Source organism: Saccopteryx leptura, chromosome 10 (assembly GCF_036850995.1).
Source record: "Saccopteryx leptura isolate mSacLep1 chromosome 10, mSacLep1_pri_phased_curated, whole genome shotgun sequence".
NCBI lineage: Eukaryota > Metazoa > Chordata > Mammalia > Chiroptera > Emballonuridae > Saccopteryx > Saccopteryx leptura.
The window spans coordinates 10,241,945-10,491,741 of record NC_089512.1 but is presented as its reverse complement, the minus strand read 5'-3'; the positions used below and the strand labels follow the sequence as shown (position 1 = coordinate 10,491,741).

The 249,797-nt window shown below is 44.5% G+C and overlaps 6 protein-coding genes, 1 long non-coding RNA gene and 1 pseudogene across 24 annotated transcripts; 4 read left to right on the top strand and 4 right to left on the bottom strand.

Annotated features, from left to right (window-relative positions):
- The first annotated feature begins 6,245 nt into the window (after positions 1-6,245).
- LOC136382133 (uncharacterized) lies at positions 6,246-9,405 on the top strand. Its single transcript, XR_010747202.1, has 2 exons — positions 6,246-8,795; positions 8,884-9,405. It is a non-coding gene; the product is annotated as an uncharacterized lncRNA (long non-coding RNA).
- ZNF445 (zinc finger protein 445) lies at positions 8,786-32,260 on the bottom strand. 2 transcript variants are annotated; one of them, XM_066351057.1, is made up of 7 exons: positions 32,214-32,260; positions 18,249-18,806; positions 15,798-15,966; positions 15,359-15,435; positions 14,935-15,061; positions 13,647-13,757; positions 8,786-12,494 (listed from the first exon to the last, which is right to left on the bottom strand). In XM_066351057.1, exons 2-7 carry the CDS (start codon positions 18,675-18,677, stop codon positions 10,132-10,134), a joined length of 3,276 nt encoding a protein of 1,091 aa, XP_066207154.1. In that variant the 5' UTR covers positions 18,678-18,806; positions 32,214-32,260; the 3' UTR covers positions 8,786-10,131. The 2 variants fall into 2 exon arrangements, with proteins under 2 accessions (XP_066207154.1, XP_066207153.1); XM_066351056.1 differs by lacking the exon at positions 32,214-32,260 and adding an exon at positions 19,475-19,538.
- Positions 32,261-44,309: 12,049 nt separating this feature from the next.
- On the bottom strand, positions 44,310-49,044 carry LOC136382160 (zinc finger protein 852-like). Its single transcript, XM_066351141.1, has 2 exons — positions 48,780-49,044; positions 44,310-46,744 (listed from the first exon to the last, which is right to left on the bottom strand). Exons 1-2 carry the CDS (start codon positions 49,036-49,038, stop codon positions 45,198-45,200), a joined length of 1,806 nt encoding a protein of 601 aa, XP_066207238.1. The 5' UTR covers positions 49,039-49,044; the 3' UTR covers positions 44,310-45,197.
- A 2,004-nt stretch (positions 49,045-51,048) lies between these two features.
- On the bottom strand, positions 51,049-60,618 carry LOC136382162 (small ribosomal subunit protein uS2 pseudogene; annotated as a pseudogene).
- Positions 60,619-61,256: 638 nt separating this feature from the next.
- On the top strand, positions 61,257-97,545 carry LOC136382166 (zinc finger protein with KRAB and SCAN domains 7-like). The gene is given in 8 exon segments (XM_066351149.1): positions 61,257-61,538; positions 63,265-63,801; positions 69,105-69,273; positions 70,736-70,827; positions 71,135-71,261; positions 73,781-75,148; positions 94,425-95,149; positions 95,151-97,545. Coding segments are annotated over 7 exon segments (3,006 nt in total). The 5' UTR covers positions 61,257-61,538; positions 63,265-63,378; the 3' UTR covers positions 95,253-97,545.
- Positions 97,546-97,658: 113 nt separating this feature from the next.
- Positions 97,659-172,848, top strand: LOC136382159 (zinc finger protein 197). 15 transcript variants are annotated; one of them, XM_066351140.1, is made up of 7 exons: positions 97,659-99,460; positions 110,794-111,263; positions 112,449-112,602; positions 113,195-113,286; positions 113,540-113,666; positions 117,876-120,072; positions 132,586-135,178. In XM_066351140.1, the coding sequence occupies exons 2-7, from the start codon at positions 110,865-110,867 to the stop codon at positions 133,493-133,495; spliced, it is 3,879 nt and encodes a 1,292-aa protein (XP_066207237.1). In that variant the 5' UTR covers positions 97,659-99,460; positions 110,794-110,864; the 3' UTR covers positions 133,496-135,178. The 15 variants fall into 15 exon arrangements, with proteins under 15 accessions (XP_066207237.1, XP_066207222.1, XP_066207236.1 ...); XM_066351125.1 differs by lacking the exon at positions 132,586-135,178 and having other exon boundaries at positions 97,659-98,072; positions 99,377-99,460; positions 117,876-121,525; XM_066351139.1 differs by lacking the exons at positions 117,876-120,072; positions 132,586-135,178 and adding an exon at positions 117,132-117,239.
- Positions 172,849-175,175: 2,327 nt separating this feature from the next.
- KIAA1143 (KIAA1143 ortholog) lies at positions 175,176-181,777 on the bottom strand. Of its 2 annotated transcripts, none has more exons than XM_066351148.1 (4): positions 181,599-181,777; positions 178,322-178,466; positions 177,531-177,741; positions 175,176-176,450 (listed from the first exon to the last, which is right to left on the bottom strand). In XM_066351148.1, coding segments are annotated over exons 1-4 (465 nt in total). In that variant the 5' UTR covers positions 181,707-181,777; the 3' UTR covers positions 175,176-176,449. The 2 variants fall into 2 exon arrangements, with proteins under 2 accessions (XP_066207245.1, XP_066207244.1); XM_066351147.1 differs by lacking the exon at positions 175,176-176,450 and adding an exon at positions 176,610-177,223.
- Positions 181,778-181,876: 99 nt separating this feature from the next.
- Positions 181,877-247,660, top strand: KIF15 (kinesin family member 15). Of its 2 annotated transcripts, none has more exons than XM_066351122.1 (35): positions 181,877-181,985; positions 187,812-187,854; positions 188,372-188,555; positions 193,284-193,360; positions 196,305-196,342; positions 198,947-199,044; positions 200,467-200,646; positions 202,058-202,267; positions 204,022-204,147; positions 204,300-204,422; positions 206,457-206,580; positions 207,119-207,195; positions 207,423-207,632; positions 208,269-208,446; positions 210,084-210,225; positions 211,338-211,479; positions 215,081-215,278; positions 216,624-216,731; positions 217,144-217,249; positions 219,686-219,851; positions 222,448-222,598; positions 222,819-222,904; positions 223,884-223,953; positions 224,321-224,407; positions 224,999-225,103; positions 225,833-225,955; positions 226,453-226,599; positions 227,070-227,171; positions 227,464-227,628; positions 231,071-231,180; positions 243,150-243,222; positions 243,735-243,772; positions 245,812-245,977; positions 246,227-246,358; positions 247,213-247,660. In XM_066351122.1, exons 1-35 carry the CDS (start codon positions 181,967-181,969, stop codon positions 247,267-247,269), a joined length of 4,161 nt encoding a protein of 1,386 aa, XP_066207219.1. In that variant the 5' UTR covers positions 181,877-181,966; the 3' UTR covers positions 247,270-247,660. The 2 variants fall into 2 exon arrangements, with proteins under 2 accessions (XP_066207219.1, XP_066207220.1); XM_066351123.1 differs by having other exon boundaries at positions 246,227-246,398.
- The last annotated feature ends 2,137 nt before the right edge of the window (positions 247,661-249,797 follow it).

The following is a 249,797-nucleotide window of genomic DNA, read 5'->3' as shown; positions in this document are numbered from 1 at the left end:
GATCGGGAGACTGGTGCTTCCAAAAAAACGCTTGACCAGGTTGCTGTCTGCTTTCATTTGGAGGGTGGACCAAAATCTGACCAAATCTATGGTATTAGAAAAATGGATAAAAAAAGTTGGGAATGGTGGTTTGGTTGGCTGCTGCTTTGCTGCTTTTAAGCCATGTCGTGTAAGAAAGGTGGTCTCTGGCTGGAGCTAGCCAGCATTCAAGGAGAATTAGAAGGACCAAGAATATTGCTAATGTAGGTAAACTGCCCACAGTGGCCTGTCATACACGAACAGTTAAGTCACTTGGTTCCTTGCAAATCTGAAAAACTAACCCCTTCTGTACCCTCCGCCCAAGGCAGTTATGAGTTGTGGCAGCTGAGGCAGGCTTTGCAAGATAACTCGGGTGTTTCCAGCAGAGATGAGATTAAGTGAGTTGCTTTTCACAGCGTCTATCGGGCAGATGTGAAGAAACCTAGCACTATCAAGCTTTAACAAGAACTGCTACCACTTGGCTTCATTTCACAGTGTCGGACGCAGGCATCCCCAGGGAGCCAGGGCAGAGCCCGAGAAGAGCATCCCGTCCTCCCAGAGTGGACCAGTCATCAGCTGTGGCGCTACCACACCGCACTGCATAAATCGGTGAAAACAAAGCCCAGGGATGTGCAGACATGCAAAAACCTGACAAACATCATTTTGAGCAAAAGGCATGAGACAGAAAATACAATTTTATTGATGTAAAGTTTAAAAACAGGCGAAAGTATACTATATTTTAAAGATGTCTACATTGGGCCTGACCTGTGGTGGCACAGTAGATAAAGAGTTGACCTGGAATGCTGAGGTCGCCAGTTAGAAACCCCGGGCTTGCCTGGTCAAGGCACACATGAGAAGCAACTCCAGCCTGATGCTTTCCACTCCCCCCCCCCGCCATTTTCTCTCTCTCTAAAAAAATATATAATAATAAGCAATAAAATCTTCTTAAAAAGATGTCTACATTGGTAGTAAACATTGTATAAAGCAATAATAAAAATGTCTATGAGACACAATAAAATATTAGACAATAAAATGGAGCGTGTTTACATATACTGACCTGGAAGGAAGTCCAATGATATATTGTTAAATAAAAAAAAGAAATACAAAAGTTTGATCTGAGAATCTGATTTTAGTTGCTTTATAAAACTTTGTATTATAAAATGAGCACAGTTGCTCGCTTTAATTTTTTAATCAGATTAAAAAAGACAATTTTTCCTGACCTGGTGATGGCTCAGGGGATAGAGTGTTGGACGTGGAGGACCCAGGTTCAAAACCCCAAGGTCACCAGCTTGCACACGGGCTCATCTGGCTTGAGCCCATAGGTTGCTGGCTTGAAGCCCAAGGTCTTTGGTTTGAGGAAGGGGTCACTTGCTCTGCTGGAGCTCCCCTGGTCAAAGCACATATGAGAAAGCAATCGATGAACAACTAAGATACCACAACAAAGAATTGATGCTTCTCATCTCTCTCCATTTCTGTCTATCTGTCCCTATCTGTCCTCTCTCTGTCTCTGTCAAAAAAAATAAAATAAAATAAAATAAAAAGATGAGTGATTAGAGATAGTGTTTCAAAGTAATTGAGGTAGAGACGTTAACTTTTTAGGATAATAGAAGTATAAGCATGTTTATACAGTATAAAATGCATTATCTTTTCAAATAATAAAAATAGCATATAACTTCTAATATGGTATAGAGCAGTGGTCCCCAACCTTTTTTGGGCCACGGACCAGTTTAATGTCAGAAAATATTTTCACAGACCAGCCTTTAGGGTGAGACAGATAAATGTATCACGTGACTGAGACAAGCGTCAAGAGCAGGGGTCCCCAAACTTTTTACACAGGGGGCCAGTTCACTGTCCCTCAGACCGTTGGAGGGCCGGACTATAAAAAAAAAACTATGAACAAATCCCTATGCACACTGCACATATCTTATTTTAAAGTAAAAAAACAAAACGGGAACAAATACAATATTTAAAATAAAGAACAAGTAAATTTAAATCAACAAACTGACCAGTATTTCAGTGGAAACTATGGGCCTGCTGTTGGCTGAGATGATCAATGTCCGGTTCCATATTTGTCACTGCTAGCCGTAACAAGTGATATGATGTGCTTCCGGAGCCATGAGGCGTGCGTCATGCGTCACCGGAAGTAGTACTGTACGCGAGCTACGCCACGCTTTGCGGCGCCCCCACATACAGTACTCTGCTCCTCTCACTGACCACCAATGAAAGAGGTGCCCCATCCGGAAGTGCGGCGGTGGTGGATAAATGGCCTCAGGGGGCCGCATGCGGCCCACGGGCCGTAGTTTGGGGACCCCTGGTCAAGAGTGAGTTTTAGACAGATGTAACAGAGGGAATCTGGTCATTTAAAAAAAAACAAAAACATCAGCCTGACCTGTGGTGTTGCAGTGGATCAAGCATTGACCTGGAACACTGAGGTCACTGGTTCAAAACCCTGGGCTTGCCTGGTCAAGGCACATATGGGAGTTGATGCTTCCTGCTCCTCCCCCCTTCTCTCTCTCTCTCTCTCTCTCTCTATCTCTCTTCTCTAAAATGAATAAATAAATAATAAAATAAAATAAAACATTGTTCAGACTTAAATATAAGTAAAATGGAAATAATGTAAGTTATTTATTCTTTCTCTGCGGACAGGTACCAAATGGCCCACGGACCAGTACCGGTCTGCGGCCCGGGGGTTGGGGACCACTGGTATAGAGGAAAAATTTAATTCAAAGGCTTCAATAAAACAAAAAGTAGAAAAAGAACCTCTTAGATAAAGCAGGATAAATAAAACACACACAGACAATTGGACTGTAGAAATGTCTCCAAGAATAGCAGTAAAAGATAAATGTAATTGGAATAGTGTGCCAGGTAGCCTGCCTGACCTGTGGTGGCACAGTGGATAAAACATCGACCTGGAATGCTGAGGTCCCAAGTTTGAAACCCTGAGATTGCCAGATTGAGCGTGGGATCATTGACATAATCCCAAAGTCGCTGACTTGAACCCAAGGTCACTGGCTTGAACAAGAGGTCACTGGCTTGGCTGGAGCCTCCCGGTCAAGACACATATGAGAAAGCAATCAATGAACAGCTAAAGTGAAGCAACAGTGAGTTGATACTTCTCATCTCTCCCCTCTCTCTCTCGCTCTCTTAAAAATAAAATGTTTATTTTTCTAAAGATATATAAACAATAAGCAAAGTAAACATTCTACCCAATCTAAACTTCTGCCAAATACGATCTGTCCTGGAATCGTCCCAGTAAGTTCTAATGTCTGAGCATCTTAAATTCAAGCATCATCATCTACTTCAGAGTCCATTATTTTCTTCTGAATTTAGCCGTGGCTTGTTTGTTGCCTTACCTTTTCAAGGATTTCTATTAACCTTTGTTCTGTTACCTTCCCACTTAGTCATCTATATTTTGCAACCTGTCTAAGGTAATTTCTCCATTGCTTTGGCTTTTGCTGTGCTTTTTTGCTTCTGGTTGTGCTGTGTGGCCAGGAGGACCCCATGCCCCACCTGCAGCTCGGCCAGGCTCTGCTTCAACAGCGCCCCCTGCAGCTCTGCCAGGCTCTGCTCCGGCAGCGCCTCCAGCTCCTCCTCCTTCATGCTGTGAACTTCCCGGTACCCAGAACTGTTTTTTATTTTTATTTTTTATTTTTATTTTTAGAGAGGAGAGAGACAGTGGAGAGAGAGACAGAGAGAGAGAAGGGGGGAGGAGCTGGAAGCATCAACTCCCATATGTGCCCTGACCAGGCAAGCCCAGGGTTTCGAACCGGCAACCTCAGCATTTCCAGGTCGACGCTTTATCCACTGCGCCACCACAGGTCAGGCCCCAGAACTGTCTTTTAAGCCCTATGATTTTCCTTCAAACAGCCCCTTCACAACGACAGGTATCTCTCTAGGTTCAAGCCACTTAGGATCTTAAGGCCTCCTCGAGAAAAATAATTCTTATTTCAAAATTATTTGGATTTCATATTGCTTTGCAGTTAATGCTCATCATACTCAAAATAGGAAACTCGGTCAAATAATTCAACCTAAATTATGAATTCACCGATAGTTTTCATGTTCTTCTCAACTGTTAAAAAAAACAAATAGGACAGGAAAGGGATCTGTTCTCAACTGGACACGGACCACTGTCACCTAGGAAAGCAGTTTCAATGACTGGATTTGTCCGACATGCCAGAATGTGGATCAAGCTGTGTCTCTTGTCAGTGTCCAGCCAATCCGAAACCAGACCATCTGGATTACTTTGTTAAAATCATGTTTAAAAGATTACCATCTCCAACTAATGTGACCAACGACAGGTGAAAAGTCATCCCAGGGCTGAAGCCTCCTGGTTTGTGAGTGACACACCTGAGGACAGGGAAACACCAACTGTTAGTGAACACTGGATTGTCTAGCACTAGTGACCAGGCTTACCAATCAGAACAACGTTCTTCTGCAATCCTTCTCGTACAGCTACACAGACTGTATGATCTGTGATAATCGCAGCCATTAAGACTTTACTTGCCTAACATAGCTCCTTCCAATGACAAGGTAGCGCCATGCTTGCTCTCGGGATTCCAACCAAACTTCCTTATAAGTACCGCTCACTTCTCTTCTTTAACATATAAAATTTCCTTATGTTCACCTAAGAATGCATCTTGGTAGCATGAGCTTCTTAGCTGAGGATATAATCATAGAAGCTCCTGTGTCTTCAGGGTAATTGCTTTCATTGCAAGAGGACCAAAGGGAAAATGTGGATTTGCCCAACAACTTGACATTCTGGTCCCATACATGATTGGATGCCTGTGCACAACTTGTGTGCAGAAATGTTTGCCTGAATCTAAAAGTACACTTCTCTTGGGCTGACCTCAACATTTAGTACTGTTTGATGTACGTAATGACTCCTTGGACTATTCTGAGGGAGAATCTCCCATGGGCATTTTAAATAAACCTCAATGACCTGGCTGAGGGCAGTCTGTTTTCTGCTCACTTCCAAATCTAAAGTCACAAAGGGAAAATATCTATACTTAGACCCATTTTCTCTACCTCTATCCAATGTCCATCAGTCTTTGATTCACACTAATAGGAACCATTTGTTAGAAGCACCTGAGCATTCTGTGAACTGTAACCAGTCAACTCAGATGCACACTCTCCTTGTCTAACCTCGCTTAACCGATCAGCAGCAAAAGGCATGTGCTGATGTGCTCCCAGATCTGTGGGTAAAAGACGGATGGCTCAACAGTGGGAGGTGAATGGAGGGAACCCTGCTTTTTATTTTTTTTATCTTATTTTTATTAATTTTAATGCAGTGACATTGATAAATCAGGGTACATATGTTCAGAGAAAATATCTTCAGATTATTTTGACATTTGATTATGTTGCATACCCCTCACCCAAAGTCAAATTGTCTTCCGTCACCTTCTATCTGGTTTTCTTTGTGCCCCTCCCTCCCGGGAACCCTGCCTTTTAAACTGGTAGATTCTTTTAAAACTCAGGAGTATAGGAGTCTGCTGGCCGCTCTCCTGAGCCCTGTTGGGGGCTTATGACCACGGCTGCATTTGAGGCAAATCAGAATTCTGTGCTGTTTTCTAATTTGTTCAAGTCACAAACTTATTTTATTAAGTTTATTGTTTATTAAATTCTGTTGTAAAATAAACATTTATGAAGAGGAATACCTTTAACTGTGTTCTTAACTTTCAGAGACTCTTCTTGAGGCTTTTGAGTCCTTTACAGCAAGATAAGGTCACGTTCAATAGCTAATTATTACCAGGTCAATGGGTCAAATCGACAGCTTATGACGTAATTTACACCTTTAAGTGACTAGTTGCCTATAACTTAACACATGTAATTTCCTTAACAAACATTATTAGTCCCAAAGTTTTAGGTCAAACATCCTAGGAATTTTTAAATCAAAGCAATTTAGAAAAGCTGTGCCAGTTACTAGCTTCTTCTCTGCTTCCGACCCGCCCTTCCGTAGACGCCTGGGCTGGCGCTGGAACGCTGCGACCCGCCGCTCCGCTTCGCCAGTGGGTTCCCTGGGAGGCTCTGCCATCAAGGAACAGCGGAGGGACACTGCCCTGCTGCAGGGGTGTCATGACCGATTTTGTGTCAACTAGCCGAGGCCGAGGAGAGACCACGAAGGCCGCTGGGCCCGCGAGCCAGCCCTGGCCCGTCAAGGGGACCGCCGGCGTCACCACCACCCCACTCCCCGACCCCAAACTGCCCACTGGCCACTGTTGTTTGTCCTGATGTCCACCGGCACCCTCCCCTGCCTCCTGGCACGTGTGGGTCTGGAGGACGTTCCAGTTGCCCGGACCTGGTCAAGCGTGTAAAGCAGTCTCTGCTACCCAGGAACAGCCGCATATTAGTATGCGTGACTGCCACCTCTCCCTTTCTGTGCACTGTGTAATTATCCGGCACCAGCTAAGCAGTGTGGGAACTCGTTTCATCTTGCAACTGCCCAAGACATGCTCCGAATGCAAGTTTCCCTGGTGATAACCCTCAGTCATCACACTCGAGTGCCCCTTCGGTCTCTCCCTGCCCTGTTTACAGAGGTGGACTTGCAGTCTTGGGGCCTTTCCTTGGACCTGTGTGTCCTCACACAGCGGGGGCGGCGGTCCAGCTATTCCGGCAAATTTACTCTGGGTTTCCCTGTGAGGGTGTTTTTGGATGAGATTGACATTTAAATTGGTGGGCTTGGGTCAAGCTGAGGACTCTCATAAAGTGGGCGGGCCTCGTCCAATCAGACGAAGGCCTGAAGAGAACAAAAAGCCTGGCCTTCCCCGGGCAAGAAAGGATTCTCTGGCCGAGAGCTGTCGGACTGGGACGGAACACGGGCTCTCCTGTCTCCAACCTCTTCACTCTTCTTATCAGGGTATGAACTTAAAAGCTGTGGGGGTCGGTGAGTGAACGTGTGTGCCCTCTTCTGTCCTACCTAAACAAGTGGGATGAAGGCTAAGCGTCTCAGTCCACAGATCCCACTTTAGCATTAAGCCTCTGGTTTTGCCTGTTGTCAGGCAGAGAGGAACTAAAGGAAACAGCTTATAATTTCCCATAAACTGCACGTCTTGGAGGTCGTGTGTCGATACACGGAGAACACCCTCACTGTTAACTGCTGCAGGGGATCCCACCTAGGGTCACACCTGGCCGGCCGCTCCTCTCCTCAAAGCCACTTGGGTCGCTCCGATTTCTGCAGGTAAGGATCCTGAAGCCAGGAGAGACCCAGTGACCCAATCTCAGTAAAACCCACACAAAGGGCGGAAGCCAGGATTTCTATCCAGTCAGATGATGTCAAAGCCCATGTGGAAAGAAGCTTTTATTTTTAAGTATTTTAAACAAACAGTTAAAGAACCCACCACACTATGCCATTAAATCACATGCTGACCCACCTACATCTACGTTAAAAAAGAAGTATGTCAAAACGGAAGCCTCCAGACACCCTCCTTAATTTCATCGGCAACTACTGCCCTGGGGGTGGGGGCCGGGGGTGGGAGGGCAGGACTTTCACACATCATCCCAATACACGATTTTACACTCTGACTTCATATCACTTGAATCCACAGGAAATACATTATTGCGCAAAAACAGTTAACAACAGGTTGGCTTGCTATATGCCAACAACGCTTACGTGCCAGCCACTACTCTAATCACTTTACGTATGTTATTTCCTCTTCCGTCCCCCCACCCCAGCCACCCGTGAGGCTGGCACCACTATTCCATGTTACAGAAAACGTGAAACACGCAGAAGTAATCTTCCCACAGATACAGTGGTTAACTTTACAGAAACGGTATTTGGATGCACCTTCCGCCCTTTTCTCGTATCACTTATTTATCTCTGAAAGATGAAACTAAAACTCTTTCATATTCACTTCCCAGAGTAACAAAAACAACACCCTTCTTTCTCTGTCCTTCTGCTGATGGACACTGAGGCTTTCCCTATCTTTCTACCTCAACAACGCCGCCAGACACTGGACTGCGATGCAGCTGAGCGCGTCCCCTCCTCCACATGGAGACCCGCTGGGGGACAGAGCACACACAGCTTCCCAAGAGTCTGCAAACTGCTCTGCAGAACGGTTGCCACAGTTTCCACCCCCACAGCAGTGAGTTCCCACTGGTCCACACACTTACCCACACTGCAGCTTTTAAAATTCTGTCAACTTGATGAGTGAGATGGTCCCTAACAAGTTCTATTTCCTGTGCTGCTTCTCTGCACGTGACTGACGGTCTTGGTCAGTGAGGGTGAGGCCGACCACACCGAACAGCTGACTGCAAGACCTGGTGCCCCTGCTCTGGGTGGAGCCCAGCCCCCTGGCCCCCCTCAGCCCCAACTTCAGCTCTGCCTAGGGAGCGAGAGGAGGGGCAGGGTTGGAAAGAGGGGTGTGCTCTCCAGGGTGCGAGATGGGAACTGTGGCTGGGGAAGTCACCATGGTCAACTGGCGCCCTCTGGCTCAGAGCCACGCAGAGCTGGGCTCCTCATTAGCAGGAGTGCACATGTGGGTGGCCTGCACTCAAGGACCCTTTCAGAAAACTCCAATCATGACTTAGCTAACTCAATTCAGCATTATATTCCTTAATAGAGGCAACTTTGTGCAACATCTCCTCTGCGTGGCAAACGGATAAACCAGCACCCACCCCTGGCCTCAGTCCCCCTGCAGTGGTGGGCCTATTAGCAGACCCAGACAATGCCTAGCACAGCAGGACACAGGTCCCAGGAGAGAGGGTTGAGGGACGCGGGTCAGGAAAAGTAGGCCGTGAAGACCCAGGACCTGGGCCGACACGGACGGGGTGTAACACTGCAGGTGAAGGGGGACAGCACACGGCCGGACGGGGTGTAACACTGCAGGTGAAGGGGGACAGCACACGGCCGGACGGGGTGTAACACTGCAGGTGAAGGGGGACAGCACACGGCAGTGTGCAGAGGTCAGAGCTGCAAGCACAGCGTGCACTGCTGGTCCCGCAGAACAACTGGACAGCCGGCGGGGCTGGGGGTGGGGACCCACTCATGGAAACTGGCAAAAGGGGTGACTGAATAGAAAATTCCCATTGCATCATTTCACTGAGTCCTTGGGTCTGTGGTTAACTCTTGTAAGATGTAATTCATATTCAGACATCACCTCTATCTAAAAGCAGCCCAGCCCCAGTAAGGACCCTGAGGCTCACACGGCTTGGCCTACCACCTCTCCGGGCCGCTTGCTTGCAGCTGGCTAGCTCCACACTAGCCCAGGGGCCACTTGCCATTCTCTGAGGACACCAGACAAGAGCCTACCCTCCTGTGACCTCCTTCGGGTCTCTGCTCAAATGTCCCCTTCTCAGTCGAGGCCCTTCACAACCAGCCTATTTAAAATCGCGGCCCACCTCCCAATCCAGCGGGCCTTTCACTCTTCCCCAATTCCCGTTGTCCACAACACACACGCCAACCAAAATACTGAACGTGTCACATGTTTATCGTCCGTAACGATCCAGGACAGCAGCTTCGTCTGTCTGTCCTAGCCACTGCTGGGTCTCTGGCCCACACAGCGGGGTCTGGCACATTTCTGTGTAACGCAGGGGTGTCTGCTGCACTGCAGACAACTGTGGGACAGAGATGGTGATGGGGGCGCTCCATCCTCCTGGTGACGGAGCCCAGAACCCCACGCTCCTCCACTTGCCGCCCACAGCAGGTAGCCAAAGCCAGCTGCGAAGGCTGAAGCTGCAGCCAGAACTCCCCATGAGGCATCCGGGGAGACCGGGAGGAGTTCCTGTTGCTGCTGCCGCCTGTAAGGTCGAACAGAACGCACACAGGACAGGGCAGATGCAGAGGGAGACCTGGGACCAACTGGCCTCTTCCCAGCAGCCACAGCCCACCTCGCCAGACATCCGGTCAAACAAAAAGGGGCAGTGGTCTCTCCCTTCGGAGTTCGGAGAAGACCTGGCCGGGGAGCTCCAGGCCCCTTCTGAGGGCCTGAGCCCCCTGAATGGCCCCGAAGAGCACTCATTTGCCAGCTGGGTAGGCCGCGGGGCACCGAGTGTCTGAATCCTCACTCTTCTCTGTGACCAGCGTCCGTGATAGAAAGGGCTGGGCCCTCCGCACTGCCTACAATGACGGGTTCTCCAGCGGGGCAGCCAGAGCCCCTCTCCTCCAGGTCAGGCCCCGGGCTACCCACTGATATGCCTTTTCATATGGCGAGCCAGATTGGAAGACCACCGGAAGGTCTTCCCACATTCCGCGCATTTGAAGGGCCTCTCTCGGGTATGAAATCTCTTGTGGCTGATGAGTTGAGAGGTCTTGCTAAACGTTTTCCCACACAGGCTACACTTGTGACCCTTCTTCCCCGCAGGAACGTTTGGGAGGCCGGTGGGCCCGGAACTCTGCTCACAGGCTTTCTCGCGATCTTCCGGGGGCTTCTCCCCCCTTGGCTTTGAGTCCTGCCCCCTCGCCCCTTTGTCCTGGGAGGAAGACGACTGGGCCAGGCTGCTTTCAGACAGGGCGGCCCTGGTGTGCTTTCTCTGATGGACACAGAGGGTAGACCTTCCGGCGAAATCCTTCCCACACCACTGGCATTTAAAAGGCTTCTCTTTAGTGTGGCTCCTCTGATGATTCACAAGGCGATAATTTCTATCGTAAGATTTCTCACAGAGGTTACATTTATAGCGCTTCTCTCCACTGTGGATTCCCTTATGATCTAAGAGAGTTCTTTTACGGGTGAAGGTTTTCCCACATTCCTGACACCAGAAACTCTTCTCCTTCGTGAGGACCTGGGGCTGCCCATCTGGGGTGCCCCCCCTCTCGCGGTCCTCGTACAGCTTCCTGAGAGCGTGGCTCCTCTGGTGCCGGGAGAGGTTGGAGCTCCACCGGAAGGCCTTCCCGCACTCCCTGCACTTGTACGGCTTCTCCCTGGTGTGCAGGCGCTGGTGGATGAGGAGGAACGAGTGGTTGCGGAAGACTTTGCCGCACTGGCAGCACTTGAAGGGCTCCCCTGGGGTCTGAGCGCGCAGGGGCTCCTGGCACGGCCTCTCCCGACTCAGAGAGGACCTGTCCTCGGCCTCTCCCTTCGCGGAGCACCGCTTCTCCTGAACAACAAAGGCCGGCCTGGGGGGCTCCTGGCACGGCCTCTCCCGACTCAGAGCGGACCTGTCCTCGGCCTCTCCCTTCCCAGAGCGCTGCTTCTCCTGAACAACAAAGGCCGGCTTGGGGGGCTCCTGGCACGGCCTCTCCCGACTCAGAGAGGACCTGTCCTCGGCCTCTCCCTTCCCAGAGCGCTGCTTCTCCCGGACAACAAAGGCCGGCCTGGGGGTCAGGTCCTTCGCACATTTCCTACCTCGGTACAGTCCCTCGCCTGTGTGAGTCCTCTGATGGGTGACGAGAGACTGCTTCGCAGTGAAAGTTTTCCCGCACTGCTGACAGGGGAAGGCTTTGGCTACAGGCGGAGCACTCGGGGGCTGACTGCAGCTGGGGGTCTCCCTGGCCTCTTCTCTACATTTGTCTTGATTACAGAACTTTTCTTCCTGGTGCATTCTTTTATGACGAGAAAAGTTGGACCTCCACCTAAACGTTTTCCTACATTTGGTGCATTTATAAGGTTTCTCCTGGGTGTGGATCCTTTGATGTTGAAGAATGTACGATTTACAGTGGAAGGATTTCCTGCATTGGCTGCAGTCGAAGTGTTTCTCTCCGCTTTGGTCCTGCAAATGATGCTCCAACCCTGAGCCGTAAGCAAGGGTTTCCTTACACCGATTAGATTCGAGAAACTTCTGGTTAGCATGGCTTTCCTGATGCAGATGGTAGGCAAACATGCGCTGGAATGCTTTGTCACATAACCCGCACTTGTAAGGCTTCAGGCCAGTGTGAATTCTCTCGTGCCGCGCACGGTTCGAGCTCCACCTGAAGGCTTTCCCACACACGCGGCATTTAAACGGTTTCTCCTGTGTGTGGAGTCGCTGATGGTGGGAGAGATGGGAGCTGTGACCGAAGGTCCTCCCACAGTCGCCGCATCTGTACAGTAGTAGCCCCAGCACGTGGAGACTCCGCTGGTGCCGGAGGCCGAGGCCGAGGCTGAACTCTGTCCCGCGCATGTCCTTCGCGGTGCCTTTGAGCCCGGCGTGGAGCCTCTGCCGCAGGGCGAAGCCGCCGAGCACGCACCTGCGGCCTCTCCCGTACTCCTTGTAGTCGAAGTGGCAGGAGGCCCCTCGGAAGCGGCCACGGCCGCGCTGCAGAGGCCGCTTTCTTCTGGGAACTCGCAAGTAGGCAACATGGATGAGGTTGAGAGTCTTCGCGCCTCCCGATCCGTCCGCTTCTGCTCCCGCCCCGGGACTGAAGCTGGTCTCTTTCTTCGGAGTGCTCACCGGTGTGGGATTTCCACACCGCTCCTGCGACAGCCCGCTCTGCTGTTCCACGGGTTCTCCGGGCCCGGGATGCTCGGAAACACTCATCACACGGCATCCTGACGACACGGCTGTTTCTGCTTCTTGCAAAGGTTCGTGATTTAAGATGAGCTTGTTTGTTTTGATCTGGAGCTCACCTGACACAAAATAAAAGACAAGAGAACGTACTCTTTTTCCATACATGGAACCTCTGAAAGCATCCAGAGACAAAAACGTGCTGTGAACTTGGGTGTGACTTTCGCCTGACTGCCGATACCTTTACTCAACAGGGCCGAGGAAAAGCAAGATGGGCACACCAGCTAGACGGCAGAATCGCGTCCAGTTAGAAAAGAAAAAGGGTTGAGAGGGGAGAGGAGCCAGGGCACAGACAGAGCCGAGGGCTGGGGCTCTGGGGAGGGTGGGGCTCCGAGGAGGGCCTGAGCGTGGGGAGGGCGGGGCTCCGAGGAGGGCCTGAGCGTGGGGAGGGCGGGGCTCCGAGGAGGGCCTGAGCGTGGGGAGGGCGGGGCTCCGAGGAGGGCCTGAGCGTGGGGAGGGCGGGGCTCCGAGGAGGGCCTGAGCGTGGGGAGGGCGGGGCTCCGAGGAGGGCCTGAGCGTGGGGAGGGCGGGGCTCCGAGGAGGGCCGGAGCGTGGGGAGGGCGGGGCTCCGAGGAGGGCCTGAGCGTGGGGAGGGCGGGACTCTGAGGAGGGCCAGAGCGTGGGGAGGGCGGGGCTCCGAGGAGGGCCTGAGCGTGGGGAGGGCGGGGCTCCGAGGAGGGCCTGAGCGTGGGGAGGGCGGGGCTCCGAGGAGGGCCTGAGCGTGGGGAGGGCGGGGCTCCGAGGAGGGCCTGAGCGTGGGGAGGGCGGGGCTCCGAGGAGGGCCTGAGCGCGGGGAGGGCGGGGCTGAAGGGACTGGAGACCACGCCCACCACAGGGGGAGAGCCAAGCAGAGAAGGGAGCAGGACTGGGATGAGGGCCCCTAAGAGCAGGAAGGGGCAGGCGCTAGGATTCAAAGGGAGTGCAGCAGGGCTCAGGAGCACCACTGAATGGAAAGCACAAGGCATGGCGAAGCCCTCCGGTGCACAAGAATATTACTGACAGGCTTCTGGGGAAGAGGCAGCGCCAGAAAAGAATGTCTCACAGGTCAGTCTGGAGGGGAGAAGCCCAGGGCCTGGCACTCCTTAGCAACACTAATAAGGATCTTCCTTCTAACAGACAAGGGAGTATGTATGTTTCCCACGATTTACTTGGTGTGAAAGACCCGAAGAATACATGCTGGAGGAGCAGAATCTGGTAGATTTTCTGGAACTCACCTGCAGGGGCAGCACCTGGATTCCCCTTAGGCTGAGCGACCTGGACATTCAGGCCCCATGGCTCCCTTGTCTCCAACCAGGAGATCAGAGCAGGTTTGGTGAATGGCCCCACTGCAGAGAAGGAGGGGACAGGAAGGGATGGAAGAGGGGGGGGAGGGGAAAGGAAGGGAGGGGAGGAGATGGGAGGGGAGAAGAGGGGGAGGGGAATGGGAGGAGGGGGAAAGAGAGAGGAGAAGAGGGGGAGAGGAATGGGAGGGGAGGGGAGGGGAGAGGAGAAGAGGGGGAGGGGAATGGGAGGGGAGGGGAGGGGAGAGGAGAAGAGGGGGAGGGGAATGGGAGGGGAGGGGAGGGGAGGGGAGGGGAGGGGAGAGAAGAGGGGAGGGGAGAGGAGAGGAGAGGGGGGGAGGAGAAGAGGGGAGGTAGATGAGTCACACAGAACTACTCTCCAGGAACCTCACAGGCCTGGGGTTTAGGTAGGGAGGAAAGGCCAGGAAGGCAGGAGGAGGAAGCTAAGGCTGGAGGCCCAGCCAGCCATTTCTAACAGTCCTAAGCAGAGACAAGAGAGGCTGAGAGAAGTCACAACCAAAAGGATCAGGAGGATTCTCTGGAAGTGGGAACCACATGACCATTCAATCAGCCAATATAGTTTAAATGCCTAAATGGACCAGGAACTTGACGCACACGACTTTTTTTTTTTTTTTTTTGTATTTTTCTGAAGCTGGAAATGGGGAGAGACAGTCAGACAGACTCCTGCATGCACCCGACCGGGATCCACCCGGCACGCCCACCAGGGGCAACGCTCTGCCCTCCAGGGGGTGATGCTCTGCCCCTCTGGGGCGTTGCTCTGCTGCGACCAGAGCCACTCTAGCGCCTGGGGCAGAGGCCAAGGAGCCATCCCCAGCGCCCGGGCCATCTTTTGCTCCAATGGAGCCCTGGCTGCGGGAGAGGAAGAGAGAGACAGAGAGGAAGGAGGGGGGGTGGAGAAGCAAATGGGCGCTTCTCCTATGCGCCCTGGCCGGGAATCGAACCTGGGTCCCCCGCACGCCAGGCCGACGCTCTACCGCTGAGCCAACCGGCCAGGGCCTCGACTTTTAATCTTTACCATAACCCAGCATGCCAGGCATTCTTATCCCCATTTTCCAAGAGAAGAGACTGGGTGACTGACTGACTTCGTTAGTAGTTAGAGCTGAAGTCTAAACCCAGGTCAGGCCCCCCAGTATGAACCGTAAGGAAAACGAAGAAGGCAGAAGTAAAGGTGGGCAGAAGCATGGGGACATCAGTGCCTTACCCAGAGAAGCCACATTCCCATAGTTCTCCAGCATCACATCCCTGTAGAGGTTCCTCTGAGCAGGGATCAGCCATCCCCACTCATCCTGGGAGAAGGTCACTTCCACATCCTTGAAAGTCAGAGCCTCCTAAGAAAACACAAGCCTGTACCTCCAAGCCAGTCCACGCCCCTGGCTTTCAGAGGGCAGGGGGACGGGGCGTGGGGCTGGCTCTGAGTCAGTACAGGCGAGATCTGGTAAGGGTGAGAGAGAAGACCACCACCCAGCAGAAGAGCTCTGGGCTCAATGGGAGATAATTTAGTTTCCAGGACATGGACCTCTGGATGGGAGGTCACTGGACAGACACACAGGACATGGGGGAGCAGCAGCTCCTCCACTGGGTAGCAACACTGGATGTCACGAAGGACTGAAGGTCCTGGGGCTCACCTGAGGCTGGGCTGTCTCCCGATCTCCTGGACACCCCTCCCTCTGGGAAAGGCCAGGCACCTGGGCAGCAGGAGGAGCTGGAGAAGAAAGAACCATGAGAGAGGGCAGCCCCGCTCTCGACCCCCCCCCCCACTGAGAAGCCCCCTCTTCCCCCCGTCACACAGAGAAAACTCCTGGGCCCACAAGCAGGCATGGACTGTTGTTAAACACCCATTTCACATTTCCCCAGTGTTTGCTGAAAGCCGGGGAGTGAGAAATGGGGGCGCAATGGGAGGAGGAGCCGGGCAGACATGGTTCACAGAGGAGGTAGAAAAGACACAGAGCTAAGGGCCAGGACAGAAAGGGATTCTCGCAAGAGGACAGATGGTGGAGAGACGACACTACAAGAAATCTGGGAAGTGTGGCATCGGCTGGGGTCTTGGAGCCAGGCGGTGAGTACCGGATTGCCCAGCCAGGAAGTCACGCACTCCTATTTCACAGGGAGGCTCCAGCTGGTCCCCCAGGGCGGAGCCACTCTTGAGCGGTGAAGCAGAGGGCCGTATCTGTGCGGCTTGCAGGGCTCCGGTGCCCATCCAATGCACCGCTGGGCTCTGCGCAGGGGCTGGGTCCTGACAAGAAGAAAGGGAGAGAGGGTCCCCATGGGAATCGAAAAGCAACTCAGAGAGGAGGCCACATGGCTAATCTCTAAAGGGCAGAAACCAGAGAAGGGCAGGCCAGGCCCATTACTACCTACAGGCAGAGGGAAAGGAAGAGGAGAGAGCCCAGGGAAGACCCCTGACCCCTCGGCCTCCCTGGTCTCCAGTGTGAGCCATGGGCTGGACAGGTAGGGCCAGAGCCCAGCTTGACACCAGCAAGTACCTAGCAAGTCAGTAAGAACTGTGGTCGGGGCTCAGGTGCCACAGTGCCACTCCCTACTGGCCCACAACCCCCACCCCCGGCCTGGAACTTAGAAATGGGAGAAATGTGTCCCTGAGAGTCACACTGATGATGATTCACAGCAGAGATGCAAGTGGATACTGGCCACCAAGAACAGGCACTGCTCTAGGCACATGCGCGCAAAGTGACCCCAAAGAGACAGGACGGCTCCGGGACTGTAACCTGACTGCAGCAGCGACAGGGACAGAGAGACCAAGCTCACTGTGAGGGTTAGCCAGAAGCCACAGAAGAAAAAGTCTCCGGGGCGAAAAATGGCAGTGCCACCGAGGAGAAAGAGGTGGCCTTTGCCCCAGGCCTTCCAATAGTTCTGGGGTCGGAGGCAAGGCTCCCTCTGTTGTAAAAATGAGTGGAGAAAACTACAGCCAGTGAACGTCAAGTTTTCTGATCCTGTGGCTAAAACATTTCTACACTGACACAGACGAAACTCAGGCTGAGGCCATCCAACACCTGATTCCGAGCCACAGACTCAAGATGATCAACTCATCACCCTAATTTATCTTCTGTTCCTCCCAGACCCTGCCAAAGGGAGGATAACGAAACAGTAAGAGTATGGAAGCAGAGCCAAATGAGTTTGAAGATAAACTTGCGCAAGCACTGGGGTCTCCTGTTCTGTCACCTGGGTGAGCCACAGGGTGCTTCTGTGGCTTTAGATGCATCTGGAGCACTTCTGTTCATTTTCCAGAATCTGAGTGGCCTTCTCCCAGCTCGATGTTTGTTTTACAATTTCTAACTAGCTTTCAACCAGGAACATCCTTTCTACTCATTTGGTGACATTTTCAGTTTTTAAAACCTTTTATCTACATCTAGATGAGTCGAATACCAACCAGGCCACAATTTTATACCTTCTGTGTATCTTATTTGCTTTAGTAAATCATTTTGAGATCCTTTTGACCTCATAATTTTGGTAAAAATAATAACTGCTCTTTTAGATTTTTAAAAATAGCTCCCAGTGTTGAGAAAAGAGGTTTTTTCCTTAATAGTTGTACGTGTTCGTTTATAACCCTTTATGGCTGGTAGACCATGTTCAGCTGTGTTATTTGATTTCATTTTATATTAAATTTGGGAGAGAAGTATGTCAAATATGTTACAGATATCTTAAAAGTAACTTTCAACTTATGCATAATTTATATATGTAGAATTATACATATTTTCATAGAAATAACTATTTTAAAGGCTACAAAAATGACAAATGCTCTTTAAAAAACAAACAGACAAAAAACCACCTCCAAAGAGGTGGGAACACCAACAGTCTGCGTGTGGGGCAGGAGAGGCAGAGTGTGTGTGGACTGCCCGCGGCCGGCACTCGGTCTCCGGCAGCAAGGCCGGGGCCAAGCGCATGGTAAGCCCTCCAAACCCATCCTGGTCAACTGCTCACTGCCAGATCAGTTTTGCATTTTCTGTTCAATACTCTGAAGCTCTGACAGGGAGACCAATGTGGGCACGAACACAGAGGTTGCGGAATGAAGTCTCACCCCCACACTGAACAATCCTCAGAGGCTTACTGAGAAAAAAGCTAAATGGTGCACACAGTACTGCTCTTCTCGGCCTTAACATGTATCAGAAGCTATGAATTCAAACTCTAATCCTCCCCCTTCCGAGCAAGAGACACCACCCCGACTTGACAGGTCAGCGTCAAGTCCAGTTAGACATGTAGAGATGGGCTCTGCATACTCTCAGTCACGGTGTCTAAAAATGCGTTACTGTTTTTTATTTACGGATACTCCCAATCCCTCTTCCTGCAGCTGATCATCCCCTGGGAAGGTGGGAAGGGCTGCCTGTTCACAGGTCCTTGCTTAGGGTCTAGTTCTCAGCTGCTCGGGTGCCGTGGGAACGGAAGGAAAAACTTCCCTTGCACTCCTCAGAGCTGAGGGTTCAGAGGTCAGCCCCCCCCCCACAAGCTGGCTCACGGCAGGCGCGTCCACTGGGCACTGCACACTCGCTCACACGCACGCACCCTCCGTGGTGTCCCGCTGACGTCCCTCTGCAGCTCCTCCAGCAGGGCCGCAGCCTCCCCACCACTCTCGGGGTGATGCAGCTGCACCCAGCTCCGGAGCTCCCCGGGCAGGATGCTCAGGAACTGCTCCAGCACCAGCAGCTCCAGGATCTGGGCCTTGGAGAGAACGTCGGGCCTCAGCCACCAGCGGCAGAGCTCCCGGAGCCGGCTCAGCGTCTCGAGGGGCCCGGCAGACTCATGGTAGCGAAGCTGTCTGAAGAGCTGGCGGAACAGCTCCTGGCCAGGACGGTTCAGGGTCTGCGGCCTAGCAGTCTGCACGGAAGTGTAGCCTTCATCTTCTTCTTCCTTCTTCACCATCTGGAGGCGTCCTCGCTCCCTGGAAGCCTGGACCTGAGCTGGGTGGACGGCATACCACCTGCCCGGAGGCATCACTGCTACTCAGGGTCTACTCAGCAGCGTGCAAACCGAGCCTGTGTTAGCCGGGTCACTGCTGGGACCTCGAGAGTATCTTTTCAGCACCGTAGTGGACAATGCCATTTGCTGGGACATCAGATGTCACTGGCAAGAGACAAATAACCACTATTAGTGTTCAGGAGGAATGTGAGGAGTGTGAAGCTTGATCCTGCTGGTTGGATCATCTCTAATGTATGGGAAGAGGGCGCATGAGCATTGGCATGGTGGTGCCTGCCAGCAGGAACCAATCAAACAGGACTAGGTCCAGGCCAGGTAGCTCAGTCGGTTACAGCATCATCCTGAAACACCAAGGATGCAGGTTCAACCCCTGGCCAGGCACTTACAGGAAGTGACTAATGAATGCACAATTAAGTAGAACAACAAATGAATGCTTTTCTGTCTCTCTCACCCCCCTTCCTCTCTCTGCCTCTCTAAAATCAATCAGTAAAAAACAAAAGTATATTGTCATGATTTGGGGTAAACTGAGAAAATACCCCAGACTATAGTAAAATATGTGTACACAGGGTTTTATTCATTCACATAATTTACTGTATTCTGGGGTATGTGCATGTGCGCACAGTTGAGGGCACGTACAGAATGAAGCAATTTTTAAATTAAAAAAAAAAAAGAAAAGAAAGAGCAAAGTTAATATTACTCATGAATGATATGAACATCCACTTAAAAAAAATCTAAGGGAACCAAATGAAAAACTGTTAAAACTAATATGGGGCTGCTCTGGCCGGATAGCTTGGTTGGTTGGTTAGAGCACTGACCTGAAGCACAGAGGTTTCTGGTTCGATCCCCGGCCAGACACATACAGGAACAGCTCAATGTTCCCCCCCCCCTCTCTCCTTCCCTCTCTCACTAAAATCAATAAAATAAAATAAAAATCTTTTTAATAAAAAAAACTAATATGAGAGATTATTAAGTAGGCTAAATATACAATCAATATATAATCAACATGTTTTCAATACACCAGCAACGACCAATAAGAAAAAGAACCCACACAACAGTAGCAGCAAAAACCATAAAATCCTCAGAAATAAAGCTAATAAAAAATGTACAAGCCTGACCAGGCGGTGGCACAATGGATAGAGCTTTGAACTGGGACACAGAGGACCCAGGTTCAAAACCCCAGGTCGTCACTGGCTTGAAGCCCAAGGTCGCTGGTTTGAGCAAGGGGTCACTCGCTCTGTTGTAGCCCAACAAAGGTGCCGCAATGAAGAATTGATGCTTCTCATCTCTCTCCCTTCCTGTCTGTCCCTCTCTCTGACTCTCTGTCTCTGTCAAAACAAAACGAAACGTACAAGACCTTAACACTAAACTGACATAAGACAAAATAAATCTGAGTAAGTCTTAAGTATAGAAAGACTAATATTTCAAGATGTCAACTACATGAAAAGTCTAAAAAATCCCAACAAAACTCCAATATAGGTTTTCTTCAGACTTGGTAAGCATATTCTATCAGTGATTTTCAACCTTTTTTTTTCATGGCACAAACACACACTAATTATAATTACTAAGGTCAGTGCCCCTGACTAAATACAACCATTTTCATCTATGGCACAAATAAATAAGTTACTAAGGAAGAAGAGGTCAGGGCCCCCCTTTTTTTAGTAATTAGTTTATGAGTGCGTGAGAAACAAAGGTTGAAAATCACTGCATAATTCATACTAATGAGTAAAAGGCCAACAATAAAATAGCTAAGACAATTTTTTAAAGGTGGAAAGATTTGTCCCACCAGATAATGCAGCCTATTATAAAAAGTACAATAATTAAAAACAGTGAGTATTACTGAAGAAATATACAGAAAGCAGATAAAAAGAAAAGTACAGAATCCTAACAAAGATTTAGACACATGTATAGATCTGGCACATAACAGAGGCGGCATTTAAGACAGCGGGAGAGAATGGCCACTTCAGCAACTCATACACAGGCAACTGGCTAGGCCGATACAAATAAAGATCACATGCCAAATGAATTGTAGCTAAAAACTTCAAAACAAAAGAGAGAGAGAGAACGAGAATGCCAGGATAAGCAAGGATTTAAGGGGGAAAAAACAAAAGAAAAAGAGATAACTATATCAGTACTTAAAAATCTCTTGACCAAAAAAGAACAGAAGCACAAACCACTGATAGAAGTTTAAATTCATACAGCCACTAGGAACGGTAGTTTGGAAGTGTAGTAAAACTAAAAAGTAACATTAGTAAGGTGCCAAGACCAGCTCAGCCGTGGGAGTGCACGAAAGGAAGGTGCTGCAGGACTTAAGAAAACACATACACAGGACACAACATACAGAAAAGATGGGTACAGGGGACTCGCAGCCTCTAGGACTGAGAGCCCAGATCGCCGCAGCCTCATTGTATTTATTGGTCTCTTTGCTCATTAAGCAAATTAGCAGAGCCTGGGTTCAGGTGCAGAGAAGGGTAATTAACTAATGTCTTTCAGGTATGTAAGGAAAAGGCCGTAGGGATCAGCTGCTTCCTTTAAACAATCTTACTAGTGCTTGCAAGGGCACCGTTCTGCCCCCTCAGGACTTGACGTTCCAAAGTCCACACAAAAGATTTGTCTCAGGACCACAGTCTAATTCCCAGCCGTTTTCCCACGTCCCCCTTTTTGTTTTCGTATAGCTGCATAAGCAGTCTTGCAGCCTTTCTTCTGTGTCAGTTGCCAGAGGGTTTGTTGCGAGCACCTGAGGAAGTTACTGTAAGTATGAAGGGAGAGACCCTGCACAAATATGAACGGTAGTTAACTTCAGAGCGGGGGTTACTTGGAGACGGAGATCTCAGTGTGTTAACCGTAACAGGAGACTGGCCTGGGGTTACTGGGATGCAAGTACTCAGGATTCTTGAAGGAATGCCTTCAAGAACCAGATGTCCTTTATGATTGATAAGCTCTGAGACGGACTCTTCTCGTGTCCTTGATCATGAAGGAAACAGGAGATGTGCAGGGTTGGGGATGGTATAGGTGGGAAAAAAGGCTTGTGTAGCTTTCTAGTGTTATCTGCTGAGCTGTGGCTTTTGGAACTCAATATGCAGTGGCGCAGTTTCTCGGGGCTGATTCCGCCTAAGAGCTTCAGCCTCTGCTTATACTACTTTCATCTGATGTGTCTGGTTCCTTGCGAGTCCGAACCGTAAAAGAAATCATAACATAAGCAGAGCAAAAAGTGCAACTGTCATGTTAGGAGCCGTCATCAAAGTTTTCTGCTGCTTCAACTGTTTCTCTGCTTCTTGGCACAGATGTTTTATCTGCCCCCAGGATGGAAGAGCTGCCTTCTTCGTCGCTTGCATTGGTCCCACCAGACGTGTGGTCTGGAGGGTTAGTCTCTTCATCCGCATGATTGGGGGTCCCAGGTCGTAAGGGGTACCCTAAGTGGAGCTTCTCCTGTAGAGGGTGAGATACAAGTAAAACCCTGTCCCCAGGTTAACAACTGTCCCATTACCCAAAGATTGGTCACCGGATCCTGCCACCATATCAGTGGACGTTCTGTAACAGAAGATAAGGAAGAAGCAGAGTAATGTTGATCTGTGGCTGTGGAGGGTAAGAAAGGTAGATAATTCAAAAAATTAAGAGTAAAACAAGAAGAAATGTTAGCTCTTGTTAAGGGAAGGATGATTGTAGACAGATCACCTTCCACAAATTGTTGAATTCGTTCTCTTCCTTTGAGAATAAGTGAAGACATGAGATCAAGATAGGAAGAGAGAAAGATTTTACGGTAGAATTAGGCAAGAATATCCATTCAACTAATTTATCATGCTGAACAATAACACCTGTAGGAGAATGTGGTGAATTAAAAATCAACAACTGGGCCCTGGCCAGTTGGCTCAGCAGTAGAGCACTGGCCAGGCGTGTGGAAGTCCCGGGTTCGATTCCCGGTCAGGGCACACAAGAGACGTGCCCATCTGCTTCTCCACCCTTTCCCCCCTCTCTCTCTTCCCCTCCTGCAGCCAAGGCTCCATTGGAGCAAAGTTGGCCTGGGCGCTGAGGACGGCTCCATGGTCTCCTCCTCAGGCACTAAAAAAAAATGGCTCCAGTTGCAATGGAGCATTGCCCCCTAGTGGGCTTGCTGGGTGGATCCCAGTTGGGCACATACTGGAGTGATTGCCTCCAAACTTCTCATTTCAGAAAAATACAAAGAAAAAAGATATACTGTTCTAACTGTATATACTCTGTCCAATAGTCTCATTCCTGTATTTAGATGTTCTGGGCACAGTTGCTTTAAAATTGGAATATGTAAATAGCACTAATTTAAATTTAAATAGAATGAAATTATATATCCTGAACTTGTTTCTTTGTTCTGTAAGGTCTTGCCATGTTGTTATGCTATGTATTCATTCTCTCCTGTGTTAAGGTCCAAATTGCAACTCTGCTAATAGGTTTAATCAGGTTTTGTTTGTGTCCTGCTCATGTCTCTGTACTATAATTGTCTTGTTTCTATGTACTCAATTTCAGTTTGAGACCTCCCTGTCTGTCTCATCTGTTTCATCTGTCTGTCTGAAACATTTGCTGTTCTATACTCACTGGGAATCTTCTGTCTCTGCCATTCAGGTTTTGTGTCATCTGGACCCCATAAATGTTGTTTGTGACACTGGCTGGTATAAAACAAGGTTTCAAGACTAGTGTCTCAGTTATTTATTCTGGAGGATTTGGTTTACAAATACCTTTTGTTCGAATTTTGTCTTTTAGATTTTGTTTATTATAATATGCACTCTCTTTCATGTTCTTATTAAAAAGTCTACTCAGAAAGAAAATAATAATTCAAACTGGGGGAAGATCTCACTCCCCTTTCCAGACAGTAAAACTCAGAAAAGGGTGGGGAAATGGGAGTGCATATTGGCACTTTTAAAATCCAAGCAGCTCAGTAGCCCACTCTCTCTGTTCTCTGCCAAGGACAAATAAAAAGTCTTGCTTTCTCTGAAACTACTGATACTGTTTATATTTATAATAAAATATAAAACTATTCCAAATGTTTTTATTTTTTTAACCGGGTGGTCTAGAAAAGCATTTGATATTACTACTGGTTTAAATTTAAACAATATCTTTTAAAGTTCTTAACAGAAAATATATGTTTATTTTGCCTGGGTTTACAAAAGGTTCTCGTTATCTCTGTTACGTCTTCTAAAAATATAAGCATGCTTGCGCCTGACCAGGCGGTGGCGCAGTGGATAGAACGTCGGACTGGGATGCGGAGGACGCAGGTTTGAGACTCCGAGGTCGCCAGCTTGAGCGTGGGCTCATCTGGTTTGAGCAAAGCTCACCAGCTTGAGCCCAAGGTTGCTGGCTCAAGCAAGGGTCACTCAGTCTGCTGTAGCCCCCTGGTCAAGGCACATATGAGAAAATCAATTAATGAACAACTAAGGTGCTGCTATAAAGAATGGATGCTTCTCATCTCTCTCCCTTCCCGTCTGTCTGTCCCTATTTGTCCCTCTCTCTGACTCTAATGAAAAAAATATATATACATATAAGTATGCTTGCCAATAGAAAAAGCTGTTTTTAAGGCTCATAAGTATGCTTATAAAAGTATCAATCTAAAATTGCTAATTACTGACTTAGCTATCACTGAAAGTTAAGGTTTCTGGAAATTGAGAATTTTAATTAATTAGAAAGAAACTATAATTTTAGTGATAAAAGATATAAGGTATTGAAATACTTTTTAAAGGAAAATGAAGTTCTGAATAGATAAGAAAGTTGTGAAAGTTGCCAAAGGTTTGTGCTGGTTGTAGAGGGTTTGTGCAAAGAGAAGAAGCAAAAAGAGAAAGGAACCGAGAAAGTAAACAAAGGTGAGAAGGGGATATACATATTACAGGAAAAAGGGGCGTTAACAGCAGAATTCTACACCAGGCCTTTAAGGTCTTCAATCATCCGGAGGAGGAACAGCGACCAGCCCAAACCCAGGCCTTACAGACGCTCGCTGAGGTGGTCTCCCGGGCCGAAAACCACAAGAAGGCCCCCAGAGCCCCAGCAGGGATTTTCTAGCCCTTCCCCAGGGGCCTGCTTTAAATGCAGACAGGAGGGACACTGCAGCTGCCCCTGTCCCAAGCCCATGCCACCAACCAGACCCTGTCCTCTCTGTGGCTGTGTGGGCCATTGGAAGTTAGACCACCCACGAGCTCCTCAAGGCCCAGGGGCATCCCAGCCTCTAGCCAGCACTGGCCTGGACGCACCAGCACTCTTTGGCATCGTCGGGATAAAGAAGACTGAAGGGGCCCAGCTGTGCCGCAGGCCTCCACCTCCACCATCGGAATGGCAGAGCCCCAGGTGACTGCAGGTCACCAGTAAGGCCACTTCTTTCCTATTAGAGATGAGGGTCACTTATTTGGCCCTCTTTAAACTTTTCAGGACTATTGTTTCCTTCCTCCATCTTGATTACTGGGGTCCACAGTATTCCCTCCAACCAACTCATTGCCCCCTCTCCTGTTATCTAGGAAATCCCCCTCTACCCTCTCTGTCCTCATTACTCCCAGCTGACCAACCCCTATCGTATGACGAGATAAGAGAGAAAAAAATCAGTTTTGGACAATCAACAACAGTTCTTTTCTCCCACAATCTTTCTATTTCACACAGCTACACAAACTCTACCTCCCTCCTGAATTCAAGCCTTTCCTTCCACCAAACTTTCAAGGTCAAGTCCCTCCCTCTAAAAACCACATCCCAACACGCTGAATTAGTTCTCACCAGAGTCCTCACCCCAGCCGCTGGATATACATTGACTATAAATACACTTTTTTTTTGTACTTTTCCGAAGATAGAGGCAGTCAGACAGACTCCCCCATGCGCCTGACCGGGATCCACCCGGCATGCCCACCATGGTGCGATGCTCTGCCCATCTGGGGCGTTGCTCGGTTGCAGCTGGAGCCATTGTAGCACCTGAGGCAGAGGCCATGGAGCCGTCCTCAATACCTGGGCCAACTTTGCTCCAATGGAGCCTTGGCTGCGGGAGGGGAAGAGAGAGACAGAGAGGAAGGAGAGGGGGAGGGGTGGAGAAGCAGATGGGCGCTTTTCCTGTGTGCCTTGGCTGGGAATTGAACCCGGGACTTCCACACACCGGGCCGACGCTCTACTGCTGAGCCAACCAGCCAAGGCTTACAAATCCACTTTTCACATCATACACTCCCACAACAGTTTAAAAACACTCACCCTTAACTGCACTCCCAATAAAAGACTCCGCCGCTCTCCATACTCCCCTACTAACTCAAGTGCCCTATGCTTCACCAGAACATCAGGAAACACTTCAGGTGGCCATCTGCCAAAGACAGCATGCAGCATCACCATCACTCTGTAACTTCCAACCACACCTGGGTCACAACGAGTAAGCCACCAGGTCTGCCCCGAGGCAAAAGGCTGCTTTCTCCAGCTAGTCCAGTTCTCCGCTTTTCCCACATAACAAGCCCCTTCTTTTAATTGCTCTTATCCCTATCTCTCCCTTTTCCTTGGATTCCCGCTAACTCCACAGTTCCTCTCATTTTTTTACTGCACACGATGCGATGCGTAACTACCTACCCCTCTCCCCGTATCAGGGCTGCAATAGCGTCTACAATGATCAGTCTGAACAGAACCAACCCTACGTCAGCAAACGCCTGCAGCAGTCCCTCTATTAGACACCCCGTTTGTGGCTCTCGGCTGATGCCACTAGGGTCTCAGCCCCTCTGTTTTGCGGATGCATAAATAAACTTATAAAACTCATCAGGCCTTGTGCGTTGCTCCTTCGGCTGAGCCTAACAATGAAGACGCAGCATGAAAAAGAAGGCAGAAGAGGGAAGGGTGCTTCAGGAGCCAGAGGGGCCGGCTCCAGTCCTGCCCAGCTCCGACAGCACAAACAGGAAGCAGAGACGCTGCTCAGAAGGTCGCTGGAGGAGGGAGAAGAGTGCCTTCCCCAGACAAACCTGCAGAACGGCACACAGAGCAAGGAGACGCAAGCATGCCAAGGCCCCAGGGCAATGCTAAGGGTGAAGAGAAATCTGGCAATGTGGCTGAAGGCAATGAACTTGAGGCCAGACAAATACTTGGAAGAAATGCAGCCAGCAGGATGGTAATGACCTATCTCAGGAAATTGAGACCTGCCATGAAATTAGCACCAAAATTAAGCTTCCAGCTGGCATACTCTAAAGGATCTGGGCAGAAATGTCCAAAAAACGTCAGTGAAGTATTTGTAAAGAGCGATGAGACAGAAGACTGGTAAACAGGAAAGTCACGGTGACTGCCCCATAACACGACCAAAGACTCCAGGTCTTTAGTGGAAGAAAGGGTGAGCATGGCCTCAGCTACCATGAACACGGATAAAAAGCTAAAGACCTGCTGGGCCTTCCCAACCGAGTGCAAGGCCCAGAGCATAGGAAAGACACGGGGCCAGCGAACTGAACCAGCCCAGTGAAAATCGGGTTTTCTAAAGCCACAGGGTCCGTGCTTGCCCCAACTAGCTTCTGGGGACAGAAAAAAAGCTTCCTTCATCAGCTTGTGAAGATTCCACCAGATGTGAGCCCCCAGGGCCTAGTATGCGACCTGAGCTGGAACAGGCCTTTTCTCCCCGATAGTCATACCTTAACCCACTCTCATCCCCACAATGAAAAGAAAATAAACGCTTCGAAAAGAACAAGGAAAATCTCAAGCAATCATCTGGCCATTTTTCAGGGACATTTTCTTCTTTTTGTCATTTTGCTTCTTCAACTCATATGGAATGTAATTTTGTTAGTGTTCCTTTTAAAATCTTCATTAGGTAGTCCCTTATTCTCAGGTTTTTCCTACAACTGTGAGGGTACACAGGTTTACTTTATACATGAATAATAAGCAAGTAAGAAAGATTTCTTCCGGTACCTATTGCTAAAACAATACTTATACAAACGTCTCAATTAAGGACCTGGCCAGGTTGCTCAGTGGATAGCGCTGTCCTGGCATGCCAAGGCCATGGGTTCAATCCCCAATCAGGACACACAGGAGAAGCAACCAATGATCACACAAGTAAATGGAACAACTAAGTGGAACAACAAGTTGATGTCTCTCTCCCCCTCACCCCTTTCCTCTCTCCAATCAACGCGGGGGGAAAAGTTTTTGCCTGACCAGTGGTGGTGGCGCAGTGGATAGAACATCCCAAGGTCGCCAGCTTGAGTGTGGGATCCTCGACGTGATTCCATGGTCACTGGCTTGAGCCTAAAAGGTCACTGGCTTGAAGCCCAAGGTCACTGCCTTGAACAAGGGGTCACTGGCTCAGCTGGAGCCCCCTAGTCAAAGCATGTATGAGCCCTGACCAGTTGGCTCAGTGGTAGAGCATTGGCCTGGTGTGTAGGAGTCCCGGGTTCGATTCCTGGCCAGGGCACACAGGAGAAGCGCCCATCTGCTTCTCCACCCCTCCCCCTCTCCTTCCTCTCTGTCTCTCTCTTCCCCTCCCGCAGCCAAGGCTCCATTGGAGCAAAGTTGGCCCAGGCGCTGGGGATGGCTTTGTGGCCTCTGCCTCAGGCGCTAGAGTGGCTCTGGTTGCAACAGAGCGTCGCCCCCTGGTGGGCAGAGCATCGCCCCCTGGTGAGCAGAGCATCGCCCCCTGGTGGGCATGCCGGGTGGATTCCGGTCGGGCGCATGCGGGAGTCTGTCTGACTGCCTCCCTGTTTCCAACTTCAGAAAAATACAAAAAAAAAAAAAAAAAAGAAGCACGTATGAGAAGCTATCAGTGAACAACTAAGGTGCCGCAACTACGAGCTGATGCCTCTTATCCCTTTGCCTTCCTGTCTCCCTCCCCCTCCCTTTCTCTCTCGCTAAAAAAATAAATAAATAAGATTTTGTTCATTGATTTTAGAGAGAGGAGAGAGAGAGAGAGAGAGAAAGGCGGGGGGGGGGGGATGAGGAATGGGAAGCACTAACTCACAATTGCTTCTCGTATGTACCTAGACTGGGCAAGCCCAGGGCTTCCAACCAGTGACCTTAGCATTCCAGGCTGATGCCTTATCCATTGTGCCACTGCACGGCAGACAGAAAAAAATTGTTTTAAAAATACCAATTAAAAAGGACCTCAAACCTAGTGCCCAAAACTTGACACCTAAATACCATTCTTTAATAAACAGAACCAGGGTCCCTGGAGAAGTGGTTGACTCCAGGCCAGGGTACAGAAGATATATGATAAGTAGTGTGTGGTGAAATAAAGTGAGGAAAAGATACAAGAAAGAATGGAGGCCTGACCTGTGGTGGTACAGTGGATAAAGCATTGACCTGGAACGCTGAGGTCGCCGGTTTGAAACCCCGGGCTTGCCCAGTCAAGGAACATGTAGGAGCTGATGCTTCCTGCTCCTCTCCCCTCTTCTCTCTCTCCCCGCTCGAAAATGAATAAAAATAAAATCGAAAGAACGAACAAACGAACTTCAAGGGGAAACCAGCCAACCTGAAAGGGCTCCTAAGAGCCAACACTAGAATAAATTAAGAAAATAAAAATAGGACTGCATTAGAGTCAAAGAAAAAATTACACAACCAACATCACACACACTGATAAAACTAATTGGACAAATAAACAACAGGGGGTGAAGGCACAACTCTTCCTCACAAAGAATTCCAGTTAATAAACACAGACAGAATAACAGAAATGAAAGTCACCATTAGACCATTACACTAATGACTGCTGCAGGCAAGATCCATCAAAGAATGCTAATTGATTGGTGAAAGCTGGGGAGAAACAGGATGTTTCTAGGCCAAGTCTCAAAGGATCTTCCCACAAATACTTACTAATTATAAAGGGAAACACACTATGTTTACAGTGGTGAAACCTGGTAGACACCACAGGATAAGATTAGTATCACCAGTGTTAAGACATATCAGCATCATTCTCAAAACAGGAGCACACACTTAACAAAGCCAAGTCGATGGTCATTGTAAAGCCACAAATGCAAAATACTTCAAAAGTGTTGCGTCAGGAAAAACAAGGAAAGACTGAGGAACTGCCACAGGCTGAAGGAGCGGAAGGAGACATGAAAGTAAATAAATGCGGGATTCTAGACTGAATCCTGGAATGCAAAGGGTCAACAGTCACACACTGATGACCTCTGATAAGTCAGCAGTTTCATTAGTCATGCCATACTACTGCAAACTTTTGAAGTTTCCTGATGACTGTACTATGGTATGCAAGGTAGTAACTGTAGGCAAACTACATAGATAAAGGGGACGAGGGGACGCTGTACAGTTCTGCAGCCCTCTGTAAGTCTACAACTATTCAAAATAAAAAGGTTTTAAATTGAAGAAGTTTAAGTTGTTACCGGTTTTTTTTCTGATTTATTTCTATATTAGATATTTAGGATTAACTTGGCAATCAAGAACATTAAGTATAGTAAATTCTTATCTCCAATTGGGACTCATTCTTTCATTAATTTAACAAATATTTCATGAGCAACTACTATGTATCAGTTACTAAGGTCACAGCAGACAAAAAGTACTGCCTTGAGAACCTTATGAGAAGACAGACAAATAAAACATAGTATGTTAGACAATGACAGGTGCTATGGCGTATAATAAAATGAGGGAGCTCTTTCAGATTGTTTGATATAAAAATAATGAAATTGCCAAATAAGGTAAGTTATGTTTAGCTATACTTTATGCATTTGTACTCTTAAGCAACTCTGTGATATCACAGAACGTTTATATACCAATACTTCCTGTATACCAGGAACACCAGAAAAATCAGCAGTGGAACTGTTAGGATTTTTGATGCTTTTGTTGGTTCCCCTATTGAGGTTTACCTTCAAAACATTCCCATCTTGCCTGACCAGGCAGTGACGCAGTAGATAGAATGTAGGACTGGGATGCGGAAGACCCAGGTTTGAGACCCCGAGGTCGCCAGCTTGAGCGCGGGTTCATCTGGTTTGAGCAAGGCTCACCAGCTTGAGCCCAAGGTTGCTGGCTCCAGCAAGGGGTTACTCAGTCTGCTGAAGGCCCGCGGTCAAGGCACATATGAGAAAGCAATCAATGAACAACTAAGGTGTTGCAACGCGCAACGAAAAACTAATGATTGATGCTTCTCATCTCTCTCTGTCCCTGTCTATCCCTCTCTCTGACTCTCTCTCTCTCTGTCTCTAAAAACAAAACAAAACAAAACAAAAAAACCACATTCCCATCTTTTCAGCTTCCAGGAAGGTTACTTTTTAAACCAGATTTGTCTGATTTCTTCAAAATTCATCTAACATGTAACAGCAGTTTCATTGGTCAGGCCCTGAACGCACAGACAGATATACCCACATGTGTAACAGGTGGGAGGGAATTCCCTGAAATCCTTCATCAAAAATGACACTCCCTGACATTTCCTTGTAAACAACTACATAATATTGAATCTTCACTTTTGAACTTCAAACAGTTTGAAACAGGATGGTATTCCTTCTTGGCCACCACTTTTAACCCAGGAAGGAGACCTTGATTTCATAGTCCCATGCAAGTCCGAAGACAGTAGTAGTACAGTGGCTTTAGGTTAGAGATGTACCTTATGTTTAACAAACTACATTTTACACACTACTCTTTCTTGCTGAAAACATCCCAATAAACAAGATTTTCCTATTTTTCTCCACAAACATAACTTGTCGAGCACTTACAGACTGTGCATTGTGTATTATGGAAAAATAAACAGCAAACAAAACGTTTTCTTAATTATACTTAGAAACATGTTTTAGTGGCATCATAATGCTAGCACCAAAATTAAGCAAGCAGTCTATGAACAAACGCATTGCACAAACTGAAGATATGATATTATAATTGTCCAGTGAGCAATAGCATCAATGTTCGTAACGGCGCTAAATTATATACTTTAAAATGGTTAAAATCGTAAATTCTTATGCATCATATGTTAAATGTTATGTATATTTCATCACAGCATTGTTTTATCAAAGTTTTTAAAGGCAAAAATTTTAAAATACTGCTGTGGGAGCGGGCTTGTTGAGGGGCGGAGGGATTGAGCAAAAGACAAAAAAAGAAAAGGAAAAGAAAAAACTCATGGACACGGACAACGGTATGGTGACTGGGGGGCGTGGAGCAGGGTACGGGTGGATAAACGGCGATGAGGAAGAGGGTTAACACACAATACGGTATGTGGTAGAATCGGGCACCTGAAACCCGCACGATTATGTTATCCAGTGTCGCCCGAATAAATTAAATTTTAAAAAATAAAGGTACAGAGAGGTAAAATCTATATACATTCGGAAGCCTCCAAATGAAAATACTGGCGGGCTGCAATTACTTTTACTTTTCTTACACTCACCCTCTAATTGTCCGTAAAGAGGACGCTTTGTTTGCATAATTGGGAGAAGAGCGCAAGCACGCAAACCATCACTCCAAATTCTCCCCTTCGGGCGCCCCGGGCGGCGCAGGTCCCAGGTCCGCCCTCGGCGCAGCGACGACGGGGTCGCGGGCCAGCCCACCCGCCCCGGGCGCAGCCCCCAGGCCCGGCCTCAGGCGCCGCTCCGAGGCCGCGCAGGGCCCGGCGCGCCCGCCGCCCTCCCGCAACCGCGCGCGGCACAGCAGTCCCCGACGCCCCGAGCGCCCGAACCCGCCACTCACCGTCTCCCGCGGCCTCCACACTCAGCCCTCCCGCAGCCCCGCACGCCCCACGCCGGTGTGCTGCCGAAAGGGTCGCGCAAGCGCGTCACCGCCCCGGGCCTCTGCGGCCTCTCTAGGAACCAGGGAGGGCCAACGTCTCGGCTTCTCCTCGGTGCCAGTGCACGGTTCGACGGTCTCTGAGTTATCGAGGACTCGTCCCCAACACACCCCACCTACCCCACACAGTGCCTGCCCTTCTCTCTCCCAGGCCAATTCGGGGCCCACTGCTTTATCAGCCTTGGCCTGTGGTCGGAGCCCCCCTACTCTACGTGGGATGGCTTAGGAGGTGAGATTGCCAAGGTGAAGAAAGTACGAGGAGCCAGAGGAATATGAGAGATGCTGCAATGCTTTTATTCCTACCCTAGTAGTGCCAGAGTGGCCGATGTCGTGCTTAGGGACAGTAGTGGTAGGGTGCCAGTGTTACATCCGCTCAAGGGGCAAAAAGATGATGTATGGCTTATATAGCAGTTGCTGAGTCAATGGGCCCTGAAAGGCGTGGGAGTTGGAGCTGAGTTAGGCAGCCCCGAAAGGTGCGAGCTGGTTGGCCTCTGAAGTCCATATTATTGACTAGAGCCCACATCCTAGGTCTCACTGTCATCTTCCCACAATCCACCTCTACAGAATGGGGGCTTTGGTACATTGGGCAGCTCCTTGAGCTCAGAGGCTGCAGCAGCAAAACAGGGTACAACAACCTACCACCAAACAAACAGCAACCAGGGCCATGGCAATTAAGATCCATCGCCAGGTGTGCCCTACGGGGTTCCACCAGGTGGTTATGGGGTAGTCCTGTAGAGCCTGTAGAGCCTGGACCTCCCCTTTCATTTTTGCTAGAGCTTCCTTCACTTGCTCCTGGTGATCAGGACTATACTCAACACTCTGTGTGTAGTAAAGCACACTCCTCCAACCCCTCGGAAGCAGTTAGAAAGTCTAGAACCACTCTATTTTGCAACGCCACCTTTCTCATTTGGGTAGTTTCATCTAGTAAGAGATATAGGGCCTGCTGAATAACGTTCAAGGCTTGGGTTGTGTGCATCGCTAAAGCCTCTATCTGTAATTCCACACCTATGGTTCCTCCATCCAGGAGAAATACCGCTAATTGTTAAAACCACCATGCGGCCCGTTTTTCCAGGTGCCATCTGTGATAAACAGTATCTCAACTGGAGAGTCGTTGGGGTAAGGAAGCAAGAATCCACCTTTTAATGTAAGGGCCACCCCAAGTACAGTGACCAGTCCAATGACCAGGCAAGTAAGGCCAACCATCGTGCCCACAGACTTAAAGTATCCAGCTGGGAGGAAATCAGTGGGTTTTGTTCCGGTCAATTTCTGACCATCCTATCAAGTAGTGGGATCACGAACCACAGAGGTGTGGAGACATATTTTGTGAGGGGTCCAGCCTGTTGCACAGTTAGGAGTAGGGTCACACTGCTTTATACAGAAAGGTACCTGTTCTAACAACTCTACATGTTCCCCAACCAACCATCCCCAGCCACTGGGAATTGCACACCCTAGGATCAGGGAAGGACTATGATAATCGTACCAGAGGAGGGCTTCTACAATCTGTTGACTGGTCCGAACCCACTGCTTCAAGGCAGTCCAATGGGCTAGGGTGGCAGGAGCAATTCGCCATGGTAATCCTTCTGTGGCTTCAAAGGGTAGTTCCGTGCATACCCAACAATGGGAAACATGTACACAGGCAAAGGTAGGGGCCCAGGACAGCAAACTATTTCCACTACTCAAGCTGGTTGGAGAGAAAGAAGAGATAGTGAGATCAGTAGGGGTAAATCTCTCCCACTGGGAGTATACATGCCACCTTCTCATCCTGGGACAGGAGAGTTGCCAGGAGCAGCGTGGCTCCAGGTCTATGGTACCAAACCTTTTCTCCCAAGGGCATGGACATGTGTGGAGGGACATCTTGCACTGTTAGTAGGAGCAGAGGCCACAGGCACACAAGGGAGTCCCTCATAAAATGCTCCCCTTCCTGTCAGAGGATAAGGCAACACTGAGCAGGAGTGGTTCGGGCCAGTGACATGCCTGTGGCCATATAGTCATTTGTCACTCCACCCCTAGTCCCCAGGGCTATAACATGGCTACCTAGTTGGTCTCTGCTTGTAAATCCCACAACCAGCTCCACTGTTTTTACCTCAACTGCAGGTAACAAGAGTCCATCCTGCCTAGGTAAAGGCAACAGCTCCCTTGGGACCTCACCCTTTAGTGTGCGTACCCAAAGGGCCTGAGGGTATACTTATGTCAGCCGCTCTAGGGGTAACCAGCCTGTTTTCCAGGGTTGCTCATTCAGTAACCTGACGGCCAGAGGGAGACGAGTTGTCCACCCGGCCCAACCAGGTGTCCCAACTATTAAGTTGGAGTTTTTAACGGGCCATTGTAGCACTCCACCATTTCAGCTGCCCGGGGCCGGTAGGGAACAATGACTTCCCCTTAATGTTTTGTTCTTTGGCCCAGTACAGGTCTGTCCCCTCCGCCCTGCAGAGTTCCCGATCACTACCAATCAGAAAAGGTCTCCCATGTGCTGCACTCAAGTTCTCCAAGGCTTGGATGGTGTGGTCTTGACTTGCCACCCAGGCAGGACAAGTGCAGCCCAGTCCTGTGGCTGTATCAGGTGCACTGAAAACATACCATATTTTTCACTTCATAAGATGCACCTGACCATGAGACACACCTAGGGTTTTAAGGAGGAAAATAAAATAATATTCTGAACCAAATAGTGTTAAAATATTTAGACCTGTGGTGGCGCAGTGGATAAAGCGTCAACCTGGAAATGCTGAGGTTGCCGGTTTGAAACCCTGGGCTTGCCTGGTCAAGGCACATATGGGAGTTGATGCTTCCAGCTCCTCCCCCCTTCTCTCTCTGTCTCTCCTCTCTCTCTCTCTCTCTGTCTCTCCCTCTCCTCTAAAATGAACAAATAAAAAAAATTAAAAAATAAAATAAAATATTTAATAAAGTACCGCATTTTTCTCTCCATAAGACGCATAGTCATTTCCCCCTCCACTTTTTTGGGGAAAAAAGTGTGTCTTATGGAGTGAAAAATATAGTATTGAATCCTCGTATGGTAGGTAGAGGGCCGATATAATCAACTTGCCCATTTTGTAGGGGCCCAAGCCCTTCTCTACCTGTCCTTCTACCTCTGGTCTTCTGCAGCGTGAGAAGTGCTTGGTGCAGACCTCACAACCACTCGCCCACAGATCAGCAGCACCGAGAGTTAGCACCCAGTGCTCAACCAAGGCCCACACGGTCTGGGGGCCCACGTGCCCTGTTTTCTTGTGTAGCCACAAGGCCTGATTTTAGCTAAGGCATCCGCCTCATCATTGCTGGGGGTCTGCAACGACGATGTCCAGGGACGTGATACAGTATGGCCCCCTTTGTCCTCTTTCCCACAGTTCTTCCCACGTGGATCAGCTCAAGGGGCCAGCCACCAACGGTCCATTGCTGGGAAGCCCGCCAGGGAAGCCATAGTGTAAGACTGCGATAGACCACCCAGCTATCTGTGCTCACTGTGGCACCCTAATGGGAATTTTATAAGGGAAGTATCTAAATGTAGCACTCTGGTGGAAATTTTATAAGAAAAAGTATCTAGACTCCAGAATTGCAAAAGACCCTTAAGGCAGAAGTATATTCAGGAACTAAGAAAACCACAGACAAGTCAGGAGCCCTGGTTGAAGCAACCAAGGCACCCCACATCCTGAAGTTGTTTTGCAGCCTCTGTTGACAGCAGCATTTTTGCAGTTTTAAAAATTTTCCACTGTACCCCTAGTTTGAACCCTTAGTTACCAAGGCATGTGACTATAATCACCCCATGTTTTAGCCAATCGCTAAACGCCACACTCAGCTTCTGTACCGAGTCGCCTGCTTGCTTTGCTATAAAAACCCCTAGTTTGTAAGCAAAGGGTGTGACTCGTAGTGACCACCACTGCGAGCTCACCCCTGCGCAGGTTTGCATTTTTGGCCAATAAATTTTTGAACTATCCAAGGGACTCCAGCATTTGTCTTTGCGCGATTGGGTGTAACATTTGGTGACCCCGACGTGATCTCCCCAAGTGGGAATTTGGCTGGTAAGCCCGGAGGAACAGCTCGAGCTGGTGAGTATTGGAATTCCACTCTTAGTCATTTTGTTTCACTTTGTGATCTTGGTACCGGTACAATTGCAGTCTGAGGCGATAGACGGGACGCTGTCAAAGACTCGCTCAGACCCTCGGGCAAAGGGCAGGACGCTGCCAGCCGAGGTTTTGTTTCTGTTTGAACTTGATTGACCATTTCAAATTATTGAGCTCACTCGCGCCGCGCCGCTGTTTGAATATTTGTCGTAGTTTGAATGTCTGTATGGGAAATTTTGTGTATTGCCCTCCTTGGCTTTGCTGTCATACTGTGTGTTGTGTTAATTTGGTTGCCGGTAAGTGTGATCAACGTTCTCCCATTTGGATTGCCCTACTGGTTGGTTGGGGAATTTTGTGTGTTGTCTTCATAGGACTTGAAGGACATCTAGCGGAGAAGAACGGCTACCGCAAGATGGGTCAAAAGGAATCAACTTTGAATTCCCCCTTAGGTTGTATCTTGGCTAACTTTTCAGATTTCCAGAAGCGAGCTGTAAACTATGGGGGACCAGTGCCAAATCTAGAGACCCTCCGTACTCTTTGTCAGTTAGAATGGCCCACCTTTAACATAGGATGGCCTACGGAAGGGACCTTTGATGTCCTCAGGGTTTATGCTGTGAGAGCTATTATATATAAAGTTCCCCACCCAGATCAATACGTCTATATTGATGTGTAGATAGACATTGCCACTGATAAACCTGGCTATATTAAGAAGTGTCAAAGATCCCACCAGAGGGCTATAAGGTCCCTTTGTGTAAGGCCCATTTGTGTAAATGACAACCCGGCCACACAGTGCCGGGGGGCAACCCCTAGTGCACCCAAGAAGGAAGCCCCCCCTAAGCTGTATCCAGTCATTCAGGAAACCCCTGAGGAAATCCTAGACCCTGTTAACCATCCCCCTCCTTATCGAAAGTCAAGGGAACCTAATACCACTGTCCCTGAGAGTATTCAAAGTCCTCCCCACACCTGGGGAGGAACTCCTTATGTGCAACCTCCCTACTCGGGGGCTGCCCCGTTGTTGCCCCTTAGGGAAATTTTGCCGCCCTTAGATGAGGGGCCTCGGGCCCCTTCCAGAATGGTTTATGTTCCTTTTTCTACTAGTGATTTGTATAATTGGAAGCATCAGAATCCTCCTTTTTCTGAGAAACCACAGGGATTAATATCTTTGCTTGAGACCGTGTTTAGGACCCATCAGCCAACTTAGGACGATTGTCAGCAATTGCTGCAGACTTTACTTACCACAGAAGAAAGAAACAGAGTGAACCAGGAGGCAAAGAAAGCCTTTCGAGAAGATGGTGGTTCCGAGCGAGAGTTGGCTGAGGTCCTCCCAGAGACTCCCCCTAATTGGGATCCAAATGTAACAGGGGGAAGGGAAGCGCTCATCCAATATCGCCGGGCTCTATTACGGGGGTTAAAGGCAGCCGCTAGGAAGCCCACCAACTTTAGCAAGGTAAGTGAGGTGCTCCAAGGGAGGGACGAATCTCCTGCCGCATTTTTGGAGCGGCTTATGGAGGCCTACCGGGTTTATACCCCATTAGACCCTGAGGCAGAAGAAAACCGCAGGTTAGTAAATATTACTTTTGTTACTCAAGCAGCCTCAGATATTAGGAAGAAACTCCAGAAAATAGAAGGTTTTGAGGGCGAGAATAGGAGCAAATTATTAGAAATAGCTCAGAAGGTTTTCCAAAACAGAGATGATCCTGAATTAGGACGAGCAGCTGTCAAAGTACTTTTGGCCGCCCAAAACTCAGGAAAGAATAAGGGAAAGAAGCAATTCTCAAAAGGCCAAAAGAAAACCTTTACGTCCAGACAGCTGGATAAGGATCAATGTGCCTATTGCAAGGAGAAAAGTCATTGGAAGAAGGACTGCCCCAAATTACAGAGGCACAAAGCAACGAGTCCCAGGTTTTGCTTCAACTAGATTGACGGGGCCAAGGCTCCATCCCTGTTGGCCCCCAGGAGCCTATGGTCACACTGTCAATCGAGGGTAAGCCTACTACCTTCCTAGTTGACACGGGGGCCACTCATTCAGTTCTTAAGGCACCAATTGGAACTCCACAAAAAAAAAGAACAACCCAAATAGTAGGGGTCACTGGCAAAGTTACTTCTTACTCCCACACCCAGGCAAGAATTACTGATTTGGCTCGTGGGACTGTCACTCACTCGTTCCTAGTTATTCCAGATTGTCCTTACCTACTCCTAGGACGGGACCTGCTACAAAAATTTCAGGCCATTACACTTGGACCAGGCTCCCTCAGGGTTTTAAGAATTCACCAACCATATTTAATGAGGCTTTGTGCAAAGACTTACAGGAGTTTCGAGCCAGCCACCCTTCAATTGTGCTGCTGCAGTATGTGGACGATCTCCTAATCGTAGCCCCAAACCAGGAGAGTTGCCAAGAAGCTACATTGGAACTACTCCAAGAACTGCAACGGCTGGGCTATCGAGTATCTGCTAAGAAGGCCCAAATTGTCACCCAAACCGTGAGTTACTTGGGGTATGACTTGAGGGAAGGACAACGTAGTTTGTCTAGCCAAAGAATTCAGACTATATTACAGATTCCTGAGCCTGTAAGTAAGAGGCAAGTACGAGAATTTTTAGGTGCCGTAGGATATTACAGACTTTAGATACTAGGATTTACAGAGCTGGCCAAACCTTTGCATGAGTTAACACGGGGAAAAGAAGAACAATTTGTATAGACAGAAGAGGCACGAGAGTCTTTTCAAAAACTTAAGGAGGCCCTAGTTGCAGCCCCGGCATTAACCCTGCCAGACTTGTCTAAGTCTTTTCAACTATTTGTGACTGAGAAGAAGGGCATTGCTCTAGGGGTCCTCTGTCAAGAACTGGGACCTTGGAAAAGACCAATAGCCTATCTGTCCAGAAGACTAGATCCTATGTCATCAGGTTGGCCAAATTGTTTGAGAGCACTTGCTGCTACCTCCATCCTTGTTAAGGAGGCCAGTAAACTGACTCTGGGTCAAGACATTCAGGTCATTAGAGAGCACTATTTAGAACAAGTGCTACGGGCACCTCCTAATTGGTGGATCTCAAAAGCCCGATTGACCCAGTACCAAGCTCAGCTCTTGAACCCCCCAGCTGTGCAATTCCTTAAGACCACGGCCCTGAACCCCGCCACCTTACTCCCGGTACCAGACTCAACGGTACTCCATGACTGCAAACTAACTTTGGACACTATCACTGGTACCCGACCTGACTTGCGGGACCAAGCCTATGAAAAGGCAGACCTGACCTTGTTCACAGATGGGAGCAGTTATGTACGGGACGGACAGAGGTTTGCGGGGGCAGCTGTTACTACTCAGGACCAGGTCTTATAGAAAAAGGCATTGCCTAAAGGATCGTCACAACGTCAACGCAATCAACAAGAAGCTCCCTCCTCTTTTCCGGTACCGAGGAAAAACTCCCGGAGAATTATAGGAAATTGACTTTACTAAAATAACTCCTGGAAAATTAGGTTACAAATACTTACTTGTTTTAGTTAATACTTTTACAGGATGGACTGAAGCCTTCCCAACAAAAGGAGAAACTGCTACAACAGTATATAAAATACTTCTAAGAGAAATAATTCCCAGATATGAAATTCCTATGGCTATAGGATCTGACAATAGACCTGCATTTGTATCCAAGATTTCACAAGAATTAGCCTTAAAACTAGGGATCAATTGGAAATTACATTGTATTTATCGGCCTCAAAGCTCAGGGCAAGTTAAGAGAATGAACAGGACCCTAAAGGAAACTTTAATAAAGTTAAGGGAGGAGACTGGCGAAAATTGGGTAGAGTTACTCCCTTTTGCCCTATTTCGGGTCCGGAACACCCCCTATACAGGGAAATGGACCCCTTATGAGTTAATGTTTGGTCAACCAACCCCCTTGGTCCCTCAACTAACAAGAGAAGAAATTGAGGTCTCTAATCAGAATTTTCTGAAGTCTTTACAGGCATTGCAGTTGGTACGTGCTGAAGTGCGAGCCCTCAGGGACCAACAGAAGGACGCTCACAAAGGAGCCCCATTACCCCCTCCGCCGGAACCGGGACAATGGGTATAGATTCTTAACCACCGACGCCGGAATCTTGATACTCGGTGGCAAGGACCGTTCCAGGTATTGTTCAGCACGCCCACGGCAGTAAGAATAGCTGAGAAGCCTTATTGGATTCACCTTTCCCACGTGAAGCCCGCTACGCCTAGTAGGCAAGAGACTGACCCTAAGCAATGGAAAGTACATACAGACCCCAAGGACCCTTTAAGGTTAAAATTCTCATCTGTGCCCTAACAGTACTATTTGATTTTGCTCACGGTGGGTTCGAACCTCCTGTAGATGCAGAAACACTTCTCAGAACATTATACGGGCCCCCATGCGAATGCAGAGGTGGCATAAGTGATTTACCATATAAGCCACCTGAACAATGGACACGATCAATAGACTGCACCGACAAGGTAGCCTACCTTACTTACACATGGTGGATACCAGAGAAAAGGGATCCAAAGACAGGTGCACTCATAAGAGAGGGAAAATGGACAAGAGGAACCCAGAGTCAATTAAATACGGGGGGTTTAAAACAACGTTGGGCCTGTCTCCCAAAACCCCGTAGAATACCACCGTCTTAGTACAGTAGAAGAATCCCAGTTATAGTTAAAGATTTAACTATGTATTAGAAGAGGAGGAAATGTGGCACCCTAATGGGAATTTTATAAGGGAAGTATCTAAATGTAGCACTCTGGTGGAAATTTTATAAGAAAAAGTATCTAAACTCCAGAATTGCAAAAGCTCCTTAAGGCGGAAGTATATTCAGGAACTAAGAAACCGCAGACAAGTCAGGAGCCCTGGTTGAAGCAACCAAGGCACCCCACATCCTGAAGTTGTTTTGCAGCCTCTGTTGACAGCAGCATTTTTGCAGTTTTAAAAATTTTCCACTGTACCCCTAGTTTGAACCCTTAGTTACCAAGGCATGTGACTATAATCACCCCATGTTTTAGCCAATCGCTAAACGCCACACTCAGCTTCTGTACCGAGTCGCCTGCTTGCTTTGCTATAAAAACCCCTAGTTTGTAAGCAAAGGGTGTGACTCGTAGTGACCACCACTGCGAGCTCACCCCTGCGCAGGTTTGCATTTTTGGCCAATAAATTTTTGAACTATCCAAGGGACTCCAGCATTTGTCTTTGCGCGATTGGGTGTAACACTCACGTGCACCTGACCCTGCTCAGTGTTTGCCCAGTGTGATTTCTCTGACTCAGGAAAGGACTGTTTCCATGTCTCAAGGGCTTCGGGATGACAAAAGGGAAAGTCTGGCAACAAAAGGTCATTTTTTCAAAAGCAGAAGGGCTTCATTCACATATGCCACATAACTGGCTGCTGCCAATGCATAAAAATCAGCCAAGGCATTTCCCTGAAATTGTTTCAATCCTTATAGTATGGGGCGTTAATTCTGATGACAGCAATTTCAGAAAGTAAGAGAATAGCAGCGAGGTTATTTATTTGCTATTCAGTTATTGGAGTCCCACTGGACTGAACATATGACACTTCTAACATTCATTCTGGACAAGAATCATGTTTTTATAGATCTTATGTCCCTTGCTGACTTGAGATCCTGGACCGAAGGGACCAATTTTGATTTTTATCTTTGTACATCCAAATTGAGTGTTCACGCCATTCTCCAAGGAACACCAAATTTCTCAGTAAAATACTAACTGTATTTCCACTACTAGTGCATGACGGAGTCCACATACCTTTAATATCACCAACACTATGTACTATTGTATTAAAAGATCAACTGAGGCACATTTAATTTTTTAAGTTTATTTGAGCAAACATCAACAAAAGCTAAGGGCAAGGTTTTGAGAGATAAGAAGCAAAGCAAATTATTTGATTAGCTATCGCTGACACAGGTTGAATGATTTGGGAAAGCCCAGTTCGCTGTTTGCGATTGGCTGTTTGTGTTTTATTGTTTTTTTCTTTCCTTCACCTTGAAGCATTTACAGGAATCGACTTTAGCTTAGCTTTCAGTTTGCTTATGTAGGCCACCAAAGTACCACCACACTTCAGTCTAACTGCCTCTGATTTCTTTAACAATTCTTCTCTTTTTGTCATTTTCTCATACATGGAAGAGTGAGCAAAAACTTGCTATTAGCGACACTCTTAGTCACCATCATGTTTAAGCTGTTCTTGTCTCACAAAACTTATGAAACTTACAGGTTTTAACACCAGATTTGTTGAAGACTTGTTTTTACTGTTCATTTCATGGTTCATTGTTTTTCTTTCTCCAAATGCAGTGAGACCATTTGATATACTGCTGATGCCTGTGAACATGTATTTAAGACCCTAAAGAGAACACAGTACACCAGGGACACTACAGGGATGGCTATAAGGGGAGGATACAAGAGACTGAAGTGTGTTCTTTGGCCAGCGTCTCTATGAACCAAACCGGTGCGTATCAAATAAGGAAAATACCTGAAGAGGTATCAACCTGTTTTAACTAAGTGGCTTGTTAATTTCTAGTATTTTCTTTTTCTTTTTTTTTCTGAAGCTGGAAACGGGGAGAGACAGTCAGACAGACTCCCGCATGCGCCCGACTGGGATCCACCCGGCACGCCCACCAGGGGCAACGCTCTGCCCAGGCGGTGTCGCTCTGTTGCGACCAGAGCCACTCTAGCGCCTGGGGCAGAGGCCAAGGAGCCATCCCCAGCGCCCGGGCCATCTTTGCTCCAATGGAGCCTCGCTGCAGGAGGGGAAGAGAGAGACAGAGAGGAAGGAGAGGGGGAGGGGTGGAGAAGCAAATGGGCGCTTCTCCTGTGTGCCCTGGTCGGAATCGAACCCGGGACTTCTGCACGCCAGGCCGACGCTCTACCACTGAGCCAACTGGCCAGGGCCAATTTCTAGTATTTTCTATAGACCCATAGAGGCAGACCCACATAGAGCAGGAAGTACTCGCTGTGGAACAGACTCCGTTATGTTCAGGCAATACATAATGTGAACAAATTTTATTACCTAAAACCACGTTAGCAAGAAAGCCTAGGGATTTCTGTTGTGCAACTCTGGCCTTGGCATAGATTCAGAATCGCTGTCAGATTAAGGGGCACTGTTTCCCCATTACAGAGAGAAGCAGCAAGTAGCAAAAAGGCACAATGAGGCCGTGGCTGGGTAGCTCAGTTGGTTGAGTTTTTAAAAATTATTTCACAATTAGTATATGCAAAATATTATCAATATGCTAAAAGAAATAGATACTATACCTAACTTCAAATAGCCTACATTAAGTTGGTATGGAAATATATACGTATGCATTAAGTTGAGAATAAATAACAGGACAATTTAACAATTGCAAATTGTAGCACAGGCTAGTTCAAAGTATTGAGGTCAAATCAACAGGGAGGAAGAAGCATTTAAAGAAAACCTTGCACAGATGAGCTGAATTTTAAAGGTTTCGAAGGACAGATTTGCAAACAGAATAAGAGGTTTTCCAGGTTGTGAACAATGGATGAGGATCTAGATTAAAACAAAAACTTGGCCCTGGCCGGTTGGCTCAGTGGTAGAGCGTCGGCCTGGCGTGTGTAAGTCCCGGGTTCGATTCCCAGCCAGGGCACACAGGAGAAGCGCCCATCTGCTTCTCCACCCCTCCCCCTCTTCTTCTTCTCTTGTCTCTCTCTTCCTCTCCCGCAGCCAAGGCTCCATTGGAGCAAAAGATGGCCCGGGCACTGGGGATGGCTCTTTGGCCTCTGCCCCAGGCGCTAGAATGGCTCTGGTCGTGACAGAGCAACACCCCGGATGGGCAGAGCATCGCCCCCTGGTGGGCGTGCCGGGTAGATCCCGGTCGGGCGCATGCGGGAGTCTGTCTGACTGCCTCCCCATTTCCAGCTTCAGAAAAATACAAAAAAACCCCAAACAAACAAACAAAAAAAACTTTAGCCCTGGCTGGATAGCTTGGTTGGTTAGACTCTAGAGCATCGTTCTGAAGTGCAGAGGCTGGCGGTTCAATCCCCAGCCAGGGTACATACAGGAACACATGTCCCTGTCTCTCTCCTGTTCTCCCCCTTCCTCCCTCTAAAATCAATAAAATAAACATTAAACAATTAATAAATAAAAGCTTTAAAAGAGCTACAGCCCAGGCCCTGGCCAGTTGACTCAGCGGTAGAGTGTCCACTCAGCGTGTGGAAGTCCTGGGTTTGAATCCTGGTCAGAGCACACAGGAGAAGTGCCCATCTGCTTCTCCACCCTCCCCCCCTCCTTTCTCTTTATCTCTCTCTTCCTCTCCTGCAGCCAAGGCTCAATTGGAGCAAAGATGCCCCGGGCTCTGAGGATGGTTCCATGGTCTCCGCTCAGGTGATAAAATGGATCCCATTGCAACAGTGCAACACCCCCGAAGGGTCGAGCATTGCCCCCTGGTGGGCACGCCGGGTGATCCCAGTTAGGCGCATGCGGGAGTCTGTCTGAACCCCCCACTTCTCACTTTGGAAAAATACAAAATATATTATGTGTATACATACACATACACACACACACACACACACACACACACAATAAATAAATAAGTAAGTAAGTAAGTAAAAGAGCTTCAGCCCAGAGAAAAGAGAAAAGACTGAATTAGTCTTGGAGAATGCCTTTATATAAATTATAAAATGAAGGAGGTAAAAGAGAATAAGGAAGATAATCTGTCCCTGAGAAGCGTACAATGATTATGGGACGCATAGCAGAATAGGATAGAATTTTTAAACAGGAGAGAAAGACAAAAGAAAACCCTACAAGTACATGAAATATACAGTCCGTACTCCCCAGTAATGGGGAAGAAATGCACTGTTCCTCCACTCTCCCACCATCACGACCCAGCAGCATTTAGGGAATGATGACTTTGACTAATGGTTTCCAGAGGGAATCAGGGTAAACATCCTTCTTACAACAAAAGCTTAATTCAAAATTCTCTGCTCTTTGTCTTGGAAACTTACACTGAAACAGACCTGAGTGCTTCTCTCCAGTGTGAGTTCGCTGGTGGTGATTGAAAGTGGAACGCTGACTGAAGGCTTTCCCACACTCAATACATTCATAGGGTTTCTCGCCAGTGTGAACTCTCTGGTGCACGATGAGTTGTGAGCTGTCACTAAAGGCTTTCCCACAACTGTTACATTTATAGGGTTTCTCTCCAGTATGAGTTCTCTGATGTACCATTAGACTGGAGCTGTAACTGAAGACCTTGCCACACTCGTTACATTCATAAGGTTTCTCACCAGTGTGAATTCTCTGGTGTATAATGAGGTGTGAGTTTTGATTGAAGGCTTTCCCACACTCACTGCATTTATAGGGCTTTTCGCCTGTGTGAAGTCTCTGATGTCGAATAAGACATTTGCTCAGGCTGAATGCCTTACCACACTCAGTACATTCAAAAGGCTTTTCTCCAGTGTGAATTTGCTCATGGTCAGCAAGTTGAGAGTGCTGATAGAAGGCTTTCCCACACTCCCTACATTTGTATGGCTTATCCCCAGTGTGGACGCTTTTATGTCGAAGAAGACATTTATTCCGACTGAAGGCTTTGCCACATTCAATACACTCATAAGGCTTCTCCCCAGTGTGGATTCTCTCATGGTCCATAAGATTTCTGTTAGAACATAAAACTTTCCCACACTCGTTACATTTGTAGGGTTTATCACCAGAGTGAAGTACTTGATGTCGGGTAAGACTTTTACTCCGAATGAAGGTCTCCCCACACTCACTGCATTCATAAGGTTTTTCCCCAGTATGGGTTCTCTGGTGGTCAATGAGTTGGGAACTCTGAGTGAAGGCTTTCCCACACTCATTACACTTATATGGTTTCTCCCCGTTATGGAGTCTCTGGTGTTGAACGAGATGGGAGCTGTGCCGATAGGTCTTCCCACACCTGCTGCACTCATAGGGCTTTTCCCCTGTGTGGATTCTGAGATGCACTATGAGCTGAGACGTCTGCCTGAAGGTCTTACCACACTCGTTACACTCATAGGGCTTCTCTCCAGTGTGGATTCTCTGGTGGCCAATGAGGTGTGAACTCCGATTGAAAGCTTTGCCACATTCATCACACTGATAGAATTTCTGTGACTTCAGAGCGTGAAGTTCTGCAGGACTGGAAGGCAGAGTCAGATGTTCCCCAAGTGCCTCATCGTCCGCACCTCCATCTTTGGTGGATTTGATTTTATCCTCACATGTTATTTCCAAGGGGTCCCTTTCCAGTCTGCTCCCTTCCTCCTCCGAGGGCTGTGCCTCCGGATTCCCGAACGCGTCTTCACAGGCCTCTCCAGCCTCTGGTCCCCCAGCCACCACCCCATCTAGGCCTCCTGATGTCCCAGCAGGTGGCTCTGATCCTTTAGAAATTTCCTGCCTTGGAGGCAACTCTGAACTCTCCATCCTAGTCTCACCTGATGCCAAAAGAAAGAAGAAAAAAAGCTTTTACTTATTTCTTGTCTTGTTGAGGAAACAGCATCATCAGGAGTCTAGGTGCCTGAAAAAGTCTTCACATTATGGGTAAGGAATAAAGGGACACATTAGGAATAAAAGAAAATGAAAAATAGCTTAAATTTTCTTCATGGACAGAAAGAAAGAAGGGGAAGGTCAGTGGAGGAGGGTGGATAAAGACCATCTGGACAGACAGATGGGGACTCAGCACAGCCCAGTGAGGTGCGCATTTAAAAGGCAAGAGACGAGACGGAAAGCATGTTTGATCTTCCCGAAGATGTTTTGTGGTCTTAGTAAATGATGAACTCTTAAGATCTTTTTTAAAGCATGACATTGTATGGTTCATGATTCTCAGCAAAGATGATGAGGAAAGAAGGTAAGGGCAAACACCTCAAATCAAATATGAGAAAAAATGTGGGCAAACACAAAAGTGAAAGGGAGACTTACATTATCAGGGTATAATTAGAAAAAATTGCCTGATCAGGCGGTGGTGCAGTGGATAGAGCCCCGGACTGGGATGCAGAAGACCCAGGTTCGAGACCCTGAGGTCGCCAGCTTGAGCGCAGGCTCATCTGTTTTAAGCAAAAGCTCACCAGCTCGGACCCAAGGTCACTGGCTCGAGCAAGGGGCTCCTCGGTCTGCCAAAGGCCCGCGGTCAAGGCACGTATGAGAAAGCAATCAATTAACAACTAAAGTGTCACAACAAAAAACTAATGATTGATACTTCTCATCTCTCTCTGTCCCTGTCTCTGACTCTGTCTCTGTAAAAAAAGAAAAAAAAAGAAAAAAAAAAGAAAAAATGTATAACAAAGGAGTGCTTCTGGTACGACAGGTCAGTGACAGGATTTAGAGAGCCACGGGCTCAGCAGCACTGATGGGGACAGCAGAGCTCTAGGAGCCTATGGACCCCAGAGCACTGATGGGAAGAACTAGTACTGCATTCCTATAAAAACTGAGAAAGGCATCAATAATTTGAAGCATAAATCAAAATACATCGTTGATATCTTGATAATCTGGAATCATAAGAAAACTGAACAGCTGAATAGTGTTTTTGAATTCTAGAATTTTCTAATACGAAGGCTGGGCCTGACCTGTCATGGCACAGTGGATGGAGCATTGACCTGGAATGCTGAGGTCGCTGGTTCGAAACCCTGGGCTTGCCCGGTCAAGGCACATACAGGAAGCAACTACTACAAGTTGATGCCTCCTGCTTCTCCCTCCTTACTCTCTCTTAAAAAAAGAAATGCAAAGGCTGATAGAAGGCAGAGCATCACAGTCATCTAAACACAAAACTTTTGGTTTGTTTCATCTGAACAGGGTCATAGCCTTCATGCTATTTTAGTATATGGAAAGTTAAAGATATGTGGTCCCTCGACTGAGATCGAAGTGACGCCCAAGCTCACCTCTCCAGAGTGGCTACTGTCCTCGACTTCTCAAAGAACCTAACCCGCCACATCCCCCTCCAGAAAACTGGCAAGCCCGTTTCTGCTTGTAGAAAAGCTGAGGCCATTATACTTTGTACCGAGGAACCCTGCTCATCCCATGACGGACCACAACCAGCGGGAAAAGGAAAGAGATAGGCAGGGAGCGGCCAAGTTACATTCCCAGTATGACTCCAGCATGACAGTTCACTTCCTTTGGTTGCCGAGGCTGCCCGGCTCTCCGGTCTCAATGCTTCCCCCACTCTGGTCTCACCGGGCAGCTGGGACAGGGTTCCCTCTCCTCTAGGCTGATGGTAACACAGCTCATTGCTGACCATAACGTGAGCGGCTCTGTCCCTTACAAGCACACACTCTGACCTGACCACCCAGCTCAGTCCATAATGAAGAGAGCACGTCGACACTGTTAGAGCCGGGTGATGGGCGCAGGGAGGGGCATTATACCGCTGTGCTTTGTCTATGTTGCAATTTTTCATTATAAAAAGGTAAAAAAGAAAAGGGCTATAAAAAAGAAAATGGGAAGGATGCAGCTGCTAAGCTGCCGGGGCACAGACCATACCCAGCAGGGCCAGGCTGCGGGGAGTTTGCGGCTCACAGTTCCGGTGCAGGGCTGTCTGCCTCAGGGCCGGCTCTCCCCACTTCTTCTCAGTGTCGTCCACAGACAGGGACCTGTCCGCTGCAGACCCCTGCAATGACAGGCTTCTACTGCTCAGTGACATTCCCAACCCGAAGGGCATGGAGTCATCAGGGTTACCAAGAGCACAGGGTAAGGGCCCTGGTGGGCAAAGGGGTGCAGGAGGGAGAGGCTGGGATGACATCTAAAAGGACAAGTCCACGGCCCTGGCCAGTTGGCTCGGTGGTAGAGCGTCGGCCTGGTGTGCAGAAGTCCTGGGTTGGATTCCCGGCCAGGGCACACAGGAGAAGCGCCCATCTGCTTCTCCAGTCCTCCCCCTCTCCTTCCTCTCTGTCTCTCTCTTCCCCTCCCGCACTGGAGGCTCCATTGGAGCAAAGATGGCCCGGGCGCTGGGGATGGCTCCTTGGCCTCTGCCCCAGGCGCTAGAGTGGCTCTGGATGCAACAGAGCGACGCCCCGGAGGGGCAGAGCATCGCCCCCTGGTGGGCAGAGCGTCGCCCCCTGGTGGGCGTGCTGGGTGGATCCCAGTCGGGCGCATGCGGGAGTCTGTCTGACTGTCTCTCCCCGTTTCCAGCTTCAGAAAAATACAAAATAAATAAATAAATAAATAAAATAATAAAAGGACAAGTCCAGGGCAGGACAGAGGTCATGAACTCAGCAGGAGCCACCGGAGCGGTCTCAGAACGGGCTAGGGCCCCGGAGAGGATCTCTGGCCGTTCCTGGGCCACACTCGGAACTCCGGAAAGACAGAAAGAACCAGGCTCACCTGGGGCCTGAGCGTCCGAAGCACAGTCGCTGCTGCTTGGTCTCCTGTGTTCCCCACGTGGGGAAGGGCAGGCCCCGGGGAAGCACGTTGAGCTGAGGGAGGAAAGAAATCTATGAGTGGTCAAGCCCTGCCCTGGGCTCCAACAAGACTGTATCCCAGTGAAAGGATCAAGGCCCCCAAACAAATCCATACATCTATGTTTAACTTATTTTTGATGCTGGTCTCAAGAGCATTGAAAGCGGAAATAGACTTCTCAACAAATGGTGTTGGAACAATTGGTTGTCTACACACAAAAAGATGAGGTGGGACCCCATATGAAAATTATATGGACAGCAGGCCTTGGCACCTGTAGCAAACTGCTCCAGGTCTCAGACAATTCTTGGCCTGAGCCAGGTCGTTCACTTGGTCAGAGTATTGTCCCGATGTACCACGGTTGTGGGTTCGATCTCCAGTCAGGGCACATAGAAGAATCAACCAATAAATGCATAAATAAGTAGAACAAATCAATGTCCCCACACCTCTGAAAAATCAATCAATTTAAAAAATGTAAATATGGACAATCCTTATCGCCAATTGAGATTGATTCTTTTAATACTTCACCAAATATTTAATGAGTTACTATGTACCGGGCACTAGGGTCACAGCAGCGAATACAGCAGTGCCTTGAGGTAGTGACAGGTGCTATGCAGTGTGAAACCAGGACGGAGGAGGCTAAGAGGAAAGATCAGGGAAGGGGAAGCGGAAGCTCAAAAATCCAGTCCTGTGGAGTCCATCACAATTCACCTGGGGAGTGCTCTCAGACTGGTTGTGATATAAAAGCATCGGAGATTGCAAAGTAAGGTATGTTTACTCTACTTTATGCATTTGTACTCTCAAGTGACTGTGACGTCAATGAAAACTTACACACTAATACTTCCTGGATACCAGGAGAATAGAAAACTTAACAGTGGAATAGTTAGTACTATTTGCTTTTATGCTTTTAGAAACTGTTTATTTTTCATCATCTTGTTTTTTTTTCTTTTCTGTATTTTTCTGAAGCTGGAAACAGGGAGAGACAGTCAGACAGACTCCCACACGCGCCTGACCGGGATCCACCCAGCACACCCACCTGGGGCGAAGCTCTGCCCACCAGGGGGCGATGCTCTGCCCACCAGGGGGCGATGCTCTGCCCCTTCGGGGCGTCGCTCTGCCGTGGCCAGAGCCACTCTAGCACCTGCGGCAGAGGCCAAGGAGCCATCCCCAGCGCCCGGGCCATCTTTGCTCCAATGGAGCCTTGGCTGCGGGAGGGGAAGAGAGAGACAGAGAGGAAGGAGGGAGGGGTGGAGAAGCAAATGGGCGCTTCTTCTATGTGCCCTGGCCGGGAATTGAACCTGGGTCCCCCGCACGCCAGGCCGACGCTCTACCGCTGAGCCAACCGGCCAGGGCCTCATCTTTTTTTTTTTTTTAAGCAAGAGAGACAGGAAGGGAAAGAGGTGAGAAGCATCAACTTGTAGTTGTGTCACTTTAGTTATTCATTGATTGCTTCTCATACGTGCTTTGACCAGGGTGCTCCAGCCAAGCCAGGAACCCTTGCTCAAACCAGTGACCTTGAACTCAAGCCAGCGACCTTGGGCTCAAGCCAGCGACCATTAGTTCATGTCAACGATCTCATGCTCAAGCAGCTGAGCCCACACTCATGCTGGTGAGCCTGCGCTCAAGCCAGTGACCCTGAGGATTCAAACCTGGGACCTCAGCACTCCAGGTCCATGCTCTCCCCACTGCACCACCATTGTTCAGGCTTCCATCACCCTTATTTCCATTCTGTTAAGAGTTTGTGGAAGAACAGCTGAAGATCACTCGGTGGTTGTTCCTACACATAGTGGCCTGAGCAGTGGGGGCTGTAGACCAGTCCTCTGTGGCGGGCTGAGCGCTCCAGTCTTCAATAGGAAACCGCTGCACGGAGGGCACCTGCGCGCCTTCAGACCAGCCAGCGGCCCGCGGTTGAGCAGCAGTGAACTCGGGAGCTGGAGCAGTGCACGAACCCTGAAACTCCTACTTGGTCACAGCCTTTCCAGCAGCAGCCTGCGTTTCCTTTTCTATCCCTTCAGGATCTCTGTTGAAGTAGAGGTCAGGTATGACTTCTCATGGGTGTTCACAGGAGATGGTGCCACGCATGTGCAGAACTTCCCAGGCCAGCATCCACCACATAAGACCCACTGAGTGAGCCCCCTTGTTGTTGCAAGAGATGGTAATGTCCACGTAGCACAGGGGAGAGTCTGTGTTACACAGAGCAATGGTAGGCAGGTTAGCATGTGAGGGGCAGATGGTCAGCCCTGGAATCAGTCACCACCAGAAGTCTCGGCTTCTGGAAGGCTGCCTGGATCTGGTTGGTTAGTTAAGGTTCCAGGAGTGAAGGGGCCAGCAACAGAAGTGGCTCCAGTGGCAGCAGCAAACTTCAGGACAGTTCAGTGTTCCTGTACGATATGACACTGGCATCAGCAGGGTTTTCAGTGGCAACAATGGCACGAGCTGCCAGCAGAAGCTTCTCCCAGGTTCTCTGCAGATTTCCGATGTAGATGCCATCTCTTTTCCTTTTGGAGAGGCATTGTCCCATGTGGAAGTCAAGGTTGGTGCCACCTAATTGGGTTCCTGCTGCAAAGACTTTGAGGACATCCTTCTCCTTTATTTGCAGGACATCAAGGGCTCCTGACATTGTGCAGTTTCCCTTTTAGTTATGAGGGAATTGAGAACAATACCTCATGGGCATCTCTCTGGGTAGCACAGAAAAGGGCAAAAAAAAAAAAATTAGTATATTTGAGGCTTTGTCAATTCCTCTTTCAAGTAATATTAGGTTTATCTTCAAAACATTCACCTCTTTCCATCTTACAGGATAGATTACTTTTCTAATCAAAATTTGTCTGACTTCTTGTGCATTAATCTTACGTAAGAGCAGCCTTACTGGCCAGTCCCTGAACGTGCACACAAATTTGCATGTGTGTAACAGACAGAAATTCCCTGAACCAAAATACAGCTAAAAACACCCCCGTGACATTTCCTCTGCAAAACAACGGACCTGATATTAATGAGTTTTCAGTATAAACTACAAACAGTTTAAAACAGGATGGTGTTCTTTCTTGGCTCCCACTTTTAATTCAGGAAGGAGACCTTGATTTCAGGAAGGCCTATGCAAGTCAGAGGACAGTACAATGGTTCTAGGTTAGGGATGGACCTTATGTTGACAAACCTGCATTTTACACACTCCTCTTTCATGCTGAAAACAATCATCCTAATAAACAAGATTCAATTTGTAATAACTATGTGTGGTGGCAGGTAGGTACTGGAAATATCAGGGGGAAGGAAAGCTTTGTAAAGTATATAACTGTCTAACCACTACGCCGTACACCAGAAACTAATACAAAATAATACTGAATGTAAACCGTAATTGAAAAGTAAAATTTAAATTAAAAAATACACAAATAAAGGTGGCCTGTGCAAGAATATAACAACAAAATGGTTTTGCTATTTTTTTCCCACAAACATGACTTGTTGAGTATTTACAGCCTCACGCATTGTGTACTATAAAAAATATGCTGTAAACAGAATGTTTTCCTTTAATTATACTTGCAAAAATATGGTGTCATAATGCTAGCTGGTTACCAAAAGTAACCAGTATATGAACAAATGCATTCCACAAGTTAAAGACATTATAATTCAAACAGCACTAGCATAATGTACTTACTGCCACTAAGTTATACTTCTTAAAATGGATATGCATCATGTGATATGTGCTTTTTATCATAGTACCAAAAATAGTTTTTTAAAAGCAATATACAAATATGGTACACAAGAAACAATGTTATATCAATTATACCTCAATAGGAAATTAAATAAAAGTAAATAAAATGTATTGATTATGTTTACTTTTTTTTTTTTTACAGAGACAGAGAGTGAGTCAGAGACAGAGAGATGAGAAGCATCAATCATCAGTTTTTCCTCCCGACACCTTAGTTGTTCATTGATTGCTTTCTCATATGTGCCTTGAGCACGGGCCCAAGCTGGTGAGCTTTTGATCAAACCAGATGAGCCCATGCTCAAGCTGATGACCTCGAGGTCTCGAACCTGGGTCCTCCGCATCCCAGTCCGACGCTCTATCCACTGCGCCATCGCCTGGTCAGGTTTGATTACGTTTAAAAAGCAACAATACAATCCCATTTCATATAAATATGTATACATATGTATGTATTTGCAAATTATGCATACATTTCGTTTTTATTGATTTGAAGAGAAATATCCCTCTGTTGTTCTATTTATTTATGCATTCACTGGTTAATTCATAGATGAACTCCTGACCAGGGATGGAACCCGCAACCTTTGCATGTCGGAATGATGCTCCAACCAACTGAACTAACTGGCCAGGGCTTTTGCATAAATTTTAAAATATCAGAAAGCCTCCAAACGAAAACGGTGGCGGATTGCAGTTACTTTTACTTTTCTTAGACTCACCCGCGTCGCCTAATCGTCGGTAATGAGAACGCTTTGTTTGCACAATTGGGAGATGAGAGAAAGCACGCAAACCATCCCTCCAAATTCTCCCTCGGGGCGCCCCGGGCGGCGCAGGGCCCAGATCCGCCCTCGGCGCAGCGGGGACGGAATCGCGGCCGGCCCACCCGCCCCGGGCGCAGCCTCCAGGTCCAGCCTCAGCCGCCTCTCAGGCTTCCGCGCTCCAGCCGACCTGCCGCACCCCGTGCGGCACAGCAGTCCCCGAAGCCACACACCGTCTTCCGCGGCCTCCACTCCCGACTCCCGGATGCCCCGCGCGGGTCTTGCGGCCGGATCTAGTCGCGCATGCGCATCGTCTCCCCGACCTCGGCGGTCCTTCTAGGAAACTGGGCGGGCCAACGTCTTGGCTCCTCCCGGTTCCAATGCAGCACTGGCCTGTCTCGGAGCTGTCGGGACTCATCCCCAACACATCCCACTTTCTTTTTTTTTTTTTTTTTTTTAATTTTTATTTCTTTTTTTTTAATCTTTTTAAAATATTTTATTTATTTATTTATTTATTTTTTAATATTTATTTTTATTTTATTTATTCATTTTAGAAAGGAGAGAGAGAGGGAGAGGGAGAGAGAAACAGAGAGAGAGAAGGGGGAGGAGCAGGAAGCATCAACTCCCATATGTGCCTTGACCAGGCAAGCCCAGGGTTTCGAACCGGCGACCTCAGCATTTCTAGGTCGACGCTTTATCCACTGGGCCACCACAGGTCAGGCTATATTTTATTTATTGATTTTTAGAGAGAGGGGAGAGAGAGAGAAAGAGAGAGAGAGAGAGAGAGAGAGAAAGGGGAGGAGCAGGAAGCATCAACTCCCATATGTGCCTTGACCAGGCGAACCCAGGGTTTCGAACCGGCAACCTCAGTGTTCCAGGTCGACGCTTTATCCCACTGCGCCACCACAAGTCAGGCACATCCCACTTTCAACGCTGGACGCTTGCCCTCCATTTACCGGTGTCCACTCGCGCCCCACAGCTCTATCACCCTTGGTCTCGTTCCCTCTTCCCTCCCAACGTAGGTACAGGGCTGCTCTTTTTTTGTTTTGTTTTGTTTTTTGTATTTTTCTGAAGTTGGAAACGGGGAGGCAGTCAGACTCCCGCATGCGCCCGACTGGGATCCACCCAGCATGCCCACCAGGGGGCGATGCTCTGCCCATCTTGGGGCGTCGCTCTGAGGCAGAGGCCATGGAGCCATCCTCAGCACCCGGGCAAACTTTGCTCCAATGGAGCCTTAGCTGCGGGAGGGGAAGAGAGAGACAGAGAGGAAGGAGAGGGGGAGGGGTGGAGAAGCAGATGGGCGCTTCTCCTGTGTGCCCTGGCCGGGAATCGAACCCGGGACTCCCGCACGCCAGGCCGACGCTCTACCACTGAGCTAACCAGCTAGGGCCACGGGGCTGCTCTTGGGGCCTCCGTCCCCCCAGGGAAGACACAGGATACAAAGCTAGGAGTCAAAAGAGGGACTAGTAAAATCCAGTTGGTCCTGGAGGGGAAGAGCTGTTAAGGAAATGTAACAACGTGGTTCAGAACCCCCGAGTTCGCTATAGGTATTGGAAGCTAATAGAAGCCCTAGCCTTCGGGTAGGGACATGACCAACCCGTAGTCTAGTACAGAGGGAGCTCAAAACGGCCCTATTTTGTTTAAGAAGATACTGAATTGCTTTTCAAAGTCAACAGACTAAAAACCACAAGTCACTGCGGAAGCATTCCCAGGGGAGAGACTCTGACCACCAGCTGCACCTGGAACCAGTCTTGCTCCCCTCAACCCCACAGAACTAAAGGTCAGGGACATAACTGGAACTTCAACCTTGGAACCCTTTCAGAAGTGAAGGGTCTGTTGTCAAGGAAGATCCAGTGCTGATGTCTTACCATAAATGGCCGCAAGGTCCTCCAAATTAAAACTCTCCCTGCCAGCACTTCCCATACCTGCTCCCCTAAACACTGATAACCCGCCCAAATCCTGGATCAGAGAGTTTGGCATTTTTTCAGCATAAGCTGTTCTTTCTCCATTGTGTAGCAGTATACAACAAACACTGCTTTCTTTCACAGCAACCCAGCATCATTGTAATTGGACAAACTCTTTGCTCGGTTACACCAGGAAAATAAGTACGCCTTACCTGACTGTCCTCTGATTTCCTGCCAGGGCCTGCCACTGGTCCAGTCTAACTGGAAGCTGGTGGTGTTACCAGACAGGGTACCTGGCCCTTTGGGTCTGCCTAAGGCCAGCCGGTAATGTGAAGGCTCTTGAATTCATGTAGGAAAAATTTCACAACACAGGTCTAGGTAATTTGGAGAGTATGTTTATTAAAGCTGGGGACAATGAAATAAGGAAGGGTTTAGAATATAAGAAACAACAGGAGGGCCCTGGCCAGTTGGCTCAGTGGATAGAACATCAGCCCAGTGTACGAACATCCTCGTTTGATTACTGGTCAGGGCATACAAGAGTAGTGACCCTGGCCGGTTGGCTCAGCGGTAGAGCGTCGGCCTGGCGTGCAGGGGACCCGGGTTCGATTCCCGGCCAGGGCACATAGGAGAAGCGCCCATTTGCTTCTCCACCCCCCCCTCCTTTCTCTCTGTCTCTCTCTTCCCCTCCCGCACTGGAGGCTCCATTGGAGCAAAGATGGCCTGGGCGCTGGGGATGGCTCCTTGGCCTCTGCCCCAGGTGCTAGAGTGGCTCTGGTCGCGGCAGAGCGACGCCCCGGAGGGGCAGAGCATCGCCCCCTGGTGGGCAGAGCATCGCCCCTGGTGGGCGTGCCGGGTGGATCCCGGTCGGGCGCATGTGGGAGTCTGTCTGACTGTCTCTCCCCGTTTCCAGCTTCAGAAAAATACAAAAATACAAAAAAAAAAAAAAAGAGTAGTGACCATCTGTTTCTCTCCCCCACCCCCAGGCAGTGGGTCACTTCATTCCAGCATCAGCTAGACATGCTGAGAATAGCTTGGTTAGTCCAAGCAATGGCCTCAGGTGCTAAAAATAGCTTGGTACTCAAGCATCAGCCCTAGACAGGGGTTGCCAGGTGGATCCCGGTCAGGGTACATGTGGATTCTATCTCCTCTACTCTCACTTAAAAAAGAAAAAAGAAACAATAGGGGAGCTGAGACGGGCTGCTTTGTCTCTCTCTAGAAGTGTTATAGGGAAGAAATGAGCCTAGACTGGGCTGCTTTGGCTCACTGGGAACTCAGAGAAAAGAGGACTTTGGCCTGACCTGTGGTGGCACAGTGGATAAAGTGTCGACCTGGAATGCTGAAGTCGCCGGTTCAAAACCCTGGGCTTGCCTGGTCAAGGCACATATGGGAGTTGATGCTTCCTGCTCCTCCCCCCTTTCTCTCTCTCTCTCTCTCTCTCCTCTAAAATGAATAAATAAATAAAAATAAAAATTAAAAAAAAAAAAGAAGAAGGGGACTTTGGAGATAGGTTCAGGGGCTTAGCCTAGGACAAGCTGTTGCTGCCCATTGCTCCCCAGGTTGCAAGTCTCGTGGGGACCATTAAGAGTTTAGAAAATAGGCCCTGGCTGGTTTGCTCAGCGGTAGAGCATCAGCCCGGCGTGTGGAAGTCCTGGGTTCGATTCCTGGCCAGGGCACACAGGAGAAGCGCCCATCTGCTTCTCCACCTTTCCCCCTCTTCTTCTTCTCTCTCTCTCTTCTCCTCCCACAGCCAAGGCTCCATTGGAGTAAAGTTGGCCCAGGCACTGAGGATGGCTTCATGGCCTCCACCTCGTGCTAGAATGGCTCCAGCTGCAACAGAGCAACGCCCCAGATGGGCAGAGCATCGCCCCCTGGTAGGCATGCCGGGTGGATCCCGGTCGGGCACCTGCGGGAGTCTGTCTGACTGTCTCCCTGCTTCTCATTTCAGAAAAATACAAAAAAAAAAGTAAAGAAAAGAAAAAAGAAAACAAACAAACAAACAAATTCTAACAACAATAAAAGCTTGTGGCCTGACCTGTGGTGGCGCAGTGGATAAAGCGTCGACCTGGAATGCTGAGGTCGCCGGTTCGAAACCCTGGGTTTGCCTGGTCAAGGCACATATGGGAGTTGATGCTTCCAGCTCCTCCCTCCTTCTCTCTCTCCTCTCTCTCCCTCTCTCTCTCTCTCTCCTCTCTAAAAATGAATAAATAAAATAAAAATAATAAAAGCTTTGACGCCTCAGGCCCCTATCCCACTCCTTAGCTCAGGAGAGCATATAAGCTTCAATTGATTGCTTTTGAATCTCAAGTCTTTGTGGGGCTCTTGTATATATAATATGACACTAAATTGGATTTTTTCTTGTTAATCTGTTTTATATCAATTTAATGATTAGAACCAGCCAAAAAACTAGAAAGTAAGAAGGGAACATTTTTTTGCCCCAACCCCTAAGTCAGGAAATCTTGGAGTAATCTTTGATTCCTCTTTTTCCTTCATCTCTCTGCACCAATGTAAACAATCAGAAAATCTTGCACACTAGCCTTTCAAAACATATCACAAACCAATCCATCTCTTTCTGGCTGCACAGCACCTTGCCAGGTCCTGGTCTTTGTCTTCCCTGAAATGCACCCCCACGGTGGTGTCCTAACTGGCCTCCCTGCTTTCCCGCCTGATACCACCATCAATTTCCTCGCAGCAAATGCCTTAATCTGGCCTCTGTCCACCTCTGACAGCCTCTCTGACACTGTCCCTCTCATCCAGTCACCATGCCTCCCTTCTGCTACCTGATCAACCTAGTCAGTTACATCTCACCTCAGAGCCTTTGCAGCTACTTTTCCCTCTGCCTGGAATGTTCCTCTCCTACGTCTTCAGGGCTGTACCAGCCTTTCTTCCATTCAATTTCCAGTTTAAATGGTACCTGTTCAGACAGGATGATGATTTTGTTTTAATGGTACCTGTTGATGTAAGAGTATGAGATTTACTGTTATTGTCTTCCAACTTATGTGCTACTTTTAGAAACAAAATTCTGAAGCTTCCAAAATACTAAGATTAGCCAGTGAAATGTTAAGATATAATGAAAGAAGAGAACTGAAGATTCTCCTACAAATCATCCTATTTATTTCTCTGTAAAGCACTCATTTACTGCAATTTTCTCATATACAGTAGCTGTTTTTTCTGTCCATTAGCAGGCACCTCTATCCTGTTAGCGACTGTGTTCTCAGGACCCTGGACAACTCCTGGTACAGAATACAGTAAATATGATGAATGACTATTGTAAATATACATGCACCTCTGCACCTATCAGCACAGCTTTAAAACACATAGGCAAATACTAACAGACCTATAAACAGACAAAAATGTGGTAGACCAACCCACCTCCCTTAGAAATATACTAAACAAGAAGCAAAAACATTTTAACCCAAAGATAGACTGATGAGAACAATCTAAAAGCTCTGGGAAGGAGATAGAACAGGAATTTAGTGTCACATCTCTTTCTGGAAAAACCTCTCTAGGCCCAGGGTTATGAATGAAGTTTCCAGCTCAGAGTGATGATAGCTGTTAAGAGTGGGTCACCTGACCAGGCGGTGGCGCAGTGGATAGAGCGTCGGACTGGGACATGGAGGACCCAGGTTTGAAATCCTGAGGTCGTCAGCTTGAGTGCGGGCTCATCTGGTTTGAGCAAGGCTCACCAGCTTGAGCCCAAGGTTGCACGTTACTTGGTCTGCTGTAGCCCCCCGTCAAGGCACATATGAGAAAGCAATCAATGAACAACTAAGATGCTGCAACAAAGAATTGATGCTTCTCATTTCTCTCCCTTCCTGTCTGTCTGTCCCTATCTGTCCCTCTCTCTCTGTTTCTGTCACACACACACACACACAGGAGTGGGTCAGTCTCATCAGTGCTAGGTTTCTGACACCTTCCAAGTCCAGACTGTGCCCAGTCACTGTGGGCTGAACAGCTCCAGCTGTCCTTGTTTACTAAAATTATTTTAGAGCTGGTGACATTGACACATAGTCTAAACACTGCTGGCTGAGCACAAAGGTGCTATGGCTCACCATCACTGCGGAGATCATGTAGATCAGAAGCCTTTAGGATGTGACCTTTGGCCACAGCTTTTCAAAAATCCCACAAGATTGGTGGTAGATTAGTTCACCAAATTCAACAAGGTCCCACCATTTCACTATTCCTGGACTTAGGAAGTTGTTCACTGTAGCAGACATTCAGATTTGGACATCACCAGCTTGTGAAAGTCAGGTGGAAGAAACAGTGAGTAGATAAACTCACCCAGAAAGGGAAAGTGTGAAAAGTGAGATGAAAAGAAAGGTCAGGTAAATCCCGGGAACATTGACATTTAAAGGATGGATGGAGGAAGAAGCTGGTCAATATTGAGAGCCCAGTAATTGATGCTATAGACCAGGAAGGGTGCGTCAAAGTAAAACTGAGGGAGTTCATTATAGCTGAAGTCAAAGTAGAAGGCAAGTTCAAGAAAATAAGCCTGACCTGTGGTGTCGCCGTGGATAAAGCATTGACCTGAAATGCTGTGCTTGCAGGTTCAAAACCCCGGGCTTCCCTGGTCAAGGCACGTATGGGAGTTGATGCTTCCTGCTCCCTCTCCTCTAAAAATAAATAAATAAATAAACAAACAAACAAACAAACAAATAAATAAATCTAAAAAAGAAAGTAAGACAGTCCTGTGGCAGATAATCTGTGTTGGTTTACCCGACATCTTTTCCCACCCCTTTTCACCTTGACTTTATTAGAGCGGTGGCTGTCCAATACAGCAACCACTAGCCACATACAGCTGTTTGAATTTAAATTACTTTAAATCAAATAAAATTCAAAATTCACTTCTCAAATTATACTAGCCATATTTCCAAGATCAGACGAGATGGGGCAAGTTCAAAATGATTTGGCCGTAGTCTATACCGGCCGTATTTCGAGTGCTCAGTTACCCCATGAAACTGGTAGCTCTTCTACTAGAGCAAATGTAGGTCATTTCCATCATCACAGAACATTGTATTGAACAAAGCTGCTACAGAAGCTAGAAACCTAAAATATTCCGGCGGGCTCAGCGGCGCAGTGAGTAATCCCACCAATCCCCCCGGTGCGGGGGCGGAGGAGCCCACCTTCAACACCGAAACTTCCGGGGTCTTGGAGCGACCGGAAGTGGTGTATCACTTCCGGCTCGGCCATTGTTTTTTACTTCCGTCAGCTGCAACAGTGTGAGGCGCGGAGAGCCGCAGCGCCGGTACCTATTGAGGGGCCGCGGGGCGGGGAGGGGTCTGCTCCCGGGGCTGAGGTCCTTAGCCTGGAGCCTCGGCCGCCCACTGCCCAAGTAGGCGACGCGGGCCGGGCTCACACTTCGCTACGCGGCCGGCGACGCGGTCCCTGGGCCGCTCAGATGCAGAGCCTCCTCTTTGTCGCATTTCCCTGACCAGCTGTCCCCGGCGCGCAGCCGGGCCCCTGCGGGAACAGCAATGCTCTGGGCAGACGTGGCCAGGTGAGCGGCGTCGCAGAAGCCCGGTCGAACGTGAGATGCAGCCTTGCACAGGGACACCCTGCGAAGCGTTCCAAGTGGGTCCGACGGTGTCGGAATCTCCAACGGGGAGTGTGATTTTGACACGCAAAAATCCAGTTGAGAGCTGCTGCTGGGTATTCGGGACAGTAAAGAAAGTAGGAAAATGGCCAGAACTTTATAGACATGTATGGGATCTGAGCGTTCACAGATTATTATTTTTTTTAGTCTATCTTTGTTTTTTTTTTAAAGAAATTGAGGCTTAGAGAGAAGTATCTTACCCAGAGTACCAAGATGCATGGTGAGTGGGAAGCCGAGTACAGATCCCTTAGTTACCACGAAAGTGCTGATTTTTAAAGTTTTACATATATAAACTGAATAGAAGTTTCCCCCCTGCTTTAGTAAGAGTTCAATAAACCACACTCATTCGTTTACTAAACATGTGTTTCTGTGTACCATGTGCACACACATGTTCAAAAATGACTGGGAACGAGCCCTGCCCTCTTCTGAGCCCACCCAGGAAGTAGGGAAGACAGCCATGCAAACCACAAATGCAATGTGAGTAGTCCTCTAGCGGAAGTTTGAATGAAAGAGGGACTGTGTCCTCACTGGGGCCAAAACCACACTTAAGCCTGGGAAGACCAGGAGGCCTTTCTAAGGAAGGTAGGTTGAGTAGAAAAAGGTCTGGAATTTTCCGACTCCATCGTGTTCCTTCCGTTTGGTGGCCATCCAGCTGTTTGGAGGGTGTGAGTGCCGAGTTGCATAGAAAATTGTTAAATTACAGTGGTATAGTGAGGGGGTCAGAGAAGGAGGCTGCTAGCTCGCGTCACGTATGGGGCCATCAGGAAACCTAGAGGAAAACGCATTTGGGTCTTGACAGGTGAGTAGGAGTTTGTCAGAAATTGAAAGGAAAAATAAAAACCCAAATGGGGAAAGTATACTAGCTCTCTCTAGAGCTTTAGTCCCAAATGATCTTTTTTTTTTATTATTCATTTTTTTTTTTTTTTTAGAGAGAGGAGAGAGACAGAGAGAGAGAGAGGAGAGACAGAGAGAGAGAAGGGGGGGAGGAGCTGGAAGCATCAACTCCCATATGTGCCTTGACCAGGCAAGCCCAGGGTTTAGAACCGGCGACCTCAGCATTTCCAGGTCGACGCTTTATCCACTGCGCCACCACAGGTCAGGCCCCAAATGATCTTTATTGTGCATCTCTGTCTCAATAGAGAAGGGTCCAAGAGTGTTGAGCATGCACTTCCAACATAGGTTTATTTGTAAATTAAAGATAGATGCTGTTTTACAAATTGAACGTACATTTTAAAACAGGTGCTAAATAGGAGTTAAATGACAACTTAGCATTTTCTCACACACTGTTTGGATCGTCTTGCATTTCTCGTATTTGGAGATCATTGCTCTTTTTATCCTGGACACCTGGGGAAAGTGATTAAGGGTGTAGCTAGAACAGAGGCTGTGTTACGAAGGGCTGTGAATGCTAGGCAAAGATATTTAGGTTTTATCCTATAGGTTGTGGAAGCCACAGAAAGTTTTAAGAAGGGAAGTCATTTGGAGAGATGCTCAGAGAGACTGCCCTGGTTGTGCTCTCCACCCCCCACCCCCTGGAGCCTCGCTTTTTAAATGTGGAGGGTTTGGCATCAAGTCGTCATTCTACGGGCTGAACACTTGAAGGGCTCTGATTTCTGTCTTGATGTTTCTGTAGGTGACAAGTCCATCACCCCACATACCAACTCTGAAAAAGAGCTCCTGAGACCTGACTTAACATCATTTTAATTGGACAAACAGCTGCTGGAACAAGCTTTTCTTTGGGGTTACTATGGCCACCCGAGGCAGGGGAACTTTAGGCCTCATCCCCAGGGCTCCTGTTCTCCAGAAGCAGGAGGCGCGCCTGACCATAAAGCAGGAACCAGGGAGTCAGACCTGGGGACAGGGCTGCAGTCTCCAAAAGAACCACCCTCCTGTTTGTGAAATTTTCCGGCTCCACTTCAGGCAGTTATGTTACCACGAGACGTCCGGGCCGCAGGAGGCGCTGCGCCGGCTCCGGGAGCTCTGCCGCTGGTGGCTGATGCCAGAGGTGCACACCAAGGAGCAGATCCTGGAGCTGCTGGTGCTGGAGCAGTTCCTGAGCATCCTGCCCGGCGAGATTCGGACCTGGGTGCAGCTGCATCACCCCGAGAGTGGCGAGGAGGCCGTGGCCCTGGTGGAGGATTTCCAGAGACACCTCAGTGGACCGGAAGAGGTGAGCAGTGGGGTCTAGAACTGCATCTGGACCCATCCTGTAGTGCCTAGGTTAGCCTGGGAATAGGCATTATCCATTCCTTATGCTGTAAGTTGGTTTACCCTTAGGATTCCTGAGCCATTCATGGATAGAGGGGAAACAGTTTTGTGCTCCAAGCCATAAACAAAAGTACAAATTATAGCCAAGCTGTGAATCACTTTGCGGAATAGTGTTTCTTGAGCCCAGCTGCAGCCTGGAGATCCACACAGCACTCCTGGCAGTAGCGGGTGTGCACACTGGTTAGAATACAGGAGCATGGCGGGCAGAGGTAAACCTCAGGTGTGCTGATAACATGGGCTCTCATTTGAAGAGATCGGGTGCAATCAGGGTGGTATGGCCATAGACATGGGCCCTCATTTGAGAAGTTCTCATCACTCTCTTCCTCAGAATTCTCAAGAGTCAATCCTCTCTCTTCCTGCCTTTTAGGTTCCTTATGAGAGGTAGTTAAAATACAGTGATATAGTGACATTTCTGGGCCTCAGAATCCTTTGTTCCTTTATAGCTTTTAGCTTTCCAAACCCAACTGGGGTCTTTTTGCCTCTTTAACTCTAATTTCAGTTTTTCCTATTTCCCTGGGTTCTGTAAAATTTAAAACCAAGCTAATTCAAATTAGAAGACAAGCTGGAGCCCTGGCCTGATGGCTGGGTTGGTCAGAGCATCCTCCTGAAGCCCAGAGGTTGCTGGTTCAATCCCAGGTCAGGGCACATACAGGAGTAGATTGACATTTCTCTTTCTCACTCTCACACTCTCTCAAATCAGTAAAATAAACATTAAAAAAAAGAAAAAGAAGAAAAACTGGAGAGTCGAAAGTGTGACAACAGGGAGAAATCTGGCTTCTAGGACCACAGAGCTAACTAGCTCAGTGACCATGTGATTGTATCAGTCAGGCTTCAGTGAAAGAAGAAAAACCAGGAGAAAAGTATGTGTGTTTCTATAAATATTTGCTAGAAAGTGGCTTCTGTGATTATGGGAGTTGGCAAGGCAAGTTAAAGCTGCTGGCAGGCCGGCTGGAAGGGCTGGCTAAAACTCGCAGGCTCCGGCTGAAGCAGCTGTTCGCAGGCGGAGTTTCTTTATGGAGCCTCGGCTCGGAATTTTAGCCTTACAACCAATTGAATCAGGCCCATCCAGATTAGGATACTAAAGTAAACTGGTTATGGATTTTAATCATGTCTACAAAGTACCTTCACAGCCACACCTACATCAGTGCTAAATTGGCATATTAAAAAACCGCCACATCCTGGATAAGTCAGTACCTCCCAATGAATCTCAAATTCCTCCCTTGTAACTGAGCAGGGTGAATTTGGGTTCCCTCTATGTTTATTCCTTTGCAATTTACTAGGGAAAACCAGTTTATGAGATTTTCTGAGTACCCATCACATTATTTTATTCAATGCTTGTAAAAAAAGATCACATATCTATCTTAGGGAATCAATACAGTTGATTGGAGTCCTAGGGCTAGACCTTTTTCCAGGAGTACGAGCCAATGCCCATTTACCCAAATCCATTATTTCCTTGTGTAAACAAGGAGACACCCCGGAATAAATCAGCCATCACCGTGCTCTGGAGAGCATGTAGGCCCAACCATGGGCAAAGACAAGAGGCTGAAGAACTGTTTAGAGTGCCATTTAGTGAGAAGTTAGGAAGAAAAATTTCCCTTCTTTTGCTTTAAGCAGAAGAGAATGCTCCTTCCATTAAAACTCAGTCTTTTTTATCCAAGGAGCCTCAGAAAAAAGTGACTGAGTGAAAACCCAAGAGAGTGACTAACAGTTGACAGAGCAGCTGAACATTCCCGGCTCCAGCCCAGGGACGGGTCTTTGGACTCCATTCCTTATTTTACTACTATTTTTTTTTTTTTTTATTTATTCATTTTAGAGGAGAGAGAGAGAGGAGAGACAGAAAGAGAAGGGAGGGAGGAGCTGGAAGCATCAACTCCCATATGTGCCTTGACCAGGCAAGCCCAGGTTTTGAACCGGCGACCTCAGCATTTCCAGGTCGACGCTTTATCCACTGCGCCACCACAGGTCAGGCTTATTTTACTACTATTGTCAGCTCAAGTCTGACATGAAGACCTGAGAGCAGGGCTGTCTCTCCTAGCACAGGCTCATAAAATGTATTTATGGCCAGATGAATAAACAAGCTTTTTTTTTTTTTTTTTTTACAGGGACAGAGAGAGAGTCAGAGAGAGGGATAGATAGGGACAGACAGACAGGAACGGAGAGAGAGGAGAAGCATCAATCATCAGTTTTTCGTTGGGAGACCTTAGTTGTTCATTGATTGCTTTCTCATATGTGCCTTGACCGCGGGCCTTCAGCAGACCGAGTAAGTAACCGCTTGCTCGAGCCAGTGACCTTGGGTCCAAGCTGGTGAGTTTTTTGCTCAAACCAGATGAGCCCGCGCTCAAGCGGGTGACCTCGGGGTCTCGAACCTGGGTCCTCTGCATCCCAGTCCAACGCTCTATCTACTGCGCCACCGCCTGGTCAGGCTAAACAAGCTTTCTTAAATCAAGTTTTCCAGTGGGAGAGTAAAGACTATCTGGGCAGGTAGAGTCAGTCTGCTCAGCAGGAGGGGCATGTGCGTGTGTGCACGTTGAGGCTGGAATGGGTTGTAGAGTCCTCATTCTTGCTAGGCTGCAGAATCATGCAACTTGCAAAATGCTTTCATATCCTTTTATTTCAGCTCCTGGCAGGCTTACAAAATATACAAGTAGTATGTATTCATTATCTCCATTTGCCAAATGATACAAGCACAGCAAGTTTTATTGACTCATCTAAGATGACAGCACTAGTAAGCATTCCCTTTGTGTCTGAGACTTAACTAAAGTGTGGTTATTGCCAATTACCACCAAGTGTGGGAACCAGGATTGTCTGGCTCCCTGGTCCTAAGCCCCTAGCTTTCCCCTGGTGTCTCACTGTGGAATACCATCTTGAAATGAAAATCAGAATGGGGGTTTCATGCCTGTGGGAAAAGGAAACCTGTGTATCCTAGATAATGAACAGGACTGTTCCAGGATTTAGTTCCTGCTGAATTACAAGGTTGTGTTGTCACAGTGCAGTTAAGTTCCACCTTCTGCCGGCACCCACAGTTGCTGTAGTATTTAAGAGCTGCTACTCTCGTTTATAAGACCCGTCCAGTGGAGAGCCTGGGAGCCTCAGACCCAAGGGGGCCTGCTGGTCTTACCAGTGCTCTGGAGAGAGATACACTACAGCAGTGGTCCCCAGCCTGTTTTGGGCCACGGACCAGTTTAATGTCAGAAAATATTTTCACAGACCGGCCTTTAGGGTGGGACGGATAAATGCACAAAATAAAATTATGCAACTGGCTTAAAAACTATGGTATTTTTAAATATAATTGTCGAACTTACGAGACAAGCGTCAAGAGTGAGTTTAGCCGAATGTAACAGAGGGAGGGAATCTGGTCATTTTTAAAAAAGAAAACATCATTCAGACTTAAATATAAGTAAGACGGAAATAATGTAAGTTATTTATTCTTTCTCTGTGGACCGGTACCAAATGGCCCATGGACCGGTACCAGTCTGCAGCCCAGGGGTTGAGGACCACTGCACTACAGGAGTGAATTCCCTGCCACCTCAGCAGATGCTACCCTGTTGGGCAAATCCAGCGTAGTTTATTGAAGGAGTAGTTATTTTCTCCCTTTGCTGTACTGTGTGCATGCCAGAGCGAGTGTGAGCTTGTAAATGTGACTTATATAGATAGTGTTTTAAGTTTTCTGTTCCAAATGCTGGTAAAAATAGTAACCATGAGGTTGTGAGGAGCTGGTTGATGACAACAAGCAATGGTTAGAAATAAAAGGCCTCAGAGATTCTCAGGGTCTCTAAAGATTGGTGTTATCTGATCTTAGTTGACTTTTTTTTTCTTTTCCAACTGAGGCAGAGGCTATATGGAACCATCCTCAGTGCCTGGGACTGATGTGCTCGAACCAATCGAGCCATGGCTGCGAGAGGGGGAGAGAGAGACGGAAGTGGGACGGGGAGGTGTGGTAGAGCAGATGATCACTTCTGTGTGCCCTGACCGGGAAGCGAACCCAAGACATCCTCATGCCAGGATGATACTCTACCACTGAGCCCACCGGCCAGGCCTTAGTTGACTTTTAATATAAATTATTGAGGAGAGGCAATACATACTGAAAACTGAGTTCGCAGATAACCCTAAAAACCCGTAGCAAAATATTGAGAGGAAGTCAATCAGCAAATATTAATAGAGCACCAGTTTTGGACACAGCATTGTTCTAGGAACTGGTGGTTGAGACAAAAAGCTTCTGTTTCATTGGGGAGAAATAGACAATAAAGGTATAAATAAAATAATATAAAGATTAATACACACTGCAGAAAATAATAGTCCTTGCTTTGTCAGTGTGGTCAGGAATGGTTTCTCTGAAGAAGAGACACTTGCTGGAAGAAATTGGAAAAGCTCTTTGGAGGGTTGTCAGCCACTGTCTTGGGTCATAGCTTCAGCGGTGAGCCTCAGGAACATGATTTGTGCATGTGCAGGTACAGACACCTGTCAGTTTTTATTTGTACTTCTGGTTGGTCTCTTCTGTAGATTCAGGCCCTAGGGAGTATCCTGAATTGCTCTTCTGGGTCCTTTTTCTAGGTGGTTCTTTTTTTTTTTTTTTTTTTTTATACAGGGACAGAGAGAGATAGAGTGATAGGGATAGACAGACAGGAACGGAGAGAGATGAGAAGCATCAATCATCAGTTTTTCGTTGGGACTCCTTAGTTGTTCATTGATTGCTTTCTCATATGTGCCTTGACTGCGGGCCTTTAGCAGACTGAGTAACCCCTTGCTCGAGCCAGCGACCTTGGGTCCAAGCTGGTGAGGTTTTTTTTTGTTTTTTTTTTTGCTTAAGCCAGATGAGCCCGTGCTCAAGCTGGCAACCTCGGGGTCTCGAACCTGGGTCTTCTGCATCCCAGTCCCACGCTCTATCCACTGCGCCACCCACCTGGTCAGACTCTAGGTGGTTCTTAAAGCAAATTTGTGTCTGAAGAACTGACCCAGAGGGGAAGTGGTCATATAATCTGGTCTTCACGCGTCTGTCATGAAGGTCAACAGGGATGGCAAGTAGGATTGCAAGCTGCAGGTCCTGCTTTGACACTTCGTCCCCCCAGGAGGCAGTACTTGTGGAGCTGGAAGGACACTCTGGCTCTTCCTTTCCCTGGCTTTCTTTCTGGGGATGCTTCCTAGAGGCTTTCGGTTCTGGACCTTCAAGGATGCTCTTTGAACCCAATTGTATTGCCTTGTCTCTAGGTTTCAGCTCCAGCACAGGAACAGGAAATGCATTTGGAGAAGATGACAGCGTTAAGTGCAACAGAGGACTCTCCTCCCACCTCACCCGTCAATGACAGTTCAGCTCCAGAAGGCCACCCGGAGCCTCCTCAGGACCGAGGGGCATGCCACCCCCCCAGTGGGCACTCCGGTACTCCCCTCTCCAGTCTGGCCTCTAGCTATCACTCTCTTCTGGAGTCTCCTTCTCGCCCTGTCTCCCGCCCTACTGGAATCCTCGTTGTCTGGCCCTTTGCTGTCCTTCCCTAGTATCTTTGTCTGTTCATTTTTGCTTATTCTTCAGTTATTCATGTATTTAGCAAGTTTTTGTCAAGCACATGTCATTGGAAAGACACTGCTGGGACCAGAGATATATAGTACACTGTCACTGCTTTCAGTGAGTTTAGTTACCTAGTTGGCAAAAAGTCATAGTGTAAGAAGAGATAACCTCATATGATACATGAGTGACATCTGTCCCCAGGCATCTGATGCCGTCACAGATGAGCCATGTGCACATTGTTAATGTGAGCTGGGGCGGGTGAGGAATGCTTCATGGAGAAGACAGCAGTGGGATTAGACTGAAAAATCAGGGAGAAATTTAAAGAACAAGAGAAGTAGTGGGCACCAGAGGAGCAAATACAAGCAAAGACTCTGAGTGGTTAATCCTTGGACTCCACAGAGATGGGGTCAAGGAGGACTGTATTTGAGAGCCTGAGGACTTGTACAGGGCCTCAGCGTTGAGGCCAGGGAGAGTCTGAGGGGCAAAGGGTGATGGTGTGTGTGAGAAACAGTATCTCAGGACGATGACTGCGGTGCACGTGAGCATTACAGTGCGAATCAGGAGACGGGGGCCGGGGCCTTGGTAGGAGGCTAGTGTAGGAGAACAGACGTGCGATGATAGTTGCTGAGTGAGGGTGAGTGGAGTGGCAAGTGATAGACGTGACAGGCGTTGTGAAGAAAAAATCTGTGGGGCCAGGGAGAGGGGCTTTTGACCAGTGTCTAGAATCATTGAGAGAACTTGAGAAATCAGAAAGGAAGATGGTGAGAACACGCATTTGAGACACTGAACTTAAGGTTTGTGGGACAGCAGATGAGATGTCCAGGCAGCTGGCAGCTTGGGAAAGGGTCTGGGAGAGAACGGAGCCCTTGCGAGCATCGTTAGGCCTTGCGAGTCGGTGAGATCTCGGGCAGAAAGAAAAGGGGGCCGAGAGGCCTCAGTTCCTGGGGTGTCCAAGGGAGAGGGCAGGGGAAGGAAGAGAACCAGAGGTCTGAGAGGAACGTCAGGCAGGGCCTGTGCTAGGGAGCCGGGTGGAGAGCATGCCCAGAGGCGTGGCTTCCCCTGAGGTTGAAGCAGTCAGGGCTGGGAGCATGCCCAGAAGTGTGGCTTCCCTGAGGGTGAAGCAGTGAGGGCTGGGAGACCAGTGTTCCGTTCGATGAGGGCCTCTCCACTGCGCCCTCCCTGGAAAATTCACAGCACACTGAGAATAACGCTTGTGTGGATGAGGGATGAGAGTGTGTGTGGAGCTGCCTTGGTCCTCTGGAATCACTTTCTGGGATACCATCTACTGGAGCCCAGGGCAGGGCTTGACCACTCATAGATTTCTTTCCTCCCTCAGCTCAACGTGCTTCCCCGGGGCCTGCCCGTCCCCACGTGGGGAACACAGGAGACCAAGCAGCAGCGACTGTGCTTCGGACGCTCAGGCCCCAGGTGAGCTTGGTTCTTTCTGTCTTTCCGGAGTTCCGAGTGTGGCCCAGGAACGGCCAGAGCTCCTCTCCGGGGCCCTGGCCCGTTCCGAGACCACTCCGGTGGCTTCTCCGTCGACTCGCTTCCCCGCGGCCTGCTGAGTTCATGGCCTCTGTCCCGCCCTGAACTTGTCCTTGTAGATGTCATCCAGCCTCTCCCTCCTGCACCCCTTTGCCCACCAGGGCCCTTACCCTGTGCTCTTGGAATCCCTGATGACTCCGTGCCCTTCGGGTTGGGAATGTCACTGAGCAGTAGAAGCCTGTCATTGCAGGGGTCTGCAGCGGACAGGTCCCTGTCTGTGGACGACACTGAGAAGAAGTGGGGAGAGCCGGCCCTGAGGCAGACAGCCCTGCACCGGAACTGTGAGCCGCAAACTCCCCGCAGCCTGGCCCTGCTGGGTATGGTCTGTGCCCCGGCAGCTTAGCAGCTGCATCCTTCCCGTTTTCTTTTTTATAGCCCTTTTCTTTTTTACCTTTTTATAATGAAAAATTGCAACATAGACAAAGCACAGCGGTATAATGCCCCTCCCTGCGCCCATCACCCGGCTTTAACAGTGTGGACGTGCTCTCTTCATTATGGACTGAGCTGGGTGGTCAGGTCAGAGTGTGTGCTTGTACGGAACAGAGCCGCTCACGTTATGGTCAGCAATGAGCTGTGTTACCATCAGCCTAGAGGAGAGGGAACCCTGTCCCAGCTGCCCGGTGAGACCAGAGCGGGGGAAGCATTGAGACCGGAGAGCCGGGCAGCCTCGGCAGCAAAAGGAAGGGAACTGTTCCACTGTGTTAAACTGGAGCGTTACACAGCCGCTCCCGCATATCTCCTCCTCCTGATACCTGGTGTCTTCACTCGGAATCTTTTGTCCCCTTACAGCGCCTTCGGAGTTAGACTTTGTGCCCTCATGCTTGCTGCTTGCTGTGACTCATAATAACTTGGCTTCTCCCCACACATCATTTCAGCTTGAGCTTCTAGTTTATTGTCATTTCTTTCCCTTTGCCCTACTCCCAGTTCAGAGTTCATTAGAGAGGGACTCCAGGGGTGGTTCAACGGTTAAATATCGTCTCTGGGCAGTGTGTCGGCCGTGGCCACAGCCAGCTGATGACCAACCTACAGGAAAGCTACAGTTGGCGGTAGTGACTCGCCCTGACCCAATGACCTGAGGTCCACCGTGAGATAAACTGGTTTACCTGGCACAAAGCATGGTCGCCTCAAATGTCCCTTCAGGAAAGACTAGAGCAGGGTAGCTCTTTGAAGGTGCTGTTGTCAGGACAGGTTCTGTGTTTGACAAGTCTACTCTGGAGAGGGTAGGCTCAAGAGTCAGAGATTCAGAAATATATAATTTCTACATTTCAATGTTTATTGATTTGAGAGAGAGAGAAGAAGGGAGAGAGAGACAGGAACATCAATCTATTCCTGTATGGGCCCTGGCCAGAGATTGGACCAGCAATCTCTGCCCTTTAGAATGGTGATCTAACAAACCGAGCTATCCAGCTAGGGCTACGACTTCCGCATTCAAAATGGCATGGTGGTCTGTAGGCTTGGGCTATGTGTGGTTGAAAGGAACCACGATCCTTGTGTTTAGCTATAAGCATGATTGCTCTGCCCTCTCCCAGTTTTTGTATTCAAAACACTAGAATTCAAAAGCACATATTCAGCTGTTTAGCTTTCATATGATTTCAGGTTATGAAGATATGAAACTCAATTTTGATTTATGTTTAAATTAATGATACCTTTTTTAGTTTTCATAGCAGTTTTTATAGCAGTGTAGCATTGGCTCCTAATAGTTCAGTACTTCAAGGTCCACGGGGTCCCCACGTTTATTTATTTTTATTTTTTAATGATTATTTTATTGATTTTAGAGACAGGAAGAGAGAGAGAGACAGGAACATGGATCTGTTTCTAAATGTGCCCTAACTGGGGATCAAACTGGCAACCTCTGCGCTCTGGGACAGTGCTCTAGTCCAGTGATCCCCAACATTTTTTGGGCCACGGACCAGTTTAATGTCAGAAAATATTTTCACGGACCGGCCGTTAGGGTGGGATGGATAAATGTATCACGTGACCGAGACAAGCGTCAAGAGTAAGTCTTAGACGGATGTAACAGGGGATCTGGTCATTTTTTTAAAATAAAACATCGTTCAGACTTAAATATAAATAAAATGGAAATAATGGAAGTTATTTATTCTTTCTTCGTGGATCGGTACCAAATGGCCCACGGACCGGTACTGATCCACGGCCCGAGGGTTGGGGACCACTGCTCTAGTCTAACCAACCGAGCTATCCAGCCAGAGCTAGGGGATCCCCAGTTTTGGAGCTTTGCTCTTCCCTTCAATACTTTTCCCCTAGAAATTCTGAACCCATGGCTTCTCCAAATCTTGTCACTGTCCTGTCATACCAGAATCACTCCTTTGTTATATATTTTTCTTATCATACGCACATAATCTAAATCTCCCTTCAACTTTTATGTTTGTCTACCCTGTTTCTTATATTTGATTTGAGGTGCCCTCACTCTCCCCAGCTTTGCTGAGAATCATGAACCATACAGTGTCATGGTTGAAAAAGATCTTAAGAGTTCATCATTTACTAAGACCACAAAACATCTTCTGGAAGATCAAGATCAAACATACTTTCCGTCTAGTCTCTTGCCTTTTAATTGCCCACCTCACTCGGCTGTGCTGACTCCCCATCTGTCTGTCCAGATGGTCTTTATCCACCCTCCTCCACTGACCTTCCCCCTCTTTCTTTCTGTCCATGAAGAAAATTTAAGCTATTTTTCATTTTCTTTTATTCCCAATGTGTCCCTTTATTCCTTACCCATAATGTGAAGACTTTTTCAGGCACCTAGACTCCTGATGATGCTGTTTCCTCAACAAGACAAGAAATAAGTAAAAGCTTTTTTTCTTCTTTCTTTTGGCATCAGGTGAGACTAGGATGGAGAGTTCAGAGTTGCCTCCAAGGCAGGAAATTTCTAAAGGATCAGAGCCACCTGCTGGGACATCAGGAGGCCTAGATGGGGTGGTGGCTGGGGGACCAGAGGCTGGAGAGGCCTGTGAAGATGCATTCGGGAAGCCGGAGGCACAGCCCTCGGAGGAGGAAGGGAGCAGACTGGAAAGGGACCCCTTGGAAATAACATGTGAGGATAAAATCAAATCCACAGAAGATGGAGGTGCGGACGATGAGGCACTTGGGGAACATCTGACTCTGCCTTCCAGTCCTGCAGAACTTCACGTTGTGAAGTCACAGAAATTCTATCAGTGTGATGAATGTGGCAAAGCTTTCAATCGGAGTTCACACCTCATTGGCCACCAGAGAATCCACACTGGAGAGAAGCCCTATGAGTGTAACGAGTGTGGTAAGACCTTCAGGCAGACGTCTCAGCTCATAGTGCATCTCAGAATCCACACAGGGGAAAAGCCCTATGAGTGCAGCAGGTGTGGGAAGACCTATCGGCACAGCTCCCATCTCGCTCAACACCAGAGACTCCATAACGGGGAGAAACCATATAAGTGTAATGAGTGTGGGAAAGCCTTCACTCAGAGTTCCCAACTCATTGACCACCAGAGAACCCATACTGGGGAAAAACCTTATGAATGCAGTGAGTGTGGGGAGACCTTCATTCGGAGTAAAAGTCTTACCCGACATCAAGTACTTCACTCTGGTGATAAACCCTACAAATGTAACGAGTGTGGGAAAGTTTTATGTTCTAATAGAAATCTTATGGACCATCAGAGAATCCACACTGGGGAGAAGCCTTATGAGTGTATTGAATGTGGCAAAGCCTTCAGTCGGAATAAATGTCTTCTTCGACATAAAAGCGTCCACACTGGGGATAAGCCATACAAATGTAGGGAGTGTGGGAAAGCCTTCTATCAGAACTCTCAACTTGCTGACCATGAGCGAATTCATACTGGAGAAAAGCCTTTTGAATGTACTGAGTGTGGTAAGGCATTCAGCCTGAGCAAATGTCTTATTCGACATCGGAGACTTCACACAGGCGAAAAGCCCTATAAATGCAGTGAGTGTGGGAAAGCCTTCAATCAAAACTCACACCTCATTATACACCAGAGAATTCACACTGGTGAGAAACCTTATGAATGTAACGAGTGTGGCAAGGTCTTCAGTTACAGCTCCAGTCTAATGGTACATCAGAGAACTCATACTGGAGAGAAACCCTATAAATGTAACAGTTGTGGGAAAGCCTTTAGTGACAGCTCACAACTCATCGTGCACCAGAGAGTTCACACTGGCGAGAAACCCTATGAATGTATTGAGTGTGGGAAAGCCTTCAGTCAGCGTTCCACTTTCAATCACCACCAGCGAACTCACACTGGAGAGAAGCACTCAGGTCTGGTTTGGTCAGTTTCATAAGGTGTAAGTTTCTCAGAGAGCAAGGAATTTAATTTTTTTTTAATTGTTTTGTTTGTTTAGAGAGAAAAGAAGGGAGAGTGAGAGAAATAGTGGTTTTGTAGTCGCACCTATTTATGCATTCATAGATTGGTTATTGTATACTAGAAAGCCCGGCGGTCATACGAAATGACCGCTGTTCTAGATATTATAAATTGTAATTAAAATGATTTGTGCAAAGGTGTCTGCTAATTCAAACTGAATTACCCAGGGCAGGCGGCGAGGACGCCCCTTTGCTTAGTGCCCCATGGGGTTCCCCCCTTCTACTTGCTTAATTGCTTAAAGTAGAGTGCAATGAAGGGAACCACTGGCAGTACATTTCTTAAGAGCCACCGCTAGCTCAATAAATAAAGGTGATTTAAATAATAAAATGTTGACCTTTTTGCGTTTTGGTCAGCATTACTCTGTCACTTTTTTGCATTTCTCTCCTGCCTTTGTTCAAGGGACTCATTTTGTCGAGACAGGCTTTTTCGTCTTGCATCTGAGGCAAGCCTTGTTTCTCTATGCTCATCAGTCTCATTTTGCCGAGAAAGACGCATTTGCTCTGCAACTGAAGCAAGCCTTGTCTTTCTCTGCTCAGTGGTTTCTTTTTGTTGAGAAAGCCGTTTTTGTGCAGCTTTAGCTCTTTTTCTCTCCTCTTCAGTGCTGTATTTTCTAGGAGGCATTCTTAAAAGAAATTACATTAAGACATCGTTTTTATGTAAAACAGATGATTGCCAATGCAAACAAATGTTCACCTTCCCCCTGACCTGCTCAATTTGCGTTCAGCTGTGGCAACTTCACCCCATTGGCTAGTACAGTTACGCAAGCAACCAATAAGCTATCGGCGACAAACAGACACTTAAGCCGCATATAATAAAGATGCCCTGACTGAGGATCAAATCTGTAACCTTAACTTACCTGGTTGATGCTCCAACCAACTTAGCTCCCGGCCAGGGCAAAAGCAAGGAACTTTGAATTAAGCTTTCTTTATAAGAGGCATGCTCAACTTGGTTTCTTTTTGGAACCACTAATCAAAGTGGGTATCACCTAAATCAGGGGTCCCCAAACTTTTTACACAGGGGGCCAGTTCACTGTCCCTCAGACCGTTGGAGGGCCGGACTATAAAAAATCTATGAACAAATCCCTGTGCACACTACACATATCTTATTTTAAAGAAAAAAAACAAAATGGGAACGAATACAATATTTAAAATAGAGAACAAGTACATTTAAATCAACAAACTGACCAGTATTTCAATGGGAACTATGCTCCTCTCACTGACCACCAATGAAAGAGGTGCCCCTTCCGGGTGTGCAGCGGGGGCCGGATAAATGGCCTCAGGGGGCCGCATTTGGCCCATGGGCCATAGTTTGGGGACCCATGACCTAAATGCTGTCTGCTGGGTCATGAAGGTGAAGAGTGGAGTAACTGCGCAGTCCTTCCCCAGTATTGGGGAAGTACAGACGACACATTCCATGTATTTGTAGGGTTTTTCCTTTCTTTCGTCCCTCCCTCTTCTTTTCCTCCCTTCCTCCCTCCCTCCTTTATCCCTTGCTCTTTCTCTCTCTCATCGGTTTCTCTTTTGTTCAACTATTTAGAAATGTATCTCATTTCCTAAGAAATGCCATAATCATACTCTGTGCTTTTCAAGGACCGATTGTATCTGTCTTACTCTGTTCCACCTCCTCTTGTTTTATAATGTCATTCTCTAAGACGCTGATTCTTTCCTTTCTCTTGGCTGTGGCCCTCCTTACCTTCTTTTTAAACTTCTACTCTAATCTAGACCCTCATGACTAGTATCTGCTACTCAGAAAACCTTTTCTTTTTCTCAATTGCTAATCTATGTCCCTCAGAACCTTTCAGATCAGCCTCATTTCTCATTTATAGATCTTTCCAGATCCAGCTCATCTGTGAAAGACTTTCTTCAGATGCTTCTTCATTTCTCTTAGTCATTTGACCTCAGTACTTCGAATTAGCTGGTGCTACAATGTGCAACTGTTGTTAAAGTGCCTTGTAAATTATTCTAAACTTAATCCATGTGTGTGTACCCTCACACCAACTTACTGTAGGCTCTTTGAAGTTGGGTATGTTGTCTGTTTCTTTTAGCATATAGATAATTTTTATATACTAGTTGTTAATACATAACTGTTTTAAAACTTACCTCTCCAACTGAACCATCTTGAAATTGAGCATAACCTATTATACCTACCCCTCTCTCCCAACAGACGAGAAGCTTTTAAAGATGGAGGTGACATCTCATCATAGGATATCACATACAAAGACCTCATTAATATCTTCTACATGTACCCCTGGAATTCTTAGTACTGTTACTCCATTGCTGGTTTCTGATAGGTGTTCTGTGGTGTGTTCCTTCTGTTCCTGTTTTTAGAAGAAGCAATATAGGCCCTGGCCGGTTGGCTCAGCGGTAGAGCGTCGGCCTAGCGTGCGGAGGACCCGGGTTCGATTCCCGGCCAGGGCACACAGGAGAAGCGCCCATTTGCTTCTCCACCCCTCCGCCGCACCTTCCTCTCTGTCTCTCTCTTCCCCTCCCGCAGCCAAGGCTCCATTGGAGCAAAGATGACCCGGGCGCTGGGGATGGCTCTGTGGCCTCTGCCTCAGGCGCTAGTGGCTCTGGTCGCAATATGGCGATGCCCAGGATGGGCAGAGCATCGCCCCCTGGGGGGCAGAGCACCGCCCCTGGTGGGCGTGCCGGGTGGATCCCGGTCGGGCGCATGCGGGAGTCTGTCTGACTGTCTCTCCCTGTTTCCAGCTTAATAAAAATGCAAAAAAAAAAAAAAAAAAAAAAAAAGAAGAAGCAATATAGAGTTATAGTTGACTCAGATTTCGTGCCTTGAACTCTAGGTTCCGTCCAGAATCCACCACTTTCTTAGGTGTGTTTTCCTGGGCAAATCACTTGGCTTCCTTGTGTCTCAATTCTTCCATCTATAAAATAAAACTACCTCATAGGGACATTAGGATAAAATGAGTTAATAAGTGTAAGACACTTCAAACGGTGCTTGGCACATAGTACACACTATAGTGATTATCATACTTAGTTTTATTAGGGTTACTGTTAAAAGTTTTAAGACATCTATTGGTGAATTTTATGGTTCGTATCATTTACTCATTTTGTATTTTTGGAACAGATTTCTTAATAATTGAAGTTATTTTGTATTCTTGGTATAAAATCCATTGTTTGTGGTACTTTTTAGATGTACAAAAGTAGATTGAATTTATTAAGGTTTTGCTGGCTTTGCAAAATGTTTTGGAAGCATCTGCTTAATGTGGATATTATTCTTTGAAGGGTAAACTGGGTCCGATCCATTCTTGGGGAGGAGGGGATTGGGACGGACAGATCTTGAGCAACGTTTTTATTTCTTCAGTGGTTGTGCTCTTTATATTTCTACCTCTTTGCTAATTTTGGTAATATATACCTAGAAATCATTTTATTGGACTGTCAAACAGTGACAAAGTTTCACCTACTATTCTATAAAATTTTATAAAATGTAGTTAGAGCTCCATTTTCATACGTATTATTTTACATTTGAGTTTCCTTTCATTTTTCTGTCACAATTTTCAAGTTTACTTTGTTTCTTTTTTGAATTCCAGTTTTTTCTTTTTTTGTTGTTTTTTTAAATATTATTGTTTTATGTTCTTTCCTGTTTTTCTTGAATATATTTTTTCATATACCTTTTTACTTGCCTCAAGTTGCCGTGGCTTTTCATTCATCTCATGTCATTTGCTTTTTTCTTTATTAGTCAATTTGAGAGCTTTTCAGTTTTGAAATTTGCCCCAAAAAAGGGAAAGTGGGTTTTCCTTGAATTCTTTTGGAGTCCTCTGGGATCCTGTTAAGGTGACAGGCCTGCAGCGGGCAGGTGAGCTGTGAATTTCTGTGACTGATGTGTAGTTCAGAGTGAAGCAGGAAGGCAGCAGCTCGAGGTTTGCTCATCTGGTTGGAAGCCTCCCGCCCAGAGCGGCTTTTTGTGTCCTGCTTTTCCTTTGGCTCTTCCTTTATACTGTGGACCTGTTGGAAACTCCTTCTACATTCTCTGTTGATTCCAAATAGATTTGTTGTAAATGACCTGAGTGTGGGAAAATCTTGCCACAACTCAGACTTGATTTTACCTCAGCGACTCCAAACTGGGGAAAGAACCAATTCTTGAGTTAAGTGTGAGAAAACATTCAGTTATAGAAAACGTCATCTGCCACAGGGGTAGCGACCAATGAATGCACGACCGAGTGGAACAACAAATGAATGCTTCCCTTCCCCCTCCCCTTTCTCTCTCTTCCTCTCTCTGTCTCACTAAAACTTAATAAATAAAAAATGCCCTGGCCAGAGATTGGAGCATTGTCCTCACGCATAGAGGTTGCCAGTTCGATCCCCGGTTAGGACACATACAGAAACAGCTTGATGTTCCTGTTCCTCTGTCTCTCTTCCTGCCTCTCTCTAAATAAAAAAGAAATAGAAAAAAGAAAACATGCACAAGAGGGTTTACGCTTATAAGTAAGTTTGCTCATTGTGATTGGAACACCTCGGTTATATTTTATTTCTTGTCTGACATCAGAAAATCCACATGGGTTAGAGTCCCTTGGTTTTTGAGGGCAAGAAATCAATCTTGCAGAGCTTCTATTTTGCACACATTTCTGGAAAATGTTTCTGAAATAAATGTGGAAATCTTTGAGTTATAGCACAAAACTTCTCCATCCATAACTCCCCAATGCAGAAAAGGAGTCTCAGTAAACAGTATGACTGAACCCCCCAATTTTTAAAAAAAATCAGATTTTATACCCAGGAGATGGGTGTTACCCAGGCAGTCAAGTACAATGGTAAAGGTGCTAAGCTCACTTACCCTCTTACCTCTTACACACACAAATAGACATTCCATAGCTATACTCTGCATGCCATGCCTGTCATTCAGCTTTTAAAGCCAGTAGGAAAGGTGAGATTTTTGGGTGCTGACAAGTTATTGAGTACTGTTCCATGTTGGGAGATAATTTCTGTCTAGGTGTTGACCTCTTGGAGTGCTGCAAAGGAGACATTCATAAACACTTCTAAAGTGTTAGGGTCTAATTGAATGCCCACAGGGTGGCTTTTGCTCTCTGTAGGATTAAAAACAAATTCCTTACCCCTAACATTTAAGACATGCTGTAGCCTGATGGGGCCTTGTAGAAGCACTTGGCCCAGCCGGGTAACGGGAAGTTGTTAGGATGGTAGCTGGCCCCAGGTACCTAATGGGGCAAGTGTTTGACCCAGGATGGGACAGTGTAGGCTTATTCCTCACTGACCCACAACAGTCTTCCCACTGATACATGCACAAGGCAAAGGGCTTTGTTTGCACCCAGGGGGATACTCAGTAGGAGGGATGCAGATTCCCACTTAAGGCATGTGACTCCTTTATGGGAAAACACAGGAGAGAAATGTTTGATCTCTCCCACTCCCCCCCCCCCCATCTGACCCAGGCGTGTTCCTAAAGCGCTGCTGGGGGAGGACTTGCCAGCTGACTAAAAGTATTTTTCCACCTTACATGAGCCCGTTCGTAGACCTGAAAGCTTCTAGGGTGGATGTATAGGTGACATTTTATGATGCTATCTAACAGGCCTCTCCCCCAATTCCCTTCCAGTTGCATTGTCTTACAGGATGAGGGATTTACAAGATAATCAGTTTCCCCTCTTGGTGCCATATGGATTGTGAACGGCATGCACTGGGCCAACAGTCATCCAATATTTGGGTACCATGAGAGTAATCACAGGACTCTGCATTCCTTAAAGATAGAATGAGTGGCAACCTCGCTGCGTGCTCAGGGCCATGGGGGCACGTAACGTACAAGCCCAGCCACTGGAGTGGCTTACATACTTTGATTCCCGTTTAGGTAAGATTGATAAGTGTTGTATCCCCTCTCTAAGGCAGTGTTGTTCTCAGGGATAGTAGGGTTCAGAACAGTTGTGATTACACCATACCTGTGGCAATGCCGGCAAGCCATAGAGTATGTCCTGTGTGAAACCTCTCCAAGTCAGTGTTCGGGCTGCCTGGGTGTAAGCAAAAAGTAAAGACAAGCTCTCACTGGGGAGCTGAGCCACTGATGCCCTAGGATTTGACATGCATGGCCTATCATAGGGGTCATTTATGGGAAAAGTGGTCATGACAGCTTCGACCATGCTAAACTTAAAGCTACTGACAACAGAATTCTTCAGTCTAAGCCAGTGGTCGGCAAACTCATTAAGTCCACAGAGCCAAATATCAACAGTACAATGATTGAAATTTCTTTTGAGAGCCAAATTTTTTAAACTATATAGGTAGGTACATTTCTTATCGCCTGCTTGTGGTATTTTGTGGAAAAGCCACACTCAAGGGGCCAAAGAGCCGCATGTGGCTCGCAAGCCAGTGTTTGCCGACCAGGGGTTAAGCTATTCATTTACTATCTATCGGTATTCATTGTCAACATCTGTCATAGTGAGGAGCACTGGAACAATGACATAGCTGTAGTTCTGTAAAAGACTTTTGAAAGAGAACCATTTGAGGGACTCTAGACAATTCAGTTCTTAGGGGCTTTCCAAGACTGCCATTGAGAGTGGGTATGGGGGTTACCTGGACAGCAGAAGCAGGAACAGCTGGATAACTCCCTCAAATCTGCAAGAACAGGAGATGTTGCACATGTGGTAGAGGGCCTCCGATTATGCTTGTGTAGGGGCAGAGGTGAAGGTGTTTCACCTGCCCTCCCCCAAATAAGCAGCTATAAGATCCTGGCCAGCTATAATGTCCTGACACCAGTTTCATTGGTGTCAGTTTCAAGGGCAAAGCCATCTCCTGCTCCGCATCTCCAGGTTCTGGAACTCCCTTTTTCCTCTTCTTGGGGTAATCACGAGTTGGTCACCACTTAAATATGTTGTTCCTCAAAGAAGTCAGGTGTATTACTTTGCAAGGGCTACCACAACAAATACCACAGAGTGGGTGGTTTAACAGAAATTAATTTTCTCATGTTTTTGGAGCTAAAAGTTCTAGATCAAGGTGTCATCAGGATTGATCTCTTCTGAGACTTCTTTCCTTGGCTTGTAAATGGGTGTCTTCTTCTATCTTCACATGGTTTTCTTCTGTGTTAGTCTGTATACCTAATTTCCTCTTCCTATGAAGATTTTGATTGTATTAGATTAGGACCCACCCTAATGACCTTATTTAATCTTTATTACCTCTTTAAAGGCTCTATCTAGGCCCTGGCCGGTTGGCTCAGCGGTAGAGCGTCGGCCTGGTGTGCGGGGGACCCGGGTTCGATTCCCGGCCAGGGCACATAGGAGAAGCGCCCATTTGCTTCTCCACCCCCCCCTCCTTCCTCTCTGTCCCTCTCTTTCCCTCCCGCAGCCAAGGCTCCATTGGAGCAAAGATGGCCCGGGCGCTGCGGATGGCTCCACAGCCTCTGCCCCAGGCACTAGAGTGGCTCTGGTCACGGCAGAACAATGCCCCGGAGGGGCAGAGCATCGCCCCCTGGTGGGCATAGCGTAGCCCCTGGTGGGTGTGCCGGGTAGATCCCGGTCGGGCGCATGCGGGAGTCTGTCTGACTGTCTCTCTCCGTTTCCAGCTTCAGAAAAATACAAAAAATAATAATAAAGAAAAATAAATAAATAAAGGCTCTATCTAAATATAGCCACATTGTGAGGTCCTGGGGTTAGGGCTTCAACGTATGCATTTTGGAGGAGTTGTAATTGAGCCCGTAATATCGGTGTTTTTTTTGTTTTGTTTTAATATAAATTTAACTGAAGGACAAGTCCGGATTGATCTGCCACAGAGAGGAGTGGGCCTTATTCTCAGGTGCACCCATTTCCCCCGGTTGAACACCGTGGCCACTGCCTGGGCTGCATTCCAGACGGCTCCTCAATTTGTCTTTTACTCCCAACTGACACCTGACTTTTCAGTACTGTGGCGGGCACATGAATGATTCTCTGGTGTGAATTCCTCAATTTGTTGTTGTTTTTACTCCTTACAGATTTTCATTTTGTAGAGACAGAGAGGAAGGGAGAGAATCCACTTAGTTGTGCATTCATCGGTCACTTCCTGCATGTACCCTGACGGGGGATAGAACCTGCAAAGTTGGTATTTCAGTACAATGCTCTGACTGAACTAACTGGACAGGGCCTGTTTTCAACACTTTGATCGAAATATAATTCACATACCATAAAATTCATCCATGTAAAATGTACAGTTCAGTGGTTTTCATATATTCACATGTGTGTAACCATCACCACAGTCAATTTTGGAAGATTTTCATCACCTCAAAAAGAGTCCCCGTACCTTGAACTATCCCTCTATTTTGTCTAATTTTCCCCCAGCCCTAATGTTTTGTTTTTGCTTTTCATTATGGAGAATTTTAAATATGCACACAAGGCCTGACCTGTGGTGGCGCAGTGGATAAAGTGTCGACCTGGAAATGCTGAGGTCGCCGGTTCGAAACCCTGGGCTTGCCTGGTCAAGGCACATATGGGAGTTGATGCTTCCAGCTCCTCCCCCCCTTCTCTCTCTCTGTCTCTTCTCTCTCTCTCTCTCTCTGTCTCTCCCTCTCCTCTCTAAAAAAAATGAATAAATAAATAAATAAATTTAAATATGCACACAAATACAAAAAAAAAAGGAAAAGAAGTTAAGGATCGCATGTAAAGCAGTATGTTTTAACAACCTGTGAAGCAAAGATTTAACTTGAGTCAAATCAAGCCTCTAATCTGACATTTCAGTTTACAGGAAATAAGGATAATTTGATGAGGAAACCATCAGACAAATTCGGTGATTTGTGATTTATATAATGTGAGATGTTGTATAAGACTTGACCTAGACTCTTCTAAAAGTCAGTGAAATGAAAATATTGCTCAACTATTTTAGATTAAAAGAGACTCTTTAGAGACACAACCACCAAATGTATTGAGTGAACTTTGATTTTTAAAAATGCTGTAGAAGGCATTTGGGAAATAATGGAAATATTAGAATATGGAAATATTGGGATAATGGAAATATTGGAATATGGAAATATTAGAATATGGAAATATTGGGATAATGGAAATATTGGAATATGAAATAGCGTATTTAATAGTACATTTGATATAGAATTATTTTTAAATGTGTTAAGTGTGACAGTTGTACTTTGGTTATGTAGAAAGATGTCCTTATTCTTTGGAGGTGTATGCCCAATATTTAGTGCTGAAGGATCATGATCTATTCAATACATTTCCAAATGGCTCAGTAATAACAACAAACAATGTATATGTATGAGAAAGCAAAAACTAATGTGGCAAAATGTTAACAGATGTTGACTAGCTAGGAGGTATATATTATATATGTTAAAAGTTTTAAAATAAAGTTTGCAAAAGGTAAAAGGGGATTATGGACGGCTCATTATAACTCAGTATGTTTAGGAGAAAGACAGCCTGTCGTCTGACTCAGTGTGGCAGTAGATAAAAGAACATTGGATCTGTGGTCAGAAAACCCAGTCCAAGTCTCAGGTTGTCCACTGCTAGCTGTATAAGCAAACCATTTCACATACCCAGGTTTTAGTTTTTTGATCTAGAAAATAAGGATAATTAAGCTTTTTTCTTTTTTTTAGATTTTATTTATTCATTTTTAGAGAGAGAGAGGAGAGAAGGGAGGGAGGAACAGTAAGCATCAACACCCATATGTGTCTTGACCAAACAAGCACAGGGTTTTAAACCAGCAACCTCAGCATTCCAGGTTGACACTTTATCCACTGTGCCACCACAGGTCAGGCTGGAAGTAAAGATAATTTTATATCACATAAATACTGAGGCTTAAACTAGTTAACACCAATAAAAGCTCTTTACAACTTGTAAAGCAATATACATTGCAGCAATGAGTCCTATTCACTTTTACACTTTTGAAGTATCTTTTCATCTTTTCTTACAACCTGAGAGACATAGCCTCAAACAGATTGTGAACTCCCAAAGGGAAGCATTGTGCTACCATCATTTTAACCAATAATGTAAGACCTGACTAACCGGATATTGATTTTATTTACCCAAATATAACTTTTAATTTCTTTCACCAGCAGATGTCATGTTAAAACACTGAAACTCTGCTGAATATTTAGGCAATTGTGAACACTCCAAATGCCCTGATTCTGAATAGTGACATCATTCTGGACTGAATGATTTTGTCAGAAAAAAATATGCTTGTTGATAAAGGCAACAAGTTGGATAAGGGGCCCTGGAATTTGTATTTTTAATATGTGTCCCAATTATGCTCTCTAAGATTTGAGAACGTCTGGGGCTAGAATACTAACCAGTTATCATTACCCTCTGTAACTAGATACGGAGTTAGCAGCTTGAATCAGAATTAAAGACCCCTCCTCCAAATAATAGTTGAAAAGCAAGAGCAAGTTAATTGTAATTGTCCAAATGCAAATGTACATAAGTATTCTTCTTAAGTGTTTCTTGAGGTAGTGGCAATATTGTTGTGCCCCTGAGTTCTATTTCCAGTGTCAATTGGGAGTGTGAACTTGGGTAGATCTTATCATTTCCCTGAATCTCTCCCAGTCTCCTCTAGGAAATGTGGTAGTTATAGTGCCACTTACATGAAATGATGGATAAGAAAGCTCTAAGTATTTATTACATATTTGTTGATTGATAAACTTCAAATTTCAATCCTCAAATGACTTATTTACCCACAATTATTCCCTAGATTATTCTGACTGCCCTATAGTGATACCTCCTAAATTTACATTTGTGGCTGTGATTTCTTCACTTAATTCCTGACTCCTATTCCAACTGTTTGACATTTCCTCTTGGATGTCTAATTGGTGTCTTTAACTTAACACATCCAAAACAAAACTATTGACCCCTCTCTCTAAACTCGTTCTTTTTAAAGTCTACTGTATTTCCACAAGACAAATCTTATTCTAGTTGCTTTAATCAATTACCATGTAGGCACCTTCCAACATCAAATTCATTAGGAAATTATGCTGGCCCTGCCTTCAATATATAGGCAGAACCATTCTGCATCATCTCCCTCTATCGCTGCTGAGCTAGTCCAGGCCGCTAACATTTCTCATGTGGAATACTGCAGTAGCCTCTTTCTATTGCTACTCTTGCCCACCTTTAGACGTTTCTCAACAGCAGCTAGGGAAAATATTTGAAATGTTACGTCGTGGAGTGAAACTTTCATGTAAAATTTATGTCAGAATGACTGAGGACTGAGAGCAAGAAATAAAGGATTTATAGGAACAGGTTTCTTGGCTCCTTTCATATGTGATAGCTAATAAATCTTTGAACATATGGCGGGAAAGAAAAGATAAAATCATGTCAGTCCTCTGTCCCAAAACCCTTCAGTGTTATTCGAGATACATCAAAAAGCCGGTATGGTCCGAGATGTGAGCCCTCTCTCCCTCTTGATTTGAAGCTTTTGCTTCCTTATGTTCCCTTTATCAGAGACACTCTCCCTCAGACACCTACAAGCCTCAACTGCTCACTTCCGGTCATCTGTAGAGCAGTCCCACCGCCACATCTCTCTTTCACCCCTTACTCACTACCACGGTCCACTTATTACTGTCTCCCTGACTTGAAGGTAAGCTTCATGGGCAGCGACTTCATATTCTCCCCTGCTGTATCCTCAAAGCCTGGAACCGTGACATAGTAAGCACCCAAAAGTTATTTTTATATGCTGCTGACAAATGGCAGCTGATCCTAGCGTTGAGACTGAAAGCGTGGAATCTCTAGACGGAAAGATGACTTTTCCGTTCAGCAGCCAGAACTGGTGGTGTGACTTCAGAGAGCCCTAATTCGAGGCATGCAGCCTGGGCGTGGGTAGCGTGGGTCCTCTTCCCGCCCTACCCAAGTCTCTTCCAGGCTCCACCCCTTCCAGGGGCCTTCTTATATTGGCTGAACCCTCCCAGCCCTTTCGTCCTCCCAGCCAATAGTAGGGCAAAAATTGGGAGGGAGGTGGGGCCCGAGCGCTAATTTACCCGACTGGCTCGCGAAGGGGCGAAAGGACTCCAGTCTCCCGGGCACAGAGATGCAGAAACCTCCCGATGCCTAGAGGGGACAGGGAGTTGCGGTGTGGGTTAGTGGGGGCTGGGGGGTTTGTGACGTAATTCCTTCTGTGCTTTGTTCCAAGATGTGGGTCAGGCGCTTTCGGTGAGGGGTATGTGGCCACCTGGCGTGGGGGTCCGGGGGGTTCTGGGGTTGGGTGGAGAACACAGGCCAGGAGCCAGCCCTCCTCCTCCGCTGCCGGCTGCGGAGACGCGGGTGCGGCAGCTCAGGGGGTCGTTGTGGGCCTCCCTCTTCCCCCGTTGGGTGCTGTCCCTTTGTTTTGGGTTTCGTCTCCCACTAGGCACTCGGACCGGGCTAATAATAGTGCCAGAACTGTGTCATCCCTGCCCCTAGCCAGTGGGCTGCCGTGGTAATAGCAGTCGAAGTCAGCCCAGGCTCTCAAAGGACCCTGCACACTTGATGTTTGAGTTAGGTTACCGGTCCGATACCCGCTGTGTTCAGTTAGGAAACGGACCCAGAGAGGAGGGCAGTCTTACCCACAGTTACTCATTCATTCAGTCAACAAATACTTACTGAGCACCTAAGGCGTGAGCTAGGTCCTGCGTTTCAGTTGTGTACAAGGCAGAGCTGGAAGGCTTGGAAGCAGAGTCTGGGAATCCGGAAAGGGAGACACAAAACATGTTGAAGCCTAGATGGGGTTATTAAAAAAACAACTCCTTCAGCATCCTTTTAAGACCTCATTTTCCTTGTCTTTCTAAAGACACTTGACTCAGCGAAGGTCCTCTCTCATCTCTCCCTTCAGCAGACTTTCGTGAGAAAGCTGAAGTGCACAGAACTCAGTTGGAATACATTTTGCAGTTAGAGGAAAATATAGAGACTCTTAGATATCAACAGAACAGGTGAAGGGGAGTGACTGTGATCATTAGCCATGTGACATTCTGCAAATCATTCAACCTCTGGGAGCTCTGTTTCCTTATTTTTAAAGTAAGAATGATCATTCTTACAGTGTACAATTAATAGAAAGGAGAGTTACCCACAGAGAAGATGCTGCCCTGAGTGTCCACTTGGTGTACAGAATGCAGAGAACTCCCATCATTTCAATCCAATTACAGTGAGTCAAGCCCCCATTAGAAACTTCCATACCAAACCTGAGGAAGAGATCAGAGAAGCTCTGTGCTGGGTAGATCCTCTGGAGTAAGGCTGCTATGCACAGGGGAAGGCGAGTGAGTCCCTTCTCTTAGGCAAATGACACCTGCACTGTGAAATTAGTCTGGTTACAGGAATCCTACCTGCGAGAGAATGTGGGGACCAGGGCCAAAAGGGAGCATTTCTGGATGGTGATCTAGGTGAGAAAGAAGTGGGGGGAGGGGGGCTCTGGACCTTGAGGAATAGAGTTTTGGGATAGGAGAAAAGGTGATAATACTAGAACTCAAATTTGTCAGGAGGCTTGAACTTGAGTCCAAGCTTCCCTCTAAGTTCCAGTTTTCCCATCTCTATAGTTTGATATAAGACTAGGTGGCCTGAGAGAGTCCTATCAGCTGTAACATTCTGAGAATCTCTGAGTAGTTGGACTAGGTCAGCCCTTTAGGGAATTTAGGCCCTTTGATGGTCCTGCTGAGACAGAATAGCCAAGGATGCAAATACACTGTCATTGTGTTCAAAGAATACGAAGTACAAAAGGGATGAACCAGGTGGAGGAGGGATGGTGGTCATCTGTGAAGAATGATCATCTCACCATTCCTATACCCAGATGGAATTAGATAGAATCCCAAACTTGTTTTAATTTAACACTTCAAATCACATAGCATTTACAGAGCCTTCTTTGTGCCAGTCACTGGGAGGGATCCACATATGAATAATGAGGAGGGACACAGACATACACACAAGTAATTCTAGTATAAGGCAACTCTAGTTTATACTTTTTTATCATTCATTTTAGAGAGAGAGAGAGACAGAGAGGGGAGGTGCAGGAAGCATCAACTCTCTTATGTACCTTGACCAGGCAAGCCCGGGGTTTGAACCGGCGACCTCACTGTTCCAGGTTGACTCTTTGTCCACTGTGCCACCACAGATTAGGCAAGGCAACTCTAGTTTATACTACAGATTTGTTACAGTGTTTTCTGGAGTACAGAAATTTTCATATGGTTAGATTTATCAGTTTACTGTTAAGATGTGCCTTTATTTTATGCTTAAGGCTTAGGGCCTTTCCCTAAGAGCAAGTAGTCCTCTGATATATCTTTTATTTGTCTTTTTTTTCCTTTCAATTTTTACATTTTACTCATCTGTCTCAGTGGAATTTATGTTCAAGTATTGCCTCTTATCCTTTGCTACATTGCAGTGAATCAGTAACCAAGGATCATGTGACAACTGCTCAGAGGGCATGAACAGGAAAGTGATCCTGGTGAATTAAAGGAATACAACCTCCCTAGATAAAACTCGTGTGTGTGTGTGTGTGTGTGTGTCTCAATAATAAGGAACCCACTGTGGGTTCCTTATAGCCTGAAATAAATGGTAGTCCAGAGATTAGAACACTCACCCCTCAGTCTCAGGGATTTGTGGGTCAGAGATGTGTGAAACCTCATTGGTCCTCATCCATTTGTTGGTTGTCTTGAGATTGTGCTTGTGTGCACAGTTGCCTGGATACCCCTAATGTCCTCCTGGCCCTATGGCGTTATCTGTCCCTTCTACTTCTCCAGCCAAGACCCCACCTCCCTAGTCCCTGGGCATTCTTCCAGGGTTTCTGAGGGAATTTCCCATGTAGCCAGGTAGAGCGCAGATAGTTATGCTTCCTTTTGATGAAACTGTCCTGAAACTAGTCCTCCTTGATCTCCAGTTAAGTCTTGCTTCCTCCTTAAGTTCCTCAGAACCACCTTAGGCTTCATTATAGCATGTCCTTGTGTCTTTTCCTTTCTCTCTACCTGCCCTGCTAACTGAAATCTCCATCTTAGCAAGCTTATACATTTTCATGACTTTCTTTGTCTTATTCTCAATTTTGCATTCCTGATATATTTTTCCTCTTATCAAAAGTGTTTTCTCACATTTCTGTCTTTTTTTAAATTTATATATATATTTTTTTTTTATTGTTGATTTTAGAGAAAGAAGAAGGAGGAGCGACAGACAGAAGTATCGATCTTTTCCTGTATGACATACCTGTCTTTCTCTTTTTTCTTTTTCTTTTTTTACAGAGACAGAGAGAGATGAGAAGCATCGATCATCAGTTTTTCATTGCGACACCTTAGTTGTTCATTGATTGCTTTCTCATATGTGCTTTGAACGTGGGCCTTCAGCAGACCGAGGAACCCCTTGCTCAACCCAGCGACCTCTGGTCCAAGCTGGTGAACTTGGCTCAAACCAGATGAGCCCGCACTCAAGCTGGCGACCTCGGGGTCTTGAACCTGGGTCCTCTGCATCCCAGTCCGACGCTCTATCCACTGTGCCACCACCTGGTCAGGCCATCCCTGTCTTTCTTAATGACACTACCATCCTTGATATTCAGACTAGATCCGATGACCTTGAGGTCTTTGCTTCAGTCATTCTCTGTAGTCAGTCTGTGCATGTGTACTTTCCTGGAATAGCTACCTTCATTGTTTTCTGTCCTGCCATTTTCCTGGACTAGGACTTTACAGTGATCTCATTCCTTTAACAAACATTTATTGGGCGCCTAATAAATTGGCCTGCCTAGTAGTGGCAGGCCTGTACTGGTTACCTATACTTCATCTAAATTGCCTCCCAACTCATTTTCCTACTGCCTTCTTTTCACCTTTAATCCATCTGGCCTAATTTTCCTAAGGCATTCTTTTTCTAATTTCACTTTTGGGTAGGCTGATACAAAATTTATTGTCCAAATGGGGGTAATTTTGTGAGTTAATGGGGGGAAATATTTTTTTTTTATTTTTATTGATTTTAATTTATTGTGTTTATATAGATTCAAGTGTCCCACCAAATATATCTCAGGGGGCACTATTATTTTAAATTTCTTGATTTTAGAGAGAGGGGTAGGGAGAAAGAAAAAGAAACATCAACTTGCTGTTCCACTCATTCATGCATTCATTGGTTGTCCCTTGTATGTGCCCTGACCAGGGATTGAACCTGCAACCTTGGCATACCAGGATGACACTTGAACCAACTGAGCTAACCAGCCAGGGCTGGGGGGGACTATTAATAATGATGCTGGAACAACCTACTCCTAGGTGGATTTTCTTGGATTCTTTCTTTTCATTACCCTCAATTTACTCCTCCAGGATACCCCAGCTGTCTCTCTTCTGTTTTCCACTTCATGAAGCCGAGAAAAACCTGAGTGTGCTGGGGCTGGGGATGGGAGGAAGGGTAGACAAAGTATGGGAACTAGAGGAAATGAATGTTAATGCTTGAAAAACATTAACATAGTCTATTTTTTTTCTTCTTTTCCAAGTGAGAGGAGAGGAGATAGAGAGACAGACTCCTGCATGTGCACCAACCAGAATCTACCCAGCCACCCCTGTCTGGGGCTATGCTTGGAACCAAGCTATTTTTAGCACCTGAGGCAGAAACTTCATAGAGCCGTCCTCAGCACCTGTGGCTGATGTGCTCTACCAATCGAGCCATGGCAATGGAGGGAAAAAGAGAGAGAGAGAGGGAAGGGGGATAGGGAGGGGTGGAGAAGCAGATGGTCCCTTTTCCTGTGTGCTGTGACTGGGGATCGAACCCAGGACATCCACATGCCAGGCTGATGCTCTACCACTGAGCCAACAGTCCAGGGCCAGCATATTCTTGACAAGTGAAAATGAGGAGGCAAGTGACAAGAGAGCCAAGTAGGGAAATAGAAAAACAATGTATGTTGGGGAAAGAAAATTACGGTTAGATTTCACTCTTCTGTTCAGAATATGTTTCCCATTGACCATCAAACCATATCCGTGACTTTTGCCCCATCATTTCAGTGTTCTGGCTGGTGTTATTTCAGACAACTTGATTTTTAAATTTATTTATTCATTCAACAACAACAGCAAATTTTTGAGTGCTTGCTAAGTGCTGAGAATACATTGGTGAACAAAGGGGACAGAAACCCCTGCCCTCATGAAGCTTCACGTCATAGTATAATCTTCCACTGATTTCTGACTACGTCAGCCATGTCTTAACGTCCTTTTAAGAAAACAATAACTGCTTGTCCTCTAGGGCTCAGCCAAAGTTTTGCCTTTATAAAGCACCTTTCCTCCAGCATTTTAGCATTTTAAGCATCCCGTCAGTTGCTGCCTCCCTTGGCCCCCTTCGTCTCCTGATTGGGGACCTTGTAGTTTATAATTTGCTGTCTTATGGTCTTGCCATTTGCTCCATTGTAAGCTCCTTAAATGTAGATATATTACATACTTCTGTTAGTCTGCTTGGGCTTAAACACCAGACATTTATTTTCTCATAGTACTGGAGTCTAGAAGTCCAAGATCAAGGTGACCAGCAGATTTGGATTCTGGTGGGACTCTTCCTAGTTTAGAGATGGCCACCTTCTTGCTGGGTGCTCACATGCTTTCTTCAGTTTGTGCTTGTAGGGGGAAGGGGCTAGGAGTGCAAATGAAATCGAGCTCTCTCGTATGTCTTCTTACAGAAACATGCTAATCCTACCAGATCAGGGTCCCACCCTTATTTTCACTTGTCAAGAATATGTTGGCACTGGTCAGTTGGCTCAGTGGTAGAACATTGGCCTGGCGTGTGGATATCTTGAGTTTGATTCCCAGTCACAGCACACAGGAAAAGGGACCATCTGCTTCTCCACCCCTCCCCATCCTCCTTCTCTCTCTCTCTCTCTCTCTCTCTCTCTTTCTCTCTCTCTTGCTCTTTCTTTCTCTTCCCCTCCATTGCCATGGCTCGATTGGTTAGAGCACATCAGCCCCAGGTGCTAAGGATGACTCTGTGGAGCTTCTGCCTCAGTTGCTAAAAATAGCTTGGTTGCAAGCATAGCCCCAGATGGCGCTCTCAGAGTGATAGCTCAGGGCAAAGCAGACAGACTGAACTAGCACATATAGCTGGAGCCAGCTATGGACCAGGTGCTGCAGAGTAAGCTATGATGTGACTAGGCTCCAATGTTGCAAGAATTCTGTTACTCCTTAGCAAGACAGAGCCTAAGAAAGAGGATGTAGACCAGGGCCTAGTGTCTGGACTAGAGCAAAAAATGAAATTTTAGGTGTACCCTCAGACAGAATCCCAGTTGCTATTCTATAAAACATTTCTTGAGCAGCTATTTTGTGCCAGTCACTGTGTCACTGGTACTAGGACAGTGATCGGCAAACTGCGGCTCGCAAGCAACATGTGCATCTTTGGCCCCTGGAGTGCAGCTCTTCCACAAAATTCCACATGCGGGCGCTACCTCGATAAGGAATGTACCTATCTATATAGTTTAAGTTTAAAAAATTTGGCTCTCAAAAGAAATTTCAATCTTGTACTGTTGATATTTGGCTCCGTTGACTAATGAGTTTGCCGACCACTGTTAGGGGAACAGGTGAACAGACTGAAAGCCAAAGTGATGTGAAGACTTGTCATCTGAGTTACTGAATGAAGGCTGTTTCAGCTCGTTTTTTGTAGAGACTACATTGGGAGTTAGATGGCTGCAGTTCTGGGAGCAGAGCACGAGACAGGAAGAAACCAGGGTGGATTTTATACTAATTGCTCATTCTGATGCTGGCTCTGTTGGCCCTAAGCTCTACACTGGCCTCTATGTCTAACCTTATGTTCTCTTTTTTGATTAGTTCCCCCTGCCTTTGAACACCTACTCTTCTGTGTGAGACCCAATGTTAACACTGCATCTTGTTATCCTTGTACAGTATAGTTCTCTGCTAGTATGAAGAACAGGTGACATGTACAGTTTCTGTTTTTTCCTGTCAGATGGTGAAACTGGGACTGAGGAGGTATTGATTCCAAAGTATCATTCCTGAAAACTCAGAATCTCATACTTGCAAGAGAACTCCACAGAGGCGTTACCAAGGAAGTCAAAGTCTAGAAAGCTTCACTGACGGACGGGAAAGAGAAGACCCAAAGGCCACTGGGATGCTCCAAGCAAGAGAAAATGAGGAGAAAGACAAGAAACTGCAAACATAGGACAGTCAAAGATAATAAGACACTCACAGAAGCGAGTGACCAAGAATCTGACAAAGATGGTAGTCAGTGCTCTGACCCCGCAACAGACGAGAGAATCCAGGCTGAAAAGAGACAGTATGTATGTGCCGAGTGTGGGAAAGCCTTTAGTCAGAGCGCGAACCTTACGGTGCACGAGAGAATCCACACAGGAGAGAAACCCTATAAGTGCAAGGAGTGTGGAAAAGCCTTCAGTCATAGCTCCAACCTTGTTGTTCATCGGCGAATCCACACTGGCCTGAAGCCCTACACGTGCAGTGACTGTGGGAAGTCTTTCAGCGGGAAGTCACACCTCATTCGGCACCAGGGCATCCACAGCGGGGAGAAAACGTACAAGTGCAAAGAGTGTGGGAAAGCTTTTAGTCGGAGCTCAGGCCTCATTTCACATCACAGAGTTCACACGGGGGAGAAGCCATACACCTGTACCCAGTGCGGGAAAGCCTTTAGTCGGAGCTCAAACCTCACTCAGCACCAGAGAATGCACAAAGGAAAAAAGGTTTACAAATGCAAGGAGTGTGGGAAATCATGCGTGTCTAATACAAAGATTATGGACCATCAGAGAATTCACACAGGGGAGAAGCCTTACGAGTGTGATGAGTGTGGGAAAGCCTTCATCTTAAGGAAGACCCTCCACGAACACCAGAGACTTCATCGGAGAGAGAAACCTTACAAATGTAATGAGTGTGGGAAAGCTTTTACTTCTAATCGGAACCTTATTGATCATCAGAGAGTTCACACTGGAGAGAAACCCTATAAATGTAACGAATGTGGAAAAACCTTCAGGCAGACTTCTCAAGTTATTCTGCATTTGAGAACCCACACTAAGGAGAAGCCCTATAAATGCAGTGAGTGTGGGAAGGCCTATCGTTACAGCTCACAGCTTATCCAACACCAGAGAAAACACACCGAGGAGAAAGAAGCCTCATAAATAACATAGATTGTTGCTGGGAGGACTAACTGCTACTTTTCAGAAAAGCAGTTTTTCAGTATCATCAACCTTAATTCTATTTCTAAGAATCCACACAGGGAAAGTCATCAGAAGCAGACACAGATTAACAGAAGAGATATTTGTGCCAGCAAGGTATATAATTGCAGGAAGAAAACTAGATTGTTAACAGGACAGGGTTTAATGATGGGCTATCCCTGGAATGGTTTTGCAGCCATTGTAAAGATTTTTAAAGAATATTTAATGCCATGGGGAAAATGATCTGGATAAAATTGAAGATAAAAAACAATGAAGTATAATCCAAATTTTTTTAAAATTATGCATGGGGAAAATATGGGAAAGAAATAACACCTAACCAGAAATGTTAACAGTGATTATCTCTGGGTAATACGATTATACTTTTCTATGTTTTTAATATTTTCTACAATGAGAATGTACTACTTTTGTATTTAGGAAAAGAGTGCAGTATTTTTCAAATGCAGTGGGTACATGCTCATTGTTGCTGAACAGTGTTAGGAAAGGCGCCTGGAACGTAGACTTTAAAGTCCTGGAACGGCAGCTGATCCTGGAACATACTAGGAGCGCGTCCGTGAGCAAGCCACTTCTTTTTAGAACCTGTTTCCTGTGTAGTGAAAACATTAACACTGGTCCTTGGTCTTTTTTCTGCTTTAAGATAAGCTGACTTTATCGTTGTCAACAAAATGTATATCCCCTTCCTTAATCAGTGTTAGGTTGAAAGAACACAGCCAAAGTTGACTATGTCCTCCTCTCCCACAGTTGTAGAGGATCTGCAGATAATAGAGACCCGCCCAGGCTCCATCTTTTCAATGTACGGCTCCAAAACCAGCACAAAAATGGATCCTTATGAAATTGAAACAATTGCAGGTTCATATCCTTAAGAGAGATAGTCATCATAATCTAAACCCAGGGGAAGACTGCCTTCATGTTTTCTGTTTTGTTTTGTTTTTAATTTTTGTTAACTGTAATTTATTGTGTTTACCTGGATTCAAGTGTCCCACTGAATATAACACCCTCACCCCTCACCCGCACCCCGTGTCCCTATTTATACCCCCTCTGCCCCCTTTCCCCTAACTCCCTTCCCCCTTCCCTCTGGGATTTGCTGTCCTGTTATTTGTATCTCTGTATATGTATATTTATATATATTTTGTATATATAGTTTTACTAATCCCTTCACCTTCTCTGATCCATCCCCTCATCCCCTTTCCCTCTGACAGCTGGCCCTCTGCTCCCTGTGACCCCACCTCTGCCTCTTCCATTCCTCAGTTCACTTTGTTCATTAGATTCCACATATAAGTGAGATCATACGCTATTTGTCTTTCTGCCTTCCTGTTATGTGGAGCTTAGTAACTAAAAGTGTACACTTTGGGGTCAGATACTTACGTTTTCTGATCCCAAATTGACACACTAGTTTGTCAGTTTTGGACAAGTCACTAACTGCATTTAGCGTGTGTGTAAAAAGGGGTTAACATTTTACTTTAACACACTACAGCAGTGGTCCCCAACCTTTTTTGGGCCATGGACCGGTTTAATGTCAGAAAATAGTTTCATGGACCGGCCTTTAGGGTGGGACGGATAAATGTACAAAATAAAATTATGCGACCAGAGTAAAAACTGTGGTATTTTTAAATATAATTGTCAAATTTACGAGACAAGTGTCAAGAGTGAGTCTTAGATGGATGTAACAGAGGGAATCTGGTCATTTTTTAAAAATAAAATATCATTCAGACTTAAATATAGATAAAATGGAAATAATGTAAGTTATTTATTCTTTCTCTGCGGACTGGTACCAAATGGCCCACGGACCGTTACTGGTCCGTGGCCTGAGGGTTGGGGACCACTATCCTACAGGGTTGTGGTGAGGATTAAATGAGATAATAATGCACCTAATGTGTAACAAACCAGACAAATGGTAAATAGTAATTGCTTAAGTGTAGGATGTTGGAACATTGTTTCTAAACACTTAGCAGGAGCTTTCTAGAAGAGTTAGTTTTACCTAAGGTAGCATTTAAAGATACTTTCAGGTGTAATGAACACAATACCAAGTACTAGCAGTTTAAACCTTAAGAAATCTGGGGAGGCTTACAGGCAGAGGCGGATTATAGTCGGTTGAGGCCCTGGGCAGAGAAGAAAATATTGGGCCCCTTAAAAAAAAGAGAGATGGGGCCTGACCTGTGGTGGCGCAGTGGATCAAGCATCGACCTGGAGTGCTGAGGTCGCTAGTTCAAAACCCTGGGCTTGCCCGGTCAAGGCACATATGGGAGTTGATGCTTTCTGCTCCTCCCCCCCCCCTCTGTGTGTCTCCTCTAATAAAAATGAATAAATTAAAAAAAAAGAGAGATGGGGAAAATAAAAATACATACTAGCCATATTTTCAAGTAAATAAAAAAATACCTACTATTAATGTTAAAATTGCACATATGAAACCAAACGGTGTCATTAGAAAAAGTGTCAAGTTGGCGTTTTGCGGGGCCCTTCAGAAGTCGGGGCCCAGGGCACGCACCCCAGCTGCCCGCTGTTAAACCCGCCTCTGCCTACAGGTAAGCAGTTTCAAATTTTGTTTGGCAACTCAGCAGTTTATCAAATTTCCATCTTAACTCCATAACTTTCAGTATGTTGGCTTTCATTTCTTACAACCTCATGGGTGCAAGATGGTGGCTGCAGCTGCAAGCTCTTCGCACAACTCCTTCAATCCCAGGCAGTGAGGAAAGGAGCCGCGACTTTCTCATCTGGTTCCTTTCTGCTTTGATCACAAGAGAAGAGCCTTTCCCCGAGGAAGGAAGGGGTGGTGAGCAGTTAACCCCGCAGGCGCTCACTAACTTCTGCTGCCTTTATGATCAGCCCTCCAGAGGCCTTGACTGTTTCCAACCAGCATTTTAACCATTTGTATCCTTAGCTCAAAATCCATCTGGGAACACTTGGAAACTCCCCATGCTCAACTCAACCGTTCCTCTTTTCTTTACATACAGTGAATCCCTAAGCCTAATGCCATTCGTCTTATGCACATAGTAATTGTTTCAGGAGCTATTAAGAATGTGTATCTCATTTGGTCGTCATAACATATATACAAATGTTGTAAGAAAATTGGGTCAGTGAGGTTAGGTGACTGGCTTATAAGTGGTCAGAATTTGAACTCCGCTCTGACTTTCAAGTCTGTGCTTTCTCATACCAAAGTGCCTCAGCCCACCATGACTGTTCTGTATGTGACTGGGGACCAGTTGGGATTCTTCTGAGCAGGCACTCTATGAATGCTGAGTGTGCCTGGATAATCATGTCATCGTGGTTTTAGAAGGAAAATGCTGCCAGTCTTTTCTGAGTTAGATTTATGGTCTATTTCTGTAACCTTATAATTTAGTTTTAAGAATTAGGTATATTTCATCCTTGCTGTTACTGGAAAGAAGGAAGTAGGGAGCATGAAGGGCATATTTGTATAAAAAGAGATGGGTTTTGTTCTATTTTCAGAGGAAAGTGGCATACATGTAATTTTGTGACCTAATAGACTCTCTTCGCATAGTTACTCAGAAAGGTTGGATGCTCTAGAACAGACTGCTGCATCCAGGAGACAAGACTGAACCATTGGCCACCTGTGTAGCAACTTCCCCAAGAATGTGGGTGGACATGAGGGTAGGGTCACCCACATGTGGCCGTGGCTGAACAGAGCAGCAGTGAGGGCACTCTGTTTCCTTTCGAAGTTTCCTTTCCATGCCTTTTGTCATGCCAGCCATCCTCACCTGCCAGTCTCCTGCGTGGAAACTCACTGTGGCTCCTGTCTACTGGCCCTTCAAAAACTGCTCTAAGAAAACAGGCAGTCAGCTTTCTGTGTGCCTGCCTGCCAGGGGTTATTTTTTGAGCACTCGGTACTGTGGAGTAGAGTTGTTGATGAGAGAAGTTGATCCCTATTTCTGAGCGGGTACTCTCCCACCAAGACGTTGCCCCGTCCCTGCCACAGTGTCTGGAATTCTTTCTTCCAGTAGGCTTTCTTTTCCCTCTCACAAGACTTAGTGATCTTTGAGAGTAAATACCTCTAAGAAGGGTACCATGTCATCTCAAACCCAGAGATCTGAATATAAATCTTCCTACTTCTTGCCCCAGGCAAGCTGAGATAATGGACTTCTGAGGAGGCCCTGGCCCATCTTCTAGAGTGATACCTGTCTTGAGTGGAAGGAGTACACTTTGGTAAGTGGTCCCTGTACCGGTTTCGATAAATAACCTGCAATATAATCTAAACTGATTATCCACCTTCCTCTAGAGCAGGGGTCGGGAACCTATGGCTCGCAAACTAGATGTGGTTCTTTTGATGGCTGCATCTGGCTCGCAGACAAATCTTTAATAAAAAGAATAATAACATTAAAAATATAAAACATTCTCATGTATTACAATCCATTCATTTCCTACCGCTCATGTTCATGGTTGCGGGTGGCTGGAGCCAATCACAGCTGTCCTCCGGGACAACACCAAATTTTTATTGGATAATGCGTAACGTACACGGGTCATTGTATGGCTCTCAGGGAATTACATTTTAAAATATGTGGCGTTCATGGCTCTCTCAGCCAAAAAGTTTCCCAACCCCTGCTCTGGAGTGTACCAAGACTACTAGCTGTTGACTCCAATCAGTTTAAGTCTGCAGTTCTTACCTTCCTGTCAAGCCCTTTCATGATACCCCCTGGGATTCAATGTCTGTCTCTTTGAAGTGTTTTTGTCAGCTTCCTGCTCTCATAGAAACCTGGTTGTTCTCCAATAGCAGTGCTTCCTCTGCGGTCCCTCAGTTGTTAGTTTTGTCTTCCTCAACCCAGCTGTGTGTACTGCCATGTCTTCTCTGTTCTTCATCAGAAACCCAGCTTTTTAGAAATGTATATCACTAAACTATGTGTATTACTCATCCCTATCCCTGTCATCTGCTAGAATCCTGTGCACGCACATGTATTAAAAGTATCCTAAATATTTCTGAGGCATGTGAAGAGGCAGTATTTTTAGCCAAAGACATCCTGGTTGTATAGAATTGCTCTCATGTGGAATAGAACTACATATGTCTCTTTTAGTTGAGAGAAAAAGTGAATTAAAGTCTCATTTTATATAACCTTGATTAAAGGGAAATAGGAAAGAGAATCTCACATAGAGAGGAGAGTGTCTCCCTAGGCTTAGAGATATTTGTCAGTGATGGTGTGTGCTGTGTTAGATCTTACCTGGAACTGGGAAGAAAATTGAAACCAAAAGGAGCTTTCACTAGCTGAGTAATTCCATTGAATCTAAATCCTATAAAACTAAATTTCATTTCAGCTCTATATCCTCAGTGACGGACTTCCTCTGTTAATTTTTTAAATTGAATGTAAATGAAATTGTATCCCCTCATGTTGCTAGATTGTTTTTAGAAATTAGACTGTCTTTAATCACCTCTGATGTTATAAAACTACAGTCATAAAACTGTTTTTTGCAGGAAATAGTTATAATTCTGCCAATAAATATCTGTTGTTACTGTTATAAATATCACTGGGTTTTTTTTTTCTTTCTTTTCGCTTCCTTTGTTTAGAATGGGAAGAAGACAGTTTGCTTTTCTTTAAGCAGCTGTTTTTGGAATGAAGAAGTGATTCTGGCTTGTTTCTGATTGAGATATAAATGAAGCTTGTTGTTTTCATACTTGTACTACTTAAACGAGAGCTCTCTAGCTGTTGGAAATGGCCTTCTGTTATTCCTTTGGGGACTTGCACGGCCGGTTGTTGTTCCACCTCTCTGGCCTTGTCTATGTTTCTGCCCTGCACTATTATGTAGACCTCAGTTGGCTGCAGAAAACCAGCCATGCTCCCTGAAGTCTATTTTGGCTTCAGAGGTAGGTTCGCAAGTGAAAATGGAGATGGCAGACTCCTTTCTGGACAAATAGATACAGGACCGGACTGCTTTTCACTCCTCCCACTGACCGTTTCGAGTCCACATGGCACAGTTTGACTATAGTTGTTGCAGACATACAAAAGCTGTAACCAGATCTTGAAACTAAGACCAGTGGACTTCAAATCTGGGAATCACAAGAAGTAATTTCATACATTTGGGTAAATTTCCCAGGCCCACCAAATCAGGGTATCTGGAACAGGAATCTGGCCTAGGAATCTGTATAAAACAAAACTTTTGCAATGGGGATCAAGAAAAATTCTATTAGGAGCTTTGTCTCCTTACACAAGGGCAGGGTTTGAGTTCTGGGGGTTGGGAGAGGTGGAGAATTGGAACTGAGATCTTCATAAGAAGCCCAGATGTTTGTAAGATTACACCCCAATGTGGTATGTATATTTCCAAGTATACATAGACCAGTAATATTAAAATTTGAGGTACGGTATCTAATTGTTTTGAGTCGAGCTTTATGGGAGTAAACTCAAGATAATATGCAGATTTACTGGAGAGTGTTACTGGGATTAACACCTGTAGTGAGAAGGAAGGGAAGCAGGATTAATAGAGGGAGAAGTTAGCCGTGTTGCAGTCACAGAGTCACCGGTGCTGCCTTTGTTGGCTGCAGACTCTGTTAGACTGCATAACTTTTCAAAACTTTAAAACTTGAGGTGAGAGGTCTGGGTCTTTTCTACCCCTTCTCTGACCAGTTATTGAATACAAGCTCTACCACATCACCCCAAAGGGAATCATGATCTTGGGTGAGGTAGACTTCTTCAGCTGACTGTGTTTGCAACTAAGATTGTTCCTGGAGAGGGCAGACAACTGAGGACTTTCAGACTGCCCCTCCAATGAGGTGAGAGGAAAAGGACAATCTAGGGGGATCCAACCAGTGCAGCAAAATGTCCTCTACTGATCATCATGCAATTACGATAGAAATACTGACTTTTCTCAGGCGGCCTGACCCCTTTTCCAGCTTTCCCTTTTTTGTGAGTTCTCTCATTCCTACAAGATTCTTCCGTGAGGATTTAAACGTGGGTAGTGGTATAGGGGGGTTATCACCAAGATGACATCCAAATCTGGGTCCCTCTAAGTGACACTGACCAGAATCTACCCACTATGTGTGCCCTTCAGGGCCTAGATAAGCTATTCTATAACTAACACTCCCCACTGTATTTGAAGACATCCAGGTGTGATGGTTAATTTTATGGGTCCACTGGACTATAGGATACCCAGATATTTGGTTAAAAATGACTCTGGGTGTAACTGAGGGTGATTCTGAATGAGGTCAATATTTGAATTGGTAGGCGGAGTAAAGCAGATTGCCCTCCCCAATATGGGTGGGCCTCATCCAATCTGCTGAAAGCCTGAATAGAACAAAAATGTGGAAGGATTTGTTCTCTTTCTGCCTGTTTTTGAGATGAGACATTGCTCTTCTCCTGCTTTTGGACTCAGTCTGGGATTTTCACCATCAGTTCTTCTGTTCTGAGGCCTTTAGACTCGAACTGGAGCCATACCTTCAACTCTCCTGGGTCTCAAGCTTGCGACTGAAGATCTTGGGACTTCTCAATCTATATAATCATGTGAGCCTATTCCTTGAGCCAATCTATTGATTCTGTTTCTTTGGAAATCCCTGATAGGTACAGCAGGTATTATCGGGGACATGCCAACCCAATAAATGCTCTTTGGGGGTGATTGAGAGTTGTTCTTTGTTGATCATATTTTTCCATAGGGTATTTATTATGAGAGGAAACAAAGTTATGTTTAGCTTGGTGTAAGGGCATATAAATGAAAGAGATAGGCATTTGAGAAGAAGCTGGAGGCAGACCGATAACAGTTCAAAATGGGGCTAACCTCAGAACCTTGATCAACTGATATGGAGGTACCAGTCTGAATGTTAAGGTTGTGTTTCTCATCTTTCTAAAAAAAAACCCCACCCTATCAGGGTTTTTTATTTTATTTGATTGTTTGTTTTTGGTGACAGAGACAGAGAGAGGGATAGATAGGAACAGACACGCAGGAAGGGAGAGAGATGAGAAGCATCAATTCTTCATTGTGGCTCCTTAGTTGTTCATTGATTGCTTTCTCATATGTGCCTTGACCAGGGGCCTCCAGCAGAGCGAGTGACCCCTTGCTCAAGGGCAGCGACCTTGGACTCAAGACAGCCACCTTGGGCTTCAAGACAGCAACCTTTGGGCTCAAGCCAGCAACCATGTCTATGATCCCAAGCTCAAGCTAGCTATCCCACGCTCAAGCCAGCGACCCCACGTTCAAGCCAGATGAGCTCGCACTCAAGCTGGTGACCTCGGGTTTCAAACCTGGGTCTTTTGCGTCCCAGTCCAATGCTCTATCCACTGCGCCACCGCCTGGTTGGCTACCAAGGTTTTTAATGGAAATTGGTATATGTTTGATGGATGGCAAAACATCTGGTATAATCCTTCCCTCTCCAAAATGGAAGGTCAACTGTTCCCTCCTGCCAAGTTAAGACAAAGTTGAACAGGAGAAGCACAAAGATAGGGTTGTGTTAATCTTGTTTCTCAGAGATAAAGTGGTAGTGATTCTCATCTTTTGGGTAAGGGATACACCAACAAGGAGATGAATTCACAAGGGGGTCATTATTTACAAGCCATGTTATTATTTACGGTAAGAACTGCCAAGGGTTCAAGAATGGATGGGAAAAGGTGCCCAGAAGGTCAATAAGAGAAAGTACTCCCAAACCACCTCAACTGAAATGGGAATTAAAACACTGAGGTCTAACTCCTTCAGGAGGCAACAAGGGTCCTCAGGGCTTGGGCCCTGTGGTTCCTCTCTGCATCCTTTGCGTCTGGGACGCAGGACCTCCCCTACTCCTTAGCTGGGAGGAACCAAGACCCAAGGACCCATCAGCTCTGCTCTTCGCGGCTCCTCTGGGAAAAGCATGGAACCATAGAGATGTGGCTTCCTAGAGAGTGGGGGATGGGCACGGTGGGTGTGGTGAGCGGCCGGAAGTCGCAGCACCCGCCGGCCCTCCATTATTCTGGGCCTCGGCTGCCGTCGCGTCTGGTCTTCGAGTCCAGTCCCAGTGTTCCGGCGCCTAGGCGACCGTGCCCGCCGGAGCCTCAGCCGGAGCCCGGGGTGAGCGGGGCGGCCTCGGGTCGGGTGGGCATGCGCGGAGGGCGGCCCGGGTGCGGGCTCGCTTGGGCGGCGCCCTCCTCGCTGGGCTGTCCTCCCAGCTGCTGACCCCCAGCACTGTCCTCAGCCCGGGGCGAGGTGGGCGCCCTGGCCTCGACTTAGGTAGCTGCCGGCTTGGGGGAGACTTTGAGGACAGCACCAGTGAGTCTGTGTCTGGACGGATGCTCGAGTCACATAGGGTGTGTCGCCGCTAAGAGCACAGCTGCCTCAGTGCCCGGTCCCCAGCCGGGCGGTCAGCTCTGCCTGCTTGGACGCTGATGCTCAGAGACCTCTGGAGACATCCCTGGAGCAGCTCCGGGACTTCTGGGGACTCTATTTCCCCCTGGAGCGGTGGACCAAGTTCCATCCTTTAAGATTGTAATATAAATGGTGTTTCTAAAGCAAACTCACACTACCTATACCCTCATTACTTCAGAATATATGTTTTAATCCTAAAACTCAAAGTAAATGCTGTCCTTTGCAAGAAAGGCCATTGCCAACCTGTTGGTGACTATATATATGATTACTGCTTTATTTTTGTTTTACAGCTTGCCAGATTAAAACTTGATAATGAACTGTCATTTGGAAACCGTTGCTTTAGACTAGTTGTTGGGGTTTCAGAAGTGGTTTTCTTAGATGGCATTGTTTTGGACTTTTGGAATCGGAGTCCCTGAACTCAGAACTTGCTCACGCAGCTTAACTATGTAGTTGAGTGCCCTCGATGGAATCTCTGAGCTCCTCTGAGCCTTCTTTTGTTCTTTCTAACTTGTGGCTCACAATCTTTTTGTGAGAAGCAAACACAATGCATGTTTAGATACTTGTTTTTTGTATCTGCAAAGTAAAAGTAAGTAGAATGCTGATCATTTGCTGTAGAACAGTATTTAGAAAATCCATTTTTTTACAGGTTAGGTGTACGTATGTATGCATCTATTTTAAAAGATTTTGTTTATTCATTTTAGAGAAGGAGAGAGAGAGAGAGGAAGTGGGGAGGAGCAGGAAGCATCAACTCCCATATGGGCCTTTACCAGGCAAGCCCAGGGTTTTGAACTGGCGACCTCAGTGTTCCTGGTCGAGACTTTATCCACTGCGCCACCACAGGTCAGGCATCTATTTATTTTAATAGACTTTATTTTTTAGAGTAGTTTTAGGTTTACAGAAAAATTGAACAGAAAGTACAGAGTTCCCCTGTGCTCCCTGTCCGCACTTATGCATAGCTTCCCCGTATTAACATCCCGCATCAGAATGGTGTATTAGTTTGAATTGATGACTCTACATTGACACATCATTGTTTTCCAAAGTCCATAGGCTGCTTCAGGGTTCATTCTTCCTGTTGTACATTCTATGGGTTTGATAAATGTATAATGGTGTGTATCCACCATTATACATAGTATCATACAAAGTAGGTTCACTGCTCTATAAATCCGCTGCTCTGCCTGTTCATCCCTCCTTCCTGTTGCCCCTGGCAACCACTCATCTTTTTATGGCCTCCACAGTTTTGCCTTTTTGAGAATGTCATATAATTGGAATTGTATAGTATATATAGTCTTTTCAGATTGGCTTCTTTCACATAGTATTATATATATGTTTCCTCCATGTCCTTTCATAGCTTAATAACTTTTTTTTTTTTTTAGTGCTGAATAATATTACATTTTCTCGATGTACCACAGTTCATTTACCTACAGAAGGACATCTGGGTTGCCTCTAAGTCAGGGGTCAGGAACCTTTTTGGCTGAGAGAGCCATGAACGCCACATACTTTAAAATGTAATTCCGTGAGAGCCATACAACGACCCGTGTACCTTATGCATTATCCAATAAAAATTTGGGGTTGTCCCGGAGGACAGCTGTGATTGACTCCAGCTACTCGTAACCATGAACAAGAGCAGTAGGAAATGAATGGATTGTAATACATGAGAATGATTTATATTTTTAGTGTTACTATTTTTTTTATTAAAGATTTGTCTGCAAGCCAGATGCAGCCATCAAAAGAGTCACATCTGGCTCACAAGCCATAGGTTCCCAACCCCTTCTCTAAGTGTTGGCAATTATGAGTAAAGCTACTGTAAACATCTGTGTGCAACTTGACCAGGTGGTGGCGCAGTGGATAGAGCGTCAGACTAGAATGTAGAGGACCCAGGTTCGATACCCCGAGGTCGCCAGCTTGAGCGTGGGCTCATCTGGTTTGAGCAAGGCTCACCAGCTTGAGCCCAAGGTCGCTGGCTTGAGCAAGGGGTCACTCGCTCTGCTGTAGTCCCCCACGGTCAATGCACATATGAGAAATCAATCAATGAGCAACTAAGGAACTGCAACAAAGAATTAATGTTTCTCATCTCTCCTCTTCCTGTCTGTCGTTATCTGTCCCTCTCTCTGACTCTCTCTGTCTCTGCCACAAAAACAAACAAAAATAACATCTGTGTGCAGGTTTTTGTGTGGACATGTTTTCATCTCCTTTGAGTAAACACCGGGGGTACAATTGCTAGATAATATGGTAAGAGTATGTTTAGTTTTGTAAGAAACTGCCAGATTGTGGCCTTACCATTTTACATTCCCACCAGCGATGAACGGGAGTTCCTGCTGCTCCACATGCTCACCAGCATTTGGTGGTGTCAGTGTTCTGGATTTTGGCCATTCTAATAGGTGTGTAATGGCATCTCACTGTGTTCTCTGTTGTTGTGTTTTTTGTTTTTTGTTTTTTTAACTTTTTGTCATTTAAATTTATTTTTATTTTTTTAATTTTATTTATTCATTTTTAGAGAGGACAGAGAGAGGAGAGAGAGAGACAGAGAGAGAGAAGGGGGGAGGAGCTAGAAGCATCAACTCCCATATGTGCCTTGACCAGGCAAGCCCAGGGTTTCGAACCGGCGACCTCAGCATTTCCAGGTCGACGTTTTATCCACTGCGCCACCACAGGTCAGGCTCTGTTGTTGTTTTTAAACAATTTTATTTATTGATTTTACAGAGAGAGGAAGGTGGGGAGGAACGAGGAGTATCAACTCACAGTTGCCTCACTTTAGTTGTTCATTGATTGCTGTCATATGTGCCTTGACGGGGCAGGCCCAGAGTTTTAAACTGGTGACCTCAGCGTTCCAGGTTGATGCTCCGTCCAAAGCGTTCCAGGTTGATGCTCTGTCCACTGCAGCACCACCGGCCATCCATCTCATTGTTGTTTAAATTTGCATTTCCCTGGTGACATATGATGTGGAGCACATACATTTTCATGCACTTATTTGGAATCTGTATATCTTCTTTGGTGAGGTGGGTGTTAAGGTCTTAGGGCCATGAGTTACTTGTTTTCTTATTATTGAGTTTTAAGAGTTCTTTGTATGAAATATACAAAGTATAATACATAGTTCTGCGTCAGATGTGAGTGCTTTTGCAAATATTTTCTCCCAGTCTGTGGTTGTTTCCTTCTCTCTTTAAAAAAATGTTTCCATTGATTTGAAAGAGAGAGAAGGGAGCAGGGGAGGGAGAGAGAAAAAGAGAGCAAAGCATCAACTCCTTGTTTCACTCCGTTATTCCATTTAGTTGTGCACTCATTGGTTGCTTCTTGTTGTGCCCTGACTGGGGATGGAAGCTGTGACCTCTGCAGATAGATGACGCTCTGTCCACTGAGCCACCCCGTCAGGGTCTGTCTTCTCATTCTCTTGACATTGCCTTTTGCAGAGCAGAAGTTTTTTGTTTTAATAAACTCCAGCTTATGAATTGTTTGTTTTATGGATCAGTGTTAGAGTTGAGTAAATGCGTTTATATAAAAAGAGGGAGGAGCTATGTACAGACAAGGTAGATCTCTAAGATACATTGTTAATTGAGGAAAGGAAGCGGCAGTAGGTATTACACAGCAGTAGCAGTACACAGTAGTACATGATTCATGGTGTATATCATTTGTGAGAAAAGAGAAGTACAAAACAACAATCTGTAGATACTTGTATCTGCATATAGTATATAGCTGGAAAGATACATAAACTAATGAGGAGAGGGAAACTTGACACTATGCATTTTATAATTTTAAAGTTTGAACCCAGGGAATATTGTACCTATTTTAAAATACTTTATTTATTTATTTTACAGAGAGAGGAGGGGATGAGGAATGAGAAGTAATTGCTGCACTGTAGCTGTTCATTGTTTGCTTGTCCTGTGTGCCTTGACCTGGCAAGCCCAGGGTTTCCAACTGGTGACTTCAGCATTCCAGCTCAACGCTCTATCTGCTGTGCCACCACAGGCCAGGCTGTATCGCTTGTTTTTACAAAATAACAGAAAAATCTGAAGTACAACCTCTACTTGTGCTTGTTACCTTGTTCTGACTCTCAGCAGTCTTTAGAATTTGACTTCTGTTTTATCTCTCCACTCTACTTCTACAACCGTACCTCCAAAGGTTACTTCCTTTTCTGGTTTGCAAAGTACATTGCTAAGAGATCTAAACTTTACCTCCAAAGGTTACTTCCTTTTCTGGTTTGCAAAGCACATTATTAAGAGATCAATATGTGCTGTTACTCCTTTGCTTTTGAAGTTATAGTTTCTTCCTGGAATGGCTTTCCTAATATTCCAGTGGTCTTTTTTTATTTTTCCTTTAAAGCCCAATCCAAAATTACCTTTGTGAATTCTTTCTGTCCTTGGTCCTCCTCTTAATTATACTTGCACATTATATTGAAATCGTGTTTATATTTCTGCCTCCTTTGATCAGTTATAAGCATGAACCCTTAGGGTCCCATGTGTTAAATAAAATTAATGAAGGTGCTTTCATACGTCACTGATAGTGATCTAACCCAAATAACCTTAAATTTTTAAAACTATTTGTGTCCCTTTTGGCCCAACAGTTGTTTTTTTCTGGGAATTTTTCCTGAAGAAATAAACTGATATTAACCAAATATTTATTAGCAACGATAGTCATTATGGCTTAATTTATAATAGGAGAAAATTATAAATAATTTTAATACATAACAACAAAGGACTACTTAAGTATGAATGGGCCCATTCACTCTTAAAAATAATGGTGAGGCCCTGGCCGGTTGGCTCAGTGGTAGAGTGTCGGCCTGGCGTGCGGAAGTCCCGGGTTCGATTCCCGGCCAGGGCACACAGGCGCCCATTTGTTTATCCACCCCTCCCCCTCTCCTTCCTCTCTGTCTCTCTTCCCCTCCCGCAGCCGAGGCTCCATTGGAGCAAAAGATGGCCCAGGCGCTGGGGATGGCTCCTTGGCCTCTGCCCCAGGCGCTAGAGTGGCTCTGGTCGCGACAGAGCGTCACCCCGGATGGGCAGAGCATCGCCCCCTGGTGGGCGTGCCGGGTGGATCCTGGTTGAGCGCATGTGGGAGTCTGTCTGACTGCCTGCCTCCCCGTTTCCAGCTTCAGAAAAATACAAAAAAAAAAAAAAAAAAAGGTGAATATTTAGTATTATTTTCACAACAGTACATGTGAAAAGTAAAGTACAGAGCAGTACCGTTGGGTCCAGTTTCGTGACCCATATTGGTACCGAGAGCAAGGACCGGAAGGACAGAGTCCGGTGATTATTCTTTGGTTTTGTATATATTTTCTAGTTTTACAAATTTTCTGTTTTATAATAAGAAAATTAAATGTTTATTTCTAAAACAAAAACCAGAAGATTTCTAGAGAGCAGCAAGCCTAAGTGTTCTGTAATCTTATTCAGATCTGTCCAAATATTTTAACCCAGTGACAACAATTTTCAGAGAATTTATAGTACTGTGTGTACAGAAAAGCCACACAGAACTTCCTTCAGCCGTGATTAATTGAGGTAATTAGGATTGTGTCTCCTCTGTATCGGGGTTAAGACTGTGATTACTTGTTGCTTCTACAGAAATAGGAAAGAAAGCTAGCTAATATTTGACTCCATATACCAGGCACTGTTCAAAAACTTAAAATGAATTTAAAGATCAAATTCTTACAACAAGCCCTGCCTGATCAGGTGGTGGCGCAGTGGATAGAGCATCGACCTGGGACACTAAGGACCCAGGTTCGAAACCACTAGGTCTCTGGCTTGAGAATAGGCTCATACGGCTTGAGCGCGGGCTCACCAACTTGAGCGCGGGGTTGCTGGCTTGAGTGTGAGATCATAGACATGACCCCATGGTTGCTGGCTTGGGACCAAAGGTTGCTGGCTTGAGCAAAGAGTCACTGACTTGGCTAGACCTCCCCCCCTGCCCATCAAGGCACGTATGAGAAGCAATCATTGAACAACTAAAGTGATGCAGCTATGAGTTGATGCTTCTTATCTCTCTCCTTCCTGTCTTCTGTCTCAAAAAAAATTATAATAAAATGACTGAAGGAATTTCACATCTGCTTTTAGCAGTGGTCTGGTTAACTTGGGTCAGTATCCCCAGAGCCTTGGCAGGGGGCTTCTGTCAAAGGATGTACTGCTGAGAGCCGGGAACCTTGCATTCAGGGATGTTCTCTTCATCGCTGGGAGCTGACTGGGGTCTGGAAAACTTGGTTGTTTCACTGAGTGAACTTTAATAATGATTTTTTTGGGGTCTTGTAGATGATGTTCTCCAAGCTCTAAGGAAGAAGGCAAACAAGGATTGAGGGGATCTGGACAGGAAGCTTTATTAAATGAAGACAATGACAAGAGAAAATTGGGCCCACAGTGCTCTGAGACAAGAGGGTCTTGTTAAAGGGAAGGATGATACCTGGAAATGGGGAACCAGCTTCCAAGGGAGCAGCTCCTCTGTTTGGGAGACCTCCCACCTGCACTTTAGACAGTTACGGTACCACCAGACGTCTGGACCCCAGGAGGCGCTGAGCCGGCTCAGGGAGCTGTGTCGCCGGTGGCTGCGGCCGGAAGCGCGCACCAAGGCCCAGATCCTGGAGCTGCTGGTGCTGGAGCAGTTCCTGAGCATCCTGCCCGGCGAGATTCGGACCTGGGTGCAGATCCATCGCCCGGGAAGCGGCGAGGAGGCCGTGGCCCTGGTGGAGGAGCTGCAGAAAGACCTCGATGGACCAGGACTAAAAGTGAGAAAGCAGGAGAGGGCAAGTTTGGGATGGAAAGACGAGAAAATTGAGGCAGGGAAGGCTGGGCTGGAGGATAAGCCTGTAATTTTCATTAGCACTTAATAGCACATTAGGAACCCTGATGCTAATTAAAATAGGTTCACGAGCTGTTCAGATCATAGAATACCTTTTCAGGGACATGAATTTGTGAATGCCGTCTTGGGTCCCAATTCGGAATCAGCACAAAGGCATGACTGCATTCTGTCCTCCTGGGTGACACTTACTAATGCTGAATTTGGTTCAAGAACCTGAGCAGTCTAGGTGTTCTAAACAGAAGCAGATGTATTCTTTGTCTGCAATGATGATGTAAGCCTGGAGTTAAAAGATGGTGAGAGAATAAGAATGAAACTTTCTAGATCTGGGGAGACTTTGCCATGTGTGCCCCTACTTGAGGTTTTGAGCCAAAAGATTGGGTTGAGATATTCGCTTCTGATAAGATTTTATATCCTTGACTGTTAAATTGGGATCTTAACATAGTTTCTAGTGTGTGTGAAGTATCTGTCAATCTGTAGCCCACTAGAAATATTTCTACTAGAAGTCTGAAACAGACTTCCAACTTGGCAGTGGCACCAAAGATGGACTTGTTTTACTCTTAAAAATGAAGGACTTTAGAGCAGTGTATTTCATTGCACATCATTAAGCCATCCTCCTCATATGAGAGAGAAAAAAGTGGATGCAGAGAAGGGTTCACTGGATGGCCTTAGGTCACACGTCTAGCTAGCAGCAAACCACGTGTTTAGACTCCTGCTCTGCTTTTCCTTCTACTGAAGCAAGAAGGGATAAGGCAAGGGGTGAATAAGTAGAGGAGTGTTTTGAACCAGGTCTTATCTAAAATTAGGTCTGAAGCTAAAACACATGCTTTTAATTATTGCTTGTCACTTCCCATTCCCTCCTGAACCCACACCCAGGTCTGGCTTGTTGGCACCGTTCTGTTCCGTCTCCTCTGGGAGAGGTCGCCAGTGCCGTGAGTGGGGCATTGTTTTCAAGGCAAAGTTTTACTGCTGTTTTGATGCTTCATACTTTGAGGTGGGTGTCTCTGATCTCACAGTTCTAGATTATGGGCAGAAAGAGGTCCACAGTGGTTAGGTGAGTCCATTTTCTGAAGGTACGAGAAGAGCCAGCTTATTTGGTTTTGTCTGTTCCCAGGTTCCCATCCTTGTCCAGAACCAGGACACGCTCCAGGAGGGCGTGAGCACTCCAGGGGCAGCGGCTCCTCACACTGGTAGCCAGCTGTCAGCTGAAAATCACCCAAGTCCTCTCACCGACCCCGTGGTGTTCAGCTTCCAGGACCCTCAACACGGTACTTACGTAGTAGCCCTGGCTTTGGATTTCCCTTCTTTTCTTGGGCCCTTCAGTGGCTTATCCCTCTACTCCTAGAGAGCTGCTTCCTCTCCTGCCTCTATATCAGGGGTCCCCAAACTTCTTACACAGGGGGCCAGTTCACTGTCCCTCAGACCGTTGGAGGGCCGCCACATACAGTGCTCCTCTCACTGACCACCAATGAAAGAGGTGCCCCTTCCGGAAGTGCAGCAGAGAGGGGGGCTGGATAAATGGCCTCAGGGGGCCACATGCGGCCTGCGGGCCGTAGTTTGGGGATGCCTGCTCTATATGAATTCCTTATGGTAACAAGTTTTTTCTGTTCTCCCTCTTGTCCTTTTCTGGGTCTCTGACCTTTTATCCACTCCTGTTAATGTTCTTAGTGTTATTCCAGCCCTGCATATGGGGGTCACTCATAAAAGGTTTGTAGGTCATTTTATAGCCATCATTAACATGATAAGTTTAGACATGAGAGTTCTGGGTCTTTCTGACTTCCTTGGTTGTAGAATATACTGGACTTGGAGCAGTGGGCAGGAACAGCAGAGATCTCAATATAGCTTTTCTTCCATCCTCAGATTCTCCTGCCCCTGAAGCTTCTGCCCTTTCCCAGGAAGAGAACCCAAGAAATCAGTTAATGGCACTCATGCTCCTAACGGCCCAGCCCCAGGTGAGGTTTCCATCCTTCTTCCTTTCTAAGACCCCATCACTGCCACCTGATTGTGGCTCAAGTGCCCTCTGTCACGCTGGCGCTTGGTGTCCAGGTCCCGTCTCTCAATCAGGGTCCATGCTATTAGAAGGCAGACTTTACATGGGGCCTCCTTACGTCTCCCTGAGATCCCTTGCCCACCTCATGATCTCACAGTGTGAACGGAATCCTTCAGGGGAGCTCCCGGGTAACCACACACATACCTTTATTTCAGGAGTTGGTGATGTTTGAGGAGGTATCAGTATGCTTCACTGCAGAGGAGTGGGCATGTCTGGGCCCGATTCAGAGGGCCTTGTACTGGGATGTGATGCTGGAGAATTATGGAAACGTGACCTCCCTAGGTAAGGACCCTTTCTTCCCATAATCTTACCTTTATTTCATTAGCTTTTGTTCATCTTCTGATTATGAAAGTAGTATATACTTATTTTGAAAAACCGAATGTTAGAAAAAAGGAAGAAACTTCCTTAAAGTCACTATTTGTAGACAACTATCAAACTTTTCATGTATTACTTGTTTTATTTCTTGTATTTGAGATTTTTTTACATTCTTTTAAGTGTGTTTATATGAGTATGTGTGTATACAGTTTTAAAGCTTGCCTTCCTATGTTCTCCTCACCCATATTATTATAAATTCTTTACAATTATCTATATTGGCTACATAATTTGTGCTTAATTCAGTTACCCATTTTCTTACTTTAGATGATTACTATAATAACCATCTATTTCTGTGCCTAAGGCCTTTCTGTATTTCTCATTATTTTCTAGAAGTAGGATTACTAGGCCTAAGTGTTTAAAATGTTTTTTGTTTATTTATTTATTTTTTAAGTGAGAGGAGGGGAGATAGAGAGACAGACTCCTGTATGCACCCCAACTGGGATCTACCCGGCAACCCCCTCTGGAGCTGAGGCTCTAATACTGAGCTATTATTGGCACCTGAGGCTGACACTCTGGGAACAACCAAGCTATCCTTAGCGCCCGGGGCCACGGTGGGACCTGTTAAGCCACTGGCTGCCGAAGGTGAAGAGGGAGAGAAGAGGGAGGGGGAGAGAGCTGATGGTCTCTTCTGTGTGCCCTGACCGGGAATTGAACCAGGGACATCTGTACACCATGCGGATGCTCTATGCACCACTCTATCCACCGAACCACCGGCCAGGGCCTACATTATTTTAAGGCTCTTGCTCGTACTGCCTGACAGCTTTCCATAGTGGTCGCCATGCTCCCTGTACTTACCAGTGGTGCAGAAGAGTGCTCCTTTTGCTCTGCTTTCATTGGTGCTGAGTAATCACGTTTAAATTGTTGCCAATACAGTTTTTTAAAGTTACAGTATCTATTTATTCCCAACTGGAGTTCTTTGATTAGTAATAAAGTAAGAGTACTTAAAAAATATATTAGCTCTTTGTGCTTCCAGCAAACATTAAACATCTATCATATGGTGGCAACTGTGGGAATGATGTGATTCTGTCATTAAGTAGCCTACTTAGTTTGGGAGATGAATGCAGAAAGAATAAATGAGGCGAAGTATATCAGTTTAAATGGCTGCATAGAATTCGACTGTCTGTATCATGCTTAAGATTGACAACTTTATGATACTGAATTTCTGTTCAAGAACACTGCATGCCATTCCATTTGTCCAGTGCTGCCTTTGTATGTTTCTGGTTTCATTGATTCTTTGGAATTGGAATCTTTTCTGATGTTTTTAATTTACTATTCTTAGCATAGATGAAAATATTACATTTTTGTATGTTAATTTTACACCCAGCAACATTAGAAATTTATTTTATTGTTCATAGTAACTTATACCATATATATTTATACTTACGAGACTATGTCTTTTAATATCTTAGCTATGGTAATGGTGGGTCAAATGTTCTGTAGATTTTGTTTTGATACTGTATTACCAAACTGCTTCCTGTTAATGGTACCACTTTTTATTCTCATGAAAAGAGCACTAGAGGGCCTATTTTCCTGTATGCACTTATTGTGTGGTCAGTGTTTGAAACCTCTGTTGGGTAGAGGAAGAGTACTACCTTATGTTTGTTTTTCATTTCTTTGATTATTAATGTGGTTGAAATCTTTGCACATATTTATTGGTCATTTTACTCTTATTCATGTCCTTCCTGTGTGTGTGTGTATGTATGTATGTATGTATGTATGTATGTATGTATGTATTTTTAGCGAGAGAGACAAGAGAGAGGAAGGGAGAGATGAGAAACATCAACTCAAAGTTGTGGCGTCTTAGTTGTTTATTGGTTGCTTTCTCATATGTGCCTTGACCGGGCTCTCCTGCAGAGCCAGTGACCCCTTTCTCAAGCCAGCAACCTTGGACTCAAGTTAGCGACCTTGGGCTTTAAGCCAGTGACCATGGGGTCATGTCTATGATCCCACGCGCAAGCTGGTGAGCCCATGCTCAAGCTGAATGAGCCCTCACTCAGGCTGGCGATCTCGGGCTTTGAACCTGGGTCCTCAGCATCCCAGGCTGACACTATCCACTGCACCACCTCCTGGCCAAGCTTTTTATTATTTTTAAAGATTCTTTTTAAGGTTTATTGATTTAGAGAGAGGAAATAAAGAGAGAGAAGGGGGAATAAGTGAAAAGCAGTTGCTTCTCATATGTGCCTTGACTGGGTAAGCCCAGGGTTTTGACCCGGTGACCTCAACATTCCAGGTTGACACTATCCACTACACCACCACAGGTCAGACTAAAGATTTCCTTTATTAATTTTACAGAGAAAGAAGAGAGAGTTGGGAAGAATGCTAAATATCAACTCATAGTTGCTTCACTTTAGTTGTTAATTGATTGCTTGTCATATGTGCCTTGACTGGGCAAGCCCAAGGTTTCAAACCTGTGACATCAACATTCCAGGTAGATGCTCTAGCCACTACACCACTACAGAGTAGGCCAGAAACATTTAAAAAATAATAATAATTTTACATTTTAAAATATTTGAGAATGTTAGAGTTCAAAGAGATCTTGGAGGTTAAATAGGTCAGCCTTAACATTGTCTAGATGTTTATATAATTTTTAATCTCTCTTTTCTATTTTTTCTTTTCATTCTCTATCTCTTTTTTGTGAAATGAATTTTATTTATTTTTTTAAATTTTTATTTTTTTAAATTATTATATTTATTCATTTTAGAGAGGAGAGAGAGACGAAAGAAAGATGGAGAGAGCAGGAAGCATCAACTTCCATACGTGCCTTGACCAGCAAGCCCTGGGTTTCAAACTGGAGACCTCAGCATTCTAGGTTGAGGCTTTATCCACTGCGCCACCACAGGTTGTGAAATGAATTTTAAAATGTGCATTTCTCAATTTTAAAAGGAATAGTAGGAATTAATAGATGAATTCTAAGCATTAAGTTGCTTTTTAAAGGATTTCTTTTTCTGTAGTTTAATTGCTTTCAAGTAATTAAAAATAGTTATGCACTTGACTCTTCAAAATTAAAGATTGCCTTTTAGAGTCCTTAGGTATATTTTCCTTTTTTATGAGTTCCTATCTTCCTAGCATGAAGAAATAAAAAGAAATTCTTTTTATAAGCCAAATTATTTTTGTTCCATCCCACTTCCTGATCCCCAGGTCTGAACCACCTATATAAAACCCCATGTTCTCCTCTCATTCTTCCTTGTATGTACTTTGTCAACATCATTTCTGTTTTCCATCTGCGCCTGAAGGCAAAGTGTTAGCTGTATCACAGAGTGAGTTCTGTGTTAATCTATTTATAGCAGTCCATCTCTGTAGCATTCTGCTCTGTACCTTCATTTAATGAAAAGTTTCTCCGTTTTGTATGCATATAAAAATGTATCTTTCTAGCTTTAAAGCCATTTGAAGATTTTATTCTGCTTGACCTGTGGTGGCGCAGTGGATAAAGCGTCGACCTGGAATGCTGAGCTCACTGGTTCAAAACCCGGGGCTTGCCTAGTCAAGGCACGTATGGGAGTTGATGCTTCCTGCTCCTCCCCCTTTTCTTTCTTTCTTTCTTTCTTTCTTTCTTTCTTTCTTTCTTTCTTTCTTTCTTTCTTTCTTTCTTTCTTTCTTTCTTTCTTTCTTTCCTTCCTTCCTTCCTTCCTTCCTTCCTTCCTTCCTTCCTTCCTTCCTTCCTTCCTTCCTTCCTCCTTTCCTTTCCTTTCCTTTCCTTTCCTTTCCTTTCCTTTCCTTTCCTTTCCTTTCCTTTCCTTTCCTTTCCTTTCCTTTCCTTTCCTTTCCTTTCCTTTCTCTCTCCCTCCCTCCCTCCCTCCCTCCCTTCCTTCCTTTCTTCTCTCTCTCTCTTTCTTTTCCTTCCTTCCTTCCTTCCTTCCTTCCTTCCTTCTTTCCTTCCTTCCTTCCTTCCTTTTTTCCTTCCTTCCTCCCTCTCTCTCTCCCTCCCCCTCCCCTTCCCCCTGTCTCTGCTTCTCTTTCCCTCTCTCTCCCTTTCCCTCCTCCTCCCTCCCTCTCCCTCTCTCTCCCTCTCTCTCCCTTTCTCTCTCTCCCTGCTCTAAAAAAATGAATTAAAAAAAGATTTTATTCTCACTAATACAGGGACTTGGTAACATTTGAAATTTTAATTCTTTTTACCAGAATGGGAGAACATGACTGAGAATGAGGAGGTGACTTCAAAGTCAAGCGTATCTCAAAGAGCAGACTCTCAGAAAGGAACATCAAAAAGACTTCAAGGAGGTATTCCCCAGGTCCTTGACTTTGAGAAAGAATGTGAATGGCATGTTTTGGCAAGTCAGTGGGGAAATGAAACAAGTGAAAGAGATACATCGAAGAAAGGTTCCCTCCTTGAACGAGACAAGAGGAAACGAACTCTGCCAGAAACACGGGGCCAAAGCGGGAAGGAATTTGGAGAAAGCTTGACTTTAGGTTCTGCTCTTTCTGAAAGTTTCATAGGTATTGAAGGGAAAAAGTTTTATAAATGCGATATATGTTGTAAACATTTCAATAAAATCTCTCATCTTATAAACCACCGGAGAATCCACACTGGCGAGAAACCTCATAAATGTAAGGAGTGTGGAAAAGGCTTTATTCAGCGCTCAAGCCTTCTAATGCATTTACGGAACCACTCTGGGGAGAAACCTTATGAGTGTAACGAATGCGGGAAAGCCTTCTCTCAGAGTGCTTACCTTTTAAACCATCAGAGAATCCACACTGGGGAGAAGCCTTATAAATGTAAGGAGTGCGGAAAGGGCTTCTACAGGCACTCAGGCCTTATTATACATCTAAGACGCCACTCTGGGGAGAGACCCTATAAATGTAATGAGTGTGGGAAAGTTTTCTCTCAGAACGCTTACCTCATTGACCATCAGAGGCTCCACAAAGGGGAAGAACCTTATACATGTAACAAGTGTCAGAAAGCTTTCATCCTGAAGAAGAGCCTCATTCTGCACCAGAGAATCCACTCTGGGGAAAAGCCCTATAAATGTGATGAATGTGGAAAAACCTTTGCCCAAACCACTTACCTTGTTGACCACCAGCGACTCCACAGTGCAGAGAACCCGTACAAATGTAAAGAATGTGGGAAAGTTTTCATTCGAAGCAAAAGCCTCCTTTTACACCAGAGAGTCCACACAGAAAAGAAGACCTTTTGTTGTAAAAAATGTGGGAAGATTTTCAATTCTAAGTCAAACCTCATTGACCATAAGAGGATGCACAGCAGAGAGAAGCCTTACAAATGCACTGAGTGCGGGAAAGCCTTCACTCAGAGCGCTTACCTTTTTGACCACCAGAGACTCCACAATGGGGAGAAGCCTTATGAATGTAACGAATGTGGGAAAGTTTTCATTCTAAAGAAAAGCCTCATTTTACATCAGAGGTTCCATACTGGAGAGAATCTCTATGAATGTAAAGATTGTGGCAAGGTCTTTGGTTCTAACAGAAACCTGATTGACCACGAGAGACTCCACAACGGGGAGAAGCCATATGAATGTCGTGAGTGTGGGAAAACCTTCATTATGAGCAAGAGTTTCATGGTCCACCAGAAACTCCACACACAGGAAAAAGCTTACAAGTGTGAAGATTGTGGGAAGGCTTTCAATTACAATTCAAGCCTGCTGGTACATCGGAGAATCCACACTGGAGAAAAGCCCTTTGAATGCCGTGAGTGTGGAAGAGCTTTCAGTTCTAACAGAAACCTCATTGAACATAAGAGAATCCACAGTGGGGAGAAACCCTATGAGTGTAATGAGTGTGGCAAATGCTTCATTCTGAAGAAAAGCCTCATTGGGCATCAGAGGATTCACACAAGGGAAAAATCTTACAAATGCAGTGACTGTGGGAAAGTCTTCAGTTACCGCTCAAACCTTATAGCCCATCAGAGAATCCACACTGGCGAGAAGCCCTATGCATGTAATGAGTGTGGGAAAGGCTTTACTTATAATAGAAACCTAATTGAACATCAAAGAATTCATAGTGGAGAGAAAACCTATGAATGTCATATTTGTAGAAAAGTCCTTACCTCTAGTAGAAATCTTATGGTACATCAAAGAATCCATACTGGCGAGAAACCTTATAAATGTAATGAGTGTGGAAAAGACTTCAGTCAGAATAAAAACCTTGTTGTACATCAGAGAATGCACACTGGAGAAAAACCATATGAGTGTGAGAAGTGTAGAAAATCTTTTACTTCTAAGAGGAATTTAGTTGGCCACCAGAGAATCCACACAGGGGAGAAACCATATGGGTGTAATGACTGTGGTAAAGTTTTTAGGCAACGAAAAAACCTTACTGTGCATCAGAAAATTCATACAGATGAGAAATTCTGTGAATGTGATGAGTCTGAAAAAGAATTCTCTCGGACTTCAAACCTTCATTTTCAACCAAAAATCCATACCATGGAAGAATTCTCTTGGCTTCAAAATGCCGATGATCTGAGCCCAAGATAGAGATTCAGAAAATCTGGTGTTATGTTTAAACTGGAGTAGAATTCCTGTCTATTTAAGTAACTGTTGAAGAAATAGCAGTATGGTTCTTGTAAGGAAAAAAAAAAAATCATGATTGCCTCTTGTATATTTAAGGGAGTTGCATGTGGAAGAAAGTTATTCTAAACTTTCAAGACTACAAATTCTACTTGGAATCACTGAAAAAATAAACACAATGAACTCAATTCTAGTTGAGGGATACCGTGTCCTAGACCATTTGTTATGTCCCAGAAAGAGACCTTGCAGTAATTGAGGATTCTGACGAAACTGGGTTTATGTCTTGCAAGATGTAATGATGATGTTGTAAGCAATAGCAAAAATACTTTTGTATTAAAAAGTGGAAATTGTTTCTGAAAATGCGTATATTACACATTTTCAAGGTAGAATCACTGCTGCAGAAAGTATATAGACAGTATGATTGAAACATGTCAGACATGGAGCTGGTGGCAAGTTTCTGCTGTTTGAGGACAATTTAAGAAGAGCACTGGGTTCGGAACCGGAGGACCTGGGTGTAGGTCCTGGCACTTTCTCTTACTAGCTGTGTATGGTTATTAAGTCAGCATCTAAGCCTCTGTTTCCCTGTCAGTCAAACATTGACACGATGCCTACCTCGCAGGATTGTCAGGATTACGTGAGAGGATCTTTGTGAAAGTACTTCATGAGATAATTTAGTTGTCAGTAGGGTTGGATAAAAATGGTATAGTCAAAATCTAGAGCATTGCATAATGTAATGTTTGTTCATTAATACTCAGACTATGTGAACCTCAAAAGGTATTCATTTTTATAGTAAGGTGAAGTGTAAACTGATTTTTATAGTAAGATGTAGTGTGATGGATAGCTAACTGGAATTTATCACTCTAAGAAAACTTTAAAAATACAGCTTAAAAAAATGGTTAGGGAGTTAATAGATAATATGACTAGTTTGTTTTTATGTAAAAGTGTTGCCTTATTGTGGAAAAATAGTATGTCCGGATGTTAACACTGATGCCAAGGTAAATCAACCTTTCAGCCTTGGAATTGGAAGCTAGTGGATGTAGAATGTCAGAATGGAAGGCCAGTCCCGTGTTGCTTACCTTGTTCTTAGGGAAAAGTCCTTAACCCCAACCCTTGAGCTGACTATCCCTGTCATGTCATTCTCAGTTCTAATGAACATCTTTATCATTGCTGACATCACTTGTTACTGAAGAAACAACACTCTGTCCCAGCACTCAACTGCATAAATTTTTCACACAGAGCCAAGCCCTTCAGGCTCTAATTAAACCAATTCAGAGTCAACATCTGGGGAGTCAGGCCATCATTCCCTGTAAACCAACCACTCAGTCTTTCTTCCCTTTGTGCTTTTATAAATTTAATTCAACCTGTATTCTTGGGTTGATAATTATATGTTGTATTCTCAAAACTCCAATTCTGCAGCTGGACTACTAATACCTTAATATCAGAATTGTGTTTTCTAATACTAGTAGTGTTGAATTGATTATACTAAGTATTAATTCAACTCCAAAGTTTCTTGAGGGCTGGTTCCTCAGAATGAAAGGTACCGAAGAGTGAAAACTGGAAAGGGCCCGAGGTTAAAAGTCTTAAGGCCTGGTTATGAGTAGTGTGCTGCAACTTTCCATGGACAAATGCCTTTATTTCTTGGAGCCTTAATTTCCTCCTCTGTTAAACAGAGGAATATTATCTACCTCACAAAGTTGTTATGAGGTAATGAATATAAAATTGCTTTATAGCCATGCTGCAGAAGAATCACCCTAGATTATGTAGTAATTACAAAGGGAAAGATGTACTTTTAACAATGGAGAGGTTTGGGCCAGGTGGCTCAGTTGATTGGAGCCTTGTCCCAAATGCCAAGGTTGCAGGTTCGATCCTTGGTCAGAGTACATAGGAGAATCAATCAGTGAATGCGTAAATAAGTGGAACAACACTTATTTGATGTTTCTTCACCCCTCCCTTCTCTCAAAAAAACCCAAAAACAATGGAGAGAGCTAGACAAATACAATGCAACATCACTAAGGCTGAAACAACCTACATAATGTACCTCCTGATGGGATGCAAAAAACCAAAAGTATAACCTGAATTCATCAAGCTTCTTAGATACTACTGCCAGTTTACAGGAAATGCAGGAGGCAGAAGAGCAATATAAATGACACCATGAGAAACAAATACAGAATGTGAGATATTGTATAAGAAAACTGCACTGGATCATCTGACCAGGTAGTGGTGCAGTGGATAGAGCATGGGACTGGGATGCAGAGGACTCGGGTTTGCAACCCCGAGGTTGCTGGCTTGAGCACAGGCTCATCTGGCTTGAGCACAAGCCCATCCAGCTTGAGCACAAGCCCATCCAGCTTGAGCACAGGTCACTGGCTTGAGCATGGGATCATAGACATGACCCCATGGTTGCCGGATTGAGCCCAAAGGTCTCTGGCTTGAAGCCCAAGGTTGCTGGCTTGAGCCCACAGTCACTGGCTTGAGCAATGGGTCACTTGCTATGCTGAAGCCGCCCTGGTCAAGGCACATAGGAGAAAGCAATCAATGAATAACCAAGGAGCCACAATGAAGAAGTGATGCTTCTCATCTCCCTTCCTGTCTGTCTGTTCCTATCTGGCCCTCTCTCTGTGTCTCTGTCACACACACACACAATAAAAGAAAACTGCACTGGATTCTTCAAAAAGTTGATGAAAAGGGGAGGGGTGATCATCTTTGAAGGTAGATGAGTATTGAGAGTTCATTATAGTGTTCTCTGCTTTTATATAAGTATGGAATTTAACATAGTAAAAGGTATAAAAATGGATAAGGAGGCTGTTTTTAAAATATTAAAGAGGCCCTGGCTGGGTTGTTCAGTGGATAAAGCGTTGACCTATCGCGCCAGAGGTCGCATGTGTGACCCCAGTCAGGGCACGTTCAAGAAGCAGTCAATGAGTATATAACTATGAAACAAGGAATTGATGCTTCTCTCTCTCATATCAGTGGAGAAATTTTTTAAGAGATACTAAAGAAAAAAAAAGATACTAAGGAGCCATGAGATGCTAAGCCAGGAATAGAGTCACAAATGCCTAGTTGCTTTTTGACAAAGATGCAAAAGGAATTCAGTAGAGGAGGGCATTTTCAGCAAGTGTTGCTGGAGAGATATATATATATATATATATATATATATATATATATATGTATGTATCAGAAACTAAGACCAAGCAAAGAGTTCTTAGATTTATATAAAAAACATGCTCCATAAAAGAAAGAAATGATAAACTAGATCTCATCAAATTAAAATGATTTGTTCTTTAAAAGACTTCTAAGAGGATGAAAAGACATTATAGATGATGAGAAAATATTTACAAGTCATATATCCCAATAGCATTTGTGTCTAGACTATATAAAGACTTCTCCAACTCAATAATAGATTTAATTAGGAAATGAGCAAAAATCACAGACATTTCACCAAAGTATAGACGGCGAATAAATGAAAAGATGTTCAACATCATTAGCCATTAGGGAAATGCAAGTTAAAATAACTGCATAGAATAGCTTTAAAAAAACACCACCAATTGCTGGCAAGGCTATGGAGAAACTGGATCTCCTATTTGCTAGGCATGGTAAATGGCAGCCATTCTGGAAAATAGTTTGGCAGTTTCTTCCCTGTATTTGCACTTGGAGCATTTATCCCAGAGAAATGAAAACTTAGGTTCACACAAAAATCTGTATATGACTGTTCATAGCAGTTTTATTCGTAATCAAAATTTGTAAGCAACCCAAATATCCTCAGTGGGTGGGTAAAACAAACGTGTGTGTGTGTGTGTGTATCAAGGAATACTTACTACTCTGCAATAAATTGGAATGATGTTTTGATACCTGCAATGACTCAACTGAATTTCAATAGAATTATGCTGAGTGAAACAATCCAATCTCAGAAGGTCAGGGAGCATATGATTCCATTTATATAATTTTCTAAACTGACAAAACTATAGAAGTGAGAACCATCAATGGTTGCCAGACAATGGGGCTGGTGGGAGGGAGCAGGACCGGGAGGGGTAGTTCTGGGAGGTCTTTGTGGTGTTAGAACAACTGTGTATCTTGATTGTGGTGGTTACACAAGTCTATCCATGTGAGAAAATGACATATACACACGCATTGTACCAGTGCTGATTTTCTGATTTTTATATAATTATGGGGGAATCTAGGTGAAGGGTATTATCTTTGCAACTTCCTGTGGATCTACAAATTCAATACAAAGAAAGACTAAAAGCCATAATTAGATGCAGAGTCTGAAATGGATTTGGAAAAACAAAATTATGAAATATATATTTTAAGACAGTTGGGAAAATCTGACTATAACTGTATATTAGGTGATATTAGGGAATTGTTAATTTTCGTACTTGGTTATGATGGTGTTTGGAGAATATTCTTACTAAAGGATGAACATTGAAGTATTTGGAATGAAGTGTTTTGATGTTTACAACTTTAAAAAACGTCTTTTTCAGTATGTATAGTATAAAGCAAACGTAGCAATGTGTTGATAGTTGAGTCCATTTGGAGGATACAGGTATTCATTGTACCGTTCAACTTTTCTGTACCGTTTGATATTTTTCAAAATAAAACACTTGAAGCAAAATTATCAGGGCTTTCTGCGGATTAATGCTTTGTAGCTTCGGGCTCCTAAGTGCTCGCCTCGCTTAACTGCCCCTGTACAGCCTGGGATGCCCCCTCCCCGAGGCCCAGCGCCACCGTCTACCTGCACCCTCCTTTCGAGCACTTCTCCCATCCCTTACCGGAGTGATATTGGTCACCCATCGAGAGGAGAGCACCTCCGACATTCCTAGAGAGGCTGGCCTGGCGACTTGGGGAGCCGGAAGCCCATCCCCAGGCACTTCCTGTCCGGTCATTGTTCTCGCGCCGTTAGGTTTAGAGGTCCCGGCCTCCCGGCATTCTGCCCCAAAGCCCGAGAGCTCTGGCCGGGCCTCTCCACCGCGCACGGTGAGCGAGGTTGGCGGGGGTGGGCGCGAACATCGGGGCCGCGGGAGCGGCGGTCTCTGTGGAGGTCCGGTGCGTCCTACCCTCAGGGACCTCAGTTCTTTCCCGGGGTGGTTCCGCTCCCCACCACTTCGGGAACCCGGCTGTCGCCTCCAGAGGGACTGTCCGGGGGGAGGTTGGACACGGACCTCCGCAGGAGGCAGGCTTACCCCGGGAACAGAGCTGGGTGGGGCCTGGAGGTGGAGGAGGTGGGTTGTACGTCTGGAAATAGGAAAGGACGTGGAAAGGGAAGTCCTTGACAGGGGACTCCGTGCAGTCTAGGGCTGGAGGCCGGTTTGAGTTTGATCGGCAGTCTGATGACCGTACTCTCATTAGCCGATCTTGCGTTTCACAGGTGAAACGAGTGTTAAGGGTCTTCCTACCTGGTGGAATTCAGCTATTCAAGGGATGAATAATTCTACAGAACTAAGATTTGTTGCAGGAATGAAAATACTGCATTACTCAAGAAATACAGTGTATGCAGTAAGGTGTCAGTAAGTTAACACGAAAAAAAGCATGTGATCACTTAAGTAGCAACAAAAGGAGAGTTAGTAAATTTTAGCATTTTTTTTCCTAGCAAAGCATCTAAAGGGGAATAGGAATTTCTCATTCTCTTCATAATCAACAAAAATGTCAGGATAATTTTATCACACAAATTTAAAAACAACCTGCTGGCTTGGCTATGTACTGTTACGTTGGTGGGCTAACTTGGCGTATTCCTTTTGGAAAGCGGTTTGACAGTGCAAGTCAGCCGTACAAATCTTTCAACCAGCAATCCGCTTATTCTCTTTGCACAGAAAGAAAAACATTAATTATTATTTAGAAATAACTGGAGCCTGACCCTGTGGTGGCACAGTGGATAGAGGGTTGGACTGGGGCGCGGAAGACCCAGCTTGGAAACCCCGAGGTCGCATCAACCTGAGCTGCGGGGTCGCTGGCTTGAGCATGGGATCATAGAAATGACCCCATAGTCGTTGGCTTAAGCAAGGGGTCACGTGCTCTGCTATAATGCTCTCCCCTCCCCCATCAAGGCACATATGAGAAAGTAATCACTGAACAACTAAGGAGGTGCAACGAAAAATTGATGAATCTCATCTCTCTCCCTTCCTGCCTGTCTGTCCCTATATGTCCCTCTCTCTTACTCTCTCTGTCTCTGTCAAAAAAAAGGAAAAAAATAACACTTTTACTAAAACAATGGTTTTATTAATAAGAGATGGTTGAGTAAATAAATTAGAGCTATAATTGAGAGTACCATGCCAGAATGTGTAGCTCTAAATGTACTTATATTGAAACATCTACCTAAGACAACTAGACTATTGTGCAATATGAAAACTGAGTTCAAAGAACAAACTGCAGATTGCAGAACAATATACATGTATGATCTAATATGTTTTGGAAAAATAATATTTGTGAAGGTGTACATATATGTATGGCAATGCAGAGAAAAGACTTATGGTTACTCTGTGTGTGTAGGACATAGTTAATTCTATATATTTCTGTACTTTTAAAAGAGAATGATAACACCATAGGTTATTGTGCAGCTATTAAAAATGATAAGTGTGAAGAATGGTGGCATGAAAAAATCTTTTTTATTTTGAGAGTAATACTCATTTGGAAGAAATGGAAAATGTAAAAATTGAACAATCACATTACCCAGCAGAAACCACTCACAACATATTGGTGTGTAGCCTCCCAGTCTTTTCCTTGGATTCTTTTGTTTATGCTGTCATTTACCTTTGGCACTAAAATGTTTGTGTTTTAATGTCCCTGCTTTTAAAAAAGAAAAAAAAAAGATAATTGTGAAAATACGAATCTCCATAGTTAAAAACAAAAAGTTTAAGTCATCATTGGCAGTATGGTTAGAAGTTTTCCCTTAAAAGAATATATTCTAAAAAAAAAAAGGAGAAATAATATATTCTGTGGTACACAGTGGTTATTTCTTTGGAGATGGATCTGGTGATTTTTCTTAATCATTTTTTGTATTTTTCAAGCTTTTTCAATAAAAATGTATTTTATAGTCAGAAAAATCAATGGACATATAAAAAGATGTTTGTAATGTAATTAATATGGGGACAAATTACATGTATACAATCCAGCCCCTTCCATCCCATGAGTGAGGAGTGGAACAGACTCAGGGCTGCAGTGGCCACTGTCCAGGCACTGTTGAAACTGGCCAGTGGGCCTTAGAGGCAAGCCAGGCAAACCTCTGCTCGGTGCTAACAGTGTTTTCTGCCTTCTTTGTAGGCATTACTCATCCTAGCCGTGGGAAGAAACTCAAGAAGAAACTTGTAAAACTTGGATTAGATGGGGCTTGACCTCTGCTGGGCAGCCCCCAGCTATAAGAGTTCTGTTGAGCACAGAAGATGACTGCGGATTTGAGAGAGGCCATGGCTCTGGCCCCTTGGGGCCCAGTGACAGTGAAAAAGGAGGAGGAAGAGGAAGAAAACTTCCTAGGTCAGGCATCCAGCCAACAGGTGTACTCTGAGAACATCAGAGTCTGGGCTGCGGGAGAGGATCCTCAGAGAGGCCTGGATTGGGCAGAACGCGAGGACAAGGTAACTGATGTTCAGGGAGGGATGAGGGGGAAGGATCCCTGTGGTTTCAGAGGGGATGTGTCCCTCGTGCCACGCCTGAAGTCTTGTCTCTTAGCTAGGGCTCTGGCCTTTCCTCCTTTGGACTATAATAGGAACATTCTCATCTGATGACCTAACACTTAGTATTTTATAACCCAGAGTTCTCAAACTCTGCTACCCAGAAGTACCTGGAGAGCCTTTTATAAAACTGACTCCCATGCCAGACCTCATTCCATTTAAAAATCGGTATCTGGGGGTGGGGTATTCCATTACAAAAGTCGGTATCCAGACTTTTGTAGTTTTAAAACCTTTTTAGGTGATTCCAGTCAGGATTTGATAAGTCTGACCTGTGTTTCTCAAACTTTAAATGTTCATTTTATTGGTTTTAGAGAGAGAGAGAGAGAGCGAGAGAGGAACATCAATCATTTCCTGTATGTGTCTGGGGATCAAACCGGCAACCTCTGTGCTTCGGGATGGTGCTCTAACCAACCAAGCCGTCCAGCCAGGACTTAAACTTGAATATGCATAGAAATCACTGTGGCGGGGTCTTGTTAAAATGCAGATTCTGATTCAGAAGATCTGGGGATTCTGCATTTCTCACAAGGTCCCAGGTGATGGTGACCACATTCTTTTCAATGCAGACCACACTTTGAGTAGTAAGGCTGTACACGATACCGTGGTCCTTGTGTTTTTTAAACACACCCCTTACTACCATTAGCCAGATGAGGGTCCCAGTGATAATATGATCTGGATCTTTAGACCTCAGGAAATTCTGCTGTGAAGAGTCGCCCCATGTGCTCTCTTGTCTCGAATACACTCAGTGGTGAGTTAGGGCTGGGTGCTAGAGTGCGCAGTGAAGTGAAACCCACGTGATCGGGAGAAGGGCAGGCTTGCTCCTCTGCCTGACCGTCTCGGGCATTAGGAAAGACTGGCTGCCTTGGCTTCCATTTCCTTTTTTGTTTGTTTGCCCTGGCCAGATAGCTCAGTTGGTTAGAGCATTGTCCTAAAGCGCAGAGGTTGCGGGTTCAATCCCCAGTCAGGGCACATACAGGAACAGGTATGTTCTTGTCTGCTCTCTTTCTTACTCTCTTCTAAAGTCAATAAAATAAATATTTTGTTAAATGTTTGGTGATTTGGGGGTGGGGTGGTTTGTTTTCTGGTTTCCAGGAATCGGTACTTACATTCTCATCCTCAGAAGCTCTCATTATAGCTGACCCCTCCCTCCAGCGACCAGCCTCTCCTAAACCCGCCTGTGTCTGCCTGTCTCTAGAGTCAGAACATGCTCTGGGACATGGCGGTCGTCCTGAAAGCAACACAGGGGGTGCCTGCTGCTTCAGCCCTCGGCAGCTACTCGTTACCGGGGAGTCTGGCCAAGAGCGAGACACTGGACAGTCCTGGGAGCCTGACCTCTCTAGGTGAGTCCAGCCCCTGGTTCAGGATGCTGCCATCAGCATTCTGCGTTTGTAAGTGAGGAATGGCTCATTTTCATACAAGCTCAAGACACCAAGACACCAGACACAGGTGAACTTTTTTTGTTCAGCAGATTTTATATCTAGTCACACTTGTACGTACCTGTCCTCTTCATATATATTATATTTGTGCTTAGCCTGGGTTGGTGAGCCCGCAAGAGAGCTAAGGTAGGGTAGGAAGGCTCAACTTTTGTGGTCATTCTAAGAAAATGCCCTGAAGATCTTTGTGCAGATTCCAGAAGATTTTGAACAGTTGTGTCAGCTGTAATGATGTTCAAAACTTGGTCTTCATGGAGGGTACAGTGGCTTATCACCTGGTTCTCTAAGCTGGGACTCAGGGGAGGGAAGTATGTTCTGTGGATCTAACTAGCAGTGGCAGGAGCTTGCCAGGAGGGTGACACGTAGCTGTGGGGGAAGAGCGCAGGAAGCACCAGGCCTGGGTGTGGAAGCAGTCCCTGCAAACCGCCACGCCCCTTCGGCGCTCATTCATGAGTGCCTGGTACAGGGCCAGGGTGAACATTGCGGAGCCACTCTCCTCCCTAGCCAGTTCCCCAGGCACTTGTGGACCAGCTCATTCTCTTAAACCAGTGTTGCGAGGAAGCTTGGGATCTCCACCTTTCGCCTTGTCTCTTTTTTACTTATTCCCCAAACTCTCTGCAGCCTCTGTTCCCCACTCTCTGCATTCTGTTCCATTCTCCGGTGCGTTCCCCTGTGCGTCACTTGTTCTGCCTCCGTACTCTCTCTGTCATTCATAGTCTTTACCACCACAGCTGCACCTGGCCGCCAGGAACGGCCTCCATTTCCTTCTCTGTCTCTTACCTCAAGACTGCGCCCAGCCAAGGCTTACTCTTCCGTGCTGCCACCATCTCCACAGCAGCAGGGAATGCTGGGAGCACTGAGCTCTGAGTTAGGGGAGACATGAGGGTAGTTGCTGCCCTGCCTCTGAGGATTTTGTGTGTTCGTTCCCTGGATGTCCACTTCCTGTCTGTAAAGTGGGGCGCGCTCATTCAGGACACGCGGGGTGTGTGAGGGGCTGGCTTCCTGTGTGCTGGGCTGGGCAGTCGGGGCTGGGGGACAGTGAAGAAGACGCGCTTGCCCGTTTTCAGCTCCCACACAAGTGAAGTTTCATATAATACACATGAAAGGGCTTTAACAGTTTTGATGTGTTACTGGGTTTTTAAAAGTCTGAGAGAGTATATAGTTTTCTATGTATTCATTAATGTTGAATTTATTAAAGTTTATTTAAAACCAAGTTTGTGCCTGACCAAGTGGTGGCGCAGTGGATAGAGCATCAGACTGGGACACTTGAGCCGAAAGGTCGCTGGCTTGAAGCCCAAGGTCCACTGGCTTGAGCAAGGTGTCGTTTGCTCTGCTGTAGCCCCCAGTCAAGGCACATATGAGAAAGCTGTCAATGAACAACTAAGGTGCCACAACAAAGAATTGATGCTTCTCATCTCCTTCCCTGTCTGTCTGTCCCTATCTGTCCCTCTCTCTGTCTCTATTACAGAACACACACACACACACACACACAATTTTGTAAGCCTTTAGACAAAACTTATATCTAGTTCATTTACACATCTAGAAATGTTTCTATAAACATGAGAGCACTTGTACTTTTTCTTTAATTCATGGTTAGGTAAGCTTCAAGTTTTACAAATTAAAATTTTTTAACTTTTATAAACATTTAATTCCACCTACATTACAATTTATTTTTATTTTTTTAAATAAAAATATAAAAATATATTAAATGGTATATTTAATATCTTTAGTTCTTTAGAACATTTCAAATACCTAACTAGGCAAGCTTACAAACCTTATAAATAAAATCTTGAGAAACACACAGCTTTTGTAAATCTAATAAACTGGACTTTACAAATTTGGTACATCAAATCGCCCTCCATATCAGCAGTTAAGAGGGCATACTCATAGTATTTCAAATCTCTTTAAAAAAAAAAAGAATAGAATTTTTCTTTTGAATTTCAATTTGAGCTTGAGCACATAGGATTGGCCTTGATTTCCCTGGGCCCTTGCCAAGACCCTAGCTCTGACTTTATCTCTGTGATGAAACTATTAAGTATCCACTTAAATCGGGACCTTTTGGGCTATAGTTGTACTGGTTCTGTGACAATTTTAACATAAAGCATTCTACAAATATCGGGAATTGTTTCTGTTATTGTATCCAACTGGCCTTCATCTTTATGCCTTTGATCTAACTCAGGGTCAGGAGGGTGGGTGTGAGGCTACAAGCTGAAGCGTTCCTGGGCTTTGTTCTGGTGGAGAGCTGCTTGGTGGCAGAGGGGGTCCCCGGTGTTAATGTTGAGGAGACAAAGGAAAGAGGAGGGAGGTGGAGAAGGCGTGGTAGAGTGGGTATTGGAAGCCATGCAGTCTGGCTCCAGAATTCGTGTTCCTAACCACTCTGCTGCACAGCCTTTCCATGTTTTGGAGGCTTCTGGCCACTATGGTCCTCTCGGCATCCACTATGGCCCTTTCTGTCCATGCTTATCCTCTCTTTGATATCAACATCCTAATATACAAAAGCCTAAATTGCTTAGATCTTTGTTCACAGCAGGGGGACCTCCCTGATTAACTGGTGGGCTGTAAGCAGACCCACACTAAGGGGCTAAGGTAAGAAGGCAAACCTGGGAGCGACAGGTGACCCCTCAGAACTGGCCTTCGTGGTGAGATCAGTCGTCAGACAGCCAGGAGGAGACCTGTCTGGAGACGGCTTCCCTGGCACGAGGCAGGGTGTTAAATGCTCACTGGAAGTGAACTTCCTGGGGAGACCAGGACTCAGTGGATTCCGTTCCGGGCGTGGAGGAGGTCACAGACCTGGGAGAGGAACCTGTGCAGGGGGGGTGGCACCTGAGGGCCTTCTTTTGATGAAGTCTTTTTACAGACGCTGGAGTCACATGCTTCCTGACCTTTATGATCCTGGTTTTTTTCTAGGTCAGGACAAGTTGACATTTTTTTGTTTGTTTGTTTCAGGTGCTGAAACCAAGAACCCACAATTATTAGTTCCCAAAACTGAAACATGTGGTGAAGCAGAAACAGCCTTTATGACAGTGGAAAGAGTCCAGAAAGGTGACTCTCAGGGACCTGCGTTAGAAGAAGCCTGTGAAAAAGGGAACGTGTTAAAGAGGCAGAAAATAAAGCGGGAGAGGAAAGATTTCAGACAGGTGACAGGGAAGGACGGTCATATACCCGAAAGCCTCAAAGAAGAGGAAGAGCAGAAATGTCTGAAACCTCGGGACAGATGCAGCCTTGCGTCTGGCCCTGTGAGAAACCTGAGGAGCCAGCCCGGGCAGAAACCTTTCACTTGCAGTGTGTGTGGGAAAGGCTTTAGCCAGAGCGCGAATCTCGTCGTGCACCAGCGAATCCACACGGGGGAGAAGCCCTTCGAGTGTCACGAGTGTGGGAAGGCCTTCATTCAGAGCGCGAACCTCGTCGTGCATCAGCGAATCCACACGGGACAGAAACCCTATGTTTGTTCAAAATGTGGGAAAGCCTTCACTCAGAGTTCAAACCTGACTGTCCATCAGAAAATCCACTCTTTAGAAAAGACCTTTAAGTGCAGCGAGTGTGAGAAAGCCTTCAGTTACAGCTCACAGCTTGCCCGGCACCAGAAGGTCCACATCACTGAGAAATGCTATGAATGTAACGAGTGCGGGAAGACATTCACGCGGAGCTCCAACCTCATCGTGCACCAGAGGATCCACACCGGGGAGAAGCCCTTTGCCTGTAATGACTGTGGCAAGGCCTTCACGCAGAGCGCCAACCTCATTGTGCACCAGCGAAGCCATACTGGGGAGAAGCCATACGAGTGCAAGGAGTGTGGAAAGGCCTTCAGTTGTTTTTCACACCTGATCGTGCACCAGAGAATCCACACTGCGGAGAAGCCGTACGACTGCAGCGAGTGTGGAAAAGCCTTCAGTCAGCTCTCGTGCCTTATTGTGCACCAGAGGATTCACAGCGGAGACCTTCCTTACGTGTGCAGTGAGTGTGGGAAGGCCTTCACCTGCAGCTCGTACCTGCTCATTCATCAGCGAATCCACAACGGGGAGAAGCCGTACACGTGCGGCGAGTGTGGCAAGGCCTTCAGGCAGCGGTCGAGCCTCACGGTGCACCAGAGAACCCACACGGGGGAGAAGCCCTACGAGTGTGAGAGGTGCGGGGCGGCCTTCATTTCTAACTCGCACCTCATGCGCCACCACAGAACCCACCTCGCCGAGTAACAAGTGAAGGGCCTGGAGGCCTCCGGGCATCGAGCACAGCTGCCACCCCCTAAATCAGACGCCTCTGCTGGTTTCTGCCTCCTTTGTAAAAAGGAGGCCTGCCATGTCCTTACCAGTAACGGTTTTCAGGAGTGCACCACAAGCCGCACGCATGTCAGAGGCTCATTTAAAGAAAATGAAGACTAAGCCCCTAAAGGCAAGGACTCTGTTTTTAACTGTCCCCTCAGTGGTGATGTCTGAACTAGAACGTGGCTTTCTTAGAAGTGGGTCATATGAGACTTAGTGATAAAGATCCCATTTGGGGAAAGGTATTTTTAAACTAAATTTTGTTTATTTAAAAACTGGTCATTTCTTGAGTATAGGTCTGCCTGGTGGAAATCTGGCGCTTTGAACATTGTGTCCTAGTATTTTGGGTTATGCAGTGACTAGTTAAGGAAGCCACTTGGGGTAGCTATTCACCAACAACTCACCTATGAATATTTATGAGCTTTCCATTCCCTAGGTAATTTAAAAAGTTTTTAATAAACCCGTTAACTGTCTACTGCTCCTAAAACGGACAGAATGGGAAAACGGCCGTTTCCCTCATGGTCTATACCTCATGAACCTTGGTATGGTAAAGCTGTGGGGATCTGTGGTGAGTCTCTGCTGAACGTTCCCCAGTCTGCAGGGCCAAGTGCTTGAGGTTTGATGGAGACGACATCCTGGGGCCACAGGTGCTGCTGGGCCACATACATTTGCTAAGATCAGCAACTCTAAAAACCCCAATTCCCAGGGAGTTCTGTTTCCAATGAGAGGCTCTTGACATCCCTCCCCAGAGGGAGGAGTCAAAGATCAAGCTGGTCTGGAAGCACGTCCATGTTTCCTCTTCTCTCGTTCTGCCCAGACCCAGCCATGGGGCTTAGTGCCAGCGGGCTCAGTGTAATGTCACTCACTGGATGGTCTTAGAAGAATCAATGGAGTCCTTCTAATTCCCAGAGGACCAGAGAGGGAAATGAAAGGAGACAGAGGGGCGGAGTGGGATTCCTTAGGTCCTCATTTTTTTTTTTTTGAGAAGTTCAAAGGTATTGGAATCTGAAAACTTAGAGAGATGAAGAAACTGGCTAAGGTAAGATACCTTTGTTACCACTGAGCCTTTACTCCTGGAAAATTATTTATAAAACTATGCAATAGGTAGAGTTAGGTAATACTGCCTTGTATTTATATAGAACTTTATTCTTTGTGTACCTTTATGTGTAGCATCGTGACACCCAGCACTTAGTCATGCTCTTACATAGATCATTACCTTAATCCTTACAGCACTGAAAGAGGTATTTGCCTCATTTACCTGTGGGCGGTCATTTAAAGCAAGGCCACATAATAGGTGACAGCCTATTCAAATCCAGGACCTAAGTCCAGCTTTTTATTCTGCCATGCTGCTTGTAATCCCCACCTAGTTTTGCAGAGAGCCTGAGAAAGGGGTGTATAGTCTCTTTTTTTTATTCAGTGAGAGGAGAGGAGGCAGAGACAGACTCCTGCATGTTCCCCAACCAGGATCCACCGGGCAAGCTCACTAGGGGGCAGTGCTCTGCCCATCTGGGGTGTTGCTCAGCAGCAGCAACTCCAGCTTGTACTTGCTCAGCAATGGAGCTCTTAGCGTCTGAGGCAGAGGCTATGGAACCATCCTCGGCACCCAGGTCCAACTTGCTCCAGTCATGGCATGGCTGCAGGAGTGGGGGCGGGGGGAGAGCAGGGAGAGGGGAGTGTAGAGAAACAGATGGGTGCTTCTCCTGTGTGCCCTGACCGGGAATTGAACCCAGGACATCCGGGTGCCGTACCAACGCTCTGTAGTCTCATTTTTAGGTACGAAAGCTGAGGTAGCGGATTTTGGCATATGCCTTATGCATTGTGCCCAGCAAGCGGCAAATCTAAGACTGGAATCCGAGGCTCCTGATTTCCGAGTCCGTCCACCACCGCCCTCTCAGCAGGCAAGAGCACTTACCATAAAGGCCTCACCTGGTGATAAGCAGTTTGGTGCAGGTGTTGTGCAGAAGGCCCATGCATTTATTGCCTCATTTATGCACAACTAAATGTTAATCGACATGGTGTTTTGAAGTACAGAGTCCTTTCACGTGTAGGAGGCATACACAAGAAAGCTTACTACCTCTGCCCCCTTCAACTACAGTCTTTCATCAAAGCGTGTGCAACTTCTCCCAGTGCCACTCTAAATCATACAAATTCAAACACAAGAAATCAGTAGGATTCAAAAGTGAGAATGAAATATACTTCATAAGACTAAAAAGTGCTTAAGCCCTCACTGACCCTGACAGTGACTGTTCCTGTCCGCTGTCTGGGAGTGGAGAGACCCAAAGATGACACCTGTCTCTGCTGAGACGAGGCACAGGTCCCCCCCTCCCCCCCCCCCCCCGCATGATCAGGAAGTGCCAAAGAGGGAGAGCAAGTGTAATGTTTCGGGATAAATCTGTGGCCTTGCCCCACCAAGAGGCCAGTGGTGTACTTCACTGGGAGATTTCATCTGGGATTTGTGAGCATTGAGACAGGTAAACTGTTTTAGCTTCACATTGTATATTCATCCTCATAAATGAACTCAGTTGTGGGTGATTGTAATTTCCTAGCAAAAGATTTCCGTTCACGGGTAGTTGAGAAACGCCATGCAGTGACTGTGATACAAAGCCAGGGTTGGGAATCGGTGACCCAGCCTTGCAGTAAAGCAGCAGTTTTCATCCTTGGCTGCATGTCGGAATCACCTAGAGCTCTTTACAGTTTTCTGTTCCCTGACATTGGTATTTTTAAAGCTCTGGAGGGGATCCTTTGTGCAAGCTAGGTAGTGAGCCATTGTAGTCAAGCTTGCCGGCCAGTCATGTGTGGTCAGGCAGGGAGGGGTGTAGGATCTGGGTGTGCAGTGTTCCTGTGGTTTCAGCAAAACAGGATGTTAACTACATTGACTGCCCTGGGGGTCCTTCTATTTTAATCCTTGGCTGTTAGGATTCTGTGACCTTTTTTATTTGTTTTTTTTTTTTGTTTTTTTTTTACAGAGACAGTGAGTCAGAGAGAGGGATAGACAGGGACAGACAGACAGGAACGGAGAGAGATGAGAAGCATCAATCATTAGTTTTTCGTTGCGCATTGCAACACCTTAGTTGTTCATTGATTGCTTTCTCATATGTGCCTTGTCCGTGGGCCTTCAGCAGACCGAGTAACCCCTTGTTGGAGCCAGTGACCTTGGGTTCAAGCTGGTGAGCTTTTGCTCAAACCAGATGAGCCCGCACTCAAGCTGGCAACCTCGGGGTCTCGAACTTGGGGCCTCTGCATCCCATTCCGACACTCTATCCACTGCACCACCGCCTGGTCAGGCTTTATTTGTATTTTAAATGAATATATCTAATACTCATATGAGCAAACCAAGTTTTATATAGCATGCATTTATGTGCCTCATCCATCAAAATGACTTTTTACATTTCTGCTTGTATTTCATCTCCAGATCTAAGATTTCACAACCCTGCACCCAGGTTCAGAACCCCTGATCCAACATAAATCACGTGAGCCTAGTGGCTTATTAGACAGATGAAATCCTTTCAACTCATAACTCTCCCTCCTAATTCAATTCCAGACCTCAAAATAAATGAGCACCCACTGTTTCTCTGTCCAGATAGGGGAGGAGAGTATCCCTTGTCAGAGTTGGCTTCAGCTTGGAGACATCTCCCTTCTCGATTGGCTGGTCTTGCTAAAGGTGGATGGGAGCTTTTAAGTCTCATTTTCTGAAGTTGCCAAGAGCCGTCAGACAAAGAGCCAGGTTTAGTGATGGGCGTTAAGGGTTGAGCAAGGAAATCTGTCCCATTCTCCAATGAGACGAACAGATGTGTACTAAGTGGAGCCCAGGGATGCTAACGGGATAATGAAGTTGGACGTGTGCTTTGCAAGCACAGGGTGAGACTCCGTGCTGCATGCGTGGTCAAACACAATGGCCTATGAATTCTCCAGGCTCAGGAAGAGGTATGTTTGGGCGAAGCTGGACCCTCTGGATCCCGTCTCCTCCAGTGTGCCTAACCGTTCTGGGGTCACAACCCTGTGAGAATCTGACGGTGGTTGTGGATCCTCTTCTGGAGAAATGCAGAATGGCACATACAGTTTTGTGCTCTTTTTAGGGACAAGTGGGCTCCCTGAGGTCAATCCACGGATCCTCTAGGGCTCAAAGTCTCAGCTGGGGATGCACTATTCATCACCAGTGACATGAAAAACAATGAGATGAGTCTACAAACCTCGCTTCTGGCTTCCCTCCCTCAGCAAATTGTGGCGTTATCCAGCACCCGGACTAGAAATTTTGGAAGCATTCCTGGCTTTCCATGTATCATATGTTCATTACAGAAATCATCATGTCCTCTTTGTGGCAAACATGGCCCTAGGTCTGGGTTGCCAGAGCAAACAAAGTCTACCAAACCCCCCTTATCATGTCTTATGTGAAACTCAACCCCTTCACGTGACTTGCCAAGCTCTTCACAGTCCCTTTCCAGCCTCCTCTCTCTACTCCCTGTACACCCTTGACTGCAACTCGGAGGCCAGTGCTTGCTCTTCTGTGTCCCTTGGCTGCCACTGTCCTCCGTGCCTGTCATTCTTCACTGCCAGCCTCCACCCAGCTCCGCCCACTCAGCCTCCTGAGGTTTCTCATAGGATTTGGGTTAGGCCCCATCTCTGGGAAACCTGACTGTCCTATGGCCAAGGGCATATTTAGAAATATATTTAGAAATAGAACATGACACGATAGGTATCCAGAGTTGTACTTTATGCTTTAAAGTGAAAAAATTCTGGATTCGAAATTGTATGCATAGTGCAGTCCTCATGTAATGTCACATACACTAGGAAAAAGGACATAGATAAATTGCCTGAAAGACACACGAAATGTTTTAAGAGCTTAAGTGTCTTGTTCACAGCCATACAGCTGGTACTCACACCCAGGCCCTGTGGATAATAAAATTATGGGTGATGAAGGATTTTTCAAAAAGTAATTTTTTATAAGGAGCAAGAATTTTATAATCAGGAAAAATAAATTATTATATTTACATACTTGGTTTTTATTGTATTCTCTATCAACAGTATCTCAGTTCTTTTTTTCTTTTTTCTTTTTTTTTTTGTATTTTTCTGAAGCTGGAAACAGGGAGAGACAATCAGATAGACTCCCGCATGCGCCTGACCGGGATCCACCCAGCACGCCCACCAGGGGGCGATGCTCTGCCCCTCCGGGGCGTCGCTCTGTTGCGACCAGAGCCACTCTAGCACCTGGGGCAGAGGCCAAGGAGCCATCCCCAGCGCTCGGGCCATCTTTGCTCCAATGGAGCCTCGGCTGCGGGAGGGGAAGATAGAGGAAGGAGAGGGGGAGGGGTGGAGAAGCAGATGGGCGCCTCTCCTGTGTGCCCTGGCCGGGAATCGAACCCGGGACTTCTGCACGCCAGGCCGACACTCTACCACTGAGCCCACCGGCCAGGGCTCTCAGTTCCTATTTTGTAAGATGTAGGAAGCATCCTGTTCGTTCTTCCCTTTTCCACCTCTGCCTCTGACCAGGTCAAGTCTGGAAACTCTTGAATTCTATTCTATAACTATAGTTAATCTGATTTATGCTTTGCTTATTGATTTGTCCTAAAGTTGAAAATAAGCTGCATGAAGTCATTATGACTGTAAATGTTGTTCACTGCAAATCCGAGGTGCTTACTGTGATTATATTTCCTGGTTGGAACAGCATTTTGTTTTTACTGAAGTTTCGAGTTGCCTTCTTTTCCCCTTGTACTGGTTGCTTGTAGCACATTCTCCAGTTGTCCATCCAGTACCTCTGTTCAGTCCCCTTTTTTCCTGTGTATTTCCCATCCCGAGACCTGCAGCCCCCTGCTGTAGTCTGTCCACGCATGGGGGGACTTTCTCCCTACAGTTCTGCTGTTCCCCTGGGCTCTGCTGGGTCCTGAATTCCTTACCTTCCTCTTCATTTATCCTACACTTCATTGCAGCCCATCTTCAAGTCACTTGCCGAGAAAGAGCATGTAGAAGGCAAAGTTGTTGAATGCTTGTATATCCAAAACTCTCTGCCCTTACACTTGATTGGTAGTTTGACTCTGGAATTCTAGATTGAAAAATTTCCTCAGAAGTTTGTGGATGTCCGATTCCAGTCTGATTCTTACTTCTTTGACCACCAATACATAGGGTTTGCATTCTTTTGATCTGTCCCCCGCCCCAGGGCCTGGGAGTTCTTAGCCCCCACTCAGCCTGGTGTACTCAATTCCCTGATGTTCTCGGTGGGACTTCTCAGTTCAGCCACTCAGGTACTTCTACTCTTGGAAATATTCTTGTGTTGTTTATGTTGACAGTTCCTCCTTTTCATATTATTTTTCCTGTTTACTCTTTCTGGAATTCCTGTCAATGTAGAAACTTCTAGATTGATCAATCAACTACTTTCTCTCTTATTTCCATTTCCTGGGAGAATACCTTGATTATTTTCCAACCTCCCTAGTGAACTTTTTATTTGGGCAGCACATTTCTAAGAGTCTTTCCTTGTTTTGTTCCTTTGTAGCACACTGTCCTCAATTTAGAGAAAGCTCTGAAATCTGAGTATTCTAATTAGAAGAGTTTTCTTAAAAGTTTCTTCTGTCACTTGAATGATCTCAGCCCCTTCATGCCCCCTGCCCCTGAGTCCTTTTTCCTCAAATACGTTCTGGTTCTTACTGATGCACCTGTGTGTATGTAGGGACAGCCCGGGTAAGATCTCCGTGTGGGAGTGGGGTTTGCGCAGTAAGAGGCTCCCCTCTAAGGTGATCAGTAGGGAGCAAGCTGTTGGCCTGGAAACCTCTAACTGCCAGAATGCAGAGATCTGCCTGGGCCTTTCACATTTGTTTAGCACAATTCCCCTGGTGTTTTGGTCTGGATGCTGTAAGTTCTCCTCTAGGAGTGGGAGAGAGGGGAATTAAGGCTGAGTACAGATGGGCTTAGCCCCCTCTCCCTCCCAGCGTTCCTTGTACCTGTGGGTCCACGTCCCCGGTCTCGGGGGCTGGCCGGGTGGAGCACTTACCTCCTTCAGTGTCGCCCTCAGCTGTTCCAGCTGTGGTTCCCTGCACCCAGCTTTCTCGGTTATCACCTCCTGATCCATTTTCTAGCTTTTCGAAGTGTGTCTGCCTCACCCCACCATTGTTATTTATACCTTTTAAACTAGTTTAACCCATTATCATTTTAGGGGAGCTCAGCCATTTAAAAAAGAATGTTGATACGCTTTGATACACAGTACCACTGTTAGAAAGCCATCAAAAAAGTGAGTATTTTGACAACGATTTACATGTTTGTCAGTTATTTTACATTGGAAATGACCTGTGACTAACAATAGAAAAATGATTAAATGATGATATCATGTAGTATTATGCAACCACTAAGAATCATAATTTAAAGAATATTTAGTGATAAAATGTTCACAATATTAAATGAAAATTGCAAAAATAAAAATTGTGTGTATAAAGAGCCCATTTTTTTGGGAGGGGTTGCTTGTTTTTAGAGAGACAGGAAGTGGGAGAAGCATTTATTTGTTCCACTAAGTTGAGCATTTATTGGTCACTTCCCATATTCCAACCAGGGATCAAACCCACAACCTTGGTGTTTTGGGACAGAGCTCTAAGCAACTGAGCTAACCAGCCAGGGTGAGAGCCCAGTTTTCCTCAATGGACGTGCACAGAAAATGCTTGAAGGAAAGAAATGCATCAGCTGTTAACAGCAGTTAGGTTTTTCTGCATTGTCTCCATTTGTTACAGTGAGCCTGAGTCTTTTATCATCAGGAGGGAAGTTAATAGAAAGGGTGCCCGTGTCTGTGCAGTGCTGAGACGTTCTTGTGGCGTGTGGGGTGAGAAGGGCTTGGGGACCGTACAGCCAGCTCCTGTCAGAGTCCCAGAGAGACCATGAGGTTCAGGCTCAGTCACTGGCGGGGGTCAGAGAAGGGACGGATGGAACGAGAAGGCCTTAGGGGCAAGCAGCAAATTCCCAAACCAGAAATCAAGCTTCTGCACCCTGGTGACACATGACCTGTGACAAATGGGGCTTGGGCCAGACCAGGTCCCAGGGCCCTGGTTTCCTTGTGCCTCTCTGAGGCCACCCTTTGTGTTCACAGTGGCCAGCGCACCATGCATGGTGTTGGGAGAGAGTGTGTGTTGGAGGGGAGGCCACCCAAGCCCTGGCAAGCCAATAGGAAAGCTGTAATCACCCCATTAGTCCAGGGATTCCTGTGTGCTAGGCACCATGCTGAATGCCAGATGTCTATTTCCTTTAACGCTCACCTCGGGAGGGAAGTTCTCAGCCCATTTACATAGCCAGTCAGGATGAGACGTAAGTCTGAGGCCAAAGCCTGTGCCCCTTTCTCCCAACTTAATTCCACAGTATACCTCCAGGGACCCCTCTCATCTAAAGTGCTGGTACAAAAGCAAACAGTGAAGAGTAAGTCTCCCACCCAGAGTACCCCAGAGAAAACTGGTGAAAAATAATTGACAGTCCCTCTAAGAGGTAGCCCACACATTTATAATATTCTGTACACCCTGTCCCCCAACACACACGCACATGAGCTCAGGGTACACACTGTGTACACCTTGCTCTCTCACTTGTCTTGAAGATTGTTCTATGTTAGCCTATAAGATCTACCTCACTCTTCCTTTCCAACTGCTGTGTGATATTCCATTATGTGGATGTACTGTGATTCATGTAGGGAATGCCCTGTTGTGGGCATGTAGGTTCTTTTATGTCTTTGGGTATTATAAACAGTGCCATGCTGAATGCCCTGGCACACTCTCCTTGGCATGTGTGCAACTCTGCAGGATAAACTGATAAAGGGTAAGTGCTTTTGATATTTTGATAGAAATTGCCAACGTGGTCCCTAGTACATGTATGAAAATGCCCATTTCTCTCAATTCTCTATAAAACTATTGTTTTCAGATCTGATAAATGAAAAAGCTCTTATGTTTTGCATTCAGTTATGATTGAAACTGGCTATCATGCCACATGCTTCAGAGCCAGGTTTATTTTCTTTTTTCTGTGAATTGCTTGTTCATGTTCTTTAGCAGTTTTTCTGTTGGGTTGTTGATCCATTTAAGAATTGATTTGTACAAATTCTAGTAAAGAAATACTCTTCTGCCTGACCTGTGGTGGCGCAGTGGATAAAGCATCGACCTGGAAATGCTGAGGTCGCCGGTTCGAAACCCTGGGCTTGCCTGGTTAAGGCACATATGGGAGTTGATGCTTCTAGCTCCTTCCCACCTTCTCTCTCTGTCTCTCTCTCCTCTCTCTCTTCCTCTCTTCCTCTCTGTCTCTCTCTCTCCCTTTCTCTCTCCTCTCTAACATGAATAAATAAAATTTTAAAAAAATTAAAAAAAAAAAAGAAATACTCTTCTATCTGTCATATGTGTTGCAAATATTTCCAGTTAGTCATTTAATTTTTTGATTGTTGGATAGTTTAATATCAAAGATTTTCCCCTCACCTGACCAGGCAGTGGCACAGTGGATGGAGCATCAGACTGGGATGCGGAGGACCCAGTTCAAAACCCCGAGGTTGCCGGCTGGAGCGTGGGCTCATCTGGTTTGAGCTAGGCTCACTGGCTTGAGCCCAAGGTCGCTGGCTTGAGCAAGGGGTTACTCGGTCTGCTGAAGGCCCGCAGTCAAGGCACATATGAGAAAGCAATCAATGAATAACTAAGGTGCTGCAATGAAGAATTGATGCTTCTCATCTCTCTCCCTTCCTGTCTGTCCACACTATCTGTCTCTCTCTCTGACTTTGTCTCTGTCACACACACACACACACACACACAGATTTTCCCCACTTCAAGACTATACATGGAATAGTCCTTTGACTAGTGTAGTCCTTTGAATAGTCAATTTGAAGTTCATTTTGGAGTAAGGACAGAGTTGGCTGTAGTATGGCTTTGGGAGGGAGAGCTGAGAAGATACTGCAGCCTCAGTCAGCAGTGGGGGGGGGGGCTGCAACAAGTCGGGGGGATTGAGGTTAGTGTTGGACATGAGGCCAGGTCCCACTGGGAAAATACAGGCAATGGGAATGGGGAAGAGCAAGACGTAGGGAGGGGGCAGGAAGGGAAGGGGATGAGAGGGGGTATGTGTTTGGCTTGGCAGGGGTTGAAAAGGAGGGCATCAGCCCATGCTTGGGCGCCTTCCAAGACCCTGAGACCCTGGTCCTGTCCAGTGGATTTTTCTGGGGGTGGGCAGGGCACAAACCAGGCCACGTTTTGGGACAAGATTATTCTTAGACCTCATGGTGGGGAAAAGGGCATGCTAGGCTGGCCCTGCCCCTCACTTAGGAACAACCCAGGACAAATACCTAACTTCTCTGAACATCAGTCCTCCCTTCCCCCCTCTACCTGGCGTAAGGCTGGCATGAAATGGGTTTGAAATGGCTTTGTAACCGCTAAAAGGTTGCCTGGCTGCACAGACCCGCGATATTCCTGCTGGAGGACAGGGCAGGGATGGATCTCCCAGGTCCCTAGGTCTCATTTCCTGTGACTGCTAGAGAACTTAAAAGCAAAAACCCTGACTCCCAGAGACAGACCCTGTATCTTCTCTAATAATGTGCACCAATTAGCCTGATAGGCTGACAGCCCCACAGAAGAGCACAGGTTTTCTTTCCTTTGTTCCCACTAATGGGACTTGCTTTAATCCCCAGCCCCACTGGGTATCTGGGCCAAGGGACAGGTGATAGTGGAAAGCTGACATTATCATTACTCCTAGAGAAGAGGATAGGGAGGAAAAATGACCGTTTCAGGAAAGAATAAAATGGACTCTAAATTACTGACCCTTTGGCAAATATTAGAAAAAACAACAACAAAAAAGGTTTCCCCATCAATTCTTCCATTTTGTTTTTCAGTGTCTGACCAGGAGACTTATCACTGTGTTCCTTAGATTTCCTTCTCTGAGCTTCAATTCTTCATGTGAATAATGATAACACTTTACCTACTTCATAGAATTGTTAGGATTAAATGAAACAATCATTTATAACATTGCCTGGCACACACGAAGCAGTACACAAGCATTCGCTATTGTCTCTTTAATACTAAAATCTATCTGACCACTGCCCTAGTTCAGTCTCTCCTTCTCCCAGACTAATGGGACAGTCCATTACACTGCCTTTCTCCTGCCTCAGTTCTCTCCCCTAGTGTCAAAACCCTTTCAAATCCAATGCACCCGAAGCCCCAGCGCTAGAGGGGACTCCTGCCAAAGCGGACAACCGACCCGCGAGAAGCCCGCAGGCCCCGGCAAGTGTGGGCACCGCACGGCCCGGTGCGTCTCGTTTCCTCATCCGGGCTCCATGCCGCCGGCGCCCGACAAACCGAAAAAACCGCGTCGGCGACGCCCGGGGACGGCAGTGTGGTCCTCAACCCTCAGCACCCCGGGAAGACGAGCTGCGCCGCTTCCCAAGCCCGGGGGTGGGGGGTGGGGGTTTGGGGGGGACGACTGCTCTAGGAATCTCGGAGGTCTGATCTCGACGCCTCCCTGCATGAATAGTCTTCAGACATCTAAATGGCAACATCAGACCATCCCTGCCGATTAAAAATCTGCCGTGTTGTCAAATATGTCTCAATAAAAAAAATCTGGAATTACTCATAAGTGGTGATACTGGAGTGTAAGGCCAGTTAAGGCAACAGCCAAGGTGATCAGGTAAGGATTGGCAATGGGTTTTAAAGAACCAGTAGGACTTGAACGGTGGAGGTGAAGGAAAGTAGGTAGAGGTGAGGGAGAATATTTCAGGACACATTCTGGCGCAGGCAGTAGATTTCAGGGGCCCAATGGGAATTCAGTTGTACTAGGGGAGGACGTGTATGATAGCTAGATAAGAGATATTGCCGGTTCATATCAGTGTGGGGGCCTAGATTGGGAATTTGTCCATTACTCGAACTAGTGGATCACTCGAGGTTTTTAAGGGCTTTTAGCGGATTGAATCTGCTAGTCCCTTGTGGGGATGGCCCATTCTGACTACTCCCCAACACGCTTTCCAACCCTAGCGCCCCAATCCACAGTTTTTCTGATGTTTGAAGTGGCCACTGTGTTCCGGGACAACGTAGCAGTTAGTGGAAACACGGCTAGGTTTGGAGGGAAACCAGGCTTGAACCCGCCGCTTTGAGGGCCCCGTCGAGGTGCCCCTCCCGCTCCCTAGAGAAGCAGACGAGGGATGCGCGGAGGCGGGGCGCGAGGCCCATTGTGACGCGCTGCCGACTGTGACGCACTACCGGCCGCCCCACTGCTCTTCCGGCTGCGGCAGGGACGTCTGCGCCCAGGGGTTCCGGGCACCTGTGGGACTGCAGTCGCCGCCCGGAGCGGAGGGGAGTCCGCGGAGCTCGGTGAGTCGGGAGGGCGGGGCAGTAGGGAAGGGAGAGAAGCGGCTCAGTAGCGTCTTGGGGGCTGCAGGCCGGAGGCTTTTATAGGAAGCCGCTCGGCCTCGTTCTCACCGGGCTTGCTGCCTGTTGGGGCGGCCTGGGGTTCCCCGGGGACTCAGCACTGCACTCACCAGGGCTCGGCACCTGGCCCGGCCCAGAGGAGATGCATAAGAGGATGGAATGAATGAACGGGTGATTGAGTGATTGGTGATCGGATAAGTGTTGGGAAACGAAATCCCTGGTCTGGGTCTGGATACCACCTAATTCCCCCAATCAGTCCTGCAATCAGTCCTGCAGCTCAGAAACTCTAAAGTTTAGGGACCGTGATAATAGGAGATGGTAAATATTGGTAAGAGCACAAGGTGGAGAGTATCGAGACCTGGATTATATAATTCCCGGGGTAACAGAAGGCTGTTCGTTGGTCTCTAAAATTGGGCTGCCTAGTAACCCCTGCCTGCCTCTCTTTACAAGACTCAGTTGACTGTGTGCAATAGCACATATGCAGAGATCAGTGTCTCCCATCAAAATTATCCATTTCTTGCAGAAGTCAGGTGGGGTTAGAGAATGAGTGATTTTGGAGCTTGCCAAATGAAAGGAACCTTCCACTCTAGTGCTGGAAAATATATCGATGTGAGCAGATTTTTGTGACTTTATATTTATTTAGCACTCACTGTTTGAAGCAGCTGTGCTGATGTATTTAACCTTCACAGCAACGTATTATCTGTGGTTTTTAAGGAGGAAATTGAGGTACAGAGAATAGATAACTTGCCCAAGGACACATGACTACTAAGTGACTCAAAGCTACAGAAGAGATAAATGTTTTGTGCAGCCTGCAGGCTGGGTGTGTGAGTTTGACCAATTGACAAATCAATCCAAGAAAGGCTTCAGGGAAGGTTACATTTAAGTGATCTTATTAGAAGAATTTTGGTTTCAAATTCTTGAAAAACCGCTACATGGCTTACCCACAAGCCTTCACCTAATTATCGAGGTGGTAATGAGGTGGCAGCAGGAAGAAGGCTTACAGGTATGAGGAGGAAGCCAGCTAACTATTACTTTTAACAGGATGAAACTATTTCAAGATCCTTTCCTTTTACACTTCTTCATAATACCTATCTCACCCCAAATCTGGATTCAGACAATCAGATTTTTCCATACTGGGCGTTTGTGGAAACATACATTCCTTTGGGAGGAACTTACAGACCCAGGAGTCAGAAATCTGTGGTCCATGTTGTTGTACCACCTGTTTTTGTTAAGATGTTTTATTGAAACAGCTAAGCTCATTTGTTTACATGCTGTCTAGTTCTCTTTTCAGGCTGTAAAGGCGAAGTTGAACAGTGACAGAGAGACACTATAGAGCTCATTAGCCCAGAAAGATGAAAATATTTACTTTATATCCCTTTTACAGAAAAAATTTGCAGTTTGACATAAACTGCTGACAGCTCAAATTGACCCAGAGATGGAAAGGAATAGTTCTCACCAAGACGTCTTTTCTTCTCCATAGGTTTTAGTATCAAACAAAATAATAACTCTTAACTACTGTCAAGTGCCTACCTTGTAGCAGATTGTCATAAATGTTTTACATAAATTAACTCATTTAGTCAAGAAATAACAGAATGTTAAGAGCTGGAAGGTCTCATGAATATTATCTAATTTGTCACCTTTTTCAGGTAAATAGCCTGTGGTGTGGGCCCACTCACATGGGCTATAACAGATCAAAGGTTCCTGACTCCCAATCCAATCCACTTTAATTTTATTCTGAATGGGAGGCCAATACCGTAGCCATTGGATCTGGCTTTACTTTTTGTTTATGGGGTTCTTCTAGATGTGGAAACCCATGAGCGAGATCTGTCATTTTCAACATAGCTAATTCTCTAACTATAAAAGTAATGCATGTTTTATTGTAGGCAAAGTGAAATATATAGACGAGTGTCAAGGACAAAGTAAAGTAGCCTATTAAATGTCCTAGAGATCAGTGTGTTAACATTTTGGTGGGTTTTCTTCTGTCCTTTTTGTGTCTATGTTTTGTAAATACCTGTGTATTAGTAATAGTTTCTGTTTATTGAATGTTTGCTTACTGCTGGTGTATGTGTGCATATTCTTTGTTGTACTACTTTTTAGTTTCCAAAGTCCATCATATTTATTATATGCCATCAATGTTTCTTTGCCTGTTATTTATTTATTTTGTAGCAGTTGCTTCCCATAGGTGCCTTGACCAGGCAAGCCTGGAGTTTCAAACTGGAGGCCTCAGTGTTCCAGGTGGACACTTTATCCCTTGTACTGCTGCAGGTCAGGCTGTTCGCCCGATTTGTTACAATTGTAGTAGAGTGTGATGGTTATACATAATTCTCTGCGCTCCTTTCTAATTATGTTTTTTCCGCTTTTTTTCTCTGATTACAGAAATTGTTTATTTTTATAGGAAAACTTTCAAGTATTGCAAAAAAATAGACCTTAAAGCAAAAGTTTACCATAATCTTATTCCTTAAAGATGATCGTGGTTAACAACGTGATATATAGAGATTTAAATTACTTTTTAAAAAATAAGGCAAAATATAGATAACAGAAGAAATTTGGGGATTACAAGGGAAAAACATTTATAATTAACCATATCACTATAATAATTGATCATTTTCTTTCTTTTTTTTTTAATTTTTAATTTTTTAATTTTTTATTTTTCTGAAGTTGGAAACAGGGAGGCAGTCAGACAGACTCCTGCATGCGCCCGACTGGGATCCACCTGGCATGCCCACCAGGACGCAATGCTCTGCCCATCTGGGCATCACTCTGTTGCAACCAGAGCCATTCTAGCACCTGAGGCAGAGGCCATAGAGCCATCCTCAGCACCCGGGCCAGCTTTGCTCCAATGGAGCCTTGGCTGCAGGAGGGGAAGAGAGAGATAGAATGGAAGGGGGGGGGGTTGGAGAAGCAGATGGGCGCTTCTCTTGTGTGCCCTGGCCAGGAATTGAACCTGGGACTCCTCCACGCCAGGCCGACGCTCTACCACTGAGCCAACCAGCCAGGGCTCATTTTTTTTCTTGATCTTATTCATATGCATATTTTAACATATATGTTGTGTTGTACTGGAAATTTTAATATCTTACATTTTTTCTATTAACATATAGCATAAATTTTTTCACAGGTGGTCCCATATTTTTATTTTTATTTTAAATCTTAATGTCTATATAATTTCTACCAAGTAGAAGTACATAATTTGCTAAGCCTCCGTGTTTTTCAGTAGCACACTGTGTTTTTTGGCTACATTGCAGGGGATTTTTTTTTAACAGTTAATGAAAAGATTTAGTTTTATCCTCTCTGTAAAGTCACCTTTCTATGATAAAATTCCAATAGTAGAATTACTTGGTCAAACAATGTAGGCATTTTTATAATATGCACTGATGACTTTGAGGATCTTCTGAGATACATTGCAGGTGTTGCATACACATAGTGAGTTTTCTCATTTTAGTTCCTGTACCCACAAAATGGTGACCATGGTGCCCCAATTGCAAATAAGCCTACAACTTTAAGATATTGTGACATCCTTCTAGAAATATGCTACTAGTTTACTTGCCCACTGGGAATGTGTAAGAAGCTCCCTTTCCCTGCACCTTTGCTGCTTTTGTGTTTAGCATTAAAAAAGAAATCAGTTTGATATAAAAATTGATTTTTCACTCTTTCACTTTCCTTTTTTATTATTACTGAAATGGAACTTTGTTTTGACATGTTTAGTGGTCTTTGTAATATCGGTGTATTTGTCGTATTTATCATTTTTCTATCAGTTCATCTTTTCCTCACTCATTAATAAGTATTTTATCTAGTAGGTATATCTACTCCTTGGTGTATAAATTGGAGTGTTTTTCCTAGATGGTTTGCTTTTTAATTTATTTGTATTTTGGATATAGAGACAGTTGCTTTTCTGTGGCCAGATTTATCCAGTTTGTCTTTAGAAAAGACTACTCTAACCCTACAATCAGTCATTGTCAATATTTTATTTTGCGGGTGTTTTTAATTTACTTTTTTATTTAACCCTTTAATCGGTTTAGATTTATTTAAGTATAGGGTGTGAGGCAGGAGTCTCACTAAGTGTTTTTTCCAGGTAGTTAAGCAACGGTCCTAACAATTTATGAATAATCAATTTTTTATTATTATAAATGCCAATTTTGTCATATATTCAATTCTTTTATTTATTTTAGGGGATTAGGACTCTCTAAAATCAAAGGCCAGAGTTAAATTTCCTAAACTCTAAATACCAGTTTTCGTCATATACCTCTCTCCTCTATTCCAGATATGTATATCTGCTTTCTATTTGGATACCTCAGAACTCAGTGTATCTTCTTCCTTCCCAAGCCAGCATTCCCACTGTCCCTAAAGACCACTGTCATCACACAGTGAAAGCCAGGGAACTGTCATTGATGTTTCTCTTTCCTCCTTCCCCCCATTCATCCAATCATGTGGATTCTGTCTCAGTCCAGTTTCTGTTGGACTGCTGGAACAGTTCCCCAAGGGTCTTGCAGTCTCCACCTTGCCTCCCCTCCCTTCCATCCATATTTTCTTTTCTCTGTGTTATGGACAGAGAAGATTCTAATATGTTTTTAAAACAGGAGATCTAAGGCAGTCGTATTTTTTTTTCCAAACGTTTTCAAATTCCTTTTATGGCTTTTTGCTCACTTTTGGGTAAGAGCCTTGCAATGGTTTGCAGGGCTGTATTTGGTCTGGCCTTTGCCTGACTCAGGCTTCATGTCTCATTTCTGGTGCTTACTGTGTTTCCCCATGTATAAGACGCACCTTAATTTCTGGGCCCAAATTTTGGGGAAAAAAAAGTATTACATAAAGTTATTGAACTCAAGTTTTTTTCATCATAAAATTCATTCTCCTCATCACTGTCAGAACTCCCATCCATTAGCTTGTCCTCATCGTATCTGATGACAAATCACTGTCTTCATATATTGCCTCGTCCTCAGTTCCATCGATGGCATTTGAAATGCCACAACCACTGTATAAGAGGCACCCAGTTTTTAGTCCTCAAATTTTTTTGGAAAAGGGTATGTCTTATACATGTGGGGAATATGGTAATACTTTGATTTACTGGATCTTTTTCATCCTTCCGAAGTACTGGGCTTGATTTCTTTGTAAATCCTGTTTCATCTCTCTGGTATATTCTTTTCCCTTCTGTGTCCAATTTCTACTATGTTTTCTTCAGGGAGGCTTTCTTTCCCAGACTAGACCCGGTACCCTCTGCTCTCCAGTCCGTAGCACCCCTTAGTTCCACTCTGTAATTCCTATATTTGTAACTACTGGTTTAATGTCTAGTCCAGTGCGGTGTAAGCTCTGAGCAGGCAGGGCTGTGTCTGACATTTTCTCCACTGTCTCGCTCTGATTATACTTAAGCCCCATTCTACTTCATGAATAGATTGTGTTGCGGGTCCCCTTTATGTCCCTACCTTGGAAGAGGAACAGGAAATCCCAGCTAGAACCCTCTTAAACCTTTAAAAACTCAACCCAGAAGTCCCGGCCTTCACGAGCAGTCCACAGGCCCAGCCTCGGATGTACTTTAGCAGACACCGCCTGTTCTTCCGTGTCTTCTAAGCTCTCGATTACGGTAAAATCATCTCTGTCTTCCTTGAAATAATGCTACTGATTCTACTTTGCGTGTCAGGGTTATATGAAGACACAGTTTTGGATAAACTTTTGTAATTTCACCATTCCGAACACCAGAAACTCTGTACTATTTTTGCAACTCTTGGAAGCCAAAAATTATTTTACGAAGTATTTTATTTGAACTGCATCCTACAGCTCTTATATTGAGCTGTACCTAAAGGAAAACTATTTTATATGACATTTAGAAGAAAGGACAGTGTATCTCTGGGTTGTATCTAATAGAGTTCCTTATCTACTTCCTAGCTCCTTGGCATATAGTGGAGGTGAGTGGATCAGACTTAATGCAATAGCCTTGCTGTGAGGCCATTTTCCCATGCAGCTTTGATATTATTAATTGACTTTTTATAGAGAGTATTGTATAATGGACAGTGTACTAATTGACATGAATATTCCTATCCACTTCTTACTTTATCATTATATATAACATTCTTGATTATTTATGAAGCACTTGAGTGTTTGTTAATATGTTAGTCTGTCTCATTGTCCCTTCTTGGAGAGCTGACAAAAGGAGTTTGTGAACAAGAAGGCTGAAAGCCAACCCTGACTCTTGCTGATACAGTGACAGGTTTTGTGTGAGTCATTATATAGTCTCCCTAGGCAGCAGCTCTTTGTCATTTTTCTTTTTCTTTTTTAAAGTTATTTATTGATATCAGAGAAAGAGAGGGAGACAGAAAAATCGATCTGTTCCTGTATGTACCAACTGGGGATCGAACCTGCAACCTTTGTATATATGGACAATATTCTAACCAACTAAGTTATTCGGCCGTCGTTCATTGGTTGATTTTTATATGTGCAGTGACCAGGGATCAAACCGGCAACCTTGGCATATCGGGATGATGCTCTAACCAACTGTGCTACCAGGCAAGGGCTTGTTCTCATTTTTCTATTTACTGGGGCAGTGATATCCCATCCCCCACATTTTCTTCCCTTGTGAGCAGGGCTCCTAGGTTTCCAACCTTGAAGTGCTTTACAGTTCAAGCAAGGAGATTTGTGGATGTTGAATATGCAAGGAGCTGAAGAGAGAGAGATTGGAAGAGAGATTTGTTCAGGTGAGTAAGCAAGGAACAACCAGTGGGAGAATCAGCAGGGTTTTGGACATTGTACAAGAGAAACTGAATGAAGATCAGGAGATAAAATTACCCTCTCTTTTTAAGGATTTTGTGGGTGAGCATCTCTTGGGGTTAGCTTCCCCCACTCCCATACTCATTGTATCTCTCTCAGTTCCAGCGTTTGCCCTTTTATATTCTCTCACTATCTTTCATTCTTGGAATAGAAACCATCCATGATTCTTGTCCTGCCCTAGTCTTTAGCCTATTGTTGTTTTCCCCTTATCTCCCTTGTTGCAGGTCCTTTCACTCTCTGGGTGACTGTAGACGCCCTTTCCACGGGGTTCCTCATTAATATGATCACCTGATCCTGATGCACATCTGTCCCACCACTTGAAGCTTTGAATTTCCCCTCCCACTTGCTATTATTGGTCCTTCCTGAGACCTGGAAAGTTAGGTCCCAGAACTTCAGGGGTCTCCACTTTGTCATATGTAAGTGGTATTTATTTATTCTGATGGTTTCTTTCAGGTTGGGTGAATAAGCTTGCTCCAGAGCAGGATGTCTCTGAAATGGATTCACCACGAATAGTAAGAAAGAGATTCCAAGAGGATAAACCCCAGGATTCTACGCTTGAAGAAAAGTATGCATGTGAGAGCGTGAAGGGAAACTCTCCCAGAGAGACTCCTGGGCCATGCTTTTTCCGGCAAGGAGACTTTGGGCAAATAACTTTCTTCCACAAGGAAGCACCTCCTGAAATGATTAGCCAAGAATATAATTTTGAGAAAAGTTTGCTTTTGACCTCAAGCCTTGTTACACATCTCAGGGTTTCTAGAGAAGAGAGTCTCCATCAGTGGGAGACAAGTAGCGTACACACCAATGACATTTCAGGCCAAAGTAAATGCTCAACCCTCTCCACACGGACAAAGTCTTGGAAATGTAACGAATGTGGAAAAGCTTTTACTCAGAGCTCATCCCTTACCCAGCATCAGAGAACTCATACTGGAGAGAGACCCTATGCCTGTGAGGAGTGTGGGAAAGCCTTTAGTCGTAGTTCATTCCTTGTTCAGCATCAGAGAATTCACACTGGAGTGAAACCATACGGATGTGAGCAATGTGGGAAAGCATTTCGGTGTCGATCATTTCTTACTCAGCACCACAGAATCCACACTGGGGAGAAACCTTATACGTGTAAAGACTGTGGGAATTCCTTCCGCAATCATTCACATCTCACCGAACACCAGAGAGTTCACACTGGCGAGAAACCTTACAAATGTAGCAGATGTGGGAAGACATTCAATCAGAATACACACCTCATTCATCATCAGAGAATTCACACTGGTGAGAAACCTTATTTATGCAATGAATGTGGCTCCTGTTTTCGCAAACACTCAAATCTGACACAGCATCAGAGAATTCACATGGGGCAGAAACCCCATAAGTGTAATGAATGTGGGAAAACCTTCCAAACAAAGGCAAATCTCTCTCAGCATCAGAGAATTCATACTGGAGAGAAACCCTATCAATGTAAGGAATGCGGCAAAGCCTTTTGTCAGAGTCCGTCCCTCATTAAACACCTGCGGATCCACACTGGAGAGAAACCGTATAAATGTAAGGAGTGTGGCAAAGCCTTTACTCAGAGTACCCCGCTCACTAAACATCAGAGAATTCATACAGGGGAAAGACCCTACAAGTGCAGCGAATGCGGCAAAGCCTTCATTCAGAGCATTTGCCTTATTCGGCATCAGAGAAGTCACACCGGAGAAAAGCCCTATAAGTGCAATGAGTGTGGGAAGGGCTTCAATCAGAATACCTGCCTCACTCAGCATATGAGAATTCATACTGGAGAGAAGCCCTATAAATGCAAAGAATGCGGGAAAGCCTTTGCTCACAGCTCCTCTCTGACTGAGCACCACAGGACTCACACCGGAGAGAAGCTCTATAAGTGCAGTGAGTGTGAGAAGACCTTCCGCAAGTACGCTCACCTGAGTGAACATTACAGGATTCACACTGGCGAGAAGCCTTATGAATGCATTGAATGTGGAAAATTCTTCAGACACAGTTCAGTCCTTTTCAGACATCAGAAACTTCACAGTGGTGAATGAATCTGACGTTAGGTTATGGCAGTTTCTCAAGAAATAGTGGCCAGGAATCTGGCTGAGGAGAGCAGGGCGGGCCGAGTTCCTGGAGGGAAGCACGGAGCAGCCGTTTATGCAGCACTCAGAAGAGTATTTCCAGAAATGTAGAGCCTACTCCACGTGACTGGGAGTCCGGGGCAGACAGGAAGTCCCCGCTTCTCTACTAAATCCTTGCTGCTCGCTACCCTCTCTTCCATTTGTCTCCGTTGAGGTCTCGTGTTCCCCTTAGCACACTCCTGCCCCACTTTCCCGAACTGTCATGTGGGGTCACTGACCGGTACTGTGGAGGTGGCGGCCTCTAGGGGCCGAGGCAGCTCCCACCGCGCTGCCGCGGGAGCCTGCCCACTCTGGGAGCGGTCTGTAAAGGGGCACAGTCCTTGTTCACTTCGCATTAAGGGGATATGGGGCAAGAACTGGGATGCGCTCTACAGTTATGTTGGTAAAGGAGGTTTTTCCTGATCCTTTTAAGCTGGAGAAAGAAATAGGAGGTCAAGAGAGACTTGAATGATAATCAGTTTGTGGAATCATATTTGCTCAGAGGGCCATGAAGAGGACGGTCCAGCCTCTGTCCCTGTAGAATAGAGGCTCACCCAGTTTGAAAGTGGCCTGTGCTGGGCTGGGGTCATAAAAGGCCACAGGACAGGAAACCTGCATGTAATTGAGCATTTATACGCTTCTGCCTTGGACTGAGGTATTCACCTGTCCCTTGTACATTCACGTGGGTCACTGGTTCACAGGGACTGGGGGAGAGGGACCAATGAGATCGAGTGTGCAAACAAAATGGGACTCGTTGTTTGCCCTGTATGTGAGAGAGCATTAGTGAAGAGGGAGACAGCCTCTGAGGTTGGCTGCAGTGGGGGCTGCTGTCCCAGACCTTAAGAGAGAGTTGATCACTGTGGCTGGGAGGGCTAGGTTTCATGTGATTATGCCATTGATGGCTATGACGTAGATTTGTTAGATGTTTCTATATTTATTGGGCTTATCTTTTTTCTGGATATTTACCCTTACCTGCCGATTAGGAATTTCTAGGAAAACACTTCTCATGGGCTAAATTTGGAAAGTGTTTTAGAAATGATTAACTCTTTTTCAAATCCCTGAAAAAGGGATTTGCACAGTCCTCATTCCATATTCTCATACTTGCAGATAGTTCTGAGTTTCTCTCAGTTGCCAGCCCACTCTGTGCACAATCATCCAGCTTGGCCCCAGACCTAGGGATTGGCCCCTTCCCTCAGTCTCTCCTCTTCCTGGGTCTTCACATCCAGTCAACCACTATATGCTGGAAGCCATCTTCACTGCTATTACTTTTCAGTTTATTTCCTAGACGATTTTCCTACTTTCTAACCATTCTTAAGTTTCTTACCATGCGAGGCCATCTTTCCCATTTCTTCTGGATGGTCTCTGTAAGACAACTAAGGAAGCTCCAATCCCTCAGAATAAAGTTCTAGCCCCTTCCAGAGGTGGCAGAGGCCCCTCATGTGGCCCATGCACAAAGCACCACTCTCAGCTGCCATTCCCTGCCTTGCACATTCCTGTGGTTCTCCATCACCACTGGGCTCTGCTTTGGCACCTCTGCACACCCTGTTCCTATTGCCTTGAAAACCTTCCCTGCTTCCACTTGACTGGAAAGCTCTGTTTGTTGCAAATGTGCTCAGGCAACGTTGCCTCATGCTGTCTCTGACCTCACCTATTAAACTATTTCAGTGTTTTCTGTCATTTTATTTTCATGTTATATACATTGTAATGGCTTGTTTACAAATACTTCTGTTCCCACAAAAGTGTCAGCTCCTTCAGGCCAGGAGCCATGTGATATTTATTTATCTTTTACCTCAACTAAATATATTGATTCAGACATTCCTCCATGCCAACACGTGACTCAGGTCCACAGGTTCTAACAGAAAGGAGGAATGGTGAGTACATGAGCGTGTCCATGAATTATTTGCAAGGAGCAGTAATTCTGAACCCTTCTCCAAGGTACACAGTGTAGAGTTGTATTAATCCCAAGGTCCCATAAGAAGAAATATTTTGTAACAGACTTTTTGTTTTGCTACAAATTCGGCATTTAAATATCCTATCACAGTTTAACAAGATTTTTTCAGATTTGTTGTCAGGGCCAGTAGGAAGAGGGAAATGTATGCAGATGTAGAAGCATAGCTGTGTCCACTGAAACTCCCGTGAAGGACACAGGAGCTGAGCAATGATGCTAGATGACGCTGGCCCAGCAGTAAAGCACTTGAACTTCGAGTTTCCATCATGGAAGCACTTTGGCTCTAGAATAATAAGGAACTGGAATGTGTTGTTTATTCAAAATGTGTGGAAATTTAATCAGTGACTTCAGAAAGACACAGGAGATGAGGCCACATCGGATCCTCAAAACCACAAAAGGGAAAAGAGGTGGTTGGACTTGCCAAGGTCACATACCTAGGACATGTTAAGTGAGATTGAAATTGGTGTACTTTCTCTCTGCAGATTCTCTTTATTGGTTGTGCCTCTGCTCCATGATGCTTTAAATAACACAAGTGTATTGACCACTTAAGGCTCCAGTCTTACCCTATTCTGAGAATGGGAGGAGCGCCTGTTAGATCAAGAACATTTTTGCCCTTCAGAACCAGAACTTGTGGCATATAAGTGAGAGTGCAAAGTGATATTGCATTATGACCTCACCTGCTTCCTGCATAATGCAGAAATCTAGCTTTCATCTCAGGTTGCTACCATTTTACTCCCCTTCAGCTGCTGGTCACAGGGGGGCTGTCATTTTAGTTTTGTGAAGTGATTTTCGTGTCCATCCTTCCCATTTTCCACCTTGAGTCATATTCCTGTTTTTAGTGACCTGCTCTGCCAAGGGTACCCCCACCCCCACCTACCTGCCAGGGTTAGTTTCCACACTGCAGAGCCTGCTGATTTAGATATTCTTTGCAGCCTAACAGAAAAATGAAGAGACGTAGGCACTATGGCCTGTGAGATATTAGGGCTGGAGAGAAGGTCTTGCTATCTGATTTCAAAGAAGTGCTGAGATGGTGACACTGGTAAAAAGGCAATCTCAATATTGTTTCCCGGCTTGTCAGCAAAGAACTGTACAAAGGGTGTGTTTTTAGATGAAAGTGGTTAGTTCTGGTCTCAGTCTGTGGTATCTGCATACCTGATTTCAGCTCCTAAATTAAGGACTCCATTTTGGGAAAACAGCCCGTGTGAAATATTGAGCAAGTTACTTCTCTGCTGCATCTCATTCATTTATTCAAGTATTTCCTCTGTGCCTGCTGCTGCACAATAGGGATATGATTATAAGTACAAAGCCCTACTTTCCTGACCTTGCAGATTGGTAGGAATGCTTAGAAATGGATCAGGTGACCTGTTGCCCATGCCTTTACCCTCGGAATACACCTGTTCAGATGAGCCTTTATGTGCAAATATTTTCTGAATAAAAACCAAGATCTTGGAGTTTTGCAAAAAGGGGAAAGGCTAGCCTGAATGCTGGAAAGGTCACAGAAGCCAATGCAGAACCACGGGGACTGGCTGGAGCTGGGATTTGAGGAATATGACAGGGACGAACATTTACTGAACCTTTTTTTAAGCACCAGACTTTCTTGGTAGTGTATAGGAATTAAGTGCATTCATTCTTCACAACAACCCTACGATATTTGGTACCATTACCATCTGTTTATGTGAGGAGACACGCACAGAGGTAAGGCTATTTGTTCAGGTCCCCTCAGTGAGATTCTGGGATTTAAGCCTAAAGCAGAGCTCTTGTTCTTTTGGCCAATTGTTGAACAGACACCGAAGCAATAAGTTGTTCAGTATTCCTGCCAGGAGGCCAGTTTTCTGGCAGGTGAGAATGAAACGAAGGTTGAAGCCAGCATTGTGAATTAACCCATAGTAAGAGGTCCTTGTCTGCTACCACCCTAACTTCTATTTAGCTCCTTACCAAGGAAAGGGGCATTTTGATATGGGTGTGTGGACTCGCTGGCGCTGGGTTCCTGGGTTGGACACCAAAACTCCAGGCTCTAGCAGAGGGACCACCGAGATAAAGCTGCTCCTGCCTTCCTAGAGCGGAGACGCAGTGGTTATTGACCGTGGCGTGGCCTGATGACGTCGCACCAGCCGTGTACATCTGGGACTTGCTCTGGATCACCCTGAGGCCACCGAGCATCATCAGTGTGTTGGTGGTCCCCTGGGGAACCACGCTGAGTAGTGTTTACCCGGCCAGTCTGCAGCAGTGCCTCTTCCTACAAGATGAGCAGGAGTCTTTGGAGCGGAGGCCCAGGGATGGGCGCCAGCTCCTGCCAGAGAGGGAAGGGAGAAAGCTGTTCCAAGTGCCCTGGGCTGGGGAGTAGGGAGACCTATGTTCCGTTTCTATGTATTTGATCGAGCAAGTGAAGTTCTGGGCACTACTTCACTTTCTGGTTTTCAGAAGCGAATGCTGTTCCTTGCTTTGCCAATTGAAAAAGTGCATTTTGAACCAGTATACTGTATGTGAGTTATCTTCCTTTTGTTAGGTTTTTATGCAACAAGAGGTACTGTATGAAGACATATGGACTCAATAATGACTTAACAACAGGTAGTATTTATTGAATGCTTACCTGCCAGTATTCTTCTAATTATTTCTGCATCCTTACAACCGTATGAAGTAGTTCTTATCTCCATTTTACATTTGAAAAACACTGGAGGTTAGAGAAATGGCGCCATGAGGGACATTCCAGATCTCCCCTTGAAATTTCAACAAATTCAACAACTAAACACAGAAAAAGTATCTCAGAAGCACCTGAAATATACACACACCAGACAAGGGTATGATTGGGCAAAGAGGTGGCTAAAATGTATAACCCACTCTGAAGGAAATAAGACAGAGAATGGGGTATTTTGCTTTCTTCGCTGATATGAGGAAGGGGCGCTTTTGTTTGGAGCCAAGGGAAGTGGAAGGTCTGAGGCAGAGGGGAAGGAGCTGAGTCAGGGTAGGTGTTCAAACAGAAGAAAGAACGTGCCAGCACTGCCTGAGATCGTGGATGAGAGGCGTGTGTACAGGCGGCAGGCTCAACCTAGAATTGCCAGTGCCAGGTGCCCGTTTGAGCTAGCTGCTGCCAGCATTTTTGTGCATACCCGGCTTCACGGTCACTGGAGGTGTGTGAGTGGCTCGTGCACACGTGGGCTGAATACTTAGCCCAAGATTATCAGCACTAGGCACCTGCGTGGGCTGTTGCCAGTGTCTTTGTGCATTCCCGGCTCCATGATCACCAGCACTGGGCACGCGCATGGGCCAAAACTGTTGGCCTGAGACTGCCTGAGCTGGGTACCTCTGTGGGCCAATGCAGGTGTCTGAGTGCATTCATGGCTTTAACTGAGATCACAGGCACTGGGAGCCTGAGTGGGTGGGTGCAATGCTGTGTGCAATGCTGGAGTCGTGGGAGATAGACATACACATGGCTTACTGTGGGCTACCAAACAGTGTATGAGGGAGAAGCCCGTGGAAATTAGACCCATGGTGCGCTGAGGCATGCTAGACCTGCCCATGGGCCCATAGAAAGGTTCTTGATATACAATCAGCTCCCAGCCCTGCTTGCTCTAGCTGGTGGCTCTAGTTGCCACTGCCTTACCCACCAAGAACTGTTCTTTGAGCGGTGCTGTCTTTTCTTAGAACCTCTTGCTCTGCAGACAGTGGCTGGGGCAACCTCACTGCTAAGTCCCTAGGCTGCCAGCTCAGGTGGGAGTGACGTGGGGAGAGGCACCTGGAAAACTGAGATTGGCTTGTTAGAGCCTTAAAGCCCTAACAAGCCCTGACTACCAAAGGGACTGAGGCCCAGCCTATGTCAATGCCACAGTGACACACCAGCAGACCTCTGCCCAAGAGCCCCACAGAGGCAAAACTTGTAGTACAGTGCCACCTGATGGAAAAAAAGGGAAGAAATTAACTCTCAAAAACAGGACAAAAGTACCTTTTTATAACTATTTTTTTCATTTTGGTCATTTTATCTTCTTTTTCTTTGTTCCTTTTCCCTTTGAACTTCATTATCCATAGTTGTTATATTTTTCATTCATGTTTTTTTGTGAGGGTTTCATTTCAGAAACCTTTCCTTTTTGGGGGGTTCCTTTTCTTTTTCTCTCCTCGCTTTCCATTTCTTCTCCTTTCTCTTTTTATTCTTTTTTTAATTTTTCTCTCATTCGATCATCATTTATCATCAAATTATTATATTTTGGGCTCATATTTTTCTTTGTGGCATTTTGCTTGTTTTTTACTTCATTTTTTCTCTCTGTCATTTTTCCTCAGTTCCTGCTCCCTGTTCTCTGTATTTTTTGTTCCACTTATCATTATAGAATTTTCATTTTTTCACTGTATTTTTCAATTTTATTTTATATTTTAATTATCTCTTATTAGTGTAATTAACAATACCACTCTCAAATACCATTAAGGAAAAAGAAATGAAATATGGATACAAAAAAACAAGAGATGTAGCTCAGATCGATGATGAAAAATCTCTAGAAAAAAATTTAATTTACTTGGAAATCTTGTAGTTAAATGATAGAGAATTCAAAGTTGAAGTCCTAAAAATAGTGAAATACAAGAAAGCTCGGAAAGGCAATTTAGAGAGTTCAAAAAACAATTTAATGAACAAAAAGAAAACTTCACCAAGGAAATTGAAACCATAAAAAGGAACCAGAGATGAAAAAATACATGAACTGAAAAATGAAGCTTAGCTAATAGAACAGGCCACATAGAGAATTAATGACATAGAAGACAGGCAATTAGAGTTACTACAGAGAGAAGAGAGAAACCCACGAATTTAAAAAAAATAGGAATTGTCTGACTCCATCAAAAAAAACACATAAGAATATTGGGTATGTCAGAAGAAGAGAGAGAAAAAGGAATGGAGAACACAAACAAATAATCTATGAGAAGTTCCCAAGCCTGTGGAATTAGAGCCTTGAATCCAAGAAGCAAACAGAACATGGAGTTACCTTAACCCAAACAGACCTACTCCAACACACATCGTAATAAAATTATCACAGACCAATGACAAAGAAAAAATCCTCAAGCAATCATCAGAATACTCAGCAGAAACTCTACAAGCCAGAAGAGATTGGACCCCAATATTTAAAGTACTGAAAGAGAGGAACTTCCAGATAAACACATCCAGCAAAGCTATCTTTCAAATATGAAGGGGAAATAAAAACATTCACAGATCTAGAGAAAGACAAGTGAATTTATCACCGGAAAACCCCCACTTCACAGGAAATACTAAAGGGGGTTATCCAACCAGATACAAAGAACAAAACAAAACAAAATCACAAATTAAAGCTCTAACAAGATCACAATATAAACAAGAATAAATTGTGATAAACAAAAAGGAGTGGACAAAATTAGCAGTAGCAAAGGAGGATGGAATGCAGAAGCACTCATGAAATACTGAACTACAATGAATATGATATATGTTCTTTTAATTACCTAATCGTAACCACCCCTGAGAAAACCACTACACATGGCTTTAAAAAAGAAGAAACAGAGGAAAGAAGTATGGAATACAACCAAACAAAAACAAATGACAGAAAAACAAAAGAGAAGAACCAAACAAGAAACAGCGCTATCAGAAAGCAATATATACGGTCTACCGGAAAGTTCTGTTCATTTTTGGAACAAAATACACATATTTCTTACCGTCAATAAACTTTATTAAATAATATAATTGCTATTATTAATGATTTCTTGCCAGTGTGAGGGCAATTTGTATATCCCATTTTTGAAAAATGTTTTACCTTTTGATGCGAAAAATTGAACCAGTGCTTGTTTGATATCTTCTTCATTTTTGAATTTTTTGCCCTTCAAAAAATTTTGTAAGGACAAAAACAAGTGATAGTCGGAGGGTACTAAGTCCGGGGAATATGGTGGATGCAACAGAATTTCCCAGCCTAGTTCTGCAATTTTTTGATGAGTCCCCAAAGCAGCATGTGGCCTGGCATTATCATGATGCAGTATGATGTTCTTCCTATTGAACATCGCCCGCCTCTTTTCTTGGACTGCTGTCTTTAAATTATCCAGTTGCTGACAATACTTCTCCGAATTGAGCTTTTTGTTTGGTTTAAAAAGCTCATAATGTATTGGTCCTCGAATGTCCCACCATATACACAACATTCTCTTATTCAGAGTCAAATTTGGTAGTGGTGGAAGGGCTAGGTTTTCCGGGTTCACAATATGCCCTTTTCCTTACGATGTTTTCGTAGGTAATCCACTTTTAATCCCCAGTTATCATCCGGTTCAAGAAGGGCTCGATTTTGTTCCGAGCAAGCAGAGATGTGCATATGACGACTCAATCATTCAAATTCTTCTGACTTAATTCATGTGGCACCCATCTTGAATATTTCCACACCAATCCTGTCTTCCGAATATGGTCCAAAATGGTTTGCTGAGCTGAATTAAGCCTTTCTGCGATCTCCGATGTTGTCAGAAAAGGATCTTCTCCAACATAGTCTTAACATCATCATTGATCAAAGATGGTCGCCCAGAACGTGGCTTATCAGAAAGGTTGAAATCACCTGTTTCGAATTTTTGAACCATTTTCTGCATGTCCTATCAGAAACTGTACCTTCACCATACACTTTCAATAAATTTCTACATGCTTCTGTAGCATTTCTTCCTTGTTGAAATTCGTAAAAATATAGTGGCGCAAATGAACTTTATCAGTAGCCATGGGTACACTATTGCTTCACATATAAGACTAACGTGAATCAACTTCGTTTTAGTTAATTTGCTACGTCAGTATGTATACACTAAGTGATAAAAATAGAGAGGCACACATGTACCAAATAAACATGTGCTTACATGTTGAAACTTGTGATAGAAACAGAACTTTCCGGTAGACCTGATATAAAATGGCAATATGAAACCCTCAAGTGTCAATAATTACATTAAATGTAAATGGATTGAACTCACCAATAAAAAGACACAGAGTAGTAGAGTGGATCAAAAATGAAAATCCAACTGTACGCTGCCTTCAAGAAACACATCTAAGCTACAAGGATAAAAACAAATTCAAAGTGAAAGGTTGGAAAATGATTCTCCAAGCAAATAACATCCAAAGAAAAACAGCTGTAGCCATACTCATATCTAACAATGCTGACTACAAGACAGAAAAGATAATCAGAAACAAAGGTGGTCATTTCATAATGACAAAGGAGAGACTGAAACAAGAAGACAACACTTCTTAATATATATGTACCAAACCAAAGAGCACCAAAGTATATAAGACATCAACTAACTGATCTAAAAATAAGAACTGACAAAAATACAATCATACTTGGATATACCGCTGATGGTTCTAGATCATTCTTCCAAACAGAAAATCAATAAAGAAATACTGGCCTTAAATGAAACACTAGAAAAATTGGATATGATACACATCTACAGGACATTTTATCCCAAAATGTCAGAGTATATATTTTTCTCCAGTGTACATTGAATGGTCTCAAGAATTGACCATATGTTGGGCCACTACACTAACATCAACAAATTCAGAAAGACTGAAATTATACCAAGCATATTCTCTGACCATAAAGCTTTGAAACTAGAATTCAGCTACAAAAAACCCCCCCACAAAAATGTGGAAATTAACATACTTCTAAAAAATGAATGGATCTAAGAAGAAATAAAAGCAGAGATCGAAAGATACAAACAAATGAAAATGACAACACGATATACTGGAATCTCCTGGATGCAACAAAAGCAGTAATAAGAGCAAAGTTCATATCACTACAGACTTATCCGAACAAACAAGAGAGAGCCCAAGTAAACAACTTAACATCACATCTTAAGGAACTAGAAAAAGAACAAAGGAAATCCAAAGCCAGCAGAAGAAAGGAAATAATAAAAATCAGAGCTGAAATAAATGAAATAAACACAAAAACTGTAGAAAAAATTAAGGAGTTGGTTCTTTGAAAAGATCAACAAAATTGACAAACCCTTGGCAAGACTCACTAAAGAAAAAAGAGAAAGGACTCATAAGCAACATCCAAAATGAAAGAGGAGAAATTACCACAGAGATCATATATATAAAAAGAATTATCATAGAATACTACGGAAAACTATATGCCACCAAATTTAACAATCTAGAATTAGTAGATAAATTCCTAGAATAATACAATCTTTTTAGACTGAGTCATGAAGAAGTAGATAGCCTAAACAGACTTATAAGCAGGAGGAAATAGAAACAAGTATCAAAAACCTACCCAAAATAAAAGTCCAGGACCAGACGGCTCTACTAGTGAATTCTATCAAACATTCAATGAAAATTTGGTTCCTATTCTATTCAAAGTCTTCCAAAAAATTGAAGAAGCAATACTTCCAAACACATTTTTTTGAGGCCGACATAACCCTTATAGCAAAACTTTGCAAGAACACAAAACTACAAACCAATATCTCTAATGAATACAGATGCAAAAATCCTAAACATAATATTAGCAAATCAAATACAACATCACATTACAAAAATAATTCACCATGATCAAGTAGGATTCATCCCTGAATAACAAGAATGGTTCAACATACATAGAACAATTAAGGTAATACACCATATCAACAAAATAAAGAACAAAAACCACATGATCCTATCAATAGATCCAGAAAAGGCATTCGGTAAAGTACAACATCATTTTATGTTTAAAACACTCAACAAAATGGGTATAGAAGGAAAATATCTCAACATAATAATGGCTATGAGAAATCAGCTAATATCATATTAAATGGCAAAAAACTGAAAACTTTTCCTCTAAAATCAAGAACAGGACAAGGTTGCCCTCTCTCCACTCCTATTCAACATAGTGCTGTAAGTTTTAGCCAGAGCAGTCAGACAAGAGAAAGAAATAAAAGGCTTTTATATTGGGAAAGAAAAAGTAAAGGTTTCACTTTTTGCAGATGATATGATCCTATACATAGAAAACCCCAAAGACTCCACAGAAAGACTATTAGAAACGATAAACTGCCTGACCAGGCAGTGGCGCAGTGGATAGAGCGTCGAACTGGAACACGAAGGATCCAGGTTGGCGACCCCGAGGTTGCCAGTTGAGTGTGTCATCTGGTTTGAGCAAGGCTCACCAGCTTGAGCCCAAGGTTGTAGGCTCAAGCAAGGGGTCACTCGGTCTGCTGTAGCCCCCTGGTCAAGGCACATATGAAAAATCAATCAATGAACAACTAAGGAGCTGCTACGAAGATTTTGGCTTCACACAGAGTCAGTCTTATTTTCCTGAAATCCCTCCATCCCTGATTGTGGGAAAGTAACTGCTGGGGTGTTTCCCTGATGTTAACTCATTCTCGAGAGGTGATCCCATTGCTTGACAAATAGTAGCTGCTGAATTTGTACCTTTTAAATAAATAATGGAAAACCACCGTCAATCAAAGATGAACCAGAAGGACTTGATTTGAGATTTTGTTCTCCATCTGTGTTTTAGAATAAAATATCACAATGTTGGTACTAGAAGAAACTTTAGTTTTCTAGTTTTTCCATTTATTTTCACAGGAAAAAAAAACCACAGTTGAAATTGAGTGATTTGCTTAAGGTCAATGAACAAGTTAGTGGTACAGTGGAGGAGACTAGAATCCAGACCTCTTCACTCAGTCCAGGGCTTGTCTCCCTGTCCTCTACTGTAGCCCTACCGTCTTTGACTTTTGAGGTCAGTGGCTTCTCTTCTAGACTAGGGTGGGGGCTTTGGGCTACAATCTTATTAGGGAAGAATTTTTACCCCAGGATGCTTAGTCACTTAGGAGCACCTGCCCTCTTTGTGCAGTCATGTTTCTCTGAAGTCTACATACTCACTGACCTTTTTGTCCATGATAATCTTCTAAAAAAACAATATATTTCTTCCTTCTTTTGCTGGGTTTGGGGTTGTTTCTTCCATCTCTCCTTGATATTTTGTTGTTAGTATATAGGAGTGCCAGTTTTTTGTGTATTGATTTTGTATCCTGAAACTTTACTGTATTTGTTTAGTTTCTAATAGTCTTTGGTGGAGTCTTCAGGGTTTTTAAAATATAGAATCATGTCATCTAGAAATTCTTTTATTTAGACTTAAAATAGTTATTTGGGGCCCTGGCTGGTTGGTTCAGTGGATCGAGTGTTGGCCTAGCATGCGGATGTCCCAGGTTCGCTGCCTGGTCAGAGCACACATAAGAAGTAACCATTTACTTCTCTTCTGCTCCCTCTCCCCCTTCTCTCTCTCAGCTTGGTTTGAGCATCAGTACTGGGCGCTGAGGATAACTCAGTTGATTTGAGCATCTGCACCAGACCAGGGTTGCCAGGTGGATCCCTGTTGGGGCATGTTGGGCAAATAAGTTTGTAAAATCAGTATTGTTAAAAGTAGCCGCTTCTTATATGATGCTACCACAGGATAGTACTGATTGCCTTTCTGCTTGGGAAAGGGCTTGTTTATGCTTACCTGTCCTGGAGGAGGGATTGTCCTGCCGAAGTTTTAAAAGGAGGAGCTAGGAGGCCATTTTGGAAGACCATGTTGTTGCAGGGGAGAGAGGCCATGTGGTGTTTGAAGAGAAAGCAGCAAGATGGAGGCTTGCAGATGGGGAAAAGGAGGTGACTGAAAACTGGTGCTGGGGGCCTTTGATTCTAGGAAAACTCAGATGTGTCAGTAGCTTTGTGAGCACTGAGTGAGTGGGTTTTGGTGCCCGTATGTTTGTTTTTACTCACTGACCAAATGTGAGGCTAGAAAAAGAAAATGGCCCACCAGTTCATGGTTCTATTGTCTCTATATGATCTATCCAAATCAAATGTGAACCTGCACAAGCCAGGTGGCTGTGGTGATGACTGTGGCTACTGGACTTACAGGGGCACATGCGGGAGCCTGTCTCTCTGTCTCCCCTCTCACATAAAAAAAAAAAATACAGTCATTTGGTTAGGGATGGGATACTCCTGGGTTCCCCTGAATCCAGAGTATGAAAGAAGTAGGCGGACAATTTATGGGTGCTCTGTCTCCTCAGATTCCTGCTCTTCCTCAAGAGGAGAGTAGTCCCAGGATACAAACCTGTGTCACTGTGTTCCTAATAGCTTGTCTCTGGATAAGTGAAATCAAACTAGAGAGCCCAGGATAAGTAGTTATAGGGGTGCTCATTCGGCAGCAGTGGCAGACTGGTGGGACCCACCAGCGATCACTGTAACTAAACTCCAGACGGAAAACACAGAACCACCCAGAAACTGGACCATCTTATTCAATTCAGAGTGGCCTATTGTGGAAGAAGGCTGTGTTGTAATTGGTTGTAAGACAGATCAGAAAGTGCATTAATTTTTTTGTCATGTTCTTAAACTGTAGCAAAACTACCCCACCCCCCCGCAGTCATCTGGTGGAACACATTGAAAGCACTATGAACTGCTAAATATGTATAAAGCGTTAATGGTATAGTGATCAGGTCTGGGAAAACTGATGGTAAATAATGGGAAGACCCACTGAAAGGTGATTGTTTCCTTAGAGAATATGCAGTGGGCTCCTGGCCCTGTTTGGAACGAGAGGCTCAGTAATCACAGCTGCTCTTGTTGTGGCCATCAGAAAGCAATATGGAACATGGGAGTATGCATTTGGTAAGAACAGTACTGAGTGAACTGGATCTTTAGATTGAGAACTGGTGACTAGATCATGACTATTTATGTTCTGAAGAATTCAGCCTACTCTAATATGTATATGTAATATATGCACATATATGTGTCTATGTGTGTATGTGCATTGAGAGGTGCCTGGGAGTCCATGCATCAAAATACCAACTATTTTCTCTGGGCAGTAAAATTTCAACTAGTTTCACTTTTATTTACTTAGTTCAGTTTAGTTTATTGATTTTAGATTTCAATGTTCCTTATTTATTTATTTATTTGTTTAAGTTTAGTTTGTTGATTTTAGCCAGAGAGGGAGAGAGACAGGAACATCAATCTGTTCCTGTATATGCCCTGACTGGGGATTGAACCAGCAACCACTGCACTTCAGATGATGCTCAATGGAGCTATCTGGCCAGGGCTCAACTAGTGTTTTGTTTTGTTCTTTAATTTTTTTAAACTGATTTTAGGGAGAGAGGAAGGGTAAGGGAGAGAGAAAGGAACATCTGTTCCTGCATGTGCTCTTACCAGGGATCGAACTGTTAACCTCTGCACATAAGTGCAGTTTGCCTTTTTTTTCACTAAAGACCTCTGGGAAGGAAATGGGTTTGTTTGGGTATGGTGGGGTAGTGATGGTTATAAAAAAATGACTATTTGGTCCTGCATACTTCTATATTATCTAAATATTTTAAGTGAGGATATATTTATGTATATTAGAAAACTACAATAAAAGGGAGCCTCAGAATAAGAATGTCTGTGTCCAGCATCATCCTGCGAAAAGGTTACTTTGATACGTGGTACCTGAGTATCCATCTCTGATTCTGTGCCTTTATTCAGGGCACTGGGGTCTTGGTTTGATGTCATTAGCATTGTCTAATTATCTCTTTATCTCTCTTTAATTCTGTTTTTCTCAAAGAGTGTTCTGATGACAATGATTTAGTTCCTACACAATTTTATTAAAGTGGAGAGAATGTGTTAACCAGTTGGACAGTAAACATAAAATTTTTTCATTATCAATTAGTAAAGTGACTTTCTGTTTTCTACATCATTCACCTTTAGAATTTTATTATATATATCAAATTCTGAAGCATTGATTTTTTGAAAAAAAAATTTTTTTTTTTTTTTTTTTTTCTGAAGCTGGAAACGGAGAGACAGTCAGACAGACTCCCTCCCGCATGCGCCCAACCGGGATCCACCCGGCACGCCCACCAGGGGCGACGCTCTGCCCACCAGGGGGCAATGCTCTGCCTCTCCGGGGCGTCGCTCTGCCGCAACCAGAGCCACTCTAGCGCCTGGGGCAGAGGCCAAGGAGCCATCCCCAGCGCCTGGGCCATCTTTGCTCCAATGGAGCCTTGGCTGCAGGAGGGGAAGAGAGAGACAGAGAGGAAGGAGGGGGCGGGGGTGGAGAAGCAAATGGGCGCTTCTCCTATGTGCCCTGGCCGGGAATCGAACCCAGGTCCCCCGCACGCCAGGCCGACGCTCTACCGCTGAGCCAACCGGCCAGGGCCTAAAAAATTGATTTTTTAGAGAGAAAGGGAGAGAGACACACAGGAACACGGATCTGTTTCTGTATGTGCCCTGACCAGGGAATGAACAGGCAACCTCTGTACTTCGGGATGGCGCTCTAACCAATAGAACTATGTGGCCAGGGCCAGGTTCTGGGGCATTTCTTTGGCTTCAAAGTTGAGAGCCAGACTCTGGACCATGATGCTATCGTGAAGTTACTGTCCAGAGGGTGCTTCTTCCCTAAGGACCATCTGCATCTTCTGTTGCTGCAAACAAAAGTCATCTTATTTTTTCAGTAAGCAGGACTCTAATTTTCAAACCTAGAGATTTTCCTAGGGGGAGAGCTATAGATACTGAATATTTTGGAGAAAAAGAGAGGTCCAAAGAGACACCTGTCCAGGTGAGTGAATATCAGACTAATGAAATGGACCTAGTGAAAGTTAAAGCCTGGATCACCTAGGAAATGTTGAGAGAGACTTCAGTTATCACTGGTCTGTCACGATATTGCTGATAGGCAACCTAAGGAAATACAATTACTTTTAACCTATTTTTTGAGGAGTAAAGACTATAGATGGGTAGTAATTTTCTGCAAGTTAACTTACCCAAGATTAGTATTCTTATCTTTTTCACTTTCTCCTACTATTTATCACTGTTTGATCCTAAATTACCTGTGTTAGTTTTAGTGTCTGGGTGTTTAAGAATCAATCACTTTGGGAATTTTATAGATTTCCCAAACCTGTCACTACTTCATCTTTCTCCCTACCACCTCTTCTGATTTTTTTCCTATGTCATTCTTTTTCTATTTTTATCTTTTTTAATATTTATTTTATTGATTTTAGACAGAGGGAGAGAGTGAGAGACAGGAACATCAATCTGTTCCTCTATGTGCCCTGACTGACCGGGGGTCAAACGGGCAACCTCTGTGCTTCAGGATGATGCTCTGACCAACCAAGCCGTCCAGCCAGGGCTTATTTTTCTATTAGTGAAAAAATATTGTATTAATTGAAAAGAGGATAAAAATCAAGACTCCCATGCAGGTTCCTTTTCTACACAGAGGACATTTTTCTTGTGAATTTTTTTTTCAGGAGAGAAGACCAACCCAGATGGCATGGTGTTAAATGACTTGAGGAAGAAGTGGAGAGGCAGAGAGCCTGGTCGTCAGAAGTTCACATTTGGAGAAATTGAAGAAGCATGTTGAACAAGGAACAGGAGTGGAAATTCTGCAGGAATGGTTGAGAGGACAGCACATGCTCATACACAGACAGCCCTTTCCCAGAACAGTTACTCTATCTGTAATCATCTTTGAAAAAGTACTTTGTAACTCTCATGAATTTGAAAGTTTCTTCTAAATCTGAACCTACTGGACAGACACCCCTTCACTGTGTTACAAGCAACATGAGTTCTTGTCCGATTCCACAGCAAATGGAACATCAGAGACTGAACATGCAGAAGAAGCCTTCAGAGTGTAGTGAATGTGGGAAATCCTTTACGCAGCGATCATCTCTTATTCAGCATCAGAGGATTCACACAGGAGAGAAGCCCTATGTATGTAGTGAGTGTGGAACCTGTTTCCGGAAACAGTCAAATCTTACTGAGCATCTGAGGATTCATACGGGAGAGAAACCTTACAAATGCAGTGAATGTGAGAAGGCCTTTCACACAAAAGCAGTCCTTGTCCAGCATCTGAGACTTCACACTGGAGAGAAACCCTATAAATGCAATGAATGTGGCAAAGCCTTTTGTCAGAGGCCATCCCTTATTCAACACCTGCGGATCCACACCGGAGAGAAACCATATAAATGTAAGGAGTGTGGCAAAGCCTTCAGTCAAAGCATATGCCTTACTCGTCATCAGAGAAGTCATTCAGGAAATAAACCTTTTAAGTGTAACGAATGTGGGAAAGCCTTTAATCAGACTGCATGCCTCATGCAACATCTGAGAATTCATTCCGGAGAGAAGCCTTACACTTGTAATAAATGTGGTAAAACCTTTGCTCAGAACTCTGCGCTTGTCGAACATGAGAAAACTCACACTGGAGAGAAGCTCTATAAATGTAGTGAGTGCGAAAAACCTTTCCTCAAGCAAGCGCACCTTAGTCAACATTACAGGATCCACACTGGAGAAAGGCCTTATGAATGTGTCAAATGTGGGAAATCCTTTAGGCACAGTTCAGGACTTGTTCGACATCAGAAGCTTCATGCTGGAGAATAAAACTTGGGATACAACCAGTGTGGAAAGACTTGTGTGAAACCTCCCTTCTTTCCTAAATCCTTAGACGTTTAAGGCTCAGGCTTCAGTTGGGATGAATGTATTTTATGTTGAGTAAGAGGCAGCATGTCCTAAAACTTGAGAAAATAGACTCAGTACCAGATAGCCTTGAGTTTGATGTCTTCTGTGCCACTTACTGGGTGTGTGACCTTATCCTCTCTGAGCCTTGTTTTACTCACCCCTTATGCTCCAAAAAATAATGAGGGTACTCGCTAGGGTTGTCTTGAGAATAAATGAGCTCTATATAATAAAGAACTGCCACTAATTCATTTTGAATTCTAGATGTTCCAAGTTTATAAATGTGGCTATCAAAAACAAGCAAAGTTCAGCATTAGGGTTTTTTGTGGGTGTTCTCATAATGTATTTTTTCACATGAACTCTCTTGTCATTCCTGTACCACTGCCACATCTTCGGAATTTGGCCTCTTGGGTACTGGACACAGGTTGCCCTTAATAAGCCCCATTCTTGAAAAGGGCATCAGGGAGGCCCTAGGAAGATCTTGACCATTAGAAGTGCATCCTATCAAGTCGTGATGTCAGGATGACTTGTTACCTTGATCATTTGGATAAGGCGGCATCTTTCTGGCTTCTCCACTGCAAAGCCAGTTATTTTCCTTTTGTAATTAGTGTCTTGAGGAAAGATACTTTAAGACTAAGTATTCTGCTTTTTAGTTTTTTTAGCCACAATTTGACATCTTTTGATGAATCTATTCAATATCACCTATGTATTAGTTCCCTATGGCTATTGTAACAAATTATTTAGAAGAACAGAAATGCGCTGAGTTCTGGAAGCCAGGAGTTTAAAATCGGTTCTATTAGTGTTGGGGACTGCAAGGCGACAGGCTTTGCAGTTTAGGTTTTTGGGGGCAGAGGTGTGGGGAACTGGCAGTAAGCTGGCAGTCTGCCCAGCCCCCCACCTCACTTGCTTAGTGAAGTTGCTCAAGGCTGTTTTCCTCCACAGCTCCATGTTAGCTGTGGTGCTGGATTGTTTACACTGGTCCTATCCTCCATGTCCCTCAGAAAGACTGGAGGCAGTTAGTTCCCTTTTTATCCTTTGTTTTGTGAAGTTAAGATGTTATGTATGGTGGGGCTTTTCTGCCCCTGGGAGAATTCTTGGGTTGCCTTGGAAATGTGACTTTGTTTTAATGATCTCTTTGATTTGCTCATGACCTCACTTTGCCCTATAAATAAAGCAGGGTTGGGGGTGGAGGGTGCTGTGTTCTTGCCATGAGCTTGCAGAGGCCTCCCGATCCCATCTTATTTCTCTTTAAGTTTATTTTCTTCATTCTGCATCATTCTCCCTCAGGACCTGGAATTACTAGTCGCTCTGGTTAGTGGCACATTAGGCTGAAGTCAAGATATTGGCAGGGCTGTACACCCTCTGAAGACGTGAGGAGAATCTGTCCTTTGTCTCTTCCAGCTTCTGGTGGCTGTTGGCATTCTTTGGCTTATAGCCACATTATTACACTCTCTGCTTCTGTCTTCACATTGCCTAGTCTGTAGCTGATTTCCCTTTGCATAGTGGTTTTTAGATAATCCAGAATTATCTATCATAAGAACTTTAATCACATCTGCAAAAACTTTACCATAGAAGATAACACGCACAGGTTCCATGGCGTGGGACCTACCTCTTTTCCAGGTTGCCATTCAGCACACTGCTACATTACCATTACTGTGGAATTTGCCATGTGGTGATTTTCTATTTCTATCATTCCTTCTCTGCCCTCACTTAATTAGTTTATTTATAATCATACAAATTTGATTCTGTGGGTTGCAGTCTACTATTGGTTATTTTTTTGTTCGAATTGTTCTAGGGTTGGCCATTGGTAATTACTGTTCTGTAAAGAAGACCTATCTCTTCTTCTATACTTATGTCCTTTTGACATGCCCCTAATCTTTTTTATTTAATTTTTATTTTTTAATTTTTTTATTTTTCTGAAGCTGGAAACGGGGAGAGACAGACAGACTCCCGCATGCGCCCGACCAGGATCCACCCGGCACGCCCACCAGGGGGCGATGCTCTGCCCCTCTGGGGCGTCGCTCTGTTGCAACCAGAGCCACTCTAGCGCCTGGGGCAGAGGCCAAGGAGCCATCCCCAGCGCCCGGGCCATCTTTGCTCCAATGGAGCCTCGGCTGAGGGAGGGGAAGAGAGAGACAGAGAGGAAGGAGAGGGGGAGGGGTGGAGAAGCAGATGGGTGCTTCTCCTGTGTGCCCTGGCCGGGAATCGAACCTGGGACTTCTGCACGCCAGGCTGACGCTCTACCACTGAGCCAACCGGCCAGGGCCTCTTTAATTTTTTAAATGTTTATTTTATTGATTTTAGAGAGAGGAAGAAGGGGAGAGAAAGAGAGAGGAACATTAATCTGTTCCTGTATGTGCCCTGACTGGGATAGAACCAGCAACCTCTGCGCTTCTGGACAATGCTCTGAGCTATCCAGCCAGGGCCCCTATTATTCTTTTTGCACCTTCTTTTGGGAAGATGTTCCAGGCTCCTCTCTTCAGCATCTCTGCCTCTACTCTAGAATCACATTATTGGCCTTCCTGTCTAGTCCCCCTCATATGATCCATTCCTGAGAAGCAATGGGGGCAGTTCACCAGGGAAGAGGAGTCGGCTCTCTTCTCTGACCCCAAATTCACTTTTCTCAGCAAAACAGATGCTGGAGTTAACCGAACCCACTGAAATTAGCAGTTTACAGAAGGTGAAACAGTTTTCCTAAGGCTGCTCAGGTCTCACCGCCACCGTATCTTGGCCTTTCATCAAAAGATGTGCCTCCTGGCTGATTACTCTTACACTTGTATTGTTAGATTTAAGACCTTTTAAATGGTTCCTCACATTATTTAAACTTATTTTATTTCACTTATATAATAGACATTATCAATATTTCTCAAATTTGAGTGAGCATCAGAACCTCCTGGTAGGCTTGTTACAGAGAACTCTAGGTCCTACCTCAAAAGTTTGATTCATTATAATGGCAAGGCCTGAGAAGTTGCATTTTTAAGTTCCCAAGGAGTGCTGATGCCAACAGTCTAGGACCAATACCTTAAGAACCACTGGTCTATTAAAAAATAAAACAACAACAACAAAAAACACATTAGAGAAACACTAATTCATTATAACTACATTTATAATCCTCTTAATATGCTGGGCATTGTTCTGGGTACTGAGGATACAGTGGTTAATAAAACAAAGTCCCTGCCCTCAAGATTCCCACCTATAGATATACTAAGACATTAAAATGTACAGTAATTAAAACGTATGATGTTGGTGCAAGAGTAGATATAACAATGATACAGATTAGAAAAATACTTGGCTTATATAATGAAAGTACATATATATTTTTTTGGTGATAGAGACAGAGAGAGGGACAATAGGGACAGACAGACAGGAGGGGAGAGAAATGAGAAGCATCAATTCTTCGTTGTGGCACCTTAGTTGTTCACTGATTGCTTTCTCATATGTGCTGTGACCAGGGGGCTACAGCAGACCGAGTGACCACTTGCTCAAACTGGTTACCTCGGGGTTTCAAACCTGGGTCCACTGCGTCCCAGTCTGACGCCCTATCCAGTGCACTACCGCCTGGTCAGGCTAATGAGTATACATTAGATAGAGTATTGGAGACTGGCTTTAGGCCTAGGTTGTATAATTTAGAGAGAATTTTAGGGCTCCCTAGCCCACTCAAACAAATCTCTTCTGAGTGTTCTTTATACTAGGTCTTAAAATGGGGGGAAACGGATGTAGCACTGAATTCATGGATGCTCTGAGGTTCATAAATTCCTGATTGCTGTGGCTGCTGAAGGTTGGGATCTTGACAAGCCCCAGTTTTGGCCATCTTGCAGTAATGAGGAAAACTGTTAGGATACTGAGGATTTTTAAAGGCGCTGACTTGACTGTGCTTCTTTCCTTTCCCTATCCCCCAAATTAGAGAAATCTCTCCTTCAGATGGTCTTTCAAGTAAGTGAGAAACAGATGTGGTTATAGGACAGTTAATAATTCAAGAAAAAAAGTATACCAAAATAAATTCCAGAGGAGAGCAAAGTTTAAAATGTAAAGAAGAAGAAAATACAAGTGATTCTTTATCTGACACAGAGGCTGGGAAACAGAACAAAGGCTGAGAGATTACATAATTTACAAATTAGTAAGAAAAATATGACTATACTAATGGAAAATGAACAAAAATTAATTAGACAAAGAAATGCAAAATGGCCTGTTAAATATAAAAAACTGTTTAGCCTCCCTTGTAAATCAAAGAAAATGCCTGTTAAATTTAACTATTAAACACCATTTTCAAGACATCAAATTGACAAAAAAGTCAGGCTGGTTCCAGACCATGGCTGGTACACTGTTACCACAGATGGTGCCAAGTGGGCTCTTGAAGGTAGAAATAAATAAAATGGTAAACACCTCTCTAGAAAGCAATTTGAAAGAAAGTATCAAAAGCTTTAAAGATATTTAAATCCTCTGCACAATAGATGTAAATCAAACTATTATGCTGTCCATCTTATACAGTGATTTCTGTCAATTATTTCTCAGTAAAACTGGACAAAGGTTCAGGTTGCCAAATCTGTCCTTTTTAAAGAAACCTCGTAGCTTTATTAGGCAGACTTCCACTTGTATCTCTTCCTTTACAGTTTTCCAACTACAGTCATCATGTTATACATTAGATCATAATTGGTATCATTTGTATTAAATCCTTCCTTGTACAAGGACCCTCTTGTATCTCATCATTTCCCAGAACTGTCATATGGGTACCCTTAACAGGAGCTGGGGGAAGTATTCTAAACCAGTGGTCCCCAACCTTTTTTGGGCCACGGACCGGTTTAATGCCAGAAAATATTTTCATGGACCGGCCTTTAGGGTGGGACCAATAAATGTATCACGTGACCGAGACAAGCATCAAGAGTGAGTCTTAGACAGATGTAACAGAGGGAATCTGGTCATTTTTTAAAAATAAAACATCGTTCAGACTTAAATATAAATAAAACAGAAATAATGTAAATTATTTATTCTTTCTCTGTGGACCGGTACTGGTCCGCGGCCCGGGGGTTGGGGACCACTGTTCTAAACTACACATAAAAACCCCAAAGTGGGTATTTGCTAGTGAGGACGATACAACAGGGGATCTTTTTAATTACAATATCCTCTGTAGCTACTAATGTCAGGTTTCTTAATTTTACTGACCTGTAAAAATACAATATAATGTGAAATGAGAAGCAGGAGAGGACACAATACAATCTATATTTTGTTAAAAAATATAATTTACATACATTCACACCGCACACAGGAATTAACAAAGTGTTAATACTAGCTATGTCTACAAAGTTAGCATTTCACGTGAAAGGGGTATGGATGGATGGACAGTTTTTATCTCAATAATTTTTTTGTATTTTCTATAATGCACCTCAATTATCTTTATAATAGGGAAAATATTATTTTTAAAAACACCCCATATGTTCTCAAAGACTAATTCCAAAATGTTTATACTTACTAATTTTCATCTTCACTGTCAAAAGAAAGGAGGCTACTGTTTTTGATTTGCTTCTGTGAGTTCTTTTTAACTGAGTCCTGCTTATTTACTTCATCTTCATTTGTCTTTTTCTTTTTTGAGCTTGCTGTTAAACCTGAGTACTTTTCATCTGGGGAGCGCTTCACTGGTTTTCGATACATGATTCTTCCATCAGCTGAAGCTGGTTCTTCATCTGCAGCAAAGACAGAGTTAAAGAATTTTCTCTTCCCTATTTTGCCTTTATCGGAAAGTCCAATGGCATGGAAATCTCCTCCTCTCTTTACGGAAATCCTTGAGTCAGTTCAGTCTGGTCTTCTCCACTGCCTCTAGCTCGATATGCTTAATAAAAAACTCAATGAAGTACTTCATAATATTACCGGTCCCTAAATTACAATCAGGCTATATTTTTAACTATTTTTAAAAGTGACTGGAACTTCAATATTTTCCCCTAAAGCAAGGTAACAAATAATTATAAATAATGAAACGTACTACATAGCACACCAAACTTCAGACACTAATTAGATACATCTCTGTTGAGTAGTTTGTGAATATAACTACCTCTTAAAAAAAGAGGCACAATCATTGTCCCCATTTTGAGGAGGTAACTGAGGTTGAGAAGTGAAATAACTTGTTCAAGGTCATGCATCTGGTAAGTATTAAAGCCAGTCTGAACCTACAACTGTCCCTTCAAACTTACCATACTATTTTATGAAATAATTTCACACTCCAGGCTCTTGAAACTGTTAGAAAAGCCAGGTTACTTCCAGACTTACCTTCTTTGGCAGCCTTTATTTCTGCTTTAATTTTCATCACTTCTTCAGCTGACAGGTCTCCTTTTTTTAAAACCACCACTTGGGGCTGTTCATCTTCTTTGTCACCGTGGTCACCATCTTCCTCAGGGAGCTGAGGCTGGATTTTCTAGTGGAAAACACAAATGTGATTTGTAGGTCGCTGACACCGAAAATGTTTTAGTTCACTTACATGCAAGATCGATTCCTGTGAGGGGAACTGCTCGGTTGAAAGGCTTGCACACAATCACACATTATTCAAATAGCTTGTTAGTCCACCTCTCAGAGCCATCCTTATCCCCCAACCAGGACAACAAAACCCTGTGGAATCTGGCCTTGCCCTATAACTACAGCTTCCCCTCCACCATGTTCCTGGCCTCTGGACTGCAGCCAGGCTTGAGTACTGCAGACCCATGCTCCTCTGCTTCCCCTCGCTCTCAAGTCCCCAGGGCCCAGAGAACCCCACTGGCCCTGGCTAACTCCTCCTCAAGCTATCTCCTAGAATTGGATCCTTTAGAAGTGCTTTCCTGATCTCATCTCCTTTCTCACACTGTGCATCGCTCTCATAGGCAGTAGCATGTACCACTGTGTTATCAGTTTTTTCTGTCTCCATTAGGTGGGCTGTTTGTATCTAAAGACACAGAGCCTGGCAAACAGCAGGGACAAGAGGTATTTGTTGATGTATTCATGAATGACCAATAGGATGAAAAATGATGAACTTGACTGATAGGCACATTCATTCATTTTGTCTGCATCCCATGTCTGCTCATTCACTTGACAAGTGCATTCTCTTTAATGATATCCCTTCACGAATTTTTCATTAGTTCTGCCTATTCTTCTCTGAAAGTTTCCAATAAATGACCACAAGCAAGTAGGTAATTAATAAGTGCTTTTAGCCAAGGAAATGGGAACGTGAAATAAAATCATTCCTGGTGTTCATTAGATTTGAGAATCATTAATTCTGACTTTTGTTTATGCAACTGCCTGGACAACAAGAGAAACAGTCTCAGGAACAGTGGCAGCAACCCCTGAGGACTGCTCAAAGCCACACCGGAATTAACCCTCAAGAAGGTAAATAAAATTATTTAGAACTCAATTACATAACGAACTCTTTTCTTTTTGTTAACAGATCACTAGAATGATGACTACATTGCTAAATCGATTAAGAATGAGGTTTGTTTCACAAATACAGGCACATGGGGTATCTCTTTAAGAAATAGTTTGTTGCCTAACCTGTGGTGGTGCAGTGGGTAAAAGCGTTGACCTGCAACGCTGAGGTCGCTGGTTCAAAACCCCAGGCTCGCCTGGTCAAGGCACATATGGGAGTTGATGCTTCCTGCTCCTCCCCCCTTCTCTCTCTCTCTTTCTCTCTCTGTTTCCTCTCTCTAAAAAATAAATTAAAAATCTAAAAAGAAAAAAAGAAATAGTGTGTTGACTAAATAAGCCCAATTCAATGATATTAATTGGAAAACTTGTCCCTCCAGAGCTCTCCTAAGACAGCATTCCAAGTGAATCATTAAGGTGGTAACTACGAACATGTGACCATCACTAGGCCCTCAAGCAAAGTATAAATTCGGTCTCATTTTCTGCTTGCTGAATCCATCTCCTAATTTTCTCAAAACTCATCCTCTTTGTCATCACCATTTTTGGTCCTGGAGATCAGTCACCCCCTCATCATGTTACCTGTAATCAAAAATGGTTCCGTGCTGCCTACTGAACAGTCCATATGGCCTCACCTCCACCAGCCCCTCAGTCACCTCTACATACATTCCATAACTCACCATCTCTACGCTTTTACCCATGCTGTTCCTTCTATCCTTACCGGCTGACCTATTCCTCTTCAAGAGTCAATCTAAATAAGCCCTCCTCCAAGATGACAAGTATAGTCATCTAAGACCAACAAATGTAACCTGCCACCCACTGTTGCATGCCAGGCACAGTGCTAGGTGGTGGGAAAATACACAGGTATTAAAATACTTAAGAGACTTAGTTCAATTTGGTGGTGAAAATACACAGGAGTGCAAGTAATTGCAATGCAACGTGGTGTCATTACAGAGGAGAAATAACTGAGGGAGCTTCAAAAAGCTTCACACTAGCAGGACCTCTGAAGGCAGAGATAAGGCCGGCCGGAAGACGTTAGAGGATGTGGCATTTGGAGATCCCACCTCTCTGTCCTTTCAGAGCCTGGCACAGGGCCTGAGTTTAGCACATACTCACTGGATTGAGTAATTTCACGTGATCAAGTCAATCTTCTCTTTTACTAAGCTCTAAGTGACTTGAGGGTTGGGTCTTAGTGCAAGTGCTAGACAACAAAGAACTAAATAAGTTCTTTCTCCACACACCCCCTACGCGTAACAGTCTCTTCCTATTAGGCAGGGCAGATTTTGGTGTGAACCAGCTAGGTTGTAGCTTGGGAGGGCTCAAAAGTATCCCTAAATTATTCAAATGTGACTTTTGCTTACATTTTTGCAACAACAAAGTGTAGGAATAGATATTGTGCATTTCTCCAAAGATGTTCCAGACTCGAGGCCTAAGACATCAGGTCATTTGATCAAGTGGCCTCGGTTTACCTGGAAAACTGGACGGCACTACCAGCCACCCTGTTAACTATGGGTTTTGGAATAGGTGACTGGAAAGAGATAGGAAAGTGATCTTTTTTTTCTTTTCTTTTTTTTTTTTTTTTACAGAGACAGTGAGTCAGAGAGAGGAATAGACAGGGACAGACAGACAGGAATGGAGAGAAGCATCAATCATTAGTTTTTCATTGTGCGTTCCAACACCTTAGATGTTCATTGATTGCTTTCTCATATGTGCCTTGACCGCGGGCCTTCAGCAGACGGAGTAACCCCTTGTTGGGCCCAGCGACCTTGGGTTCAAGCTGGTGGGCTTTTTTGCTCAAACCAGATGAGCCCGCGCTCAAGCTGGCGACCTCGGGGTCTCGAACCTTGGTCCTCTGCATCCCAGTCCAAAGCTCTATCCACTGCGCCACCGCCTGGTCAGGCGGAAAGTGATCTTTCTTAACCATCTACCAGGGTCCAGGCGCTTTACCTGCGTCGTCATTTTCGACTACGGGGTAAAACGGTGCAAACGGCGAAGAGCTTCCCGGACACCACAGGCTGTAGTCGTTGGACCAGCCCGGATCGGAGGCCCACTGGGACGGAGGATCCGGCGCAGGTGAGAGGAGCGCCCTGTCAGTACCTGGCTTCCCAGGCTAAGCAGAAGCCGGAAGTGGCGGGGCGGGCCGCGACTGGCCCGGGCTCACCTTGGTCTCTACGGTGGGCCCTTCCCGGTAGCCGACCCGTTCCTTGAAGCGGGCCAGGAACGCCGGCTCAGCCGGCCGCACGTAAGACACCTGGTTCCGCTTGCTCATGGCCGTTCAAGGGAGAATCTCGTTCCCCGGGCCGCCGCAAAACTGTGCGCAGGCGACGGCGCCTGCTTGTGACGTCACGGAGACTCAGCCTCCAGGCGTCAGGCCGGGCAACAGGGCGGCCTCAGTGCTTGCGTCAACGTCTTACCCAGGCGCCAAATTCAAATTGGCGGCCATCTTGAGCGGGCGGAATCCCGGCTCGCCAAGCGTCTTGGGTTGAGCTCATCTCCGCGTTGGTCCAGGGATCCGCGGGTGAGGGCGCCATGGCGCCCGGCTCCAAAAGTAAGTATGGACCCCGGTTTCGTTGCCCCGTCTCCGCCGCCAAATACAAGTTGGCCGCCCCCGGCCTCCCGTCGGTTCCCCGCTGGGTGTGAGAGGCGGAAGCAAACAGCGTCGGGGGGCATTTGGAATCTCTTTGTTCCTCAGAGACCCTGATGGACCAGCTTTCTTCCCGTCCGCCTGTGCACCGGGCGCACGCTGCGAGCCGGGACGGAGCGCGGTCCCCGGGCCGAGCGGCGAGCCCGACACGCAGCCGTCCGGGAGCGCGGCTCGTCCTCCCGCTTCGTCGCTAGCCTCTTCCCGTGTCCCCACCGCGGCTGCCTCTCTCGGGTCCTTGTCGGCGGGTCGGCCCTGGCGCTCACCACCTGCTTGTTTCCACTTTGCTCTCCTTCCCGAAGGGGAGAACGCATCCCTGTTCCACGCGCGCTTTCTCCTTGGAGGGCCCGCCGTGGACTCTCTTAGGCAGGGGACTTCTAAAGCGCAGTGCAGCGGCTGTCTTTATATTCTCGCAATCTCTATTTTCTCCTCGAGGAGACCCCTCCAGTTTTCCCCTTTTTTCATGGAGAGCAGTCCTGGATTGTGTGGGTTCTTGACTCCGTGCGGGGAGGCTTTTGCAGCAGTCCAGGTGATGTTGAGAGTACGTGTATTGAAGCTGGGGACAGCGAAGGAAAGGAAGTCCCCGGGACAGGAGAAGCAACAGGGGAGCGTGTGTGGGGCCGCTTTGGCTCCCTGTGTAATAAGGTACCAACAGAGAACTGTATAAGTTAGTATTGGCAACGCCATTTTAAAGAAGCTTAAGTACATTATAATGATTTAGGCCAAGCATTCAGAGAGATTTTGTAAATATGATTTTTATACTTGTGTGTGATTTGAACCAGCTCAGGATGGCCGATCTCATTTCCTGCTTGGAAGGCGCGGTTGTGTTGTAAATGGACAGGTTTCTGTATTAGGTTTTGAGTGGAAGGGGGAAGGAGACTTGGATCCCTCTCTTCCCCACACCTGTGAGGAAGAGAGATTTGAATAGCTCTTTATTTAATGGGCGATTTACAAACACTTATCCTCAGACATCGTGTAAGCCCCCTCCCATCCTGAAATCGTGTGATTGATGTATGTACCTCTAGACAAAGGAATAACGAGACCACTCCCCTTGCCTGGAAAATCTGCATTCTGTAACATTTTATATATGCTTTCTAATAATTATCCCTCTTGAAATCCTTTATATGTATAAAGACTTGTAAACTAAATAAATGGGGACTAGTTTATTATGTTTCCAAGGGTATTTTCATTTGGCCTCTCCCCTTATCCTAAGCCAGGGACGGGTAGACACTAGAAGATTTGGAAATGTCTTTGGTATGTGTAAGGCCAGTATCGTGGCCACCATCACAGCCGCCTGGCCCATGCAGGTTTGCACTTGATTTGGACGGACGATAATGAAACAACGGAGCCAAGAACTGGTGGGCTATTACATTTAATCCTAGCTTGCACCTGGCGGACAAGAAATATACACAGTGGAAAAACACTTCCCTTTTCATTCAGGGCTCCCAAAGCCACTGACTTATCTGAGTTTCCTAAAATCAAAGGTTTCTACCTCACCAGCCTTATTCACCTCTGTTCCCCATCTCCTTCTCTCTGCATAAACTGGCTTCAGCACTCTGCCGTCTTGGCTGCTTCTCTTCTCCACGTGGCCTTTCTCTGTCCTCCTCCAGCATGGGCTCCTCTGCCCCGCTTTATAGTGTAGAAATCAAAACCTTTAACCCAATATACAAACAAAGAAGTCTCTGATACAAAATCACTTATCTGAGGCATAATGGGATTCCTCATGAGAGTGCACCACCCTACATCATGCAACAGTCAAGGGTATGTGGGGAAAGCTTAGTTTTGAAAAGATCTTAGTATTAAAAGGGTAGGAAAGGCTTAGTCTTAAAACTAAGCCAGGGGTCCCCAAACTTTTTACACAGGGGGCCAGTTCACTGTCCCTCAGACCGTTGGAGGGCCGGACTATAAAAAAAACTGAACAAACCCCTATGCATACTGCACATATCTTATTTTAAAGTAAAAAAACAAAACGGGAACAAATACAATATTTAAAATAAAGAACAAGTAAATTTAAATCAACAAACTGACCAGTATTTCGATGGGAACTATGCTCCTCTCACTGACCACCAATGAAAGAGGTGCCCCTTCCGGAAGTGCGGCGGGGCCGGATAAATGGCCTCAGGGGGCCGCATGTGGCCCACGGGCCGTAGTTTGGGGACCCCTGAACTAAGCCTTAGGCTATAACAACCCTGCCTGCTTACAGCCTGTCCCCCACACCCAATGCAATTATAAATGAGCAAACATATATATCATATTTACAAACTTATTTGACCAACAATATGTAAAACGACATTTTTCATTATTGTGTTATCTTGTAAGTTTTGATGTGTAGGAATGTTTTTTCATTAGAATAGATCTATAGTTGAATGTTGTAAATGGTTAACTATTGTGACATGCTCCCCCTCCTGTATGTGATCATGTCTATATAACTAGCCTGAGGGCTATATGGGACGCTGCTCGATTTGGGTCAGCTATACCCCGTGTAAGTCGTATGGAGCGGGTTTATTAATAAATCTCCTCTTAAAATTTCTTCTGTATCCTGCCTCGATGTCTCTATGTAACCTGCGGAATTAAGGTAATCCACTTTGCAACATTTGGGTCCACTTTGCAACACCTAGAAGTCGTGGGAAAGCAGTGAGCCCAGGAGGGGCTGTCGTCAGCTCACCGGGGAGGCAGAGAAAAAGCGGCCTTGGGACCATGTTCAGGGGGTTAGCCCTGGAGGAGCCTCAGCTGCCCGCTGCTGCCCTCGTTGCAAATCTGTGGGGTCCTGAGTTTAGAAGATGCATGCCTCCCAGGGAGGAAGACATGGGGGAGGTAGAGTGTGTCCTGGGACCTTCTTTTTGAGTGTTGTTAAAGGCCAGGAGTTTAGAGTAGATCTCAATGGAATATTCATCAGCTTCTGGAGGTGTGCCCTTTCAGGTCGTAGTCTCCACTGATTGGGCAGTGACAGGGCAGGAGGGCTTTAGGCATTGGAGCTTGTCCAAGCATCCAGCCTGTCTTTGTTCCTTTTCTGGGTCTGGAGTTAAAATACAACCCATGCCCAGGTGTTATCTCCAGGGAGGAAAGGTGAGGGGAATCTAAGCCACACGACCAGTGATATGCCAGGGGAAGTGTTGGTCAAATAACTTTGTAAATTTGATGTACAGTAAGTATATGTTTGCTCACTTATAGTTTCCACTGGGGTCTGAGCAACGCCAGATACAGTGGTCTGTGAGGTTGCAGGTTACCTTCCTGATTGGGAGGGGCCATTGTCTTGCTAATGTTTACTGGAAGAGAGGTTCTGCCCCCACCACGAAGAGGTGCAGGAGGATTTCTTTTTCTCTCCTCCCTGATCCCTGGCCCTCCATGGAAAGAGCAGGTTTTCTGCTTTTCCCTTGGCTTCTCTTGTGGCTTGCCTGTCTTGGTGAGACCCCAATAAACAGAATAGCCCACCATCCTCCGACTCCGCCGTTTCTTTACCGTCTGCCCGAATTCAATGAGAACCTGCATGTGAATGGCCACGATGGTGGCGGCGGCCCCTGGCCTTACAGGAAGAAAGGCCACCTTGGGTGTGAGGTTCTGCACAGTTTTGCCTGTTTCTAGGCACCAGGGACTTTCCCAGGACTTCTGTACCTGGCTGTAAATTGCTCTGCCAATTTGTTCAGCTATCTGTGTGTTTTCCCATTCCACTTGCCAAAGAATTTTCCTAGCTTCTTACTATCCTGTCTCAATTTTTACTTTTGATACAACCTTTTAATTTTCACTAATTTCTTGGTTCTTTACTGTTGTGTACCACGTGCCCCACCTCTTACATTGCCTAATCTTTAAAAAGTCTTGTTCTTTTAAAGCTGATTTTGAGCTGATCTAATGGATCTCAGTGAATTAAATTGTGTGCATGGTAATGAGGACAAGGCTATGAAGATCAAAGAAATTGTGAACTTTGGTATTTGAGCCTTCCAACAATGTTAATGCTTCTAGCTGTCAATTGTAATTCTCTTCTGAGGTGTTTGTTGTTTCATTACCTTTTTAGGTCAATTTATGACATTACTTAAACATCTCCTTATGTTATTTTCCTTTACTATATTTAGTATTCAGGGGATATTAGCACAGAAATTAGTACATTATTGGACCAAAGTGTTCGTTCATGCTTTCTGCACAGCCACAGTATTTGGTCAGGATATCTGGACTGAAGCGAGAGAGTGGGAGCATTCCCATGGAGACCACTATCACAAAGGGGTGCTGTGAATACCCGTGCTCCCTCATTTTACAAAGGGATGTGTATACACAGAGCGGACTCCTTTAATAGACATACATATACCACTCTTCGCTAATATGTCACAGGCATCCAATCTTGCTTGAGTCTAGATATATTGTTTGCTAGCTATTAGCAAACAAAGCTGCAGAGATCATGGCATGTCTCTCACCTCCTGTGTTGCCACTTTTTGCTGACCTGGGCGGGAAGGAGTGATCCTGGCTCAAGTAACACAGACTCATCTTTCTTAGGGAATTTTCATCAATTTCCTTCCTCCTTCCTTCCTTTTCTTTTTTCATATTCTTTTCCAAGTGAGAGGAGGGGACATAGAGAGACGGACTCCCACGTGTGCCTCAACTGGGATCCACCGGGCAACCCCTGTCTGGGACCAATGCTGTGCCCATCTGGGGCCATGCTCACAACCGAGCTGTTTTTAGCGCCTGAGCTAGAGGCTCCGGAGCCATCCTCAGCACCCAGGCCAATGCGCTTGAACCAGTGGAGCCATGGCTGCAGGAGAGGAAGAGAGAGAAGGGGGGAGGGGTAGAGAAACAGATGGTCATTTTTCCTGTGTGCCCTGACCGGGAATCGAACCCAGAACATCCACATGCTTGGCTGACGCTCTACAACTAAGCAAACTGCCCAGGGCCTCATCAATTTTCTTGACTTGATTTTTCTTCATTTGCTGTTTGTCTTTAGGGCTATTTCTAGAGGCTTTAAATGGCTTTTACTTTTTGATATCACTAGTTCTACTAGGCAATGGGTTGGGAGTTCTTCACACTGTAAGGCTAGACATTAATCTGTGACTTTTTTAACAGAATTATACTGCCTGCTGAGTTGAGAATAGATAGCAGTTAGGGGCTGAGGGAGTGAGAAGTGGGGAGACTGTTGTAATCACTCAAGTAAGGGATATTGCTGGCTTGATTCCATGGAGGTCATAGCAGTGGATTTAACAAAAAGTTGTAGGATTCTGGATGTATTTTGAAGGTAGAGCTAAAACTTGGCTAACAGATTGAATATGAATGTGAGAAGGAAAGGGTGAGGAATGACCGACGTTTTGGCCTGAGCATTTGGAAAGATGGATTCGTCATTAAGTGAGATGGAGAAGCCTCGTGGGGTGGGGTGATCAGGAGCTCAGTTTTGCCCATGTTACATTTGAGACCTTGCCTGTTGGACATTGAATTGGAGATACCAAGTAGGCAATTAGCTATAAGAGTCTGGGGCTCAGGAGAGTGGTTTGGGAGAAGGTTTAAATCTGGGAATCACCAGTTTATGTATAGCATTTGAAACAATGCTATAATTTGAGACTGTTATCACCAGGGGAATGGGCATGGAGAGAGAGAGGAAGATCAAGGCCAGGGCCCTGGAGCACCTGCTGTTATAACGGAATCCGGGAGCCAAGGAGACAGAAGGCCTGTCAGCAACTGAGGAACAGGCCAAATAAAGATTGGGACTTTTATATTGCACTTTTAAACACCTTAATGACTTCTTATCTTCTTTTCTAGCTGAGTTACGCGGTATGCCAAATTGTCAGTCTAACCAGCCAAGGTAAGGAAAAATCACGTTAAGGAGACCAAAATAATTAGGGATATAGTGTTCCTAAATATAAAATAACCATTTAGCATAGTAAGGGGTACATGAAACAAGGGGTTCGTATTTCAGAATTAAGCTGGTCCTTGGCTGCCTGGAAATCTGGAAAGGTCATCTCCCCACCCCCTGCTCTTTCACCTTCCAGGCTAAAAGATGGAATCAATAACATAATTCTTCCTTGGGTGACTCACTTTGTTATTGCAATAAGAAGGAAATGAGACAAGCAGTGCTTGGAGCTCCTTGGAATCAACTCCCTTTGAGTTGATTTTAGTAAAGTCTTATGAAGATGACTGTCCTGAGGCAAATCAGTGTGGGTCGTGTAGGACTCTTAAAAGAGGAAACATAAATGAGGTAAATCTTGGGCTCAGTTGGGCAGACTCTCAGTATAGAAACATTAGATACAATATGAGCCTCAGATCCTTTAAAAAGTTTTCTTTTCTCCAGTAAACTCAGCTGCCGCATTTGTTGTCTTTAGTAATGAAGGTGACGCCATCAAAGTCTTTGTACGAATTCGTCCACCCTCAGAGGGTTCTGGATCAGCTGATGGAGACCAGAACTTATGTTTATCTGTGCTTTCCTCTTCGACTGTCCGGCTGCACTCAAACCCTGAGCCCAAGACCTTCACGTTTGATCATGTCGCTGGCATGGACACCACTCAGGTACTGATCATTTTGCAAACTCAACTTTCCGTTCAGAACATTTTATTATTATTTTTTTTTTACAGGAACAGAGAGAGTCAGAGAGAGGGATAGACAGAGACAGATAGGAACGGAAAGAGATGAGAAGCATCAATCATTAGTTTTTTGTTGTGAGACCTTAGTTGTTCATTGATTGCTTTCTCATATGTGCCTTGACCATGGGCCTTCAGCAGACCGAGTAACCCCTTGCACGAGCCACAGCAACCTTGAGTCCAAGCTGGTGAGCTTTTTGCTCAAGCCAGATGAGCCCGAGCTCAAGCTGGAGACCTCGGGTTCTCGAACCTGGGCCCTTCTGCATCCCAATCCAACGCTTTATCCATTGCACCACCACCTGGTCAAGCTGAATCTGTTTTTTGGTGCATACTCCAGTTTTTATATGCAATTTTGATTTCTTTTTGTTATAGTTAATGGCATGCATTGATTTTTAAATTAGAGTTAAAGGGCAACGACTCTTGGATTGAACATAACCACAAGGCAATTAATGGTTTACAAACATCACTTTTACATAATTGAAGTTTTTTTAAATGTAAAAAATTATTATCTGATAAAAACACCCTCTTATTTTGTTTTAAGATTGAATCATGGCTTCTTCAAGTAGGTGTAAATGTAAGAATAGTCCTGACACCTTCTGTAATATATGTGGCTGTTACACACTTCAACGTCAAAGGTGCAATATTTCATCATTTGTGACATGTGCATATATTGCCTATTTTCAAGTTCCCCTTGGCAATCAAGACGAGAATGGGGCTCCTCATATTGTGCGTCATAATTGTGAGGAAATGCTTCGTGACTGGACAAAAGGAGAACGCAAAGGCATGCCTTTTGGTATTCCCATGGTTTGGCGTGAACCTAAGGACCACAGCAGTGACTGTTATTTCTGTCTGATCCATACAAAGGGCATTGGCAAGAAAAAATGGCATATGATCGCATATCCTAATATTCCTTCAGCAATATGACCTATCCCACACTCTGAGACACTCCCGGTTCTAGTTTTCAATGGTTTTATTTCTTCTAAGGACGAAGAAAGTGAACATGGTGATCACATGTATTTTGATAAGATGCATGAGGAAATGGTTGTAGAATCTGAAGGGTCTTCTTCTGATGCCAAGCAGTCATTAACCCCTCAGCAATTTAGCCAACCCAAATTGAATGACTTAGTAAGAATGACATAAAAATTGTCCTCGACTTTTTGAAATATGAGGCGCATAACTGGATCATTTGTTTGAATCTTAAAATGGCACATTTCCTGCTAGGACAACAGAGAGGTTTCACGAAGTATCCTTGATTTCTGTGTTTATGAGACAGCTGAGCTTGGGAGAAACACTGGACACAGAAGGAATGGCCGAAGCGTGAAGCTCTGGAAGTAGGGATGCAAAATATTGTGAATGAACCTGTAGTTAATCGAGACAGGATCATTTTCCCCCCACTTCACATCAAACCTGGCTTAATGAAGCAGTTTGTTCAGGCTTTGAATAGAGAAAGTGAATACTTTCAACATATTATTTCTGCTTTTCCTGCCTTGTCTTTCGAGAAGCTAAAAACAGGTGTATTCGCCTCACCAGGCGGTGGCGCAGTGGATAGAGCGTCCGACTGGTATGCAGAGGACCCAGGTTCGAGACCCCGAGGTCACCAGCTTGAGCGCCGGCTCATCTGGTTTGAGCAAAAAGCCCACCAGCTTGAGCCCAAGGTCGCTGGCTCCAGCAAAGGGTTACTCAGTCTGCTGAAGGCCCGCGGTCAAGGCACATATGAGAAAGCAATCAATGAACAACTAAGGTGTCGCAAAGTTCAATGAAAAACTAATGATTGATGCTTCTCATCTCTCCATTCCTGTCTGTCTGTCCCTGTCTATCCCTCTCTCTGACTCTCTGTCTCTGTAAAAAAAAATCAATTAAAAAAAAATAAATAAAAAATTATAAAAAAAAAAACCAGGTGTATTCGATGGACCTCAAATTCTAACCTTTGTACTTGACGAAAATTTGCCAAGAAGATGAATAAGGAGGAGAAAGCAGCATGGCAGTCTTTTGTGGCAGTTACAAGGAACTTCCTTGGCAACAAAAAAGCAGAAAACTATGAACTTCTGGTTCAAAGGATGCCGTTGGCTTTCCGTGACATTGGATGTAACATGAGCGTTAAGATTCACTTCCTGAACAGTCACTTTGATAAGTTTCCCTAAAATCTTGGAGCTGTTAGTGATGAGCAGACTACTGCTGGAGCATCAAACGAGATTGTCTTCAACAAGTACACAAACACAAGAGCTACAAACGCAAATTTTTGCCTGTATAGAATTTAAATGTTTTGTGCAAGTTTTATGATTAAAATAAGTGTTTTAATATGTTCTGTTTTGAAATTGTAGACAAATTCTGATGCAATCATATCTTTTAGTGTATTAGTGTATTTACTGCATTATATAAATTATTATACAGTGTGTCCGTAAAGTCATGGTGCACTTTTGACTGGTCATAGGAAAGCAACAAAAGACGATAGAATACACCAAATAAAAGGAAACCCCTCCCAGTTTCTGTAGGATGATGTGGCAGCATGTGCGCATGCGCAGATGATGACGGAATACCGTGTATACAGCAGAGCAGCCCATGGCCATGCCATTCAAGATGTGGACGGTACAGAGGAAAGTTCAGTGTGTTCTGTGGCTCGCTAAATTTGAATCTGTGACCAAAGTGCAACGTGAATATCGGCGCGTTTATAACGAAGCGCCACCACATAGGAATAACATTACTCGGTGGGGTAAGCAGTTGAAGGAAACCGGCAGTTTGGTGGAGAAACCCCGTTCTGGTAGGCCATCAGTCAGTGACGAGTCTGTAGAGGCTATACGGGATAGCTACCTAAGGAGCCCTAAAAAAATCTGCGTGAGCCCACATTAAACTTCACTGAATAGGTATGAAACTGGGAGAGTTTTCTTTTTATTTGGTGCAGATTTCACATTTCTATCATCTGTTGTTGCTTCCCTGTGACTGGTCAAAAGTGCACCATGACTTTATGGACACACTGTATTTTCACAAAGATGATGACCAAGAAGACATTCTACTTTCATTATATGAATGTAAATGTTGAAAATTTTACAATAAGATGAAAACCTAAAATCTTGAATTGCAAAAAAAAACTGTAGCTTACAGAGAAAAACTGTCAGTTTTGAGATCAGCACAGTCTTAATTAGGTAAGAACAAGTGTTTTTGTGGATGCAACAAAAATTTTGTTCCCCAGTGTTTTTCACAGTTCCTGGAGGTTGGGAGGTCTAAGACAACAACAGGGCCAGGAGATCCAGAGTCTGTTGAGAACTCACTTCCTGGCTTGTAGACACCTGCCTTCTCACCGAGTCCTCGCTGGTGGAGTGATGGAGGGGCAAGGGAGAGAATGGGACAGGATGGGAGAGAGGGAGACTTCGTTACCTCTCCATGGCCCATGTCCAAATACCATCACACTGGGGATAAGGGTTTCAACATATGCATTTTGGGGAGGACACAAACATTCGGTCGTGAGAGTGATAGACGCAAGATTACTATGATGTCAATAACTGCTGTTCTAATTAAGGACAGTTTAGTTAAGATCCAGTCAGCTCTATCCAGTACAGCCTTCCACAGTGATGGAAATGTTCTGTATTTGTGCTGTCCCTTATGGTAACCTCTATCCCTGTGTTGGCTATGTGAAGATGGAGTAAAAGTTAATATTCAGTTTCTCAGCTGCACTAGCCACATTGGCTGTTGAGCACTTGAAATGTGTCTAGTGCATCTGAAGGACCTGACTGTTAAGTTTTATTGAATTCTAATTACTTTAAATTTAAATAGCCACATATTGTCAATGGCAACTATATTGGACATCACAGCTATTGATTACTCCCTTGTACACATGGACATTTTTAGTTATTTAGATCTTTATTTTTTAATGTTTTATTTCTTTAAGGCATGGCCGGACAATGGAAATATAAAGTGAGCCACATATATAATTTAAAATTTTCTAGTAGCCACATTAAAAAATGTAAAAAAGAAATAGGTAAAATTATTTTAATTCTGTATCTTATTAACCCAGTGAATCTTAAAATATCCTTTCAATGTTTAATCAACATAGAGAAGTTATTAATGAGATATTTTTCTTTTCTTTTTTCATGTTCAGTCTTCCAAACCTGGTGTTTGTTTTACACTTAGAACACATCTCAGGTTGAAGTAGCTGCATTTCAGGTGCCCAATAGTCACACGTGGCTCATGGCTGCTGTATTAGTGCACTTCTAGGAATATGTGCATTATTGATGAGAACGCATTTATTTATATGTAAAAATGAAAATAGAAATGAGATATTATTTAGCACAAGCTTGTGAGTAAAGCACTGAAGTATATATCGGGCTATATATTTTATGTTAATACTAGTGTAATAATTGCATGCAGTGTGCTAAAAATTCTATATAATGTCTAGATGTGATCTTTAAATCTATAATTATATAGGAGATTGATTAATGGACATAAATATGTTTCCAGTTTTGCCATCTTAGTTGTTTTAGCCTTTTTTCTATGGTGGATATAATTTTAGTGTTATAATGTTTAAAAAGTTCTAACCAAAAAATTACATAACAATTTTTATTGTTATATTTTAGAATGTAGTTTAGGAAAACTTTTCTTTTTTTTAACGAAAAATGTTCTTATTTTTATGACATGTTAACATATTTGTTGCTTACATTTGTAGGAGTCTGTGTTCTCAACGGTAGCTAAAGGCATTGTGGAATCCTGCATGAGCGGGTATAATGGCACCATCTTTGCATAGTAAGTTGCTACTTTTGTCCTTATGCAGGGGTGCAATGACAAGTGCTTCTGTTCATTTCCTGCGGCTGATGTAACAAATTGTCACAAACTTAGTGGTGAAACAACAGTCATTATCTCACAGTTCTCTAAGTCAGAATCTGGCGTGGTCTCACTGGGATAAATGGAGGTGTCAGAAGGGCTGGCTTCCCTTAGGAACCGCCTTCTCCGCAGGCCAGGCCGCGCACGTTACTCGACTTACAGCTCTACAAAACCAGCAGCATGCAGCTTAGTCTCTTCATTGTCACATCACCCTCGAACTAGACATGTGACAGGTTCTCTCATTTTAAGGACTCATGATTAGGTTTCCCTACCTAGATACTCAAGATGGAGGGGTTTAAATTTAACCTCCTGGAGACTGTATACTGATATTGTAGCAGGTTTTCAAAAATCTTTATTAATTAGAACTTTGATAAGGTGCTCTAGGAACTTACCTCTTGTTTATGTTGATTAACCCATGGTAGCATTGGTTTTGATACACATCAGTTTCACATCAAGTCACAGCACCTGCCTTGGTGGATGGCTCAGCTGGAGCATTGTCCTGAAGCGCAGAGGTTCCCGGTACGATCCCCTGTCAGGGCACATACAGGAACAGATCAATGTTTCTCTTTCTCTTTCCCTCCCTTCTCACAATAAAATCAATAAATAAAAGTTTAAAAGATAAAAAAGGAAGAAAAGAGTTGCAGAACCCAGTGACAGCATCAAGTGAGGACTTACTGGATTTGGGATGCTGTTAGGAAAATTCATCGCTTCTCCCCTGTTTATCTATGGCATGGACCTTGGGTTATAATCCAGTACTACGTTATATTTAGCTTGTTGCTTGTATTGTTCTAGTTTGGCCAATAGAGCTTTTAGAGGTTGGTTTCTGTGTCCCACTGATGTGTCACATCCTTTAGGGTTTTATCACTCGCCTACTTTCTGGTGCTACAAGATGCTCCTGGCTCATCTTGTATTTTCCCTGTCCTAGGCCTAGGATCAGCCATTTCGCGAAAGAGTCCTGGTTTATTTACTGGAGAATGGTATTTAGGAATGAAGATCTGGGCACGAGGTGTGTTTGTTGCTACTGGAGTATCATTGATTCTGGGCCTTCTCAGACGGAGAGAGAGATATATATATATATATATATATAAATACACACACTAAGTCATATATGAAGACATATCTATAGTTATTTCTCTACCTACCTATGTGCCTCTGTGTTACGCTAAACGAGAGTTCATACTCATGCCTCTAACTTTATCCAAGGGTTTAGAATTCACATGGGTTCATTCTAAAATCCAATGAATCCACAGGGTTCATTCTAGTCTTTCTTGTTTATCTGTAACTTCCCATGCTGACATTTGGAGAGACATAGTGATTCATTGGTTGGGTGAGCATACTTTCTGGTTTACCTAATACAGTCTGGATTCTAGAGTAATTGTTAATACTGCCCCTTCACTCTCAAGTAGAAGACTCAGTAATATCCATTTGTCACTCTGAGTTACGAAAGGTCTTTTTTTCCTACTTTCACAAGAAAGGTAAATAACTAGGCCATACTGTTTTCTAGCTTTGGGGGCATTTAACCAAAAACTAAAATCAAAAATTTATATTTGTGGTATAAATTCAAACTGAAGGTATTTGACACCCTGATTGACATCTACTTTTTAATTTTTAATTTTTTTTTTTTTTACAGAGTCAGAGAGAGGGATAGACAGGGACAGGCAGACAGGGATGGAGAGATGAGAAGCTTCAATCATTAGTTTTTTGTTGCGCATTGCAACACCTTAATTGTTCATTGATTGCCTTCTCATATGTGCCTTGACCGCGGGCCTTCAGCAGACCGAGTAATCCCTTGCTCAAGCCAGTGACCTTGGGCTCAAGGTGGTGAGCTTTTGCTCAAACCAGATGAGCCCTCGCTCAAGCTGGCGACCTCGGGGTCTTGAACCCTGGGTCTTCCGCATCCCAGTCCGACGCTCTGTTCACTGCGCCACCGCCCGGTCATGCTAAAAAAATTTTTTTATTAAGTGAGAGACGGGAGGCATAGACCAACTCCTACATGCACCCTGTCTGGGACCCACCCTGCAAGCCCTCTACCAGGGTATGCTCTGCCTGTCTGGGCCGCTGTGCCTTTGCTTGAACCATTCGAGCCATGGCTGTGGGAGAGGAAGAGGGAGAGAGATAGATGGGGGCAGGTTGAGGGGTGGAGAAGCAGATGGTTGCTTCTCCTGAGTGCCCTAACTGGGAATCGAAATTGGGACTTCCACATGCTGTGCCAATGCTCTATCTCTGAGCTAACTGGCCAGGGCAACATTTATCTTCAACATAACTTTTAAAAAATTTTTTGTTACTCCTGTTTCTCGGGGTAACTGAAGAGATATGATACTACACCCAAAGTTAAACTGTACATAAGGATCTTTAAAGTTGGTTAATTTTTAAATGAAGACATTTTCATATCTTAAAGGCAGAATTTAGGAAAGGAATTGCTGCATTATGTAGAATAACACAAATTGAAAATAAAAGTCCATTTCTCATTAAATGAATTGTACATTGAAGAATACTGTGCAGCTAAAAAAAAAATGAAGCAGATCTCTTCTGATTTAGGAAAGTATCTGGGGTAAAATTTAGGGGAAAAATATAAAAAGGTTGCAGAGCAGTGTAAGAGCATTGTTCCAATGTTGTAAATGAAAGCTAAATGAAAACTGATGACTGTGTTTATATGGCCCAGAGCATTTATCAGACAGTAACAGTGATTAGCTCTTCGTGGAAGGAGAAAAGATAAAGGATCATTCATTTTTTACCTAATGTAGTTAAAAGACAAAGAAAATCAGTGCTTTGTGGGCAAAATTTATACATGAGTAAAACATGTTAAAGTAGGAAGGTAGTCTAAATTTCATATGTAAAAATAATATATATCTCTTTCTTTTTACAGTGGACAGACTGGCTCAGGAAAAACATTTACTATGATGGGTAAGTAAATTAAAGATTGATATTTGCTGATTTAATCTACTTTTTTATTTTTACATATTTTTATATTTTATTTGTTTATTTTAGAGAAGAAAGAGAAAGAAGTGGAGGGAGGAGCAGGAAGCATAAACTCCCATATGTGCCTTGACCAGGCAAGCCCATGGTTTTGAACCAGGTTCATTTAATCTACTTATTTAGGTGAAATAAGGGTAGATAGGCAAACTCCCATATGCACCCTGACCAGGATCTACCTGGCAACCCATCTGGGGCTGATTCTCAAGTACTGAGCTATTTTTAGCACCTGAGGCTAAAGCACTCCAATGGAGCTATCCTCTGCACCTAGAGCCACATTCAAACCAGTCGAGACACTGGTTACATGAGGGTAAGGGGAAGAGAAGAGGAAGGGGGAGAGAAGCAGATGGTCACTTCTCCTCTGTGCCCTAACCAGGAATCAAACCTGGGACATCCATATGCCGGGCTGACGCTCTGTCCACTGAGCCACTGGCCAGTACCTATATGGTCAAATTCATTTTTTTTTATAATTTCTGGATTGTGAGTTGTAGTTTAAAAGGTCTTCCCCTCTCTGAGATTTTTTTTCTTTTTTTTTCCTCTGAGGTTTTATTAACAAATAATTGAGCACTTATAATATGCCAGGCTCTACTGGTCTACTTGAATACAAGGCAATGCCCAGGCTTATGTGGAGCTAACCGTATATTCTCAGGGGGGATAATTATAAGCAAATAAATGTCTAGTAGTTATGCAGAGGTAGTAAGTGCTATGAAAAGGAAAAAAAGGGTGTGTGTAAAAGAGCAGGGGAGTGGGTACAGCTGTTATATATAGGTAGGTGGTTTAGAAAAGGCCTCTCAGGAGGTGGCATTTAAATAGAATTACTAAGTGGTATTAACTTGGGCCACGAAACTATCCAGAAGAAGAATCTTCCAGGCAGAGAGACTAGGTGCAGAGGCCTCGAGGCGGGAGCTTGCTGAGGAGCATTTAAGGAGCAGCGAGAAGACCATGGGCTAGGGTGGCAGTTTCCAGGCTAAGGGGGAGTAGAAAGGAGGTTGGAGATGTAGCCTGAGGCCGGTCATGTAGGACCTGGCAAGGACTGGATTTTATGAGTGTGTGTGCAATCTTGGAAGGTTTTGGTCTTTTGTTTTTGTTTTTTTAAAATAATTGCATGATCTGATGTGTAATTGAAAGGATTGCTTTAAGCATCTGAATAGAAGGAAGACTGTAGGAGGAACCAGAGTGGAAGCAGGGTTAGGAGCTAAGGCTAGAGATGTGATGGTAACTGCAGTGTATGCTGAGTGTCTTTGTCATTTAATAGGAAAAGGCACACTGATATCATCTGTCCTCTTTGTTCATGTACTTGCATTCTCTGTCTCTGGTACATGCTTTAAGGCAGTGGTCCCCAAACTTTTTTGGGCCACAGACCGGTTTAATGTCAGAAAATATTTTCACGGACTGGCCTTTAGGGTGGGATGGATAAATGCACAAAATAAAATTATGTGACTGGTGTAAAAACTGGTATTTTTAAATATAATTGTTGAACTTACAAGACAAGCGTCAAGAGTGAGTCTTAGACGGATGTAACAGAGGGATACTGGTCATTTTAAAAAAATAAAACATCATTCAGACTTAAATATAAATAAAACAGAAATAATGTAAGTTATTTATTCTTTCTCTGTGGACCGGTACCGGTCCGTGGACCGAGGGTTGGGGACCACTGCTTTAAGGTACAATTTACAAGGACTACATTTATTTCAAATATTCATGGTGTAGCATGCCAAAACAGTGATAACATTTAAAATATTTTCTGTACCCTCTTGCACACACCAGCCTTTTGTTGCTTCCTTTGGTCTCTAAGACATATTAACCCAAAGTTTATAGTAAGTTCTACATCTTTTCTAGCTACAACTTTTTCTCTGGTATATATAGCTATAGCTTGAATTAGTTTTCTGTAAAATCCTGCTAGTTACTTATCCACTCACATCTCCCTGTTCCCAGGGTCAACCCAGAGAGAGGAGTACTCTGCCCTTTTCTGTCTCCATAGCAGTCTCTTGAAATATTCCCACAGTATCTTACCAGTTTGGCTTTTATCGGTCAATTAAAAAAAAAAGCTAATGGTAATTTCTAGTAAGAACCTGTGAGGTAGTTACTACCATCATTCTCCTCATTTTACAGTTAGGAACTCTGAGGCTAAGTAATTAGCCTATGACCACACAGCCACTGTGCACATCGCAGCCTGTGAGACGGAACGGTGCACGTGAGAAGGAAAGGACAGTTGTTTGGTATTTCTGCTAATTTTGGTACTTAGTGAGGGAAAATTACAAGTTTGGTACCTAGATGGTTTTTTAAATTTATTAATAACAACTACTTTTTAAAGTTGGTTAGTGGTTATTGTGGGCCTTTCCTTTAGTACCATTAATAGACAGTTTCTATTCCATCTCTCTCAGACCCAAATTTAACTTGTTTGGTATCACAGATAATAAAAGACATAATAATGTGTCACCTTGTTTCTGTGTTAATTGACTTTCAGTGTTGTCGTTTTGAAGGACTCCTGTAATATGAATAAAAATGGGCAGCTATGTTTTTTGTATTTTTTAGGACCATCTGAATCTGATCATTTTTCTCATAACCTGAGAGGAGTAATCCCACGAAGTTTTGAATATTTGTTTTCCTTAATTGAGCGTGAAAAAGAGAAGGTAAAACTTTTTGTAAAAATAAAGCCGTTCTGCCTGACCTGTGGTGGCGCAGTGGATAAAACGTCGACCTGGAATGCTGAGGTCGCCAGTTTGAAACCCTGGGCTAGCCCAGTCAAGGCACATGTGGGAGTTGATGCTTCCTGCTCCTCCCCCATCTATCTCTTTCTCTCTTCTCTCTAAAATTAATAAATAAAATATTTTTTAAAAAACCAAAGCAATTCTATTTTGAGAAGTTAGCTACTAGTCATGATACATGGAGAAGATTGTGTTTACAGTGTCGACAGGCTAGTGTGGTATAAAAATACTGTCAGTTCTTAAGATTAAATGAAAGATTCTGAGTTTTTTGTTTTCTAAAAGCTTTTAGTGTATAAAACATGCTTCACTCGCGATCCCAGGTTGCTGGTTTAGAGGAAGGAGGTACGTAGCGCTTGCTAGGCTTTCAGACTTGGTAGGAGAGAAAGTGTAAAGAGGGTCTGAACTGAGGAAAACAGGTTCACTAAGCTCCGTCCCCTCCCTGTCCTAAGGCTCACAATTGACCCAGGTGTTCACAGATGTCATGATGACGTCCAGTCGTGACGGGCCCTTTGTTACCTTTGCAGCACCTGCTACCACCTGACTGTGGCGTCCTTGTTCACATGTGGCTCCACCATTCTGGGGATGGGGGTTTTTCTCTTCCATTGGCTTCCATTCTCACGATTGTGCCTCTTTAGCGTGGTGAATTCCAAGCTCAACAGCCTGGAAGTGTTCTGTGTTTTAAGGACTGATATGTATGTAACATTGGTTCACCATTTATTCCTTTGTGAACACTATCCCTAACCCACATTACATGCCAGCGAAATGTGAGTGTTGTGCATTTCTGTGGCTAAAGACTGAATAGAGAGGCTTTTAAATTTTATTTTATTTATTCATTTTAGAAAGGAGAGAGAGAGAGGGAGAGAGAGAGAGAAGGGGGAGGAGCAGGAAGCATATGTGCCTTGACCAGGCAAGCCCAGGTTTTCATACTGGCGACCTCAGCATTTCTAGGTCGACGCTTTATCCACTGCGCCACAGGTCAGGCCCGAGAGGCTTTTAAATTGTTATTTTCTGTCTTTTAAAGTCTATAACACTTGCTCCAAAAAAACTGTATGAGGAAGTCCAATATATAAGACAGTAAATGAAAATGCCCCACGGGACTGCTCAGTTCCCATCTCCCAGTCCTCAGCACCTCTGGCAATTTGAGGGCTCCTGGGACCACAGTGATGCTTCTTTGAAATGGAATGATGTGTTGAAACTAGTTACCTAGGTTTTTTTAAACTGACTTTTATGGTGTGAAGGATGAAGTTGTAGAAAATTTGCACTTGTGAAGTAAGGGAAAGGTTAATTGCTCATGAAACACAGAGTTACGTGCATGAAAATAACAGCTAAACCAGGCTTCTCTTACAGGCTGGAGCTGGAAAGAGCTTCCTCTGTAAGTGCTCCTTTATTGAAATCTACAACGAGCAGATCTATGACCTACTGGACTCCGCGTCAGCTGGACTGTACTTACGGGAGCATATCAAGAAGGGGGTGTTTGTCGTTGGTGCCGTGGAGCAGGCGGTGACCTCCGCTGCTGGAGCCTATCAGGTATCCGGACCTGAGCGTTTTCATCCTTGTGCACCGTAGCGTGCTGTGCAGTGCAGCTTGACCTCAACAAAAGCAAGCATGGAGCTACTGAGAATATTCTTTAAAGGCATAACACAGAATGGAGCTTCTGAGAATATTCTTTAAAGGCATAACACAGAATGTTCATAAGAGAAGAAAAAGGAATATGACGATGCTTTATAGATCTCCCCTTAGTTAAAGTAGAACTTTGTGCCTCCTGATTCCACACTGTTTTGATAAAATCCATCCCGGAGGACATGGGGACATTTTGTAGTGTCCGTAGTTATTTAGTGGATTTCCCTGGGAGCTGCTCCTTTTAGGAAATAGATCTCTGCTGCCTAACCCAGCTGTACATACTGTGACCTTGCGACTCAAAATACAGCTCTCAGACTGAGTATCACCTGGGAGCCTGTGACAAATGCAGAATCCAAGCCCTACCTCACAGCTGCTGAATCAGAATCCGAACTGTAACCAGATCCCCAAGTGATAAGTATGCATATTATAGGTTGAGCTGTTCTACCCTTTAGGGTAGGACCCATAATCCCATTTTACAAATAGGGACTGAGCTTTGAAAAGATTCCACTGGCCCCAGCCCACACAACTAGTGAATAGTAGAGCCAGGGTTGACCTCCTGCTCGTCTGATTCCAGAGCCTGCAGACAACCTTCCCTGTGCCCTGCTTGCCAGAGGGAGTAGGCACGGAGAACAAATACCTGGTAGACCGGGAGAGCCACAGACGTGGGGGTGTGAGGTCACTGAGACGGATCTCCAGCTTTATCTAGAGAAAGAAAGGGTTCGGGGAGATGTCATTTGCATTAAGTTAACACAAATAGGGAACGGCAAAGCCAGTCCTAGATCCTATGCCTTTTTTTTTTTTTTTTTAACAGAGTCAGAGAGAGGTATGGATAGGGACAGACAGACCAGAACGGAGAGAGATGAGAAGCATCAATCATCAGTTCTTCGTGGCGACACCTTAGTTGTTCATTGATTGCTTTCTCATATGTGCCTTGATCGCGGGCCTTCAGCAGACCGAGTAACTCCTTGCTTGAGCCAGCGACCCTGGGTCCAAGCTGGTGAGCATTTGCTCAAACCAGATGAACCCGCGCTCAAGCTGGCGACCTCGGGGTCTCAAACCTGGGTCCTCGGCATCCCAGTTCGACATTCCATCCACTGCGCCACTGCCTAGTCAGGCGATCCTATGCCTTCTGATTCCCTTTTTCTCTTTCCATCACATGGAATGGACAGAAAGGAAAGGGGAAGGAGAGCACCTCGAGTATGTTCCTCGATGGACCAGTATTTGTTCTTGCTACTTTTACAGTGCTCTTGCTGATGTCTGATGTTAGTGGCTGTTGGACCACTTGGAAGTTGTGGTGATCTATTTTCCTTCTGTCTAGGTATTGTCTGGAGGATGGAGAAACAGGCGTGTCGCATCGACATCGATGAATAGAGAGTCCTCGAGGTCTCACGCAGTCTTTACGATTACAATAGAATCAATGGAGAAAAGCAATGAGACTGTGAATATACGAACCTCCCTCCTCAATCTGGTGGATTTAGCAGGATCCGAAAGGCAGAGAGACTCCCATGCAGAAGGGATGAGGTTGAAGGTAAGAATGGAATTATGGTCTTCAGTTGAACTTGTGTGTGAATTCTTACAGAAATCAATATCAAGCTAAGTGTTGTGGAGGCTACAAAGAAATAAGAAATTGTCAAAGAGAATTTTTGTTGTGGAGTAGGGACAGTAAACATACATTGGACAAGTCTGTAGAAGCGAGAGTACGTATTTGAGTGCATGCCAGAAGGGATGGCATCGTACGAGTGGCAGCAGGGGCCAGAGGAGGAAGAGCGGGTGGACTGCTAGGGTGAAGTGTGGGCAGGAAGCAGCTCCTGCGTTGTGTTCTCAAAGGGGCCGGGATTTGGACAGGGAGAGGAACAGGGTCACATGGCCCACAGGGTGACATCTTAAGGGTTGTTGTGGTTGCAAAGTGAGTTTGTCATGTCAGCGTAGGTCAGTGGACGGCTTGGGTTGAAGGCGCAAGTCAGCCCAGATCATGGAGGTTGAGTACCTGGTCAAGTTTGCTCTTGGCTCCCCAAAGAACTGAGAAAGAAAAGTTTTGAGTGATTTCATGCAGAAAGCCTCTTCTGTAAAAACTTGGCTCACCACTGCCAGGTTCAGGAGGCGGAGCCTAGAGAGAAAGAACAACTGTGCTGTTTCATACTTTAGGGTGGGCGTTCAGGACATAGGCCTGGGCCGGGGTATTCACATCGGGGTCCAAGGTTGTCTGTCATAATATTGCTGGTATGTAAATATGTATTGTCAATTAAAGGTATGTGGATTCCATAGGCTATATGAAGGCTAGGGGCGAACAGTCAGAAATAGGCAAGAGTCTACTTTTTGCATTGACGGCAAGCAGTTGAGCCTCCTGAGCTCTCAGGTGGTTTCAGGCAATCTCAGGGTTGTGTTTTTATTGAGAAATGAAGCAAAGAAAAATATCATGTTTACAATAGAATTACGCTGGACCTATTCTAAATGCTTTGTATATATTAACTCAACCTTCCCAATGACTTTGGGAAGTAGGTACTGTAAACCTTTCTATTTTAAAGAAAGGGAAGTCAAACTGTTCTGGGACAGACAGCTGAGTAGAGCTGAGATTCGCACACTAGTGTGTCGCTCAGCTCCACGGACAGTGCTCCCAGCCTTCTGACTGCCTGAACGGCAACTTGGAACTCGGAGCATCTTGCTTTCGGTTCCCCCTCTCTGTCCCGTGCTCCCGCCACTGCAGATCTGGGTATTGAAATACGCTGCCTACAGCAGAAAGCCTGTGTAACATACCTATCCTAAATCCTCTTTTCTCCACAAATCACTACTTCAAAGGGTTTTTCTTAAACATTAGAGAATTAGACTGAATATTTTCTTGTAATAAGTCTATCAATGACTTAGTGGGACGTGGGGGTTCTAATGAGTTACCACACCCTTCTAATGTAGTGTGCATTTTAACATAAAAGCATTGAAAAATATACCTATTAGTGCATTACTACAACTTTTTTCTCTTCTTTTCTAGTTTTTACCACTATAGGTCAATTTAAAATTGTTACAGTGATGAGATGACATTTATTCTTTTTCCCTTTGTGTGATTTTTGTGTTTGTGTTTCAATACTAAAATTGCCATGTGTGTCAAATAGGAAAGGTTAGGAAATAGCTGAGGACATCTTTTTGCTGAAAAGTTAAGTTATCCTTAACTATTATGTTCATGACTTGCCTTTCCATTCAAAATGGTCACCTTGCTAGGTGTATTTTACTTCACAATACTAACAAGAAACTAGTACAGCTAAACTTTTGTCCTTTTACCCGATTCCTCAGGAAGCAGGTAACATAAACCGGTCCCTGAGCTGCCTGGGCCAGGTGATCACCGCCCTGGTCGATGTGGGGAATGGGAAGCAGAGACACGTTTGCTACAGAGACTCCAAGCTCACCTTCCTGCTGCGGGTAAAGTCCTCCCTGGGCTGCTCGGGGTAAAGTCCTCACTGTGGCCGGTAGTTGGATAATTTCTCAGCCTTGGTGGTAAGAGCGTGAATGTTCTTTGCTAAGAAACTTTCTGTTTCTCCCCTGGAAATGTGCACATTCACATCATTCAACAGGATTCCCTCGGAGGTAACGCCAGAACAGCCATCATCGCAAACGTTCATCCTGGGTCCAGGTGTTTTGGGGAAACCCTGTCAACACTGAATTTTGCTCAAAGGGCCAAGCTGATTAAAAATAAGGTAAAATACTGAGTACAGTGAAGTAAATTGGACAAATACTTAAGCTTGCAGTATCTCACTTTTGTGACTGTCCTAATATTAACTGTAGTTTTTATATATTTCATTGTGAAAATTGAATTCTAAGCAAGATTTCTATCTTAATCTTTCCTAGCCTTCTGTATCATGTAATTTGAGAGACCTAAATTAGATCTAGTGGTTTTTGCTGTTTACCTAGTGTTGAGGGGGGGGGGGGGGCAAGGGGAATTTATCCTTTGTAACTGCATTGGAGATTGAATTTATGTGCCTCAGCCTTGCCAACAGAGCTGTGTGTGTGAGGGTGCATAATGAGTTGTCTCTTTGTGAGACTGGGTGGGTGGTGGTCGGGTTCACCCTGAAAATAATTTGATGATGTTGATGTTGACGAACTTTGTCTTTCACATTGCCTATAACAACAACTATTCTTTGTGCTTCTTTATAAATAAGAAGCTTACTTGACCAGTGGTCAGAAACTCATCCTGTAAAGGACCAGATGGTGAACATTTTAGTCTTCTTGGACCATATAGTCGCTGACCTGACTACTCAACTCTGCTTTTGTAGAGAGAAAGTGGCCATAGACAATACGTCAGCACATGGGCATGGCTGTGTTCCAACATAACTTTCCTAGAGAGGCAGCAGGCTATATGTGGCCCATGAGCAAGGTGTACTTCGCTAACTCCTGGTGCGACTGTCAAAAGACCAAGGAGTCACCTGCTTGTTTTAGAGAGGGGGAAGGCCCCTTTGGTTCCAAGCAAAATTATCAGGCCCAAAGTTGGCAGATTCATGTCTCTGTCTTTCAGAGGAGAAATTATTGACTATTCTTACCGCAAAGTATGCTCCCTGATTATCTTATCATGGTAAGAATGAAGGGGCCCAGGTTTCCTGGGTAAGTCAGAACAGTGTAGGCTTAGTCCTTCATTTTATTGGATTATGACCCTGTTGTGGGGTATTTGTAATGTGAGGACGAAAAAATCATTACAGCTTCCTGACCATATCTCTTGGGATTTTCTAGAACTTTTTAGATTGGGGAACTAATTATGATGTCACTGATGCGACAATGATGTCAGAATGTACAGACTGCCTTATAATGAGGCTGGCCTTAAAAATCAGAAGCTACTAGGAATGGCTTGTTAACACATGAAACAACCAAACCAGGAGCCTGTCACTAGTCACTATCAATGGTGAGCCCCCAGTGGCAGCGGCAGTGGCTGGGATGTCTGGGACTTGTCTAAGGGTAAACTAATTACACCTTTCAAAATGCATAGACTTGGCTTCAGACAGGAATGTAGTGGGCACCTTGGGGATTTTTCCTCATTGGAGTGGTGGGTGTTTCACATCTCCGTCCCTTTTATCTGATTTGTGCTCAGCTATAGGCTCTTTTTATCACCCTGTACGTTTTGTGGGCCTTTTTGGACTTCTTAGATGTCATCTCAAATAAGACATTTCTTTAAGAAAATTTCTTAAGGGAGCACTTCTTTAAAATAGCATTAAATGTGGTAGTTAAAACGGAAGCGGAGCTGTAACTCCAACCCTTCCTTTTAGGAGGTGCTGTTAGAACTACAGGGTTGGGTTCCTTTGAACAAGGCTGGTTTCTGCCAAGCTGATGGAGCTCAGGCAGCCCTGCTGTCCATCATATCCTGACAGCAGGCCAAGACAGGGAGGCCACATCCACTGAGGGCTCTGTTCTTCTCCCTGGGGCGGGCTTTCCTTCTCAGGTCTCAGGAAGAAGGCAGTGTGAGGTGAGCATACCCAGATCCCATTGGTGACCCAGCCCAGCAGGGCCCAGGGTTAGTCAAGAGAGCAGAGATGCAAGCGGGCGCAGAGGCAGAAGTAGTGGGGAGGAGAAGAGTCTCTGGCTGTAGGTCTGAACACTCGAAGAGGAAACTTCCTCCCCACTACAGCACCTGGGGTCCCGGTGGCCCTTTCAACCGTTTGTGAGACAAAATCACTCCAAATTGTACAAATATAAACAAAACTATACAACTCACAAAATGTTCTTTTTTAAAAATTCTTGAACAGGCAGTGGTAAATGAAGACACCCAGGGCAATGTGAGCCAGCTCCAAGCTGAAGTGAAGAGGCTCAAAGAGCAGCTGGCCCAGCTGACTTCAGGGCAGATACTGCCAGCAGGCTTTCTGATGAGGGGTAAGATGAGCACAGTGTTCTTTGTCCTGAGGAAGATCACATGGGGATGTTAGGATGAAAACCCTCCAACCATAGGCACAACACAGTAATGCTACCCCAAATTTCCCACAAGTGTCTGTTTCTGCTTATTTCACCTGTATGGGAACATGGGACTTCATCTGTAACCAGATGCAAGCTCTGGCTCCATAGGTCTGAGTTCTGCAAGATAGGTGGGAAGGAGAAATAGAAATAATTTTGAATAATAAAACTTCTAAAAAGGTATACTAATGAATTTCATTTTGATCCACTTCTAAGATTCAGTTATATGTAATCTATATGTTTACTAATAGGATGAGAGAGGCTTTTTTTTTTTTTTTTCAAAGAATAGCAAATATCTGGACTGGGTTAAGTTAAAATCCACTATCTGTTGCTAACAGTTTGATTCTTTTACCTTAATTGAGAGTAGTCAGTCAGAGGCTGTTTTAGCTCACCTCCTGTTCTTCAAATTTGAGGGATAAACATTTCTTCCCCTGTCCCTTTCTAACTGGGTCAATAACAGACAATGAAGAGACTGATTACATGAAGTATTTCCAAGAAGCCATGTTATTCTTTAAGAAGTCTGAACAGGAGAAGAAGGTAGGAAACTGAATTAATATAAAGGGGATGCAAGATATTTTAGGCTTTACTATGTGATTGGTGCCTTTCGGAGCAGGATAAATGTCACCAATAAATAAAAGGAAGGCTGTGAAAAATCTAATTTTGCCTTTGAGTTTAAATGGGAAATTGGTGTTTGTTGCTTGATTTATGAAAATTTAGAGATGGTGAATTACTTTTTATGTTTAACCAAATTATTATTTCTTTAGTCTCTCGTATTAAGGATTACCCAGTTAGAAGACCTCACCCTCAAAAAAGAGAAATTTATTCAGTCCAATAAAATGATTGTGAAATTCCGAGAGGATCAGATCATGCGCCTGGAGAAGCTCCATAAGGAGTCGCGGGGAAGTTTCCTGCCGGAGGAGCAGGACCGGCTGCTGTCAGAACTGAGGGACGAGATTCAGACTCTGCGAGAACAAGTGAGTACAGGACGCTTCCTGTCGACCTGAGGGGAAGCTCTCGGCCCAGCAGGGCCGGGGATTCGCCCCAGTGCGCAGCTGCGGTCCCTGAATCAGCAGTCTCTTTACCGTCCAGCCCTTTAAAGATTTTTCTTGTTTTCCCTTTTGCCTGGGGAGGATGGATATTGAAACAGGCACATCATTAAAAGAAAGCGATAACCAGTTATCAGCTTTGTGCATCATATTCAAACTAACGAGTGTATGCTTTTATCTTTTTTGTACAAATGACGCTCACCGTGCACTCTTCTGTACCTTGCCCTTTCCACATAGTGTGTCTTGGAGGGCACTCAGTCCTGGTCAGTAGTTTCCCTGTTCTAGTCTTCATGTCATTAATCTAAGCACTCTCCTCTGCATGAAGAGTCTGCTGCCGCGTACTCCCTCAGTCATATCTCTGAGGTGCGTGGGTGACAGTTTCAAGGGTGCAGGTCCAGATGTTCAGCCCGGAGCTGTAGGATGTGCACAGAGTTGGCCTCTGCTCGCAAGCACCAGCAGCAGTGCCTGTGGCGTTCACAGTGGTTGCTAGTGGCTTGTCACAAAAACTTGTTCACTGAGGATAGGTTTGTTCGTACATAAGCCTGTGAGTCTTCTGTCACACAGATAGAGCACCACCCCAGAGTCGCCAAATACGCTATGGAAAACCACTCGCTCCGGGAGGAGAACAGAAGACTGAGGTCGTTAGAGCCGGTGAAGAGAGCCCAAGAGTTGGACACACAGACCATTGCTATGCTGGAGAAAGCTTTCTTTGAAGCATCTGGCACAGAGAAAAAGGAGAAAGGTAAGAACTGGTGTTGTATACATGCCTTGTAGGGGCAGGGGACTGTTTTAAAGAGCATTCAGGTTCCCTGCATTGAGGGTCTTCGTGTTAGCCTCTAGACCTGGGGTGCTGATTTCTTAAGTACATACTTATTTTATGTTATCAGAAGTCATTTTCGTGGCCCTGGCCAGTTGGCTCAGTGGTGGAGCATTGGCCTGGCGTGTGGAAGTCCCAGGTACAATTCCTGGCCAGGGCACACAGGAGAAGCACCCATCTGCTTCTCCACCCTTCCCCCTCTTCTTCCTCTCTATCTCTCCCTTCCCCTCCTGCAACCAAGGCTCCACTAGAGCAAATTGGCGCTGAGGGTGGCTCCACCGCCTCTGCCTCAGGCGCCAGAATGGCTCAGGTTGCAGCAGTGCAATGCCCCAGAGGAGCTGAGTGTTACCCCTGGTAACTAAGCATCACATGAATGAATGTGGACTTGAAATGTTTGTCACCTGCTTATGGTTCGTCTGAGGAGGGAGTGTGATTGGACTCACGGTTCACCCGGCACAGTGCTTTGGACCTGGTGTCATGTTTGTTGGTCATGCTTGCTAGTGTACACTGTCAGTTACACGATATTTCCATAGGTTTACTTTTACTTTTGTGAAAGTGGTTTATTTAGCACTGAATCTAACTTAACAGGCTTGGCAGCTGTTGGTATTCTTGCTCTGGAATTCGGTAGGAAAGTCTGTGGTTACTCCATTTTTAGGGTGAATATAGTCATGGTGTTTTATCATATCCTGTCTCAGCCTCTGTTTCTGTTTAGGTTGAAATTGAAAAAGTTTTCATCTTTTCATTCTACACTCATAAAGAAGCATGTTTGCTTGCTTTTTAAAATCTCCTTTTCCAAGGTTTCTTCCATTCTGTTTATAACTTAGTAGAAGAATAAAATTCTCAGTGTTTGGGTTGTGGAGACACGAATTTTAGATGCAAAGTTAAAGTCAGGTTTTCTATATTATTTCATCTACTCCTCTGTACAATGCTCTTATTATTTTGACCATTTTGACCTTAGTCGTACCTTGACTTACTACCATTGAAACATAATAGTAATTTCTGGACCCCACCATCTTAAAAGAGATGCCATTTTTCAGGCAACTGTTACATAATATAGTATTTCCCTGCTGTGACACAGTGGGACTCCCTTCCACATATTCAGTCTTCTAAGGAATCTCTGTAAATTAATCTTTTCTTCCTGGTAGGTGGTATCAAGTTCTTCCAACTTGCTGCCTTTGCTATTTGTTTCCTTCCCAAAAATTCATTGACTGGTACCATCAGCCGCTAGTACTAATTCCTGCCAGACCCACCTGGCCATGTTTCCCCCTCCGGCGTGTGTGTGCTGTCATTCAGTCATTGTTGGCTCCAGTCCTCAGGTCTTAAATCTGCCCCTGTCCCATCCTGTGGCTTCTCAGCTTCTAAACACAACTTCTAATACTCTGCCTCGCTACATCGTGTCTTGTGTCTCCTGTTGAGTTATAGCCTCTTATATTTTAGGGGCCACCTTCCAACCCATTTCTTATTTTTTCCTCCTTGCGCTTAAAGACAGATACCTGACAGAGAACTAGATAATGTATTGTTATTTTTGTCTTTCAAATACCACGTTATTTCCTTATTATCAGATCAGCAAGGATTCTCTCCTAAAGTTGCAAAAGACCAGTGTTCATTAGCAAACACAGAGAAGCTAAAAGCCCAACTCCTGCAAATTCAGACAGAGCTGAATAATTCAAAGCAAGAGTATGAAGAATTCAAAGAACTAACTAGGTAAAGTATAAATGCACATTCATACTTACCTATTGTTTTAGGGTTTGGCATTGACCATTTAACTGAGCGTTTTACTTTAATAGTAAATTTTCATATAGCAACTAAGTTGTTTTGACATGAGGGAAAACGGCTTGCTTCTTGTTTTATTTTTATTCACTGTTTTTATGTTTAATTTATTGATTTTAGAAATAGAAGAAGGGGGGAGAGAGAGAGATTTGAGACATCGATTTATTAGTCCAGGCACTTATGCATTTGTTGGTTGACTCTTATATGTGCCCTGACTGGGAATCGAACCCACAAGCTTGGTGTATAGGGACAGTGCTCTAACCAGCTGAGCTATCAGCCAGGGCTTTATACATTGTTTTTAAATTGAGGTATGATTGCCATAAACTTCTAGCTCTTTCATAATATATTTAATGAACTAGATCAGTGTTTTTCAACCACCGATCTGCAGACCGGTCCACCACAAATTCTGTGCTGTTCCACAAAAGAGTTAACCACCCTGATGTATAAAGATTATAGACCCAGTAAGTTAGACGAATTTGCTTATACTCAGGGTGATTTCTGCCTTAGTAGTTCCCCAGCCAATTTTATCATCACTGGTCCCCAATGTAAAAAGGTTGAAAACCACCGAACTAGGTAATATGAATGTTTTAATGTTGAGATGAGTGTCTGTTGAACTTACGTATACATTGTCCATCCAGCCACCACATTTAAATCACTGTTATGAATTAAATCTGAATTTGTAGAAATTTCAGAATTGTTAATATTCTTACTCAATGCTCTTTGCATAAAAGAAACCAAAGGAAAACCACATTCATTTTATAACAGATTTTATTCTAAAATAGAAGTGTTTTAAAAATAACCTATCACAGATGGAATCATCATGGACTGTTTGGGTGTTTGAATCAAAGATCTACTATATACTAGCTGAACACCTTACACAGTAGCCCATCTCTGAGCTGTAATGTACCCAATTGAAAAATGAGGGTAATAAACTAAGACTTCAAAGAAATAATGATAAGGTTATGTGAAATATAAACTACATAGTACTCTACAAATGTATGACATTACTTGTTACCTAAAATACTCGATTTTATAATATCTATTAGGAAAAAGCAGCTTGAATTAGAATCAGAGCTTCAGTCTTTGCAAAAAGCAAACCTTAATCTTGAAAACCTTCTGGAAGCTACAAAAGCCTGTAAGCGGCAAGAAGTTTCTCAGCTGAATAAAATTCATGCCGAAACACTGAAGGTAGGTAGAGTGAAGCCATCTTCCGTCTTCAGCCACGGGCATCTCATCTTGTTAATGCTGTCTGCACAGATTTTTCTCCAGACGCAGGTGGAGTCCCTTGTAGGCAGTTCCCCCAGGGTGACAGGAGTCCAGTGTTGTGATGTGTCCCAGTGGCAGGGTGGGGGAGGAGGGATGCACCATGGAGTCACACTGGGTTCAGACTCTAATCTGTCGCTCCCCTCACACAGGGTTCCTGACTTCTGAGCCTTGTATTCATTGTCTGTGAATTGGACATGAGAATAATTCAATTGCTTTTTAGGTTTACTAGAGCATTATTTAAGGTAATGAGCATGGCTGGCACCTGGCAGACCTCAGTAAATGGCAGCTTTTGCTAACATGTATCCTGGTTCAAAGCTTGCAGTGGAAGCATAGATAGCCTAAAGACAAGGACTACAAAGGATCACGGGAAACAATGGGGATTTCCATTGTTTCCCCTAAATAACCGTAGCCTTCATTTAAAAAAGTAAAAACATACAAGAAGAATATCTGAGATAGAGGAGTGAGAAGAATGCACGAGGGAAGCTAAAGGTTAGGGAGCTGCCGCTGCTGATGGTTTTAGCTTTTTGTACCAAATTATCTGAAGCCTTATACATCTTCAACGTAATAATAAATAGACATGTGTCTATCTAATGCTGTCTTTAGCAGTGATGCTGTTTGTGTCACTGAGAAACTGCCTTTAAAAGTGATTTTGTTGTTTTGTGTGCATGGGTAGTTCACATGATTGGAATTTTTCAAAGTACAAAGAGGACACAATGACGAGTCTTTCTATTCGTTGTCTGTTCAACCCGTCAAGACTGTCTTTGGAGGCAATCAATGTCACCAAGTCTTTAGGTTTGGGGAAGGTTTTTAGTTTTATTTTTTTTTAATATTACACAAACATATAATATACAACATTCTATACTGTGATATATATATATATTTTTTGTACTTTTCTGAAGCTGGAAGCGGGGAGAGACAGTCAGACGGACTCCCGCATGCGCCCGACCGGGATCCACCCGGCACGCCCACCAGGGGCAATGCTCTGCCCACCAGGGGGCGATGCTCTGCCCCTCCGGGTGTCGCTTTGCCGCGACCAGAGCCACTCTAGTGCCTGGGGCAGAGGCCAAGGAGCCATCCCCAGCGCCCGGGCCATCGTTGCTCCAATGGAGCCTTGGCTGCGGGAGGGGAAGAGAGAGACAGAGAGGAAGGAGGGGGTGGGGGTGGAGAAGCAAATGGGCGCCTCTCCTATGTGCCCTGGCCGGAATCGAACCCGGGTCCCCCGCACGCCAGGCCGACTCTCTACCACTGAGCCAACCGGCCAGGGCGATAGTTTTTTTTAAGTTTATTATTTTTTTAAAGGTAGTTTATTTATTTTTTACAGAGAGAGTTAGAGAGAGGGATAGATAGGGACAGACAGACAGGAACAGAGATGAGAAGCATCAATCTTCAGTTTTTCGTTGCGACACCTTAGTTGTTCATTGATTGCTCTCTTCAGACTTGTTTGGAGGTTCTAGCAGGGGAGCGCAGCTACTCGTATACTCTTTTTTTTTTTTTTTTTTCATTTTTCTGAAGCTGGAAACAGGGAGAGACAGTCAGACAGACTCCCGCATGCGCCCGACCGGGATCCACCCGGCATGCCCACCAAGGGCGATGCTCTGCCCACCAGGGGGCAATGCTCTGCCCATCCTGGGCGTCGCCATGTTGCGACCAGAGCCACTCTAGCGCCTGAGGCAGAGGCCACAGAGCCATCCCCAGCGCCCGGGCCATCTTTGCTCCAATGGAGCCTTGGCTGCGGGAGGGGAAGAGAGAGACAGAGGGGAAAGCGCGGCAGAGGAGTGGAGAAGCAAATGGGCGCTTCTCCTATGTGCCCTGGCCGGGAATCGAACCCGGGTCCTCCGCACGCTAGGCCGACGCTCTACCGCTGAGCCAACCGGCCAGGGCTACTCATATACTCTTGACTGAAGAACGGTCCTCTCCTCTAGCAGGGAAGGTCGTCCTCTTCGACCAAGCGCGCAGCTTCGGGAGGGATGCACATGGAGCGGTGAGGGAGGAAGGGGACATCTGCCTAGCCAGCCAGATCAGCTGAATCAACCCTGGCGATCAATGGGGTGACAGATGTCGCAGCCAGATCGCCCTCACATCCGATTGCTTTCTCCTATGTGTCTTGACCGTGGGCCTTCAGCAGACAAGTAACCCCTTGCTCGAGCCAGCAACCTTGGGTCCAAGCTGATAAGCTTTGCTCACACCAGATGAGCCCAAACTCAATCTGGAGATCTTGGGGTCTCAAACCTGGGTCCTCCACATCCCAGTCCAACACTCTATCCACTGCGCCACTGCCTGTTTAGGCGATACTGTGATTTTTTTTTAAACATAATATTTTAGAATCTGTCCTATATCTGAAGAGAACTTTCCTTTCTGTTTTTTAAAAATTTGGTTTTGTTTGTGTTTGCAGTTGTAACAAGCATTTATTGTACGGATATATCATGATTTATTTAAGCCAACAAATGCTATTTTTCCTTATAAAGGTAATTTTTTTAAAATTGATTTTTGGGAGAGAGGCGAGGAAAGAGGGAGAGACAGGAACATCCATGTGTTCCTCCATGTGCCCTGACCAGGTGTCAAACTGGCAATTTCTGCATTTTGGGATGATGCTTTAACTAACCAATCTATCCAGCCAGGGTATATTCTACTTTATTTTACTATTTTTATAATTTTGTTTTGATATCAAGATGTTGAATGAATCTACTACTTTTGTTTTGAGTGGTATGGCACAGGTATTTAATATTTTTAATAGTCTATTCTTTTACTAATTAAACATTATACATATAAATTGTTCTATTTCTGGACTTTGTGGGTTTTTTTCCTAATGTTCTGTTTGACTCTACATATGCTAATAATACACTTATAAAAGGACCATATGCTTATAATGTGTTTTTATATTGGCAACGGAAGTCTTCCCAATTTGTTCTTTTTATTTATTCTTTGTATAAAGTTTGGAATAGGCCTATCAATTTTCATTTTTCTAAATGTTATTAGAATTTTGTTTACATCTGTCTTAAGTTGATCGATTTGTTTCCACTGGGCATTCTGTGTTATTTCTCAGGGATACTTTTTCTTTCCTTTTTTTTTTCTTTTTTTGCACTTTTCCGAAGCTGGAAACGGGGAGAGACAGTCAGACTCCCGTATGAGCCCAACCGGGATCCACCCGGCACGCCCACCAGGGGGTGTCATTCTGTCGCAACTAGAGCCACTCTAGCGCCTGGGGCAGAGGCCAAGGAGCCATCCCCAGCTCCGGGGCCATCTTTGCTCCAATGGAGCCTCGCTGCGGGAGGGCAAGAGAGAGACAGAGAGGAAGGAGAGGGGGAGGGGTGGAAAAGCAGATGGGCACTTCTCCTGTGTGCCCTGGCCGGGAATCGAACCTGGGACTTCTGCACTCCAGGCTGACGCTCTACCACTGAGCCAACCGGCCAGAGCCTTTTTTCTTTCCTTTTGATGAATAGAATTTGAATTTTATTCTCTTTGTTCACACAGTTATGTTTTCATGTGTGCTGATGGTGTTTTCCATAATCATTTTTTGCTGCAGATTATAACTACACCAACCAAGGCTTATCAACTTCGGTCTCGACCAGTACCAAAATTAAGCCCAGAAATGGGAAGTTTTGGGTCTACGCACACTCCGAGTTCTAGCAAATTAGATAATGATATCTTAAATGAGCCTATTCCACCTGAGATGAATGAGCAAGCTTTTGAGGCCGTTTCTGAAGAGCTTAGAATGGTGCAGGTAATGATTAGTTTCAGAAAAAATCAATAATAATGAGACGCTCATTTAAACAAGAATTCTTTACTTATTAACTTTGTAATTTGCAGTGTTCAGATTTGTTTATTGCCTTTGTAAGTATGGGTATGTGAAGGTCCCTGGATTAGAAATCAGCCTATTCTTGTTCTTTTAATTAATTTTGCAATATTTAATAGGACATTTTTCAATGTCCTGGGGCTTTGGTTTTCTTTCATGTGGAGAGACCAGTTTGCCGCTAGCTTCGAGTTCTGTAACTGGTTTGTTTATATGGCACAGTGCTGTGTCTACTAAAGAAAAGAAAGATAGTTGAAAGACTCATTATAGATGAAATTTTAGACAGCTTTTGGTATATTTGAAATAATGTGAAATTTGTCTACCTCAGAGTTCTGGTCATTAATTTTTCTTAAAAGTTCTACTGTCCAGTAAAACTTAAGAACCAGACCATCCCAAGTTTCAAATTTTTACATCCCCTTTTATTCTTGAGCGAGATAGGGAGAGACAGGAACATCAAGCTGCTCCTGACTGGGGATTGAACCGGCAGCCTCTGTGCTCCATGATGACGCTCCAACCAACCAAGCTGTCGATCCAGGCTTGTTTGTTTATTTATTGACTTACTTATTTCTTTATTTTTAGAAACAGAGAGGAAGAAAGAGAGAGGGGAGGGGACAGAGAAGCTTTCATTCGTTTTTCCACTCAGTTGTGCATTCATTGGTTGCTTCCTGTGTGCGCCCTGACCAGGGATCAAATCTGCAACATTGTTGTTTCAGGGTGACACTTTTAACCAACTGAGCTAACTGGCTAGGACCAAATTTAGCCATTTTTATGGCATGGAGTTCTTTCTGATAGCCCTGAGAAAGCTTCTCAGAAGTCTCAAGATGGTGCTATGGTTTAATCCATGATTTTAATTGTAATCACTTCTTTCATATATGTTTCAAATTGTCCACATTGATGCACCACATAATGTAATTCTGAAATATGAGAAGTCATTAAATACACTCTTTTGAAATTGTCTTCTGGCTCCAAACAGGCCTTTGTTACCTTTATCCATATGAGGTTTTGAGGTGTTTTTTGTTTTTTTAACTGATTTTAGAGAGGGAGAGAGAAAAGCATTCATTTGTTGTTCCTCTTAGTTTCATTGGCCACTTCCCGTATGTGTCCTGACCAGGCATTGAACCCACAACCTTGGTGTATCATCAGGATAATATTCCAATTTACTGAGCTATCTCGCCAGGGCCAAGTTTTTGTTGTTGTTTTTAATGCAGAAGAAAGAGTGGAATGATTTTGATTTCCATCAAAAGAGTTTCTCTAAGTTGAAGCTTTTGTGTTGTAGGAGCAGATGAGCACCCTTCAAGTCAAGCTGGATGAAGAAGAGCAAAGAAACCTGAAACTTCAGCAGCGCATTGACAAACTGGAACATCACTCCGCGCAAATGCAGGAGGTAAGACAAGGGCGTGTCCTCAGACACCCGAGTCAGACCCTCAGAAGCAGGCTCTCCCGGGAACAAAGGACTTCACAGACCCCAGTCAACGCTGATCTGAGTTGTGTTCTGTACGTGTTTGCTTTGCATACTGCTCTGATAATGAGACACACGCCCCGGGTCTGAGCTCTGGTCTGGCCCTCTTAGTCGGTAGAGCGCAGGGATCTCAGAAGAACGTGGGACGGCCCATTCAGGTGCCTGCGGGGATCCTTGCTTTTCTTGAGCATCCTATCTGTGGTTGATGGGAATAGTCAGCTTTCTTCTGCTCAGAGACTGGAAAACTAGATTTTAAAAGCAGAAACAAGGTGATACTTTGGAGTGTGTCTCAGCTGGCCAGTATGCCTTTTCCAGGAAATTGATCTGTTTCCCACAGCTATTCTCATCAGAGAGAAGTGATTGGAGCATACAGCGGCAGGAACATCTCTCACAACTGAATGTCCTTGAAAAGCAACTTCGGGACACACAGACTAAGAATGACTGTAAGTTTGAGTCACTGCGAGCTTTGTCGTTCAACTGCTGGAGCTCTCTTTTCACTCGTGTCAATAAATCTTGTCCCTATGTTTTTCGGGTTTTTTTTAAATTGATTTTTCTAGAGAGAGGAAGGGAGAGGAACATTAATTTGTTGTTTTACTTATTCATTTATTGGGTGATTCTTGTATGTTCACTGACTGGGGATCAAACCCATAACCTTGGCGTATCACCGTGGTAGTCAACCTGGTCCGTACCAGCCGCTAGTGGGCATTCCACCTTTCATGGTGGGCGGCAGCGGAGCAACCAAAGTATAAATAAAAAGATAGAGCCTGGCTGGGCGGTGGCGCAGTGGAAGGAGCGTCAGACTGGGATGCGGAAGGACCCAGGTTCGAGACCCTGGGGTTGCCAGCTTGAGCGCAGGCTCATCTGGCTTGAGCAAAAAAGCTCGCTAGCATGGACCCAGGGTCGCTGGCTCGAGCGGGGGGTTACTCAGTCTGCTGAAGGCCCGCAGTCATGGCACGTATGAGAAAGCAATCAATGAACAACTAAGGTGTCGCAACGAAAAACTGATAATCGATGCTTCTCATCTCTCTCCATTCCTGTCTGTCTGTCCCTATCTGTCCCTCTGTCTGACTCGCTCTCTGTTCCTGTAAAAACAAACAAAAAAAAATAGACACAAAGATCACAGAGATGATATGCTTAATAAAAAAGAATGTTAATAAAAAATAATTTAAAAAAAAGATTTAACTATAGTAAGTTGTTTTATAAAGATTTATTATGTCAAACTTAACGAAAATCCAATATAAAGTACTTGGTAAGTAATTATTATTATATGCTTTAACTTGCTGTGACTCTGCTTTATAAATTTTATAAATTAAAGTTACTTCCCTACTTTATAAATTACCATTACTATGGAACCGATGGGCACTTAGAAAATTTTACTACTAACAGAGATACAAAAGTGGGCGGTAGGTGGCCAAAGGTTGACTACCCCTGGCGTATCAGGATGACACTGACCAATTGAGGCACCCTGTGGCCAGGGCTGGTTGTTTGCTTTTGGTTTGTTTTAATTAAACAATCAGACTTGAGTTTGTCTAGCACTGCTAGCTAATAGTAATGTGTTATAAAGAGTAATTTCCTTCAGGACAGCTCACAAACAAATGATACAGCTGTTTGTTTACAGTTTTAATACTACTTTGAAAATAAATTATCTTGATAGGATGAATTTTTTTTTATTAACATTTGTTTTTACTTTTTTAATTACAGTCGTGAACAATGTTTTAATATTAAGACAATAAAGCATAAATTGCATGATGATGTATATTCATAGCTGTGGGATCATCATTTGAGTCCCAGTTTGTTTGTTGTTGTTTTGGGATTGATTTTATTGATTTTAGAAAGAGGAGAGAGAGAAAGGATGGGGGGAGGTGAAGAACAAGAAGCATCACCTTACTTTCTGTGTGAGTCTGGACTGGGTGGCAAGCCCAGGGTCTTGAACTGGCGGCCTCAGCGTTCCAGGTCAATGCTCTATCCACTGTGCCACCACAGGTCTCCCAGTTTATTTCTTCTTTCATCAGAGTATTTACTGCAGCTTGTAATAGTGCTCAGACAACAAGGGCAGCCATTCAGGTTTTTTTTTAATTTTTTATTTATTTAAGAGATTACTTAATTTTACCTCCAATTGGAGTTCTCTTAGAAGACCAAAAGTGTTTAGTTCATTTTAGGAAGTTCTGGTACCTTTCCAAGTGGTTTTCAATAGGTAAGATTAGGTCTTATTTAAAATTTGTGAAATAACCTTGATTGTTTTCTTTTCTATCAAAGTGTTTTGATGCACATTCTTTTTTTTTTTACAAGGACAGAGTCAGAGAGAGGGATAGACAGGGACAGACAGACAGGAACGGAGAGATGAGAAGCATCAATCATTAGTTTTTTGTTGCGCATTGTGACTTCTTAGTTGTTCATTGATTGCTCTCTCATATGTGCCTTGACCGTGGGGCTACAGCAGACCGAGTAACCCCTTGCTGGAGCCAGCGACTGTGGGTCCAAGCTGGTGAGCTTTTGCTCAAGCCAGATGAGCCCACACTCAAGCTGGCGACCTCACGGTCTTGAACCTGGGTCCTTCCACATCCCAGTCCAACGCTCTATCCACTGCGCCACCACCTGGTCAGGCGCTACACATTCTAAATGTAGAAAATCAAGTAACCTAAAAGTTAGGGACAGATGATGTTAATTCTTCCCTTTTTTGGTAGAAATATACCAAAAACCATGAACAAAGGAGAAGGAAATAGAAATCTTGGTGCTCCTAGGTGCCTACCACTTAGCTGTTCACATCAACTTCTTTTTGCTGATTACTTGAAGATACCTATCAACTTTATTTGTCTAACTTTGTAAAAGAAAATATGTGTAGAGCAGCGTGTTAAGGATTTATTGTGTTTGTCTTTTAGTTTTGAAAAGTGAGGTGCATGACCTGCGAATGGTCCTTCATTCTGCTGACAAGGAGCTGTCTTCGGTGAAATTGGAGTATAGCTCATTCAAGGAGAGTCAGGAGAAAGAACTGAACAACCTTTCTGAAAGACACATGCAGATAAAGCTTCAACTAGAAAACGTCAGGTAGACTTTTATTACGACTGGCCTGTAACCTAGACTCCTTGAAGTGCACATGCTGTTCACCCAACACAGGCTGGTTAAGCAACGCAGAAGTTATTGTACTGGCTCACGATACTGGGAAGCCTTAGAAGTGACTGTGATTTCAGGGACAAGCTAGGTTGTATCTCACTTGGTGTCGTCAGTGTGCGTCTCTCTCTCTGTCTCCCTTGCTCTCTGTCCCTCTCTCTCAGTCCCTGCTCTGCTTCCCTCTGTTGCCCTCGTTCTGTCCTGTTGAGGGCCTCCCTCTGTGTGACAGGGAGCAGATCGCCTCAGTACTTCATGGTCTGTCTCCTAGTGTAACTGCTCCTGTGCAGAAGTCTCTCCCAGCAGCCACTGGTCAGTCCCAGGGACAAGCGGAGCTGGTCCTGCTTGAGCCACGTGCTTGCCTTTGGACCCGCTTAGCAAGGGTGTGAGTGGTACTGGCCCAGCAAGGTCATGTGCCTGCTCCAGAGGGAAGCTGTGGTCTTAGAGAAGAAGGGACAGCACAAGGGAGGCCAAATCAGTAGTTGTCACCATTGTCCACAGTAACTCTCCAGAGGCTGGTTGCTTAGTCAGGTGCTGGCAGTAAAGAAACATAGTAATCTAAGATGTAAGTTTATTCCGTTTTTTTTTCCTTCCTAATTTTAGCTATTTGTATAACATTATGGAAAGTCATTTTATATTTTTGATACTGTCCCCTGGGTCCCTGGCAGTCATTTAATAATGGACACTTTGAATGTGATGCTGTGAGTATGATGAGTGTGAGTGCTCAACCTAGAAAACATAATAGACAACTTTGAATTTAATTGTCATAGAAGTTGAAAAACTTAAAACCTGTAGCTCTTGCATGTTTTCTGAATATACAACAAAGAACTAAAATGGAGGAAGAAAATGAGATCTGCAGGCAGATCCACCCACAGACATGTTTTTATTTGGCCTGCCGAGTGTGGTTAGAAAAATTAGCATTGTATTTTTTAAAATGAGATTATTTATGTATGTATGTATATATTTTAGAGAGTGAGGGAGAGAGGAAAGGGGGGAGGAGCAGGAAGCATCAGTTCACATATGTACCTTGACCAGGCAATCCCAGGGTTTTAAACCAGTGACCTCAGCATTCCAGGTTGGTGCTCTATCCACTGTACCACCACCTGGTCAGGCATCTTTTCTATTTTTTTTTCTTTTTCTTTTTCTTTTTTTTTTTACAAAGAGATAGAGTCAGAGAGAGGGATAGATAGGGACAGACAGACAGGAACGGAAAGAGATGATAAACATCAATCATCAGTTTCTCGCTGTGATGCTTTAGTTGTTCATTGATTGCTTTCTCATATGTGCCTTGACCGTGGGGCTACAGCAGACCGAGTAACCCCTTGCTCGAGCCAGCAACCTTGGGTCCAAGCTAATGAGCTTTGCTCAAACCAGATGAGCCCGCGCTCAAGCTGGCGACCTCAAGGTCTTGAACCTGGGTCCTCTGCATCCCAGTCTGACGCTCTATCTACTGCGCAACCACCTGGTCCTGCTCAGGCCTCTTATTGGATATTAATTTCCTCATGTTTACATGTCAGAGTTGAACTTTATCTAAAATGTTAAGGATCCACTGTAGTTGGCTATGGACATAAATTCTATCTTAAAAATACGAAGTTCTACCCTGCTTTTAAAATTGAACATAATTTAATTGTTCTCAACATCTCAGGTTTAACACCGAGCACATCACCTGTTGGGCTGCTTATCCTCCACGTGGAACTCTCCCTGCATGAAATGGCACAGCTCCGCTCCGTTTCTTGAATTGTTTTGCTTGCTTTATTTATAGTTAGTATTGTTGGAACATATGCTCCCCCTGGCTGCCATTTGCTGTCTGTACACCTGCCTGTAGCTCTGATTTGCTGCTTCTGTTCTGCTTTCAGTCAGCAAAGTGGATGGAGGTCCCTGTCTCATCACCTTCTGTGTAAAAGTTGGGACATGGCCCACAGGTCAGGCTTATTATTTACTAGTTCTTGGCTGAGCTCTGGATGTTTGGGCATGTCACAGTAAGTTGGGGAGCAGAAAGAGGATTAAAACCTCAAAAGCTGGAAATGATAATCTTGGGAATGAAAAGATGGTCCTGTCCCAAAGGAGCTTCTGCTCTTGCTCGGATGGAAGCTATGTTGGCTATCCTGATAAGCCTTTGTAGATTTGGGAGACTAGGTAAAGAGTGGATAGAGTTGAGCTAGCAGCAAAACTAAATTAATGGCCAGTCCCAAGGTTACATGATGGTTAGGTCTGAAACTCCCTAAATTCGCATCATCCTAGATTGCTCATCAATTCAGTATGTGTGTTTGAAACCATGGGAGAAAGAAAGATAGAAGGTGGCTACAGGCTAACATGCCCACCCTTTTCCATCACACTGCATGGTTTAGTCTGTCTTACGTGTTTGTGCATCATGGACGTTTTACTTGAGTTCTTGAGGAGCTGAACGTGAGTCAGGCTTCCGCAGGTTGGGAACGGGCTGCGGCTGGGGCAAACCGAACTGCAGATAATCAGACTGGAACTGCATTTAACGTTTTAACGTTTGTATTTACCATTGTGAAATGTTTTCCTGATAAAGATTAGAAAATGAAAAGCTTCTTGAGAGAAAAGCCTGCCTGCAGGATTCCTATGAAAACTTAGAAGAAGTAATGAAGTTTGAAATTGACCAACTTTCAAAAAACCTCCAAAACTGCAAAAAAGAAAATGAGACTCTGAAATCTGATCTGAATGTAAGTGAAGAAGGGCATTGGCTGTTCTCGAATGTGTCCCGAGGTGTGCCTGCTCACCCGATGCAGGGCAAGCACGGCTGACCTTGCCCTGACCTCCTGGCCGGCCGGGCCCAACCTGGCCAGGCCCGTGCTGCCTACCATGCAGAAGCCACTTGATGTGTTTTTGACTACACATTGCTAGTAACAGTTACTTAAAATCTAATGTTACGTTGTCTTTTAGAATTTGATGGAGCTTTTTGAGGCAGAAAAAGAACGCAATAACAAATTATTATTACAATTTGAAGAAGATAAAGAAAACAGTTCTAAGTGAGTGTTATTTATCCTTTCCATTAGTTAACTAGAATATCATTTACTACCACATTCTTTATCTTGTTTTTCTTAATTGCTAATTCCCTGTAAAGTTATTTTTTCTAAAGCATTGCAAAAATGAACATCATTTTTTCATATAAATGGCTATGTAGAGAAACTTAATTTTTTAAAGCATTCAATAACTAGCCATGGTACTATTTAAATGAATGGTGGTGATCAGAACTCAGGGCCTTCTATAAATAAATCACAGTATTTGTTATTGGAAGGTGGGGACTGCTATTTCTTTCTTTCTACTCTTTTTTTCTAGTTGCTCTCTTTTCTCCTGGTTCACTAATGTGAATGCCATCATCTTTCTTCCCTTTCTCCAAGTCCTTTTCCTTGTTGATCTCTGTCAATCTCTTGGCCTCAGCCAACCAAATGATTATTATTCTAATGAGAAGATTTGTATTTGTTTACTCATTAGATGATTATAGTGTTCTTACTATGAGACAGTTTCTTCTAGTCCCTGTTAGATTGGTGAATACATCTAGTGGATGCAAACATCTGGTTGGGAAATAGTTAACTTTTAGTAATTCATTTAAACACTTAGTGATGCTTAGTGACAGCCAGCAAGCCAGGCACTATTCTGGCCAACACCAGAACATTTAGAGATAAGACAGTCAACAAAATACACCTGCCCTCATGAGTTTTACACTCTAGCACAGTTAGGTAATAAATACTGTATGTGGTTTGCGATGTTTGGGAATCCTAAGTCCTTTGAAGAAAAAGAAACTGATGGCACGAAAATGGGTTTGCGTTCAATATTTGTTGAAGAAATGGGTTCAGATTTCTGACTCCTACAGGAATACAATGCCTACCGCCAAGTTTGTGCCTAATAAAGTGTAGTTGCTTGCATTAAACCTCTTCTGTACAAGTAGACTCAGTTCCTCTTTTCATTGAATGAAGTCATGAGTAAAAGATAACTTTTCTCTTCCAGAGAAATCTTAGATGTTCTTGAGGCTGTGCGTCAGGAGAAACAGAGGGAGATGGTCAAGTGTGAACAGCAGGTAAGTAAGTGTCCTATACTCTGACACTAAAATTTGAGGTTTGTAAGTTTTCCTGATGTCGAAAGAGGTTTATTATAACAAGTGTCCCAGCTTTTATATGTTGAGGGTTGGTCATAAAAAGATGGAGGATTTGGTTGCTTGTATTATTTTTCAGCTCTGTTTTTCTAACTCCCACATGGCCATTATCATAATTTTTTGGTGGCCTCCTGATAGAGTCCACAAAATCATTGTCTTTTAACCCAACTTACTGTTTTCAGGTTTAACTCTGGGTGTATACTGTATAATATGAAAAGCAAATTTCAACTTAAAAAAAACACATAGTTAACTTTGTGATTTTTCTAAGAATATTTATTTATTTTTCTCATAGATGGCAAAAGTACAGAAACTCGAAGAGAGTTTGTGTGCTACCGAAAAAGTCATCAGTTGTCTGGAGAAGTCTAGAGATGCTGACAAGGTAGAGAGCAGTTAAAGCAGCATTCCTCTATTTTCTTTGTATTTTCTCTATTTTCTTTGTAAGTGTCGGTTTAATGTTGCAGTCACCTGCTCTCGGGGTGACTGACAGCTAGTGTTTTTTATGCACCTGTATCTTGTTTACCTTCTAAGGCTGCTAGTTAATTTTCCATGTAACTTTAAGTGCAGACTGTTCCATATTGCTGGATGGCAGTGTTTCTAAAACACATCCTGCCCCTTCTAACTAGGTTGCTGTTGGTGTGGCCCTTTCTTATTGACTCTTAAGTCCCATGATACAAATTCTCAAATCTCTGGTGTTGACTTCAGCTAGAATAATAAACATAGTATGTATATCCAAGGATAAAATTAGGTGTAAATCCCTTACATATCAAGCTGTTATAAAACCGAGGCAAATGATTAAGTAAAATGGTATAAAGCCATTACAATATAAATCAAAAACATTAAGAAGGTCATGTAACATAAATTTTGCCTAGATGAAACTGACATGTGGTCATTAGGAAAGATAAACTGTCATTCTAAATGGTCTCCTCTTTAATGTCACTGGGTGTGAAGATAGTGTTTCTGTCCTTGTCAGGAAGTTGTAGCTGACCTCATGAGCCAGATCCAGCAGCTGAGAACATCAGTCCGTGAGAAGACAGAATCCATAGACACCCTGAAGCAAGAACTGAAGGACATCGATGTAAGTTCTGTCACCAACAAGTATTCAAGTTGAACATGAGACACGCTTCATAGACTCCTCAACAGGTTAACAAATGCTCCGCCAGAAAAGAGATTCTGTGGTCAGACAGATTTGGAAATCCTAGTTACAGATCACCGGGGTCTGTGTTTGTAAACCCACGGAACCTTGACTGTGCTCACGTGCCGTGCCAGTGGTCTGAGTTACATGGCGGTTTTCCTCCTTCCCTGAGGCAAGGGGAGGGTTCTGGTCAGTGTCCCCACTGCTCTGTTCCCAGCGGAGCTTGCTGCCATCCACCTTCATTGCTGACAGCAGTCTCCTGAGAAAGATGAGAAAACCAACAGTTTTCACTGATACCTGTAGGACTGTTTTACTCCTTTTTGCCATCATGCATTTATTCTTCAGCTCCTTAATTCAACAGTTAGCTACTGCATTAATTTGTGTTAATCTGGTTATCACCTTGAAACTCAGACTCATTCTTAAGTTATTTTAACCTAAAAATACAGATAATAGCCCTGGCCGGTGGTTTAGTTGGTTAGAGCATCCTCCCGAAGCACAGAGGTGGCTGGTTTGATCCCCAGTCAGGATACATACAGGGACAGATCGATGTTCCCGTCTCTGTCTGTTTCCCTTCCTCTCTTGCTAAAATCAATCAATTCAAAATTAATTAAAAATGTAAAAATACAGATAATAAAGCAGAAAACTCTTGTCTCCTAACTTTTTCTTCCGCAGTGTAAATACAACTCTGCTCTAGCTGAAAAAGAAGAGAGCAAAGCGTTGATTAAGAGACAGGAAGTGGAGATTCTGGATCTGGAAAAAACCCTCAGGCTGCGAAAGCTCTCCGAAGACCTAGAGGTCAGTGTGAACAGATCACGACTCTCGTTTTGCTTTATTACTTATCAGTGTGTATATATGTGTAATGAGGTGGATAAAGAGAGTTTTTTAAAGGAATGTCATAATTAGATCCATTTTCCCCAGGGTTATTAGGCATTAATAGATAAGGGTAACATTGTTATATTTCATCTAGTTGACTTATTTTCATGCATTTGTGCTAACAGCACGGTAAGTTCCTGTAACTGACCCCGGGGGAGAGGGAAGGGAGGAGACTAGAGTGCAATTAACCCTCAGCTGGGATACCTATATGAATTTACTGTAATATTTATCTCTGGGCCTATTTACTAATATTAACCGCTTGGTTTATCTTGGAATGGATTGCCACACAAGCAAAAAAAAAAAATGTTTTCCCTTAAATCTTTTTATCCTTTTAAAAACCGCTTATAATAATGATTTGCAAATCCTGATGGGAGAACCAGAATTAAGAAATTCTGTCGTTGTGGGGATTGCCCTTGCAGAGGGACATGCTCTGTGAGGACCTGGCTCACGTTACTGAGCAGCTGAACTTGCTCACCGAGGCCTCAAGAAAGCACTCGGGGCTCCTGCAGTCTGCCCAGGAAGAGCTGACCCGGAAGGAGACCCTCATCCGGGAGCTTCAGCTCGAGGTAAGCTGAGGGGGGGGGGGGGGGGCTGCCCCGGGGGCTTCCCGCCCACCACCAATCCTTGGCATGTGCCAGCAAGTTCTAACTGCTGTGAAAGGCGATGGCTGATTTTCACCCTTTTTGGCTGCTGCTGTTATATATTTTGTATTTTTCCTCAAGTGTCCCTTTCATCATTTGTGAAGCTTAAAAACAAAGTATAATTAAATTTGTGAAAGAAAGGGAGAAGGAAGGTTGTAATTGGAGCTAAGGTATACAGACATGAGTGGCAGTCCCAGATTTTATAATTTATTACTATAAAAGTTGCTGTGGGTTTGTTGTTTGTTTTCATATGTTACGGCTTTTTACATTATTAAATCCCCCCCAAATGTTAACAGCCTGTTTCCACATACCTAGGGAAGATCGGCTGTTCTAACTGGACCATGGGTCCCATATTCTTTTCTAACTTGTCACTTCACATCTGTTGATTTTCCCAGTTAAACCAAAAGAAAGAGGAAGTAGAACAGAAAAAGAATGAATATAACTTCAAAATGAGGCAACTAGAACACGTGATGGATTCGGCTGCAGAGTATCCCCAGGTACTTTTCAGAGAAAGAGTGTGTTTCAGGAGGAATAAAGCTTTTTGAGTGATAAAAGTTTGGAAATTGCTAAGACCATACCTTTGCCTTTTTATAGAAAAATATTTTCACTAACACCTTTTCTTCTTTTTACTTGAGAAAAAGGTTCTGGTGTTTTATATTTTATTTGGACGAAATTTAGAATGACAAGCTAAATACCCCGAGTATTTTCTATATGCTTGGCATAAACATTTAAAATGAATTTATAGCATCACTTAATCAGGTACCTGGATGAAATTTGATTTTATTTTAGAGCCCCCAAACACCACCTCACTTTCAAACACATTTGGCAAAACTCCTGGAAACACAAGAACAAGAGATAGAAGTCGGACGGGCCTCCACGATTTCTCTGCAACACCTTGTAACAAAGCTAAACGAAGACAGAGAAATCAAAAACGCCGAAATCCTCAGAATGAAGGTAACTGGGTACTTGTTTCCAATAAATTTAATGTTTTAAAATAAGTAGTATCTCCCATGGTTACCGAGGATACATAACTGAAAAGGCCCAGAATACAGGTAGACAGAAAAGTCTTGTGCTCCCCCCGACCCCGGCTACTTGCCTGCTGTTCGGGAGGCTGCTGGTGCAGCCGGTTCCTGTCTGTTCTAGAGCTTCTCCGGCGTCTGTAACCCGGCTGAGCGCTGTCTTCTTACCCCTCTGCTTTTATACGGTGCTGCCATCGTATAGACTGCACCAACCACGCCAACGCAGCGCATCTCACTTTTAGACCATTGCTGTTTTAATGTCTACAGCTTATTATTACATCGTTGTTTTAAGTTTGTATAGTTCTTATTTAGGATTGAGATTGAGTACCTTGTATTTTTTTGTTTCTATGAACTAACTCTATCCCATTTCTCGATTGTTGAACTTTTTCTTTTTTCTTTTTGTATTTATATATTTTTTTATATTTTCTTGAACTTAGAAGTGGGGAGGCAGTCAGACAGACTGCCGCATGCCCTGACCAGGATCCACCTGGCATCCCCACTAGGGGGCGATGCTCCATTGCAACCAGAGCCAATCTGGCACCTGAGGTAGAGGCCATGGGGCCATCCTCAGCACCTGGGCCAACTTGGCTGACATGGAGCCTTGGCTGAGGGAGGGGAAGAAAGAGAGAGAAAGGAGAGAGGGAAGAGTGGAGAAGCAGATGAGTGCTTCTCCTGTGTCCTGAACAGGAATCAAACCCAGGAAATCTACACACCAGACCAATGTTCTACCACTGAGCCTACCAGCCTGGGCCTTTCAGTTACTTTACTCACATTATCTTCTTTCAAAACTTATTCAAATCAACAAGAGGATCCAACAGGTTTTACAGATAGAATAAGAGCAAAAATTACCAGTAGCTTTCCTTTACACCAACAATAACAAATTAAATAATGAAATAGAGAAAAACCCCAGTTATAATAGTAATATAAACAATAGAATGTCTGGGAATAAATCCAACAAGGATGTATAAAACCTATATGTAGAAAAGCATAAAGCTTCACTGAAATGTTTAGAAGATGTGAATTAATGAGACTACAGACTATTTCTTGGATTGTAAGCCTTAGTATAAAAGACATGTTTGTTTTTAATGAATTAATCTGTAAGTTTTACATAAACTCCAGCAAAACCCCAACAGGCTATGTCTTGGAAGTTCATAAGCTGATTTTAAAATTTCCATCTGCAATGGAAAATGAATAACAATAGTGAAGACATATCTTTGAAAAAGAAAATCAATGAAGCATCTCAAATACTGAAAAATAGTGTGAAGCTTTAGTAAAAATATGGTAATGGTCCAGAAATGAACTAATTCATGGAACAGAAAAAAATTCACAGATGAGAATTCTGTATAGGAGAATGGCAGCATGTTTAGTTTAGTGAGGTAGGTATGAACCACTCAGTACACATGGTTAAGACAATTTGCTATTCATTTCAAGTGAAATAGGTTTTATAGATTGTCATAACTATTATATTTCAGGCGGATTAGGAACAATTCTTAGATATACAGAAGCTATGAATTAGAATGTTTACAGCTTTGGGAGTAAACAGCATTGTTAAGATAGTAAAGTATTAAAATTTTCTCACACTAACAAACTACAGTACAATAAAAGACATAATAAAGAAAATTAAATTGCATGTTATTGACCTAAAAAAAATGCTTTACAACATATATAACAACAAATTAATATAACATTATATAAAAAATTACCAACCCAAGAAAAAAAGTCAACACAGCCCAATTAAAAATGAGAAAACTAAGACCAAACAATTCACTGAGAAGGCAACGGAAATGGCCAATAAATATGTGACAATGCTCGATTTCAACAGTAATAGGGAAAATAAAAATTAAAACAATAGAATATCAGTCTTAACACATTAAATTATTTAAATGTTATTTATTGGTAAGGCAGAACTGCACATTCATACATTTTTTTGTTGGGAGTGAATATTGAGAGCTTTGGAAGTCTATTTGGTATATTGTAGACAGTAGTTTTTGTCTGATAGTTTAAAATACTTTTGTTTGCCATTGTTTCCAATTTCCTTCTAGTGTTTTCTCCCCATGGAGTAGGGGGTATGGTGTTTGTGTGAGGGGACAGTGTGTTTATTGTGGCATTGAGGGGTGGGAGGTGTGGGGGGGGGCAGTGCTCAGGAGGGTACTACGCTCATGCTCATAGCCTGGAAGGTCATTGCTGTACAGGATGTTTCTATGGAGGAACAGAATTAGCTTACAGATGCCAAGGAGAGGAAAGTATATGAAGACAGTATCGCTCTTCTGCTTTGGCTTTCGGGGGAGGTCGTTCCTGGCCTTTTTATATAGGGCAGCTCACAGTATGCTGCTATCTCAGGAATGTGACTGTTACCCAGATTGACAGGATCTTGGGCCTCTGAATAATTTGGGTCAGGTTAAAAGAAATCAGATAAGAGACAGGTAAAAAGAAATCTAACAATATACTCTTTAGCCCTGGCCTGGGAGCTCATTTGCTTAAAGCAGGGTTAGTCAACCTTTTTATACGTACCTCCCACTTTTGTATCTCTTGTTAGTAGTAAAATTTTCTAATTGTCCACCAGTTTCACAGTAGTGGTGATTTATAAAGTAGAGAAGTAACTTTACTTTATAAAATTTATAGAGCATAGTTATAGCAAGTTAAAGCATATAATATAAATAATAATTACCAAGTACTTTATGTCGGATTTTCAGTGTTTGGCAGAATTAAATCTATCTTTTTGTTTATACTTTGGTTGCTCTGCTACCGCCCATCATGAAAGCTGGAACTCCCACTAGTGGGCGGTAGGGACCAGGTTGATTACCACTGGCTTAAAGCTTTGTCCCAATATGTCAAAGTTGCATGTTTATCCCCAGTCAGGGCACATAAAAGAATCAACCAATGAATGCATAATTAAGTTGAACAACAAATCAATGTTTTTCTCTCTCCTTTCTGCATCCCTCACTTCTCTTTTTAAAATCATTTAAAAAAAATTTTTTTAAAGGATACTCCTTGCAGGCAAGTATATTTCTTCTAGATGGATATGCTCGTGCTTTACAGTTAAAATCCGATTAAGTTTTAAGTTAGAATCTATTAAATAGAATTAAATAGAACATTTACCAAGGTAGAGACTATCATCTTTTCTCATAAAGAAATTTTAATGAGTCCTTTGATACTGATCAGAGATTGTGTTTAAGACATTGGATATGCGACTGAATCACAGTTCCAGGCCCCCAAGAGCTGGTCACTGTCAGTGTTTTACCCAGCATCATTCAGTGCAGTGTTCTGTGCATCAGAGAAGGTTAGAAGAGAAATCCTGTCTCGGTCATGGTCTTGGTGAGCAAAATAATGCCTACTATCAATGTGTTTTCTGACACACCCTGATTTTGTGTTATTAGGAGCAGTTGAGTGAAATGGAAAACCTCCGCCTGGAAGCGGAGCAGTTGAGAGAGAAAAACTGGCTCCTGCACAGTCAGCTGGATGATATTCAAAGACAGAAGGACGACAGGTGAGGAAGCCCCCAGCTCTGCGGGTTCAGTCTTGGCCTGCCTGGGAGTCAGTTCCTGAGGTTGGAGCACACACTGGTTTCCCATCAGTTGCTCTTTGCTGTTGTTTGTTTTAAATAATTTTTAATTTTTCAGTTACATTGATGTACAATAGTATATTAGTTTCAGGTGTACACCCAGTGATTAGACATTATATAACTTAGTAAGTGGTCATCTGGATAAATCTCCTACCCATCTGATACCATGCATAGGTATTAGAATATTATTGACTCTATTCTCTATGCTGGACTTGACATCCCCATGACTAGTCTGCAACTGCCAGTTTGTACTTCTTCATCCCTTCCCCTTTTCCACCCATCCTCTAACCCCCTCTGCGGCGATCCAGCGCAGCTAGTAATTCCAGGTCTTGAGTGAGAATGATGCGGAATGAAGAAAGTAAACTTAAAGAGAAAAAGGATGGGATCGGGAGGCCTCTGAAATGCCTTTAGCTTGCCAGAGCAAAACAGCCCCTGTTGCTTTATTATATAGCCATATGCAAATAAGGAAGTCTCTTATGCAAAGTCACACATCTCCAAAGCAAATCAAGAATTCTCCCAAGTGCCGAAACCCTCCTACCTGCATAACTGAAATCAACCAACATCAGAACAAACAAGGGGTGAGAGGAAGGGCATGTAAATTGCTTTTAGCAACTTAAGCAAGCGAGGTGGGGGATTGGGATGAGTTCATCTACTCCAGCATCAATGCCAATATGCTGGAGTGGGGGTGAGAACTTAGCCTTTAGCTAAGCCTGGAACAACAAGAGCTTTGCTACTTGTAGTCTCCCACACCCCTCTCATCTGACAGCCCTCAAAATGTTCTCTGTATCTATGAATCTGTTTCTGTTCTTCTTTATTTTATTTTTAGATTCAATTGTTGATATATATTTATTGCTGTTTTATTGTTTGTATGTTTTACCTTTTCCCCCCCTTGCTTTTGAATCACGTCTGATAAAGGTATTGTTGTTTCTCAAGTGGAAGAATAAGGCATCTATAATCTTGCCTATTTCAGTAGACTGCACTGTTCTAGAGCTATTAACATGAATTCTAGACATGTGAAATACTTGAAACAAACTGTCTACTTCTATTTAATCAAAAAAATGGGGCTTTGGCTGGGTAGCTCAGTTTGTTGGAGCGTGCTCCTGATTCGCAAATGTTACAGGTTCAATCCCCAGTCAGAGCACATACAGGAACACATTAAAGTTTCTCTCTCACTCTTTCCCTCCCTCCCTCTCTCTCTCTCTCTTCCCCACTCCCTTTTGCCCTCCCCTTCCTCTCTCACTAAAATCAAATAAAAAATTAAAGAGTATAGCACAATCAATTATAGTACATAATATTTGATAACATGGTACATAATATGTGATATAATATAGTACATAATACTTGATAACAAATAACTGTCAGTAGTGTTATTTTAGAATATTTAATGAAACAACATGCCGTGTCATTGGCAGCAGGCTCATACATCCATGTTTACCATTTCTCTTGATTGCATTTCATCCTGTGTTGTTTAGGGCAGCAATATACTATACAGGCTAGTAGCATTAGGCCATGTCATCTAATCTAGGTGTGCAGTTGTCTGTACCACCTTGGCTTGTGTAAGATTGCTCTGTGATGTTCACAGAGTGACAAAAGCACCTAACGACACATTTCTCAGAATATGTCCCCTTAGTTAAGCAACGCGTGCTTTCCTAAACGGTCTTAAGGTGTCATTGCGCATCAGACGCTCCTTTCTGCAGGGACCTCTTTTAGGGGTTCCGCTGCGCTGAGGGAGATTCCAGTGCAGGGCGGCCCCAGTGCACCGCGTCCCTACGTCCCTCATGTCAAAGAGAAACATTGTACTCGCTGCACCGTCTTTTATCAAGAGTTAGTTTGGAGATTCCAAGATGGCCACAGAGTAGGCAGACGTTACAATAGCCACTTCCCAGGACCAGATTGGATTACAACTTAATTTAAGAACAACCATCATGAAAAACCAACTTCAGATGAAACAAAGAGGACTCCTCTATAACCAAGAATCACAGGAAAAGCCACACCGAGTCTGGTATGAAGTGCGGAGACATGGTGGGGCTAACTTGCTCCCAGGAGAGAGGGGTGGCAGAGTGCTCAGAAGGGCTTTCACTACGGGGAAAGAGACCCTGAGAGGTGGGGGACCGCAGCCCCAGGTCCGTAGCCCCTGCCTGGAGCCCCAGTAACTGGAAGGTGCAAACAGACAACATTGAGTGGTGAAAAGAGCAGGGGTTCTGTCTGGGGGGTGGAGGGGAGACAGATTTCGGAGAGGCAGATTCAGACTTAAAGGGCCCATGCAGAAAATCTCACCCGAGTCCACTTTCCTGGGGCTCTGGGGGCGAGATTGCTAATAGGACTGGAGTTGTATGAGGAAAGTATAAAGTTGGAGGAATAGGGAGAGACACGGTGATGGGAACACGTGCTTTGCATCATTCTCCAGGGCTAAAGTGGACATATACAGGGGATGAGTGGTCCCTTTGTCCCGCACCAGTCTGGGGAAAGGCTTGTTCAGAAAGGTGAAGCAGGGGGCAGGTCAGAGACTCAGGTTTCCGGTGAGACCCAAGCTACACCTCCTCCATCCAGTGCTGAGAACTCGACCTGTTCCTGGAGACCCCAGCAGGCAGGCACCACTTCTGAAACACCTCTGGAACTCAGGCCACACCCACCGCCCTCCTGTGGCAATACTACTAAGATGTAAAAAAAACAAAGTCTGGATAGTGTGACAACTGGGACCAAAGAGCAAGCCACGCCAACTGCCCCCCATTAATCCCTGGAGTTCCCTGCAGGGCCCAGCAAGTAGCCAGCAATTAGAGGCAGCAGAGTGAAAATCAGAGGAATTAGGACTTTCCTGATGCTCACCTTGGGCAAAAATAAAATTCGGGTATCCAGCAGAGGCTGAGTGATTAGGCCCTGGAGCATGAGTCACATTCCCTGTACTGAGCTACAGCCCAAGAGACCCCTGAACTAGGGGGTCCCACTCACATCATAGTCTCAACCTCAGCTGCCTAACCCAACAAGTTTGCAATCTGTGCAGGGGTATGTTTGATGAGGCCAGTTGGGCCCACACTACAGTCTTTCAACAGAGGACTCTGGAAAGAAGAGGCAGCTGCAAGAAGAGCTGGAACAGCTGAATAGTGAAAGCAAGTCTTTCAGAGCTTGCAGCTTGTCCGGAGCTGCTGATGGCTCGAAGCAGGAGGAAGCTGATCCTTATAGAAAGGTGGGCCTTCCCACACTACCCAGACACAGAAACCACCCACACAAACAGCAAAAAGAGTAGTAACTGATGACAAGTAGCCCACAGCAAATTACAAACAAGGGATAGTGCCAACCCAAGAACATCAAAAACCAACATAGTTGATAGCTGGAATCAGAAATCTTAAACCCTAGACTCAGCTAGCTATTCAAACAGCACACCCAAAGGAGGAGTTCTATACACAGAAAAAAGTGGGAATACAAAGAAATGCAACCCAAATGAATCAACAAGAGAAATCCCCAGAAAAAGAACTGAATGACATGGAAGTAACCAAATTACCATATGCAAGAATCAAATGACAAATACAATATCAGAAATGAAGACTACACTAGAAGGAATTAACGCAGGCTGGATGTAGCAGAGGATCAAATCAGTGATTTAGAGCAGTGGTCCCCAACCTTTTTTGGGCCACAGACCAGTTGAATGTCAGAAAATACTTTCATGGACCAGCCTTAAGGTGGGATGGATAAATGTATCACATGACCGAGACAAGCGTCAATAGTGAGTCTTAGACGATGTAACAGAGGGAATCTGGTCATTTTTAAAAAATAAAACATCGTTCAGACTCAAATATAAATAAATAATGTAAGTTATTTATTCTTTCTCTGCGGACCGGCACCAAATGGCCCACAGACCAGTACCGGTCCGCGGCCCGGAGTTGGGACCACTGATGTAGAGGACAAGATAAACAAAAGCACGGAAGCAGAGCAGCAAAAGGAAAAGAGGCTCAAAAAATCTGAGGAAACTCTAAGAGAGCTCTGTGACAACACGAAGAGAAACAACATCTGCAACATAGGGGTTACTGAAGGAGAAAAGAAAGAACAAGGGATAGAGAATATGATTGAAGAAATTCTAACTGATAACTTCCCTAAATTAATGAAGGAAAAAGTTACTCAAGTTCAAGAAGCACAGAGTATCCCATTAAAGAGGAACCCAAAGATGCCTACATCAAGACACATCATAATTAAAATACCAAAATTAAGAGATAAAATACTAAAAGCTGCAAGAGAAAAGCGTTCAATTACCTACAGAGGAGCCCCCATAAGGATGACATCTGACTTTTCAACAGAAATACTAAAAGCCAGAAGGGAATGCAAGAATATTCAAAGTAATGCAAAACAAGAGCCTACAACCAAGACTTCTTTATCCAGCAAGAATATTGTTTTAAAATTGAAGAGAAATAAATTGCTTCCCAGTCCAAAAACAAAAAAAATTCTGAAGGCATTCATTACAACCAAACCAGTGTTGCAAGAAATGTTAAGGAGCCTGCTGTAAACAGAGCAATGAAAGAAAAAAAATATCTAGAGAAAGAGGACTGTAGATTTAAAGAATAAAATGGCAATAAGCATCAACATATCAATAACCTTAAATGTACATGGATTAAATGCTCCCAATCAAAAGACATAGGGTAGCTGAATGGATAAGAAAACAGGACCCATTCATATGCTGCCTACAACAGACTCACCTCAAAACAAAAGATACACATAGACTGAGAGTGAAGGAATGGAAAAAAGTATTTCATGCAAATAAAGGGGAAAAAAGGCTGGAGTAGCAATACTTATATCTGACAAAATAGACTTTAAAAACAAAGGCTATAGTAAGGGATACAGAAGATCACAACATGATAAAGGGAGCAATCCAACAGGAAGATATAACCATTATAAATATGCATGTGCCTAATATAGGAGCACCTGAATATAAATAGATTTTGACCGACATAAAGGGCAAGATCAACAGCAATACTATAATAATGGGTTTTTAATAACCCACTAATATCAATGTATAGATCCTCAAGACAAAAAAATTAACAAAGAAACAGCAGCCTTAAATGACACAATAAAGGCCTGACCTGTGGTGGCACAGTGGATAAAGTGTTGACCTGGAATGCTGAGGGCACCGGTTCAAAACCCTGGGCTTGCCTGGTCAAGGCATATATGGGAATTGATGCTTCCTGCTCCTCCCCCCCCCCTCTCACTCTAACTCTGTCTCCTCTCTAAAATGAATAAATAAATAAATAAAATTTTTAAAAAAAGATGCTCTAATTTACTTTAAAAAAAATGACACAATAGATAACTGGATTTAAGATATCTTCAGAACCTTTCAACCTAAAGCAGAAGAATATACATTCTTTTCAAGTGCTCATGGTACAATCTCTAGCGTAGACCACATGTTAGGACACAAAACGAGTCTCAATAAATTTAAGAAGATCGAAATCATTCCAAACATCTTCTCTGATCATAATGGTATGAAATTAGAAATTCACTCCAAAAAGTGAAAAACATACACACTTGGAGACTAAATAGCATGTTATTAAAAAACAAATGGGCTATTAATGAGATCAAGGAAGAAATCAAAAAGTTCCTTGAAACAAATGAAAATGAACATACAGCAACTCAAAATTTATGGGACACAGCTAAAGCAGTCCTGAGAAGGAAGTTCATAGCACTATAGGCATATCTTAAGAAGAACGAAAAAGCTCAAATAAACAACTTAACCCTGCATATAAAAGAACTAGAAAAAGAACAGCAAGTAGCCCTGGCCGGTTGGCTCAGCGGTAGAGCGTCGGCCTAGCGTGCGGAGGACCCGGGTTCGATTTCCGGCCAGGGCACACAGGAGAAGCGCCCATTTGCTTCTCCACCCCTCCGCCGCACTTTCCTCTCTGTCTCTCTCTTCCCCTCCCGCAGCCAAGGCTCCATTGGAGCAAAGATGGCCCGGGCGCTGGGGATGGCTCTGTGGCCTCTGCCCCAGGCGCTAGAGTGGCTCTGGTCGCAATATGGCGACGCCCAGGATGGGCAGAGCATCGCCCCATGGTGGGCGTGCCGGGTGGATCCCGGTCGGGCGCATGCAGGATTCTGTCTGACTGTCTCTCCCTGTTTCCAGCTTCAGAAAAATGAAGAAAAAAAAAAAAAAAGAACAGCAAGTAAAGCCCAGAGGAAGTAGAACGAAGAAAATAAAGATCAGAGCGGAAATAAATATAGAGGCTTAAAAGAAATACAGAAGATGAAACCAAGAACTGGTTCTTTGAAAAGGTAGATTAATGAACTTTTAACGAGACTCACCAAGAAAAAAAGAGAGGACTCAAAATTAGAAATGAGAGTGGAGAAGTAACAACCGACACAGCAGAAATAAAAAGGATTGTAAGAAAATACTATGACGAAGTGTATGCCAAAAAAATTAGACAACCTAGATGAAATGGACAAATTCCTTGAAACATACAATCTTTCAAAAATCAATGTGGAAGAATCAGAAAACCTAAACAGACCAATTACAACAAATGAGATTGAAACAGTTATCAAAAATCCCCCAACAAACAAAAGTTCTGGGCCAGATGGCTTCACAGGTGAATTTTACCAAATATTCAAGTAAGAACTAACTCCTATCCTCAAGCAATTTCAAAAAATTCATGAGGGAAGACTTCTAAGCTCCTTTTAATGAGGCGAGCATAATCCTCATTAAAAACCAGGCAAAGCCCTGGCCGGTTGGCTCAGCGGTAGAGCGTCGGCCTAGCGTGCGGAAGACCCGGGTTTCATTCCCGGCCAGGGCACACAGGAGAAGCGCCCATTTGCTTCTCCACCCCTCTGCCGCGCTTTCCTCTCTGTCTCTCTCTTCCCCTCCCGCAGCCAAGGCTCCATTGGAGCAAAGATGGCCCGGGCGCTGGGGATGGCTCTGTGGCCTCTGCCTCAGGCGCTAGAGTGGCTCTGGTTGCAACATGGTGACGCCCAGGATGGGCAGAGCATCGCCCCCTGGTGGGCAGAGCGTGCCGGGTGGATCCCGGTCGGGCGCATGCGGGAGTCTGTCTGACTGTCTCTCCCTGTTTCCAGCTTCAGAAAAATGAAAAAAAAAAAAAAAAAAAAAAAAAAACCAGGCAAAGACACTAAAAAGAAAGAAATCTATAGGCCAATATCCCTAATGAACTTAGATGCTAAAATTGTCAAAATATTAGCAAACCGGATCCAGCAGTACATTATAAAAATCATATATCATGATCAGGTGGGATTTATTCTGGGAAGGCACGGCTGGTACCATATTCACAAATCAATTAATGTAATTCATCACATAAACAAAAGAAAGGATAAAAGTTACATGATAATATCAATAGATGCAGAAAAATCACTTGATAAAATCCAGCGCCCATTTGTGATCAAAACTCTCAGTAAAGTGAGACTATAGGGAACATACCTCAACATGATAAAGGCCATCTATGACAGACCCACAGCCAACATCATACTCCATGGGCAGAAATTAAAAGCAATCCCCTTAAGATCAGGAACAAGGTAGGGATGCCCTCTTTCACCACTCTTATTCAACATAGTTCTGGAAGTCAGCCATAACAGTTAGACAAGAAGAAATAAAAGGCATCCAAATTGGAAAAGAAGTAACCCTATCATTTGCCGATAACATGATACTGAATGTAGAAAACCCTAAAGTCTCAGTCAAATAAGTACTGGACTTGATAAATGAATTCAGAAAGGTGCCAGGATATAAAATCAGTATTCAGAAGTCAGTAGCATTTTTATACACTAACAATGAACTGTATTAAAGAGAAATTAAGAAAACAATCCCCTTCACTATTGCAACAACAAAAAATAAGGTACCTAAGAGTCAATTTAACCAGGGAAGTTAAAGATCTGTACTCAGGAAATTATAAAACAATGATAAAAGAAATCAAGGAAGATACAAACAAGTGGAAGCATATACTGTGTTCATGGGTAGGAAAAATAAACATTTAAAATGTCTATACTGGCCCTGGCCGGTTTGCTCAGTGGTAGAGCGTTGGCCTGGCATGCAGGAGTCCCGGGTTCGATTTCTAGCCAGGGCACACAAGGGAAGCGCCCATTTGCTTCTCCACCCCTCTCCCTCTCCTTCCTCTCTGCCTCTCTCTTCCCCTCCCGCAGCCAGGGCTCCATTGGAGCAAGGTTGGCCCAGGCACTGAGGACAGCTCTATGGCCTCTGCCTCAGGCGCTGGAATGGCTCTGGTTGCAGCAGAGCAACGCCCCAGATAGGCAGAGCATCTCCCCCTGGTGGGCATGCCGGGTGGATCCCGGTCAGGCACATGCGGGAGTCTGTCTGACTGCCTCCCTGTTTCCAACTGCAGGAAAAAAAAAAAGTAATAATAAAATGTCTATACTACCCAAAGCAATCTATAAATTCAATGCAATACCGATTAAAATACCAATGGCATATTTCAAAGATATAGAACAAATATTCCAAATATTTATACGCAACCAAAAAAAACACAAATAGCCTCAGCAATCTTGAAAAAGAATAAAGTGGGTGGTATTACACTCCCTAATATCAAGTTACACTACAAGGCCATTGTACTCAAAACAGCTTGGTACTGGTGTAAGAACAGGCATATAGATCAATGGAACAGAACAGAGAACCCAGAAATAAACCCACGCCTCTGTGGTCAATTGATACTTGACAGAGGAGGTAAGAGTATACACTGGAGTAAAGACAGTCTCTTTAACAAATGGTGTTGGGAAAATTGGACAGCTACCTGCAAAAAAAATTAAACTAGACCACCAACTTACACCATTCACAGAAATAAACTCAAAATGGATAGAAGACTTAAATGTAAGCTGTGAAGCCATAAACATCTTGGAAGAGAACATAGGCAGTAAGCTCACCGACATCTCTCACAGCAATGTATTCGCTGATTTATGTCCAAGGGCAAGTGAAATAAGGGCCAGGATGAACAAATGGGACTATATCAAACTAAAAAGATTTTGCACAGCTAAAGATAATAAGAACAAAATAAAAAGAAACCACACAATGGGAGAACATGTTCAACAATACATCTGATAAGGGGTTAATAACGAAAATTTATAAAGAAGTTGTAAAACTGAACACCAGGAAGGAAATCCAATCAAAAAATGGGCAAAAGAAATGAATAGGCACTTCTCCAAAGAGGACATACAAATAGCCAATAGACAGATGAAAAAATGTTCAACATCACTAAATATCAGAAGTGCAAATTAAACAAGGTACCACCTCATACCTGTCGGAATGGCGTTCTTTAACAAATCAGCACACAATAAGTGCTGGTGAGGATGTGGAGAAAAGGGAACCCTCCTTCACTGCTGGTGGGAATGCAGACTGGTGCAGCCACTGTGGAAAACTATGAAGTTTCATCAAATTAAAAATGGATCTGTCGTGTGACCCAGCCATCCCACTTTTATGAATATATCCTAAGTGTACCAAATCACTGATTCATAAGAAGATATGCATATCCATGTTTATTGCAGCATTGTTTACAATAGCCAAGATCTGGAAACAGCCCAAGTTTTTAGTCAGTGGACAACTGGATTAAAAAAATATACATATACAAAGTGGAGTAGTACACCGCCATGAAAGAAATGAAATCTTACCTTTTGTGAGAACGGGTGGATCTGGATGGAGACTATTATGCTAAGTGAAATAAGCCAGGCATAGAAAAATATACGACCCCACTCATGAGGAATCTAATGAACAATGTGAAGTAAGGAACGGAATAGAGGCAGAGGCGGGGTCAAAGGGACCAGAGGGAAAGGGGAAGAAAGGATGGGATCAGAGAGGGGAGAGGGATTAGTGAAATGTATACATAACAGACAGGGCAGGACAGCAAATCTGGAGGGAAGTAGGGATGGTCTGGGAGGGGAGGGGACAAAGGGGTATCAAAGGGAACACTGGGGTGCGGGGAGAGGGAGATATATTTGATGGTTCAGTTGAATCTATGCAAGCAATAAACTTTTTAAAAAAAGTTAATTTGAGCATGTGAAACAGTGTTTCCAGATCATTTATAAAACCACGGTTAGAAATACTGTACTTCATAGTCTCATGCTCCTTTTTCAAGAACCATAGAGAACTTTATGAAAGGTTCGGGGCAGAGGAAGCTATAGCCTGCCCCACATCTGCGCCCGATGTGTCTCCACCCTTCTCTGCCAGGGGATCTCTGAGCTGCTGAGCGGGCCACAGCCGGCAGCGGGGCTGAAAGGGCCGAGGAAGACACAGCCGGGAGCCCGGCAGTGCGGCAGGCCCACATCCCCGGCCTCACTAACTTCTAGCTGCAGCTTCCAAACCAGCGCCATTTCAAGGAATTTTGACACCGCAGCAACGTTCGCTGGGGCTGGGGCTGGGGCTGGGGCTGGGGCTGCTGCAGTGGAGGTGGCGGGTCGGGGTTGGAATCCATCCTCTGTTCAGGGAACCTCATCGCTGGTTATGCAGGGACCCATCTCTGAAGCAGCAGCTCTCTTGCGCCACCCTTGCTGAGCCCTGAGCCTCTCTGGCGGATGGTGGCCTTTCTCACCTTCGCGTGTGAAGGAGCTGTCTGCACCTCCCATCGTTCTTTCTTCCGAGTCTTGTCTGCCCTGTGCTCCTCTTCCTGTGCTTCCCCGGGCAGCCCGAGGAGAGTGGCTGGCTCAGGGGTTGACAAGGGAGACAAATACTGTATTAATAAGGGGGAAACTGGGTGTGTCGTCCCAATACACCAAGGTTGTGAGTTTGATCCTGGTCAGTGCACATCTATCAACCAGTGAATGCATAGATGAGTGGAACAATGAATTGATGTTTCTCCCTCCTCCTTCTTTCTCCTGATCAATAAAATGAAATATTTTTTAATTTAAAAAGAATAAGGAAGAAAAACTGTAGTGAGGGTTAAATGTAGCCTACAGCCTGTTTGGTGAAGAGAGCTTTATTGAAGAACAGTCACAGCCTTTCCTTTCAATGTTATTGTACTTTGCATGACGGCTCCAACAGAGGCCACAAGGCTCCCAAAGCCTGCGGTATCTTTTGTCTGGTTCGTGACAGTTCACCCACGTCGATTAGAGCAAACAGAATACATCGTCCCCAGTGATTTCGGGTGGTTTTCTATGAAGGGGTCAGGACCCTTTTGTCTAGGCTGCCAGATTTCATTCAGTGAAAGGAGTTACTGTGTCTTCTGCATTTCTTCAAGAAATGATCTTTTTGCTTGTTTTATACTCATTAGTGAGAGAGATACCTAGAGAGGCTTCTGATGTTCAAGCAGATTCTCCTATGGCGTGTCTCTTTGGTCCAGTGGCTGCTCACGGAAACTCAGTTTATTATCCTGACCTGGTCAGGCTCAGAGGTGGACTCAGATTATCAAACTCACATGTATCACCCAGAATATAATTTTCTTTATATAAGGACTTCTTTCATGCAGAAATTTCTTTGTGTAAAGATTTTTGCCTGGTACTCAGGGAATCCCTTCCTGTCAGTGTCCATGGTAAGCCAGTGTTGTCAGCTGTGAAATCCGACCAAAAGGGGGCACTGAGCTCTGCGGGCCAGGCCAGCCAGGGGAACCTGCCCCCTCCCAACTGATCGCTGTCCCACCAGACCCCTGTGCTGCCCTCCCCCTGGTCCCTTTGGCTCACATTTGATCTTCAGCTGGTACCATTCTTGACTGAGTTTCTGCTTTATTTTACTTTCAATGAAACTTTGATTAGATTTCTCCGCTTTGTCACCTCTCTTTTGTATGGGAGGAATCCTGCGTTTTGAGGGGGCGCCGTATGTCATCCCTGTGTGCAGGTCACATTTGTCAAGTCTGCTAACTGGATTTTATCACCATTGAGTGGCTTTCCTTTGCCCAGTTGGCATTGTTGCATATAATAGATATGAAATTGATACGTGGATGTACTTGACGGTCTTTCCCTGTCCCCCTCCCTAATCTGTGCAGTGAGCAGAACCACCACGACAAGCAGCAGCTGAAGAATGAACAAGAAGAGCTTATGAAAGAAAGACTTGCTAAAGTATGATTTCTTAAAGTATTTTATTTATTGAATTTATTGGGGTGACATTGGTTAATAGCATAGGTTTAAGGTGTACACTTCTGTAATACATCATTTTATAGAAGTGCTTTTATAGTTAGCGTTTAAGGTTATATATTTTAGAAACCATTTAATATTGAAATTTCTGTCTTTTCTGTATTCCTACTGTTTGATATTCGCCGTCAGTATTAGACAGAGCTGAGCATTAAGAGAGAATTTTGTCTTGATGCCTAGATGGTAGTGAGCCGCCGAGCGGCACAGCCACACAGCTGACCATCTGTTTAGAAGCAAGGATCGAGTGCCCGTTTGAGGCCTCAGGGGGCACAGTACATGAAGTCTCAGAAATGGGTTCCCCCTTTCAGTGTGTGTAGCTGGGATTGTAGGAAAGGGTCTGGTATCGTGAGGGAGAGCGGACTGGTTACTTTCTGGGCTTTTCTTTAAGCAATGTTAAGAACTTAAGCCATATTTTTCTTCCTTTTTTTTAAATCCTATAGAATAAGTTGTTAGAAGAAGTGCTGAGAATGAAAGCAGAGTAAGTGCGCTGTTTTGTAATTCAAGTTCTTGTTGCCCTTTTTTCTTTATTCTTCTCTGAGGGAAGAAATGCTCGTTATATCCACAAGGTAAGTGACCGCTTTCCTTCCGAAGTAGTATGTGAACATGATAGATGTTTACAAAATTGTTTTCCTAAATACCACCTGCTAAAAGCGTTTCTCACATGAAGCCATTCTAAAAGTGATCTTAAAGACGTAATTACCAGGAACGGCCGAGCTTCCCTGGAGAAACTGATGGGCTGAGAACGCCGGAGTGACCAGGCTTCCCTTTTCGCTCGCCCCTCTGCCCGAGAGCCTCCGGGCCCTGCGACCTGGCTTAGCACTCGGTTTCTTCTGCTGCTTCCCTTCCCTTCCCTTCTGTAGACATGGTTTACATTGTTCACAACTTTTAATGCTAATTTATGTAATCTTATAAATCGCCTCGTTCCTTGATGAACAAGATATACTGTATTTTTCTAATCACATTCAAAATAAGCTGTGTGGTATTAACAGGTAAATAATACAACATTAGAAAAATATTGTTCTCTCTGAATATCTATTCCTCATCAGGAACAGAGGTCCTGAAACATTTTCACTTGTTATGGCTTCTAAAAGGATTTTGAGCCCTGGCTCGGTCACACAGAATAAAGAAAGCATTGTCCCCATGCAACGAGGTCCCTGGTTCTGTCCCGGGTCAGGGCATGTGTGAAGCAATCAATAAGTGGACAACTAAATGCACCATGAGTTGACATTTCTCTCTCTGTTTCTTCCCCTCTGTCTCCCTCTCTCTTTCTTTCTTTCTCTCTCTCTCTCTCTCTCTCTCTCTCTCTCTCTCTCTCTCTCTCCTTCTATCTCTCTCAATTACCTGACTGATGGTGGCACAGTGGATAGAGTGTTGATCTGGGACACAGGTCCCAGGTTCAAAACCCTGAAGTCACCATCTTGAGCATGGGCTCATCCAGCTTGAACACAGGCTCGCTGGCTTGAGCCCAAGGTTGCTGGAAAAATTTTTATTGATTACTCTGTCATATAAATTAGCAGTGAAAATATACAAATTGAAAGTAATTTGTGTAAGTTTGTTGTATTCTTACGGCTCTAAGAATGTGGTCTATAACACTGGCCTAGAGATTAGTTGGCCATAAGTGGTGGGGTCTCTGTATTACATCATTTAAATAACCAGCATTCTCTTCCATGTGCATTGTAAAACAAAAAGCATTTGTTTCCTTTGAGACGCTGATAGGATTCCGACAGTTTCATAAAATCAGTGAAATTCTATATAATTCTATAGTGGCCTTTTTCCTTATGTTTCTTTTCAATTGATAGTTATATAAAATATATAAATTCTAAATAGCACATCTTTGAAGAAATGACTAGTGTCCCACTGTCTGAGAACCAGATTTTGAAATCAGAAACAATTACGCTTAGGTATAGGGCACTGAAGAAACCATGCTGTTGTCATAATACATAAATTATGTTTGCTCCACTTGGGCTGAATCTAAGTTTCTGTTCTAAATTTTTATAATTTAAAAGGTGGTTTGAGGATTTTGCCAAAATGAGTTTTGGTTGGCTCAGTGGTAGAGCATTGGCCCAGGGTGTGGAAGGCCACCCTTCCTCTCTTTCCCCCCACAGCCATGTTTCAAACGGTTTGAGCAAGTCGGCCATGGGCACTGAGGATGGCTCCATGGCCTTGCTTCAGTTGCTAAAATACCTCAGTTGCCAAGCAACAGAGCAGTGGCCCCAGATGGGCAGAGCATCGCCTGGTACGGGGCTTGTAGGTGGATCCGTGTCAGGATACACGTGGGAGTCTGTCTCTGCTTCCCTGCTTCTCACTTAATTTGAAAAAAGAAAGGAAAGAAAGTCTTGAAACAACCACAAAAAAAAGAGTACATGCAGCCTGGCCATCTCCTGGCTGTCAGAGGGAGGGCCAGTGACTAGCCATACTTTCCAATCAGCACTCTGTGCTCCCTGGAAAAATGTCTAATTTGAGTGCTGTTTTGTAACTGTTTCTTGGAGTGCTGAAAAGGGATCTTTACTGTTGCAGCCTGGAAGCAGCCCAGCATGCCCTCGAGAACAAGGAGGAAGACTACTTCAGAATGACTCAGGAAGTCGAACGGACCAGAACTTTGGAGTCTAAAGCATTCCAAGAAAAGGAACAACTGAGGTCAAAGCTGGAAGAATTATATGAAGAAAAGGAGAGGGCATTCCAGGTGCGTTTGTATTTTTTTTTTTTTACTGTACTTAGGGCGTGTGAAGTAGCAGAAGCAGTAAGAGTAAGACTCGTGTCTGGCGGGTGTGCTATGGCCCCTACTTGGCTGGAGCACACGCAGGAATGTGGGTCACGGAGCTGGGGCCGGCTCGGTCTCTCCCTGTGCTCTCAGAAGGGAGGAAACAGGCTACTTTTTGAAAAGAAAATTAAGAGCAGCTCATTTTCTCCTCCTTGGATTGGTTATCTGCAGGAGATAGAAATGTTGAGGAAGCAGGTGGAGTATCTTGCTGAGGAAAATGGAAAGTTGGTCGGACACCAAAACCCAAATCAGAAGATTCACTATGTGGTGCGGCTGAAGAAGGACAATATCCGCCTCACCGAGGTAAACTCGGAACATTATTCTGAATAGACTCACTCTGCCGGTAAATGATTATTTAAAATTGAATTTAATTATTGAACCTCTTAACTGCTTTCTTCTTTATTTTTTGTGACAGAGTGTCAGAGAGAGGGACAGATAGGGACAAACAGACAGGAAGGGAAAGAGATGAGAAGCATCAGTTCTTCATTGAAGCTCCTTACTGTTCATTGATTGATTTCTCATATGTGCCTGGACCACAGGGCTCCAGCAGAGCGAGTGACCCCTTGCTCAAGGCAGCCATCTTGGGCTCACGCCAGTGACCATGGGGTATGTCTGTGGTCCCGCTCTCAAGCTGATGACCTCGGGGTTTCGAACCTGGGTGCTCCAGGTCTCAGTCTGATGCTCTATCCACTGCGCCACCGCCTGGTCAGGCTTAACTGCTTTCTTTAGGGAACTTCTTGAGTTCAAAACAATTCAGTCACTGCTATTCTAAGGATAATTCAGTTTTCATATGCATCAGGTTTTTGTTTAATGTTAAGTAGTTTACAGATTTAAAAATTATAGTTTTATTATTTTTTAATTGATTGATTTTTAGAGAGGAGAAGAGAAAGAAAAAAATCCATTGATCTGTTGTTCCACTTATTCGTGCATTCATTGGTTGATTCTTGTAAGCGCCCTGACCAGGTGTTAAACCCGCAGCCTTCCACAACCATGGCATATTGGGACAGTGCTCTTACCAACTGAGCTACCTACCTGGCCAATGCTAAAACTTGTGGTTTTAATTTGAAATATAAATTTAATGAATGCCAAGAATAACTCTTCTTGTAAGAACTAGAGCCTAACTTTTTTTTCTCTTTTTTTTTTTTAAAAATTACCAGGAGACAGAAAAGTTGCGTGCTGAAAATCAATATTTAAAAGAAAAGAAGAGTATCTGATGAACATTCTGCATCTGTACCGTCCGAGGCACTTAGCAACCTGCTGTGTGGGGGGCACCACCCATTTCAAGGCGCTCAATCAACTGTGAATACTGGGAAAACCTTTCGCCTTTGAAAAGTAAAAGCCTGTAGCTAAAGTTTACAGTGGACACTGGCCAGGTAGTTTTTTCCTTAGATACTAATATAATCTCCTTTGAGTCTTAGGCCAGAAGCTCTAACAATATTTAGTGGTCCCAAAACATACAGTAAGGTTCATGGCTGCACAGCATGTATACAAAGCAAAGTTGTGAATATAGATTATTTTTGTATTCCTAACTATTCTCATGAGCATTTTTAATGACTGAATAGGGCCATTTTTCAAAATGCAATTAATGTTGTATAAATAAAAAGTTCAAAAACTGATTCACATGGTTCGTAGATTTGTTCATGTAGCATACTTGGCGGGCCCTTTCTCTTTGCGGCACACGGGTCTTCTGTGAACAAAGCCCACAGAAAACCCTGCCCTCAGGGGGCTTCTGTGCATCAGCACCTCACGCCTTTTCGTTGCCAATCACAGTCCATTGTGTGGACGTGCCATGTTTTATTCCCTCGCCTCTGATGGACATTTGAACTGTGCAGTTTGAGGCTGTGATGAATAGTGCTGCTATAAATATTCACGTTTAAGCCTTATATGGACATACATTTCTTACCTTTTGAGTAGAAGATGTAGGAGTGGAATTGCTGGGTCCCATGGTAAGTGTGTTTAACCTTTTAAGACATTTCCTGCTTTACAAACGCTCTGTTTGGCTGCCAGTTCACATTCCTACTGGCAGCGTGTCCCAGTTTCCCCACATTTACACTCACATTCCTTCAGGCTTTTTACTAGAACCATCCTAGGGGCCTGACCTGTGGTGGTGCAGTGGATAAAGCGTCGACCTGGAAATGCTGAAGTTGCTGGTTCGAAACCCTGGGCTTGCCTGGTCAAGGCACATATGGGAGTTGATGCTTCCAGTTCCTCCCCCCTGTCTCTCTCTCCTCTCTCTCTCTTTCTCTCTCCTCTCTAAAATGAATAAATAAATAAATAAAAATAAATAAATAAAGGCCTGTCTTTAAAAAAAAAAAGCCATACTAGGGGGTGTTTACTGCTATACCGCATTAGTCAGTTTCTAGTAGTTAATGACACTGAACACTCACATTTTATGGAAAATTTTTTTTATTTCTTTTGTGACAAACAGGAGAGAGAGACAGACAGGAAGGGAGAGAGATGAGAAGCATCAGTTTGTTGAGGCACCTTAGTTGTTCATTGATTGCTTTCTCATATGTGCCTTGATGGGGTGGCTACAGCAGATTGAGTGACCCCTTGCTCAAACCAGTGATCTTGGTGAGCCGTGCTCAAACCAGATGAGCCTGCGCTCAGGCTGGCGACCTCGGGGTTTTGAACCTGGGTCCTCCACGTCCCAGTCTGACGCTCCTTCCACTGCACCACCACCTGGTCAGACTGTGTGTGTGTGTGTGTGTGTTTAAATAGAAGAAGGGAATGAGAAGTCAATTTACTGTTCCACCCATTCATGCATTCATTGGTTGACTTTTCATTGATCTTAAAGGGGGAGAGAGAGAACATCAATTTGTTGTTTCACTTATTCCTGCCGTCACTGGTCGATTCTTGTATGTGCCCTAACCAGGGATGTACCCACAACCTTGGCATATGGGGAGGACCCTCTAACCAACTCAGCTACACGATCAGGGCCTTTAGTTTTGGTGTTATTTTCTTTATACATGTCAAGGGCACTTTATTTTCTTTTTTTTTTTTTTTTTTTTAATACGGCTTCTTTTTTTTTTTTTTTAAAGAAATTCACATTTAAATTTTATTTTATTTATTCATTTTAGAGAGGAGAGAGAGACAGAGAGAGAGAAGGGAGGGAGGAGCAGGAAGCATCAACTCCCACATGTGCCTTGACCAGGCAAGCCCAGGGTTTCGAACCGGCGACCTCAGCATTTCCAGGTCGATGCTTTATCCACTGCGCCACCACAGGTCAGGCGGCACTTTATTTTCAAAGAAGTATTCTACTTCTTAAATGAAAACATTTTAAACATTTAAATGCACATGAAATCAGGAGTAATGTTAAGCCCGACTGGGATCCACCCGGCATGCCCACCAGGGGGTGGTGCTCTGTTGCAATCAGAGCCATTCCAGCGCCTGAGGCAGAGGCCATGGAGCCATCCTCAGCGCCCGGGCCAACTTGGCTCCAATGGAGCCTTGGCTGCAGGAGGGGAAGAGAGAAACAGAGAGGAAGGAGAGGGGGAGGGGTGGAGAAGCAGATGGGCGCCTCTCCTGTGTGCCCTGGCCGGGAATCGAACCCAGGACTCCACGCTAGGCTGACAGTCTACCACGGGGCCAACCGGCCAGGGCCTGGGCTTTTTGATTTGTGGGAAACACCGTACATTTTATGCTTCTGTTTGGAAGATGCCAGTGAATCCCCTAAGTGTCTTGTCAAACAATAGGTGTGGGGCGGGCCTGGGACTAAGCATTTTTAACAAATGCTGGGAGT

Excerpts from the sequence above, each read along its gene's own strand:
- KIAA1143 (XM_066351148.1), bottom strand. The coding sequence starts at position 181,706 with ATGAGCAAGCGGAACCAGGTGTCTTACGTGCGGCCGGCTGAGCCGGCG. Across the intron at positions 178,467-181,598 it reads GGCCCACCGTAGAGACCAAG|AAAATCCAGCCTCAGCTCCC; the intron begins GTGAGCCCGGGC and ends GTTTTCCACTAG. Across the intron at positions 177,742-178,321 it reads AATAAAGGCTGCCAAAGAAG|ATGAAGAACCAGCTTCAGCT; the intron begins GTAAGTCTGGAA and ends TCTTTGCTGCAG.
- LOC136382160 (XM_066351141.1), bottom strand. The coding sequence starts at position 49,038 with ATGTCATCCCAGCCTCTCCCTCCTGCACCCCTTTGCCCACCAGGGCCC. Across the intron at positions 46,745-48,779 it reads CCGCAGCCTGGCCCTGCTGG|GTGAGACTAGGATGGAGAGT; the intron begins GTATGGTCTGTG and ends TTTTGGCATCAG.
- LOC136382159 (XM_066351140.1), top strand. The coding sequence starts at position 110,865 with ATGAAGACAATGACAAGAGAAAATTGGGCCCACAGTGCTCTGAGACAA. Across the intron at positions 113,667-117,875 it reads TGGAAACGTGACCTCCCTAG|AATGGGAGAACATGACTGAG; the intron begins GTAAGGACCCTT and ends TCTTTTTACCAG. Across the intron at positions 120,073-132,585 it reads AAATTCTGTGAATGTGATGA|TGTGTGTGGGAAAGGCTTTA; the intron begins GTCTGAAAAAGA and ends TTTCACTTGCAG.
- KIF15 (XM_066351122.1), top strand. Across the intron at positions 202,268-204,021 it reads CAGAAGGGATGAGGTTGAAG|GAAGCAGGTAACATAAACCG; the intron begins GTAAGAATGGAA and ends CCGATTCCTCAG. Across the intron at positions 243,773-245,811 it reads GTGCTGAGAATGAAAGCAGA|CCTGGAAGCAGCCCAGCATG; the intron begins GTAAGTGCGCTG and ends TTACTGTTGCAG.
- ZNF445 (XM_066351057.1), bottom strand. The coding sequence starts at position 18,677 with ATGCCTCCGGGCAGGTGGTATGCCGTCCACCCAGCTCAGGTCCAGGCT. Across the intron at positions 13,758-14,934 it reads TGGGAATGTGGCTTCTCTGG|TGGGGCCATTCACCAAACCT; the intron begins GTAAGGCACTGA and ends CCTTCTCTGCAG. Across the intron at positions 12,495-13,646 it reads TCCAGGTGCTGCCCCTGCAG|GTGAGCTCCAGATCAAAACA; the intron begins GTGAGTTCCAGA and ends ATTTTGTGTCAG.